The following is a 288358-nucleotide window of genomic DNA, read 5'->3' as shown; positions in this document are numbered from 1 at the left end:
AATGAAAATTAAATTCTTTTGAAGCCCAAAGGACAAGAAAGGCCTATTGGATTTTATTCGACCAGAAGAAGACAAATGATCTGCTTTTGCAGCCAGAGACGTCTCGTCTCAGCCTTCAATTCTGCCTCTTCCCCAAAGGAAATTAACCAACGGATTCCTCCTGACAGACAGCTGTTCCTCCCACAGTGGGTCTTCTTCATAACCTGCACCTCCCCACGACACACACACACACACACACACACACACACACACACACACACACACACACACACACACACACACACACTATTCCGAGTTACTGCCTCCCAGGAGAATAAATCTGCAATCAACTGGGCCTATAAATAGCTGTGGCACACTTCACTGCTGCTGAGGCCCCCTGCCCTTCCCAAAAAGCTGCTAACACACACACACACACACACACACACACACACACACACACACTCACACTCACACTCACACACACACACAGGCTCTCCACCCTCAATCTAAGGCAGGGCACCGAGCCTTTCTTTGCTACTCTGCGTTTCCTTCTGCTGATGTTATGTGCTAATATTTCTGCGAGCAAACACATTAACAGAGGCTAATTAAAGTAATTTGTCCCTCACATATCTGCACATTAGTTCTAATAGCTTTCAGGCAATTAAAAGCCTCAACCACCGGCCATATTAGCCATTCCATCTGAATCACTCTGCTTAAACCCTCTGAGAGAGCCACTAACGCTACGCTAGGCTAACGCTAGTTATTGGTAGCTGGGGCTAATCACCTCATTAGTCAGCAGACTTAATGAGATGTGTTATTTAAGTAGATACTGTATCAGGCGGTGGGGTGGGGGCTGCTCCTCTGGAGCTAGACAAAATACGGAGAGAGAGGGAGATTTTTATCAATATTAATCTCACATAAGAAAAAAAACAGGGATAGGATTTATAATGAACACTTCCATTACCTGTACATCACAGTGTGAAAGAAATGTTAAAGCAACAGATATCTCCACGACGAGACAACGCTGAAAATAACAACCTGGTTGTTTGTGAAATATGGAAAATTTAGATGCATTCGACAGGCAGGCGTGACTGGTCATCACAGAACATTTCATTTCCCATTTAAGTGGATTTGACTGAGTGGAAGTCATAAATCATGAACATCAAAAACCTGGCTGTGTTTTCCTCAACAGGACCATGCAGGAGAGCAAATTCCACCATTCGGGGAAATTCTCACTCTTTTATTAAGACGCTGAACGTCATGAATTCATTAATCGTGTGCCTCTCTCTTTGTCGACATCTCCTTTAAAAAGCTAATCCCAATTTGTGTCTCTCATGTATTAACATTACATTAAAGTCACACAGCTAAGCATCTGTTGTCTGAAGAAGAAATACCTGGCAATCAGAAAAAACGCGCTTTTGTTCTGAAGGTATTTTATTTTTATCCTTAAAGACTCCTCTAACCATGCGGATGAATAAAAAAAAATCAGTCTGCACAAAGAAGCCTTTTAATCTGTTTCCCAGCTTGCGGCTCTGTTCCAAACGAAGATGGAAGCCAGAAACAACATATACCTTTATCCAATTTGTAAGACATTATTCAGAGTTTTATCGTCAGTTATGTTTGTCTACACTGATGATAAAAATGCACAGCAAATGGATTCTTTCTCTTTTTCATCCAGACAGTCACAAGAGGCTTTGAGGTTTCTGGAAATACTTGAGTGACACTGTTAAATGAACTCCTGGGTTCTGCAGAGACTGTTTTGGTGTTGAGTAATGTTTGATACTCTTTGAGTAATGTTCATATGTCTATTGAAATAAAGTACATGTTTATTTTTCAAACATGGTCAAAAATATAATGGAAAAAATGAAAGTTGTGGTAATGGTCTAGCCATTGCTGAAAGAGGAGAAAAACAAACTGGAAACACCTTTAGAAGGTCAGACTGACTTATTGATGAACCCTGTCAATTACTGCTCTGTGCAAAGGTTCAAATGAGGCTTTTTAATTGATCACTGAAGACATAACACAGCACAGATGATTGTTTTTGTCTGCAGGTGCTTTGTGTGAGCAGGTAGATGAGAGTGGCATTCAGTGTGTGTGTGTGTGTGTGTGTGTGTGTGTGTGTGTGTGTGTGTGTGTGTGTGTGTGTGTGTGTGTGTGTGTGTGTGTGTGTGTGTGTGTGTGTGTGTGTGTCTGCGCGTTACCAGACCCCTGACCTTTTCTTGTCCTGATGGCGTCCCTGGGGAGAGAGCGATGGAGGGGTGGAGAGGGGCTGAGGAGGGGGATGTGAAAGGGGGATGCCTTTGTTTTTCTACTGGTGGCCTTAATGTCACCACAGCCAGAGCTTTGATGGAGCAAACAAGCTGTTCTTGTGACCCAGCTTGAAAATGAACATACGACAGCGTATAGAACTGAATTATGATACAGATTAATGAGATGCAATCCGTCCATGTTTCATAGTTATGCCGCAAAACGTTATTTTGAGTCTTAAATCTCATGTCTTTTGTTGTTTCATAAAATCTGACTGACAGTAGAGGCTGCAAACACAAACACTAAACAAAGCCAGAGACGGACACCACCTTCAGGAGAGGAAAGGCCCCATGTTCACCTACACCGTGAAAGCAGCCCAGTGTGTTGATGCCAGATTTAATTGTCTGGGGCAAAGGCGAGTGTAAACTGCACGCCTCACAGACAATAAGTGCTAGTGTTACCAGGCTGCACAGTGTGTTAATGGAGAAGCAGGGAGGGGTGGTTCGAGGTGGGGTCTGGTGCTTCCGACCCGTGAATCACATCACCTCCTCCTTTCCTCTGCCCCCTCATTCCCCCATCAGGCACCCACCATTTGCTCATCCATCACCATCGCCTCTCACTCTCCTCTCCTCTCCGTCTTCCATCACTCCACCCAGCCAATTTAGTCCTCCCTCATTTTTCTCTCCTCCGCAGACCGCCGTGCTTTTGTCCTCCATCCTAACCTCTCTTTCTCTCAGCTTCTCTCTGCTCACGCCGGTCTCTCATCGTAAAATGCGAGCAGCCTGTTGTCAGAGAATGACATTGAATGACAGCTCTCTCTGTGTGTGCTGTGTTTTTTTCTGTTTGCATGCAGTCTGTTGCTTGGGTGCTTTAAATACATGTAAAAAGTGTGTATGTTTTGATGCATGCGTGTGTGTGGATGTGGATGCTGTTTGTAATTAAAACCAATGCCGACCAAAAAAACAAAAACTACACGCAGCCCTCACCATCTGTCTCCCCATAAACCTGATACTCCTGAACCACCTCAGTCTCTTTCTCCCTCTCTACCTCTCTCCGCACAAACACACACACCTATCACACACACTCTCCCAAATACACCACTAATGCTGCCATTCGACCATTTTCCAGGAGTTTCTCTGGAGGCCGTTGCATCCAGAATTAAGGAGCATTAGTTCTAACTGCAGGGCACAGCACCCTGGCCTCAGCCTATCATGTTCGCACCATTCCTACTACAAACACACACTCAAATGTTACCCGCCAATCCACACACATACACTACAAACCAATCCATCCCCACACACACACACACACACACACACGCTACCCCGTACCCCGTCCCCCTTGGTCCCCAGGCTCTCTTTGCCACTCATTAACCCTGTCACGTTTACGGTATGAATTAAATGATTCCAGTGATGCATCCCCACGCACCGAGGGAGCCACAGCCAGACCTCGCCCCCCCCCCCCCCCCCCCCCCCCCAAGGCTGGAGGGACGGCCTGAGGCACCACTCTGCACCCTCATTAAACCAGCATGGTGGTCGCTTGCTGCCACACTGTTGTTTTAGCATGCACACACCCGAGTGTGTATGGTGTGTATCCAGTGTGTGCCTGTCATCTTCTGGATGTTTGATGTTTCAATGTCTGAATGGAGGCAGCAGCACCAGAGAAGCTCGTTTGTACTCGGATCTGAAAAAAGTGACAGTGCTATTCAAGTATGTTTCTTTCAAATCAAATCAAGTTTATTGTCATGTAGACACAGTCACAGACAGCAAAACGTATGGTGAAATCCATTCTCTGCGTTTAACCCATCCTGAGAAATGCGCCTTGTTTAGGCCTAAACTAACATACATGTAACATACATGTTCTCAAGGCTGGGGGAAAGGAAAGCACCCATGCAGCCATGAAGACATGCAAACTCAGCACAGAGCCAAACCCGGGACCCTCTTGCTGTGAGGTGACAGTCTCCATGCCTAGCCACCATGTTTTCATTCAAAGATGAAGCCTTTGAAAAGCTAAAAATGATAAAGCTAAACCAAAACCAGATCAATGAATGTACAGCGTGCAGCTCATGACGCCAATATATTTGCAGGTTTAAACACAAGTGAGGCCTCCAGGAAAAGCCTTGCACACAGGAAATTATGTATTTGCTGTAGTTTCCCAAAAAGACATTGCTTTCACAAAAAAGCCGCACATATTGGCGTTTTCCAAGCTTTTCTTCTTCTTACTTCACTTGAATGTTTGAGTGAGTTTGACACAAGAAGGATGTTTTTGTATGAATGTGCTAAAGGGAGAAAGTTATTTCATGCTCAACTTAAGTCTCATTTTAATGCCTTCACACATGAGCAGGATTTGGTGACATCATAACTCCACAGCACACATGAATCGAGTTTTCAGTGAACTTTTGTGTCCAAAAGTTTATTTTGAAATGAGAATTATTCTCATAGATCTTCATAGATCCTGGATTTTTTCACTGAAGGAGAAGGACTGGATTTTTAACAAGGCACCCTTTGTGATGTTGCATCTCAGCTGGTGTTGTAAAGGCTGTTATCTTTGCTTGTGACTGTTCATTAACAGTTTTTCTTTGGTTTCTGTTCGCTTTTTTTATTTGTTGGATTTCACTGTGCAGCATATGTCCTTTGATCTTGTTTGGTCTCGAAGCCCGTTTCCACATGGACAATTAAAAAAGGTCTTGAATGACAAAAATATAAAATATTCATTGTAAGTGGAAATGATCAGATACAAGGTGAAGACCAGGAGAAGTCTTTTTAAGACACAATTATGAGATTTACCAAATTATAAATGTATTTCTTGTATTTGAGTGAAACTGTCACTATCTCATAATTTCAGTGTTGCAGAGTATTGTTATGTTTATCATTTGTACCTTTTCATGCATGTTTTCTTTCTCTGAAGGAAATCATTTAGGTTGCAGATGTTTATCTGCTTTTTATCTTGCTTTGTTTCCTGTAATTTGTTTTTTTAACCAGCCAACACAGGCACTGCAGATGAAAATTAGCCTGTTGGCCTTTTCACATTATTTCCATCACACCGATGTTAACTTGTGTGCATTGCCCTTGGTAAGTGAAGAGCTGCTCATTTCTGTAGATACTGACAACATGCAGAGTGAAAACAGTGAAAACAGCTTCACAGCAAAGATGTTTCAGAATGTCAAACATTAACATTTAAGAAGCAGTGTTTAAATAAGTCCCTGGGCCTCCTTCTTCACTGATTGAGACAATCCAGTACATTCCTCTTTGGACCCTCAGTCCAACTGCGTGTGTGCTCTGTTAAAATTAGTCAAAGTGTGACTGCAAGTACACACAAATGGCTGTTTGAAAATATGAAAATAACCTTGTTGTTTGCCATTTTGTTTGCCTTTTTACACACCAGCCACAATCCATCTAAATAAAAACACCATTCACCGGCTTTCTCATTCGCTTTCCCCACTTGTACTTCAGGTGTGTGTGCATGTGTGTGTGTGTGTACATTTACATGCACATGTAAGTGCAGTCAAACATGACCCTCCGCCTTCTTAGTAAAGCAGCGCCTTGACACGTGTTCGGGTAATGGCGCTAATACGCTCATAAATCGAAATCAGCCCAGCGCTGTCAAATAGAAGGGAGGGAGAGAGCTTGTGTGCATGTGCGTGCGTGCGTGCGTGCGTGTGTGTGTAAGTGAGTGTGTAAAGTCTCAGGCTGCCAACAGTCCAATGAGGCTTATCAACTGAATCGCCCTGTCCTGCTGCCGTCTGTTGATGCCTGTAAGCTAACACACACACCTCCTTGATGTCTCTCCGATAACACACTGCTGTTTGTGTGTGTGACTGCGCGTGTGCTCATGAAGGACATGTCAACTACACCCATTGAGACAGCTCAGCGCTGTTAACCTGTGTGTCCTCCCATTACGGCCCATATCCGTGTTGCTATGGACGATATGAGAGGAGGCAGATAAAGCAGCGGGGGGATTTGCATGTTAAAGCCCCCTTCTCTCTCCCTCTCCTTTTTCCTCAGTGAAAGCAGAGTGGCTGACCATGCACACACCGTATCCCATTCTTCACAGGGCCCGAATGTATAATCGCGCTCTTTCGGACCTGAAGTCCAAGCACATGAAGCACCAGTTTGAAACAGGCGGCTGAAAGCCTGCAGGGCAAGATGGAAATAAGAGAGCGAGAGCAGAGGGGAGACACTCGAGAAGGGGAATTTCTGATGTAGGATGAGAACCGTCTCTCTTCAATGTTCTTTATTTAATTTCAGATTTATGGCAACTCATTCTCAAAATTGTATCATTGCTTTGACTGAGGCTCCTGCCAAGACCTTGAAGCTTGCTTTACTTAGTGAGCGCATGAGCCCTCAAGTAGAAATATGCAAATGACCCGACTTGCCGTGAGAGTTTTTTGTGTTGAGTTCAAAATTGTGATCGCACCACATAACTGCTTTCTGTACGATTTATTTTGAGGTTAAGATCCCTCGGCGTGCCTGTGATATATGGGTGTTTAGTGTGGTATATTTGATTAAAATGGTTTACGCGTTATGATTACTCCAACATTTTTGAGGTTTGTGGTCAAACCAGTCGCTTCTCAAGGGAGTTTTGGCTGATTGTCTGCTGTTCTTGGTTTAAGTGATTTAACTCTGGCAACGGGGCTGTTTTAGCTATCTCATGTTTTTCCAAGAGGTGCAATTTTTTTTCATGCCTTAATGGAAACATGATTCCAGATACTGCAGATAGTTTCAGGATAGAGTTTCCATGGTCGGAAAATGTTAAGGCTGGAGAGCGTTGAAAAGTTTGACTCGTACGGAATGAGATGGAGGGGAGAAAGAAGACGTAGATGTGGAAAAGTAGGTGTATTTTGTCCTACAAAGGCTAAAGAAGTGCGGTTGAGGCATCGGGGGCTATAAGATAGATAGATAGATAGATAGATAGATAGATAGATAGATAGATAGATAGATAGATAGATAGATAGATAGATACTTTATTCACCCCCAAGGAAAGCAACATTTTCATGGATACAAGGAAATCCAAGTATTTTACATTAATATGACTGAACCGTCCCACTGCAGTAAGTCATACTTGTACAGTGCTTAGAGTGGGTGGAAACATGCAGGAAGTTTGCAGTGTGTGTGTGTGTGTGTGTGTGTGTGTGTGTGTGTGTGTGTGTGTGTGTGTGTGTGTGTGTGTGTGAGTGTGTGTGTGTGCATGCGCTGTCTGCATGTGACTCTGCGTCTGCCTGTTTACTTTATGCAGCAGCCTTTGGCAGCTCAGTCTCTCCTCCTCCAAAGCTCTCCTCCCAACTTAATTAACACATACACACATGCACACACACACACACACACACACACACACACACACACACACACACACACACACACACACACACGCACACATGCACATAGACAAACATACACAGCACCCCAGAGAGTCCAGGAGAGCAAAGGGAACCAGAGAAGGAAAACAAAAATATTTCTTTGACTGAAAAGGGGAACCTGCTTCCAGTAAGAGGAAAGAAGGGTGTTAAAGGTTGTGTTTGTGTGTGTGTGTGTGTGTGTGTGTGTGTGTGTGTGTGTGTGTGTGTGTGTGTGTGTGTGTGTGTGTGTGTGTGTGAGACCTGGAGGGTGCGGTGACTCACCACCTCTCTGAGTCATCACTAACAATGACGGAGGAATAGAGGGAGAAGAGAAAGAGATAGCATTTGGAGAATGAAAGAATCGCAGAGTCAAACACGACTCCTTTCACAAAACAGCCAAGTATGTGAGAGTGCACGTGATTCTGCACTGACCACGAGATGGAGGGTGTGCTTATGTGTTTGAGTGTGATTTACCACCGAGAACGCACTGTGTGTTTGTTTGTGCAGGGCTGCAGTGAGTTGGAAGACTGACCTTCAACTAGATGTCTCACTGTCACTGAGCACAGTGTGTGTTTACATAAAGTCCAAAAGTCACTGCAGTCATGTGGAAGAAAGAAAGTTGAACATTCCGGCGCTGCACTAATCCATATTTCCTTGTTTATCCTGGATACATTGACTACAAGTATTGATATTGTATGATAAACAGTAAGTCATGGCATTGATGCAGCAACACCAGCTGAGTTCAAACTAAAATCATTAAGGGGAAATTAATGTAGATTATTGAATTAAAATGAGTTGCACCCAAGAGACATAATCCAGGAGTTTGATGGAGTCAGGCGCTGCCAAGATGGCTTTACAATGGCTCTTCAGAAACCTATGGGTGACGTGACGAGGACTACGTCCATACAGTGTTCGGTAACTGTAGCTGTTCCGTGTTAACTGAATTAGCTAATTAGCAGTAGCATGCTATTATACAACCTCTTCACACTGAGGAGTATAAATATTGTTGACAATGTCTGACCTGACACTTCAAAATGCTGTGTTATAGTAATGGAAACTGATCAGTTGCTCAATATAAACCTCAAATTACAAAATCACTGAAACAAAGTGGCTCCCATATTTACAAAAGACTGGCAGTTAAGTTTAAGATGTCATTGGCCTATAGCTTGTTTTTGAAGGTTATGTTCGAGCTTGTGCTCCCACAGTAGCTTCCTGTCTGCAGTTTGATGAAATAGTTCAAAGTTCATTGTTGAGTCACAATTCACGAAATCAGGCTGCAGAAACCTTTTCCAGTTTCTCTACATTATCACTGGACTTCACCTGCAGCATCAAATGTGAAGGTTCCAAGCAGAAGAGGGAGATTATTAACACGTCTGTTGTATATTTGAAATGTGGAATATAATGTACTTTTTAATTGTGTTAATGTTCATTTTATTCATCCATAAAACATGGAAATCAGTGCTTGCATCCTAATCTGTTAATGCTGATTCTGGAAAATAAGATATAAATGGATGTCAAGAAGCATAAAATGCTTTAAACAAAACATTCAAAATTAAATCATGAAGAATTAGACTAAACCTCTGCACTTGATAGTTTTTAGCCTTTTACAAAAAAGCTCATCTGACATTTATGTTTCAATGTGAAATATTTGATTTCACATGTGAAATGTTAATTTGTGTAAAACATGTGCATGCATTGTGGAAATGTATTCATATGTGAAATTTATTTCATATGTGAAAAGACATTCTGTACATCACACACCAACTCAGAAATATTTTTTTTTGTTTGGGGCAAATATATTTTGATCATGCAAAAAATGTTTAAATGTATTTTTTGTATTCCTTTTTTTTTTTCAAGAGTGAATGTAGGTTGACCCTGTGCAGGCTCTGGGGACACTGTAATACCCTCTGACGTCCCTGTGAAACCAAAAACGTCCCCACCACCAGTGTGTGACACTTAGTTTATTTGGGTGTGTTCCGTCAAAAACACGGTGCTGCGCCGCTGTGACCCTCGCCCTTCCTTCCTTTCTCTGGACCCCTATCATTCACCTTTACACCTCCAACCAGCAACGTGCCATCAGCAGATTAGTTCACAGCATCGGGATGAGGCGTGGTGCAACTTTGTGATAAAACTTTTATCGCAGTGGATTGATTGAGATAAGGACACGCTGCACATGAGGTTTATATAACAGTCAGTGCTGGACTCCAACCAGCTGTCATTTGGCTCCAGCTCTGTGGATGATGTGTTGGTCCGGAGAGAGAAGTAAACAAAGCAGTGAGGAAGGAGGGAGGACACATGAGAGTCACACACACAGCCATACACGCACACACACGATCACACACACCTGTCCAATGTTTTCCCCAGCTGCGAGAACAGTCTGTTTCTCCCAGGGACTCTAACAGAGAGACGTTGAACGACAGTGCTCTCCACCTCCCCCATCGCGTCCACACACACAGGCACACGTGTACACACTTTTCTCCGTGGTTTAGAGATGTCACGTCTGGCTGAGTTTGAAGTGTATCTAAGGGGCTATGATTATTATTCTCCGCTACACACACACACACACACACGCGCACAAACCACACTCTTCTCTGGAGAGCCTCAGTGGAGCTGGGGACTCATCCAGTACGAAGGCTGCAGTCGATGACTCTGCTCAGTGCGGTTTGAAGTTGCTTCAGGCCAGTTTGATCCAGACCTGTGCTTACTCTCTGCTCCACTGATCATTCTACCTGCCACACACACACACACACACACACACACACACACACACACACACACACACACACACACACACACACACAAGCTCTGTTCACTTCAAGGACTCATAAATACTGGCTGATGGTTGGGTGTGTGACCGAAAAAACAACACAGGTGGTGTACTATACACCGTCTACTGTATGTGAGTTTCCACAACTGTGTTCGTGTTGTTCTTGGTTATCCTCTCAAAGTTTCACTCAGATGTTTCTCTCCTGTCACATCTCATCTTTTAAATTACATTCCCAACACTGATTGCTCTAATCAGCTTTGCTGTTGCCCGTCTTTCATTCGACCACATGGCTCTGGTGTAAACTTGACATCTGGTTTTCCCTTCTCCCCTGATGATTCTTGTAAAATTATAGGTTATAATTTTCATGCTTTTTTCCTCTCATATATCTCTATTTCACCATTTCATTATTAGAATAATGTCACTGACATAGCCAAGGCTGTTTTTAACATTCATGTTTTTTAAGATAAAGTTGCTTTTTCTCTCTTTTTCTCAAAGTTTCACTGTGTTGAAAGAGAAATATGCATTCCCAAATGTCTTTTAGACTGGTTTCGTCTGCTCGACAGATGATTTGGTCCCCTATTTCTGCGTCAGAGTTTTCAAGAGACACTTCTGACTTTCTGTAGCTAACAGAAACATACTTCCTCAGTCCTGTGCATGTTCAGTGGGTTGTAAAGCTCACCAATGCTAAATCACAGAATATAAATGGACATGAAGAACAGTCTCTACAGGTTTGCGCTGTAATGCAGGGACAGCCACTCACTGAGAACAACCACAACATTTTAAAGCATTATAACCAGGAAAAAAGTTACTTTTTAAATAGTGTAATATAGTCGTTTTTTCCTCAAAGTAAAAGGTCAGAATTACACACACACAATGTGCAGATAAGTGATAATAATATCCCTCATTTGCAGCAGTGAGAATTAATGAAAAGTGTGTTACCTTCAGCTTCATAACAGGAAGCAGCTGAAAGTTCAGCTGTATTGGAGGTGTTTTTGTGGGTTTTTATGTTTTTTTTGCTTCATCACAGTTTATTTTACTCTTGCTCTCCTCTTCTCTTTGCTGGTGTACAACTCGGCACAGATGCAGGAATCAGAAATGCTGCAAAATGCTTTAATTGGTTTATTTTTCAATATTTTTGCAGAATGATTACAAAAACTGAAACTGAAGTAATTCTAGCAATGCAATACAAAACCCTCTTCATCCACATCACACCTTGATTCTGCCTCACCTGCCCCCTTTCCTCACTCGCCTCAAGCCTTTAATAGAGGTCACTAGAGTTATGTTTTCCAGTTAGGAGTTTGTGCATGTTATTTTCTTTACTTCTTTTTAGACATAGATGTTGCAGAATGTAACAAATTACATACAAATAAATAGTCATTTTGTGTTATGTTAAGCTTTGAAGACAAGTAGTGTGTAAACAAGCAGAATGGAGTTTTGGTGACGTTGAGTTTGAGCAAGAAAATGGTTCATGAAAAAAGTGAAAAGCGAGTGTCCACATTTTTGTCTGCAGTGACTTCTGATGTGCTGACTGTGTGAAAAGTGAACTCGATAAGGAGAAATAGAAAGTTAGCAACTTAAAAATCAAATTCAAAGTCAATTTTAGTTTGCTCTTTTGAAAGACAGAAGGTTTATTTCATTGTCCATTCACAGGAGGACCTAAAAGGCACTGAAAAGAACTAAATGTCCTCAGGACAAAGTGTCTTAAGGTCATGGACGGTTCAGTCACATTTTCCCACAAGTGGTCATTAAATGCACAAATAGCATAAGGTATAGAGTTCACTTTCACTGTGTGTGTGTGTGTGTGTGTGTGTGTGTGTGTGTGTGTGTGTGTGTGTGTGTGTGTGTGTGTGTGTATGACATGTATTACTCTAATTGTGGGCACATAAAACTTTTTAGACAGTGACATTGTGGGGACTCGCCTTACTTGTGAGGACAAAATGCAGGTCCCCATAATGTCAGTCATCACCTTTTAGGATAAAGACTCGGGTTAAGGTTAGGGTGAGGGTTATGTTGAGGGTAAGTAACCAGGAAATGAATCTAAGTCTATGTAATGTCCCCAAAAGTGACGAAAACCTGACATGGTGTGTGTGTGTGGGTGTGTGCGTGCGTGCCTGTGTGTGTGGGTGTGTGTGTGTGGCATTGGATCCATAGTGGGTGACATACTCTGTCAGTTCAGCTTTGTTAACAGAACTAACATTGTGTCTTTCTATCTGCCTCTGTGTGTGTGTGTGTGTGTGTGTGTGTGTGTGTGTGTGTGTGTGTGTGTGTGTGTGTGTGTGTGTGTGTGTGTGTGTGTGTGTGTGTGTTGGGGACCGCTGTCATTACTATTGGCAGGAATGACACAGCACCTGCTGATGGTGACGTATGCTGTGCCTTTCACTGGAGGATGTAGGAATGTATTTCCACGAGCTCTCTGTTACAGTTTCCTATCTGCTAACAGGTTTGTAGGCAGCGGGCACGCTGTGGAGAGAATCAGGCCACATTCCAACAATAATATCACTGCTGAAAAACAACATGTAAGCATTTCTCACAGATGCGTGCACCATTCCAGCTGCCGGATGTGAATATGTGTATGTTTCTACACTCATCAGGCTGATAGTCATGCATGGCAGAGCTGGATTATCAAGCAAGCCAAGCAGGCAACTCTCCAACAGTCCAAAACCTAAAGTTCAGTCAGAGACACTTGCATCAAGGAAATGACCATTTATAGTTAATGGTTATACAGTTAGATTAGGCAGGAACGGCTGTGCTGGTTGAGGGATCCTCTCCCTGCTGAGAGAGTAAATCCCTGTTTAATGAAAACACACATATGAAGAGAATGAAGCAATCGTAAAAGGCTGGTAGTCACACCGCTGATGAATGAGCCAGTCATTGTAAAGCATGAATGCAAACAGCTGATGCCACTTAGCTAATGCAAACACAGCTTCAGCGCTCCGCCTCAACTAATGCTGCGCTCCATATACTGTTATACTCACATACACACACTCTGTATGTGCAGTTATATAAACAGAGAAGAGAAGCAAATCCTCACGTTTGAGAAAGTTGGTGATTCATTGACTGATTGTTTTTAGAGTTACATGTTACAAAACACAGTAGTGCTTAATTTGTTTCATTGAAGAGGGTGAAGGGCCCAGAGTCCCAAAGCCCCAGGGCCCCCAGGCAGCTTAGTAGTTAGTCATTTTGGGAAATACACTGAAGTATTTGTTTCCTTTTTGAGAACGACATGACTAATCTGTACTCAAACAGAAAAATGACAAATGACAGTCTGAGGTTATAACAGTTACTATTTCTTTGGACAATCTTTATGTGAAATGCATCTGTGGAGTAAAGAAGAAGACCTCAGATAAACATGGATATAAACAAAGCAGGATTTAAGATACTTAAAACTGACGATTGGCAGTATATTCAACATGTTTGTTCAGCCTGCAGGTTACACAGTGCATTTTGGGGAGTAACACATCACTTTTGGATGCTTCCTAGAAAAGTCAACAGGGAACCTTTAAGCTATGCTAACCTAGTCCACGTCTGTACTGTCAGTAAGCATATTTCCCAAAATGTACCAAACCTGTAAGCAAAGTCTTGGCAGTGAACTGCATTCCTGTTCCTGCTCATGAGGATTTATGAGAAATGCTGTTAGCACAGGTGCTGATGAACAAAGACCATTTTGTTCACTTGACATTGTTTTGTTGCTGTAGATTAGATACTTTATGCAAATACGGGATGGATCCAAACTTGTTGATGGCAGAGTTGAAGTGAAAGTCTAATTCTATCTGTTCCATAGACGACATGAGCTGCGGCCTTCAGTTGGGACAGTCACTAAAATATGCAGAAACCCTGCAGACAGCTGTTAAGGACATAAAGAATCCTCACGGGCTGTGTGTGTGTGTGTGTGTGTGTGTGTGTGTGTGTGTGTGTGTGTGTGTGTGTGTGTGTGTGTGTGTTCTGAGGGATAACCTGCTGGGATTGAGCTGCAGTGACATCCTGATGTATTGCCAGGCCTTGAGCATAACGATGAGGAGATACCTGTGTGTGTGTGTGTGTGTGTGTGTGTGTGTGTGTGTGTGTGTGTGTGTGTGTGTGCGCTTGTGAATTTTGGGAGGTGCAGTTGCAGAAAAGTAGACGATAATAAAGTGAATGAGATGGGAACAACAGAGAAAATGGACTGTAATCAGGCACATGGCACTAAATCTTCTCTGCAACCGGTAACACCTCAGATGTGTGTGTGCTGGTGCACGTGAACGTGACTAGATATGTGTGTGTGTGGGGGGGGGGGGGGGGGTGCAGAAGGCGTGCATGAGGGTTATCAACTATCCAGAGTTTTACTGCCTGTGTTAAAGCACTTCCAACAGAAAAATGTTTTGATCCGCTGCCACACATGGTTAAGCATTCACCACCTGACTCTGCTTCGTTTCACACAGCAGCCAGAGGGAAAGAGAGAGAGAGAGAGAGAGAGAGAGAGAGAGAGAGAGAGAGAGACGGTGCAAGAGAAAGTCCAAGTTGTGGAAAAAGAGGTGTTGAACTGGTCAGGCATGCCTGCCCTCACCTCCCTGCTCTCTCTTACCTGCCCCCAGAGCTCCCTAAAGCAAATATACAGCATTGCTTTTTTTCCTCTTCCAGGTTTTTTTTTTTTTTTTTGCATGGACATTTGCTTTCTTTCCACTCATTTTTTCCCCTCATTATCAGGCTTAACCTCTCTCTCTCTCTCTCTCTCTCTCTCTCTCTCTCTCTCTCTCTCTCTCTCTCTCTCTCTCTCTCAGTATATCCTCACTCCTGCAGCAATGGGAAATCCTTCAAAATCCATAATTCACGCTTCACTGCACCTCTCCCTCTCTCGTCTCCCACCATTTCTCCCTCTGCAGGCCTCTGTGTTTGTGCGTGTGTGTGTGAGACAGAGAGAGAGAGATAGAGAGAGAGACCTGAATACAGATGCAAACCCCTTGTGGAAAAATACGAACAAACATATGCTTCTGCACACACACACGCACACACATAATCTCACGCACATTTCCAAGCACACATCTTATTTACATGCACTCACCACACATTACACTCTTATGCAAATAGCTGCTCATTTTAATGATTCTGTATGCAAAGCGGAAAAAAAATGTTTTAATGATACTGTATGCAAATTAGAGAAAGATTTCCACTGACACATGCTGCACATGAGAAATAGTGGTATATCAAAGAGAAACCCATGGCACACAAATTAAAATGCATGTAAAGTCTGTCCAAACCTGCTGGGTGTGCAGGTCATTTGGGAGAGATTCAGTACACTAAAAAATTCACAGCAAAGCTGGTTCAAAGCACAAGATTTGGCACAATGTGTTTTTCTGTAATGCAGAGGAGAGGGCTGATTTGCTCTTTAAATTTGTTTTATTGTATGTATGAAAACTGAATTCCCAGCTGATCGCAGAAACATGAGCGCTATTTTTAAAATAGGACACGATCTGACAGAATAGTTCACTTGTATGATAATAAATCTCACTGTTGAATTTAGGTTACAAGCTGCCTTGAACCCTTTGCTCCTAACATGTTTCTTTAATGATGGGCGTTTGTCACAGCAGATATTTTGGCTCGTCCTCGTGTGAAAAGCGCAGACCCATCAGATGTCAAAGCCTGTTTCACATTGCTCTTCTTTAAAGGATCATTCCAATTTATTACAGCCTGGGAAGTCAAACGGCCCCAGGTTAGTCAAATTTATTTGGATTGAAGGCAAATGCTAAAATATTACCCAAACTGTCTGTCGTGTGATTTACACACCGACTTCTTAGCGCAACTCTGACCAGCTGTACTTACATCGTAGTTTTTCTGTGCAGTGAGGGCTGATGACAGACATTTTGGGTGTGTGTGCTTTTGATTTTACCTCTAAATAAAGTTAAGGTTTATGGTTTTGATTATCCGACTGAGCTGCTGGCTTGTTTACAACCTGTGTGATCCTTCGACTGCTCATCCTGACCCACTGAACTGTAGCAATATCACTGTGTTACCAAATGTCAGCACTTACTATGTTGTGTATCCTAACTGATACAAGTGATGGCCAAAACTGCCAAAACAAAAACAGTCTCACTACAAGATCCGCTGAATAGCTGTCCCCGAGCTTTCGATTGCGTCACACGGCCATCATTAGCAGATGGGTTTGCCTGGCTGTGGCGGTAGATGTTCACATTTTTTTCTTTGTGCTTTCATGATGACTGATCCTCACTGCTGAGGAAGATCATGTGATACGATCAAAAGCTCCAGAACAGCTATTGAGTGGACCTTGTGTTAAGTCTTTGTCAAAGATCTGAGTCTTCATAGAGCCAAATGGTCCGGTCGGTCTGACAGTCAAATATTATATGTTTGTAATGAGCCTGTTTACCTGTGGAATTTTCCAAACAGGTGTTTGTCTTTAATTGCTCCTGTCCAAACTTGTTTGAAGCTTCAGAAAATTCAGAATAAGCAGATATTTACAAAAATCAACGAAGTCAGTGAGGTGAAATGTGAATTTGTTGTCTGTTCACTGTCTGTTCTTGATTTTCTCTGTGAAAAAGGATTAGCAAATCATCATGTTCTCTTTTATGTTTTACACAGCATTGCAACTTTTTTTGGAATCGGGATTGTATATTTCTCTCATACTCCTTAAACAACCTGACACACACACACACACACACACACACACACACACACACACACACACACACACACACACACACACACACACACACACACACTGATCTGTGTCATAAGTCAGCAGGCTCTCTGAGAGGGCCGGAAACCCAAGGACAGCTCAGACACGTGGAGCAGACACAGCCAAGACCTCCTGGTCCCACGCCACCCTATTCCTATGTGTGTGTGTGTGTGTGTGTGTGTGTGTGTGTGTGTGTGTGTGTGTGTGTGTGTGTGTGTGTGTGTGTGTGTGCGTGTGCGTGTGCGTGTGTGTGTGTGTGAGAGAGAGAGAGAGTCTTCCCTAATTTATGGCTGCCTCTAAATGCTCATTCCCGTGCATGCTCTCACAACCATGTGCACGTTTATCTGTGTCCATTGAGCGCTTGCATGCATGTGTGTGTGTGTGCAATGAATGTGTGCTGCTGTCTCTTGCTGCCAGATTGGCCTCTTTCTCTCTCTCTCTCTCTCTCGGCCGTGTGGACTTGCACAAGGCCTCTAAGTTATGAATCTGCAGACAGCCCTCCCTCTCTGGCCTCTCAGCAACTTTCAGCTCCACCACTTGGCTTTCGTACAGGCAGAGCATTCAGTCTTGTGTGCGTGCGTGCGTGCGTGCGCGCGCGCATTTGTTTGTGTGCATCCATCTTCGTCTTTTGTTGCACTTGTGTCTTTACTCTAATGTTTATTCCAGTCATTTTCTCCACGCTCATGGCATTTTTATGTGCCTCAACGACAAACGCACACTAAAATCGCACTTAATGAGCTTTTGACCCCCGTTAACGGCCACCTGTTCTGGGCCTATGGGGAACATGGTGTAGCCAAACGCTGTGTTGTTTAACATGATTAACACACAACAATGTAGGGGGCGGAGGATGGAGTGCGCGTCAAAAGGAAGCTATTGGTTTTTAATGATGTTGTTCAGCCTCTAACTGACTCCATACAGCAGCACAGGCTGGAGAGTATTGAAATGAGACAGCAGCAGGAGAGCGTCCTGTTATCTATTGTGTGTCTGGATGGGACTGTGAGTTATTTATGGGGTCTTCAACCCGCTGAGGGCACTGGGAGGAGGGCTGGAGAGGTGAGCAGAGCGTTGGATGGAGAGGACGCCTCATTCAACAGTCGGCGCCAAAGCGGAGCAGCTTTTCTCTGTCTCCCTTTGCAAAATTCCTTCTCATTCTCACATCCCCCCAGCCCACCCACCCCCCATCTTTTTTCTTTCATTCCCTCTTCCATCTCTCGCTCTTTCATACCCAATACTTTCCACAGATCTGATGGATAATTCCAATTTTTCCTTCCTCAGCCTCTGAACCAAATCTAATTTCTCTCAGGTTCACTCCTGCTAATTTGGCATTAATGCTTCAAACCTGCTTCCTTCTCCTCCACCTCTTATTTCTCCCTGCAGCTCTCTGACTCCAGGTGAAACTCAAGTGTTATTCTAAAATGTCCCGCTGAATCAAATCTAATTTTTCTCGCCATCTCTCACACTAATGTGTATTTAAAAAGATCTAATGCTTGATTTTCTCTCTGGTGGTCTCGCTCTGTTTCTGGTTATCCACACCTCTTCTTCAGTATCCGTTTCTCCAGCAAATGGGCAAAGCAGAACCAGCAACTGTGGACTTTTCTATGTTATGTGATGAAAGATTGGGACTCTTGGGGAAAGGAAATTTGTAGATCTTTGCGGAAACATAACAGATGAAAATGATTTTAATTTAATCAATTGTTTTATTTCTAGCATTTTTTTAGACTTAAACTAAAAACAAAAGTTTAACATCTCTGGCACCACTTTGTCTTTTTTTTTCACTCACACTGTCCATCTCTCTTCCTCCTCCTCCCTTGTTTCCCGTCTCACCCACCCCCACCCACCCCCACCACCCCTCTCTCCTTTCTCGCCCTATCCTCTCCTCCACTGTGTAACCAAGGGTGCAAGATGTCTGGTCAGAGAAAATGTTCCCACATATCAAAAGGCTCCTGGGTTCTGAGTGGAAGCGGCCAAGAGAAGGAAAAGGTCAAGTTGAATACAGTGGGCGAGGATAGAGGGATGAGGGCAGAGCTGTGAAGAACGGTGATTAATACCAGCAGCGGAGAGGCGGCAGCGCTGAAAGGGCACTGAGAGCGGGAATTAATACTGCACTGCTTTGTCCTTTATTTCCTCCTTGAAATATCCATTCATCGCACTTCTCTATTGTCTAACACTGTTTTCAAATCAGCTTCATTTTTAAATCAGCTAGGCTTTTGATGCTGTAGTCCTGATAGCCCTCACAGGAATTTAAACAGGCTGTGATCAATGCATCGGGTGTAAATGCTTTAAATGAGTATTTTTAATCAGTATATTTTATTGATTGGCATAAAGAATCAGAGATATGTTAAAGGATATAGCGGATATTATTTTTTGTTTTCCTTATTGTCGACAAATCCCCTGAAAAGACCTGAACCAACTGTTTTCAAAAAGTGATCAGTAGCAGGAGCATTGAGGACTATTTTGGTGGTGGATTGATACACACATTAATGAGTGTTTACAGCGGCAGAACACTGTGCATCAGATCGACTCAAAATAAACTCCAGCACTCTGGTCCTTTATAATGAGGGAACATGAGCAACGGTGTGCGTCACTGGCATGCTTTTAATCATTTTGTTGATTTATATATACATATATATGATATAATCAATTCCTTTGAAGTATTTTCTCCGTTTGCATTGAAAAAATAATTTTCCTGAAAACCAGTAAAACAAAGCCAGTATGACAATAGCCCGTCTCCTTAAACCGGCTCTCAAAATCCCTCTCAGCGTGGCAGCCATTTGCATTCTTTCATTCAGAGTCCTTGTTTCATTTCTCTCCCTTCAGTTTTGTTCCCCACACCATGCAGCACCCTCCAAAAAAATTAAAATTCAATCACAATAAGCAAATTTGCTACCCCACAGGACATCATTGAATGGTGTGCAGCAACAGTGCAAGGTACTCCAATCAATGGCCTTGTTCCCTCAACACCGGCCTGGAGCCCGTAATTTGCATGACATTGGGCAAGTTAGCAGACAGGTCTCTCTCTCTCTCTCTCTCTCTCTCTCTCTCTCTCTCTCTCTCTCTCTCTCTCTCTCTCTCTCTCTCTCTCTCTCTCTCTCTCTCCCTCTCTCACACACACACACACACACACACACACACACACACACACACAGCCACAAAGACAGTTGCATTCATATTATGATCGCACACTTATTTCACTCCATAACACACAAAAGACGAGGGTATTCACACAGGCACAATGCTGGCACACGTGTGCTCTTACACACTCACACACTCACAAAGTGGGAGAGAAAAGACACAAGCAGGCGGGTTGTCTTTATGACACATAGATGTGAAATTTCCACTGAACATTAATCCAACTTACTGCAGCCTTCGGGTACTCTGGTAGCTGTCTGCTGCTGCTGCTAGCTCTGGCCTGCTGTGTTTATGTGTGTGTCTGTGTGTGCGTGTGTTCTCCAAATAATCATTTTGTTTGTGAGCGCTGTGTAATTTACTGGCAGCTAAACCCCTCCCTCGAAAAACAATTGTCCAATGATAACTGTAAGCAGGCAGGGCGGGTCTGTCGGGCTTTGGAGTTTTCAGCACCATACAGTGGTGTGTATGCTGCTGCAGCAAGAGCGATATTAAGCAACAAGTTTGGAGAATGGTGTGTTTTCTTTGCTTTTGCAACAGCAACACTGTGTGTTAATCTGCTCTAACATTCTAGTGTGACCTCCAATAACAAGGGACAGAATATGATTATTTTGTGGAGTTAAGTGGAACACACACCTGCTGTGTAGTGGTGCGTCATGGAGCATCATTTCATGTGTGCGTCATACAGACATAAGAAGTCGCCACGGAAAGGAGTTTGTGATGCGTGCATGTTTGTGATAGGAAATAGGACGTGCTCTGATTCACTCGACCCATGATAACACGTCAAGATAAAGTGTGTGTGTGGGCTTACACTGATAACAATGGGTTTTGAAGTGCTGCCAGTGTGTGCTGCCGATGGCAGGTTGAATATAATCTGCTAAATTCAGGGCAGGTGCAGGACAGTCTTCTATATCAGAGTTTAGGGTGACATTACGTGAGTAGCTCTGTCTGCACTTCTGTTCATTTGGGGAATTTACCCAAAAGCCTTTCCTTGAATGAAGCGTTCAGCTTAATCTTTGCGTTGCTTCTCCAGGGTTTTTTTCAATAACTTCAACCAGGGTTGGGTATTTTTGAAGTACTGACCGAATTGCTTCGATATTAATGAGTATCAAACAATGTGTCAGTGAGCCAGTCAGTATCTGCACAGACAATTATGTGAAGTTTGTGCTTCTTGGTAGCTAGCCTGAGTCCGTTCGCCGCGGCATCCATCGGGATGGATGCCCTTGCGAGTCTTCTTGCCACCGTGGGGTTGAACAACCTGGAGCTGAGGCAGAGTGTCTGACAGCAAACACTGTGTTGCTTACAGTCCAACAAGTAAACGGAGAGAAATACAGCAGAAACTGACATGGTGGATGGTTTTCAGAGCGGGCTAGCCGCCCTTTAGCACAGAGAAAGAAAGAGGTCTTTCTCTGCTGCTTGTCCTGCACACATCACCAGCACAGCCATTCCCTTCTCCTTCTTAGGCAGACTACACGCTACAAAGGCATACTGCTGCCATACAGTAGTTCCGAATTAATGTTGCTTTTGACAGTTGTTTCTATTTTATATAGTCTCATGCTGTATAGATATCCTTCCATCAGTTTCTTCATTTTAGTCCAGTTATCAAGGTTGAGTAAAGTGTGCAAAGTAAAAACAGTTCCTCCAGCTGCTCTTTGAACAGTATCCTCCTTTGAAATTGAGTAGTTGTGCCAGCATTTGTAGTGTTATTTTCTTTTATTGAAATGGATTTTATAGAATTGATATCAAAGTTGAAGTATTGATACCAGTCTATGAAATTTTTGAATGATGCACCTACCTACCTTCAACAAAAACACAATTTGCAAACCCTAATTAGCTAGTTAGCGACAGCTGCTACATGACAAGTTTGCCTTTGTCTACCTCTGTCTGACATCAAGAACACATTAAAAGTTGCTGTGTATTTTGAGTGGTCAATCTGCCTTTGTAAGCTTCATCTGTGCCATGCTAGAAAGGAAAGCTTGACAGGGGTAGCAACAGGAAAGCAGACGGGGCCCAGTAAACCTTACAGATACACAACACACACAAACACAGGTGAAGGGCAGAGAAAGGGTTTGTGCATGCGGCAGCTAAGTGGCTCAGCGCTCCATCGACTGGCTCACCGTGGCAACCTGCAGAATTCCACCGCCTCCTCACGAGCCTGGCAGACTGTCTGTTCACCCTCCCTTCCCTCCTCCTTCCTTCCCTACCTCCCTTCCTCCCTCCTCCCTCTCTCCCATCCCCCACTCCGGCAGCTCCAGGGAAGCGGTGACGTGGGAGCTCCCTGCTCCGAGAACGAGGAGAGAGAAAGAGCCATGGAAAGAAAGCCTGGCAGAGAGCGAGGGCGAGGTGAGAGAGGAAAGACAGAGCTGCCGCACTACGGAGAGAGAAGGAGCAGGAAAGAAAAAAGATAAAGATCCTGCCTCTCCCAGCTCTCGTTGACAATGACACTGGGATAGTCATTTCGAAGCAATGAGCCAGAAAACGCAGAGCCACCGCTGCCATTCATCCTCCTAAGCACGACACTCAGTCATCACTACGCCACAATCACATTCATCTCTGGGAGAATGGCGCTGGCTTAATAAAATGTATGGCAGAACGCTGGTATTATAAAAGCAGCCCATTTCAATGCAATGACACAGATTGATAAAAATAATAGAAAAGTGGATTGGGACTGTGCGACTGGTCCCAGCAGCGCGGCTCCATGCTGCTCAATTCTGACTGAAATTGATTTAGAAGAATAATTTGAGCATTTTGTAAAAAAATTTTGTGCTCGTACCGTGATTTAACAAGAAGATAACAGATAGTGTGCTTTGCATATTTTATTGATTTATCACCAAATGCTGTCCAGCCTGTTTGGGCTTAGACAGCAAAAACGTACAAGATCACAAAGAACAGTACAAAAATGTAGACAGAAGACATTTCTAAATATTACAGCTTACCTGACAGAGATGTCATTATTATGGAGATCACCATGTGTATTTATTAAAAAGTCGACTGAACAAAGACAACCAAAAGGATTCTCTAATTGTGTATGTTTTTTTAATACTGGACTCCTGAGGCTGCTGTACAGAGTGAAATTTACAAAAAGACAAAATGCAACGCATTCAGGATATTTTACGTAAGAAGATCCAAACATGACTGCATTCCTGACAGTGTCACATCACTTATCTCTCTCCAAGTAGGACATCTTGTAATTGCCTGAATTGAATATTCATGTCCCAGCTACCAGCCCTACTCCACTTTCTCTTTCTCTCTACAAATAATCAAAAATACCATTTCATTTCTCCCAGTCAGCCCCAGGTCATGTGCTCACGATGAGATGGAAAACAGCGTGTTGTTAAGCTGCCAGCTAATCAGCGTTGGTTAGTAATCCCCCCCACCCCCCCACCCACTCCGTCATGTCTTCCAAACAGGCCCCTTCTCTCCCTCCATCACCACCACCACCACCACTGCTGCCGCTGCTGTAGCCAGCCTGAGATGGATGGCACAGCCCTAATCACCCCCCGCAGTGCACTGTCAGCATGGCTGCAGGCCGCTCTTAACATTTACAACACATGATCACACACACACACAAACACACACACACAATAAACACAAACCAATAAATTAGAAAATCTACTCTCACTCTTCTCCTCGTCTCTTTTCTCATCCTTCAGCCTCCACCTCCCTCCCTCCTCCCTGCCCAAGGCCCACCACACACCACCACTTCTCTCGCTGTCACCTTGAATGGATTCAGTGGGATGCGGCTATGTCCTGAGGGCTGAGAGAGGCATTCCTCCTCCTTCTCGTCCTCCGCCTCCTCACACAGCGCCTTCCTGCCATTATCTCCAGGCTAGAGTCTCATCAGCCTGCACGGTAGCTCTGGCTTCCAGCTGTTTCACCAGCAGCTCTGACGGAGGAAAGGGCCGCCAGAGGAGCCGGAAGGGAGGCTGCTCCTATATCAGCATCCTCTCATGTGGCCGGCTTCAAGGTTCCTCTCAGGCAAGCTCTCAGTCAAGTCTACATTGAGGCATGCACACAGAAACACACACAGCAGTTGGCATTCATTTTAAGAGTGTCAGAAGTGCAGATTTCAGCACAGTTTTCACCGTTCGGAAGAATTTTATTGTTTGACCGTTATGACTGTGGATAACTGATCAAAATCATTCCAGTTCAGACACACAGGAAACATTTGCAGCATCTTTAAACCTTTACAATAAATGCTTCAGTCCCTCAAAGATTGGCGCACTCTCCTCCACTTTTACAGTGACCTGTAATATTCATAGTGGGGGAAATCTATCAGAAATGAGGCAGAAAAACAGAGTCTCCACTAAGAGGAGACACTGTATTTATCACCTGCTAAAAGTGAAGCATTGTACTGGACCTAATGAGAACTTGGAGACAACAGAGTACATGTTGCACAGAGGGAGGGAGGTTTGGGAGGTTTGGGTGTAGAGATGCTAAATATTTGACCTGTCTTGCAAAGTGGAGGTGTGGAGTTTCAAAGACAAGGGCATTCACCTGAGAGGGGAGGTGGAAGGAAAGATGCTGTCAAGTTGCATTGTGGGAAGTGTAGGATCCTTCATTTTGAGAGCGTGACACAAACTAGGGGCTTAACGTGAGGATGTCTTGGCTTACTGTGCCTTTGAGCCACACAGCTTTACATCAGCGCAGCAGCCCGTTAATAAGTCATCCTCCATCTACGGCACATTATAACCCTGACAGTGGTTTAGGTGATGAGTACGACAGGGCCGACTGTCTCTCATTCAACCCACCTTTAACCGTCACATCGAACTCATTCGGCACTTCTGGTTGAAGGCAAAAAAACAATGCTGCTCGACAACACATTCCCAAATTCACATTTCCTATTTAAAATGTTTTTCCAGAAGAAGAAATTGTTGCTCTGAGCTTCCACTGAAAACATTTGGGCTCACGCGGGACATTTCTTTAGGTCTGCAGATGTGAAGGGCAGTACCTCTGTCTGGAGCTATTCCTATAGGCCGTCCTCTAACAGCAGAGGCTGGCTGTATGGCCTGTGGGCAAACCTTCAGATGCACAACACAAGTCTTATTTTAACAATACTCAGCAGCTGTTGGGTCCAGGCGGAAAGGCTGCAGGCACGTACATGTTTCTCATTTATTTCAATGAACTATTTACAGTAATTATAAGACAAGGAGGGGTGATGGTGGGCGGAGAGGGGATGGGAGTATGATGGGGTAGGATGGGTTGATGGAGTGTGACGTCAGGGAAAACAGAGCCGCGGTGGTTATTCTTGACCTCACGATACCTGAATCTCATCTTCTTCTGCTCCATTTGCTGTGATCTTGGCCAGTCCAGCCCTCTCTGAAGTTCTTCCCGGCTGCCTCTTTTTATAGTCCTCCTGTTTTTAAGTGAACCTGTTTTCAGAGCTTCTCTCCTCTTTTGAAGGAGGGCTCCTTTTCGAAGGCCTCCTCTGTGCCGGCCAGCTGCTCTGTAAAGCGCCTCGCACCTCTTCTCTGCAGACAGCTCTCTCTAAGCTCCTCTCCAGAGTGTCACGTTCACTTTTCCACGCATCAGAGCTTCCGTCTTCTGGCTCTCCCCTGTCTCCCTCTCTGTCTCTGTCTCTCTCCTGATGTGTGGGCTTCGAGCAGGTTGTCCACCCTCTTGAGATCCTTCACTTCTTCTTTCAGCTGCACCTCAGGGTGACTCAGCTTATTCTGCAGCCTGTCCTCCTTTTGCTGCTGCTTTGTCACCTCTCTCCAATCTTTCCTATCATGGAATTCAACCTGATGTAGTGTCTCACATTCTTCAGTCCAAACAGCCTGGTCCTCCTGAGAGTTAAGACTTAGCTGAAGGGTGGACTGTTGGTCCTTCTCTGTTACCCCCCTGTAGAGCGTCTCTTTTTTGATGGTCACGTCTTCAATGTCTGTTAAAATAATTAAGAATTCATATCATGGATAATGAAAGCATATCAGGCAAGAAGTGTTTGTCTCTCCAAACTTCAATTCCAGTTTGTGTGTATAAACATGTGTTTCAAGGTATCTGGTTGAATATAATTGTAACATTTGCTTAGTTCTTGTTTTACTTGGTACAAACTTGTCCATTTAAAAATATCACTGTCAGTTTCATCATCTACAATGAGAGACAGTCAAGGAACCCTCCCCTTTCCAAAACTTCCCCAAACCATTTAGACTGCCTGACCCCCCCAATCAAATCGTCCCATTGTCCGTTTCCGTGACGAACGTGAACTGAAATTTAAAGCACGTATGGATTTGAATGCTGATTTTAAAGCAGCTGTAAAGGCCATTTTATGGCGCTGTGTTTTCACGATGATTGGAGAAGGCTACAATGCAAAAAGGCGACCAGGACTTGTGGGAAATTACGTGTCAGTATAAGAGACTATTTTGAGGCTGCTCGGCGTTAAATCATTTGGCCGTCTGGTTATGACATGTTACAGCTCAGTTTTGCTTGGCACTCCTCCGAGAGACTTCCTCACATGCCCTTATTTTCCCAGGATTTCTGCCAGTCAAATGAATTCTCTGCCTGTTCTACCTGCACACGTCTGTCTCTCTGTCTGTCTCTCTGTCTGAATGGGACATGCACTACATGTCTGCTCCCCTCTTGACCAGTCGACCTGGGATTCTAATGAAACCATGGGTCCACTCCAAAGCTCCGCTGTGCTGATGCACTGAACTGCATCTCTGCAGGAGTCATTTGGTGGAGTAACAACAGGCCAGTGAGCGTCAGCTTGTGGTTCAACCTGTTGTTGTCCACTTGGCTTCTTGTTTTCATTTGCTGTGCCAGGAATTGAGCTGGTAATGGAAACTGCAGCTGATTGGTTTCATAAACCAAACGCTGAAGTCAGGATTCACATTCATGAACTCACATTATCCTGCACAGCTGATTGTGAGTGAGTCAGGCAGGAAGAGAGGCGCTGTTGACAGCTGATGGGCTGCAGATCGGTGGAAAATTCATGGACATGATAAATAGTTTCAGTTTGTGTGCGTGTGTGTGTGTGTGTTAGGGAGGCTTAACACACGTCACTATCAACGTAAGATCCATTATGTAGACTTTTCTGCTGTGAGTCACCGAGCACAGCGGTCACTGCTCAGACAGTCATGACTGCTACCTGCCTCTGACGTTCGCACACACACACATGCGCGCACACACATCCTCATCAGTTTATCCAGATAGCAGTCTGACTCACTCTAAATGCACAGGAGACGCTTGTGTGGCGAACTCGAGCGCTGTTGACGCAGGTACGAGGACTCACTCTGTAGCGAGCTCGAGCAAAAACCTCCCATGAGACTCGCTTCACCTATGAGTCATGTGCACCTATTAACTTCTACGTCATTTCACTCCAGATAAAAATAACTCCTGTATCAGGATTGTGCCTTGAATCTGTTAATTTCATGCCGCTGATTTATGTTCAGGTCTTGCTTTGTGCAACTCCAAGGAGGAGATAATGAGTGTGACTTCATGAATCCTGAAGAATTGACTCTGTCACCACGGCAGGTTAAAACATTTGTCACCAGCATGCGGTGGGAAATCTTTAGAGGCAGCTCTGGAGATTACAGTTGCCTTTTGTGGCAGCTACAAAGACGAATCTCTGAAGAAGTGAGACGAAAGAGGTGTGCAGCTTATAACCAGTCTGAAATACGTCATTTTCAACACACCTTTGTGTGTCAAGCTTGGCACACCACATGACTGTGTGCGCTAACATCACATATAAAGATCTAACCCATGAGGCAGGCGATAAATATAGAATACTGACAACAGATCAAAATCCTCATTGTCAGGCATTTCATGTTTTATTTAAAAAGCCACATGATTACATTTCAATCATTTTACAAAATAAGCTGTCAAATCAAATGATCAATCTCCGACAGGTGCTGTGTTAAAAAAATTAACACGTATGCGTGTCGTGCCAGAACAATTTGGAGCATCAGTTTACAAATATTATTAATCCAGTTCTCCTTTTCTCTCTGTCAGCCTGTTGCTGCAACCAAAAGCAGTAAAAGACGTCACGAGCACAGGCTGAGCCATTGTTAAAGGTGCATTAAAACCTGCCCGTGGTGCAGCTGTGACTCAGCAGTCTGATCTTTATAAAAAAAAAAAAAAGCCAAAGCAGTTGCATGAGTCCCAGCTGAAAATTAAAAGAGCAGTGAAACGGAGTGACGACAGTTCATCTGTGACAGTCGACAAACCACAACTGTAACCTCTGCTCTGCTCTAACACTGAAAATAGCACTGCCCCCCCTGCACTCAATGGAACATCAGCTAAACTGTAAAGCTTTCAGGGGCTGTTCGAGAAGCAGGCTCGTTCCCAGGTGAGGCCCCAGATCAGGCATTACGAGTTTAAGCAACAGGTTTTGCAGAGCTGTAGAGGAGTGTGTGTTCTCTCCGCTGATGTTAAAATATGACAATTGGGAAAATTTCAAAGTCTGTTTTCCTTTCTTTCGCAGCTGTTACGCAGTCAGGTTTGTCTGTGGTCAGCTGCTTCCCCGTCATGTTGTGGATGCTTTCAGGAAATATTTCTGTTAATTAAATGACATGAAAGCTTTTAGTAGCAAGAAAACGTTTGTTCTTTACCAATGCTTCAAGACATCAGCTGGTTGTTTGCTGTAAAAATGTCCTTTGTGGGATTATGATTGATCTTACAACAGGAAATCATTTTCATTTTAGATGATTAAATCCCACTTCAGTAAATTCAGTTCTTAATGAATCACAGTGATCAGAAGACTTTATAGAAACTCTTTAGTTCTGTGCTGATTTGGGATCAGGCATCTATATTCCTGCTTTCCTTTGAACAATTATGCTCAGTTATTAAGCACATCCTTTCCACTGGCCTTTGTTTCATGACGCCTCGTCTCCCCTCCGTCCTCCTGTTTTTCCCTCTGCTGTCATTTGATCTGTACTCTGGCGCTGTGACGCAGACAGAGCGTCATTTCTTCCTACGTGGAAATGTCATCTTAATCAGATGTTCTCACTTGCAGGGAGAGCCGTGGCATCACTGGATCCATGGATCCAAGTGTTTTTGTCCATCGGCTCTCATGTTCACCTGCTGCTCGTCCCTGTGTGTGCTGAGAACAAAACTCCTTTAATAGCCCTTCTCTTGAGGATTTCCACTTCCTCTTTGTGTCATGTCTGACTGAGGTATTTTTGTGTTTCCTGCAAATTTGCTGTAAATTATGCTCTGCATCAAACTGTCATTTGTCTCAAATACTTAGAACATTTTTAAGAGAAACATCCTCATTTTGCTTTGTGCTTCCCTCCTTACAGCAGTGTCGCCATTAACTTCTTTCCTCCGTTCACTGTCACCGCTGAAAACAGTCACTGTTTCCCTTTGCACTTCTCCCTTAATGACACAAACACCGGCAGAACAAGCATGTGCTTTAGATGAGTCAGTCAGTGCTGTATGTTATCTTCTTATCTAACTTGTAAAAGGTGCAGAGTAAAGTTTACGAATGTAAGAGTGAACAAATGACTGAACAAAGATAATTACCTAAGAGCTACATGTGAGATGGTAATATGTTAAATGATGAATGATATCATGATGTATTTTAAAAATTAGAACTCCTTTACCTTAATGATTTTAGTGTTCGTGAAAGCATAGATCTAATGTAAACGGGGCTCCAGTTGAATTTCATCCATTCAAAATAATCTTTCAGATAAGCTGCTTTCTCTGATTCCTCGTGCAGCTTTTACTGAAGGACAGTGATCATCTTCTGCACGTCTCCTCATGTGCACTAATTCAGGCAGTGTGGCCGGTGTGGTCGCGTGCACCTGCACACCGTGGAAAAGACTATTTAATGTCCACGAATTAAAGACTGAAGACAGTGAAGTCAGAAAGGAGTTTTCATATTTTTTAGGATCAATCGAGCCGCACTTACTGAACGACCTGAGATCAGATGTAGATAAATGCGGTTTTACATCGGAATTGTTTACCAGCATACTCACGAGACACCAGACCTGCTTGTTCGCGTCTGTGCGTCACGTGTTTGTTTAGTGTTTGTTTTTTAAAATAATTTCCCCACACAGTGTTCCTCCTTTGACATCGAATTATCATTAAACGAATGGCGCTTTGAGCGGCTGCAGGAGCCCCGGCTGCTCTGCTGCTGTGGGGTTTGTTGTTCTTGTAACGCAGACCGCACCGTGGACTGGGAGCGGGATTCAACGTGATGCTGCTCAGGTGAAGTTTCACCGTGCACCATTAATAACACGCGCGTCCTGCATCACATTCCTTCCGCCCCTGGAGCACGTGCCACGTTCCAAAGCTCGCACATTTCAACAAAACTGTCGCGTGAACGCTGTGTATATGCATCGACCTTTGACATCATTGAGCGCTGTTAGATAAAAATGATCAGCCTAAATACCATGTGTGATCAGTGTTATCTGTGTGTGGAGCCACGCTGTCGTTTGGCGGGCTGAGGAGCAGACAGGTGACATTTGGATGCCTGATAAAAGCTTCCCGGCCAGTGTTTCTTCAGAGTAACACCTTTCATCATCACTACTAGCTTCTAATTGACGCCCGTGTTTCTTTCTCTTGTCGTTAATTTTGGAATGACGCAGCTGAATTAGCAGACTCTTATGCATGGCGCTGCGCCCTTGTGCTCGCGCGCCGAAGCTGCTGAGCGCGAGCCCCGCCGCGCTGCAGAGAGCGAGCCAGTGAAGAATAATGGATGTTTGGACAGTCGGCGTGTCTATGAATCGGCACTTGAAGCAAATAGAAAAGTGTGCATGTGCTATGGTGGTTTACTTCATGCGATGTTTCAGCGCCGTTTTGCACTCATTGCCTTATAAGGAAAGACAGTCGTGCCTTTCTGCAATAGGCCGAGCGCTGCAGCCTGCGGGAACCCTGCACTTTAACCCTTTCACTGCTGAATTTTATTTGGCCCGAGCGTATGAAACAATGAAATGAGGGCTATATAGACAATTATTTTCAAAGCAACACATCGAAAATGTGTCCGTGTTGTAGATATGCACCTTTTGAATGACAATTAACATCTGGATATATGAGCTAATGGCTGTTAACAGCTGCACTGGGCTGTGACTTGTAACCCTCTCTTTGTCCTTCACTATTTTTGAATAATCATAACCTGAGCGCAACCTTGTGCACTGCCGTTTCAAGACGAAACCCGAGGTTTGGTGTGTTTGGTGTGTGTCAGGCCTAAGCCGGTTCATACCGTGAGTCATGTCTGCACGCTGCTCGTGCCAAGTGATAACGGAACCGGCTGGTGCCTGTCCTGTCGGGGCTTCGCAGTCAGAAATAACCCCGCTGGAGCTAAAGCCGGCGGGGTTAGAGGATGCTGACCTACATCGGCTGCCACACAACCAGGGGCTATTAACACCGCGAAAATCCAGCAGAAAATCCCTGCGACACGGTGCCATCTGAAATGTCATCTCTTTGTGTGACCTTGACTCACAGAGGATATGGAAATCTCATTGTAATGCGCATAACGGCAGCCGAGCTCTGACCGTAATATAACTTTACACAGGCAATGATTCATGCCCTATTATCAACCCACACAGGCGGCTCTGTCCGAGACGAAAGGAGCATGTGGGGATTTGTTTCTGTTTCACCAGGATTCCCCGCGCTACACGAGGCCTTGAAAGGGTGGCGGTGATAAATTTATATGGAACAGGCACTGGCCTTGACGTTGTTTGGGCCTATTGTGAGTTTCTAGGTGGAAGAATTCGTTTTGTGCGATTGGTTGACATATAATTTCAATTAAACCCCGCTGTATCATGTGCCCCATCTCATCTCCTAAATACTAATTCGAACAGCTATGTAGGTGGCATTCATGGCGCGCACGGACATCATAATATCCCAAACGAACTCAATGTAGCGATGATTTGTGACTGAAATCAGAAAACTAATCAAAAGGCCTAACTGGCAACATTGAATCTTGGTGAGCGGCACATTCAGGCCACCGTGGTTCAAATGAGAAACTCTCGTCTTTCATAGCACCCTCTTGCAGTTAGACTTCGCTTCACACGCAGCGACACTGGAGGGGAACATGTTGCGTTCAGGGTCTCGTTTCAGCTCGTACTTTAGAGTAGTTGCAAATCAAGTTTCTTTTGGTTGGACATTAGAAAGAATATTATATGTGATTAAGCCTATTATATATGTGCGGATTCCTGTGCCATTAGTGTATGTGTAGATTTGTTTCAAAAGCACAACAGCAGCTGACTTCGCACATTGGCACAGCTTCTCAGCCAGAGAGATGAAGTGAAATCAACTGGAACGCAAAACAAACGCTTTCTTCCGTGGTACAAGTCCCTGTATTAGAGGAACTATAGCCTGTAACAATTGTGCTTTCCTATGATTTTGTGCAAAGCTGACAAGTGTCCAAATTGTGTGTTAACTGATGCCTTAATAAGCTTCATATCAACATAAATGTCTTATTTATTCAGATACTGACTTATGATTAAATTACTTAATACACATTAAAAAAACAGAGCTGGAGCTGGAGCTGGAACTTGCCACTGTTTCCATACCCCTTACCAAATGCCGCAACAGTTTTCTTAGAAAAACCTAACTTTTCTTGCAGCATAATTATTTACCGCTTTGTTACACAGTGTCCATACGCCACCGGAGTCGTGATACCACTTGTTCCGACAGCACATGAAAGCAGCACAGGAACAACCCCCGCCCCTATCACCTCCCCCTCGTCTGACGTCACGCCAACGGCTATTTGCATGAAGTGTTTTCTAGCTGCGGCTTCAAGTCTCCTGCAGAACGAGTCTCTCCGAGGGGGAAAGCGAGGGAAGAAACGCAGTGAAAATACGAAGAGGAGGGGGGCTCTTGTGTTTCACATCAGAGGAGCAGCAGGAAAAAACGGCCCGAAAACGAGGATAAGGTGTCGGATACCTAAAGCAGAGGAAAAAAAACACACACACACACAGAACAGCCGCTTCTCTTGTATCGGAAAATGGAGCTACCCGCCGCGGGAGAGCACGTCTTTGCGGTGGAGAGCATCGAGAAGAAGCGCAGCAGAAAGGTTTGTCACAAGAGAGCAAAAGGACATTTTTATGCACACATGCGGAGAGGAGCATAAATCCTCTTTGCTTCTCCTTCAGCTTCTTACGGACTAAATGTTTAGTGTTATTTTTCCACCCCCATCAAATCATTTCTAAGATGACGGTGCAATGCAGAGTAACGTTTCTGTCCATTCACAGGGCAGGGTTGAGTATCTGGTCAAGTGGCGAGGATGGTCTCCAAAGTAAGTCCTCTTTCAAAACCCAACATTAATACTCATAATGAGCCTGAACACAAGTCCGTGTGCATGTGTGTGAATGTGTTCATCCGTGCGAGCGTGGGCGCGCAAATGGGCGGTTGCGCGTTCTTGCTTTGGGCGCTCGACGCGTTGGCCTCGATGATGGATGTGGTTTTACAATAGATGCAATCCCCAGTGTGCCAATTAAAGGAAGACGTGTCTATAATTGAACCCTGTGTTTAAGAAATGCCCACATATCTACAGTTGAGTGGAGGCTGGGCCATTGTACCCCCCTCTCTCCACACGCTCACACGCGCGCGCGCCCTCACACACACATCAGTGTGTAAAAGTTACTCATGATTTATTACACGTGCATCCACAAGGAATGAAAGTGTCTCAGCGTGTTGTTTACACATGCCAACAAGGAAGATAAGGGAGGATTTATAAGTGAAGGATTGGGCGATGGCCAGTTGAGGCCAGTTAATGTTTATGTTAAGGTGTCCTACTGTTTGACAGGCCAGCCTGTCCTCACTGCTCACTGTCTCCTCTCTGAACAGATACAACACGTGGGAACCAGAGGAGAACATCCTGGACCCGAGGCTGCTTGATGCTTTCCAAGACCGGTAAGTTTGGTAAATCACACAAACATGTTTGAATGCACTGTCTTATATTTTCAGTTCTCCACATGATGCATGGAGTGTCTCTCACTCGTCCACGTATAAAGTAGGAACTCTGTGCTGCCTTGTCCCTCTACCTGGACTATCTCATGTTGATAATAAATTATGTGCATAAAATATCATGTAACCGTGCAGAAATCGAGACCCTGGGTTTAGCAGGATTAGGATTAGCCGTGGTGTCATCAGAGGGTGAGGTTAGGGTTAAACTCAGGTCAGAGCTACCAGAGCAAATTGTGACACTTTGCTGCTTCTACTTTTTGTCACCTGAGAGTTATTTGAGCTTCAGCATCAGGTTATCGTGCTAAAGGGCTACCTGCTGTCCCACCACCCAGTCACCAGATACACCTGTGTCATCTTCCACATGATAAATAGACCCATTATTATTGATTATATAAAATCTTAAACTTACCAACGCAAAAGTTCTGTTGGCTAATTGCTAATTTGGTCAACCATTTTTTTTCTTCCCTGACTCTCCTCACGTGCACTGTTATCTAAGTTGATTCAAACTTATACATCACGACTTGGATTCAGATTTAAGGTGAGCTCAGGGAAACTTTCCCCCTCCAGCAGATGAATGTGAGAACAGCCTTCAAGTATCAGATTCTGCACAGCGAAGCGTCCAAGTGAATTAACAATAAGTAAAATGTATTTTTGAGTGGAGGGTGACTTTAAATTATGGTGCACATCTTTTCTAGACTGGGTCATGATGTAGTGGAAAGTTAAGGGCACATGAAGATTAAAGTGAGCAGGGAACTAAATAGTGGCTTACTAATTGTTCTAAATCTGTGGTGCTTGTACGTCTCAAAACTGAACCAGAGTCACTTCCTAACCTCAAGTTCTCTATTAGTAAAGGACCCTGCATCTGTGGTTTTCAGAGTTGGCCACCATGGTGAAATTAGCTGCTTGGCTAATTGCTAAATAGCCTGACGAGTGACTGACCAGACAGCTCCCCATGAAGGCGCGTAATTGAATTTCTTGAATGCATGGCATGTTAAACTGTCACTGGCTTTTCTCTTAGCCTCCCTCAGCTTTTGCTTACAGCAACCTTTCAGGTGTGGGTCACACGTTAAAGCCAAGCATCGACATCACTCTGCGTCTGTTTTTGCAATTACCTCTCTCTCTCTAAAGAGGAGAGATTTTATTGAAACTAATTGCGTGTCTCTCTGGGGAGCCAAATCGTCTGAATGCCAGGCTATGAAAATACACTGAGTCGTCATTGTAATTAGATGTGAGGGAGGAGGGTGGGGGAGGGGACTGACATCACTCCTGTCTGCAGTATTGAGTTACTGCCGTGGAGAGACTTGCATGGATACTGAAGAAAGCTAAGGAAAGTCAGAGAGGGGCTGGGCTTTATCGTCTGCTGTGGATACAGACGTGACGTGGAATATTGACTGTTATTTTGGGTGGAAGAAGCCTCATTTAAAAACACTGTTTGGCTTTTTCTAGCAGTTGGGGACACGAGTAAAAAGGTAGTAAACATTAATTCAGGCAAGGATACAGTGAAAAAGATAACATAACATGACATACATGATCATAAAATAGAAATATACACTCCACGTTGAATGGATTTCACTTTGCATCTGGAAGTGTAACTCCAACCTGTAACATGGGCTTCTGTGACGCTGTGTTGCCATGCAACGGCAACTCATCACTGTGAGATGCTTTCCCTGATTGGCTGTTGTTTTCCTCACCCACAGGGAACGTCAAGAGCAGCTGATGGGATATCGCAAGAGAGGACCCAAGCCTAAGCACCTTCTGGTTCAAGTGAGGAGAAAATAATACTTAATGCTTCTCTCGAGTATCAATAATGTAAACGTTTCATTTCAGCTGTGCTTCACTTTCATGTGTATTTCTCCCTCATACCCCAGGAGGCAATGCAGAAAAAAAAGTATATAATATGATATAAGGCAGATTTGAAGGGGCGCATTTGATATTGAACCTCCATACAGGTGGGAGACTCATATGAGACAATTTAAAAAAAAAAAAAAAGGTCAAAATTAATTCCTGAGACTGGGCCAATCGCTGAAAATGATGCATCCTGCATTTCCCACAATGCAACTCAAACAATGCATTTGGTAGACACTTCTGCATGACTGCAGACTTTTTTTTGCTATAAATCTCTAACTTTCAAGTCAGAGCTGAAATACTATTTTTTCTTCTTTAAGGAAGTCTCCAGAGCCACAGAAGACATTTTCAAACTGTTCTCATTCATGCCATCCTTGGTGGGATAACTGAATTTTATGTGTAAAACTGGTGAAGTGATCCCTTTAGCTTAAGAGTTGTTGAAAATTTAAGATTTATTATACATAATAAATATGGGTGGAGGTATTATCTCCATTCAGTTTTAATAGAGACCGGTTCCCTGACCTAACAGTTGTAGCTAAATGACTGTGAATCCTACATTTAGTGCATCAATCACTGGTCCAAAAGGCCAGGGGAACCCCTCAGAGGAGTGTTTTTTGTTCCTCTCAGGAGGGTGTTGGTGGTAACACATGGGATAAAGTCAATGACGGGACACAAAGCAGCCAGTGACATTCCTCCGAGGTGAGGTCACAGCCACAGGAGACACTCTGAAATGTCACTCTGATGGCCAGGCCGGTGGCTGAAAGAGCTGCACAGGAACTGTAGGAGGGCTGTGTGAACATGGACGAAGGCCCCTCAAATAATGTGTCGGGGCCTCCGAAGAGCCCCTTCACACATTCCAAGCACAGTTTCTTCGGTCCAACTCATGGGCCCCAGTGAACCATGGCTTTTTGTTGTAGCCATGGCGCAGACACATGTATAGAAGCTGTAGACAGTTTCAGCATGAATCAAATGCCCCATGGAGAGGGATGCCCCTTACTTTAAATACTGGTGTAAAAACACCAGAAAGTCCCCTGTTCTTTGTGTAATATCGATGGAGTTGCATATATTATGCTTTTTAGTAACATAGGTTACTCTCTGGTCTCTCAGGTTCCGTCTTTCGCCCGGAGATCCAGCATTCTGGCCGACCTTCATGAGGCGTCCCTGGACGAGGACAGCTGTCAGAAGACCAGCCCCATCCAGATGCTCCGTCCCCAGAGCCAACAGTACCAGCTGAACAGCAAGAAGCACCACCAGTACCAGCCGCTGTGCAGAGAGCGGGAGACCGAGCAGCAGGCCAACGGCAAGAAGTTCTACTATCAGCTCAACAGCAAGAAGCACCACCACTACCAGCCAGACTTCAAGGTGCACGAGCCCATATTTGCTAAACCCCGGGAGGTAAATGCTCCAGAGCTGGCGAACAAGGGGTACAACCTTCCCCCAGTGCTGCAGCAAAAGTGGGTGCGGGACAAGGACTCAGGCTGCCTGACCAAAGTCAAGGACATCACCATGGAGCTGAAGAAGCTTCCGGCAGACCTCAATGGCCACAAAGAGCCAGAGAAGGTCAAACCTAAAGAGGATGCTCTACCACAGTCTAATGGTGTCAGCAACAGCAAGCTGAAGATCGTGAAGAACAAAAACAAGAACGGGCGGATTGTTATTGTCATGAGCAAGTACATGGAAAACGGAATGCAGGCGGCTAAGATTAAAAATGGAAATTGTGAAACTGCGGAAAAATCTCAGCAAGGACCTGATCACAGCACGGAGAACCACCTTGAGAAGATGAGACTCGTCAAGAAGCTGGGCCTCATGAATGGATTTGCAAAAAACCCCAAAGACAAACCAACTGTTCCCAGTTGTGGATTTAACAGAGATTGCCCCAAAGAAAAGGAACAGTCCCCCAAAACGGAGCCCACTGTGACGGAACAGGATAAACATGTCGAGGTCAGGGGTCAGGGGCAGCTTCCAGTGGATCAGCCTTTACAATTGACAACCAAGCCTAATCTGCTCTCCCTGCCTTTGGATAGGGGAGTTCCCTCGTCACTGGACAAAAGAGGAAGCCAAGGTGGATTTCAAGGACTAAAGCGACACCTCTCTGACACAGACAGTGAGGACCACGGGAGCAGTAAGAGGTTTTTTACCTCCAGGAGTATCAGCGCTCCCAACACGTTATCGTCACCCACCCAAAGCACCAGCGCCCACCAAAACGGACACCAGAGTCACACTGCACTGCAGGACTGTGGCTATGCAGACCAAGAGGAACCCATTGACTTGAGCATTGTCAAGTCCAGGCCTAAAGCTACCCAGGCTGAAAGCCACAGAAAAGCTGAAACTGTAACACCAGCTGAGACACAGCCACAGGATGAAACAGACACACAGGCTGAAACACAAACGGACACGCAGACAGACAGTCAGACTGAAACACAAGACACCACAGAGGAGGAGAGAGGGGATTCTTTGTCTGTTTCTAAGCAGGAAAAGAGAAAAGAAGAGACATTTCCCTCCTTCCAGCCTTTCCTGGGGAATATCGTGATCACAGACATTACGACGAACTGCCTCACGGTCACGTTTAAGGAATACATAACAGCGTAACTGAACTGGTACCAACTGTGCAACTGTATATATGTATATTAGATATATTTGTATTTTCAGATGCTTGAATGTATGATCCTTGGTGTTCTTTTCATTTTGTATAGTTCAGTTTAAAAGAAAAAAAAAGATCCTTTATTGCGTAATTTGCATATTTCTTCTTATAAGCTCTACCTGTTGTTATTTCTGGAGATTTTATGACATGCAGTATCTTATTTCAGCTATTTCAAACTGAGTTAAATAAATGTCGGAACTTTAATTAAAGATGCCCTTAACTCTTGTAAATACTCTTCACTTTTCTAGACAGCTGTCTGCATCTCAGATAATGATCAGCGAATTGGCTACATGGAGGATTTTGTAACAAAGAAAAATTATATTGAAACATGGTAAATTACACTGTGTCTGTATGTGTGTGTGTGTGTGCGCATGCGTGTGTGTAAACAGATGGACAGATTTAAGAGTGCATGCTGCTTGGACAGATTATGCCATTAGGCATGCTTAAACAAGCAGATAAAGAAAAATGAAGCGCCTCCCTGTCAATAAGTGCGATTTGCATTGTTGAAAGGGAAAGCAGGATGTTTTTGAAATGAAAGATTTTCAGTGGTTAATGTTTGATATATGCTCCTTTTATTTGATCACTGTTCAAAGGTAGTGTCTGCTGCGGCATGCGTCTCGAGATCTGATACTGAGCACAAGCCATATCCAATAAGACGGTCGATATTCAACCCTGAGACTGTTTGTTTTCTGTTGTGCAGCAGTGTGGTGGCTAAAAGTGTCTCTATTCATTTGAATTATATCAGTCACGAATCTGTGTTAACACTGCCAGTTGAGCTGTGTAATCCTACAGATTAGTAGCTCCAGCTGGGTGCTCCGTGAATCAGTTTTTTATGTTATTGTTGTCTGGCACTCTGACATGTCCGCCGGTGTGTGTGGGATTGAATGGGCTTGTCTTGGTGTCACATTTTGAGCAACTTTTGCAACAAAGCAGTAATTGAAAGTACGTAAAAGCACACATTCTCATCACAATCAGATCTGTCCCCTCGTGTCATACATGCCCCCTGTCCTTTGTTTAGAAATCCAGCACTTTGTGATCTGAGGTGCATTGAACTGCTCTGTGAGAACATTGATCAGATGCACTTTTGATGTTTTGTGTGCAGACTAAAAAAAACACAAAAAAAGGGTGAAGGCTTTCAATGGCACCTTTTGCAATAATAAAAATGTTTGCAAATGAGACTTGGACTTGTGTGCAGTGTGTTTCTAATGTGTTTCTGTCTATACTTACATGAGTCTGCAGCAAAGCAGCTGCTGGCTGACATGACATGTGACCTTGGCTTTGCACAGAATAACAGATTTTAGGAGAGAGGGGCGGCAGCTATCAGGCCCGGAAATGACTACCCTTACCTCAGAGGTTTCCAAATGCGTCCATGCCTGTATTGGTGGCTCTCTCTCTCTCTCTCTCTCTCTCTCTCTCTCTCTCTCTCTCTCTCTCACTGTATGTGTGTGTGTGTGTGTGTGTGTGTGTAGACTGCGGGCCTGGAAGTTTGTGTGCACACTGTGGCGTCAGGTCAGGCATGGCTTCATTCATTTAAAACATTCACAACGAATGAAATAGGCGAGTGAAAAAGCTGTTGGCCGCTTAACTCTGACCTTGGTGAGCAGCTGATCACCACTCCAGGTTGGTGTTATGTTAAATCTAAGCGTTAACTGCCAAAAATCGATGCGCCATTGCTTCATGGTTTGGGCTCCTCCACGCGTCGCGTACAGCTCGTCATTTTGACCCGAGCAGCTGTTCGTGTCAGATGTTTCTTGGAGGAATCCTCCTGTCATGCTGGGAGAGTCGGCGGGGGGGCACTGATTTCTCCGCTTGACCTGCGGGTTCATGTTAAATAACATGACGGGGGTTTCCTGTGTCTCCCAGCCGGTCGTGGACTGAGGCAGACAGATGCTGCTCCTCGGAGGAACTGGAGGACGCTTGAAATGACAGATGTGCAGAGGAGCTCCGCCCTCATAAACCTCCTAAAGCTCGCTCCTATTTCAGTCGGACGTCACCTCAGCGGTGTGTTCCGGATCCAGCTGACTGATATCCTCCTTTCCCGACGCTGCAAACACAAACACATGCTGCGGTGCAGCTCGACGACCGATACGACAGACACGGCGGCTCTCGACCATTTCCTCGGCTGCAGCCCGCCAATAAAACTGCTTTCTGTGCGCGTTAATGTGAGCAACGACAGAGAAAATGGCTGTCCTCTCGTTCCTCCATCCACTTTCTTCCCTCCGTGTTTGTGTGAAACGCCTCGCAGCTGCTACAGCCGACAAATAACTGCCGAGAGGTTTCAGCTCCGGCGGGAAAACGAAGAACATGTTATTTCATGTAAAATCTCACGCGGCTTGTTTGCTTGTAGGTTCAAAACTGGAAAAGTCCAAACGGACTCGAAACTCCGATAAATGAAAGAAGAAGTGTATAAAATGGTTTAATAAATGGTTTTCTTGGTGATCATCCTCCTCTTCCTCTCATCCCTCAGCTCTGGATTTGTTCGGCCTGCAGATGGTCTCAGACAGACACGGTGAACTCTCAGGTGGAGCGCTGATCATTTCCAAAATCAGCGAAATATTCAGGGAATCTTTCCACGGGAGTCTGGTGCCTGTGACAGCAGCATTAGGACAGCAGTGAGATAAACGTGTCTTCACGGAGTCCTCTGGCCTGCACGTCCAGATGCGCAGTTTTCAGACTGCACCGCAGATTTCCACATCAAGTCACAGCAGCCGAATAAAGACAGAGCCTGAATTACAACATCTGCAACACGCACGGTCTGTTAGATATCCTTCATGAGTGTTTTAGTCGTTAAACTGTCAGGAACTGCACACGGAGCAGCCTCCACTTCTGCCCACGGGTGACTGTCCACAGGTGCAATAATATTTTTTTTTTTTTTTAAAAGTTAAATTCAGCTGATTGTGAGCTGCAACTCTTTGATTTGGGGAAAATTAATACATTTTGTAAAAAATGGATAAATTACATTTTTGAAAAATCTCTGTCACAAGCCCAGCCTCCTATTGGTCCACAATCAGGATGACTCGTTAATAACGAGGTGCTGGGGAGGAAACCTGAGCGCACAAACACTCATGATGGCACACTCTGAAGGCATCATTTATAACGCTGGCGACGCCCAGCTGCGCCCAAACAGGTGACGAAACACCAAATTATCCAGCAGAGACTGGCGCATCAGTGCTGTCCTCAGTGTGTGTGTGTGTGTGTGTGTGTGTGTGTGTGTGTGTGTGTGTGTGTGTGTGTGTGTGTGTGTGTGTGTGTGTGTGTGTGTGTGTGTTGTGGGGTTACGTATGACACAGGCCCGTGGCTTTCAGCTCAGCACTATCAGTCACCTGCAGTGTTTCCCGTGTGTACATAATTGGAGATTAGTGTGTGGCACGCGGAGCCTGGAGCTGCGCGCCTCCTCGAGCCCGCGCGCTCGTATTCATTACGTGTTCGTTAGTGTTTGTGTACCCCATAAAGCCCGCGCGTGGAGCTATGGCACAGGTTAACGCTGAGGAACTCTAGTCTAAATCTTTTTTCCCCTCAGTCATGGCGGGTTCAGGGAAAGAAATACTCGTTTTAAAACCAGTTGTAAACATCCCATATAAAGCTTGTATGGTTACTTGCGCGCGACACGGGAGCCTGTCTCACCTTTCCATTAGTTGCTTATTACCTTCAAGCCTAAGTGGAATTAAATGAAGCCTTACAGTGGGGTCCGGCGGGGATGGTTGCAAGAGACAGAGCCTACAGGAAAAAAGAGATGAACACTCTTTCATATCAGAAGATATTATTCATATCGAAATGGCCGCCTTAACAGTTTTATCATTGTCTCACAACCATAAACCGGATCAAAGGGGCTGAACGCTCTCCCCTCTCCACTCCTTCTCTTTCCATAATACTGCATTTTCCACATCGCTGCCTCTGTGCTGTGGCAGGGTTTTCCCGTTCGTGCGCTCACCAGGAGCCCGCGTCTTGCCCGGATACAAGCCAACCAATGGAGTTTAAACGGCGGCGGCTCTGCTGCACTGCAGGCGCGCCGAGACCAATCGCATCCAGAGCGCGAGGTGCGCCCGTCTTTCCTGTCTGTCTGCGTCGAGTGAGACGACCGAGAAATAACCAAAAATGAGCGCAATTACAGACTGCGTCCTGCAGTGCTGTCATGTCAGTCAAACGCGGAGAAATGAATGCTGCAGGCGTCCAGAAGCGTTGGCGGATGCTCTGCTTCCCAAAACATTCCGACATTTTCCACGGCGTTACACCCTCACTGTAAACCTTCCTGAAAGGCAGAGACTTTCCTAAATCACATGTTCGGTTTGATGGCTCAGGTGGATTCACTCTCTTCTTTATGACCTGTCTTCTGGCTTCAGCTCTGATTGAAAAAAATCGTCTGGTTTGTTTGGATAAGAGTCCCGATTATTGTGAAAGAAATTAGTAATTGTAAAAGCTGGAAAACCTGCAAAAAACAATTGCTTTTTAAATTTTGCATCAGTGTATTCGCGTCTAAATGTCAAGAAAACACAATTCAGCGCGGCGTTGTTTATTTTGCAGACGCAGCGATTCGTTCATCATCTGCACCTGAAGAACTTTGAACGACAAATATTCTGATGAGATGAGAAGGTGTGAGCGGCCTGCGTGATAAACCCTGAGCCGTAGCTAATTATCCCTCGATGTGAGCTGTCACGGCCTGTAAATGGAGGCTCTGGCCGCATCTCTGCGCTCAGGTCAATGAATTTGTGCCTCAGATGAGCGCGCAGTCTGGCCCCGGAGCCGATCAAACCAAGCCGTAAACGAACGTTTCATCCCGCTGAAGGCTCTCGTTCACTGAAAGGACACATTGCATTGGTTCTCTTGAAAAGCACGTTATCAAAATTAATCATCTTGACGGCCTAATTAAAATTATGAGGCTGTTTGAAAGCTTTGCAGTGGAAGCGTCTGATTGTCTCCAGTGATGTTGGAGCGTCTTAATTCAGAAAGTCACCCGAGAGAGGAAGGGGAAATAAATGCTGTTTAAATAGACGCGTTTCTTATATTGGATTTATTCAATTTTAATGAATTTGTTGAAATCACTGATACACCGATTAGGCGTCGTGATAGTCTCTATATAGCCTGCACTCCCATAGTCCGTCAGTGGACATGGCGCATGGATAGAAACGAGGCCTGTTTTAAAGCTCATCTGACTGTCGTTAGAAGAAATGTTGCCTTTGTGCAGCTCTGGCTTCATTAAATAACGGCAGTGGAGCCTCGCTTCATTACAGCAGTAGTCATCGTAAATATAATAGTCTGATTGTTGGTTCTTAGTCCCCGCGAGAAATGAGGCTGGAGAAAGTCTGAATGCAATTTAAGAACAACTCCATGTCCATAAATCAGGTCTCTCTCCAGGATGAAGATCCGATTCATTTTTTCATTCATTTTCGCCCTCGGTAGTTTTTCCAATTATTTGAATAAAAGTGAATAAATAACGGAATAATGAACAGCCTAATCTGAAGGTTTAACAGAGGTATCTATTTTTTGTTTTTTACCTGAGGGAATGACATTAATATCTGACATTGTGAATAATTTTCTTATTTTAAAGCCTGATTGTTTGATAAATACCTTATGAAGGAATATCTTTCCGGTCATCAAACTACATATTTAAATAATAATAATTATTATTATAATTATTATTATTGCTACTGTTATTATTATATTCGCTTGTCATTGGGCAAAATTTCTTATTAATTACAATTTCATTTATTAAAAATGGCCGCCTATTGTGTACATAAACCTTCGACTTCATTTTCAGTTTTTTTTGTTTTTGGTTTTGGTTTTTTTTGTCTTTATTTCTTTGCATAAAAATGGAGCCTACCTGTCGGCCTGTGGGTGGTAGACTGAGCCAAACAGTGATCTGAGCCATCACACACTCTTCTTCTTCTTCTTCTTCTTCTTCTTCTTCTTTTTTTTTTTTTTTTTTTTTTTTTTTAAAGTCAGCATTAGGATATGGGATTTTATTTTATTTTGTTGAATCAAAGTTTTAGAGTTTAAAAACTGAAATAGTATTTTCTTTTCTCCGCTGTTCACGTTAAAAACAACGGGTCTAATGGGAGTTTATTATTTTCTTCACATTTGCGGATCACTTTGGTCAAATACTCTTATTTAAAGAAAATGACACACCGGAAAAAAAGATGTGAACGCTTTAGAAAACTCACAGCAAACTGTCTTCATGTGTTTTATGAACGGATCAGCCGCACAGAGACAGGAGGGAGGCGACAGGTAACTTTGCTTTCATGCAGATGATTAAGACGCTTCCCTGAGCGCTGCCAGCTGTCCGCGCGCACCACCTCATCTTTTCTGCCAAAAGCTTCGTTTTCTCAACATTGCATAAATCAAAGTCACGACACGTTTTACACAATGATCCGCCGTAGAGATCCCACAGACTGTCATTTCACTCCATTGTTTTAAATCGACCGATCCGGGAATCCACATCTCTGTTTCACCCGGATGACAGCTCTTTGGTAAAATGTGTGCCCCAATGCCGAGCTATTTGAACCTACAAAGCTCCATAAATATAGAGGCAGTAAGCCTACATCTTCAAACTTTACCCTCAAACTCCAAGTCTACCGGGCGTTTAGAAGAAATTACTTGAATAAAGGAACGTGTAGTTTTGCTAGACAGCTTGTGATTGGCCTGAGACATGACAAAAACGAGTTAACGAAACGAATTAATGCGGGCAAGCGACACGACTTCAGACAAACAACCACAGTTTTGCCTCCTGACGAGCAGGCCTGTAATAATCTCTGCCAAGCCAGTTTACAGCATTAGCTGATAGATATATTGCTGGATAGACTAAACGAAAATGAGGGGTGTTTCACTCCGCTTTCTCGCGTTGTGCCATAGATCCGACACCATTGTTATTTCCTGGTTTCTTTATTGGCCATACGACACTATCGCGTGCATATAACTGCACTATTTAGGACACCACGTGCATTTTTGACTATCTCATATAACTTGCGCGAAATGATTCACCCGCCGCGCGGAGAAAAACCCACCATTTCCCCCCCGAAAGAATTCACACAGGCGCACGCTCCTCCCCTTCACTTAGCAACCCGAGCACGTAGCAACGGGTGGACCAATTGGCGTTCTTCTCGAGGTTCCACCGACTGCGGTTCCTTAGCAACGCTGTAAAAAATTGCGCTGACGTCCATTCTGTTCGGGAGTATTATGGTCTGTCGGGAATTCAGAGTGGCTGGGACTGGAGAAAAATATCTGCCCTGCTAACGTTAGCGTCCACCAAGCTAACGGTAGGTAGCACTGGAGTAAACATGGAGCTGTCTGCCGTCGGGGAGAGGGTGTTCGCTGCCGAGTCTATCATCAAACGGAGGATAAGGAAGGTAGGCATGAGATGGAACGCGCCCCGTTTCTCCCAGAGCGTTGGATAAAACGAACCAACACCATACTCTAATACTACTGTTGCCCTACAAGCTAATGAAGTAATTTCTGTTTGTTTCTGATGGCATGCAGGGTCGGATTGAATACCTTGTGAAATGGAAGGGCTGGTCTCCCAAGTAAGTCCTGCTACATTGTGTCTCTTGTATGTTTTCCACCCGCGGCTGTGGTGTCTACTGTCTCGGCTGTGGCTGTCGTTAGCTCGCCAAAGCTAGCGAGACAGCCGGATTAAAACTGAGGTGTATAGCACGATGGGGATTTTAGCTCGCAGGCTAACGCATATGGCCATCCACAGCCAGCGTTCGCCTCCTCAGCCTAACTTAATGTTTTATTTCACAGATACAGCACTTGGGAGCCGGAGGAGAATATTCTGGACTCGCGCCTGTTTGCCGCTTTTGAGCAGAGGTAAGATGTCTGGGCTGGCCTTCACGGGCACAGCCAGTGGATGTTAACATGACCAATAAATATACGGTGTCCTCGGTGCACTTTGCTCCCGTGACACTCAAAATGGGTGTCTGTCACTGTATTCCTCACAGGGAGCGTGAAAGGGAGCTGTATGGGCCCAAAAAGAGGGGACCGAAGCCCAAGACGTTCCTGCTCAAGGTAAACGCAGCAGCCTTGTTCGCTCTTTTTTAATGAATCGCATTATCACCGCTAATAACGCGACAAATGCTCAGACAGTTTGTCATATAAACAGCATTATACAGACGAGGTGTGTTCCTGTTCCTTTTTTGTTTGCTTAGAGCGTTTCGCAATTTATTTCGGCCTTGTCGTGATTAACCTAAATCCTTAATGATGCTAATTATGCATATTCAAAACAGCGCATTGATGAATGGGTGTGTATTCAGCGTGTGTATTCAGCGTGTGTATTAGCTCATGTTGGCGTGGCAAAGGTGCTTTGGAACACACGCGATTCGCTTCAAGTCATGAATCTTTTAGTAAAATCCCTTTTTGTTGCTTTGTCCGTCTGTAAATTCAGATGCGAAAATGTGTCTGTCCTACGTGAATGAAATCGATTGAGTAAAGCATGAAAGCCTGATGGAGTCAGCGAGAGGTTTGAGCTGTTCAGTACAACGAACCGTGAAAATTGCTTAATGACCGACAGTTTATCCTAAACTAAATACCAGAATCTCCCTCCACAGGGCTGTTGTTAAAAATGGGGTAATGGAATTTCACAAATAAATACGGCGGCCTGACAGGAATCGCTTGCTGTTGCAGTTGTCAGTGCTGTAGCCTGTGAGCATGATTCCATCTCCTCGCGCTCATTTTTCACATTTTAACATGTTACACACATGGAGTGTAATTGTGTCAGACATCGGCAGGCATTTCTCTGCTGTCAGAGAAGTCATTTGGACATGTCACAGTGGTGTGAATAACAAAGTTAATGACAGCCAAAATGCATGTAGCTGCTTCAGTTTCAGGGTTCTTGTATTGCGCATGCTGCCTCTCTGTGACAAGTCAAAATACCTGCTGTGAAAAGGCTTTTTACTGACTTTGAAAAACAATTGAATGGAATAGCATCTTTTTTTGTAAAATTCTGAGTAATAATTTCTCTCTCCTTTTCTCACTTTAATAGGCTCAGGCTAAAGTGAAAGCTAAGTCGTATGAGTTCAGGAGTGAGGCAGTCCGAGGGATGCACATCACCTACCCGACCCCGGAGCCGGTGATCACCCCCAGGGCCAGAGAGGGCCTGAGAGCTGTTGTTCCCACTATCTTCCCACCCAGCACTGTCAACCGTGGAGAAAGCGTACGTGTCCGACCGTCAGATTTGTGCACACGTGAGCACCAGCAGCCTTCCCTCCAGCAAACCGGTCCAGACGGACTCATCCACATACCCAAAAAAAGAGGCCCGAAGCCGAAGCCTCGCTTCAAGGACAGCAGCTGCAGCCCTGCCGTCTCTGAGCCCCACAAAAGGAGAGCCGAGGAGCAGGTGAGCCACATCCCTCACAAACTGGGTAAGCTCCAGGGGGGTGAGGACATGAGGCTGGTCAAAGTGTCCCACAGACATCCAGAAAACCACGCTTACAGTCATAAACACCACCATCACCATCACCACCACCATCATCATCACCACACACACAACCGGGGACTCGCCGGTGGAGGCGCCTACAAGCAGGTGTACTCAGACCGCAGCCTGCATCCACACAGAACAGACACTGACACGCAAAGGACTAAGGAGAGCTCCAGCTACCTGGCACCTCCACACTTCAAGCACCAGTCCAAAATGAGCCAGAGCCCGAGTCGCCCCGCCGAGCTTCCACAGATGGAAAAGCCTTACTTCTTGGACAGGCCGTCCCCGACCAGGCTCGACGTCGACTTGGATGAAGTGACATGGAGGCCCTCTCTGGGCAATGTGGAGAAAGTCCTTGTGACAGACGTGACCACCAACTTCCTGACCGTCACCATCAAGGAGAGCAGCACTTCTAAAGGCTTCTTCAAAGACAAAAGATGATTGCTTCACTGATTTCTTCAGGCCATGACTTGCTTTCTCTCACTTGCATCAGGATCATTCTGAAGTTTATAGGACATAGTGTGATTATTTGGCAAAGCAGTTTTTGTATGTACTGTATAAAGGCAAATTACATAATGTGCATATGTGTATATATTATTAAGTCGAACATCTGTTTAATGTATTGACCAAATCAATGAAGTCCATTTCACAACTTGCATTGGTTAAACATGAAAGAGTTGCATGTTTCCTTTGCAGCAGCTGGCAACTTTCTGTACAGAGCTTGTGAATTTTTTTCTATTTTGCAACTGTAACTAACTAAAATGTATTTTTTCACTCTCATATCTCTGCTCATGCCAGAAAACTTAAAAGTGAGGCGGGGCGCGAATACTAAATTCAGTCTGTGGTTTGAATATTTCTCTATAATTTGAGTTAATTAGACTGAATGTAGCTTGTAATAGGGTTAATATTTGAAAATTTTACTGAAGCACTTTGAATTCAAAAGTATTATGAAATAATCCGTTCGTGTTGTGTTCAAAGACCGAGTCCGTCTCGGAGTTTTTAATGTCTAACATTTCTATGTGAAAGCTAAATTAATAAATTCAACACGGACACACTCTTTGTGCATATAACTACATTTTTCCATTAACATCGTATATTTTGCATTTTCATAGAAAACCTTCATGAAGCTTTAATGTAATAAGATAATTACAGAGTTGGTGTCAAATTGCTTTTTAGACGCTTTTCAATAAATCCTTTGAATTTTCTCATTTCGTTCCTGTCGTGTTTTGTTGGCAATGTTCAGCACAGAGCCGTCGGCCTTTATCCGTTTTCAGTCTCTGAAGGAGACACATAAAGCCATAAAATCACCCATTTGATCCAAACCTGTTACGCTTTCAGCCGCCGACGTATCATCACACCGTTAGGCTTATTTTCTCGCTTCTTAAATAGATTTTAATGACTTCAATGACTGTTAGAGATCATAAGGAAATATACATATATTCAAATGCTTTGTGTGAAATTCCTACAAATAAAGGGTGACCGGTGCTGTGATTACAGGAGGAGGTAAAGGCCTCAGGCTCGACAGAAAAACCTAATTTAGTCGATAGAAGCTGTGCGTCGCAGGCCTCATTCATTTCTGCTCAGTTATCTTAGTAAAAATCTGGGTTTGGGTTTTGGGCTCCTCTTTGTCCACACAGCAGTCCGTTAGCTCACACACTCTCTGCAATATTTCATGTTAGCAGAGGCCGATGCGTCCTGCAGCTCAAATCTGCTTTTAATCCACCACTTTCAATTCACAGTCCTTTGAATAAATTACAAAACAACAACAAAACAATGCAGATATCCATCCTCTCACTGGCCCCAAATGTTTTATACCACATGAATCATTTTTTTTAAATTTAGTTTCTATCATATCAGAATGGGCGGCAATCGTATGTATTTATTTACTGTTTATTTCTAAATGGACAGCATAAAGGTTGGACCAGTGCCACATGCCACAGCATTTATAGCCTAAGCTGGTTTGTGGATGGGCTGGATGGGCTTTTAAACATTTTTCAGTACGTTGAAATAGCCTGCTTTTCTAACGGGGTCGTCTATGAATAGGCCTGAGCGCGCAGCCTGATGGACCTACTTCTTGCGCTCTGTGCAGGTGCGACGCTGCCGTTTTTATCCCGAACACACAGAACCACTGACAGGCTTCAAGGCCGAGCCATCTATTAAATTAACCTCTAATCAAGCTCCGTCTTTTTGTGTTCAAAATGATCGAAATACGATGCTTCCCGTGCTTGAACTCTTCTGCTTACACACCTGATCCCGGTATCTTCTGAAAGGTAACCTCACTGCATCAGGAAGTGGCACTGAAACCATGTTTAGAGGCGCAAACAGGGTGAAAATGATTTCTCTCGCTTAGCTTATTTCCGGCGGGTGAACTATGCAAATATGAGCTCTTCATCCAGGTTTGATGCGGTAAATCCCCTCTGACTCTGACTAAAATCAGAACAAGAGGGGAGCGAAAGTGTAGGTCTGCAGCCTTCAGCCGCACCACCCCTACCCGTCTTATAATTAGAATAATAACAACAGCAGCCATTATTGTGCAGTATAGGCACGCATGCATTTCGATTTATTTGCGATTGTATTCATTATTAATACATTTCACTTTTTGATGATATATGATGCACAATTAAGGAAATAAATGGAGCCTCTACTGACAGTCGTACACTAATGCAGCTGTATACGGTCCGATTATATGCATGACCATTTATTCAGCAGCCTTCACTTGGTCATAGTTCAGGAAAGAGAGAGAAAGAGCTTTTCCATCTTTTTATTTTTCAAAAAATTTTCATCGTTGCCATTGTTGAGTTCCTGCTGTCACTCCCGGTCCTTTGCTGTGAAGACAGACAGGAGAGACGAGTTCAGACAGTGGGACCGATCAGCTGATCACCTGTGCATTATCTGAGTGCTGCTTTTTACCAGGTATACATGTCACCTCAGACAGAGTGATGGCCTAATGGGACCAATCTGTGATTTTAAATGTTTATCAGGGAGATGTATTCATTTAACCAGACAATAAAACATGCACAGCTAATATTCTTATTCTTTGTTTTCTTTTTTCTTTTTGTAGTGTTGAAACAATCTGCAGAGCGTCGCATTGATTTTCTGGATCTTTTTCTTTGTAAACTGAAAGCTTGTTGAGTTAGCACCCTGAGGTCTTGAATGAACAGTTCCACTGCAGACATCTGTTAACGATGAATTATTGCTCATTTCAAACCAGTTGGAGTCTGAAAGGGTTTAAGCAAGATAACTGACAGTGTTAAAATATTACATGATGTGAGCCTGACTGAAACTGCTTACTCGTTTCTGAGGTTTCCTGCTCTGCCAAACAGATGTGATAAAATCACAGAAAACAGGAAGAGAAATAACATAACAGCAGTGAGAAAAGACCAACATCTAAAGTCAGACAGCAGGCACATCAGAAAAAGGCTGACATGGTCAGGGAAGAAAGAGATTCAGTCGCAGATGAAGGAGAGCTGTGAACTGAAGAGAAACCTGTCAGTCCTAACGTCCGTAAGTGTGGAAGAAGGATTCTAGGCCTTATGTCGCTGTCTTGCTAGTACTGATGGCGTTGCTGTGTATGTGCACAGCGTTGCCTTCATGCACAGTGTGCATCTGGAGTTTGAAGTTAAAGTGGAGACTTGTGGTGACCTCTGTCATCACCATCATCAGACGGGGTATCCGTAGTTCCTGTCACAGCGAGGGTAGCAGTGGGGGTTGAGCCAGTTCTCCAGGTTGGTCTCCTGGGCCCTCTGATCCAGAGCCTGCATGTGGAGCAAATGTTCCTGGGGACAGCAATAAGGCGAATAAGGTGGAGGTGCAGACAGATGAAGATAAATTGAAAGAAACCACAGGAGAGAGCTGATAAATGTTCATGTGGTTGTACGAGTGAATGCGGATGTTTGAGGGGGAATGATTGAGCCGCAGGTCTGAGTCAGAACAGAAGGTCTCTGCTTTAGATGTTTGCATAATAACACAACACCACAATGAACAGCACAAAGTGAAATTACAGAGTGGACCTACAGAGGGAAATATACTCAGATTGCACGCTGACGAATGAATGCATTCAAAGCAGCACAACGAACAAAGGCATGCAGAGAGACAATTTTCTAAACACTGCTGCTGCGGTTAGATTTTCCTCAGGTCAGAGTATTTAATGGGACATGTGCTGTGGCAAAAGGCTGAAGGTGTAGTGTGTATCCCCCGCTGCAAAATAATGTAATAAAAATAAATGAGGTGATTCAGATTGTGACAGATGTGTGATATAATTATTTAAAAAAAAAACAACATTTTCTTCTAATCATTTGAAGAACATGTCAAATTTTGACACATTTAATTGATTTCAAGATTGAACTGAAATGATAAATGAGGTTAAATTTGATCTCTTATACAATGTTCCTGCACAAGCTCTCATAAGACTCATTTTGTGTATTATTTCAACTTTTTTATTGATTGTTTGTAGCACTGGTTTTAATTGTCTTTCTGATTTTTCTTTAATATTCAATGTCAACTCAAAAGGCTACTGAGATTTTAAAAAAGCACATTAATGAATAATCAGATTTTGAAGTGAAATGCTTTGAAATGACACTGACTATTTAGCATTTATAAGCAATATAATATTGGTTCATAAGACATTATGACAGACTATATTGTAGTTGTAAGCAGAAACCCACCTGCATGTGTATTTCTAAAACACTATAAATTATTCTGTGTGTACTATTCAGCATTCACGTACGGTTAACGCAGCAGTCATGGATGCTTCAGATGAGGAATTCTTATTATTGACAAAACCATAAATAAACTTTAAATGCTTTATCATTGACTACAGCAAACTGACAGTGTGTTAGAACACAGTGTTTGTACAGTGCTTATGAGGGCTGAATAGGAAAGTTAAGCCAAAGTGTCACCCACACAGCTTGAGAACTCAGTCTGATCAATAATCAATAGCCAGTGTGTGCCTTGTTTCTGCGATACATCTGTGCCCTTTGCTCTGAGTGAACCTTACCCTCATTGGCTCATCAGGGTAGCCGGCCTTCATTGGCCGGTCCTGCCTCTTGCTGCGGAGCAGCTGCTTAGCGAAGCTCTCCTTGATGATCGGGTTGGCATCTGAAGCAGAGAGATAAGAGTTTGGCTGAGAGGAGATGTTGTTTACTTGTAAGTCTTGTGATACACACGTCCAATTCTTCTACTGATGCTGAGGAAAAGAATCAATTAAGTTGATAAACAGCACATAAAATAGATAATGGTCTTTGTGTGTGTGTGTGTGTGTGTGTGTGTGTGTGTGTGTGTGTGTGTGTGTGTGTGTGTGTGTGTGTGTTTGTGTGTGTGTGTGTGTGTGTGTGTGTGCGTGTGTGTGTGTGTTAGCAGTCTCCTCTGTTTGCATGACCTCTTTCCAAGAGACACATGAACCAAGCTTGTCTGCTCTGCCTAAAACCTCTGCTGACTTATTTATTTCTTTTTCTATGAACCCAACAGCTGTTTTCTTGCTGGCTGTTTATTGGCTATCCAGGATAACATTCCTCTCACTGAAAGCAGTGTTCAGGGCCATGAATAAACCTCTCACCACTATCTGCTGCTGGTGAGCTGTGGCTGACCTGATCTGTTTAGCTATTCCATGTGAGGCTGTTTATTCACCAACGCAAACCCCAAGGGAGCTGCTTACACACACACACACACACACACACACACACACACACACACACACACACACACACACACACACACACACACACACACACACACACACACACACACACACACACACACACACACACTGTCTCCCTCTCTCTAACCCAGGCCTGTATTGGGAAGCAGGGTACTTGGTGGAAGGTAACAAAGTGCCCATTCATCCTCCTCACTCCCCAGGGAGTCCGGCCCATGCAGCACGTGACCCCAGCAGGCAGCCAGGCTGGCTCTCTCTTCCTCTGCTGCCGGAGGGAGCTGCTGTGAATGAGCCCAGCTCTGTCAACACAAGGCCAGGGCTGCTGCTGCTGCTGCCGCTGCCGCTGCCTCACAGCGACGTGGCAAAACATTCACACATATTCTCCAGCTATCTCATTAAGAGACGCTGATTTTATATCATCAGAGGAATGAGAAATTGTGACAATTTGTGCAATTTAATTTTCTGTTCTGAGCAAGAAGGCATGCTGAGATGAAGTCAGTTGTACATGAAAATGCAATAGCTGTGAATTTGTAATACTGGTGCAAAGGAAGAGCTGCAAAGATGCAGCCAAAGTAATGAAACAACATTTCCCTTTCTTGTTTCAGCATCTGAATATAGTCATGCAACAAAAGAAAGATGCATTAGTTCATGCATAATGATCCTACATGAAATCATGTTTATTCTGTAGGGTCCTTATCTGACTTCACTGACCTCAATCCACAGACAAAAAGTATTCCTTTCATTCAAATGTCACCCTGGAATTCACGTGACAGTCTACTGCTCTCTGCGGCTAAATTCCTGAGAGTTTCCTACCTGTGTAGAAGGTCAGCAGGACCACGCAGAGCAAAAACACCACCAGCCTCTTCATCTTCCTCACCTTTTTCCTGCCTGAGCTCTCTGTGCTCTGAGGTCCCTTCCAGAGTCCAGAGGGGATGAAGGGGGAATTTCTCCTCCTCCTGCTGCACGTCACCCACACAACTGTCCCACACCTGCTCATGTTACCAAAGAGATATCCACAATAAATCACCATTAGTGATGATACATGTACTTACATAGAAATGTCATTTATGTCTCCTCATATTACACCTCTCACGTTGCATAATTACCGTGGAGGACCAATTAAAAAGCACATACTGCATGAGGTCTACTGAGGCACTAGCTGTCCACTAGATGGCGGTGCAAACACTCTGTGAAATGGTCTGGTCTCATAAGCATGATAGCCATTAATCACTTTGTTTTGTTTAGAGTATATTCTACATCATGGCTGTTAGTTGTTTGATTGTGTTGTTATTTTCTTCCGACAATCCTCTGCTGTTACAGTGACCACACTTCATTTATGTGCCGTGTGTGTATGCTACTGTTTTAATCACTTATCAACCCATATTGTTTTTAATGTTTTTTTTTTTTATTTATTTATTTATTTATTTATTTATTTATTTCAGCGCTGGATTGGAGAACCGCCAGTGACATCGCGGGAAGACGTCCTTGTGCGTCATTGTTTCCGCTTCCGCTTCCGCTTCACGCTGCGCCCTGTCCGCCGGCCGTGTGTCTCCAGTACCGTGCGCACTTTCTAGAAAAATGTTTTGTTCGATTCTTGAGGCACATAAAGCTCTTGTTTCTCAGTGTGGTTATCTAACACACTGAGCTCGCGCAGCAGCGCAGAGCGCATGCGTGCTACGGAGCCGCCGTCATCACGTCAGGCGCTCAGAATCAGAGATGATAGAAAAAGTGAAATTTTCATGTGTTATGTTCCTGGTTCGCTTACATAGCATCAGGCAAACAAGAAATCGCTCATTTTGTACTACAATTGCTGGAAGTCTGCTGTCTGAGAGCACTCATGAACACGTGAAAGCTAATCTGCAAAACATCTGGCACCAGCAGATGGAATGGCCATGATCAGTAAGTGCATTTGATGAGGTTCAAGTGCACTTAGTTGTTCCATTGGTGCAAAGTAACTAAGTAAATTTACTAAAGTACTGTGCTTCAGTACAATTTATAATAATGTATCTTGACTATTTTTTGGTTATTTTAAACTCACCCACCTACATTTAAGAGGGCCATGTTGTCCTTTTTACAGCACTACATTTATGAAACAGCTGTAAGAACTGTAGGATAAAATTGGATACAAGACAAATACAAGACAAACCCCCTTACAAAGAAGCAGCATCCACAAGGGGCCCCTCAGCACAGGTTTCAGATGTCAGTGACTTATCATCAGTTCCACTTGAGAGAGAAAACTTCTAGAGGTGTCCGAGGCCTGTTTAAGTCAAATATTTCACCAAAAGAAAAGATCAGAGAGAAGTCACAGAAATGAACACAGATGTGCACAGCAGATCTTTCACTTGTCCTCTTTCCTCTCCCATGAATCATCTCTCAACTCCTCAGATTTAGCTATCGATCGTTTTGAGGGGCGCGAGACTCAACTTAGGAACCACTGCTCAAAACACTTACGAACAGGACTTTTAATGCAGTAATTGTACTTGGAATAAAGTGTTTTTATAACGTGCTATGACGAATCATTTTTAAGAATTAATACTTTGAATACTTCTGTCTCTGTACGCACTTGTACGCATGTGCGTTTTCCCTGTTGGTGAACTGACTTCTCTTGACATGTAAACACTCTCTGATGAAGCTAGGGTAGCGAGGTGGCTCATTGGTTCAACGTTATATCGTTGTTCCCTTGTTTACAGCTAGTTAGACACGAAAATGGGTGTATTCAGGTTGAAATTAGTGCCAGCAGCCGGCTGCTGTCCGTCAACATGAGTGTCGCAGGGAGTCGGTGGCGTGCGTCCAGTCCACACTCAGAGCTGCTGATAGAGTTCTCCTCCGGACTGATTTCCGCTCATTAGCATCACCCATCGCTCCAGCTACTGTCCAGCAGCGATGTACAAGGAGGGGGACGAGGTGCAGGACGACTGCGGCTCCCGGGAGGAGTGGACGCTGCTGTTCTGGACCTCCCTGGCCGTCATCGTCCCGGTCATCATCACACTGTGGTGCAGCGCCCAGCGCTCCAAGCGGAAAACGCACATGAAGAATTTCTTTCGTAAGAGCAAGCACGGCTGGCACTACACGGACCTGTTCAACAAGCCCACCTACTGCTGCGTGTGCTCCCAGCACATCCTCCAAGGGGCTTTCTGCGACTGCTGCGGCGTGTGCGCCGACGAGCAGTGCCTGCGCCGGGCCGACCGGAGCCTGCCGTGCAAAGAAATCATGGCCCCCTGCAGCCCCGACGGAGCCATGGAGCACCGCTGGGTCCGCGGAAATGTTCCCCTCGCCAGCTACTGTGAAGTATGCAAACAGCAGTGTGGGACGCAGCCGAAGCTCTGCGACTTCAGGTAGCGTGGGTGGAGCCACAGGTGCAGCCGCATGTGTGTGAAAGCCACCTCAGTGTGTGTGCTGCAAGTGTGCGGGGAAAACGTGCTTTCTGCTCTTATTGCAGCCGTGAAGCGGTCCAAGGCATAGACTGGCTCATAGCTGGTTACCTGTACGCTGACATACCTGCAAATCATTAAAGGATAAGCGTCAGCTCTGTGCATGAAGGACCGCTGCTTCACGCTTCACCCACTCACACTCTCACAACCGCAGGCTGTCTTATCATAATGGGGTAAAATGTCCCTTCATTTTAATCTGTTTTTAATTTGCTGTAATGGACTGCTGCTGCTCTGTGGGAGGGCGGGCACTAGCTGGATTAATCTGTTATTGTCAGATGAATTGCTGGACTGATGTTAATCACAGGCCAGTGTCAGAGACAGACCAGCGCCCCTGCAGCGAGTACAGATTCAGGCTCTTGCTTGCCTCAGCAGGAATTGCTTTTATGTATTTTTCAAGTTTAACTTCTCTAACAGGATTGTGTCCCTCCTTCAGGTGTGTGTGGTGTCAGACCACAGTGCACGACGACTGCATGGACAGCCTGGCGGATGCAGACCAGTGTGAGCTGGGCGAGTTCCACAGCCTCATCATCCCCCCTCACTACCTCTACCGCGTCAACAAGCTCCGCCGCAGGCACCCCGACGAGTACAGCAAGGTGCTGAGGATGTGAGGGGGATGTGTGGGGCCGCGGCGCACAGCGGACTCACGCTGTGGGTGAGTGGTGTCCCACAGCTGTTCAAGCAGTGCTGCTTTGTGTGTGTTTCTGTAGCTGGCGTCTTCCTGTGGCAGTGGCTGGACTCCAGTTCTGGTCTTGGCTAACACACGGAGCGGTAACAACATGGGGGAGGCTCTGCTGGGAGAATTTCGCACCGTTCTGAATCCTGTGCAGGTCAGCCTGGAGCTTCTTGTACTTTGTCTCAGTGAGACTAAATCGTCCTGTAACACTCGCCGTAGTTGTCGTCTAAGCCTGCCGATGAGTCCACAGAGAGATTTCTGCACGAACCATGACTTAAATGTGTCTCATGTCTCGTCTTTCATCCAGGTGTTTGACCTGTCTGAGCTGACTCCCTCCAAAGCCCTCCAGCTGTGCACCCTGCTGCCCCCCGGTAGTGTGCGGGTGCTGGTGTGCGGGGGTGACGGCACGGTGGGCTGGGTGCTGGACGCCATCGATACAATGAAGCTAAAGGTGAAATGAGATGATCCATGACAGGGATTTTCATTACGTTTGTGTTGCAAGGTGGCATTGCCTCAGTAACGTACCTGCTCCTCTTACTGTGTATTTGTCAGGGTCAAGACCAGTTCATGCCAAGGGTGACCATCCTGCCCCTGGGGACAGGAAATGACCTCTCCAACACTTTAGGCTGGGGTGCCGGGTATGCTGGAGAGATCCCTGTGGAACAGGTTCTCCGCAACATCCTTGATGCAGAGGTGGTCAAAATGGACAGGTGGGGCTGTTGTGCTAGTTTCAGTCTTTGCTTTGGGAACAAGTCTTCCACATCATCTCATGTGCTTAGAAATGTTTTTTTAGTCTTACGAGTGTGTTTTTCATGCAGTCAAGAAGCTATGGAAGATCTGACAGGTTAGGAAGGTCAACAATTGAAACATTTGGGGTATTTTACAAACTGGTTTCAGTATTTTTTGACTTACTGTTTCAGATTTTCTATCTTTTAAGCCAACAATCAATCAATAAATTGATTCAATATTTTTCTACCAGAATTGTATTCAGGTCAGTGTGGAGGAGGCTTTGAATCAACATTTAGACCAAGGAAGGTAGAAATTCTAGCAATGTTGTATTCTATATTACAATATTGTAATAAAAAAAAATGTTCGCAGAGTTTCTTTTTGCTGTTTGGTCAAAATGTATTTAGACTGTCTGAAACTCATGACCTCTGTATTTCTAAAGTCCTGCTAATTACCGACACAATCATTTTCAGGTGGAAGGTGCAGGTGGCCTCAAAAGGCCTCTACTTTCGTAAACCTAAGGTGAGTTTGACCTCCAGTTTGAGATTCTTTGAGCCCACTGACACACAGCAGCCCATATAAAACACACACTGCATGTCCTCCTCAGGTTCTGTCCATGAACAACTACTTCTCTGTGGGGCCTGACGCTCTGATGGCGCTCAACTTCCACACACACCGCGAGAAAACACCCTCCTTCTTCTCCAGCCGCATCATTAACAAGGTCAGACAGGTTAAAGCACTTATACACCCTATATGAATTTGCATGTTGATATAAAGTGCCTTTTAATGTGGTCACTGTATGTGGCCTCGTTATGAGGAGAAACAAGCTGCTTCATGCTGATACCTACTTCACTTTTGTTTTTCCCCAGGCTGTTTATTTCCTGTATGGCACCAAAGATTGTTTAGTGCAGGAATGTAAGGATCTGGATAAGAGGATTGAGGTACTGTAGCCTTTGTTCATGTGATGACGCTTCCTGTTGTTTCTGCCTTCACATATGCCGTTCATAAAGAGAATCAAAGGGAATCAGCAAGTGTTTTCACTATTCGTGAGATTGTCGGCTGAAAATGACCCTCAGTTCGACATCAGGAGGCTCTCAGTCATGGCTTCAATAAACAACAGCATTAAAATGGCTCTTTTAATATATTTGTCTGGGCTTGCTTCTGACTTTTGTGCATCATCTTCTCTTGGGGGGATTTTGCTTTGAGTTTCTGGAATGAAGTGCATGTTTTTTAAATTGTTTTATCTGTAATATGTTGGGCATTTCTCAATAGCGTAAGGGGAAGAGTGAGCATGCAGACTGGAAGCAGGGCGGGAACAGTTAACCTAGCTGTTGTTGAAGTTAGAAAATACACCTACCACTCCCCATAAAACCAGGCTAACCCTCTGCTGTCTCCAGCTCCATATTTACTGTACACACATGAATATTTTTACTTTTAAAATTTACTGTTTAGTGAATTTATCTACTCTGCATTTCAATGTGAAACGTGTCAGTCGCTACCTAGTTCAGCCAGGCTTTTTTAAACAAAAATATTTGTTGTCTTATGCTTTAAAGAAAGAGCTGATTATTGGCCTCAGACTCCAGCATGGGTTGAACTCTTCTGTCCAGACAGTGTCTCATTTGAAAACATGGCCTCTATTTTCTTGTCGTGCTGCCTCTAAGCATGTTGGACAATGCAGAGGATAAATTAGCTTTGTCACGATAATGACGTGTCATTTCTGTGTGTGTGTGTGTGTGTGTGTGTGTGTGTGTGTGTGTGTGTGTGTTCCCACCACAGCTGGAGCTAGATGGGGAGAGGGTGGCGCTGCCCAGTCTGGAGGGCATCATCGTTTGTAACATTGGCTACTGGGGTGGAGGCTGCAGACTCTGGGAGGGTATGGGCGATGAACCCTGCCCCCCCACACGGTAAGAGAGCATCAGTGGATGTGTCTTTAGTTACACACTTGCCAGTTGCCCAAAAAGCAGAATTGAAATGAAGTTATTGTTAATGCTCTGGTATTCTTACTGAAGTGTTTATATCAAGTGCTCCAAGTTACCATGGCAACTAACAGCGAGCAGCCGTGCTGTTTCCTGTCTCCCCCCGCAGGCTGGATGATGGTCTGCTGGAGGTGGTGGGTGTGTATGGCTCCTTCCATTGTGCTCAGATCCAGGTCAAGCTGGCCAATCCTGTCCGGCTCGGACAGGCCCACACTGTCAGGGTGAGGCAATAATACACAAACACACACACACGAACACTGCCACAGTGCTTCCTGTTTGCCTCAGTAAGTGGGTATGGAAAGAGACAGTGAGGGAGTCAAATTAGTTTTCACTGCCATCTGCCTCTTCACAGCACATGAGAATCTAATTTTGACTAATGTGATTAAGCACATGCTACTTGGCTCCTGCACGTGCTCTCATCCTTTGCCTGTTGTCACACAAGCTCATTCTGCTCTTTACGTGATACCCCTCAGGAAAGAGTGCACCACTAACCACTCCCTGAAAACACTGTAAAAGACACACTGGTAAAACATACTGCGCACATCAAGGTCAAAATGAAAGAAGAAGAAAAAAGAGCTTTAGCTTTACAGAGACTTGAAAAAGCTTTCAGACAGTGAGAGGTTACAGCTGCCACCTCCATCATTTTCACTGTAAACATGATGGCAGTGGCAGGGAGAGAGAGGACAGCTGCCACTGATGGGCACCTGCTTGGGTATGTGCCACTGGTGCCTGAGGGTGACCAAGACAACCACAGGAAGCCCAGCAAGGAAAAAGATGGAGGAGCTCATTTTACTGGTATTTGAATGCTGTGACTAGTTAGCAACAAGGTCGTCAGAAACATTGCTGCTAAGTATAGTTGCTTTCGTCAACGAAAATTCTGACTAAATATTGTCGTCAACGAACCTTTATCACGTGACGAAAACGAGACGAGACGCAACGTAAATGCTGGTCATGTGTTTGTTTCACAAAGATGAGGATTAAAAAGAAAAGAAACCTTTTGATTTCTTGCATTTGTTGGCATTTATGATTAAATTGTTCTGTAAGCCTTCCATAATCATGGCTGTCAGGAGAATTCAGAGCACAGTCTGGTGTCGTCTTTCTCTCTCCAGCTGGTCCTCAAGAGCTCCAAGATGCCCATGCAGGTTGACGGGGAGCCGTGGGCCCAGGGTCCCTGCACCATCACCATCACCCACAAGACCCAGGCCCTCATGCTGTACCACAGCGCCGAGCAGACGGACGACGACGACGACGAATCCAGCGCCTCTGACACAGAGAGCCCCACCCCTCACGACTCACCCAGGCCCCCAGGGTTGGCCTCTGCTGGTGCAAGAGCCACCCCAAACGTCCTGTGATCTGAAGCTCCTCATGTCTTAGTTTCAGTCTTCTTTCTGCAGCCCAGTTTCTTATTAAGCCCTCGTTTGCAAAGGCACTTACCTCCTTTAAGATCTTTAAACACACTTTATCCTCCGATCCTGTTGATGAGAATAAGGTGTTATACGTTTCCTGCGCTGTCATTTCATTTGTTTTCCAGAGGGTCCGCAGGGATTAGAGAGTTCAGTTTGGACTTGGGCTGATGCGATTTGTTTTTGGGCCTTTTTACACTCCCCCTGTATTGTAACCCAGAACTCAGGCAGTTCCTGCTCCACAGGTGGGACAGTCAGGAGGAGCTGAATGTTTTGGAGAGAGATTGCTGTTTATTTGCACTGATCCCTTGTGCCATAGATATCTATAGTCGACTCTACTGTATTATGCTGTATTTACAATGCCCAGTGCAGCCCTGCAGGCATCAGTGAGCCATTTCAAACAAGTTGGCCAGGTTCAATTTATCGAAATCCCTCAAAGCCATGTTTCAGTCAGCAGCAGGTGATTAAGTAGTAACACATGAAAGAACAGCTGTCACAATGAATGTGAAGTTACGGGAGGTTTAGCTGAAGGTACATGCAAAGCATTTTTGGTCCTTGGAGTTTTTTTTTTTACTCCAGTAAGAGCACAAGCAAGCGCGAACTCCAGTCGATGGTGGGTGGATATTAAAACTGTACACATTTCTCAAATTCCCCGTTCAGGCTCCTCATCACAACATGGTTAGTTTTTAAATGTCTCCTGCATTCGTCACCTAAGGTGAGGCTTTGAAATATTCGATGGCCAAAAGGTCTGAGTCCCGATGGAGCAAGGGCTCTGTCACACCTGCAGTGTGTTTTCAGTCACTGGACGTGGATGCTGGCTCGCTTACTTCATGATGCACGTGAACTACGTCTCATGTAGTTCGCCAAACACAGATTGTACTAAAAACAGTCTTGAAACTATGTTTAACTTTCCTGTAAGAGCTACGGGGAACAGCCTGACTTTTTATTTTTATCTTTAAAGTAGTGACAAGTAAGTGTTCAGAGGATTCATTTCGCCTACATGTCAAACCTTTTGTTTTCCTCGTCTTCACATGTTCCTCCTGTTTACATGTTTCGTGCTGCACTGTTTTGGCACTCACACTGATACATACCTTACACTGCTGAGGACGTACATGACGCCGTAATGTTGACCTTTGATGTTGCTGCCGATAGTGATAACTGCTGATGAGATTAAGCTGTCCGTGTTGTTGTTTTCTGCTCTTCAAGTCATCCTCTTGCATTTCATCATTTGTGTTTTACCACATAGTCACCACAGGTTGGCAGACTGAACACAGTGTTTTCTGTAGATGGGCTCTTCTACTCAATCCTCTACAGCTCAATATTAATACCACCAGAGTTACCTGCATGTACTTTCCTGTGTTGTGTTCAGGTGACGTTGATCTAACTGTTCAGTTTCATTGGTTGTATCTCTCCTGTATTCTACATAATGTGTGCAAGAGGTCATTTGTGTTTGTAAAGTAGCCGACTTGTAGGAAACTGGTTTCTTCATTTGAGGTGGTCCTGTTCATGGCAGGATGAAGAAAACTGCCTGTCGCTCACAGCCATATCCGAAAGGTCTGTTGAATGTTAAGGAATCTGGAGCCAACTTGCTCATAAGGCTGAACAGGGATCAGTTTTTAGCCAAGTGATGCCTATGCTTTTGGAGTATGCACATTTTGGCAGGTAATCAAATGTTGTGGTTTCATCATCCTCTGTTTGTTTGTTTGTTTGTTTGGTTAATGTCTTCTTGCTCAAGGACACCTGCTTGATCTTTTACCTTGTCCATGTTTACCAGAGTTGTGTGTGTCTGTGTCTGTGTGTGTGTTGGCTTGCACTGAATTTTCTGAAATGTAACTGGGGTTTGTTGGCAGGTTTTTTAGCCATACTAGCAGCATGGCTCCATTTGGAAACACTGTTTTCGAGTGAAATAACTGTTTGATGAATTGTGGTGTAATTTGGTGCAGATATTGACAATCCCCAGAAAATGAATCGTGATGATGCTTTTGATCCTCACTATGTATGTAGCACCAACACCAGGTCAAAACTGCGTTTGTCAATCACTTGAGTTCATGACGCATTAATGCTAGATGGCATGCTAACATGCTACAGCACATGCTAGTTGGACCAAAATACAGATGTTTGCAAAACAGCTTGAAGCTGCACTTGTTAATATTTGTGAAGCTAGATACAGTAATCACCAACTTAGCTTGTGTGCTAGCTTAGTGGCCAAAGAGCCTGAAATTTTCCTCGCAAGATGTTTGAGACCAAAACGGAGCTTAAACAAGAGTGAATATTGTACTTGCAGTTGCTGGAAACATGACTTTTAATGAAGTCTGATATAGTTCCGTGTCTCATTTTTTCCCTAACATATTTAGCATAGCAACTAGGCAATATGTCAAATGTGTTAGATGTTAAGCTTGATTTGAAAATAAGCAAAAACCTGATCGTGCTGCTTTGATCTGGTCAAAAATCAGCTAATGCACTGAGGATGACTCTGACTTTAAGTCATTTTGACTGACAATAAAGACTGAGTATCTCAAAATAATGAAAGACTTCCTCCAAATATGATCTTAATATCTCAAGTTAATAATCTTTCTCAATATTTAGACATACTGTAAGTCTATCAAATAAAGAGGTAGGCAAGCACAGTCCTGTCCAGAGAAACTAGGACAGCACTGACAGGTCTGTGGCGCAGCTCAAAGGCCCTTAATGGACACAATACAATCATATATCAACAATAACAACAAGATAGCTAATTGAAGCAAAGAATAAACTCTTAAGAGTTCATTTTATGGAGTATTTGGACCGTGCTAATTGCTGGTAGACTGCATTGAAAACAGAAATACGATTACGAGGCTAACTCTTAAACTCCCATGACCATTTAGGGGTGCGCTACATAATTAACCTCTTCAAATGTATTTTATAAATTTGCATGTGTCATGCAACATTGCGTTCTCTTGACGATATCTCCATTTGAATTACATATATAGGCAAATGGACTATTTTATCATCACTAGAATGACTTGCAGGATTTGTTTCGGCTGGAATGGGCCTCCATAAACAACAACGATGTGGTCTCTCCATTTTTAAACCATCCAAAAATGTGTTTCCTGGCGTGCCATGACACAATGCTGGTAGTGTGGCTGAAGACTTTTACTTGTTTCACTGTTGGTATTGCAGGAACATGACTGTGCTGTTATTGTTTTGAATGCTCCCAACTCACAACTGTCAGTTTACTAATTGTTACATTTTGGCAGATATTTATATAGAATCACTTTGGCAAGACACATTTGAGAAGTGAAAAGTGTTGTGTTTGCCAAAATGCTTTCTTTATTAATTAACATATATTTCAAAAGGCTTCTCACTTCTTTGCTGCCAAACGTCTGTCGAAACAGAAACCGAACGGCTGATAAGAATGTGCAGAAAACACAATGATCTTCATTTTGACTGTGGTATTGTCCTAAAAGGCAGAGAAATGAAAATACAAAGAAACTGTCTGGGAAGAGTTAAGCTTTAGTAGTTAACAATCATGTTGAGCAAAACAATTTAGAAAGAAAATCATAGTAACGTGGGTTTGGTGAAATTGTTACTTCAGGTGACTGAAGTGGATTTTGACTTAATTGAATGTAATGAAGAGAAGTTTTGAATCTGACGACATTCCCATAAATATTTTCATATAGAAGTCATGTGTGTCTGTGTTTTACATAACGTGTTATATGCTGCACGCGCTGGTCACGGATCACAGCAGCCAAACTGACACAACTGAAGCTGAACTGTGGGCACTCAGAAAGCCATAGATTAGCATGTGATTGATGCTAAATGCAAAAGTCTCACAGTGCCTCGCATGGCATCAGCTGCATCTACTTATTTTTATGAGCCTTTGGATGGCCTCCAGCTGATTTCCCGGATGAAGGATGGCTTCTGGGATTGTCTTTCTTGGTGAAATCAGATCCCTTTGCACTTGGCTTTGTTCCTCCTGGAGCACTGTGGGGCTTTTTGTCTTGTTCTGAGGGAAATGTACAAAAAGGTCTCAAACAGTTTGTCTACAGTATGAGAGTTGTGCCACTTGCTAAGCAGATTCCAAAAATCATGTGCTCAAAACAAATTCAACTTTAATTGAATGGTCAAGCTGAATCGTCAACAGCATTGTGTACTTATGGCGGGAAATTAATGTTTCCTGAAGTTGCTCTTGAAGCCTAAATGCCACGAATGCAATTCACAGGTAACTCATTTTATGAGCAGGCCTATAAGCTGTTGTTTTTCATAGGAAAGTTCCCTGTGAACTTTAGTCCACTGACTCTACTGCTGTCCCGAAGGCCACAGACAGGCAGGTGCTCCACCTGTGATACTTTTAATCATGAGTGGAAGTGGAACATTTCCAGTAAAACAACCAAACTCAAATCACAGTTTCAGTTCAGTTCACAATTCAGTGGTTCATGACTGAAAATTGAAAAAAGTCTGAGGATTAATTTGCAATTGTTTTGAGATATCTCTGTGTATTTCAATGCTTACCCCACATTGCAAAACATCTGGAGAGCTTATTTCCCTGTTCATGTCACTGCTACAACTCTACAACCACATGTCAAACAAGCCCTGCTCTCACACCTGCAGTTCCCTCAATAAGCCTGACCTCAGCGTCCTATTTAAAACCTCAGAGACTGTTCAATGTGGTGCGACGGGGAAGTCATTTTTAAAAGACCTAAAGAGAGAGGCCAAACATTGAACACAGAGCTTTGATTCTTACCCACAGAGCCACTCTAGTCCATATTTCTCATCTCAACATTTCACTATTATAAAGAGGTTTTAACCATATCTGGTTAAGATGTTACATCAACAGAGTCTGAGAAATAGTATAGCCTAAAAACACATATATATGAAATAAAATGTGAGTGTGCAAAAGAATATAAAGGTAAAGGACATACTGTGGGAGGGCTGATGACTGCCGTCACTCTTCTTGTCTGTATAAGGAAAAAATGAAAACAGCAACACACATTGAAAGACATGAAACAATTGTTTTAAAGGAGACGAAACAAAGAAAACAATATCATGGCTTTCCCCCTTTTTTTTTGGAGGTGTAGTGTAGCTTTCTGAATAGCAGTGGTGGTCAGTCCATCACTTTCATCAATATATTACATCGATAATTTGATACAGATATGGCTTTTTCATGTGATTGTAGCATCTCTCTCAGTGTCTCCAGGTCACATTGCTGTCTGTTACACTGTATTTTTGATTTCCTTAATCAAACTGTCATGACAAACACAACAATTTGATTGAGTGTTTAAATCTTACTTACGTGTCTTTTGTCCTGCCATAAATGGAGGAGTTTTGTGAGAGCCTGGTGCCCGGCCCTGTGCATACTGGGGTGGATTCCAGCCTCCATGCGGCCCTATATAAACTGGTACAGGAACTGGCTGAAAGTATGGCTGGACAGGCGGACAACCTGGATTGTAGGGCCTGGACTGTCCTTTCTGCTCTGGAGGATCTGATAGTTCAGAAACAGGGAAAGTCATACGACAAGAAATTTTGTCCACCTGTCAGTGTTTCACCACAGAGTTGATTACTACATTCTAGTCAAACTGTTCTACAATTACCCCTATCAAAGCACATCTGTGCTTGACAGAGATGTACCAAAAATGAAGCAAAAATCCATAATTTTTTTTGGTATACACAGATATTTTTTTTGTATTTAGATTTTCTGCTACAATAATATCTTCACAGAGATGAACATACCAGATTCTGGCTGAGATCCACCACTTCCTGAGACAGGAGCTGCTTTTTCATCTGTGAATGGTAAATGGACTGTATTTATATACTGCTTTACAATCTGCCTCGCATTCAGCCATACACACACGCAAGCTGCAGTGCTACCATCTGAAACAGTTCTGGTTTCAGTGTCTCACTCAAGGACACTTTCACATGTGAACAGGAGATGGAGGTCGAACCAGCAGTGTTGCATTTAGCGCTACACCTGCTGAGCCACAGCCGTCCCTCAAGATCCCAGGTTCAGTGATTACACAAAGGGAAGAATTTTATCAGTCAGAATTTCAAACAGTTAGTCCACCACGACAAAACACAGCATAAAGTCAACATCTGATTTCATTTCCAGTGTTTTCCATGATGACAACTCTGCAGCTATGCCAGTGTTGAGTTCCTCAAAAAAATGGACATAATACATCTTTAAATGTGAATTTTCCCAATAAAAAAAGTACCTGCACGCTCACCAGCTTTAAGTATGAGCTTTCTGTCCTCAACAGGCTGTTTAAGGACCTCTGTCAGATGCTCCTTCAGGGCAGCAGCAAAGGCCTGTGTTGCTGTCACCTTCTTGGAGTCCAGGTTGATTCGAGGGGCGTAAGGGTCAAACTTTACAGCCCTGGGCATGTCAAATGAAGCCTGTGAGGAACAAGGAAAGAAAACTGAGTTGAGAACTGCAACTACTGCTTTAATCTCAATTACTCATCTGAGAGTAGAGGACAAATACCTGTTATGATATCCAAACAGCCCAAAACAGATTTGGAATCATACATCACAAACAAAAGCATCAAATCAGCTGAAGCCAGCAAATTCTTGCAATTTTTCCTTAAAATTACTAAAGTCAATATTTCAGTCACTTTTAAATTATCAAAACAGTTGCCATGTAATTTTCTGTTGATTGACTAAACATTTAAAAACATCCTTTAAAAACTAACTTTAATATTGAGGCCACTTTCCCTCATTGGTCTTTGAGCTAAACCTAAATCATCATCTATTTATCTCCCCCTGCTTCATCTGTCTGTGACAACAGTGACCCACCTGTAGAAAGGCCAGGCTCTGGGACTGACTCATCAGGCCGTTGATATCTTCTCTGGCTTTTTTCATGTTCTCCGTGTTCTCAGTTAACCTCTTCATCAGGTCCTGCAGTTTCATCTGACCAATCTCCAGCTCGTGGTCCACACCATGTTGGGCCTCACGTTCTTCTTGGGTCAACATATCTCGCATCTGCTGATACACAGCTGCAAATGCTGTCTTCCTTTTGGCTGCTGCATCCTAGGAGAGGATCATGAGAGGAACCATAGATACAGTAATTACAGGTGAATACATATAAATGGCATCAATTTTCCTTTGAAATCATTCATCTTTGGAAATGAATGTCTACTCATGTGTAACAGGTGTTACTCATGTGTACCTTCAGCTTGCTTTGCATGTCATTAATTTGAAACATAACAGCTTCAGTCTTCTCAATCTTCCCGTCCAGCAAACCCAACTTGTCTCTGAGGTCAGACTACAAGACAGATATGAAACACAACACAGAATTATGCACAGTCTGTCTGATAGTCTTGAATGACTATCACACTATATGGTTTCCAAAAAAGTTGGGACACTGTGTAAAATGTAAACAGAATGTGATGATTTGCAAAACACTGAAACCCCATATTTAATTGTAAATAGCACAAAGACAACATCAAACAGAAACTGAGAAATTTCCAGATTTTTTGCAAACTATATCCTCATTTAGAATTTAATGCCAGCAGCACATTTCATAAAAGTTGGGACAGTGGCAACAAAAGACCTTTGGAAAAGTTGTGTAATGCCAAAAGAAAACAGCTGGTGGAACTTCTCACAGTTAATCAGGTGATTTGGCAACAGGTTAGTCACATGATTGGGTATAAAAAGAGCCTCCCAGACAGGCTGAGCCTTTCTGAAGTAAAGATGGGGAGGGGTTCACACTCTGTGACAGACTGTGCTGCAAACAGTGCAACAAGTTAACTGTAATGTTTCTCAGTGTAAAATTGCAAAGAATGTGGAGTTTTCATTGTCTACAGAACATAATGTCATTAAAAGATTTAGAGAATCTGAGGAAATCTCTCTAGGCAAGGGACAAGGCTGAAAACCAGTACTGACTGGACGTGATCCCCCCCCCTAAACTTATCAGGCATACACTACCACCCACCCACACACACACACACACACACACACACACACACACACACACACCTCTTTGGCGTTCCTCTGCTCCTCTGGAGACATGAAGGGACAGCCTTTGTGGACCTGCTGCAGGCAGACGCTGCAGATTGCTCGGCCATGTTGGCTGCAGAAGAACTCCATCAGCTTGTGGTGGTCCGGGCAGATCCGCTCCGACAGGTCGCCCACAGGCTCACTCAGCTGGTGGAGACGGAAATTCGAATTTTCCCGGTGAGGCCGCAGGTGCTCCTCGCAGAAAGAGGCCATGCAGGTGAGGCAGGTCTGGGACGCCTCAGCCTCCATGCATGTATCACAACGAATGACATCATCTTTCTCAGCTTTGCTCTGCTCTGCGATCAGGCTGACTTCACTCTTGCTGGACCTCAAGTTGAAGGTCTCCACGACGGTGCTGAGGACCGTGTTCTTCTTCAGCTCCGGTTTGGTGGGGAAGAGGGTCCGACACTGAGGACAGCTGTACGAGTCCTTCCAGGTGGTGAGGAGGCAGTCCTGGCAGAAGTTGTGTCCGCAGGGGATGGTCACCGGACAGTCAAAGGGACTCAGACAGATGCTGCAGGTCAGCTCATCCTCCAGACTCATGAGAGAAAACGGACTCTGGTCTACATCAGCCATGATGACGCTTCAGCTGAGGCTGCGAGGGAGAAACGAAACCTAACTCTGTGGAGAAAACGAGCGAAAGGCGTTTTTTTATTCTCTTTCCTGTGCTGCTATAGTGTTATTTTTGAATGCTGGTTTTGAAATACTGTTAGCTGGGAAAAAGTAAGTAGAATCCCAACACTACTTCCTGTGTCGCAGTTAACTATCAGCACACGATCGACCCCCCCACGATAATTTTTCATAGAAATAAATAAGACGCATGTCATCTATTTATCCATCCAGGCCGTTCGTCTAATGTTGTACAATTAACAGCAACTTTAAAGCCCCCACTCACCTTTGGTGCGAGTGCTGCTAATTCCGTGCGACTGTCATGACGTCAGTCTGTGGCTCTGCTTCACCTCATTGGATGAACTTCTCTCTCTCTCTCTCTCTCTCTCTCTCTCTCTCTCTCTCTCAGCGCGTGCTAGCTGTGTATAAATTCAACAAAATAACAGAATATAGTAAGTGTGCATGTTATTATAGTTATTATCATAGTTGTTATTATATAATGTGATGGCTGCAATTGCTGCCACACAGCTGGAATGAGTGTCCCACACATTCACACTGCACATACAGACAGTGAACACATAAAGGTTGACACATAGCTTTTGTTTTCATACAACATATGCATATTTATTTTAAGTTGACAATACATTAGTTTCTATTTGTAGCGCACATTTAGTTAGCTTTTGTATAAGTCAAACTACCAGTTTTCTTATGTTCTAATAGTTTTGAGTTACCAGTGTGGAGGGTTCACCTGCTGAGGGACGTAGTGCCAGGCCTGCGCAAAAGATGCGGCCGAGGAAACGCTGCTGCTAAGTGGCCATTTGGGCCTATACCAAGTGCATGCAGCATTGAGGGGGTCAGGGAAGTTTAGGTTAGGATTTTCTTTATTTCTTTAATTGATAGAAGGGTTTGTAGTGGTTTGGTTTAGTCTTCATTTTGAAGTATTGCTTCTCACCAACTAGTGGTCTTGTCTTGTTGGGTTATTTGTTGCCCAGTTAGTAATGTTTGTTTTGTTATCCCCCTTTTTTTTGTCCAAATGGTCTGATCAGCCATTATATATATGTTCTCCTTTGTGCGCAGTTGGTTGGGTAGGCTTTGTCTTCATTAAGCTTGTTTTGTATGTCTTGGTTTGGTCAATTCAGATCAGTTTGTTTAAGTTGAAATAGTCTGAGTTAAGTTCTCTTTAGTTGACCTCTTTTATGGGCCTAGAACTTATATGTATTGATTACATTTTTTGTCTAATTAAATCTCTTTTGTTAAAATTTACCTAGACTCCTGCCTGTCTGCTTGGTCCCTCACATATAACAACACTCGTACACTGGTATCACTGGTATGGATTTTTTCAGCTCATTAACTCGCACCACTTGGTCAACACGGTGTGAGTTTTATGCCCATTTATGCTGCGGGGCCAGCAGCGTAAATAAAACAAGTATGCTAACGTTACACATGAAGTGCATTGGTGCTAATAGAAAATCTGTAAAGTTAGCCTGGATAAGTAACGTTACCTGATGCTACGTGATTTGGAAAACACACTTACCGAGGTGGCCTGTGGTGGCACTGGCTCTGTGGTGGTTGCCGAAAATGTGCGAATGGCCGTCAAAACGGCTTTCCCAATGTTTTCGGCTAACGCCGATTCGACCATGCTAGACAGACTCCACCCGAGCAGACTGCACCGGGTGGAGGCTGGCGGGGGTAGATCAGTCTAAGTGCACCCCTTTGTGACTGACTGTAGTGGCTACGGGTTATAAATCCCGCAAAAAAAGTGACACTAAAAACTCAAGGTACTCGTAAAATCTAGTTTCTCCAAACGGGTTTGTTATTTTGGGTAGTTAATATCACTGTAATCTATGTCCAAGAGTCAATTTCTCCAGAAAAGATCGTTGTTTATTCGTTATTTGACACTATAAACAGACTTTGACCTCCTCGAGCTTTTATTTTGGAACTTATATGAACTTATATATTAACTTATATGCATCTTGAATTTGCATATTAGTCAGCCACTTTTCCATCTTACCATCACTCCCAAATCGGCATCAGACTCATGGAACAATGAATATAGTTTTCAGGGGTCACTGAGAGAAACATGAATAGATCAAAATCCGTATCATCACTGCACTTCTGGACCCACAGATGAAGGTTGATGTTGTTGTTGTCGTCATCTGTAGGTAAGACAGCAAAAGAGGGAATTTCCCAAAATGTTGGGCTGCTCCTTAAATCACTTCTGGCTTCTTAGAAAGAATGGAGTGTCTGAGAGAGAAACACACCTTTTATTAATGACAACACTGATTAATTTGGAATACAAACTGATTTTGATTGAACTACATGTAATACAGCAATAGCCTTGAGTATTTTAAGACAATCACATTCATACAGTATGCTCATATTTGATCCATGCGTCGCCTGTTGGGTACACTGAATAAAACCACCACACGTGAAGCATTGCACAAAGGTTGGTTTGATGTTAACTTTTGACAGCACCCAGCTTGAGTACTATGACCCATGAAAATATTAGAAGCAAAGAACCACAAACTGAATTTCCATTGAAGATCAGCACAAACAACAAAATCAACAAAATGATCTGCAAGATCCAAGATACATTTCACAAGCTCAAAACAGAAGTCATAGGAAAACAGTCAAATGTTGCATGAAATAAACAGAATCTGTCCTGTGTTCCTGTCTGCTGTGTTGTGCTAAGCAAAGACACACTCATTATGCTATTTAAGGTTGGCAATGAGAATAAACCAGCACAATATCAGTACCTGGACACTCATTATGGTATGAAAAAGCTCTTTCAGTTTCACAAAGTTATGTGTTCCAAACCTTGTGTTCCATCCTTTGTGATGATACACAGTGGCAAATAGTGAAAACAGCAGATTTCACCATGCAGGTTCAGATGTTACATTTAGTGATGTACTGCACCTTTAAGTATGTCACCTAAAGAGAAAGGTGTACACCTAAAGTGTAAGGGATCCTTACACTGAACCACCAGCAGTCATCACGTCTGAACCTTACCAGCGTATCAGTGAAGTTACTGTGGACAACAGTGTCCTGTGAAACCCTTAAAAGAAGGGAGGTCAGAACTCGGCGACCTCTGTCAGAAAGAACAAAGAGAACCAGGTTCAAACCACACACAGACAGATTTCTACTGCTTGACACACATACAGCTTATCACATCTTTTAGTGCCTGCAAGATGAGCATGCTCGTGGTAAGTCTGAATGAAAGTGATCAGCAGGCAAACTGATCAATCACTGATGTACTCCAGAGGTGGCACATCAGGAACTGAGCCACTGTAACTAATGTCAGCAAACACATCTTACAGCCTAGAGTAAACTTTGTATCAAACCACAAGTAATTTACCCCTGTGAAACTATACGTCTAGCTACCATCCTACCACCTTACAAAAAGCCAAGAGCATTCTGAAGGCTTGTTGGTTCAAGGTGCCTGCCATAGATATTAAACAGTGTAGCACTGAATTTCTATGGGGCATACCATGCAAGCATGACATCCCAGGTTCAAATCTAGCCAAGGACCATTGCTGCATGTCATCGTTTTCTTCCCACATTATTTCCTGGTTCAAACACCAGTAATATAGGCAAAATTCTACAAAATAATTTTAAAAAAAAGGACTTGATAAGAACAGAGTCTATATGACCTGTTCTCATCAACTCAATAGGTCAAAGAGTTGAGGAAGTGACCACATAGGGCTGGGTGATACAATGATATATTGACTTATCTCGTAAAAAAAATAAAAATGACAACCTTCATTACTTCATCCTTAGGGTACACTGCTTGTATCACTTGAACAGCCAATCAAATCACAGAAACAAATCTTTTTCTAGCCATTTACGAGACAGTCTGCTCAGAAAAACCCATTTTGCTGGATTTGTTGAGTTAGCTCAATTTATTCTGACAAGACTTCCAATTTGCTCTTTCTGTTTACAGAACATACAGTTCTCAGTCATTTTCAATTCTACGTCTACTATTAGAGAACAGTAAGCTTAAGGAAATCTTTAAGATTTTCAGAAATGATTCATAACATGACAAACATTGATACTGACTGATAAGAAAAAATGAACCTCGATAAGACACTGACCATATCACCCAGCCCGATGACCTTAACAGCTACACCTCAACCCATAAAGCAATAGTACCAATCACATCCAAACACCGTTCTGACATATCCTGGAGAGTGAAGTGATTAATAACTTCTTCACAGTCCCAACCTTTCTGCAGTGTGTTATGAATAGTCTGTACATGAATAAAGGAGACACACACACGCTGTACAGTAAGTGTACAGTGTGTGTTCTGTTGTAATCATAGAAAATGAGGAAGCAGATCAAACCTCTGAAGACTGAAACCCACCTAAGGAAACCCAGCTGCAACTCCTCGTTTCACACCATCAAGGCAACTGGCTGAAAGCGACTCACTGACAGCAAACCTCTCTTTTTGATCCTTCTATATATAAGATATATAATTTACAGTTGCTTTAAAAACAGACTTATTTTTAAATACTGTTAATCATGCAGTGTCATGAAGTGACTAGGACACATAAGTGCATCACAATCACATGGGAGGCCATCTTTAGACTTGAAAACACAAGGTATCTTGTTTTTCCTGTGTTCTGAGAAGCATTTTTGTGGTCGCATAACCACCAAGTCAGCAGTAGACCACAGCTAGCAGAGCTAACAGCAGCAGCTAAGGACATGAACTATGCCATGCCATTAACTTTTGACCCCCATTTCAGTTCTAGTGCTTCCAGCTGTCTGTGTACTCATATTCTCAGGCGGGGCAGAATAATCACCACCACCTCTTTATTCATGTTCTTGGTATAACGCTGACCTAACAGAAGGGTACTGAGCAATAAGCATTAATGTTGAGGATAATCACTGTTTTACATGGCCCATCCCAGCAGCACAAAATGCCATTAAGTTGCAATTGTACAGACAATGCTGGTTTTCCACTTCCACAGCATTTAACAGGACTGTTAACTGGCAGTTATAACATCAGCATCTTCATGTGAAAATTCTTTTAACCTACGTTTGGTATATTAAAGTGGCAATCTTGAAGATTTTCATCTAAATAAATACCTGCTAAGTCACTATCGCCGAATAAGTGAACACAACAGAGACTGAGCCTACTGTAATATTTATATATCTGCAGTATTGCAAACTACGTGGCAACATTCCCAGAAAGAAATGCCGTATTAACTTCCTGCTAATGCAAACTGAACATTTCCTGCTGCTGCAGCTTCACAGTACAAGCATTTAAGTGACTTTCATTTTTATTCTATGTTATCATGAAGTAGTCACAGGGAATGCAAAGTGTTTGTTGGTGAGCTTTGTACTTGTCGCTGTCGTTCATCAAAAAATGCACCTACAAAACAAGACAATGATCCATTTCTGCATTTCTTTTGACAGCGGATCAGTTTCAATATTGATGGCAGTAATGGAACAAGGAGGGGACCTGTAGTCTTAAAGCACATGTGTCATTACCACCAGTTACTGTTGGCGTCACCAAATCAATCAGGACTGAAATCGATATTACCGCTTTAAATATTTTTTACATGTTTTCAAATGTTTGCTGTTAAAAACATTCAAGACTAGCTTTCTAAACGCATCTAGTTTTCTTTTCCATTATTAATAGCAGTAATTAGAACAATGGCCGGACTGTGTGTGTGTATGTGCACCTGTATATGCCATTTATGTGCATATGCTCCTCACGCCTGCATCTTGCACAAAGAAATGGACGAGCCACTTGAGAAAATCCAGAAAGCTGGATACACCACCCCAGCAAAGGGGAACACAAAGGAGTGGAGGGGATATGCCCTGTCTGCCACGTGGTAGAACGTAGCAATGCCCTCCTCACAATCCAACAGCACACCTATGCGCTTTGAATTGGGATTGACCAGCACGGTCTCACAGCTGTTATGCCAAGCTGACAGCTTGACGTTAAACCACTCAACACACCAGGACTGGGCGTTGCGGCCCAGTCGACTGGTGGGACCTTTGCGGTCAATGCTGCCATCAGCCAAGCCTATGCCAATGAAGTTGTTGCCGCTCAGTCGGACTTCCCAGTAGTGGCGCCCTCTGGAGAAACCCTTGCAAGCGAGCACCTGGGAGCAGACAGCGAAGCGCTCAGGGCAGTCGGGGTAATTTGTTGGCTCATCTGACACAGAGGCCTTAGTGAAGTCCTCACTCAGTGCGATGCGGTTGTGGGCCGTCTTTGGATCCAACGTGAGTACCGTGGCATCTGGTGGGTACAGAATAAGAAATGACCATTCACATAATGAACACAGCTGCTATTACCATATGAGTTGAAGATACCTGCTGCATTCACACACTTACGTTTCAGAAGTTCGCTTCTTTTCTCAGCAGATGTTATGTCAGGTGGAATGTCCGAAGTTTCTACAACACAATACAAAAAAGTTCAGGGTCAGCTGAGTCCATTGTCAGTTTGACAATGAAGAAAATCTGGGGATGTGGAGTTAGAAGGAAGTGAGCTTGCCAGACCGCTACTAGCATAACATGATGGAACTGTCAGCGATGGAGTTGTGTTGTAGTTAATGAAGGATCGAGGTTTTGACAAGGAGAATGTGTGGAATACAGAAGACAACATCTCTGGTAGTGCTGTATATATTTTAGCTCTCTATCATGAGTCTGACAATGTTGCAGTGCTAAATTTTAACAGGAGGTGAATGGTATCTACCTGGTTTCCCTTTGGATTCAGCTGCAGGAGTACGGCCTCTGGGTTTGTCTTTTGCACCACACTCCAGCAGGTTTTCTGTTGAACGTGCTAGATTCTTCTTTCTGATATTGTCTTCATTGGATTGGGGGGCTTTTTTGGTATTTTCTAAAGAAAAAAAAAATACCATGAGCTATTCAGTGTCAAGTGACAGGCAACTGCAGTCAACACGCAGAGTTCTTGCACCAATCAATGACAAGGTAGAGGCAGTAACACACTACACGACTCATATAAATAGGGAGAACAAAGTATTATATACACACATCTCAGGGTACCACAATACAATTCAGCAGCAGCAAAACTACAGCCTCCAAAATGACCATTAATTTGAATCAACACATCTCTCAAAAAATGAATATTACAACCTTCATGAAGGATTTATTACATTAGAACAAATTAGGTTCAGCTAGATGTACCTAACAAACTGCCAACTCAGCATTATGTTGTCTGTTAGTGTATTTCAAAATGGACATTTTCTTACTTTGAGGTTTCTTCTTTGGTTCTGCTTTGGGTTGAGGACCTGGAGTTTGCGGCCAGGGGAACGTGGGATTGCCCTGAGCCCACTGTGGCTCTGAAACAGGAACAGGCAAAAGAAAAGCCATTTTATTCTCCAACTCAGGTGAAGAACACAGGTGTAAATCCAAAGGCACAAGCTGCTCTTTCACCTGAGAGCATGCCAGATAGTCATTTAATCCACATGATTTTAGATGATGAATGTCTTAATCATACCGTAATCGTCAATATATTGATTTAATTGTACATTTAGATCTTATTTACATGTCTGTCATCCTGCCATAAGTGGAGGACCCCTATCAGAGCCTGGTGACCTACCCTGTGCACACTGGGATGGATTCCATGCATATGGATTCCATGGATGGAACTGTGGCGGGATGGGGGGACCACCTGGACTGTGTGACCTGGGCTTTCTTTTCTGCTTTTGAGGCTCTGCGGTGAAACGAGAGGACGTCTTGCTTTAATCACATTGTAAAGAGTGGACTTTTCTTTTCACCTCTATCAAAGCAAATATGCACTTGATGACAGAGATGTATGACGTTACTTCAGTGATTCACTATGCACACCACACAGGAGTGAGGAATTCACTTTTTAAATTGTGAACATCTAGCATCCACTCAGTCATAAATCCTTATTTTGTGACTGAAATCTACCAACCAATTTCATATTTTACCAGCATTTGGCTGGTACTCATTTCCCTCCCTGCACTACATGCACATATTGATAGGCAAAAATCCACAGATTGACTCCTCTGTGACTTCAAAACTGCAAGTGCAGATGTGAGTATGAATCTAGTATGTATGTCATGGGCAGATATTTTATCACAGGCACATGTTCTACTGTATTTAGATTTCCTGTTGTAATAATATCTTCACAGAGATGAACATACCAGATTCTGGCTGAGATCCACCACTTCCTGAAACAGGAGCTGCTTTTTCATCTGCGAATGGTAAATGAACTGTATTTATAAGTACTTTGAGCTACACCACTTGTATGAAAGCTGCTTTTTCCATGAAGTTTATGATTATGATTATTATAATTCTGATCATTTTATAGCGCTTTACAATTTGCCTCTTGTTCTGCTATTCACACACACACACACACACACACACACACACACACACACACACACACACACACACACACACACACACCGATGGCAGCAAGCTACAATGACGATCCCAGGAACACAATAAAAAGACTTTTATCTACTCAGTCAGTCCACCACCATAAAACACAGCACCAATGAAGTCAACACTTGACTGAATTTCAAGTATTTTCCACATTCACCTGCTTTAAGTATGAGCGGTCTGGCCTCAACGGGCTGTTTAAGGACCTCCATCAGATGCTCCCTCAGGGCAGCAGCAAATTCCTGTGTTGCTGTCACTTTCTTGGAGTCCAGGTTGATTCGAGGGGTAAAAGGGTCAAACTTTGTGGCTGGTGGCAGGTCAAATGAAGCCTGTGAGGAGAGGAGTACAACGTTGTTTTCTCTGATGGAACAAGGTTTCATAGTCAAGATAGAGCAACACTATTTCTATTATGGGTTAAATATGAAGTAAATCTGTAATTACAATATCCTTGGAATGATGTAAGGATGCAGTTGTGAGATTGCAGTGTCATGGTTCAAACACAGTGTATGCAGTATGCCACTGTGCAGGCTGATCACAGCTGTCTCACCTGCAGGAAGGCCAGAGTTTGGGACTGACTCAGCAGCCGGTGGATATCTTCTTTAGCTTTGCTCATATTATCAATGTTGTCAGAGAACTTCTGCATGAGAACCTTGAGTTTGGTCTGACCAGTCTCCAGCTCACGGCCCACTGCATTCTGAGCATCGCGCTCCTCCTGAGCCAACATATCCCGCATCTGCTGATACTCAGCTGTCAAAGCTTTCATCCTGTTGGTCGCTGAGTCCTATGGGAGGATCACGAGAGCATCCATAAATAGACCAAATACCTTACAAAAATTCAGTGTTATGGATTGCAAATGAACAAGAATCACTCATTAATTTCTTTTGTTATTCAAGCTTTCTCATCTTTCAAGGTTTCCCATTCATGTGAATGACACAGTAAATATCAAAGAAGGGAGTCACCTTTAGCTTGTTCTGCATGTCGCTCATTTGAGAGATGACAGTCTCATTCTTCTTAATCTTCTCATCCAGCAAGCGCAACTTGCCTCTCAGGTCGGACTACAAACAGGAAAGTATGATACATACACACACAGTTCAAAGTGAATCGTGGTCCATTTGCACAGAGCCCAGTAAAGATGGATTATTGGGTTAAGTGCTAACTTTGGGTTTAGTCCAGGTCCAAAAGGCGGATATGTCAAAACCTGGACACATCACACCTATCCTATAACTTTAACTATATATTAGAACTTTATTGAATTACCCCTTAAACTTATCAGGCAAATACTACCACACACACACACACACACACACACACACACACACACACACACACACACACACACACACACACCTCTTTGACGTTCCTCTGCTCCTCTGGAGACATGAAGGGACAGCCTTTGTGGACCTGCTGCAGGCAGACGCTGCAGATTGCTCGGCCATGTTGGCTGCAGAAGAACTCCATCAGCTTGTGGTGGTGCGGGCAGATCCGCTCCGACAGGTCGCCCACGAGCTGACTCAGCTGGTGGAGACGGAAAGTTGGATTTTCCCGGTGAGGCCGCAGGTGCTCCTCGCAGAAAGAGGCCATGCAGGTGAGGCAGGTCTGGGACGCCTCAGCCTCCATGCATGTATCACAACGAATGACATCATCTTTCTCGGCTTTGCTCTGCTCTGCGATCAGGCTGACTTCACTCTTGCTGGACCTCAAGTTGAAGGTCTCCACGACGGTGCTGAGGACCGTGTTCTTCTTCAGCTCCGGTTTGGTGGGGAAGAGGGTCCGACACTGAGGACAGCTGTACGAGTCCTTCCAGGTGGTGAGGAGGCAGTCCTGGCAGAAGTTGTGTCCGCAGGGGATGGTCACCGGACAGTCAAAGGGACTCAGACAGATGCTGCAGGTCAGCTCATCCTCCAGACTCATGAGAGAAAACTGACTCTGGTCCACGTCGGCCATGATGACGCTTCAGCTGAGGCTGCGAGGGAGAAACGAAACCTAACTCTGTCAGCGCACGAAAACGAAAGAGCGTTATTCGTTTCAATTCAGGTTAGCAAAACATTCGCGTTCAATAAAACGGAATAATAATATTAATAATAACAATAGAATAAAAACAAACATGTTAAGACGCGGCTCGAACATTAAGTGCGAGTCTGACATTCATGTTTACATTCAAGCATTTAAAATATGAACAGAAAATTCACAGTAAACAACTTTCATATGTTTACAAAAGATCTTCCACAATACCGTGAATCCTGGTGCACACAACAAATAACTCAGTAACTCAGTCCAACTCGACAGGGTTCAACTTCAGCTTCGTACAGGAGCGTCAGGCGAAAATGTCGCGTCGACTGGACTGCGCGCGTCCAACTATAACTGACGCACCTTGTTCTCTCTCTCTCTCTCTCTCTCTCTCTCTCTCTCTCTCTCTCTCTCTCTCTCTCTCTCTCTCTCTCTCTCTCTCTCTGAACGCGCATGCGTGAGTGTGGAAGAAGTAGTGAGTGTGTTTTCTATCGGAACTTGTTATTGATTGTCTTTGGATGGTATTGATGTAGTATTTTATAGTTGTGCTGTTTTGTGGTTTAGTTTATGGTCTTCGTAGTCAGAGGCGCGGGGGCTCACACGCGGACATGTAAGTTGTTTCGTGGAGGATTGCAGTTAAGCAATGGGTGTCGGTTATGACTAAGTGCACCACAGAATGAAACTGAGTTTCAAGCTGCTGAACCGGCTGCTGCTGATCAGGTATCTCCTGGTCTGAGTGCTGCTGGGCTGGTGTCTCCGGGTCCAGGGTCTGGAGGGTCTGGTGATGAAGGTGCTGCTGGTCAGGGTTCTAGTGGGAAGGTTGCTGCTGGTTTGGGCTCTGGTGAAAAGGATGGTGCTGGTCTGCGTTCCAGTGGTAGAGGTGCTGCTGTGGATCTGGTTGAAAAGGTCCATGCTGACAGTTCTCAGTGTGGCACATGGTCACATAGACTGAGATAAAGGAGGCAGAGTGTGTTGTGGAGGAGGAAAGTGGGATGTTGGTGGATGAGGACATTTCCAAAGATAATGGGAAAAAGAGGAAAACTGATGACCTGTGTCAGTCGTGGAGTAAAGTGAAGATAGTTTTTCTTCAGAGTGAGTGTCTGCAGTCAGATGACAGTGGAGGTGATGAAGACAGTGATGTGCAGATCACACGTTAGGCTGACACGATGTGACCTGACACTGTGGAGACGTTGAAAACTGCAGGCGAGACAACAGCGACGTTGGTTCAGTTTTCATTTTAGCTCTATATTTCACCCCACTGATAACGTCTTCAACTCTATTTCAACATGGAAATGTTTCCTGGGTCCTTCTCCAGTCACCACTGCCTCTGCTCCTTCTGCTGAAGCCGCAAACTGCTGTCTCAACAGCAGTGACGGTGGAGCCTGGGTTTGAATGCAATTTCAAATTCATGAAAATGCCATATTCAAGGTAAGAAAAGAAAAAGATTACTTTCGACCATTCCGACCACCACCATGGACATCTGCATATAAAATGCAAGTACAGTATTATTGCATATTCAGGGCCAGATTAACCCACTCTGGGACTCCAGGGAAAAAATAAATGTGGGTGAAATAAATGTTAGTGATTCATATTTTATAAGCTGGTCATATTTTTTCATGGAAAATCTTAATTTGCAAAGCAATTGCAGCTGCCACAAAGATGTAGTGGGGAATGAAGTACGAGATTTCCCTCTGAAATGTAGTGAAGTAGAAGCATAAAGAGGCTTAGCAATCTCAATGAAAGTAGGCTAAAATTACCTCAGAACTATACTTAAGTAGCTTAGTACGTATACAATGACCCACTGCAGAATGCACTGAGAGAAACACTTTAGGCTGTAGTTCTTTTATTTATCAGAGAGGTTTACAAGTAAAACATTTCTGTAGCAGAGATACTGTAAAAGCTGAAATACAGACAAATCCCCATGATTTCAAGTTTGCCTGAGACAGAGTTTTGGCCACTCACATCCATTTTGAATATGTTCATAAAATAAGCATAGAGCTGATCAGGAAATTGTAATCGTGACTGCAGGCAGTCATTTCCACATGAGCTCTATATATGTATTTACATAATACTGTGATGCTGCAGCTCGAAATCTTTTTGTGGTTAAGGTTCAATTGCTGTTGATGTGTGGCTTTTCAGGATGCTGTATGTTGTTTTGGCCACTATTGTAGGCCTCACTGAGCTGCTGAAGGTCCTTCAGCAGGCCTGCAAACTGCTCCTCCTGGTAACACATAGAAAACATGTTTGCATTGATCCTGTGTATGCAATTCATCCACTGTATGCTGTCAATGACATGGTTAGAAAGTGAATGCTGAGGTGAACTATTCTTTTAAGAAAGCTTAATAATTGTCTTTGTCTGTCTGTCTTACCAGTACGTTCATTCGCTCAGCTGCTGCAATGGCAACACTTAGCTTCCTCTCATCTTCCTCCCGCTCCTCCTCAATCACACCAAGCCTGTGACAGACACAGATAGAGGAGATGCTTACAGTAAATGGACAAGCACAGCACTCTCATTAGCAAACCAAACATCAAATAATTTACTGATGATTACCAGTAACAATCAGAACACAGCCTAGCATACTACTTTCTACATGCAATCCAAATGAAGCGTCAACAGTTTCATTAATCTTTATGAGATGAATTAAAGTTATAAGGTGAACAGACAGAGCATGCAGACTTAATATACATGTGTAAAAACATGCAAAATGCAGGCAAAAGCAAATAAATTTCATTTTAAAACTAAACACATTGGCTGACAAATGTAATATGCATGGTACTGTGTAACTCTACTGTCTTACCTGAAGGTGGCACTGGCGAGCTGCTCGTCTCGAACAGCTAGCAGATTCTGGAGCTTGTCCACCTCAGCCTGCAGCATGGCATTCTGGTCCTGGCTTTGGATAATGAAGTCCTCCAGGCGCTTTGCCATGTCCAGCTCGCGCTCCGTCACCTGCTCTATTCCCAGACGCAGCTCTGATAGCTCTTGAGCATGCTGGTATGTGAATTAAATTGACATTTAATGAAATGATAATGAAATAATATGCTATACAGTCAGAAATATGCCATTAGGTGAGTAGGAGGTTTGACATACCTTATCCAGCAAGCTGAACTCCTCATTCTCAGTCTCAGTCACCTCACTTGACTCCCTGTTGTGGCTGGGTTTGATCCAGGGAACTGGTGCAGGTGGACGTTTGATACTGACACTCTGAAACACAATGAAGGATTGTGTACATGAATCCTTCTAATTAACCACACAAAGTCGTACTCTGTTTTCACACTCATGTCAAAATATGCTCACAGTATTACTATTGATTAAAAAACAAGTTTATGTTTTGCAGTAAAACTGCAATATTTCAAAATAGTCTACCCCTAAAAGGGGAGGTATTTGTTGCAGTATTTTTGCAGTGACATGAGTGCATGATCTGTGCAGCTCGGTAGCCAAACCGAGTTCCTCTTTGTACTCACAGTTTCTGGTAATGAGATAAGTAGCTCGTTGGCTTTGGTCTCTTGTTCAGGGTCAGCTGTTGGCAAAGTTTCAGAACTTATCTGCCTCTTTAAGGCATGCTTTGCGTTACCAGGACGTCTGTGTGGAGCACTCTGAGTTCTGGTTACTGGCTTCCTCTCTCTTATACTCCTCCGAGTTCTGACATCCCTGTTAAATGAATGAATTAATGTATTAATCTTTTAAGAACCATGTATCAAACGATATACAGGTTAAACAATCCCACAGAATATCTGAATTGTACACTCTGTGTCTATGTATATATCCTGAACTGAGCAAAGCATACCTGCCTTCCACCTGCAAACCACAGACTTACTGCAGTAAAATACAATGAATCTTCCTTTGCATGATGCATGTGATATTTGAAATGTATAAAGATTCTTAAGGAGAATCCGTGACAATATGTACAGTAATTGTTTGGGCCTGAATTACCATTTGATCTACTTCAAACCTCTCCCAATGGTCATGAGCTCTGGGCGTTGACTGAAAGAGTGAAGCTGTGATTTGATATGGTGAACAGCTGTGACATCCAGAATGAGCTTGGAATAGAACACTTACTCCTTGGCATTAAGAGGACCAGTTGAAATTATTTGACATTTGATTAGGATCTCTCCCTGACACTGCCTATGGAGGTATTCTGGGCAGGTCCAACTGTAAGGAGACCCTTGGGCATTACATATGCCATCTAGCTTGGGAGTACCTCTGAATTTGCCAAAAGGATATAGGGGAGGGAAACTGGAGGTCTAGCATCTAAGGAATTCTGACATACCTGCATAGTAGCCACAACGAGCCATTCTGGATAAATGGCAGAAATTAAATGAATAGATGGATGGATCAGTGGAACGAATACTTAAGGGGCATTCAGAAATTGCCTTCATGATTATTGATGTCTATAAAGCAATACCAACTGAACCAGTAACAAACACACAACTATCATACCCATCACGTGGGCTTTTGGAGTCCCCAGGAAGCTGTTGAAGAGATGGCTGGTGAGGGCTGTACTTGCCCAAGTCTTTAGGAGGGACATACACTGGCTTGGCTTGTCCCATTTGGCTGCAAGAAAGCAGTTGCTTCAGTAAAATGTAACATCACCATGTTCAAGTTCATAACACATCACAAGTTCTACCTCTCCTTTTTATTCTGCTGTTGTAACAAGTGAATTTCCCTAGCATGGGATCAGTACAGTCTTATCTGAAGTCGCTGACAAGTCAAAAAAGATGTAGACCGTAAACATACCTGTTAACTATTATCCGACGTGCTTCAGGGCCCAGGGATTCTGTAATCTGGTTCAGAATCGAAGGCAGAGGGTGCAGCTTGTCAACTGTGTCCTGAGGAAGAAACAAGCTGCATGTGAGGTCCCATTTAGCACACTGTTCTGCATGCAGTCAGTATCTTCATACCTTGTATGAATAAGAAAATAGCATTTAGGCAAGCTGTCAGTGAGAATGTAGTCAGCTGTGCTTGACGACATCTGAAGCCAGTCTGGCGGACTGAAATGACACTGTCTATTTGCAAACATCCAAAACGATCTCTAAATACAAATAAGATCTGGATACAGTTCACATCTTTCTGCTTACAACTATTTCTGTTACTTTCCAAAACTGTCAATCTTTCATTTACACTCACTTCACGCAGTAATTGGTCAGTTAGGTGTACGGAGGTGAGACAGTAAGCAAGGGTTGAGTTTCTCTCTGTAGCTCTCTTTTAGTTCTATCGTCTCTCTCTATGTTGATACCTTTTCATCCTGCCTTTGAGTTCAGCCGGTCAGAACAGCTTTTGTCTTCCTATGTAGTCAGACAACATATTGTACCAACTAGTTATTTTCTAGTGTAACCTGGTCCTTAGGGTTAGAGGGTACCAGCAGGCACACCAAAAATGATCAAGGTTACAGTATTTTCTGTGTATGTGAGTCTCCAAATTGACCCATGGACACTGAAATAGATATACTATGATTAACAGTCTACTGGTCCAATTGTGCACAAGCTTAAAGGTCAAGTACACATGAAAAAATAAATACTGTGAGAGTTGCACAAACCTGTAGCTCTAACTACCAAACTGGGCTTATTGGTTTACTGTCCTACCTGGTCCCTCTGATAGATGATGTCTACCAGCAGGCCATGCAGCACAGCCAAGCGTAGAGGCAGGTCCACGTAACCGTCAAAGGAAGTCATTGGGATTTCAGTGTCTAAATTAGACACTGTTTGTAGGAAAGTCCTCATTCCATCCCAGTGCTGCTCCAGGAATTCATTCATGAAGAGCATATATTCCTCCTTCTCTCCAAACCTGAATCAGGACAAAAGATTTCATTTATTTAAGCCACTTCAGGTAAATCAAGAAAATGTCTTCATTCTTATTTCTAGTTTTTCAGTGTGTCAGAAGATGTTTTGCTCAGGTAAAAATGCACAAAGGTGGACAAGCAGATATGAGGCCACTCACAGGGTGAAGTTGGCCAGATTCTGGATGACTTTCGCGGTTAAGGTGAGGGTACGCAGGGTGTTTGGCTCTGGATAAGGCTGTGTCAGACCAAAAAGAGAAGGACTGAGGATTGCAGGACATAAGAAGCGAAGGAAGAGGGAAGCTGAGATGAGACGCTGGCCAATCTCTGGTCTGCCCTGGTCTTCACACAGCTCCACCCAGCTGGAGAAGATCTTGTTTAACTCTTCGGGAAAGGGTCTGAAGGCAAGAAATGTCAAACATTAGCTGTCAATGTGACTTTTTCATCAGCTCAAATATCACAGCCTAGTACTGACTTAAACATTTAATATGTTATTTTATATATTTTTCAATGATGGCCTCTCTTCTCTCACCCATGGATCTTAATAATCTTTTGCACCACCTCCTCACAGGCTTCCTTCAAGTGCTTTTGATTGTTTGACAGTTCAGTCGCAGGGCATTTACGAGGGTCAACTTCACAGTTCTCCATTGAAGCGTAAAGACGATTGATAAAGTCCCCTGCAGTGAAAACAAAAGGATAGTTCAGTGAAAACAAAACACTAACCAATATCATTTACAAGAAGCCGCTTTTACCACTGAACAACCCTACCTAGTGTGTCAATGAGGTACTTTTGGCCAACCAGCTTCATATAATCGTCTATGGCTTTAGTGGCCAGTGTGTTCTCTCTGAAGATCAGTGCCTCCCTTTCTCCAAGACGCTCCACCTCTGCACTGCCCAAATCAATGAGGAACTCCTGAGGCATACACATTCAACAAAGACAACATATGTCTGGTTAGTCTTTCTTGCTGTAAATTATGTCAAATTATGTTTGATTCATTTCCCCATTGTGGGATTTGAAAATTATGACGCAGTTAGATTTTATCTAAATATTTTATATTTTCTATGATACTCATCCTCCACCTTGGCTTTGCCAATACTCTGCAGTACATGGACCAGGGCTCCTGCCAGCTCTTCCTTCTCCTTCACGTTCAGAAGTGGCTCCAGGCTTCTGCACATTTCCACGTAATCCACCGTCACATACTCCGCAAACTCTTTGTATTTCTCCATGGGCAACACTTGCAAATTCTGGAAACGGGCCTTGATGCGGAGTGAAGCCTGTGTCCCCAGCAGTTCTTTGTTCCCTGCTGTGCCTGAGGCCTTATATGGAGCGATGGGATACCACTTCTCCTGATAGGTCCTCCCTCTGATCTCATTTAGAGGTATGGCCACGCTGCCAAGTGGGTGCAGGGTGGACTCATCTCGGGAGTGACGCTTTTTCTTGGGGTCTTCCTCACGGAACAGATGCAGGGTGATTTGGGAGACACAGGGCAAGTTGTCTAGCTCAAAAAATTCACCCCAGAATAACTGACATCCTCCAGCCACACCTCCACTGGCGCCTGCACCTCCAGCAGACCCAGTAGAGCTGTCCCCTGCCAAGCTGGAGCGGCTAGACGGCTTACCAACAGCTCGGCTGCTGGTGCGGGCGAACAGGGTACCATCCAGGTGTACCTCGCAGTAGTAACGCCGTTTGGGTGGCAGATCCTTAGCTTCATTTACCCACAGACTCAAGGAGTTCTCTGTGCGCTCAATGTTATCCTGTGAACAATGAGGCATTTAGCTATTTAGCTCATTGTAATGGCATTTTAATTTTGCATGTTGCATTTTTAGAACAAAGGACTAATGGCTTACTTTATTGGGCTGGGCAGCCCGCCTCAGGTCTTCAATCCAACGATCACGTTCGGCAGCTGAGGAGCAGCCAAAGCAGTGGGTGTTCTCAGAGTTTATCACCTGTAAGTACATTGAAACCAACAGTCGTGTTAGCCCTACTCGGGTAGGAAGTTTCTTTTTTGGACAGTGGCACTGCATGATGTTCCTTGAGGAGCATGAGTGAGCATCATAGACAGAAAGCAGAAGTCAAAATGTACCTCAAAGCAGTACTTCTCCCCTAAAATGGAGCTGTGGACTGGCCTGATGACAGTGCTGGTGTCTGCACTCAGGTCGAGACTCCCCACTGCACTGACTGGAATTGACACAGACTCCCGGGAACCATAGTGCCTTAAAGATAAACAAAGCAGAAAAAGTCAGCCAAACTGGAAATGGTAAAAATGTCAAGTGTCAAATACCATGATTTGTCAAGTGTAATAAAAATTTACTTTAACCTTTTACTTCTCATTCTTACAGTCGTGGGACACTAATGCTATGTAGAACTTTCACAGGCTGCTGGTACCATGAAAGGTTACTTGAATACAAGTACGTCATATATGTATTGATAGATTAGAACCAGATGATACTGATTGACATGAAATTTTGAATATATATTTATGGTCCCCAGAGGTTACAGACAATCCCTTGAGTTTTTCCCATGTGCCACGATGGAGTTAATATTTCTAGGGGTGGAGGATGGGGGTTATGACATGTTTACAACTATTGGATGTATTGCCATAAAAGTCGGTCCAGATATCCAGGGTGCCCAGATGATGAAGCTTGGACTTTTCTGATACCCTGACTTTTCTTTTTTGTTGCCATGGCTGCATGTAATTCTCATATTAAAGTTTCATTTCAAATCTCATGTTCTGGAGTACAGAGGCAGCACAACACAAATGTTTGAATGTCCAAATACTTATGGACTTCACGACATTTGCCTTGTCAAACATCACAGTTAGCTACCTGCTTCCTTTGTTCAGTCCCATTGGATTAAGTTGGGTGTTGCTATTCCTCTTGGCCCTGTTCTCGAGACGTCGCTTGATCAGTGCCTAAGGGTGAAGAAGGCAAGTGTGGTGTATGAGAGTATTTGTGTATTACATCAACAGGAAATGCAGGGCTAGCAGAAAGATTATCATCGCTGGTGTGTAAAACACTCACCCTCACACCGCCATCTTGGTTCTTTGGACGAGGGCCACCCGACAGGCCCATGTGGTCAGGGCTACATTCTAGTATCAGCAAAAAATTTGATACAATTTGATATTGATAAAGAACTGAAAATGCTATTTTTATGTCAATGTTTTGTTTTGTTCATGTCAACATGCTGTTAATATAGACAGTTATATACATAGAAATATTGAGTCTTTTTCAGTTTTACGGTCAATATTTGTATGTTTCTGTTATGTTTTTCTGAGTGAATTTTTTTCAGCCATCAAATATCCAAACCAAATGTTTGATTGGCACTCCCTGAGTTAAAACCATTTTGTCAAATCTCCCAGTCAAAATTCATTCCTGTCACTGTTCCGAAACCACCGCCAGCACTCATTTCTGCACTTCCACTGAAGAAAGACTTAACTCTCAAAAATATTAGTCAAGGCTTTGAAATTAGCAAATACTTTCAGATTAAGCCACACGGGATGTGGTTTTCAGCTGGAACTGCAGCTCTTTAAAAGTTGGTAGACACTCTTATTATTGGAACCAATTTAAAGATTTGCAGAGGATGAAATTAGAAAATCACATTCTGCCATGATTTCCTCTGATTGGTCTCTACAGCATCACCTTTTTTTTAATCCTTCAATTTTAAGGGAAGGATATCCATAAAGTCAAAGATGTGAATGTAAAGGTTTACAACGTAGAGTACTGTCAGACACATTTTCTCTCTTTTTTGCTTACCCAAAGCCCCACCACAAACAATCCAGCGTCTAAATCCCATCATTTAGTCCAGAGGTGTGTCACAGTCTATTTGGATATCTGTCCCTCTAAGATTTTCCCTCCTCTCTTCATTAAGATATGCTGATGGTGACCCGAGCCAGCTCGCTAAAGTTAATGAAGGATCTGTGACTTCCACAGTGTGTCTACAGACCTTCTTCTGAGCAAAAAGACAGAGTTGAATGGAAGTAAATACTGACTATGCCCTCACTCTCTCTCTCTCTCTGTTTCCACGAGCATTCATTGGACTGCTAGAACACCCAAGCGTGATGTTATCTTCCCCAAAAAACTCAGAGGAAGTGATTTGACAATCACTCGCACGCATAAACATTCAGCTATTTCCTCTGTGACTGTCTGCAGAATCATACTTTGCGTTGCTGTGACGTCGGTAACTGGTATGCTAGTCAGACTTTTCCAGATGGCTTTGCATGGTGTTTATTGCATTTTAAAACACACAATGTTGCTCTTTATTTTGCTTAATTTAGATTTATCTGTGTGTCTGTGTGATGTATTAACCTGTGTCAATATCTACGAGGTTCTGCATGCTGAGGTTGGACAGGCAACTGCTGACACGGTTTCGGGTCCACATTGTAGGCTGAGAAAAACACACACACACACACACACACACACACACACACACACACACACACACACACACACACACACACACACACACACACACACACACACACACATTTGCTCTGTGTCTGCAGGTGTATTAGACTTTTGGTTAAACGTGAGTTGGTGATTGGTGTGGAGGTTTGTGCTGGTACCTCTTCCTCTGGAGAAATGAGAATCTGTCCATCTTCAAGGATACAGTTGCTAATGTCCCATAAGGGGACCTCTTGAGGTGGGGCCCACTGTAGTCTTGGGAGGGTACAACTGGTGGGTACAGGTGATGCCACTTCATCAACATCTGCTACACAAGCAGACGTGCACACACAAGCATGCACACACATGGATATTTATCAGCGCATGGTTTACAGAGAATTTACACGATTGCAAGAGGTCTATCCACACCATACTGTCACAGTGTAGATGCATTTGGCAAAATAAATGACAATGTAATATCACTCAAACAACTCTATAATTAATTGGATATTGCAGGGGCATACTGTAATTGCAGGCACATGCTGACCCTTGTTTGTTATTTACTTTGGTAATTATGGCATGATGGCACTTATCTCCTCGAACGCTTGGCCACTCCTATTTGTGGAGCTGCCAGAGCTACTGATGGTATCGCTCTTTTTTCATGACACACCAGGATGAGCTGCGCACATCCTGTGGTTTCTCAGTAGTTTTTTCTTGATGTACATGTCCCTCAGCATGTATTTGCATGGTACTTTAGGTTTCAATATTCTCCTTTTTAAAAGCATTGCCATGATATTTTGCATGTTTCTGCCAAAGTACAAAATTCCTTTATTCTTTATTCTTCACTTGGATTCCCTTTAACTCTTTCACTACCAATGAATTTTTTTTTTTGTAGACTCATGAACTCTGTGTTTAGGGTTTTAATTGGATTTTGACTTCAGTACCATACAGCTCGGTTGGTTCCTGAACTTATTACATTTGTTATGTTCTCAGGATCTTAAAAGTAAGCCTGTATTGCTTCAGCTTTTAGTTACTTCACAGCAGAGCGGAAGTTTTCTGAGGGAGTGGTTTGTAGATCTAGATGAGCAGGGGCATTTGTTAGCTCTACAGTTACAGCTACATTTAATTTCTGGGTAAGTCCTCTGCAGTTTTTTGCAACCCTGTGGAAAGTGATGGGTCTGGTCTGAAAGCATTGATAAAGAAGGTCCAGATTATTTGCATATAACAGACACTTAATTTCTTGTTAAAAAAGTGACACCACAGTTGACACTGTGGGTCCAGTGATGGTCATTTACATACATTTGAAAAGGGGAGGGCTTAGATTACTACCTCCCTTAACACCTCTAGTCTTGCTTCACACATTTACACAGAACACTATGTTTACCATCGAGTTTGACATCCAGTTTGTCCATCTTTTGTACTGATTAAATAATAATAATACTCACACTAAATCAGTCATTTTATTGAACTCAATAAAACATGCTTTTATTTTTGATGATTTCCAATTTAGTATTTTGACAGTCCATATTAGTGTGTTAGGGTGAAAATGATATTTTGAACTCTATATATCTTTAGATAAGTAGCTTCTTGAGCTTACCACTGACGCGGATTTGTCATCATGCTCAGATTTGTTGTCAGGTGTGATCATACCTTCGCTCCAATTTACAGGCAAAGCTCAAACTAAATAAACTTTATGAAATTTAATTGAGCACAAGATGCCATCATATTTGTAAGAGTTGTTTTTCAAGCTCTAATTCAATGATATGTTGACCCACTGATGTCTGGTAATTTTTTTATATTTCTTTCAAGATCTTTCAGCAGCTGTGCTTTTACTTTTTTTGAAATGGCAATTCTGAAAATAAGTTTTCAATTTATCTCTAATTTCAGCGTAAATGATCCTTTTCACTTATTATTTTCCTCCTTAAGTTTAAAGTTTGCCAGCTTTTCTCTTAGGTTGTGTTTTTATTACTGAGTTGAAATACCCTTAACAGTAATACAGCTGTATTTATGATGTGTCTGTGAAAAAAGTCAGACACCTACTGTCATGTTGCTGAGTGCATCTTTTTTGTGGGGATTCACATTTTACCATAATTTGATGTGTTTGAAAGATCAACATTTATCACGTTGATGACTGTGCAAATCTTAAACATGAAATTGGCAGACTGAGTAGTGCAGTTAATGTACATTGAGTATAGGTATCCTTTTACATTGCATGGCTTTACCTGGCAGTAAGTTCGGCGTGCTGCTCCGACTCTGCAGCCTGGGCCTTTTGAGCTTCTGGGACACAGTTCTCAGGTACTTTTTCAAGAGTGCCCCTCCACCTCCTTTCTGTGAGGGGTCTGTTGAGGAGACCCCTGAGGCCTCTGCAGCAGCTGATGATGAAGCTGCATGAGCAGAGCTAACAGGGGTGGAGGACGGGGATAGAACTGCAAACAGTGACCCAGGAGGCTCGGACAGGGCCCGTCTGAATGGATTCTTTCTGGTTCCTCCGGTGCCTTTGTCAGACTTGGCTCCCTCTCCACCTTTCCCGCTGGATGAATTTTTGTCCCCAGGGTCCTCACTCAGAGCTTTGCGCCAGTTTTGCATCTTGCTCCATTTGTTGGTGGAGGCCTTCTGAATCTTCTCAATTGTAGATGTAGAAGAAACTGCTCCACCTTCTTCTTCTCTCAATTCATTGAGCGCTCCCTTGGAGCCAGTATGCCATTTGTACGTGTTGAGGGGGTCGGTGGTCTCAGATGTTTGTCCTTGAGGAGGCTCCACAGAAGATTCCTTTTCCTTGTTCGGTGATCCCTGTTCCTCCGGTGGTTGTTGAACTACAGGATCTAAATCTATCTCCTCAGTACCCATTTCAGATTTTTAACGTGTGAGACTCAAGTTTTGTCTCCTCTCAAGAAAACATCAAACTTAATTCAAATTGAAATACCTTCATAGGAGACCTTGCCTGCTCCACTTCTGATTTACTACTGCTAAGGATGAGAAAGTAGTCTGTGCCCTTTCTGGTTCTGTCTCACTGCTTCTCTCGTTTCCTGTCTTGCAAAACGTCATCCAGCAACAACATGCAACTAGGTGCTCTGAATGCAGTTGCTTTGCTGCAGCTCCCAATTTGTCTCACTCACAGGCTACATGCTTCCTCGTGAAATGGCAAAGAGAAGTTCATGTATATTTACAGATATCTCACTATTTTTCTGCTCTATATGTTTTCATGTAATACTTCCCTTCTTCCTCACTTCCTGTTCTGCTTTAACGTGAAAAGTTTTCTCACAAATTCATCTCTGATTCATCGCTGAAATCAGCCTTTAGCGGCAAAGCATCCAAACTCCAAGCAATACACACATATGTAAGTGTAATCTGATGTAGGCATGATGTAGGTAGCTCACCTCAAAGGAAACCTGCTTGTCTGTCAGTTCTTGAGTCGTTTAGTCTGCCACAATATGAGTGTGAGAAATGTGGTTTTACATTCTCAGTTGATTTCAGTGATGCCTTTTGAGGGAGAAGGATATAGCTTCAATTCTATTCACCTGTTTTCTATTATTAATGAAAAAGTGTCAAGAACTGAATGATTGTTGTCTCTAATGAATAAATGGTTCAAATACACTAACTGTTTTTAATGTTCCTATTTTCTGAAATATACTAATTTGAATGACATAAATAACCAAGGACAACATTTCTCCTGTTTAATAAAGGTGTGAAGATACAGGTCTGGCACACAAATAGTACCTGTGACTATTATTAATACCCTGCACAAGAAAGCACTTTTTTAGTAAGAGAGGGACAGTATCCACTTGTTACCAGCTACCTGTGGGTGTATGGACTGTTGACTGTTAAGATCGGCTTCCTGTCAAAGAGAGGCTGCACTTCCTTCTGCGATCGGTTTGTCGAACTCTGAAAACCACTTCCTGCCCTCATGCTGCTCTCTGCTCGTACACACCTGCAGGATATGTCTGTGTTCCACTGGGGTACGATGTCACCATTAATGTCAGCCGTAACCCAGTGGTAAAATATAAATGGGCAGCAAATATACATATTGTATCTAATGTGTACCTTATTCACAGTTGTAAACAGCAGGACTGTGTATGTATTTTAAAACTGCTTTTTGTGCCTGATGTTGTTCAATCTTTCAGTTACTTCAAAGTTAGCTTTAAATGATCATCGAAGAACTACTCTGAAAACATCCATACAGGCAGAAATGTTTTTTAAGAATCAGTTGCGTGAGGCTACTGCTTTTTTTCCTTCTTGTATTGAGTCCCTCTGGTGGTTGTGTTTTGGTATTGCTAGTGGTACTGAAATGATGCTGAAAAAGTGCCTCGAGCGGTTGATGAATCGATCAGTTAATTGACAGAAAATTAATCATCATCTATGTTGATAATGGAATTACCATTTTACCCATCTATGTAGTCATTTGGTCCCACCAAAAAGCTGGTTTGAGCTTCTTAAATGTGAGAATTTGATTGTTTTCTTCATCACACATGAAACTGAATAGCTTTGGATTTTTAGGACTGTTGGTCAGACAGACAAACACATGCCATTTAAAGATGTCACCTTGAGCTGAGGGAAGTTATACTGGGCCTTTTTTTGGTATTTTCTGACATTTTCATAGCTAAAATTATCAATGGACTGATCAAGAAAACAATTGGCAGATTCATCAATAATGATATTTGTTACTTGCAGCCTTATTGACTGCAGATATAGCTTTTATCATCAGAATCACCACCAACAGTAACATTTTGCTGTATAGTCCAAATAAAGAAATATTTCTGTTTATCTTACATAGAGTGGGGATAAGATGTTGTCGCAGAATTAGAATTTTGTCTGTCTTTCCTTTCTCTGTAAGTCATTAATAAGTAAGTAAGTCATTAATTTTGCAGGTATGATGTCACTGACTGAAGTATCAGATGAATTCAACTTTTGACCTGATGAGGGCATTAGATGAAAAATTATGGGATCACCAAGGTTATTACAGTTTATCCTGAGGAGGGTCAAGAATGTCTGCACCAGATTTCATACCAATCCATTCAGTAGTTGTCAAGACATTTCACTCGGGACCACAAATGTCAGCCTGCACATGGTGCTAGTCTGAGAATCTTGCAAGGATATATATTTCACTGGGAAAGTAGAAAATTTAACCTACTGCTGACACTAAATGAAAAGTCAGGGTAATCACCAAAGTCAGCAGGATTCATCCTCTGGGACTATCAATGTCTGTGCATGGCACCCCATCTGATAGTTGTTCAGATATATCGATCTGGACCAAGTGGTGGACCAACCAACACTCTCATCCATATAGCCACGTGGCTAGCATGGCTAAAACATAAACTGGTTGATAAGACTGAATGATGAAAAACCACCTGTACATTTTTCTACAACTCTAGGATAACGTAACAAAAGTTCCGTCAGGAAAGGCAGCGCACGTTTACACAATTGCAGAAGCTTTATTTGGTAAAATCCTTAGTATTCACCCTATTGATTAGATAGATCTGAAGGGATAGAGTCCTTTAAACAGAAGCCAATCAGAGATTCCCCAAGGAAATGGTAGACAAATATTTCCTAATTTCTTTTCTCATTGCAAGAAAATATGCAGGTGACGGAAATGTGGATGCAATTGAAAGACTGGTAAGGTATCCAGAGCGTTACCTTTTATGCCTCCTTAATTGCAATTTGTTCTAAGTGCAGTCATTGCCCACTAGAGGACACTGCTCATTCATTTAAAATATTCTCAAGGCTACACCATAGCATTTCTCTTTCCATACAATATTTTCTGCTGTACGCTCATAAGTGATTAATCAGCATGTCATATCACCATTTGCCACCATAGAAGCTACTATTGTCATATGTTTCAATAAGAGCACATGGTCTTGATCAAACTGTGCACAGCTAATTTGACAAAATCCACAAACACACAGTTCTTGTTCTCTCAATGATTCTTATTAAAGAATATACATATATTCATTTGTATTAGTTATAAGTACATGATATATAAAGATGATTTCCCTGGCTGTCCTTCTTTGTCAGACTGTTGCGAGGAAGGTAGTAAAGGGAAAAGGAATACAAGAGAAGGTGCATGATGACTTGAAGCAAGAATCTCATGCTGTATATGAACCTGGGATGTCACATTAACACAGTGTTCAGCCTTAAGCTCAATGTTCCCTCATTGCACACCTCACTTAATAATGTGCACTATATGTTCTGTTTTCGCTCTGTTAGTGTGATGTGCTCTCACTGAATCACTGAACAGCACACAACATGATGACCTTTTGACCTTGACTCAGTCTGAGCCAAAGCTGTAATATTTACTGACACATCCTGTGTTCATGGTAAAGGTCTGACTGGTGTATTACTTTGCGATAATGCAATCACAATAGAGCACTTTCTCCATAAACACATCGTTGAGCCAGACATTATCTGACTGTACAATAATATTTTCTTTTTTGCCTTTTCAATGTCACAGCTGTTGTCCTTTAATGTTTGGTGTGGTGGCAGACCGTGGCGTAAGTGGTACAACCTCAACTAGCCTGCCCTTTGAAACACAATCGTCTTAGTGCTATCATCCACCGCCATCGCTGCTAAACCCCTTACATAATTAGGATGTGACTGTATTTAACTCTGAGAACTAAACAGAAGCTTAAAGGCCACTGCAAAATCCAGACATTTTGTGCAACAACAGAGGAAGGAAACATTTGCGCATGAAACACGAGTTCAAGATAAAGATAATTTATCAACAAATGTTTCAATAAAGCAAATTTGTGCATTAAAATGTAAGTTCTTCTATATTTGATCGTTAATGGAGGAACCACTAATGTGTTTTTCACTTCATTTTCATTTCATTTTTTTCATTTTGACAGTCTTTACAATGAACTCCTGTTTAAAGATTTACAACAGCAGAGGTCTTGTGTTTCAGGTGTGTAAATTAGCTGGCTCGTATATAGGATCTGCACTTGTTTACAAAGTTCGTTTTACATGTCAGCAACAGCAGCATTGATTACCTATGGCCTAAAATGGTTCAGGCTGGATCCATTTACACAAGGTATTTGGGGGTTTGGCAGTGTGCCAAGGTGACACATCTTTCAGGGCAGATGAAACCAGAGACAGTCCTGCGGGAAAGACACACCACCTTCTATCATCTTGAACAGCTGAAGGAAAGAGAGTGCTGTGTCTTTGGTGTCATCCATTGCTTTCCATTATCTTATCAGGAATTAAAGCTCCAAACCAAGAGGTTGTAGCATTTGCATAAACAAATAGTATGGCTGTTTTTATTTATTTATTTATTATTATTATTATTTTTTTTTAAGAAAACTTACACCAATTTTACCCATAAAGATCAGTTTAGTTGTAGTAGACAGAAAGCCTGAGTGACACTGGAGGTGTGGAAAATGTGCAACTGGTTGAGTGAGCTTGCCCCATACTAGGAGCTCAAATTTCAGATATCATGGCCCTCTGATGTTCATATTTGGACGATTGTTTGTTTTTTTTGTTTTTTTAAATTGCGTTTCCCAAGTTTATCAAAGTGCAGTTCTGAATCATTGGAATGCCACTATGAGTAAGCTGTGGTGTATGTATATATTTGGGTGAAATGACAGTCTTACCCACCCGGTCACTGAAAAAATCTTTGGTCTTTTGGAATAGCAGACACACATCATTCATTACACTACATAGGAAACACGATATCAATCTGGTGACCGCTGCCGATATGGCTGCAAAATAAAAATGAAAACAAGCTGTCCCCATCAGTTGATGAGATGCATTAAGAAGACAGGGTCGCACTCAGCGTTAGCCTGTTTCATAAGTCACTCATTCATCTGTCCGGCTATTCATACAATACATCCTTTGAAATAAAACAATAATGCCGTGACTGGACATGTACATTATTTTGTCCTGATTATTTGCTTTGCTCAGAGACGGCTGTCCTCTTGTTTTGTCCTTCACTTGAATAGATGTGGTCAGAGAGGGTTTTTATGTGCATGACGCTGGCACTGCGCTGCCCTGAGAGGTGGAAAAAAACTGAGCTTAAAACGGGGAGGAGCGACAGTAGCACAGGCATGACTACGAGAGGAGGGAAGCGCCGAGAGAGGGACACTGTCCTCCTGTGCCGACACTGCGTCTGTTCAGGCGGAATTTAACAGTGGACTGTGAAGGATACAGGGTTATCTCTCTAACAACCCTGCCGGTCAGTGCGGGCTATCAGGAGGACTTGTCCCGCGTTCAGCTTGTTTGCTACTTACTCTGGCTACATGGCCAGCTAGCACATTTAAGCTAACCATCGTTAGCTTCTGGTTTCATCTCACCGTCCAGACCCGGCGAAGTGAGGAGCCGAGGAGGGGAATGGCAGGAGTTTACTCGGATAGCCCTTTCAGAAGAAACAACGACTAACCAGACTAAACCAACCCAGATTTATTTAGTTCTTTGAATCACCGGTAAGCACCAGTTATGTTTTTTCTTGTTATTTAGTTAACAGCAATTTCTAAAGTTAGCGCTAGCTTGCGGGCTAGTCTCTGTTAGCCAGCGCTGTTGTGTTGTTGCTGTTGTGTAACATTAAGCTAACATTAACAAGTCGGCGTGGCAGGTATTTTGAAACACTGTCAGGTGGTTGTTTGAAAAATAGCACTACCTGTCATCAATTTTTTGTTACTCTTTTTTTAAAAAAACAAACAAAAAAAAAAACCAGTGGCAGAGAGAGGTTGGAGATATAACAAGTACTTATTTTTTCCAGTCGTGGCTCGGTGAAAACTGTTAAACGTTACAGCCAATTCCCGTTCACTGCTAGCTAACCCATCAACGCATTTCACAGAAGACCAAAACAAGTGGTAGGAACCACAGCAGATAAACATGAGCAATTATCTAGCAAGTTAATTGACCCAAAAAGAAAGCGTGAGAAAATTGTTCACCAAAACACGTAGAACAGTCACGTACATAAACGTTGGAAATAATAATAATGTGATTGGATAATAACACATGCCAGTCACTCGACATGATCATGTCAGGTATTCAGAAAGAGAAATTGTGGTGGAATGGTGCAAACACAGGTGTCACTAACGTAATTGTCTTGTTTTGACATGTCTCTGAAGTTGCAGACAGATCCTGAAGCATGACGGTAATAATGTGTTGCCCTAGCAAACATTAGATACGTGTTGTTTAGAGAGGAACACTGTGGCGACCTGTTTGTATGCTGTCTGTCTTAGCACGGTTATTATTAGTCCGCCTGCCCTGATCCCTCTGTAAGTAGTGCTGGGACGTTAGCTCACACCCCTCCTTGCAGCCATGTTCCCATCACTGCATAGCAGGAGTTACAGACATGTATCAGCAGGCTGAACAAACATAGAACATGAAGTTCAAGCCACACTTTGCACCTCTTTTCAATTTCCTGGAGTTAGCAGAGCCCTTGTCTTTACACCTCATTCTGTTTGGGTGTCACAAAAGCATATATGCATTAGTCTTTTAGTCATTAAGGTCAAGCGAATAGAAGATTCCTTTTATTCATATGTTTTTACTCATCCTGTTCTCTAGGCTCTACCCAGATGCTCCGTCATGTGGAATGTGCTATACATTTTAACAATGATAGCACCTGCCTTTTCTTATCATTACATTCAGTGTTGACGTTTGTAGCTGTGACCTGAGCTTCTGCAGAGACAGTAGATGGACTTGGCATAGTTATACCCCCGGTAGTTTGCAGTGAAAAGCCATTGCAGTGGTACAACTTGATAAATGAACAGGAAATGCTGCATCCATTGATCAGTGAGCTCCTCGGTCACGGCTCAGGAGAGTTCCCCTCTGCAGCCCATCACTACTGCATGGTTTTCTAGTTCGTAGGGCTGCTTGCCAAAACACAAACGCGCACGCACGCACACACACACACACACACACACACACACACACACACACACACACACACACACACACACACACACACACACACACACACACACACACACACACACACACACACACACACACAGAGGCACCTGGCATCATTCAAGCAGTCAGCCAAAACACACCTTTGCTTAATTACATGCTGAGACTCCTGTTGTAGGGCCAGATGCAGCTGTAATGCTGTCAATTTGGCACTCAGCACATGGTTATTGTGAGTGAATGAAATGCAGCCCCAGCTTTTCTTTCTTTTGTAATTGTCTTTGATTATAGTATATTCTATCGTTTCTGATTCATTCTCATTTCTCGTCAGGTTGTTGGCATTACTGTAATCCCCATCATGGTGCAGAAGTATCAGTCACCTGTGCGGGTGTACAAGCATCCCTTTGAGCTGGTGATGGCGGTAAGTGTCTTTACCTGTACCTGCAGTCAAGCCTCTGTCCACATGAATATTGCATCGCATAGATGCAAAGTTATGTAATGCTGGTGGGTGGGCGCTTTCGAGGTCAACCTCAGAAAGTAGTCATTGAGTTACACACCTTGCATGTGATTGGCTCACAAATTGAAAATGCTGTTACTGAAGGCAAACTGCAGTACACACACTTTATGTCATGTTCGCACATTACCATTCTTATGTCCATGGCTATTTCCAGTTAGGTGTTTGTTAGCTGCACTGGCAGTGTTGTTTGTGGGCTGCAGGACCTGCAGCAATACTGCTATGAGAGTAGCTTCTGATTAGCACTGACAACATAAGCTTATAAAAATGCTCGTAGTTGAAACATGAAAAACAAAGAAACCATCACAGTGAATGTAAAAAACTTTTTACAGTATGAACACACTAGCAGCAGCCTAAAACAGGCCAATGAGTAACTATCTAGATTGATAATGATGTAAATTAGGCAGTTATACGCCTGTGACGCACACCAAACTGGGGCTGCAACAAATGATTATTTTCATTTTTGAATAATCTGCCGATTATTTTTACAATTAACTGATTTATTGTTTGGCTTGTGAAATGTGAAAAAAAAATGTTAATTGCTCGTCACAATTTCCTAGAGCCCAAATTGACATCTTCAAAAGGCTTCTTTTGTCCAACCAACATTCCAAAACCCAAAGACTCTTCATTTACTGTCATAAATGACAAGGAAATGCAGCAAATCCTTACATTTAAGAAGCTGAAACCAGCAAATGTTTTACATTTTTGCCTGAAAAATGACTGAAACAATTTATCAATTAACACAATAGAATTAATTTTCTTTCTCTTGATTAAGAATCAACTGATCACTGCAGCTCTACACCACACTTGCTCTCTTATTACATGTAGGTGACTGAAATTACAGACTTCTTCTAGCTTTGTCTTCTCCCAAGGTTTAAGATCTGCTCATTGTTCACTGAGGTGTGGAATCATTGTGTTTTACACCTGCATACTCAGCATCTGAATATATAACACATCTGTGCTATTATGTCCAACAGAGGTTTCCCCACAGACTTGGTGGTTGTAGACTATTTGCAGTGTAAAAAATTCAGTGCCTTGCAGTGCTTTTAGCGACTGCCTCTCTGCATGTTTTCACTCACTTTCAAGCATGAGTGCCTGTGTTGAGTGCAGAGAGAGACTGGGGGTTTGCATGTCCCTCTGCTTTATATTTTGGCTTTTTTTCGCATGGCCCTCTCAGCAGCGTTCCAAGTGCCATCCATGCTTTCTCCCCCTCAATTTTGGAACTTGCATTAATTTCTCTTTTCCTGTGTATAGTTTGCCATGCAAATCTGCTCCTCAGTCTTTAGCCCAGTGCTGTAGGACAGAGGATGGGTGGAAGGTTCACTGGCTAAATGCGGCAGCAACCAGCAAATAGAAAAGAATAAATGACTGAGTGCCTGTAGTGTAGTGTTTCTTTGTGCCATAGTTTCATATGTGGAAGACAATGAAAAAGATTTTCTATATATTTTCACACCTGTTTATCATTTGTGTGGGATCTGATCTTAAATCCATTGTAAAAGAAAAGAATAATAACCTACAGCATATGACACTACACTAATCAAACACTGGATGTATTGTGGATGCATGGTTTACTCAGTAATGTTTTGACCTCAGCTGTTGATTGTCACTAATGTGGTGTTAGTGCCTGTACAGTCCTGGCCTGGTTATACAACTGTCGATTTCAGCCAAATAGTCTCACTAGCCAAAGATGCTTATAGCTGTACTGATATTTTCAGCAACATATGGCTGTTCTGGCTTTATTCATTTAAATTACCTCTGATCACCAGGAAATTAGTTGGGAATTACTTCCTTTTAACAACCTGTCATGTGTTTTTAGCATGGTAAGCTCTAGATAAGTGCTGTTTTCTTTAAATAGAGATGAGCTTTCTACACAGACAAGAAAGAGGATGCAGGAAGACTAAATCTCCTTAACACAGGCTGGACTGAGCACTGGGCAAGTAGATGGCTAAAAATAGAGGACTGGTACCTACACCTGGGTCTGCGCATGCAGCCGAAGGGGGGCATAGCAATAATAGCAAAGCAGACTTACATGATTTGTAAGCTGGAGATGACCCACCTCATGGGCTTTTTCTAGATGGGATAGGCTTATATTTGAAAAACTAATGAAGCAGCCCGGGATGTTTTTTTAAAGTAGGGCAGCAACGGATAAGGTGTATTAGAAAAGTTGAATACAGAAAAAAAAAGAATTTCTTTGTGTTGCATGATCTAGTGGTTTAGACACAAGCAATGTGGTCAGACGCCATAGTAAATTTTTGACTTAAATGGTTAAAATGTACATTTCAGTCAGTTAGAAGCTGAGTTTGGTGCATTTGGATTATTTTCTTCTTGTGACTTTTCTCTGCAGTGAGTATTTTTGCAGACACTGCAGAGCAGACTTAATGGTGCGTCACAACTCTTGCTGGCTCTTTTTATTGAAAACCCAGTGAAATGTCACCCCTCTCACTTCCTCTGTAGCAGGTCTGTCGCCATTGCAGTATAGTAGTGTAACAACATCCTGTGTTTGTGGGAAACCATCAGGAAGAATTAATACAGTGTACTTTTTATTCACTGTGTTAACAACAATCAGCATCTCTATGTCAAGACCACTTTTACTTTCAATGTGTATAAAGTCTACATATCTTTCAGGCAGGTTTATATATTATGCAGAGTAGTTCCAAATGATATGCACATTATTATATTGGGCCGTAGCTTAGTTCAGCCTTGATATTCCTCCCTCCAGTTCCTCTGTCAGAGGCTGAAATATTGCCAGTAATGGCTTCTCCCGTTCGTCTGTTGGGGGATTATATTTGACATTGTGCTTTGAGGAATTTGGTGTTCTCTCTCCACTTGACTCTGTTGTTTGGATACTGTCAGTTCTGTGAAATACCCATTTACTCTTCTGAGGGTAAAAACCAAGTCTCTACATTTCTCTGTTGAAGCCTTTAAATGCATTCCTCTTAGTCTAGATGAAATACAGCCTCTCTTCACTTAGCCTCGAGGAGCCACTGGGCCCACTGACAGGTGCCATCAAAGTATTTCAACCTCTGGCCAACACTGCTGTGGCTGAATGTACTGTTGCATAAGCCAGGCTTGGATCTCCGATGCCCCTCAGCTGTTTTTGTTCTGCAGTGGTAACCGTACCCGCTTTGAACATGGTATTCTCAATATTCCTGGTTTTGACAGTTTTTGGCAGATTTGACACTCTTCTCACAACCTGGATGTTGAAAGTCTAATCTGATGGTTTTACAGTCTGTTTTTTTAACTGCAGTAGTTACAGTGTAGTTTCTCTAAATACATCAGACTGATCTGGCATTTACTTTAATGGCAAAAAAAAGTTTTTTTTTTAGAATGAAGTTATCTATTTATACCACATTATGGACATTATAAAGCAAGGAAAAAAATGACAACTGTCATTACCCTTGTGTCATTGGGTAGTGTTACTGTACTTGTTTTGTTTTTGGCTTGTGGGTATTATGAAGCACTTTGAGGTTACAACAGTAATTAAGGGCTAGGAACTAGACATGACACTTAATTAAAGATTCTGCTGTAATGTTCCACTAAATGATTTATTGCCGAAACGCCTGATGTTGAGGATTGCATGTCACTTAAGGGGCCGTCTCCTGAAAGTACTGACTAGATTAGAATGGCGCCAGAGTGAAATGCACACCACAGCACCTTCAGTATGTACCCTAATAGGAAACTCTGAACTTCCTCTGTAGATAAACTGAACTGGATCAACAACAGTTCTCATTGTCATGTTTGAGATGCCCAAAAATACAAACACGCATGTGTATTAGTATTGACCTTGATACCCTTTTTGTCACTTTGGCATTTTTCTTCTCTTCTCTCTCTCCCTGTGTTTTTTTGTTGTTGTTTTTTAGGTGTTTGGAGTATCACTGAAGTAAGGAAGTACAGCAGTGCTTACGTATTTTTTATTTTTTTTTTAAATCATTCTCAGCCACAGCGGTCCCTTGAGTCTGCAGCCGCATCTCAATAACAGGAAATGTAGTCGATGCTGTTGCTGCTTTTATCGCAGCAGTCCAGTCTCAGAGCCTCTAGTCTGTCCTCGGGGAGTGACATAGGAATGTCAAAAGCACAACACAACACCCCTCTCACTGTTGTTTCAGGCCTGAAGGGACAGTTGCCTCAGATGAAGAATGACTTCAGCTACCACAAGGGGAAAAAACTGGCGAACCCTGGAATAAGAAACAACAGCTAACTTGATGTCGTCAGTTACAGTTGAGCTTAAAAGACAAAATCCTATCCCTGAAGTCCCTCAACTCCCAGATTAGTATGCATGCTGCAGAAAGAGGGTATTAAGTGAGTCAAAGCCTGTCGTAACCTAACCTGCTCCATGGAAACGTATGGGTCTGTAGCTAATCCACAAGTACAAAGCGCTTTGGACCTGCCCCTGTCCCAGAAGAAACTCTACTGCCATGCTAGTGGAATGCCTGCTGTACTTGCTGGGCACCATCAGTGACAGAGCATGTTATCTTCCTAGTAATTAAATCCTCTATCAGTGGCAGCAACATTAACAATTAACAATATGCTTTACATACTAAATGTTTTCATGGCAACAGACTTGTAATATCAGAAATGAAGAAATTAGTTGAGATGAAGAAGCAGAAAAGGAATACATATAAGCTTATAGGGCTAAGCTGAAATACCGCAAGAAGAGTGACAAAAGGGAGGAGGAGAAGCAAAGTGACCCAGACTGTGTTAGCTGCTTATTAGGCTAAGCTCTGCCTACGAACACAGTAGAAGTGGGCAGCAACCTTCAGTGTCTGAATTTCAGTGTGTCCATTTTTGTTGGGCCTGCACACTGTTCCACTCAGGTGAAAGCAGAGGATGAAAGGGTGCACTGCACTGGAACCTGTTCTTTGCTCGATAACATGTTACCGGAGGATCATTAATGAGGCCCTCAGAGTATTGCTGAAAACGATTGTTTTCCTTTAATCCAGGGTTGCACGAACTGCTCCGTGTCACAGTTCAGTTATTGTATATGTATGAGGTGTTTTAGCAGGTGAAAGAACCAGGACCCGTAGTGAAACGTAGAGTTTTAACAAAAATCTCGGCTCTCAGCGCAATTCAGTGAGTTGATAGGGGATCTTATCTTCGAGGTGTTTTTATTGTGTCTTGTGCTGCTGCTCTGGCCTGCATTTTAGTTTCGTTTATGTTCCTCTCTAGTCTCTCCTAAAAACTGCTTAATGTAATGTCTTCAGTCAGCCAGGCATGTGACAGTAGTTTTCCCACTGGATTATGATTGCCTATGGGAAATGTTTAAAAGTCAGTCTGACCTTACATCATGCAAATAATGACATTTTATTCAAGGAAGTACATGCATCCATTAGATGTGCATCTGTGTCTATTTTTCCTGTTAGTTGGTTTGATGGCGGCTGCAAAACACAGCTGTTTTAGATGAAAGAGCTCATATTTTTCATACTGCATTGAGTAAACAGTAGGTTTTCTGCAAAATGATATATTTTGGTGCTGCTGCACTTGGGAATTCACACCCTGTACAGTCTACTTATTTCGTCTTCTTTTGCACCATGAACTAAGAGCTCTTTGTGTCTCTTATAACCATCTACACGTTGATCGTGGCTAGCATGTTTTTCTAAGTGTCAGATTGCCAACACATTGTTTTGTGCCCCTTTACTGCCAAGCCAGTGTTTCTAAACTTGGCTCATCCTGCCGTCCCCCCCCCCTCTTTATCTAGCTAAGCGCAGAGCAGCACTGCCACAGTGACATCCTGTCTCACCATGTCCTGACCCACTTACAGCCAGGTCTGGTTAAGGCTTTTGCAGCCCAATTCTGTGGCACAGAAGCATCCCGGGTGTTATCTATTGTTTTAATCCCTCTGTGAGCTACTTGCTTGTCCAGCACTCATATTCACCTACTGGTCTCACATCTAGAGGCGTATACCTATATACAAGCCAAGATTCTCCTTCATGCCAGCCTTGCCTGAATAGAGAAGTCAATCATTCCACACTGTCTTTTTTGGCATGTGGTCCACTGAAAAAGAGAGTACGGAGAAATAGAATGAAACCTGATTACACTTCATTCATGGTTGTTATTCAGACAGAACTCCTCGAGGGATATTTAATATCAAGAAGGACATTTAGTAATGCTGTTCCAGTGAAATATTTGCCGAATTAGCTGTTTATGTATGCTTTTCTCAGCATTGCACCTGTCTGTTCTGATTCAGAGAATTTTCAACCACTCTTCTGAATGGATCTGTCAGAGCTTTGCCTGCAGTGTGTAATTCACTTACTCGGCTAGCTGCCGTGTGCCAAAAACAGGGAAGAGTTATGACCTGCCTCGGGGAGAGAAGCTTATCGTCTGGCATGCTGCTTCAAACAGCATTAATAAAGGAGTGTACCACCCCCACCACGTGACTCTGTGAGCCTATGAGAAAATTCTGGAGCTGATTTCATTCACTGATCACCGGGGCACTCATTCACCCTCTTTTCTGCTGCAAGGTTGAGATGCTTCCCCAGCAGCTCCCCTCCCCCATGCTGCTTCACTCTGCTAGGCACAGATGAATGTCTATGCACATTCTTTTACACAATGACCCTTTATTATATTGTATACTGCAATTATGCTACAGTATGGCAATGGATAGTGACTCAGATCAGTGCAGCAGTGATGTGACGTTAACAGGAATGTGTACGATATACTGCGTCACTCTTATGCCTGCTGCCATGTTTTTCCAACAACATGTAGTTTTGTTAAAAGGCTGGTTAAAGCTTTTTCTTCTTGCTTTCAACTTATGGTTAAAACATTCATCCAAAAGAGTGTTGTCAAACAAATAGAGAGAGACAGGATTACTCTGCAGTCATATGACATGTATATGACAATGTAGGTGACATACAGCTTTATTAACCTCCCCTTTTATTTATGCTTCTTTTCCCTTCAGATTTGTAGGCATCCCCACATACACCCCATACTCACACATGGAGCAATCCATTAATCTATAAAGAGCAGTGATCAGAAATCACCACTTACCCTGGACACAGTTTATCATCTTGAAAGTTTAGAGATAATGTGTAGACATGAGAATCTATGTAATGATTTATTTCATCATTGTTTTTTTTAAGGCATCCACACTAAATATTTGTGACTGCAGGGGACATTCTGCACCATCTACAAAAACATGTAATGGATACTGTAGTGTTTCACTGCAAATGGGTGGAAATCAAGTTTAGGTAGACTGGCCAAGTGGTTGACACATTGCACAAAATGCCCAGCCACACTTTTCTCAGACCATTGTTTCACAACTGTTTTTGGGGGGCATATTTCATATCCCTTGTTTTAAATCTGTTTTATGTCATGACTTTGTGTTGATAATTTTCTTTCTGTAACTAGAATTCAGTAAGACCCTATCATGACAGATGGTATTTTTTGTAAGTTGTTCCTTCTATTTTTGTTTATTCTGTAAATGTGAAAATTGTTCAAAGCAAAACCTTAATAGATTTGAGAAAGGACTGGAAAAGGTTTCATATTCAATAAGTAGATTCCATACTGGATTCAGATATGATCAAATGTAATTGAATCCCACTGAAAGGCGTCCTTAGACATCACTCCATTTCATCATTTGGGAGCATCATTGTCTGCTTCTGTTCCTGTAGGTCTTTTAATGAGCTGACAGTGTTAAAGCTTACTTTGACGAGGTTGTATCTCAGTAAGCCTTACACTAGAAAAAAGGCATACGGTTCTGCAGTTGTTGTTCTTACTATGATGACTTTTTGATAGATGCCAGATCGCCTTCCTGCTGCTTTCTCTTCCCTAGTGTGTACATATATCCAGTCATGCATGCATAACCAAGTACTATAGTTTAGCATATTGCATGGCACACCAAATATTTAGGATCGTACATTTATATAAAGTTTGTGTACTTGGCAGATGGTCCCCCTCCTCTCTCCAAGTTGGTAGTTCCAGGCAGTTCTGCCGTTACAATACACATTGTAGCAGTGAGATCACTGGAAGGAGAGAAGTGGGTGGTATGGCATGTACAGACCAAAGGCTCTATTGTTGCATCTGTTCAATCAGGAGCCTGTTCTCTCTCCTACCCTACATCCAGTCTACACCTACGCTCAGCTGCTGTGGGACCTGATGGGTGGACAAACATTTCATCTTGGCTGCCTTTAGGTAGTGCTGTGATTACCCCTGATTTGCCGTGATGAACCTTTTACATCACGCTGAGCTGCATTTTCATTTCTTTCTCTTAAAATGTGACAGCAGATGAAAACATTAAAAGTCTAGTAAAGTATAGCAATTATTATGTTGAGCACTCTGCAAATAGATTAGTAATAGTACTATATCAACACTGGAGGCTGGGTCCACAGCATCCCTGTCGTGTTGCGGTGCGGTGTGTTTAACTGGTTGGTCCAGCTATGGAGAACAGGGACGTGGAGGCTGTTGATACATTATAGGATCTTACTCTAAGAGTGGTTTCGCCTACTTTAGTTCACATGCGCGGCTCCCCATTCATGTGCGCCTTCTGTACATTGATTCAAAAAGTGACGTGAGTCAAAGTGAAACCAGTTTTGTTGAAAAGGCTAATGGGCCAAACTAAGGTCGTACTGCCATTGATTTGGCTTCCAATACTGCACACAGCTGTGAATGTTTATGGTGAATTGATGGTCAGTTAATCACTGTATGACTGTTGACTGATCAAAAATGAACTAGGTGACAGTGAATGTGGCAGCTAATTTTTGTCTTCAGTAAAGCCTGTAAATTACATATAATTATGTTTTATTCTTTACATGAATTTTGGTTGGTCTGACTTGTTAAATAATGACAGGTTGAGTGGGAGCAGAAATTAAGTGAAAGCATTTTCTTTCATCTATGTTTCAAATATTTTTTCAAATTATCTGTGTTCACTATTTAAATACCAAATTTCCTTGGGCTGTGCAGTGGAAATGGCCTGAGCCAGTTTTTTAAATAAAGCTTTAAAAGCTTTTAAATTTGCATCCCTACACAGCATATGTTGACGAGTAACAAGGACTCCTGATTCTTAAAGGCACAAGCCCCATAAACCGGAATGGTCTCAAAGCTCTGCCAGCTCTGCCATTCAAAAACAAGATATAACTGAGCACATATATCTCTGAACACAAAAACACCTAAATCGCAGCCATTGCAAAGGTTTTGGTGTTAGTATTGGATCACCCCGGTGTTTCTGAAGATCCAGTCACAGAGCATGGTGGAAGGAATTCTCTCTCCTTGGTTTCACTGTTACAAGCATGAATCATTTTCCTTCTTTCTGATTAACACTTGTACCCTGATAAACCAGTATAGCCTGTCTGAATTGTAACCTGCTAGTTCTCATATATGAACATATCATAAGATAGGTTTTGTTTTGTTTATCTTAACACCAGTGTATTTTTGTTTTTGAGTCAGTCAGAAGAAAATCACAATTTTTCAAGCTGCCTGCTCAGTAACTTTCCTCCTGCTCTCCCCCCATCCTTGTCAATGACCTAGTTTGGGGTTTATAGCTTCACTCTCTGAAATGAAAACCAGAGGGAATTTTCCTCTCCATATGCTCTTCTCTATACCTCTTTCTCTATTCGCTATTCACCTCAAATTATGGAAACAATCCTAGCAAAGTCTTGTGTGTTAGGGCCATTATTTTCAGAAACGGGCTGTGTGTCTGCAACAAATTGTTTCAGGAATGAACGTGACATTATCTGTCATTTCGCAGCACTGGCATCCTGCCGGTGCTGCTGGTTGGGTGGATCACTTACCTGTAGGCCTAATGGCCCCTCAAATGTTTTTGTGACCCTCGTTGTCCACTAGGCAGCATCCTAACATCCTCTTTGCCAGCAACATTGGACATGACCCAATAAGTCCAATTAATAATTGGCAGGCACATGGTGGACAATGTCCAACAAAAATGTGTCTGATCTCAGTCCCTGTGATGATGTTCCCAACAGGTCAGAGCCCAGGATTGCCTGAGGTGGTGGGTGGGAACTCATAATGATTTTTGCCACCAAACATTGGATAAATGACGTCACACCCACTGCCTGCAGCGGTCACTCCAAGCCTGGTTTGTTTGTATCTGACGTCAAGACTGGCGTGTATTTGTTATGCAATATGCATTTGGTCTTTTCAGAGGAAAAATCAGAGGGCCTTCCTGTTAATGAACCCCGTTTTTGGTTGTCTGTTGGCTCAGGCCTGTCTTACATGCAGGACATGATCAAAACACCCCAGCCCATCCACTGTGCTCAGCTACTGCCAGTCGCCTTCACTATGAGGGGGGCTCAGCTACTGCTCAACAAAACCATGACTGTTTGTGGTCCTGGCTTGTCGCAGAGTGAAAACTCACCTGTTCAAACTGCACCTTGACCCCATAAAGAAATCTAAATGAAAAGGAAAGAAAGACAAACAAGCCAACTGCATTCTCTCTCAATGTCTTATTTTCATGTTGTTCTAAACGCAGCACTTAAAGCATTTCATCAATTTCAATTCAATTTTATTTATTTGTATAGCGCCAAATCACAACAGAAGTTGTCTCAGGACACTCTCCATATAGAGCTGGTACAGACCAAGCTCTTTTATCTACAAAGAAACCAACAATCGTGTTTGATGAAATTTTATGGACTTGCTTGATTTACAGTTGTTGGATTGTATCCTCATGGTTGAATGCACATGTTGTAATTCACTTTGGATAAAAGCATCAGCTAAATGAATGAATGTAATGGATGTTGTTTGAAAGTAAGCCTCATTTAGCAATGTGACTGCATGTGTGTGAGTTACTGAAAGATACTGAAATGTTACAAGGTTTTAGAGTGTCTTAGGAAGCACTTGCTGACACATGCTGGTATCCCTTCTGTGTACACTGCTGTTTTGTAACTCGGACCAAATGTGTAAGTCATGCTGACTCATTTGTTTGTCTTGACACCACCAAAAGGCATAGTTTGTTCTGTATTCAAACATTAGAATAAGTCAACCTATGAATAGAAAATGTCAAGCATTCCTTTTACACTTAGTCACTCCTTGTGAATTTCATCTGAATAGGAAATGCAGCCCGATCGACCGCTGCGTTTCAGCTTTCCTGTGCTTTGCTTGGCGGTATGTTTTGACATCATCTCGAAGCTGTCCTCATCAAGTATCTTAATCTTAAGTGCCCTCGACCAAAATGTTCCCATTTTCCCAGCCGCCAGAAAAGCCAGCTGATAAAAATAGCAGAGGCTTACCTCTGGGTGGCTGCTATCTCTATTACACAACCATTTTCATAAGCTCTGGAAATGTGACACCGCTCCTGAGGAAGTGTTCTACGGTAGGGTTGGTCCCAGGACACCTAGGGTACAAGGCATTTTAATCTTACCCATAGCAGACTGACCCTCATCTCACTTGCGGGATTCACTAGATAAATAAATGGCATTATCCAAAATGCAACACACCCGAGAAGTTTTTTTTTTCTCTCATAAACAATCTGCATTGTGGCAGCAACAGGAGAATGGTCTTGTCTAACAAAAACTGAGAAGCCATGTGTGTTTGTGGTATTTTGTATTTTGTAAAACTTTACATATCGTAACATTTACCATCAGATCAGTTTCTGTCCTCTGCAACTTGCTCTCTTTAGTTCTTGTGGACGACTGTAAATTGATAGAGACGTTGCATCAGAGCTGTTGCTGTGTTACAACAGCTTTGTCTTTGGATGAGGGTGTTTCTTACTTCATCCAATGTAGGAACTGTTTTGTGGTACCATATTGCAATACATTGGTGGACTAACTCCACCTCCCTTCTCGTACCACAGTCATGTCATCTGTCATGCACATACAGAAAATGCAGAGTAAATTAAATTCTACTCTTTCACTTCTTCTTTGCTGTAAACATCAGTTCCTTTATTGTGTATGCCTGTATTTATTCTTACTGTGTTGTATTGTGGCTGTCAGTATGTTAGTTACCAACAAGTGTTGCTGCACATTCGCTGCAGATGAGCCCTTAAAAGCAAAAGTAGATTGACTTCAGACATGCTGAGTGCAAACTCAGACCTGCTCATGTTTGTTGTTGTTTGGTGTGAATGTTATGAAAATAGTTCATTGGAATTGTTTTATCTCAAATCATCTCGACATTAGGGTTAAGGAAACCCACTGTGTGACGATACGTATTTGTTTACTGTCTATCCTGTGGTATCTTTCCCCTTTAATGCCTCTGGGTGTACAAGATCACTGTGGGCCTTGTTACAGAACAAGAAGCACGACTGTTTTATGGCAAGATTTGAGTTTGCAATGATTTTTGCATCGATGTGATGAAATACCAGGGCCGCAACTAATCATTGTCACATTTTCTCGATCTAATTGGTTGGTCTATTAAATATTACAGAATAGTAATGTGACAAACCCAAAGATATTCACAAGTACACAGATATAACAGAGAAAAGCACCAAATTCACACATTCAAGAAGGTAAAACTAGAGAATGAGGAATTTCTTCTAGGAAAACAGATAATCATCAAGACCGTTTCATACTTATTTTCTTTCTGTCAACTACTAATCAATTAACGAAATAATACCTTCATACTTGAATTACTGCATAGGTGTCACACTCAAACTTAAAAAAAGGTATATCCAAGCAGAGCTCATTTTCCTGTATTTGCTTGGCTTGTGCTTGCAGCTATATTTTTGTTTTTTTATGTCACAGGTTCTGGCCAGATAATGGCTGGGCTGCCTGCCAGCCCTCTTGTTTCCTTACCCGTCAGTACATTCTGCACAAATACATGCACCACGCAACCTTTTGTAGTCTTGATATGTATCATGTGTCCCCTTGGAACTCCTGGGTTTCCTGAATCTCCCTTCCTGAGCAAAAATGGTCTTGTTTTCTGTAGCCATGCCCTTGTCCACACTGTCTGTTGTCCAAAGGCAAAGTGTTTGCCGTGTATGCAGGAAGGGATTAAGTAACTATGTATTGTTTTTTTTATATTTTCTCTCATGCGCCACATGGAAAGCAAATAAAATCTCCAGCCAAATTCCAGGAACCATTACTCATGGCTCGGCCAGCTGAGGTGTGTCCGGGCATATCCTGTCACCATGGAGACTGTAGCACGACATTCTTGCAGTCTGTCTTAGACATGCACCGTTGTTTTAGCTGGCCCGGAAACTTGGATAGGTTTTGTGTTGTTTTATATATATTTTTTTTTACTGTTTCCCTGTGCTAAAGCATTCCAGGAAAGAGGACAAATGAATATTTACTGTGGTGGAGTTTGGTTACCGTGTCTGCAAGGGTTGATGTGTCATCAGTGCCTGCTCCTTATTCTTAAGACTGACCACAGGCCAGATGAATGTCATTAAACTGTTGCTTTGGCTGCTTACTTAGCAGTTGCATGGAAAGATGAAGTGAGTAGATCATTGCAGGTGTCAAGTATACCGATTGTTGTTGTTTAGCTATAGCTTTTTGTTAATCATGCACCTGGCAAGTTATGTAATGTTACATCCGTTGTCTGTTGTTGAATTCATTAGGTTCATCAGCAGGTTTTAGGGCTGCATCTCATTCCAAATGTTGTTAGCACCATTCCTCTTCATGATAATGGAGAAGAGGAAAAAATGCAATAACTGTGTTAGCCACTTCCACAATGTTTGCAGGATTAAGGTTGTGGGTCAGTATGTATGTCAGTCTGTCTGTTAAAATTGTTCAATTCTAGCATTTCACTGTCATTAGTAGTAGCATATATATATATATATATATATATATATATATATATATATATATATATATATATATATATATATATATATATATATATATATATATCACAAAAGTAAGATGATCAGATGTGACAAGATTTGGCCTTGGTGTATTTTGACGCAGTATAGCCTAGCAGCATGCCCTTATATTCCCTTTTTGAGGAATAAGTTGGTATCATGACCCTCCTGTTTCCTGTTTTTAACACTTTAACAGTAGTGACTTTTTTCAGTTCATAAGGGGCAGATAAAAGTTGTGCTGAAGTTAGTCACATAAAAGTTTACGTTGTTTTTTCATGAAGCAGAACAAAGCTCTGATAGTCTTTTTTTTCCCCCTCTCAGTGGTTTACTGTCTGATGCAAAGTAAATCCTATTTTGTACAGTATGTAAGCCCTGTTTGAGTGAGGTAGTGGTGTTTTTCACGGCACATGCCATTTGTGGGTGAGTTTGTTGTTGATGTACGGTTACCTTTAATGGTTGAAACTGATGTTTACAGTCAGTGCTGTTGTGCTGATGGCAGTACAAACCCTGCGCCCAGTGTTCCAGAGCATCAGGGCAGAAAAACAGAGCTCAGCATTCACTCAGGCAGTGGACAGTGGGCAGCTGAGTGGCTCAGTAGCCCGGACAGTGGTATGCTGCTGAACCCTACTGTCTGCCTACTCAGACACAAACCAACAACTGCTGATCAACATACTGAACAGTAAACCTTCTCTCATGTTTGCTTCTTTATCTACAAAGAAGACACATGTACTGTATATTGACAGTTATATTCAAATAACCGATCAGTGTTTGGCTCTGGTTCAAATATTAAGCTTCCTGTCCTGTTTTGATCATTTTTAAGCTCCATTTGATGTCATAATGATTTTTGTCATGAAGGCTTTCCCTGGAGCTCAAAGACTAATGGGTCACCCTGTGCTCCATTGAACACTGCTCCTTTATCAGTGAGACTCAGCTGACACCAACTCAGCCGACCCCAAAAGTCTTGTGAGCAGCACTTGCTCGTTCAGTTGATTTCACACAGTCTCTGTGCCCTCGTCTTTCCAGTCACTGTAATTTTCAGGACTTTCCAGTCCCCACTGATGAACTGGTAGATTTGCAAGTGATTGCGCTGCCACATTCTCCACATCTAGGTAGTTTCCCTTGTCTTTTTTAATGTCATTGCTTCTCAGGTCTTTTTTAATCTTCATAATTAACCCATTTGCTCATTCACTCATAGATTAATACATTCATTCACACAAGCTGTTCAAAATGAAGAAATATCCTGTTGGGTTATGCAGCAAGGTTACATGACACAAGCCTCAGACCAGCTCAGTGTTTTGACTAACTTTGGCTTGTGTCTCCAGAACACCTTATCATGAACATCACTCACTTTACTGTTTACTGTTGACAGTCTTGTCTGGTGTTTTAGACTTACCAGTTTCACATCCACGCTAATCAGATATAAGAGGGGAGCATGGCGGTGATACAGAGCAGGAAGAAATGTGTGCTGCTGCTGCACATTTTGTCAGCAAAGGCCTAGTTGCATAACAGCTGGCCTGGCTGATCTGATCTGCACAAGAGCTGAGTTTGCTCATGTTTTGCATTTATGCGAACACATAATTTGGAGCCGTGATGTTGCCCCTGGCCCAGCAGCTCTTATTGTGTATCAAGCCCTTTTTGTGAAGGAATTAAAAACTGCTTTAGTTGAGTCTTGGAAATTTTTGCTGTGGCTTAGCTGAGGAGTTTATGTGTGCAAAGTTGAAGGAGCTTTTGTTTGGCCTCTCACTTGTTTGCTGCATAGTTATTCTCTGCCCACCTATTCAGATTCTTCAGTCCCTTTTAGCTCAATACTTGCATTCTTAGAGAATACGTGAACTTTTTCCAATGAATTTTACATAAGCTGGCATTGCAACACCATTGTTGCAGTGTGGTATTTGTGAGCTGAATTTATCCTGAGTCTTTAAATCAGATTTATTGAAATAAACATCACCATAACCTTTCTAATAATAAAATATTTTCCCAGTTCAGAAAATATCAGAGACCTGCGCAATACCATATATAGGAAGCAGTTAAAAAAAACTGTAAACTGAAAATGTGAACTTGAACATGTGCCATTTAATACCAAACTGGGACATGATGATGTTTGTCACCAGCCAAATCATCCAGTTTTCAGAGAGATGACACCAGAGCTATTGACACCTCTCTTCTTTTCCTTCTACTTGATTCACCAGAATGAAACCTCAAACCTAAAAGATATCTTCCCAGATTGAAAACCACCATATTGGCTGACAATTTTGGTTCCCCTTCCTTTTTCAGGCCTATGAGCGCCGGTTCCCCACCTGTCACCTTATCCCCATGTTTGTGGCAAGTGATGTGGTGGATGAGGAGACCAGCGAGGACGGTTCCACCCAAAGGATTGAGCGCCGCTGTGCTCTGGATGTTGACGCCCCGCGCTTGCTCAAAAGGGTATGAAGCATTTGAGTGTGTTAAGTTTTACCTCTACCAGCAGTAGTTGATTAAGCTGCAACTGCAACCAAATTTCATTTTGGTGTAAATGGTTAGTTTCTTGTAACATGAGTTTTGTGTGTGGTTTGCAGATTGCCGGCGTGGACTATGTCTACTTCATCCAGAAAAACACGCTGAACAGAAAAGAGAGGACACTTCACATCGAGTCCCATAATGAGACCTTTTCCAACAGGGTCATTATCCATGAGACCTGCTGCTATTCGGTCAGTAGCATTCACACACCTGTGCCATTTAGTGCAGACTGTTGTTCAGAAGCAGTTTATATTATGAATTTGTAGTACAGATGGCCCCATAGGGAACATCAAACCCTGACCCTGGCAGTTTTCATGACATGCGCAACACATTCAGTTATTCATAACCAGACTTCTCACAGACAAATGGACAAACAGACACATGTTCTGTCAAGCTGTTTTTCAGTTGCTGAAAGCTGCCTCCAGCATCCCTGCATCCCTGCAGATAATACCATGTTTGGACTAGCACTGAGCATGTTGCTAGCTAACTCAACCTCTCTCTCTCTCTCTCTCTCTCTCTCTCTCTCTCTCTCTCTCTCTCTCTCTCTCTCTCTCTCTCTCTCTCTCTCTCTGAATTATTCAGTTCCATCACATTCTGGCCGAACACACTCAAGTACTGATCTGACACCAGCATGCCTTCCCTTTGCTCCTGACCCCATTGTGCGCTGCAAGCTTAACTCTGACTTCAGATCTGCGTATCATGAATGGAAGTGCTCTGAGTTAATGAGGTCAAGCACATTGTATTAGCCTCCAACCAACTGGATGCTAATTTTAGGTCCAAGGCCGCGCAGAGGTTCTTATTGTGTGTTTTAGCGTACTGTGCTAACAGTAACCAGGACGGACAGTTCAATTATACAGAGCCAGTGGACCTGGCTAAAGCTGAAATAGTTTGGTAGTATAGGGTAATGAAGCTACCTGCACAGTGCCTTCGGAAAGCATGAAGCTCTTGACTTCTTTCTGAATCTAACAATGTTGTAGTCTAAATCAAAATGGATTTGAATAATTGGTTAAAATATTAGGGATGTCCCATTCAAGTTTTTTTGGCCTGACCCCATGCAGAGTTATTTAATATTGGGTATCTGTGGATGCTGAGGCCCTTCAGATACTTATTTTCACCTAAATGTTGGTAAGATATGTTCGACATATTGAAATAAGGTGCAGCCTACTAAATCTGACACACCTTATGGCCAGTGCAAGCTAAAGTGACAAGCTGCTACCTGAATGTTTTATACACTGTTCTTTGATAGTAAGAGAGCAGGGATAACTGGTTTGTCCTAACTGGAGTTCAGACAATCTGTGCACTTTGCTAACTTTGTTGTCAGAAAAGAGTCCGTCCCTGGTGCAACCAAAACATTTTTCATATTCACACACTACATATAGTGAAATACTCTAATGTAGAACCTGGCTGTCATTAAGGAGAGCAGTGCGACAACATTAGCAGACTGAGGTGGACAACAACAGAGTAGAATAAAGGAAGGAATGGATTTTCTCTCGCCTCTCACAACCTGTTTGCCACACAGCAGAAACATGTATGTCCTTGTGTGTCTGTGTGCTGTCCTTTTTAGCTCCAAACTGTTCATGTGTAAAGGGCTAGCTAATTTTATATGGACAGACTGACACACACACACCCACACACAGTGCACAGTGGGAAGATTGTTCTCTGTGTGCGTCACCATCAAGTGAAGCTGGGTGTGTGGTAACCATAGAAACCTGGTCATTTTGTTTCTGCATGTGTATGCAGTATAATATACAGTGTGTGTTTGTGTATGTTGGTACAGGTTCACCCGGAGAATGAGGACTGGACATGTTTTGAGCAGACCGCCAGCCTGGACATCAAGTCCTTCTTCGGCTTTGAGAGCACTGTGGAAAAGATTGCTATGAAGCAGTATGCCAGCAGTATCAAAAAGGTGTGCATGCGTGCACAGATGCACAGAAACATAAGTTTACGACTGATGAATAGTTGCATAACGGGTTATATGGATTATGCAGAGCTGACAGTCTGTTCTATGAAGTTTGGTGTTACGAGATTTCTGGAGCATGAGTCAGTCAGTCTGTCTCATGCTGTAATTGCATAAATAATCTTGTATAATCTCTTTGAGTGGACATGGGTCTTCTCCTGTAGACCCAGTGAGTCATCTACTTTCATTTGAGATGGATGTGGGCAATATTGAATGCATCCCTTTTATTTTCTTCCTCTGCTTCCATTACCCAACATTTGAGTTGGAAATACTAAATGAATATGCCGAGCCTTAGCTTTTCTTGGTGTGAATGAAGTACCTACTGTATGAAGATACAGTATCATCAGTGTTGTTGGTCTGTATTCCATTTCCCTGTCTTAAATCTCATTTCCTTTAATTCTGCCATTTTGCCATAATGCTGACTCTTCATCACTTGTGTTCCTCACAGGGAAAAGAAATCATAGAGTTCTACCTGAAGGAGCTAGAAGATGAAGGGATCACTCGTGTGCCGCGCTGGACTCCTGCCTCTCTTCCCCTGCCTCTCCCCAGGCCAACCAGCCTCTCCACCAGCCCACCAGTCCTTCCCAAGCTCGCAGTCACACCCAACGTTTCCATGCCACAGCCCACTGATGCTAAGGACAGCACCTCTCAGGACACCAAGCAGGACAGCAGCGCACTTCAGGCAGACAGCCTAACAGAGATCCTGGCTGGTACACCTGAAGGTGTGTTCCCACAGATGATTAAAAAATGAAAGCCAGAACGTTTAGAATGTGTGAAAATCTGTGTGCCAGCACTTCAGTAACACTCTGATCATTTCAGCAGAATACAGGCTAGAAAACTGATGCAGTTTACAGCAGAAATGGCATGAATGCACATTTGAAAGCAGAATGAAAAAATAATTCAACAGAAGGTGGTTACACTGATTTTGAAGTAACAGCATACAGTGTTATGGGATATTGGTTTCATTAAAGGTGAAAAGCACATAGTCATTCAAAGTTAAAGTTCGTTGACCTTGTGTTCGACTGTATTACGTGAATTGCAGGAGTTCTGTTTTTGTGTTGTAGACAAGTTGGATGCCGACTACATCAAACGTTACCTAGGCGACCTGACCCCCCTGCAGGAGAGCTGTCTAATCAGACTTCGTAAATGGCTGCAAGAGACGCACAAGGGAAAGGTAATGATCTGTTTTGTACCTTTTTTGAATAATAGAGCAAAATAGAATAGCAATTTGTAGGTATGTTGAGTCCAGATATTTTTAGAAGACTTAAACTGCTTTCACACGGACAAAAAACTACCACCCACTGACATCTGGCTTTTGTCTTCAGTGAGAAAGGGTACAATTGGCATTCTTTTCTCGGTCAAATGACTCTGCAGTAGTCACCGGTATTTATCGGCTCCAGCTACAATTGGCAGTAATGGAAACATGGCACACTAATTTTGGCCCTTTTCTGGCGTGATGCTATGAATCGTCAGCGCAAAACTACCAAGAAACTCGAAGCCTTCAACATTGTTCTGTTAGCTTTGAAAGAGAGACAGTAACCACTATATAATTGTCACCGGCCTCACTGCTGCTTGCTACTGCTCTGCTTTCTGGTACATTTGTGACATGGAACGTGACACACCAGAAAAAAACAAAAAAACACAAAAAAACCCCCCAGAAAGACACACTTGTCTACTGCAATGGGAAATTAGTCATTTATTGATTTTACGATGGGTTTCCCTTGTTTAAAAATAACTACATATATGTGCTAATTTTGGTATAAAAATTGTGTCCACCTTCAAATTTAACCATTATCAACAACATGTGCAGAGGTCAGGTCATAGTAGATTTTAGTCTGACAGCTACCAGCTACTTTTCACTTCCTAAGAAGGCTAATTGACCTTCTGCTTGCTGCAATGCCAGTGGTCTATTAACTTAGCTAATTTACAGTGACATACTTTGACATACTGTTCATTTGTTATATTTTCATATATTTTTTCACAAATCCAGTACAGCTAAACAAACTCCCCTCACTCTCCAGATCCCTAAGGACGAGCACATACTGCGTTTCTTGCGCGCAAGGGACTTCAACATGGACAAGGCACGGGAGATCCTGTGCCAGTCGCTGACCTGGAGGAAGCAGCACCAGGTGGACTACCTGCTGGAGACCTGGAGCTCACCACAGGTCCTCCAGGACTACTACACAGGGGGCTGGCACCACCATGACAGAGGTAGGCCTTGACAGAAGGAACTGTTATGTGTATTCTATTTCAGGAAAACAACAAAAAATGCTCCCATCTACAGTCATACTCACAGACAGTTGAGCATTTAAACCATTTCACGCACATAGACTCATTATTTATGTAGGTCATGTCAGAGCTGACTATACTTACACTGTTAACTAGAGGAAGATCTCACTTGTCCAGTTTCTTACAGACTCAAGTTACACACACACACACACACACACACACACACACACACACACACGCACACACACGCACACACACCACATGAACTTGAGTCATTCTTAGCAGCCCCCAGCCCTGCAAGTGAATTAAACATGAGGCCAATTTGTTGACACTTCTTGGTCACTCAAATAGTTTACACACACTCGCACACAATCCCATTCTTCACTTTGGTTCATGCTGTGGATTTCTTGTTGAGAACAGAGGGTAACTGTTGACAGTATAAATCAAATTTAAACGACTTGTATGCTCCCACATCAGTAAACAGTGTATCTTCTCATTTCAATCTTTTCATTTGTATGGGATCAACTTGAAACATGAAAGCATTTCTTAGTGTAAACAGTCACTTATGGTCTTACACAACAGAAGAACAGACAGGCAAACTATGCAAACCACTCCATGTAATATGAAGCCTTGCAGAATGTAAATAGTGTGACAGATCATGTAAATATTTGTTTTGTGCCTCTAGATGGTCGTCCTTTGTACATCCTGAGGTTGGGCCAGATGGACACCAAAGGACTGGTCCGTGCTCTCGGGGAGGAGTCTCTGCTCAGACATGTATGCAACACAAGTCACAACACACTTTAAGCTTGCATGTATCAGTGTAGGTTGATAGGTTTATAGGTCAGGCAGTTGGTGGCTGGATTACAGGTGAGGGAATTAATGTACACTGGCACATCCTGAACAGTGTATTAACACCAGGATGTATACCGTGCAGTACATATATAAATAGCCTGCTTGTTTATAGTGTCGCTCTCAGTGTAATGTGCTCAGGTTACTAGTGTGAGAGCAAAATGCTTGAAATCATAAGAAGATCGCGATAGACCACTGAGTTCATGTTGTGTCATTTTAGGTGCTGTCTATCAATGAGGAGGGTCTGAGACGCTGTGAGGAGAACACCAAGGTGTTTGGTCGACCAATCAGGTAAACCTTCATAAAAGTTCTCTGTTAAATGTCTTTGCAAACTGAGTATCTTTGGTTTTTGGCCTGTTACCAGGACAAAACAAGCAGTTTTATTAACTTAACGAAATTCAGTATTCAAAGAGTTTTTACCACATGCTGAGACGAGGGGTGCAGTCAGATGTAGGGTGGCATACTTTTGAGGCTGTGCTACAAAGGGTAGAATGCAATGAGGAATACTGATTGGAATAAGAGTAAAAATAAGCAAATGTGCTCCACAGAGGGAGGGCAGTCTGCAAGACAAGCCTGAGAATATATCGAGGAAAGATGACATCCTGATGTCTTGACACTTAATCAGCAACACTTAAACAAAACAATAATCTATTGAATGATTGATAATGACAATAATCATTATTTGCAGCCCTGGGCCAAAACTAATTATCTCACTAAATGTACAATAATGTGGTTGCACATCAAAAAGAAACATAGGAAAAAATGAAAAATACTTGAAATAAGCTGCATTCCTCTGTTTTTTTGACGGCATGAGGCAGCATGCAAGCTCGTTGGATTGGATTCAGCAGTTGTAGCCTGAACACAGGTGCTCACACAGAGACACACAGTGTGAGTGAGAGCAGAGGAGACATGGAAAGAATGCACGAGGCTGTTCACTGAGTGCACTGCTTCAGATGGCCACGGAGAGAGTGAGAGTGAGAGTGAGAGGGAGGGAACAGAGATGGTATCTGTCATCTGTCAGCCCTCTCGAACAGGAAGACGTGGCTGGGATAACAGCCACACAGGAAGGCATGTGAACTATGAGTGGCATTCACGTCACAGCCCTCAGCCAGAACAGATAGAGGGAAATGGGGATGTGCGGGGGGGGGGCAAGAATTAGCAAGCACTGCCTTCATCACTTAAGCTTCACTTCAGTGTGACTAGTGCTAAGTGGTCGGAAAGAGGCTGTAGCCCATTTACGTGTGTGTTTGTCCCGTGCATTTATCCACACTAATCCTTGCTCACTTCCTCTTCTGTAGCTGTTGGACGTGTCTGGTAGATCTGGAGGGGCTGAACATGCGTCACCTGTGGCGACCAGGAGTCAAGGCGCTGCTGAGGATCATCGAGGTGGTGGAGGCCAACTACCCAGAGACTCTGGGGCGGCTGCTCATCTTGAGAGCTCCCAGAGTTTTCCCAGTCCTCTGGACACTGGTGAGAAGCAGCAGGGGATACTTCTCATTGACCCAGTTTATATAGATTTGAAGGGTGTTTCTAGTTTGTGGTCCTCCTTCATTTTTAAACCTGGAGACAGGTATCTTGGTGTATAACCACACCGAACACGGTCTTATTATTGCTGTAAATTCATATGCTTTTGCCATGGGATAACTAGGATACAACTAATTTGGTGTGTCCATAACCCATATCCACATCTGCCTCTGCCCTTAGGTGAGTCCATTCATTGATGAAAACACCCGCAAGAAGTTCCTCATCTATGCAGGCAATGATTACCAGGGTCCTGGAGGGCTGGTGGACTACATAGACAAGGAGATCATCCCTGACTTCCTGGGAGGAGAGTGTATGGTGAGTGTTTGATGAAGATTTAAACTCTTAGGTCATCATTTGAGATTATGATTTAATTGTGAATTTGAACTTTCTGGGACATGACACCATCCTCATTGAGGTCTCCTTTACTGACCCAGTTTTGTGTGTGTGTGTGTGTGTGTGTGTGTGTGTGTGTGTGTGTGTGTGTGTGTGTGTGTGTGTGTATATGCGCATGCTTGTACATGCATGCTTTTTTTCCTCTGCAGTGTGAGGTACCAGAAGGCGGCCTGGTCCCCAAGTCGATGTACCGCACAGCCGAGGAGATGGAGAATGAAGATGTCCGTCTGTGGACCGAGACGATCTACCAAAGCGCCAGCGTCTTCAAGGGAGCTCCGCACGAGGTGAGGCTTAACATAGAGCAGCCGAGTGAGAAGAAACGAAGGAAAGCCTGTAATGAATATGTAGGGCAGGACAGCAGAGAGCTGCAGGATGTCTCTGGTGGAGGTTTTGTTGAAACTTCTGCCATCTAGTGGTCGAACGTAGTTGATACTTCTTTGTGTGTTTTTAATTCAGACCTTGAACAAATGTGATGTGGCTTTGAAACATAATCTGTCTGCAGTGACATAGAGTTAGTCATGTTACATAAATGATTGCAAAGGCAGAGCCACAGCGTCATGCATAATCACCCTTGTGGAAATGGTTTTAGTGAGCTCATAGCCTCACAAACAGATGCTCATTTTTCTGTCACTGCTATTTGTCACTGATGGCGTCTTTTATTTTGCAACATTTAGCTGGTGCTTAAATATGGAAACTCATAAAATGAATACCATAGTATAAGTTGTGTTATGAATGACAGTAATGAAGAGTGTGAGGCTTACAGTCAGAGTGCGCCGGTATTATTCCTTTGAGCAAGAAAGGATGTGTGTAAAGTAAAATAAGAAATCAAGAGCTAAAGGGAGAGAAAAAATGTTCCTCCTTACTTTGGCTTAGTTTGTGATTCCCCCCGAAACATATTTTTATTCTGATTTCTGGCCAATCTTCCTTCCCTTCTCTCTCCACCAACCAGCTTCTAATTGAGATCATCGACGCCTCCTCAGTCATCACCTGGGACTTTGACATGTGCAAAGGGGATGTGGTTTTCAACATCTACCACTCCAAGCGGGCCCCCCAGCCTCCGCGTAAAGATCCCCTGGGAGCACATGGCATCACATCCCCAGGAGGCAACAATGTCCAACTTATCGACAAGTCCTGGACTCTGGGGCAAGATTACAGCATGGTGGAGTCCCCACTCACCTGCAGGGAGGGCGAGAGCGTCCAGGTTAGGCTGTGGATTGATGCACTATGGCCCCAGCATGTTTTTGCTCGTCAGTCTTTGACATTGTGCTATCAATCTGTCTTCTCCTCAGGGCTCCCACATTACGCGGTGGCCAGGTTTCTACATCCTCCAGTGGAAGTTCCACAACATGCCAGCCTGTTCGGCCACCAACCTGCCTCGAGTGGATGACGTGCTGGCCACCCTGCAGGTCTCCTCGCACAAGTGTAAAGTCATGTACTACACCGAGGTGTTGGGCTCTGAGGACTTCAGGTTAGTAACAGAGTGTGCATGTGTGTGAGTGGAATACAGAGACATACATTCGTGTCCATGCTGAATATACACATACGTGAAGTGTATGTATGTGCCCTTATTTTCGCTGTGTTAAGGTGTTATACCATGATGTTGCCGTAGTTTTAATTTCAAACATTATTCCGGTATGACTGCTCATGTTCACTCCTGCCTTCTTTCAGTTTTCTCCCTCTACAACCCACCACATAGTGCCACGTATGACATTTGATATTTGAATGAATGAAGTCTGTAACGTTGCTTAAATGACACGATGAAAAGCCTCAAGAGCATCATGAGTTTTCTAGGCTCAGTGTTTGAAATGAGGATGCTTCCCTCCCTCGAAGACTCCTTTAATCCAGCCTTTTCTGTCCAATCCACTCCTGTTCTATTGCTCACACCCTCCCCCTCCTCCTCCTCCTCCTCCTCTGTCTTCTTCCTATGAAGAACGGCTTGCTGTGATGTGCAGAGTTTGTAAGTGGCTCAGCGTTTGTCCCTTTTCTTTTAGCACCAGCTCACTGTCATCGCTACTAATTTGAACGGCCCCCTCATGGCAGTCACGCTTCTGATGCAGCAAAGAGATGCTTGTTTGCAGCTGTTCTTGCTCATGGCTTGTGTTAGCACTGGCTAACAGGATGTTGTTGCTTCGTTCACGCTAAATTAAGAATCCTTGCACTGGGACTACAGTCTAACTATCCACTTGCTGGCTTCAGTCACTCTGCCTGCATGACTAATATCAGGAATCCTAGGCTGGGTTAAGTTCTGTCCACTTGCGCTCAACTGCTGTATATCTAAGTGTGCACCCACGTCTTACACCAACATGTGCACTTGTATGCCTACTCAGAGAGACATTTCCTGGCATTTGTACTTGTTTTCCTGCACTTATCCATCTACCAACATGCTGAATCTCACTTTGCTCTCAGCACACCTGCTGTTTCACTTCAGCAGACTTGAAATCACCATCTAACTCCAGCAGCATTTAACAGGGTGTGTTGCTTAAGGTTGACGAGTCTGGTTGAGGTTGAGATTTCTAAATATTTGAAACACTAATCTGAACTAAGAATATGGATTAGGAAACCCTTGTAATGTACCTCCACAGCAACATATAAGCTCATGCCAAGCATTCATAAGGCAATAGGACAGTTGTTATATCATCATACATCATCATCACAGTTTTTAACTGCTGCTCTGACGAGAAAACAGATGTCAAATTGGAATATTTGATTCTGACCCCCGAAACTGATGTGATGTATTCAGCCGATGGTTTTCTTAGTTAAAACTCTTACAGAGTGATGCTTCTCTTGCCTCTTAAACAAACAATCTTTGGTCGAGTAGAGGCACTGTGTTTGTCATCGTGTAAGTCATGGAATTAATGTTAGTTTGTGACAGCTGATAGGACCTGCCCTTTTTCATTCTAACCAATGAAAGTGATCATCAGTGCCGACTAAAAAGGAGAAGCTGCTACCTGAATGTTCTGTACACTGAACTTCACGAATGGGAGTGTCAGAAGTCAGTCAGTCTCATCAATTGCGTCCAGTAAATTTTCCCATTGGCCCACTCTATTATGCAAAATGCTCACCCTCACTGTAGAGCCCTGCCATTTTACTTTGAAGATAAACTCTTATGAACATCACGGTGCTTTCTCTAAATGAAATGAATGAGTGTGGTGTCATACTGCCCTCATGTTACACTGAACAACTTGTAATGTAAAAGTAAAGTTGCTGTGAGGAATTGTCATACTTGACCTTCTAAAATATTCCAATTACATTAATGTTGTTTTAATGCTTGATACAAAACATCCTAAATCATGTGTTGTCATGCATTATGGAGCTATGTATGATGCACTGTAGACATGGGCTCACGAGAAAGTAAAATTTGCTACAAATGTGCACCAAGCAAACTACATAGTACACCGATAAAAACATGTCAAAGCAGTTTATTGCTGAGAAATTAATGCACAAAAAGGAAGGACATGCTTCATGCTTTGCCATAGGCAGCCGAGCCTTCAAACATGCAAGGAGGCCATAACAGAAAAAGCTTTTTTGGTTTTGCATATGAGGCAGAGTGGATCTGCTTCTGCCCTCACCAAAACACGCAGAACCCCTTTCCCACATAGTATGTGTGAAATGATTTACAGGAACAAGCAAAGAAATTGCCATTTTCATGTATTCTCACCCTTCAGCCCTTTTCTACCTATGGCAGAGCCTGAGCCTTGTGTGTCACACAGAGTGACCACCTCCCTCCTGTAGGTTTGATCTGGCTGCATGGTTGTGCATCATGAGCACGAGTCATGCTCACAGAATGTGTTCAGTTAGTGGCTGGCAGACTGTGGTTGCTTTGGTGTTGCATACATGTGAATTTAGCTGCAGAATGTGAAGTTTTTGTCCACTCACATGATCTCTGGATGTCTGTCTTTCACCTCAGGGGTTCGATGACCAGCCTGGAGTCGAGCCACAGCGGCTTCTCTCAGCTCAGTGCCGCCACCACCTCCTCCAGCCAGTCACAGTCCAGCTCGATGATCTCCAGGTAGAAACTGGAAGCTGAGGACTTCAATCCCCACAATCCCCCACACTGCCCTTACCATCAACACCGAAGCCAACTCTCCTCCCGCCCCTCCTCGTTGTCTTTGGAGTTTTGCACAGCCGGTCTCTGTGGAACTGATGCATGCTTGCACAAACAGCAGACAAATGATTACAAAAAAAATCTTGAGGCAAAAAGAAAAAAACGGAGACTGTGTGTACAATTTAAAGGGCTGATTTTTGCACAAAGGTCATATATTTTTCGTGCCTGGCATCTATGCCGGGCAGCAGTTTGAATCAGAACATTAGCAGAATGTGTGTTTGTGTCGTGTCTCATGCGGGGGGAAAGGTTAAAGGTCGGGAGATGAATTGCGGCACCTTTGTGGCTCTGGAAACTGAAAGAAGCAATATTCTCATCCTGGGAGCTAACGGGGCCAGATGAACACACTGGAGGCGCTGTTACATATATGCATTTACATTTACACCCACACACACACACACCGTACTGAGACGACGCATACCTCATTCATGTGTGTTCGCTGAAAAACTGGATGTGCTGTTACATACAAACACCACCACACACACAGAAACATGAAGTTTTCCATATTACCAGAGGGGTTTGTTCAATCTGGTGCATTGTTTATAGGTCAGGTGTGTGTGGGCGGGGTGAACTCTTAGATTGACCCGGGTCGAATATCACCTGCAAATAATTTGTTTTTCAAACTGCGTGGAGGTAAGGATTGGGTGGAGCTTACTGAATCATGATGGTGCAGATGGTGTCAGCAAAGCTGCCAGGTGGCGGGGAAGTAACGTTCAGTTGTCTCCCGCGGCTGTGCGAGCTTTCTGTCATTCATCTTGTTATCTTATGTGGCCAATGCCACCCGTCTGTCTCACGAGGGCTTTATCACACCTTGAAAAGCATTTGAATATTTGACCTGGGTCTGACTTATGGCGAAGTAATCCGCTAGAAGCAATAACACGAGTTTGACTTTCAACTGTGTGAAATCTTTCTATTTATCATGAAGGCGTACGTGGAGGATCATGGGTGCTGATTGCAGATGAATTTTTGTCATAAGTTGCGTACAGGCGGACAGACAAGCAAACTGAGCCAGTAACCAGCTACATTCTGTGGCACTGACGTCATCTCTTCCCGTCTCTGTGACCATTCTGTCAGGAGAGAAACACAAATAACTTTCCAGATTTTCTCCTGGACACGTTTCCTTTTCCTTCGAAGGGCCACGGTTGGTTTGCTTTCTATCCAGCGTCTGCACAATTTGAGGAACTAGAGTCAAAATCAAGACGTAAAGGAGATGCCTTGTCACTGATTTGTGAATGTGCTACTGATTGGCTAGTGCTCGCCAACCAATGAAATGCCTGAATTTGGAGGGTTGTGGTGTAATTGGGCAGAACTGCCATCATTCTCGACTTATTTTTCAGAGTGGTGTATATTTCAGTGTGCATTAGGGGTGAATGTTACTTTGTGATTATCATTTGAAGGTGCACCAGTAGACAACATATTGATACTGTACCTGTACTAGTGTTGGCTGTTTGTTCCTGTTTTCTGGAGATGAGTACTTGATGGGGTGAAGCAGTGTGGTGTGTTGCTGCATGCTCATGTGGTGGTTGGGTTTACAGATCTGTTATTTAAACAATTGAGATATAGCCATTTGAAGAGTCATGTGTCAATAAATACCATTTTAGCCTTTGTAAGCACCACTTAGAAACGTACCTGCATTTTTCAAGGTCATTACTGTAATAGATGAGCGATTGTGAATTGAGTGGACATTTCTAAGCGCAACACATCCATGCAACGGTTTTTTGATACAGTTTATTTGGTTATTAAGCGTTGATGACTCCCTGTAGAGGGCAGAAATGGTTGCCATTGCCAAGAGTCATCACATGTTGTTCCCATGGTTACTGAGTGCAGCTGACAGCAAAAAGAAAAAAACAAAAGAGATAAGGCAGAGGCTTTCTCCTTGTCTGGGAATCAGACTCCTGAAAATACTGGCCCTGCATCTCCTTTCTGATGCGTGAAACTGCTCGTTTTTAAATATTAATGAAAGGTCAGAGGTTAACTTGTGGTAACTGTATGTCATTAACTGCAATAACATGAACTGCTTTACTGAGAAGGACCTCCTCAGGTTGTGGGCTGTGAAGTGTGCATGATGGTGTAAAAGAATGAATGTTGGAAACAGTGGGGTTAAAGCTGATGCCTGTAAGATGTGTTTGAGCACTCCCTCAGCCCCTCAGGGCAGAGCAGACGTGTTTCTCTTCTCAGCCTCTTCTCACTTTCTGAAGCATGTCTAGAACTACACGACTAACTTTCCTTCACCTGGTTATTCCTGCGTTTCCTCAGTGGTTTGACCGATGATGAAACGGGTGACATCAGTTCCAGACCTAACTTCTCTTATACTTCCTTTGGTCTCTCTCTGTCGACTCTTTGTCACTTGTACACTCCAGGTTTGCTGTTTTGCTTTCAAGCACTTTTCATTGTGTATATTTTAGAAAGCAGAGTGGACCTTGATTGAAGCCATAGGCATAAAGAAGTGTACTCAGATCAGAGGTTTTCGTTTCATTTCTGCTTCAGTTCACTGTTACTCTTCCATGGTCTGCTGTCCCATGCGTCTGTGACTGTAGCTCTTCCAGCGTGTACACTTTTCATCAAGATCTCATTGACAAATGAGGGCTATAACTGTTTGTCTGTCCATCACATTTGTCTGTCTCTCTGCTTCCTTTTCTGACATCGTTGCATATCTTCTCTTTACTTGATTTGAGGAATTATGTAAAAAGTTCATGTTTGAATTAATGAGAATATGGCGCCTTTACATTTTTTTTTGAAACAATAAACTTGAATTATGAGAACTTGCATGCACTCGTGTCACATTCATTTGGGTTCTTCATGTGTCTTTTGCTTATGTGATGAAGTAAAGTACATGTTCATATCAAAACTGAAACATAATATATTTGACCGGGACCCTCACAGTTGACACAGTGAACTGAGATGAATTTGAAAATGCATCTGTTGCCAAACTTGCTGAAAATTGTGTCAGTGGGTCTCCCTACATTTTTCTGTGCCACTGGCTGCATTCACTTTTTAATGCCTTGTCAATTAATGAGAATCAAATGGGTTTCGTGTTTGCTGCATCACTGACTTCAATAATGACCACAAAGGATGATCTGTCCCGCTGACCTGAATGTCCTCGTTGGAAATAGCTGCTCTCAGTCTGAATTTTTCTCACAGACACTGTCTGTTCTGCCATGGGTGAGGTCATGTCAGTGTTCCCGTACGTGCAGAAAAGCAGAGCTGTTGACTTTCTAAGGTGTAGATAAAAGGCCAGGGAAGGATAAGACAAAGAACAGAAGAATTCTGGGTGTCACACAGTGGGAGATCACACAGCTGTGAAGAGATACTGTTATCTGATTGAATCTAAATCTGGAGCAGGGTCCCAGCACCTTAGTTTGTTCAGGATTTAGACATAGGAAGTTATACAACATCCATTTTTCCCCCACAGCTTTCCCACTAAGGTCTATATTCCTAATACTGGTGTGATTAATGTCTTTACAGGCACATATGGCCGAGTGTCATTCATTCAATTAATTCAACTGGCCAAGAGGTGAAGAACAAAGCCCGGAGTTATGCACTACTTATATTAATATATAGGAATATTTCAAGATTTTAAGCATGTTTGAAAGCTTTTATTTGAAAATACAGATAGGCAGAAAATGTGGGGAGCAACAACGGTCCTCAGCTGGACTCTAACTAAGTACATTGTGGTTGTGTGGGACACACCCTGGCCATTAGACAACCAGGGCCTCACCATCTGAAGCAATTTTCACTGGAGAAACTGTTTTACAAGAAGAAGACCTCACATGATTCCTCTCCTGATTCCCCTTTATCTATCACACTGACCTGTCTGTTCCTGACTGTGGCTCATCTTAGGAGACCTGATTGCATCAAGCATTTCCAGTATCTCGTCTGTCTGATGGATAAATCTCATCAGTGGACATGTCAGTCTCAGTCCATGCAGAATGCTCGTCTTCCAGTGGCCGCCCATTGTTTTTCCTCAGCATACCTGCTCTTTGACAAGCCTTGCCAGTCTAATCCCAGGTGAAAAAAAATCACAGGTAAATTATACTTTGTGAAGAATGTACTTAGTACATTTTGTGCTATTTTTGTCGCCTTCTGATATACTTAAGTGTACTCAAGTCGTCCTTGAGCACCACTTGAGTAATGCATGAGTAAATCTGAACTGTAAACAGTGTGCTAAATTGGTACAACTTTGAACATGAATCATGAGCATTCAAAACACACTTGCAGTGAAAATCACCAATGTGTTGAAAATGTGCTTAATTTAAAATGAAATCAACTGAAAGTATGCTGTTAAGCATGCTAATAGTGTGTGACAAAGGACTTGAAAATAATGTGTTTTTTTCTAAGTACACTTTATTACTATTAAAAGTTTTTGTAATTTACAGCACTTTAAAAAAAAAAGTACACTTAAGTACAATTTATAATACACTCACAATAAAGTACAATAAAGTTGCTGAAAGACAATTACTGTCTGTGTACTTTTGTGGTCACAGTGTCATTTCTCTATAACTGTCTGTTCTTTAGATGACACATCAGTCCACCTATCAGATCATCTTTGTGTTGCCATTATATTTTAAAAAAGCAGATTATTAATGAGATGTAAAGAGGTGCCGTGTCGTTTCCTAACAGTGTATTTTGCCATTTAAACCACTAGATGGCAGGATTGACCAGCACTGCACCACGCTGACGCCACACGTAGACTCCGCCCTCGCGGTGACGTCAGTACGCGGAAGGAAAACGAATTAAAAACATTGCGTCTGCATCCACGCTACTTCTGTCACTTGATTTTCCTGATGAAACATCCTCCAGCAGGCTGGTAGAGATGTCCGCTCCTCCTGCGGAAGGTCTGGTGAAGCATTGGGAGAGGTCAGAGAGCTTTTCGTGTTTTTACATACCTGAACTATGTACATGAAGTAATACTACATTAATACATAACGACACAACTGAAACCAGCGGAACGTCCAGTATCTCCATACTGGAGCTACTCGTTGCCTCGTCTCCTGAAGTTTGGTAAACAAACAAACAAACAAACAAACAAACAAAAAAGCGGACGTGGTGCTGTATAACGTGCCTCCAGTTGTATCTGTGTCTCTGTTTAGTCACTCTGCCAGTAGCTCTGGACCTGAGCCACCCGCGCTCAGCAGACATTGATTTGTGAGTTTGTAACGGCGAGGCCAGTGATGACGCCATGATTCCATATTATGTCCTTCTGCTGCCTGCCGTGTCCAGCCCGCATTTGTGTGTGTGTGTGTGTGTGTGTGTGTGTGTGTGTGTGTGTTTTGACATGCATGCAAAGCCCAGGTAGAGGCCACAGGGTTTCATGACCTGGACTCTTTTTTATTCTAGCCTTATGCAAACTGGGGAATGGAAAAACTGTTTTGAATTCAGTGAACCTGCTGAAACATCATGTAAAAACTTTCTCCAGCTTTGCGGCATTTTTGTTTCATACGATTATAGATTGAATATCTTTAGGCTTTAGGCTGTTGGTTGGTTGGTTGTCACCTTTCTGACATTGGATAGACAAAACCATTAATGTATTCATCAAGATATCATTTGAAGAATAGTTAATAATGAAAGTAATTGTTAGCTGCAGCCCTAGAAACTGCTCTTGTCAACTTGTATTTATAATTTCATGCACCTCCTGTTGAAACACTATATTGGTGCAGGACATAAGCAAGGATGTAGAATAAATGTGTAAAGCAATTGGATGCCGAAGAAACAGTTTTTTGTTTTTTTTTTTATTGGGAGGAAGACAATAACAGCAGTTGTGTATTAAGTTTGATCAAAGGGTACAACGGAGTAAACTCCAGCTGAAACCATGAGTGCATTCATCTTGTCCTTGATTGACAGAAAATTAATTTTAAAATTAAATTTAGATTTTTGTGGGGGTGATCGCTTTTGTGTACGTTAAGATTACAGGCTGTACATTTTGAACAGGAGTTTTGTTCTTTCATGAAGTATTTCTCACGTGAGTCTTTGTGTAATGCCCTGCTTGTGTAATTTGATTGCACTGTAGACTCAGTCGTCTCTTGTCCCTGCAGCGAGCAGACCCGTCTCAGACAGCAGGTGGTGGAGGAGGACACTGAGGACTGGCAGAGGAGTCCTGACTTCTCGGGCCTGGAGAGAGTCGGCGGAGTGGACCTCTCCTTCATCAAAGGGGACGATGTCAACGCCTGTGCCCAGCTCGTGGTGCTCAGCTACCCCGGCCTGGAGGTGAGCTGCCCCCTCACTACACCCGCTCACTGTGGATGAACTGAGCAATCTGTGAGCTTTGTCGACCTCTAGTGGTGACACGTGGGAACAGCAGCAGTATTGACGATGCGTAACCAGGCAGAGGCTGCATTTGTCAGAAAAGTCACATTTTCACGACAGAGTAGAGAAGTATATTGACAGAATATATTCAACACATATAATGACAGTATACCAATGTGTCATGATGTGGAGTGATATCAGTGTTTGATTTGCATTTAGAAGTAGTCTCACTAACTTTATTTGGGTTGTTGAATGTAAGGTCACAGGAAGTTATTTCCTGCTGCATCATCATCACTTTAACATTACTTGTTTCGTGCGTGTGACTCCTGAAAGCTGGCTGCATGAGGGCTGTGAACACACTTCAGCAAGTTACTCATCCTTTCACCAAGGCTCCCTGCTCGGTTCAGTCAGTCAGTCCCTGAGGTGATTTCGACTGTTGTACAATAGTTTTAGATAATTTCTCCATTGAGTTTCTGATCACCACCCTCTGATCATGAATTTCTTTACACCTAAACAGATATTTAGTTTGTGATTGTTGCCTGTGCAGTGATCCTCCTGATAGTTTTGGCAATTTCTTGCACATGTATCCCCTGAAACTATTGGGTTTTTTTTGTTTTTTTTGATATCCTGTATCTTTTTCCACTTGCTGCTGATATTTTCAATGTCCAGCAGAACTATCGAGAGCCAGGGAGCGGCTGTTGACTCTTTGTCCTTTAGACAAATATCTTAACTCAACATGATGAAAGTGAAGCTATCTCCATGGCAACTGAGTAAACTTCATCTGCTAGGAGTGATTGTGTATATATTTAGTCTATAGTTAAATCTGCATCAATTGAGTAGTTTTTGGCCAGTAACTTATTATCACCGTATAAAGTTGATCTGGTGAACGTGTCCTGCTGTCTTGGATCAAAATCATCATTCATTTGAAGTTGTGTTTCTTTCTGACTGATGAATAGAAATCCAATATTCATGTGCCTTTTAGCTCTTTAGCTGATTTACTGTGATTGCCAGCAAGCCACTAACTTTGTCTTGGAGCTCTTTTGTGCTGAGCTGGTCGTGTACAATGGGCTTATTTTTTTTACCTTTAAATAGCTGCCTGCTGCAGCTGCAAACAAGGTCATAGAGAACAGTGAGAGCCACTGATAGCCTCACATTTTGCGCTTCATGTGCACATTCAGCCCCGACAAAACATAGCTAAACGTTTATTTAAACAGATAGTGGTGCATTGAACATCCTGTTGTGTTAAAAGCGCCCTGCCTTTTTAGTATGGTCATGTTGCTGCTGATTGCTAACACCTCTGACACACCTGCCAAACAAGAGAAAATGTACCTCAAACCCCCTTGCACACTGTTTCACACTGTTTCAAGTAAACATGTCATTCAACCTGGAACTGGAGCAAAACGGAGCACCCTGTTGTCAGATTGAACATGGACCCCAGGTCAAAGAAAAACTGCTATTTTTTGGTACCAGTTGAGAAGCAACTTTGCAACCAAATCAGTTTATTTTTGGGTGAAATGCTCTGAATGGGCACAAACCAGAACCTGTTCCATGTTGCTAAAAAGCTTCATAGAGCTGATTCTCTGTAGGCTCATCATTACAAGTGACACCTTTCACATAACATCTGGTCATTTGATCTTTTGTTGATATAAAGATATTGATTATAGTAGCTTTAGGTTTAACCTGTAACCCATTTAACCCATATTTGTAGTATTTGAAGTCATTGTTCCATGGTTTTTGTGTGAAGTTGTATTTGGGTCATTGTACGAGGAGGACAGGAGGGTGAACAATACAGAATCAACACAAACGTTGGATAAAAACACTGGTTCGAATATGATGCTGTAGAAATGCCAAATACATAGTAAATGTATTCTACAGTATCATAAAGGAATTATGAATGACCTGTGATAAAGTGAAACAAGGATGAAGTGGATTACTATTCTAATCCAGATAAATTTATCAAGTCAACCTTAGCACTAAAAGTGGCCTTGCCGAGCATAAAAAGCAATACCTGTACACAGGAGAGCAGAGCTTTGATATGCAATCCAGCTCAAGGTCGAGTCTTGTTAAACCTGCTGTTGTTAAGACAAGACCTTGCCAGTCCCAATTTTCATTTCATTTGCTTTTTTTGTCGAGCCTTTCACAAGCATTCCTCACTCCTGCCATTTATCTATGCATCGACATGGGCTGCTGGCACCTTCTCATTATAGAACCCATTATAATTAATGACATTTGTCACTGTACGTTGTTGATACATGGACTCAACGAGCCTAATGAAATGTTCAGAAATGCTGTCCAATAATGGGATTATGTTCCCTGCTTGCTTTCAATTTACTCCGACACTGCCACCTAAGGCCATTTGTGACACAAAGTAATACTGCTAACATGCTCAGAGTGTCCACTGAGGTAGAGTTTTACAGAACAACAGACCATAATTTTGTAGTTTAATTGCAGTTGCATTTAAATAAGATGGCCTCAAACATCAGCTCAAAACACACTCAACATATGGACAACTGTAGTTGTTGAAGTTATTGGCTGTAATACTTTACAGCATAACACTGCAGTGTTTTATCACCACTGTTTAGCCGAGGGAGATGAAGGTCACTGTCGTCAAAAATACAACATTGACATATCGTGAATGGTAATTGACATTCCTGATTGCTCAGACGAGAGCGCGTCATTTTGTCGAGGTGTCATGGGCTTGTCTCTATTCACAAATGAGAGCTTTTCTAGTCTTTGAAATGTTCAAACTGAGAACTGTTTTTGAAAATGATATCCTCATTTACAATCTGATGCCAGCAGCACATTAAAAAAAAAAAGATAGGACAGCGTTGTGTTTAGCACATAACTGTTGCATCACCTCTTCTTTTAACAACAGTATGTAAGCATTTGTGAACTGCTGTCATTTTTTTCTTTTTTTCTTGCTTGATGTACGATTTCAGCTGCTCAACAGTTCAGTGTCTTCTCCAAACATTTTCAATGGGTGACAAGTCGGGACTGCAGGCAGAGCACCTGCAACCTAATTTCCTCTCAGCGATCAATAAAGTATTCTGATTCGACTGACCAGCGAATTCACTGACTAGCCTGCAAACTGATGTTAACAGTGCATTTCGTCCCCAGTAAATGCTAGTCTGGTAGCTCATTCAACATGCAAAGGTGCAACTCAAGAGATGTGTCCATCTTTGGATTCGCCTTTGGATTCAGAGGAGACATTAGCCAGAGAGCTAATGTCTCCTCTGTTTGTGCAGTGTGTTGGTCCGAGTTGGCTATTGTGACTGTCAACCAATGATAGAACAGACAGAGAACCAATGGTGACATCGCTCCTCTGTGCAGATTGTTTTAGAACGATAGCTACATAAAAAGAAGTTTGGTTCTCTGTTAAGGGAGGACAAACTGCATTGTAACCGGTACATGCACAGACAAGGAGGCACAATCATGAAATCAAAAGATATAAAATATAAACCTTTTTTTGGCTGATTTTTGTCAAAGGAGAGCCCAGGACATTAGATTGAGGGAGCAATAAATAAGTTGTTGATGCAAATAAATGTTGTAGCAGAAAAAAATACATGTAATTTGATTTTAAGCAGGTAACCTAAATAGAGTAATGTTCACACGTTCACAGCCTTAAATCAGCAAGCACTAACAGGTGTTTCATTTTGAGCCAGATGGGGCATGTTAGTGATTATCTTGCACAGCTTGTCTGTGTGTCTGTGGACTCACCCTTACATATACACTGGGGTAGAGGCATCTGTCCAAAGCATGCACCACCTGATCCCTGACACAGATGTATGTAGCTAAACCCAGTGCTGTTAGTACTGTGAATTGCCAGTGATTAAGTGGGAATCACAGTGAGTGAGCAGGTTGGGGATCAGTGTACTGCTTTTTGATCACCACAGAATCGACAACCACTCAGCCACCTTGATGCCCAGAAAAAGAAATGTATATTTGTGCCCCCTCCCCTTCCCCCAGCTGCTGTATGAAGACAGTCAGATGGTGACCCTGACCGCCCCGTACGTAGCTGGCTTCCTGGCTTTCAGAGAAACCCCCTTCCTCCTGGATGCTCTGCAGCGGCTGGAGAGGAACCAGCCTCAACTTCTGCCTCAGGTCAGCTTCTGCACACACGCACAGTAACAGGGCCGTGTTCATATTCCTAAAAATGATGTTTTCAACTTGTTTAAGGACTTCATAATTCATAATTCAGTAGAGGGTAGGGAGGGCTTCATCAAAGTACTTGATGAACGAGTGACAGGTGTGATATAGACGAGTAGCTCAAATGACTACAAGCACTTGGTGTAATTGTAAAAATGAAAATGTAGCTGTAATAACATTTTGAGGTGTTGAAAATGTTTTTGTCATTTGTTCCCCATGTGAATGTGTTAAAGAATCCAGGAAAGGACTGCTCACTTTGCTCAAGAAATGTCTTTTTTTTTTTTTTTTTTTTTTTTTTTTTTAATGTTAATATATTCTAAGCTGTTCCTGAGCTGAGTTTCCGTGTGTGCAAAGCCCTTTCTTGATTTTTGTAATTTGAATTCAAATGTGGTTAGTTCATATTGGTTGTAGTAGTTCTACATTTTCAACATTTTGGGAAGTATTAGCTGTCTTTCCAGAAGTGAGATGAGAGGATTGGTACCACTCTCGTGACTGTGAGCACAAAGCTGGAGTGAGGAAAAGCTAGCCTAGCATAAAGGCTAAAGGCTGGGGGCGCTAGCCTGGCTAGAAATGATTTGTGCTTACCATCTGGCAAACTGCATCATCGCTAGAGAAGCTGCACAGAAGAACTGGGCGAAGTTGTTAGTTACAGACCGTAACTCCCTCCAAAGTAACTGATTTAAACAAGATTCAAATTCTTTAGTTAGCGTTAGTCGTTTTATTTTTTCAGTTTAGCTGTTTGTCCTTCCCTCCAGACTCCAGTTTTTTCCCCAAAATGTTGGACTATGAAAAGTGACACCACCACGGAAAACCATGTTGTTAACTGCTGAGACGTCAGCGTCAGCTTGTCAGGCTCCATTGTCCGACTTTGTTCACCTTAAATCGCTCTAGTTGTACTTTGTTAGCCTCAGATGGACCGAGGCTCAGTTGTGCTTTGATCATAATTCTAAAGCCAGCATGCTAACATGCTGTAAAGCATATGGTATGCATGCTAACGTTACATGCTAACTGTAACATTTCAACTTTCATCTTAAAGATGAGGCTGGGGATTTGGTCATTATCATCATTTTAGACTTTTAAAACGACTTATAGATCATTTACACACCCAACAATATTGACACCTTACTGATATCACTGGGATTTTTCTAAATGGTGTAAACCTCGCCTTTGCTCATGCTCATTAAAGCCCCCTGAATGAATTGCAGCCCCTGTGACAAAGCTCTTCAGCTTCCCTCTCTCACTGTTTCTCAAAAAGTCGCCTCAAATTCATCCTCACCTACTCACTTCTGTTTGTCACTGCCCACATACCTCACTTCCTCCCACTCTGTCTCTCTGTCAGCATGTTCACACACACACACACACACACACACACACACACACACACACACACACACACACACACACACACACACACACAGCTTTACTTCCACTGACATTTAGCCCTGGACAGATGCAGTCACTGCTCCCTTTATCCGCAACCTTTGAAGTGAGTTATTCCCGGCGACTTAAGATTCAATGCTGAAATTCGTCTGTAGAGTCACCTTTGGCTTCAAGAACTCATCGGTGTGTTGGAACTGGACAAGTTGCGCCTCAGTTTGAGGATCTTGTCTCTTGCTAACTTTAGCTTTTGAAGCTCAGGATAAAGACTCTGGCATCTCACACTGTACATCTGACACCGTGTCCGACAGTGGTAGCAGCTGGGATCATCAGCTGTAGATAAGGAGAAAATGGTGTCACAGAAGCCGTTTTCACTTCAGGAAGCTTTAACGATGCCTCTGCTCCACTGAAGTGTCTGAGCAGCCATGATTAATATTATTCATTGTAGTGGTGCTTTTCCCGCTTTGACACGTCAAGAAGACAGAAGGGCTTTGAAAATACACATTTTACTCGCTATGTATGATGCTTTCATGGACGGTTAACAGCTAGAGCTTTTGTATGATGGGGAAATTCATTTCAGAAGTGTATGTGTGGTGTGTCCTCTCAATAGGTGGTGTTGGTCGATGGGAATGGTCTGTTCCACTATAGAGGTAAGTCAAGCTGGTCAGTACTTTCTGATTGATGGCAGGATGCGTTCAGTGACAGACCTAATATACAATCAACCTTTTTTTTATGGTTTTTTTTTGTTACAACAAACACTTTTACTTTTCTTGTCAAGAAAAGCTCGGGTGTGGTTAATAACATAAATAAAGGCCAAGTTCCATTTAGGTGTTATATGGTATGGTCACACTTTGCCATTACCTGCTGATCTGAAATTCATTTAAAAGTTCACCAAATTTGAACTCCAAGCAAAGAGAAGATGTGAATTTTTTCACATGCTTCTTTAAGTTTGCACTTTTGTGTGACTGTGCCCTGATTATGCTGCATTCATGCAATGTCGACAGAATGGGAAGAACAGGAAAACACCCCTACTTGCGATTTGGGAGTGTTCATGCATTATTCCGAGGTGGTTAGCTGTAGTGCTATGTTCTATTTGCAAGGAATCTTGGTCTTTTGAGTGCAGGTAGCATGGATATGGATGGCACAGCTCTGGCTCCATTTCCTATTTCTTCACGTTCTTGCCTTCCATGAATGAAGAAAGTGAGGCAGAATAGTGTAAAGTACTGGTGGTGGGTCAGCACCAGCACCAAAGCGCAAACAAAGTCAACTGCTACCGCAGTTGTTGTTTTTGGATACAGGAAGAAGAAGCTGAAATGGCGCGCATTGCGTCATGACGTTCCCCGTGTGTCAACACGTTGTCCGTGCGCCGCTGGAGATATCCCAATTGATTACCCCTGTTTGCTCACGCATGTTAACAGGTTATTCCGAATGTTTCAGAAACCCGAATATTGACTGCATGTAAACGTAGTGTCTGTCACGGTTTGGCCCCAACAGAGTTCGGCCTGGCGTGTCATCTCGGAGTGCTGTCAGGGCTGCCATGTGTGGGCGTGGCCAAGAACCTGCTGCACGTGCAGGGTGTGTACAAGAGTGAAGAACACCAGTCACAGGTGAGACTAAATTTAAGACTGCCTATTAACCCAACTTGAACTCGCTTTGTTACTCTGTGGGTCTGCCTACAGAACATAAGTGAGACTGTAATGGACTGTACTGGACTACAGATACAGACACACAGGTGTGATATTTGAGGTATTTTATTATGAGGGCAAATGGGATGGGAATAAGAGCCCAGCAGGTGCAGAGCAGAATCTGGAGAGTTGCTGGGCTGAGCTGAGGTCCGAGGCAGACGAGGTGAAGGGCTGGGAAATGGGTCACAGCAGACAGAATGGTGCAGAGGCTGAGGAGATTCAGGTCCTGAGAGGAATCCAGGGGAACTGGATGAGCAGAGCAGAGCATCAGACTTTTAACAGGAAAGGGGGTGAGGCAGGGCCAGATTCAGCAGCAGCAGGATGGTAGATGAGACTACGATCTGGCAAGGTGAATATGAGGCAGAGCTAAGTCTTTGTAGGCTTCATTACAGGATGGGATGCAGCTGCTGATGCTCTGCTACGGCTTCAGCACATCTGTGTCCAGTCAGACGAGCACACAGACACACAGACAGACTGACAGAGGCGCAGCAGACACAGGGAAGGGAAACACAATGAAACACAAAGGAAAAACTGGGACACGGCTGTGGCCTTGACATGTTGTGTCTGTGAAAGAGCTGCCACCCTTGACAAGAGTCAATAGATTAAATAATTCAAGTTAAGTCATCAAAGTGTAATCACTTTTCCCGTTGTTCATTGCTCACTGCGTTCTAAAAAAAAGCAAAGAAATGTCAGAGAGGGACGAAGCAAAGGACAGAATCCTCAATTACTTTTGAGTGTGCGTGTGTGTGCATACATTGAACCCACACTTCTATTTGTACGTGCATGTGAGTGTGTGTGTGTGCTATTTTGACAGCGTGGCTTTTATTACAAGCCAAGGCCTCCTTGTGTGCTAATGCTAATGTGACTTTTTGAATACAAATCAAGCTGGAACAAACACCTATTGGTCAGAGTATACCTGTGGGAGAGGAAAAACTGGATTTCATTAATATGCAAATGTTCCCTTTGTTTCAGTCTGGAACCTCAGTGACCTGTTGAGGAAAGAATAAAAACAAGTTAAAGTTAAATCTGCCTGATGAGAAGGCATCTTGCAAGAGTCTAATGTAAGAGAATAAACAGTAAATGATCCTTTTTTCTAAAGTAGGGATTTGGAGGCAAGGAGAAGTTCTGGTATCTGCAGCTTTGAGCTTTGATGTGAGGAGTTGAAGTTTAAACTGTCACACCGTCCATTTCTGCTAATGCTTCACATAGATTTACACTGTAGATGCGTTTACACGCACTTCTGGAAAATGGTTTAAAATTGCATCTGGAGTGTTTGGGATGTGTGGAAAGAACATAAAAACAGAAAGGGCTTGAACAGTTATAATAAATGAGCTCAAGCACCTTCCCTGAGGAAAAGATGATGTCGATCTATAGAAGAGTAGCGATGGGCATTTCCTGAAGTTTCAAAGGGAACCAGTGCAGATGACTCTAGCAATCATCCAATGCACTGCCAACTCGATTAGCAGCCAAAAGACTCTCTGCGTCTAACCCCAGTGGTTTTCATGTAGTAGCGTCACATGCTAATTAAATTCCCAATATGAGTGTATCCATCTCCCTCAATTAGTGCTAGTGGCTTTGGTGTCAGAAAGTGTTGGTTCATCTCTGTCGTGGAGGGGAACCTGATCTCTTTGTTTACACAGAACATCTTCTCCTCTGAGGATGCAGGCTCACATATATCCTGATTTTATCTCTGTGCCAAAATCCTAGTGGCTTGGACATGTTCATGTTGAGTATCAGGTACCATCTGTATTACAAGCCCATGCGGCATCTTTGGGCTCAAGCTATTAGCTTTGGATCAGTTGCTGTGCATGAAATTTTAGAACTCCCCTCCCGGCCATATTGATGTAATTGTCACTCTCTGGGGCTCCGTCTAATTTGTCTAGAGGCACGCACAGAATTGCGACACCTCAAGTCAACACTGGCTTTGGCGTTTGAGTGCTTGGTGGGAAATTAGCTGTGAAGTAATCTGTGAAACACAAGCCATATCAGGCTCCCTACCAAATTTCAGAAAATTAGCTGTTAAGAAATAAGATTAGCCGTTACCAGAGGTACAGGCACACCGGCACGTACCACTGACAAGCATTGCGCTGCCATGCTCAATTAGATGTCAGACAGAGTTTCCAAAAACACGCTGAGAGTTTTCAAAAACCAATATGCAGTCTGAGAAGTGTCCCTGAAGGTTGCAGAGAGGAACTTTCTCTCAGTTGTTGTAATTAAATGTGCGTGCCTCGAGAGTAAAGGTGTTAGTGTATGTCTCTATGAGGCCCAGGGGTGCGGATCCTTATTGGTATTAAAGTAACAAAATATAACACTTTCAAGAAGAAGTATTGTGTGCACGTATAGTACAAATACACATTTGTGGCACAGTGAACAAGTGGTTAGAGAAATTGGCCTGTATTAAAAATGCTACAGATAAAGTTAAAGAAGAGTCTGTCACACTCTTAAATGTGAAGATCTACTGTATATCACTGTCATGTCTGTGTGTTGAGGAGAGCTGGAGCAGGTCGAGTGTGTGTATAGACCAATTCTAAGGAGGAAGGAAAGGAAAGTAACTGGCCGGGCATTTGGCTTTTATTGGTGGGCCCTGAGAATTAGCCATTTTTTTTCAGACTTTTTACTGCAACAGTGGATTTATGTTGAATTGGTTAACATTACAAGGCTTTATATGTTACAAAACAACCATGATGCTTATTTACTGTAAATTTTAATGACACTTTTAATTTGGTTCAGTTGATGTGAATGAATTAACCTCATAATGGAGCCTTTTATTTGTAAGAATGGCAAAGTATGCTGAAGTTGTATAGTTTTAACCAACTATTAAAGCTTACATTTCAAACACAAACAGTCTGAGGCCTAAGAAAGTCCTTAAAATCATGACAGTGGCATCAGCACCATGGACAGTACTATGAGGCAGATTACAACAGCGTGCAGCTCAGGGGCCATTTTATTCCACTCTTTAACATATCTGTTACTCAATATTATAACATACAGTGACCAAGGCTATGTTTACACGTAGCAGGGTATTTTGGAAAACGGATATTTTAACCCCTCCATTTTCAAAAGTAACATTGTGCACAAAATCTTTTTAAAAAATGTTTTCGTTTACATGAACCCAGATAAATACACCGTCGAGCGCATCATAACTATGTCTATATGTCAAACCTATGGGCGCAAGTGTGAACATAGATCGCTCACATGACGTTAAGTATTTTCAGTCGCATGTTGTGACGTTTCGGAACCTAAAACGCCGTTTAACCCAGTTTACACGCCAACACAAAACCAGTGTTTTCAGAAATCTCCACTTTGGCCGGAGTTTTAAAAAATTATTGTTTTCCGTGATAAAAAATGCCAAAAATGCCAAACCGCATGAAAACATAATGCATTTTCCCTAAGTGTAAACGTAGCCCAAGACTCTTTTGGAGTCTGGAATCTACAAAACTGCCAGCTGTAGCTGATTCTTGTAATGTGGATACACCTGCTGAGTGACCATCCTCATTAGGTGAGCCTGTCAGTAAACCACTTTCTTACGTTCAGAATTTCGTCCTACAATAAACAACTGAGAATCCACGCACTAAGGTTGTAAGATAGATGAATACAAAAAAACATTTGGATAAACATATATCTATTCAGTGGCAACAATGATGATAATAATATGTTGCAAGTGAAAATATATATAGATATATATACAGTATACATACTGTATAACAATAATGCAGATTTATTCTAGGAGGGCCAGATTCCTTCACATCTTTCTTTGCCTTAATGACATTTTCCATTGAGGTAAAGGAAAAGCGTTTAGGAAAATACATGAGACCTATTTTTCTGACCATTTGACTGCAGCCTAAAAGTTGTGCTTTAAATGAAAGAAACTACATTTTTCAGTCCCATGTCTGTGTATGTAGCTAGCGTCTGGATATCCTCCATCTCCTCTTGCAAATTGTCATTTTTATGTTTATTTCTGTTTGTGTACGGACTGGATGATCAAAAGATGCCGCATGCTAATTGGTGAGCTTCATGTATTTTTGAGCTTTTGATAGAGCCAGATTAGCTGTTACTACCTGCTTCTTTATGCTAAGTTAGGCTAACCACATTTTAACGTAACTCTGCTCTTTGCCTCAAAGTTGGCAGAATGGGAAGAACACAAAATCTTCTATTATTTGGAATATTCAAGCATGGTTAAATAAAGAGCCTTAATTAGCTACTTTAGCAGGGTTACAGAGTTGGAGCAGTTCATGCACATGTGAAACCTTATGAACAAACTCTGTATAGGCTCCTTTAAATGAACTGAATCCACAGTGTTAATATTGGATTTTATTTACATGTGGCTGTCGGGGATGGAGGCTTTGCAGCTGTAGTTCTTTTCATCAAGTGGAGATATTGAAACTTTCAGAAATCTTTGACTTTGAAAACGCAAAGACACGAATGGTTCTTCTGATTTGCTTTTCATTGCGGTCTAAATAATGAAATGAATACAGCATTAACAACAGCCATAATAGTGGTATTAATTTTCTTATGTCTTTCTTGGAAAGAAAAAGTTATTCCTTTAAACTTCAAACAGATGAAGCTTGAGAGTTTGAGAAAACTTTTCTTTTCTTTTTTTTGCACTGCAGAAAAATGACAGATGAGTCTTGAAACAAATAAGATTAAAACACATTTGTTTTAGTGTTTACAGTTCCCTTGACAGCTAGCCTGTCCATTAAAGGATGTATGCATCATGTTTTGAAGTGTCCTTGAGCAGAAACAGTCCACCTCCTCAGACGCGCTACCTTTCCCTGTAGCTGAAAGCCCAGAAGATGGAAAAGTAATATGTCTGTGCTTGAACAGAGGCCAGGGAGTGCTGTGTGTTTTTATCTGAGATCTGAGTCAGAGGCAAAACAAAAGGATGAAAGAGGAGAAAAAATGTTTCTTTTCTTCCTCTTTGTCCTAGATTCACTTTGGGAAAATTATATCCTTGTTACTGAAGTGCCATGCAGCTCAGTGTCCTTCAGATTTCGTCCTCTGTCTCTCCCTCTTCTATCTCCCCCTCTGTTTCTCTCCTCACATCCAGTGTATCCCTCCTCTCCCACCCCATCTCCTTTCTCCCTCTCACTTTCTTCTCCTCCCATCTCATCTCGCCTTCTCTTTTTCTCGTTGTCTCTCTTTCCCTGCTCTCTGATAGCCAGGGCGTAACTCAAACCAGTGTGTTATTGATGACTTGCTCTGTCTGTCTGACTTCTGCTGTTCTGGCTTCAGCCCTGCTCTCTCTTCGTACGAGTCAAGCCTCTCTCTGTCACATACACAAACACACACACACACACACACACACACACACACACACACACACACACACACACACACACACACACACACACACACACACACACACACACTGTTGGCCTCATCCCAGCTGGGATCGGAGGCCCTGTGCAGCCCCTCCTGTCTCCCCGCTGGCTGCTTGCTGTAATCAGTCATAGTAGAGCAGACACTCCATCCATCATGGCGGCTAAGCTCCCTTCATCGCTCTGGCCCATAACCCACAGCACACCTGTCAACACAGCCTACATCACTACATCTGACTTTGCACCGTCTCTTCAGCTGTGAGACCGAAACTTTCAGTTCCTGTCGGACAAATTGAAAATGCAGTCACCTTGAGTCCTTCCAGTAATCACACATTTGACTTACTGTTGGGTACAAATATGAGACTAATAGGAAGCCACTATGATCGCACCTGATCACAGCCTTCAGACCAGGTGGCTTAATGCCTGCCTGCTGCATGTTGTTTTATGACAGTGGGGTCATATTTTCTGATGGTCTGTGTCAGAGACTGTGGCTTTCATGCCGATGTGCGTCAGTTGGGTTGAACCTGAAATTTCTGCATCTATTAGATACTTGGCGTTTCTCACACCTTCTTTAAAGACTGAATAACAACACAAAAATGAATAACTTTTTATCCTCACAGTCTGTAGATTCAGTGTGCAAAGTTTCACCACCAGATTGGACTCAAAGCCACAACATTCAGCTAAGTTCAGGCAATGTGTGTGCATGTAAGGTTTTTGAATGTGTGATGTACAATGTTGGAGTTACTGACCAAAGCACTTAGAGTGATTATAGTGGCACCTGCTGATAGACGTATGTCATTTTTGGTGTTTGTCGTGTGTGTGTACCATTCTTTACCATTTATAGAACTTATACAGTGTGTGCTGCAGTACCATTTTCACCAAAGGAGAAATAAAACAAAAAGGAGAAGCAAGCAGCAAGAATCGCAGCACAAGCAGATTGAGAAAAATTGCAAAATTTGACATTTTTAGAGCAGAAGACGAGATGCTGATTAAAATTAGGAAATAATTCTGACTCCAGACCAAGCTCTTTTCAAGATAATTGCAAAAATGTAAATGTGATTATTACCATGTCAGCTTTAGTCAGTGAGTATCATTGTATGTGCCTCAGTGGTGGGTGGAATTTGCAACCCACCTGCCACTTTTTGGTGTTTCTAGGTCTTAAAAACAGTTTTAGCAGAGAAACATAATCAGAAGAAGTTACATCAATTCTGTATATTTGTCATAGGAGAGACTGAGGCAGATGTACACACGTTGATACCTTTACTGTTACCAGGCATGTGTGTAGACCACTAGACCATCCTGACAACACAGCAGCTACTGACAGCAGTTGACACGAAGCATTAACGTAGTTAAGCATGCAATGAGTAAAGCACAGCATTGAAGCCAATGAGCATGAATAATTTTGGCTACGCTCAGACTGCAGGCAAATCAGATATGTTTCTCAAATCGGATCTGAAAGACTGTCCTCACTGTTTTTGTTTTTGCAAGTAATCAGATTGGATTTGTGTGTCCAGGCATCACCAGCCTATCAGCATGGGTTGCAGCAGTAGAGCTGTAGGCATCAGTAACTGCATGCACCAGCAACATGGCTTTCCAATGTGGAAATCCATCATCTGGCCCTGGTTTCTGTGATGTCCTCCATACTGCTCTGCTTGTAGCAGCGTGGATTATGCTCAGCTGCTGAAAACAATTTAGGCAGCAATTTTGTTTTCGCATTTTCACAATCACATTTCTGTCAGAGAGAGGGATGCCACAAAACTTCAAATATTCTCAACAATGTAGCCGTTGGGGAGACTAATCTGAAAAACAATCACACATCAACCTGCTTTTCTCGACTGCTTTGTCAAATATTTGGTTGAAATTTGATCAAAAATTTGGCAAAATAGAAAATATTGTGCATACAGTGCTAATTACAAGCCACCTGCTCATTTTGGTTAGTTTTCATCTTTCGTCTTTTTGCTGCACCAACACTCCTAGAGGAGAACAATGAGAAGGCTGTTCATAATAACAGGAACAAACAGCGAAAAGAGAGAAAATCTCTGCATTAGTCAGACAAAGGACTTTGGGAATATATTTAACAGTTACTGTTGGATTCCAAAACACTGTATCTTGAGCCCAAATCAAAAATCCTGAATTATTATTGATCAGTGTGATTCTGAGTTTCTTCTCACCTTGGAAAAAATGTGACAAAAATGCACATTTTTGGACTTTCATTTTCCTCACTATTTTTGACAATAAGGTGTAACAAAGAGGATTTTGAATGTTTTTTTCTGCATGTTTTTAAAAATAAAAAAAGTTGTCCATCCCTATCAGATTCTGCAGCAGGTAGCACTGATTGTGCTAATCAGTGAAATCACCTGCCGTCGTGTTTGGCAGGAGGGAAACACTGCTGATGATGCCTCTGACCTGTCCAGCAGGTTAACCTGGTCCAAAGTAGAGGATGTTGGTGCATGACATTCTCTTTCATTTTGTCAATTAAGAACTTAATGTACCATCCTTCAAAAAACTATACTTTGTTCAAAATTTGGAGGTTTGAAACATGTCGTAGCTCAGACGACGTGACAGTCAAGTCACAAATGAAAGAATTAGACGGGAATGTGAAGCCTCCACAGCAGGTTAATTTGTTTGAGTGTGCTGTCATTTGTATTGGCATGCCGTACATCTTTTTGACTTTGTTTCTTTGCCTCCGTAGATCGCTGCTCTGCAGAAAGGAGGAGACAGCTTCCCACTCACAGCCGCCTCAGGCAAAGTGCTCGGAAAGGTGCGGCAGAGGACAGACACAAAAAATAGAAACAAATACTTTTAACAGCGGTGTTGTTTTTGTTGCTGATCACCTCAAAGAATACCCGCCATACTTCAGTTCAAACTCAACAAAATGTGAGTGACGATAACAATCACAGGGAGACAGGAATGTGCAACAGTTAACAGAGACATTTTCTCTTTGTGTTCAGGCGTTGAGAAGCTCCGACAAGAGCTCTAAACCGGTGTACGTGTCCGTTGGCCACAAGATCAGTGTGGACACAGCTGTTCGGCTCACACACTCCTGCTGCCGCTACCGGGTCCCAGAGCCGATCAGACAGGTACACACACACACACACACACACACACACACACACACACACACACACAAACGTTGAACTCGTTTGTGTAACTGATCACGTTGGAGAGCAAGCAGTGCACTTGTGTATCAGCGTCCTGCTGTGAAGGAGGAGGTGTGCGCATCATGCTGCGTGCGGCTTTTCAGCGGCACGGCCTGGAACACTTTTGAAAATAGAGGGAAGAATGTGTGCAGCCATATCAAGGATGGTCTGATTTGTAAGGGGATTTTTTTTAAATGGCAGCAGAAACGCAGAAAACCATGTTTCAGAAAGTCACACAGTGCCGACTGTCAGGGACTGATCCGACAGAGCTCCAGTGTGACAGGGAAGATTAGCTCCAAGCAGACAATCAGTCCTTTTGTCTTCCTTGAAGCTCATTACTGAAGTTGTTGCTGCTGCTATTGTCCTAAAATGTGTTTGCAGTGACAACACTGGGTGGGTTGTGTTAACAGAGCTGATGACAAGTTATCATGAAAGACTCTGAAATACTTATTCTCATCATTCTCATGTCTTTATTTTATTTTTATGCCACTGTGCTGGTGACAGCTGTGGCTGGAGGCAGTATGTTTTCAGATTGTCTGTCTCTTACATACATCTGTCTGTCCCATTCACATAAACACGATGTCTCAGGACGCCTGGAGGGAGTTTCATTTCATTTCAAATGTCCACTCGATGAACTGATTAGATTTTGATTGTCAAAGGTTACTGTGACCAAACATAAGACAGTTTTGGCCTTTACTCAAGAATTCACAAACTCAGACAAATGTCTCATGGGATGAAATGATCAAGTGATGACGTTTCATATCCAAAAGGTCAAAGGTCAGCTTCACTGTGACATCGTAATGTTCTGCAAAAACACTTTCCTGGCCATTATTCAACACCATATCTCAGGAACAGAAGGGGAGATTGTGACCATATTTCACATGTGGTCAGACACTGAATTTGTGACGCACCACATCAAAGAGAATTTGCTGAATCCAACTTGGAACACTTGTTTGGGCAAACCTCACAGAAAGCAGTAAGAGAGGATTAGGATAAGACTACAAACTGTTCTGGCATCAGGTCCAATGTACTTCTGATTATTTTGTTGACTTTCTTCTTGCTGTTTCTGACTGCGAGCTGCAGGAGTTTAAGACCGCACAGTAAACTGAATTGAAGCGAAGATCACTACAAATGTTTGAGTGACTCTTTCACCCCCTTAACAGGATAAGAGGTTACAGAAAATACTTCGAGTAGTGTTAGATGAGTAATAGTGTTCACAGCAGCATTTTTGTATTTTACTTTAAAAAATGTTTCGCCTCAAAAACATCATCATCATCATCATCACAGTGCAGGAGAAAAAACCTGAACTTCACCTGAACGATCCCTCCTCCTGCCTCAGGCTCTCTGTCTTTCTGCCACTAGGCTGTGCTGTGCTTCTGCTGTTGTGTGTGTGCTTTGACATCCGCTGCACAGAAGACATACATTCACACACACACACACACACACACACACACACACACACACACACACACACACACACACACACACACACACACACACACACACACACACACACACACACACGTCTCAAAATCAGTTTTTCTCCAGGGGAGCTGCAGTAGCAGCGGCTCACTCATCCCCTCTGCATGTGTGTTTATTTCATCAAAGTGTGAGTGTGTTTAGCTGGTGGGAGGAGGAGGAGGACAGCAGCAGGGACTGAATGTGGACATTGGAGAGAACAGGGGACACTTCCTCTGTCCAATCACTGGCACCTCTGGCACCACCTCAGTCTTCATCTTTCTCCCCCTGCCTTCCATGTCTTTTTTCTCTCCATCTGCGCCTCTGGCCCTGTGTTCTCTGCGTCTCTCTCTCTCCCACAGATATTTTAGATTCTTTCTGTTGCTGACATCACAGAAAAAAATATCCAATTCTGGTGAGTGTCATGTTTGGAGTCGAACTCTGTGTTTACGTCACTCTTTTCGCGGGCGGAGCAAGATTCGTGTCCCCCAGGTCTGTGAAACCTCAGTCACAACTTGCGGAGAAAAAAAAAATATATCAAAAAGGTGTCAATCTGACAGGAACACTGTCTGCATTATGTAACAGTCATCTATTTGAAGTTTGAAGACAGATGAAGATGAACTGCAGTATGGCCCCTCTGTCCAGACACTCGTAATGGCAGACTGAGGGTAAACAAGTGCGCACGCACGCACACCTATCAACAAAAGATTGTGATGTGATGTGCTGTGCGTCTAGTTGCAGTTCACCGCTGGGACACACACTGAGGGGTGGGTTTTGGTGAGTCCTTCCAAACTTGTTAAGGCTCAGAAATGAACCCTTATGATGTCATGATCTCAGATGGTCACACTATCTTTGCCATTATCATATTTGAGACACTGAAGAAAAAGTGAAAAACATGCCAGCATTGTTTCATCCACCACTGTTCTGTTGATCAGCTGATCAATTCATCGCCCGTGTACTTCAGCACTTCAAGCATGGAGGAAACTTTCCGTTTCAAAATTCGATTTTGTTGAAGCTTCAAATGATGTTTTGCATTAGCAAAGGGCGTCAGCTGGTACTTCTTTCTTTTTCCCTTCTCCTCAAGCCTCCTCTACACTATCTAATAAGATCCTCTCCCTTTCCATCATGACTGAAATAAACTCCTCCTTCCACAGCTTGAGAGATTCAGAGAGAGACAGATGAAAGGCAAAGATGACATCATGGTTGGATCCTGCAGTGAAGACTCATGTGTGAAAGCACTGCAGCAGAATCTTATATACCACGAGCTCAAACTAATTCACGCTCCATCTCGGCCGTGCTCCCTCACACCATTAAATTCTGACACTCCTTGTGTGTCCCACGCTTCACTCGATGAAGCCGAAGGAAATATGTGATGGGAAGTAGAAGGCAAGTGGACACCTGCCTCGGCTCATTGCTTTTCTGCTCTGCGGTCAGCGTGGCAGTGAGTGAGTGACGAGCGGAGGTCAGAGAGTAGAAGCTGACACATTGAGATGTTGCATTAGTGGACCATTCAGTCGCTGTAGCAGCACATGGTGGGGTTTGGTTCATAGAAAATAATGCCTCAAAGCTTATCATGGATCTCTCTCTGACTTGGATTCTCTGGAAAGGCCACTGTAATTAAAACAGAGACAGCTCAACTGGTGCATTTTCGTCTGCAGACAAGCAGACAACTCATATACATCGAGAAAAGTTTGCAGTATTAAATGCCAGATGAGTAACTTTTGACTTGGGTTTAAATGGAGCAGGCCTTTTAAGGAAACTCCTCTGACTCAAAGGGAAAAAACTCGCTGCTGTACTGTATGCAGAGATGCTGGATAAATGATCCAATCTGAGGACGATGAAGCTTTAATTTTCTCGTTCTTTCTTTAGTGTGGAGGTTTGGTAATTGTTTTTTTATAATTGATGGATCTTTTAAACCATTTTTCAAGCAAAGATGCCAAAGATTCCCTAATTTCAGCCACTTTAATGTGAAGATTTGCTAGTTTTCTCTGTTGCATATTATTTTAAACTGGACATATTTGGGTTTTGGATCGTTCGTTGGGGAAGACATATGAAGACTCACCTTGAACTATGAGAAACTGATAGAAAGGTTTCTTTATTTCTGGTATTTTACAGACTAAAGGATTAATTCATACTCAAAACCTGACAAAGGAATTATTTATTGTTCCCTTTCCAACCCTTCAACAGTGTGATGTTTCATTGATTTTATGAAGAAAAAAGGCCTTCTTACTTTAATGCTTGTGTTTTCTACTTTTTGTGGTCTTCTGATTGGATAAGTTACCGAGCATCTGTGTATGTACAGTATAAGGAAGTGTGACGCTTGTTCATACACTGTGCCTTGTAAAGATTGTGAGACCAAAACTTTAACAAAGGTTAATGTATAAGTCTTTTCACTTTTAGTCAGGTTGTGCTTTCCTTGTGTTTCAGGTGTGCAGAAATATTGTTTTAGTTCTTTTAAAGAAATTTGTCTTGAAATGAACTGCAGCTTTCAAACTCAATACAGCTTATTAAACAACAGCAAGGGTCTCAGAGCTCTGTCTTTTGTTTCCCTTTTAATTAGTGCCAAATTCTGTATTTCTGGCAGTTTCCAGGAAACTGCCAGAAGTTATTAAGAATGAACAGACTTATAAAATACAGTTGTACAAAAAGAGTTATTCTTTGACTTTTCCCTCCATGTTTAACTGACACATACAGTCCTGCAGCCAGGAGCTGCCTCTCCTGACCTCTCTGCTCAGACCTATTGCACACAGACACACAAAACATGTGTACACACAATCCATCCACAGACACACATAAAAGCCTGTGCACATTCCCACAAGACTACACACACACACACACACACACACACACACACACACACACACACACACACACACACACACACACACACACACACAGGCACATCCCGCGCTCCTTCCTTCCCTTCCTTCAGCAGTCACTTAAAAGCTCTAATGGACAGCAGTGGAGCTGAAACAGAAGTCTCTCTAAGCTAATGTTCCCTGACAAACATGCTGCTCCTCTGTCAGCCCTGCTCACTTGGAATTAACAGGCCTGTCTGTTCGCTCTTTTTGGGAACTGGTACAAAAATAAAAAAAAAAAGTATCGATGTAATGGATTGCATTTTAAAGCCCTATGAATCTAGCAGCTTCAGGTAGCTCCTCTTTCCTGAGGGGTCAAACAAGCAGGAAAGAATTACCTGTTCATGTTTATCGCTGAGAACAGAGCTGCGGTCTGGTGTCATTGGGCTTCAGAACAGTTCCAAGTGCATGCATTTTTTTTTATGTTTGGATCCTGCAAAGAGACCCCTCACCAAGAGGCACTGGTGTTGTTTCCTGTTTGTGGTCTCATTCCATTCAGTTGTGTCACTTACTGATGATGGCAACTGATTAAAGAGGATCTTGGAAAGCGAAAAGGTCAGAGGCCACCAGAGAACATATACCCACAGCATAGCCACAACTTCCCCCTTTTTACCTCCACCCACAGTCTCTGTTTGCCTCTCAACGGTATAACAGCAAATAAAAACAAAAAGGTGCCTCAAAAAAGCTTAATATGCAAAAACACGTGTCATTATTTTGTAACTGCCACTCTGGGCAACTGTGGTTTCTGTTCAGCAAAAAATAAATAGTCTCATTGACTATTTTTGCTTGAAATTCAGAGACTGGACTTTTAGGAAGAACACGTACAACAAATTTAAACTTGTTCAACATTTGTTCAACTTGAACGCACGTGGCCACTTGTTCAAGAGGCTTCTTCATTCCAGTTACCAGACGGAGACTGATAAGCTTCAGAGACAGGTCTGACACTTGCTTCCGCCTAATGGGTCTTTGAACATAGTTGTGTCATGGCTTGAGCGACATGTGGTCCCTTGGTCACCATTTCCGGGCTGAAATCCATTACTCCCCAGTCCCCTTCTCTTCCTCCTCCTTCACACACACTGATGGGAAGATATCCACTAGTAATGGGACTCTGAGGAGCTGTCTGAGTCTACAGTAACAGCCTATTTCCAGACCTCTCCTCTCGCCTGAGTGCTTTGTACTGAGCGGAAGTTGCTAATTATTTTTCCCTCCCCTTCTGCAGCAGTCACCTGTACACTGCTGGCTCTCTGTGTTACCCAGTGAACCTTTGAGTTCTGTAAAATGATTTCATGTAAGGCTGTGAAAGGTCACTGTGTAGTTTGCTGTTTTTCCGGCTTTGTCCAGTAGCACACTGTCTCCTGGAAGTATCAGAGGGGTTTGACTTGTATTTCCGTGTAGCTGACATGCATGTATGTCAGCATTAAAAGAACCTCCCCGCCGAGCCACCCGTGCTTCACAGCACTGTAAAGTTCTTTGGATATTAGATGTGTACGATTTCCTGCTAAGAGGCGATAAATGTGGCTTCACGTTCCACTCTCTATTTTGGGTTTCCATATATCCCCAATCAACCCCCACAAACCACCCACCCACCCCCTGTACTGGGCAGGAAGACAAGAAATGTAAAAGCTCCACAGCTGCACTCCCAGATTGCAAAAACAGATGGAATTTCAATGTGAGTGATAGGCGATGGGGAGCCGGCATGCATGGCATAAAAGAGATTGAGGAATGCATTTGCGTGTGGGTATATGGGGAAAAGAGGAGGCACGCGGTGTTTGTGTGTGTGTTTCACAGAGAGATATTGCCGATGTGTGTTTTGTGTGCAGATATTGAAGAGCGTGATATATTTATGTGTAAGAAGCAAAGATTTTTGCTTTTATTGTTTTTTTGTGTGGGCTTGTTTGTTTTTAGCACTGCAGTGTGCAAAAGCAAGAATTCATTCAGCACCCCAGCAGGAAATAACAAAATATATGTTTTTCTGAATATATATGCGTGTGTTCTCTCTCATGTGTCTCAACCAGCCTGTGTGTGACCGGTACGTATGGCTTGCTTTTGATGAGTCTCCGCTTTTTCAACTTCTTCTCACCTCCTTGTTCTCCCCGACTTGTTTTGTCCTCCCTGAACTGTTTCTCTTCTTGCCACCCTCTCTCATCCATCCATCTATCTCCACCCCCTGCTCCGTCTCCACTCCCTGAATTATTCAGGCCTGCAGAGCTTAGTGTATTTTTGGTTGTTGTCACCTCCACAGTAACACAAACAAAGCCCATATTAGCGAGCCTGCACACATACACACTCACACATGCAGCCATGCCAGCATGCTTGTGCGCGCGCACGCACACACACACACACACACACACACACACACACACACACACACACACACACACACACACACACACACACACACACACACACACACACACACAACAAGGCTGCTGACAGTAACAGAAAAGTACCAGACTCTGTCAGGGACATTAACTATGAAAAGTCATCCTTACAGGGATTTCACACCATCACTGTGCTGCACCCTCTCTCTGCTCTCCCAGCACAGAATAATAACATGTCTCACTTGTGTGTCTTCCACATTTACACAATGTTTGATTGTAAAACAGAGTGTGCATGAGGAAAGACATAACTGGGAAAGTACGTGGATCCTCCATGTGCAGTTACTAGAATACATTTGGGATTCATTATAAGCTACGTTTTCATTAATTTAATCGTTGTTTATCTTCATTATTCCTCCTGAAATCAAGAATATGTCAAAGCCAAGATGAAGACAGCACATTTACACACTAGTTAAAGGCCAGTTCTAAATCTGTAGACAACATTAAGAACATTTCAGTTCATAAAACCACCAGGCTAATCTACATCCAAAACAAAACAAGACAGTGAGCTAAAAGTGCTCCGTAGAGCCAAAGGGAACTGCAGTCAGGTGATAAATCTCTGGGGGATGTCACTGTGTCTTTTGCATTTCATCACACACAGTCATTTAATCCATTATTTAGTAATCCGCATAGACTCAATAAAGAAGGTCTCTAAAAAACATTTTTAACATTTTCAACATTTCTTGAAGAAAATGTAAAGAGTTTCTGGTCAAAGTTTAGTGCTATATTGTAGTTTTACTACTATTTGTCAATCTACTGAAAATTATTCCACAATTTTGACTGTAAATTGATTGTTGTGTCAGCCAACGAGACTAAATGTCTACAGCTACAGCTAGCAGCACTATAGCCTGTCTGCTAAAAGCCAACTTTAGCTAACTTTACAAAGACAGCGTTAACTTGCTCATTTCTAGCTAGTTTAATGTGTACCATATTCACCACCTTATTTTACTGATAAAAAATGATCAACAGATAAATCAATATGGGAAACAGCCGATCGTTCCAGGCACACTGATAGCAACGGTACATTTCTTCTTTTAAAGCCAGGTTCTCTGTGGAGCAGTTAGGACGTCACGTTGACTTGACGCTGATGGCGACACGACACAAGGTGTTTAGTAGAATTTGAAGGGAACGCAAGTCTTAGAGGAAAAAGTGAGAGAAAGAGAAACCTACACAATCATAAGACAGTCACATCTGACAGCAGATGGGGAAAAACATCTGGGAAGATTGACACCAGTGCTCCGCAGGTGGCAGCTGTTCCAGTGGGCTTGTGGAACTTTTCTGAATGTGCTGAGAGGATGTGTCTGATTTCAACTAGAGCTCCTCCTTGGGCCTCGAGGCTGTCTAAATGTTAATATATGGCTGACTGACATTCTGGTGCTGCAGCCACTGGACTCTAGACCTCCACAGAGAGGTTGGAGGAAGGTTGGAGATACGAAAGAGCAGCCCTGGGGTTGATATGAGAGAGAGAGAGGTGTCAGTGAAAGGTAAGAGAAGGGTACATACAGATCCGTAGGAAAAAGTTGAATGATACAAGAGTGATACAAGGGATTTGGTGTGAAAAGAAAAAGTAAGTGATTCCAGGGAGAAGGAGAATTGTAAAAATGATTTGGAAAAGGAAGGAGAGATAGAGAAAGGAAAGGGGGAGAGCAGACTGGCAGAGCTGCAGGGCTTAAGGGGCTTTGGGGAGCTAGAGGATAAAGACCTGCCCCAGGCCACTGGACCAAAGCCAGGACTCTGACACCTCTGCATGTGTGTGTGGCCTGAATGTACCAAGAGCCCCTGCAGAGAGCCAGCAACGCACATCTGTTCACCGATGCATTCTCGCCTTGCCAGGGACTGTGGCCAGAGGAAACCAGTTGTGAACTGATCAGACTTCCGTTGAGTTTTTCCTCTGCTATGCAGAGACACAGTTGTCACAGTCTTTATAATTTATCACAGTCTTTATTTTTCCCTCCATTTTCTCTTTGTCAGGTACGCACAGAACGATAATTTATGGTGCTCCAAACCAGAGTGGGAAATTTTCTTTATTGCATTTTTCAGAAGGTTTTTTTAGGTTCACACTGCCTAGTTACAAGCCAACCAGGCGTGTCAATAAATTTTGCAGGAGCTAAGAAGTAGGTGGTTTATTGGGCAGATTTTTGTCAGTTTGCCAGGTTAGAGAATATGGTGAACAGACATCTAAGCATTTGGGTTTTAAGTTTTGGGCAGCTGCTTCAGTGATATTCCCTCTCATTTAAAAGGAGTAGTTGGACATTTGGGGAAATAAGCTTATATTGCTTTCTTGATGAGAGTTTGAAGAAAGGATGGATAACACTCTCATGTCTGTACCATAAATATGAAGCTGAAGCCAGCTGCCTGTTTGCTATGCATAACATAAAGACTCGAAATAGGGGAAGTGGCTAACAACAGGTGACAAAGTCACATCTAAAGCTCAGTAATTTACTCCCCAAGCTAACCAGCTGCTGGTTGTATTATTTAGTGGACAGCTATCATAGCTGTATCGATCTTCTCATCTTCTGTCTCGAGGCAAGAAAGAGAACAAATGTAACTGGTGGGCTTCTGCATGGTACTGGTTAGTAATGAAGATGCTGTGGAACCGGGATCCCTTTGAAGTCTATACAGACACAAAAATTATGAAAATAACAGATGATAAAGTTGAATCTAGATGGAAGCAAAACTGTCTGCTCCCGCTCCTCTCCCACAGGAGAACTGATGCACTCGCAGTAAAATATTCAGCATGGACAATAATCTCATGTACAAAAACCTCAATAGACCAGTGAATGTAAAGTAAAAATTAATAAAAGATGTATGTAAATAATACTTTATTTATATACAACACTTTTCAAAAGTTACAGAAGGATATTACACAGTTACACAAGCATATTTCCCAATATGTTGAACTATTCAACTAAAATGATTGAAAATCTTCAAATTATGAAACTTACTTTGGCTTACATTGTCTCACTTGATAGAATTTAAGTGGTCTACAAGCTAGCAGGGCCATCAAAATGGACATACATCCGCCTTCAGTTGTCGCAGTCTGTCATAGCCGTCACAAGAGAAAAGAGTTCTAATGTTATCATACCTTAATTTTGAACACAAAGTACAGCTGAAGTTTGATATTAAGTTTTAAGTATTTGATCATAAAACAAAATACTGGACTTTTTTTTTGTCAGGGCCAACAGAGGTTATTACAATTCATCCCAAAGAGAGGAAACAAACTTTCATTGCAAATGCATCCAATAGTTTTGAGACCAAAGTGGTGGACAAGCTGGCAGACTAAAATTGTTACTAGCATGGCTAGTAACTTGACTGATATTGAAATTGTCTGTCTCATCTCACAGGTCGGTGGCTACTTATATATTCTTTGAAAAAATCATCATAACTTATCTTTGTAATTGGAACTCCTGTTCTGTCTGATGATCGGCTGTATGAAACATTTCATCTTGTGTTATGTGAGAATTAACTGTGTCTAATTGCTGTTGACGTTGGCACTATATAAGCAATCAGTGCACCTGACTCAGGTCCTTACCTGTTTTTTACGCCCTGACAAAGACCCGCCGTGGTCGAAACCGGTCGGCACTTAGAATATTTTATATCAATATGTCCTAATTTAATAAAGGCTTTTTAACTATCCTTGGCTCGGTCGGAGTGCCTGAAGAAAGCTTTGTGCTTTTTCTTTGTCTTTGTAAGTGTAATTGTTTTGCTGACACAGATCAATGTGTGGCTGTCAAGCAGGGAATGACAGATGAAGCCCATTGTTGTTGTATCTGGTCAGTTCGTGTGTGTCTACATGCAAGCTCAGTTCAAGCATCTATGAGACCCCTAGCAGAATTCTTTTAGATGCAACTACATCAATAGCAGTCTCAAACCTGCTACTCTGTTCCATTCTGTTTTTATGTTTCCAAACATTTCTCCAGCTGTAGCTTCTGCCTGGATCTGCCTCTCAGCTGGTTTTACTCACCAGACAGGGAGCAGCAGTCTGGGCAGGGACAGAAAACTGTACAGCAGGTTAGCTTGTCAGATACTGCAGGTTTAACGCTGTTTGCCACGCTAATTCTGATCACCACCGGCACTTTACATGTCGAAGTCTGAACAAACATACTGTGATGATTGTGATTCAACATTACCAGACTGGAGCAGCTCTAGAATCATCCCTTCCTGATGCTCTCACAAAAATGAATAATCACCCTGGCTCTCTGGATAGCTTAACAAATTAACTGAATAGCAACTCACTGCCCTTGACTCTGTAGCCCCCGTTGAGGTTAGAAAATGTTCCTCTCCCAACTTAACGTCATAGGTCAATGATTCTGCTCTGGCTCAAACAGAATTGCTGAAATTTGGACAAAAAACAGTGCAACACAACATTAGAAGCCAGACCTGGAATGAATCATTACTTAAGTACAAATGTGCCCTCCCAAATCTAATTACAACTCTGATCTGATTTCTAACAACAGACCCCAGAGTTTTATTTAGTACCATGGATGAGCTCAGTGAAACATCACCCACATTGGTTACCAGCTTTATAGCTGAGGTTTTTCACAACTATTTCATTGAAAAGATTGAGCTAATCAACAATATTACTAGTAAGTCAGTGTCCCTCTACCTCTGATCTCTCTCACCGAAACCACCAGCCACCCTTTTCAGTTTGATCCATTAATTTCAAACACTCTCTCCCAAATTGTCACCAGCTCCAAACCAACCACGTGTTCTGAATCCCTTTCTGGCAACCTCATAAAAGACCTGTTCACAATGGTTGGAACCCCTCTTCTTGACATCATCAATAAATCCCTCACTTCTGGTATCATTCCAACTGTTTTTAAAACAGCTGTGCTTACACCCTCATTAAAAAGATCCAACCTTGACCCACAAACTCCTAACAATTATAGACTGATCTCAAATATCTTGCTCATATCCAAAGTGTTAGAAAAGGTGGTTGACACCCACTGACTGCCTGTCTATCCAGTCATAACCTTCCTGATGAATTTCAGTCCAGTCTCAGACCCAAACACTTTACCAAACCTGCACTAAGGTAAATATTGACCCATCAATCGCAATGGACTCTGATCCTTCGTGTCTGCTCAAATACGGTGTTCCACAGGGGTTAGTACTCGGGCCACCCCTTTTGTGTTCACTTGCTCACTCTGGGTCACATCTTCAAAAACATGATTTCTGCTGATGTCACACAAATCTATCTTTCTGTAACAGTCAATTACTTGTCCCAGCTCGTTCAGTTACAGACATGTTTGTCCATCACTGACTGTGCAAAAATTTCCTGCATTTGAATGCACACAAGACTGAAATGTTGCTTGTTTGGTCCAGCTAGATTCACATTGCTTTTTACAGATTTCTCCATAAACCTTAATGGACAAGGTGACAGATTGCAAAATTTCTCAGACCCATACAGTTCGGAATCTGGGAATAATATTTTTCCCCTGTCATAAATTGGAGCCACACATCAAATATATAACACAAACTGCCTTTTTCCACCTTCGTAAAATGGCCCAAATACACCTCACTGAAATCCTTGTACATGCCTTCATTACATCTAGAGTAGGCTGTAATGCTGTTTTCCCCTAGCCTATCTAAGACAGCAACAAAAGGTCAATTGGCCAATTGGTCCAGAATGCAGCTGCCAGAGTCCTCACAAGATTTAGAAATGATATCATATAACACTGTCAGTAATGTCTCTGCATTGGCTGCCGGTTTATGCAAGAGCTGACTTCAAAATCTTCCTTTTTACCGATAAGGGTTTAAATTGTCTCATTCCTCATGTATCTTGTGTGTCTTCTATTCCATTACCTCTTTGATGCTGGTTGCTCAACTATTCCTCAATTTAATGAGCACTCTTTTGGTGGTCACATTCAGTAGTTGAGCTCTGTTGATACTTTCAAATCCAGGCTGAAAACACACCTTCTATGATCTCACCTGATTTCACCAGCTGGGAACCTGAATCGTTGATCACTGTTTTTCCTCACCGACAAGTAGTAGGTTAGCTACCCCAGTCTTGTTATACTGAAGAAGAAGAAGAAGAGGAATCAGAGAGACAATCCCCTTTATTTGACACACAACATACACGTGAACACGCCATGCAAATTGGTGAAATTTGTCCTCCGCGTTTAACCCATCCTGGTCGACCTTCCTCCGCGGTGGACCAGGGGCGGTGGGCTGCCATCTGACCGGTGCCCAGGGACCCAGTTTCCTTTGTCACCATTGGTCAGGTGGTGATCTTCTTGCATGTGCGTGTGTCCTTTTTATGTGATAGCAAGTTTTTATCTGACATCGTGGCTTCACTTTCATTGACACAAAAGTGTTTTTCTCTCCCCTAACATACACACACACACACACACACACACACACACACACACACACACACACACACACACCTTCATCAGACTCACACTCAGGTGTGAACAAACATTCATACACATACTTTTACACACACACACATGCGCGCACACACACACACACACACACACACACACACACACACACATGCGCGCACACACACACACACACACACACACACACACACACACACACACACACACATGCGCGCGCACACACACACACACACACACACACACACACACACACACACACACACACACACACACGTTGTGTTTTTATCACTTACATTCTTACATTCATTTCCCGGAGCCTTACCCTAACCCTAACCATAACCACTATCTGCCTATTCCTAACCCTGTACCTAACCTAATCTTACCTAACCCATAACCCTATCCTCAGTTTTCACCCTAAAATTGAATGATTTACATTAAGGGGACCTGCATTTTGTCCCCATAAGGCAGGTGAGTCCCCACAATGTGACCGTGTAAACAGATTGACCACAACGTGATAAATACCTGGTCTCACACACACACACACACACACACACACACACACACACACACACACACACACACACACACACACACCCACCCAAGTACTTGTCAGTAATTCACATCTAAATGGCATAACCAGCATCAGATGACTGTGCAGAGTAACTTGATCAGACAAGACCAGGTTTATGAGCTCAAACAGCTTCGCTGAATCAAAGCAATCAATTGATCAAAGCTGGTGCCTGTAACTTCTGCTTGATGCTTTTGAGAAGTAGACAGCACTAATTGACCAAATAGCACAAGTGTGCCAGTATATAAAAAGAGCTTTTGCCTGTCAACACAAATATTCAGGAGCATGACCATTGATGATATCAGGTTCTTTTGTTCCACCCTGAGCTGTACTGGCAGCACTCACACACTTCCTTTTTGTGGAGTATGGGACTGGGCCAAAGTCAGCACCTAATGATATTAGTGAGGTACCCCAAGGCTCCCTTATTCCTTATTTACTGTGTATGACTGATATGTCAGCTGCAGTGACATGCAAGCCTGTTATATCGTACTGATTGGCTCATAGATAATAAGCTTTCAATGCATTTGGGTAAAACTGAGTCAGTCCTGTTTGGAACTAAGAGGATATTGTCAAAGACCAACAGGTTAAAAATTGTGCGTAATTCATCAGTAATTCAAGTTTAAGGAGTTCTATTCATTGAATACAGAGTGAAAACACAGTAACATCATCTTGCATTGCTTGTAATTTATTCCTAAATTTAAAATGTATACCAATCCAGAAACCAGTAATGTAGAATCATTGTCTTACAACAAAAGTTTGCATTTTACTGCAGCTCAGGGCCATTTATAGGCATAAGCAAGCCATGCGGTCATCAAGAGTGCACGAGCAATCCTTGTCACAAACCCCCAAACTATAACAGTGCATGCATTTCATTGTTAAAAAAAACCCCACTTCTCATATCGCACAACGCATCTGAGCCTGAGACTCTGTGGGAGCAGTCAACTAAAGATGCTGTGCTTGCTGTCATAACACTATGACTGAAATGATTATAGCTGAGATATAAAGCCAAATCCTGGAGTGACAGCTGTTTAAAGTGCCCACTTTCTCTCTGTTAAAACACTGACTGCACAGTGTTGTGAGAGAGATAGAAATGGGCAACAAAATAAAGCTGCAGTTTCAATTAATGATATGATAACAACAGAGAGAGAGGCGAGCAGAATATCAGTGGTTCAAAAGCAATCCTTTTTGCACTTTTTATGTAGTTTCTGGAAGTTAACCATATACTTGAACTGCTGCTGTCGTTTCAGAAGTATTTTGTCAGTACGAAATCTTTTGCATACCTTAGTGCAACTACAGATTCACACTGGCATTCTTCAAGGACAGGATACAAAGCTGTTATGCAGGTCATATATTTTCTTAATGCAGAGGTATTAAGCTGTCAAACATCCAAGTTGCTCCACTAATTTCAATGGAGACCTAATGCAGGCAAAATGTGAAAGCTGTGAGTACTGAAATTGAACTGAGCAAGATATGGCATTATGACATTTCTAAATTTAGCACGAGGCACAAAGACAAACTGCCACTGAGAGAGGGGAACACTCGTATTTGGGCCTCTCCTTCACATGCCAGTGGCTTTTCAGGTTATTTAAAAAATTTCCCCAGCATGGAATCAATAACGTTTTTCTTATCTTAAAAAGAGACTTTAAATGCGTCTAAAGTGTGGTTTCTGTATATTCCTTTGTACAAATAACAATAAATATTAGCTAGGAGTAATTAGCTCTTATTGTTTGTGTTTTTCAGTTCCTAAAGGAAAATGAGGAGCTCACAGAGGAGAAAATATTTATTTTTGAAAATACACTTGGGGAGGGAAGGTTAATAAGGGGCGGTGAAACTAATCAGGGCAGGGCAGACATTCAGACAGGCAAGGAAGACAAAGGCAGGAAGTGAAGTAACTGCAATGAGAGGTGAGGAGAGGTGAGCATTCAAAATATAACAGCAAAGAATGAATTAATGGCATAAAACAAAGGAAAACGTAACCTTGGGAGCAGGGAAAGATACAACAACTTCAGGATATGAATGAGTGAAAAAGACCCTGCATAAATGATCAGAAACCCTGATAATGTTAGAAATATACAGGGGTGTAATTCTAACATTACGCTATGTGTCGGGCCAAAGAACGCCCCTTAGCTGTGGTATAATGAGTGTATATCACGGACAGGAGTGGTGTATTGCTTTTATAAAACAGTTACCAATAATGGCAATATGAAAGAGGAATACACAATAATTTTCATGTAGTTTTTAATTAAGCAAAAATACATATTATCTAATAAAATAGCCCCGCTGTGAAAAAAATAGTCCCACCTCTCCGTATGTTAGCTCTGCATGTCGTCTATTCCACGCTTTTTTTCGGGAGAAAGTCACTGCTCAATCAACTATTAACCCTGTCTGGAGGTGAAAGTTAACCTTAAACATGTGAATTCAACTAATTGGCCTCGCTTCTCTCCTTCTCTATTCGGTCAACCTCTCCAGACGTCAGCTCCGCATGTCGTCTTTTGCTGGGCTTTTTTTTCAGAGTCATCCATCGTTAGCCTGCCCCGGAGATCAAAGTTGACCGTGAACATGTTTGAATGTTGTTAACGCCTTAAAAAAAATAAGCATCAAAACCGGCTACTTTTTGCTGCGTACTGTAACAGTTAGTTGTTGTCATGGAAACATTGTTGCTTCCCTGAAGCAGAGTGATATGCTGTGATAAGGCTTTTTAGAATAGTAGCTGTGGTATATGCTCATTATATCACAGTTAACAGCCAGTCAGATTGCCGGATTTCACCTTTCCGTTTTATAAAAATAATCATGTATGATTCGACCATTATCCACGTTTGTGATCCATACAATATCCCAAATATATTAAAATCGGGATAAGTCACAACAGCAACTAGTGTGTATGTAAAGGTACTAAGTGCCAGACTATGTACTGATGACGAGACACAGGCCAGGAGTTGTTGAATTTAACTAAGATATGATTATATATATAGAACCAGTGAAGGGTTTGGACTCACCTTCCCATTCAGTGGTTTTTATTTTTCTAATTTTCTATATTGTAGACTAACACTGAAGACATCAGAGCCATGAAATAACACATCTAGCACATTTTGTGGGTAGGCTCCGTTAATGGTTAGATTTTGACGTGGTTCACGTTCACAACTGTCATATCATGTTGCCTTTATTGAGCTTCACATCTTCAAAGACTGAGGTTTGGTTTGTTTAAAACCATTGGAGAGAGTAACCCGCAGCAAGACTTTCATGGTGTGTTTTTGTCATTTGTGGAGCCACAAAGGAGATCATAAGAAGAGTTTTCCAATGTTAGGACTGGAGTAGGGGCACTGTGATATCTTAATGATGTTTAGAAGGCAGTACAGCCTCAGAAACATTCGTACAAACAACCCAATGTGTCACACAATGATTTACGTTGTTTGTCAGATTTGGCAGCAAACAGAAGCGCTCTGTTTGTTCTGTGTAAAGTCAGGATCAAGGCACTTAATTTTAATTTCAAACTTCAGAAGAACATGTTCAGTGTGTGAGGGTGCTCCTGCTCACGCAGCTGAACAACTGAGAACAGTTTGTGACAAGATGTTAAATGGGGAATCTTTCCCCTCTTTTTTCCTCTGCTTTTTTCTCTTTCTCTCTCTTTCTCTCTCTGCCTCCCTCCATCCTCGTCCTCCCTCTCCTCCTCCACAGGCAGACTGTCGCTCCAGAGAATACATTCGCATACACTTCCCAGCTGCAGACACATAAATCAAAGAATGAAGTAAGTGACAAAATACATCATACACAAGTGGGTTCTCACTCAGACACACACACAAACACACACACACGAATAACTTGCATGTGTGGTACCTCAGCACACAGTGAGAGAAGAGAGATTTACACAGTCTTAAAATAGGCTTAAGTGCCACAGCGAGTGACTCACTAAGGATTTTCCCCAAATCCTAAAGTAAAGCCTGGTAGAAAGCCTAATCATTCTTACCTAATTTGCTGTTTAAATTAAGCAAATTTATTTTGAGAAGGGTAAACATTCTGGTATCTCTGGAAAACTCAGAATTGTATCAGAACTGCCAGCAAATTATTTTTCTCTAAATGTCTTCCTTCTGCTGTATTAGCTCGAGCACAGTAGGCGCAGAGGAAAAATAAAACAAGAAAATAGTTTGAATCAAACCTGTGAAATTAAACTCATCCGTTACAAACGCTGTGTAGTCCACTTAGCACGGGCCCTGATCACTGTGAGGAAAACATATCTTAGCTTTATCCCTTATTAGCAGGCCAGAGGTCAGCGGCAGAGCAGCAGTCCTGCTGCTGGCGGATTGATGTTTTTCCTCAAAGATGGGGGCTTGAACTCAGACGTCCTGTTTCAGTAATGGTATACACCTCCATCCTGCTGCAGCAGGGGGAGATGCTTAAGAGTTTTAGAGCCTCTGACAACTTCTCTGCATTTTCAAGGGGCGTGACAGGACAGAGGTGAGCGAAGGATGCCCGAGGTTAAGCAGAGATGCACAGGCAGAAAGAGAGAAGGAACGATGAGGACAGAAAAAGCCTTTGATCCTGTGATTCTCATCTGAAATAACAGGCAGCGCTGCTCAGTTCGACCCTACCTTCCTCATTACCGATCAAAGCCGCAGATCGTTGGCATACTCAGATGCTTCGAAAACTCAATCATCATTCGCTCTCACCCTCCGAACCCAAGTATTTTCAAACGTGCACAGAATCGAATGCTAAGGACCGAGGAGCAGCTGCTCACGCTCACAGGTTTGTTCACAGTTGCTCACGCAGGCACACAAGGGTGTGTGCATCACATTCCTCAGCGTGCCCCACTGGGAAACATAATGGGATGTCCGTGTTCATCCGCTCCGAAGCTCCGTGATGCGGTGAATCCTCTGAGCGCGCTCTGCTCTTTGATCTGCCTCTCTACAAAGAGACTGAGACAGGGAGAGAGGCTTTGTGCTGAGTAGGCAGGGCTGTAGAAGGCTCCTCTAGGCCTTAACCCAGCTTTACCCTCTCACTCTCAGCAGGCCGCAGGCACAGTCGATCAGACACACTGTACGTTAGCAGTGAGAGCTGATGAGCTGTACACGTCAGGCTTAATTTACATTGTAGCAGGACTATAATTTGTATCTGAGCATCATTATCACCAAGACAGTTTGCTGAACACTTGGCAAGCACATGACTAATTAGGTAGGTTTGATTGTCTGTCAGCAGGTTATCCCAAAAACTATGGAACATATTTCAGTGAAATTCAGTGGAAAGCAATGCCATGGACGGAAGAGGATCTCATCAGTTTTTGTTGATGTGGCACCAACATGCAGTCATTTACGAAGCACTTCATATTTTCACTTGTAACTCGTGGCTCTAATTCAGACAGCTGTTGGTCATATATGAAGTGGTTATTATAAGTTGCGCATTTAGGCAGAGTTTGCCAAATGTTTCATAAAAAGTCAGTTTTTATGTCCAGGTTTTGCCACTTTACAAGAAAATTAAATGATTATCCTAATCCTGCTGTTGGACAGATCTTTCAATGGAAGCTGCTCCTGTTCTGCTTAAAGAAGCCAGCTCCTTGCATATTTGCTGTAAATCATTTTACCTTTTTCTATACATCTATTTTGGATCCTGGATTCTCCTCATATGTGCAACCAGCCAATGTTGCACTTGCTTGTTTTCAGACAGGTTAGTGATTTAAGACGCTTCTCCTTGTTGAGACAGAAGACGGTTGAAAATCAGTCTTTACTGTAGCTCTGAGCTCTACAGTAACAGGCTTAGCTCTTTCCAGTGTTCACCTGCAGATAGTCTGAGAGAGCAAGTGGCTCGACAGCGGATTGAGGTTGGTGTCCCTGGGTGGCAGAGGAAGAGAAATAGAGTTTCTCTCTGTCAAGGAGAAAGGAGGGAGACATGAAAGACAGAGCAGCAGGAGAGGAGATGAAGAGATCCGAACAGAGGAGGGAAACAACAGGGGTGCAGAGGGAGGGAAGGAGGGAGGGAAGGAGGGAGGGAGCAAGAGTGTGGAAAAATCAATGCCCACGTAAGAGAGAAAAAGCAAGGAGTCAAGGCAAGAGGATAAAAACTTATTAGTGGTCAAAGTGATGGAGCGATATGCTGGATTTAACTTCTACTGCTATTGATTGCTTTTATTGCTGAATGGCAACATGATGCCTTAACTATAGAAAAACAATACTTCAGCTGCTCTGATTTCTTCTACAACCCTGATTCTGAAAAAGTTGGGACGCTGTGTAAAGCATAAAGAAAAACTGAATGCAGTCAGATGCCAATGAACTGTGTTTACCGACAGTGTTTTTATGAAGTGTTCCTGAGTCCATGCAGTAATGTCCTTTATAGAATCATGTGTTTACAAAGCGGTGAACCTCGATCCATCATTGCCTGTGACTGACTTAACCACATGACTACCCTAAAACAGTAACTTTAATTATTGCTATTATTCGAATTTAATTGCTGCTTTTATTATGTGTGAGTTGTATTCAGGGTTTGTTATCTCAGAGTTGAATACCATCGTCCCAAACTATCAATAAGTCAAGAGGAAACTCTTCAGTTTCAACTATTGAGATTGTTTCAATCAGCTTCATGCTGTTATACAAACTTGACTGCCCTTTTCAAAACATTTCTAAAATGTCATGGAAAATGTTGCAGAGGCAGTCGGCCCAAGGTTGGACTGATGCGCTCTGCTGGGAGCAGACGCTCTTATTAAAAAGTTAGAGTGGCACAAGGACGCAGATTGTTGCTGGAGGTACAATTCAGCTTTGAATTAAGTGGAGGACTGATATGCAGAGGCAGTGAATGTTTCATCACACTCCACTCTTCCCACTCAGAAACACCAGTGTGTTTCCCCACCATTTTTTAAACAGCATCAGTTCACTTTAAAGGAGTTCAGATTGACCTGTTTGGCTTCATTTGGCCACAAATGGGGCCACAATGGATGGAGGTGTGTGTCTTTTGTCATGGGGCACGTCACGTTGGACTGTGGGTGGCTTGTTCAGCCAGCAATAACATTGATTTCCCCAGTTAGATTTCTGCAGAGTCTGGCAGGTGCACAAAAATTAGTCATGTGTATTCTTCAATGCAGGTTTCATGCAGCTTTGCTTTGAGTTTGGACAAAGAAGAATGCAAGTGTTTTCAGGATTGCATATTAAGAAGTTTTTTTTCTGTAAAAAAATCCTGTCACACCTTAAAATGGCACAGATGTACACCTTTGCCTTCATTTAGTGCTCATGGATCTATGAATATCAGTTCCTTGGGACTGTGATGTATGAAACTCTGGCTGTCTGAATCTGTCTTTGTGAGAATGTCATTGGTCCACTGATGGCATTGACGGCAGAAGAGTCGGAGTCAGAGAACTCACTCTCACTTCCGATACTGTCTGAAGTTAGTTAACGTTAGTCACCATAAGCTACTGATTTAAAGTTAGCATTAATCTGTTATCGTTAATAGGAAATATAATGTGTGACGTAGTATCTGAAAGTTTGCTGAATCGTTATGTGTGTTTGTGTTTGCGTGTGTATGTGTGTGTGTGTGTGTGTGTGTGTGTGTGTGTGTGTGTGTGTGTGTGTGTGTGTGTGTGTGTGTGTGTGTGTGTGTGTGTGGGTGGGTGGGTGGTTGTGGGAGGGTGGCTCTAGTGTGTCCTGCAGGACTGTAGCCTCTGGCTGTGTGTATCAGGCGCTCAGCCCAGGCTGTGGAGCAAAAAGTTCTGACACCAACTCTGCTTCTGCTTCTGCTTCTAAGGGACAGTAAATAAAACATGTTCAGGTGGCTCAGGGGCACAAAGCTTTAATGATATTTTTTTCCCCTCCGTCTGTCTCGGGCTCTCTGTCTGTCCATTCTCCATTCTTGTTGGTCCTCTCACCAGTGTAGCCAGTCATGGTCATTGTTTACGGCCTGATTAGCAAGTTGACCTTAAAACTCGACAACAGCTCGACATTTCAGATAATCTCCACAGACAGATATCTGCATATGAATCCAGATACATTAAAGAACAGGCAATACAAAGCTAAATTGTTTTTAGATGATAGCCGGTGGGCTGCACAGTGGCGCAGCAGGTAGTGCGCGTGCCTCACAGCAAGAAGGTCGCCAGTTTGATTCCCGGGTCGGGAATGTGTGAAGTTTGCATGTTCTTCCCGTGCATGCGTGGGTTCTCCCCGGGTACTCCGGCTTCCTCCCACAGACCAGAAACATGCTCATTAGGTTGATTGGTGACTCTAAATTGCCCCTAGGTGTGAGTGTGAATGTGGATGGTTGTGTGCTTGTGCCCTGCGATGGGCTGGCGGGTCCAGGGTGTACCCCACCTCCCGTCCGTTGACAGCCGAGACACCCCCGCCACCCCGAAAGGGATAAGCAGCATAGAAAATGGATGGATGGATGATAGCCGGTGGGCTCAGAGATTACACTGCAGCCGGTGCGTTCCTCCTCTTTTGCTCTCCACGCTGCTACCTACTTACCTTTCATGATTAATTTATCCCTCAAGATTAATTTATTGTTGTCTGCATACAGTTTTTATGGGTGTGTTAACTCTAAGTTTTGCCACCAGAGAAAGCAGGTTAGATAACAGCTAAACCATACATACATACTGGTCGCACTAACTGTCTGGTTGTCTGGTCGCTTGTGTTACACATTCTCAGATCTCAGCAGGTACTTTGTGAGTACAAAGTGAGTGAAACGCGCAAGAATGATTTCCAAATAAGATCCAACTTGGATTCAATCAGAATTATCCTTTAAAGCTGCACTAATGTTTTTATATCAACACTGGATCAAATGACATGTAATGTGAACACATCACTCAGAGTGATGATACAGAGTTATCACCAAACTCCATGACTGCCCTCAGCTCTACAGAGCTGTTCAGCCAGTGTTGTTTAAGGCAAAGTGCATTTCTGCTTGTTCTGTGGAAGTTCATTTTAGTTGCACTTCCATGCTTTTGGCCGATACAAGTTGCAGGTTTTGGGCACAAGAGTGGAGAGCCCATTAACTCTGGCAATATGCAGTCAACCTGTTTTACATGCTGCATGAAGAGACTGCAGATCTGCAGTCAGGCAGCTCAGCTTCTGGTCAGAACAGCCCCTTATTTTTCTTCAAAGACCCCTGCACGCTTGCATCAAATAGATTTTTATCACAAAGTGCAAAGTCATTTAATTGTCACTGTATCATAGCTGTTTGTTGTGCTGTTTTGTCCACAATTTGTCATGTCGTTCTCCTTCTCTCTGTTTGTATGTGAGTGAACATGAAACGGAGAAGGCTCCCTGTTCAATTCGATGTTGAAGTCGAAGCTGGAGTTATGATGAAGCCATTTTTCTCTTTCTCTCCCCAGGCATTTGCTCTGTTGTTGTCTCGTTTCCTTTTCTTATTTGTCCTTGTTTTACCATCCCCACTTATTGTTCCCTCGTTTGTTCCAGTTTTGCTGGCTGGGCTTCATGAAAATTTGCTTGTGTTTTGTTTCAGGCCTCTAATCTGTTCTGTGTGTCTCCTCCCGTATCTGGCAGCGAGATAAAATCGCTGGCACGTTCTGCTTTTTGTTGAGATATTAACCAGATGGAGCCATTAGTAATTTTGAACTAGTGAAGGACAACTTTCAGCCAAGAGTTTTTTTTTTATTATTATTAATTTACTATCCAGTATTTCTGGTACTTGTGTTTTCAGTTTTTTTTTTTTTTCAGCTTTTTATCACTCGACCCTCCATTATCTTGATGCGTCTTTCGCTCCATGTGTTCCTCCCAATGTAGAGAGCTGCACAGTGTGCCTGAGGCGGCTGCAGGCATCGAGCAGGGCCAGTAGTACAGTACCATATGTGTGTGTACAGTGTCATTGTGTATTTGTGTGTTTATGCATTGATGTGGAGAATTGGGAGAAGAGGGAAAAGGGAAGGAGATCAATTGTGAAAAGGTCAGAGAATGTAATGGTGGTTAGGGTGTGTGTGTTTGTGTGCGCGTGTGTGTGTGTGCGTGCTGATTTAGGGGGTTGACAGCACAGATGATAGGGAGGGAGATTAATCAGGAGATTGTTTGAAAGTTAAAGGGTGGGTGGGGGCGAGAGTTGACATGGCATCATTGGGCTGTGAAAGAGTTTCTCTCCCTGTTCATTCCTCGTTTCTATTGGCATTCTGTCATCTGTTTCCACGCCAACAGAGATACAAATTGCATTGGAAAGAGAAAAAAAGGGAAAGAAAAAAAAAGTGCATGTTGCACAGTTGCAGAGTAAACCCCTGAAAACTGACTCATTGGATGAGAGGAGGAGGAGGGGGTGATGGGGATGATGTAGAGGGAGTTGTTGAGGGATGCTTGATGTGGAAGGGGAAGCCTGCATATAGAGAGAAGACCCTTCCCTCTCCCCTCTCTCCTTCTCTCCGCTTGCCACTGTCTGTTTGATGCAGCGGAGGAGAAACCGCATCCATTTCATCATGCCCGGCCTCACACAGAAAAACTCTCAGCGTTGCGCTTTGCGCCGCCTCGCCTCACTCTGCCAGAGTGTCACCGTACGCCCCTCAAGTGTTGATAAATTGCCACCACCTGCCTCATTTTTCACCACCGCCGCCTCGTCGTCAAACACATACGCACTGACACAAAGCCCCCATGAGCTCTTCAGCAATAACAAGAACAATTGCTGAGCCCCAGGAATAAGAGATGGGAAGACAGAGGGAGAGGGCAAATGGGTGGAGGAATAAGTGGGAGGGGTCTGAGGAGGGGGCAGATGAAGAAAACAAGAGGCAGCAAACATTGCTTCATTTAGTTTTTGACTGACAGTAGAGATTGCAAGACACTGTGCTCAAGTATAAGAGCTCCGTTTTATTTTAACTGAATCTAGCTGAAGCAAATATCAGTCTGCCTGAAATATACACATTTCCAGTTTCCTGGCTGTTCTGACTCCACGTCAGATACCCTTAGAGTCTCGGGAGGATTTCAATAAGTCAAGGGAGTCATGCTCAGACACAAGTATGAAACGGTGTTAAAAAAATTCTTTTAGCTGCTCAACAGCAGTGGATTTTAAACAGTGTCTCTTTCCCACAAACACCCCGTCGTTACAATGTTGTCATTTCCAGCAGCGGTGTGACTGTAAATCACACCTGAGGCAGTTGTGTTGAGTCACACCATAGATTCATGCTGCTGTATTCAGAGGTGCTCTGCAGCAGGAGAAAGGTCTGGATGTAAGTCAAAGCTGTAGAACGACACAAAGAGGAGTTAATCAATACAATGTTCGGTTGTCTGTTTCTCTGTGCTCCCATCATGCTTTGACCTTTTCCTGGGACTTCTTTCTTCTGGCAGCTGATTTCACTGAGGGGTCGTCACGCTCAGCTGGGAAATTTATACACTGAAAAACCACTCCTATTGTACAATTGCTTGTGTGGAAAGGTCTTGTTTGTATGTTTGGAAGTGAAAGGTGGAGGAACGTTGCACCGTCACAATGCTGTTACAACTTCCATCATATTCAGCATTTCCTCCTGGTTCTCCGATACAAGAATAGTTTCAGAGTCAACCCCATCTTCGACAGAGTGTGTTTAGACTTGAATATAAACCCCAGGAATTCTGGAGATGCAAAAAAGTTTTAATGCCTGTCTGAGAAAAAGAGAAGATGTGATTAAATGATGGCTTTAACAGACTTTTGCACTTTGTAATACACCTCTACCTCATTGTACTGGAGACAAAGCCTTCATGCCACGCTGCCGCTCACCGTTACATGCCTCCACTCTGCCACTCAGCACAATGAATAAAGAATCCAGCACAAATAAGGGCTCTTTATGCATGTCACCCCTGTCTGTAACCACAGCAGCTGTCAAAAACAACACATGGAGTGACAAAATCATTAAAAAAACATCAGAAATACCATCTTAGGTGTGAAGCAGCAATGAAATGACTTTATGTGTCAGATTTACTGATTATATATGCCGTCTTGTCACCCACACAGTGTTGCACTTTTTGTTGAGCTAAAAGGTCAGAAATTTGCTTAAAACCTGTAAAACATTTACACGTACAGTCAAGGTGAGCACACTTTTGATGATTTCATTTGATTGCACACAGTGGTGGCATGATTGTTATTCGGTCTGGTAGTATTTAAAGTATATTTAGCTGTGAGACAGACCCCCTCAGTTCATGTTAGGACAGGCGTATTTTGATCTGAAGATGTGTGCATTTGTTAAATGAACATCAGAAATTTAAGGCATACTGTTGTTGTGTTCAATGTCAAGTCACTCTGGCCACCATATTGCCACCATATGAAAGTGTAAACTACATTGGAGTAAAAATAGCAGAGTCCAGGAGGTGTACTTGGATGAAGCTTAACGTTTATTAATCCTCTTATGACATTCGAGGCACTTTCTGCAAGGTTAAATCCAAACAGAAGCGCTGTGTGTGTTTCCTTTGTTTTGCTTTTTCTGTCCACTCTAAATCTGACAGAACACGTCCCAGCAGTGTTGTACCAGATCTCTACCATTGTCAGCAGCGTGTTGTTCTGTTGTGGCATCCTGACGTGTGTGTGATTGATAGGTGGCCGTGCTGACACTGCCTGGCACTTGAGCTATGAAGACAGGTGAGCTGCTGCAGCACCAGACTAATGGCCTTGTGTATGTCCAGTAGAAGCCGTGGCACAAAGCGCATCCGCTCAGACCAACATCCCACACACCACCTGTGTGTCCTTACCCCTGCACCCTCTCGTGCTTACTTTAGGCATCCAGGTGTCTTGCTCTCCGCTTGCCACAAGCTCGAACTTCTTAGACGCCCTTACTATAAACCAGAAAATCAATGGGACCTTTTTGTTTCCCTGAGGCTTCTAAAGACAAATCAATTCAGGCTGATCTATTGTAATAAGGACGCTTCAGCCTTGGACAAGGCAGGAAAGATGCTGCGAACATCGGTTATTAGATTTTGCAGCGAGGGAAAGAGAGCCTCCCCAGACATGGCCAGGGCTTTTGTTTTCACTGAGTGGCTGTTATGTGAAGTCCACCCCTGCTTAGTAACTCTATCGTTGCTGCCAGTCGTCTGCTCTGCTCCCACTTATAAGGTGTTTCAGTCAGCAACGATGCTTGGCTTTGTCAGGAGTGGGATTAACGCTCTCACAGCCTTTCCCACTGACTGGACGCTTTCAACATTAATGAGATTCCCACCTTAGCTCTGTCATGTAATGTTAATCTGTGTGTTAATCTAGATCTTTGCCATATGCCCATTGTACACCACCCAGACCCCCACACCCTTACTTTATGTCTTGCCACATACAGCACACACTGCTTCATGCTTGGCCACAGATGATTGACACTGGATGTGAATTGCGAGGTGCAAAAGTAGACTAACATGGATGATCTGTAAGTCCAAGGATACCGCTTTGTGCATCGTGTACAGTATTCCTATGCTGACATAATACATGGCCCCAAACTCAATTTTGACACCACGATCCTCCTCAGGAGGGGACCTCAAGATCAGATAATAAAGTAGGACCCCATTTATGGACCTCATCATATCAGTTGATATTGTGTTACCACAATGAACCTGTGGCTTTTGCAGGTCCCTTAGGGTCCCTCAGGGCAGTTTCCTACTACTGATTTGTAATCCTTGAATATCCACACAGCTACTGGCCAGATCATGTTTAAATCTGGCATCAATATGGTTCCTACGTTCGTCATGATTTTGGTTACCTCTGGGCTTTACCTTTCCTCAAGTGCCACCCACAGGAAAACATCATTTCTAGCTACTTGTAAGGCTGAATGGACTAATTGAAGTATGATAGCTTCATCAAAATATATGTACTGTGGTGCGTAATAAACACTGAGATCCCATGGGACTGTTAGCAAGTGCAGAGTTTTTGATGACACAGTATGCTCTGGTATTTAGCTGCTTGGGAAAATCTCGTACTCTCCCTCCCTCAAACTACTTTCTTATTCCAGGGTACACCTTTCAAAACATTCAGACAACCTGGTTCATTAAGATGGCTCAGGACTCTTCAAAGCCCTGTTTACTCTGTGTTTGCTCCATGAAAAGTAATCAGCTTTTAAACTCACAGGCAGCGAATAGGCTCATTCACATCAGTCCTGCCCTGTGATCTCAGGGAATAAAACCTGGAAAGATGTTTGTTTGTTTCTTTTTTTTTTTTTTTTTGTAATTGATCACAGTTGGCTGATGCTGATGAATATTAATAGTCCTACAGAGGGGATTAGATAGACATATGTCCCAGAGCACTTCAGAGCGCCTCATCACAGTGAACTGAGCCAAACATCGTTCACTGAATAAAGATCTGTTTATCTACTTCTGTCTTTCGGTAGGTCTTGTGGAGGCTGCTCAACTAGTCCAGTAGTAAAATTGCTTGTTAGCTGTGTAAGCAGTGGTCCCCACTTACATATAATGTAACTGTAGCTGAGGTGTATATGCAGCATTGTGGCTTTGTGTTCACTAGCCTGCTACTAGTTTTCAAAACCTCACAACAGTAACAAATTGTAATCATGGACCCCCCACAGCTGTCTTGACTAGTTGTCTGTCTAGGTTTAGAGGAATAGTTGTCTTTCTGTCTGCCTGGCTGTCCAGGCATTCCTCTCGCTATCTGTCTCTGTCTGTCTGTTCTTTCTGTCTAACCAGCTCGCGGGCCTTATGGTTGAGGACGCTAAGGTCATATGCTAAGCATTTTCTTCTGGGAATTTTTCTTATATGTTATTTGTTGTTTAAAAACAGAGATGGTGGTGCATTGGGGGGTCTTGCACTAATGACCTCAGTATTTCTTGAGGCCTGGTCATATCCCCACTAGTGCTCGTGCTCTGTTGCTGTTTAGCTATCTAGTTACTTTCCTCTATTCTAGCTACGCAGCTAACCGTCTGTGTGTCACACGCTTCCACAGACAGGCTGACACATTTTACCGCGCACACATGCTGTACTTATGGCCACAAACACTCATCGTAACCCCAGAGGAAATAATGGATGGAGCTCGCAGGTTCAGGGTCTGAAATAATTAATCGCTGATCTATAGCATCGGTCCTCTCATCGGTCGCTCCAGTGTCGTTATCCCTCCCACACATTATTTGCTCTCATTACACACCACTCCTCCTTAAATCTCTGCATGTATGTGTTCAGGAGTATGAGGGGTTTTTTTGTTTTGCCTTTCTTTCTTGCAATATGCCATCACGCTCACTCATTACTGTGGGAAAACCATCAGCTCCTACGCACAAACACCTCCCCTCACCCGCACACATCATTACTCACTACAAAGAAGCCGTGGCCTCTGGGCTCTTTCACCGCAGCCCACCGTAATTCCTCGTCTCCCATGCCATTCATAAGCTGTAATGTGCATCTTGGTGCGGAGTAGATCAACACGAGTGGCGGAGACTTGAGCTGCCCGCGAGTTTCCCGAAGACACTGCATCCAGCTCCATGCATCACGCTCGCTGCAGCTCATTTGCATCAGAGTAATATGGTGTTTCACTACAGGTGAGGCAGGGGTATGATTTGTTGGCAAGATGAGTAGTGAATCAATGATAAATATTTGACTTCAATCTCAAATGTCACACGGATGTGCTTGTTTTCTCTGTGCATGCAAACATCTGTTATGTTCGTACATTTATTAATGATCCCCTGGCATAATGCGCCGTAGTTATAGAACATACAGTACATACTGTACACGGTGGTAAATCTTGGCTGTTGCATAGGCAGTAGTGCAGATTGTTAGATGCACAGATTGCATTATTCTTCACTGACAGGGTGTAACAGAGGGACCCTTCATCTCCTCTTCTCCTCCTCATCCTACCCCTCAGTGTCAAGGCTCAGCTGCCTTATAAAGCCTGCTTTAATGTCAGACAGGCAGCTTCAAACATCCTGCCTTTCTCTTTGTACATGTCTCATTTCTCTTTCTCACTTCCTCTCTGCACTCTGCCTTTCTCCCTCTCTGGACATCTCATTACTCTTTCCTCATTTTCCTCGGACGGACGGACGGACGGACGGACGGACGGACGGACGGACGGACGGACGGACGGACGGACGGACGGACGGACGGACGGACGGACGGACGGACGGACGGACGGACGGACGGACGGACGGACGGACGGACGGACGGACGGACAAGAGACTGTTCACTGTTCACTGATTCTCTCTGCTCGGAATTCCTGATTAGTCAAGATGCTGTAGGTGTTTTTAAAGGGACAGGTCAGTCAAATGAGACTGGCAAGGTCTGGGCAAGGTCTGAAGTCAGTGGATGTCATTACAGAAATGGCTCAAGGTTGGTTTAATGGGGAGCGGGAGATGATGAGAGCAGGGCAATACTCTGCAACGATTCACATCAAGATTTAAGCAAATGAAGGCACATTGAGTGTATGTACTACTGCGATCCTCCATGAACCTCTGAAATATGATAGACAAAGTACAAACAAAGTACAAACCTCCCAAACCACCACAATGGCAGACTGTTCTTTTTCACTTCCACTGGTTGAATACAGGGCAATATTAGATTTTTGCAAATAATTTCTCTGGGGGAAGGAGCCAGTGGGCTTCAGCAGGCAAGCTGTTGATGTAAACTCTGCCAACAGTGTTTGGTCTCTGCTGCTGACTGAGTTTGTGTGTTAGTATGTAATGTACAATCAATAAATGACAGATTTCACACTGTGTAATGTATGTAATGCTACTACTACTACTACTATTAATATCAACACTATTGCTTTTTTTTTTACCACTTCTACTGTCTGTCAGTTACTAATGCCATTACACTGCACCAATAGCTCACTATTACACTTATTAACACATTTTCAAGGTGCCGAGAAGTCCATATGTTTCAGAAACTATTATGTGGCATATGAAAAAAACATAGACCGGAACATGGGAATGAAGGATAAATGCTAAATAGAGACAGTCACAATGACAAAATCATTGCTTTGACACAAATTCCTAAGTATAACAAATGAACATGAAAAGCATTCATATAAAAAAATACTGCTGCTGCTTCCAATACTATTACTCAGTTGAGAAAGAAGTGTTTTAGATTCTTTATTTCAGTAAAAGTAGCAGTATCACTGTGTCAAATAGTCCATTACAGCTATAAGTTGTATATTTCATGGGAAACACCTGTACATCACTGCAGCCAGGGAAGAAGTTCAGCTGCTGGAAGTCAACAAAAACAAGATTTCCAGCTGGTGTTAGCTGGTTACTCTTTAAATAACAATGTTATCAGCTAAATGTACTAATTAAGCAGAATGTCCCCTTTCAGAGTGTTGCATTATTAGAAATTATATTATTGGATTTATTTCTCATGCACAACATTTCACTTTCTCAGATTTTGTTCACCCTATACATTAATAAGGGTTGACTAAATAGCAGCTCACAGCATACATTACAGCTCAGCAGCACTGCAGCCTGCAGAATGGCCGCACAGTTGAATGAACATTTCTCTAAAACGGTTTCAAATTGAACATTATATCATGGAGGTAGGATTTACTGCGGTGCAGGGCACTTGTATTTAGTCTGCATTTGTTTTAGCTAGGTGTGTGCTATAGAAACTGGCAGCTGGGTGTATGAGCAGCATAATATCTCTACTTTATATACAGCTGGATGATCAAAATACATATTTCAGTAGCAGATCACGTTTTGATGTGGATCCTTAATCTGCGAGGTAACTAGTGACTATAGCTGTCATGTAGTTGAAGTATGAAATAGCTTAAAATGTAAATACTCAGGTACAGCACAAGTACCCTTTGCCGTGGTGCACTTGTATTTCATTACTTGAGTAAATGTACTTGTAGCCACTGTTACTGGTGGTATTACTGCTGCTATAAGTGTCTGCCATAAATATGAGGCAAAAACGTCATCTCCTATAACATATGCTGTGGATGTCATTTTGAATCATGAAGGCACACGTTCTTAAAAACTCACCCTCTGATCTTGACTTGCAGCCTGTCACCACACCGCAGATGTTGCCCATAAATTTGGGTGTTTCTGCTTTTTTTTCCTCTGTAGAACTTGGTCAGCAGTTTGCGTAGGTAGCAAGCGTCTCCCAGGGACTGACTCGATGGCAGGTGTCGCTGTCACACTGCCATGTCCTCATCAGTCAGGCCACTGCTCACGTCACACAGCGTCGGTCTGAGACCTGAGTGCATGATCTGATACTCGGGAATTCCATTTTGTCATGGTTGATGTCTCAAGTGTCCCCTCGCTTTAATCTCCTATTTCAAAGGTGTGACCAATCATACTCTTCCTCTTTATACTTTCAAAATTGAACCCCCAATATAATGTTTAATGTGGTTTTGGGTACAGTTAGTAAGACTAATATAATAATGCTGTTATAAGAAATGATGAATAAACGATGAAAAGGGGAGAATATGAGACCAAACCATCCATCTGCATTTTCATGATATTCTGTTTTATCAGGCTGCTCTCAGATGAAGCCATGAAAGAATATTGAGTACTTAAGTAACTCAATATGAGCCAGGTTAACTCAACTCATTTGGTTAGTTGAAGTTTGAATAAAAAAGTGTGGACTTTGATGAAGTTGGAAAGGCTTTGGATATGCATGAAATGAAGAGACCTTGAGGCCAATTTTTAGCATGTGTGCACATTTTAAAAAGGTTTCTGTCAATCTGCCAATTCAGAAACACAAATGGCTCCGAGATGCATGAGCACAAAACATGTAGGCAGTATTTTGTATTTAAAGCCCAGCTGAAAGTGAGCCTGGTTGCACTTTGACTGTCAGTGTCAATCCAGGAGTGATGCCACTTAATATTCTGATGAGCAGCAGAGCCACAGTTTGGTTGTGCTTAATATTGGGAATGTCCCACGTAGTTGAATGTTGTCATTCTGTTTGTGCATGGCAGCAAGAGAAAGAAAGAAAGAAGAAAAGAAAACTATAATAATAATCATAATGCTGACTGATATTGAATGTTGAGCTCTCAGGGGAGCTTTAGGTTCATAATCCCCAGGAATACAAATTACAAAAAAAAAATTACAAATTACTTGTACAAAAAAAAAAAAAAAAAGTCATTGGAAACATCTGATGGGCCAAAGTAACCTTACGATGGGCCAACTTTGGCCCATGGGCCCCACTTTTGGTAGCCCTGTTTTAGGGCTTTTAAATTGACATTTTAGGAAATACACAAATTAACTTTTCTCCAAGAGTTAGATGAAGAGATTGATAACACACTCATGTCTTTCAGTTAGTAGCCTAGCATAGCACAGAGACTGGAAACATGGGAAAACAGCTGGCCTGGTTCTGTCCAGAGGTAACTGAATCTGCCTACCAGCACCTCTCAAGATCACTGCATAAATTGTACATTATATGTCATTTGTTTAATCCATAGGAATATGTTTTTGTATACAGGTGTAGCAGCTCCCTTTGACTGCTTTGTCTGGTTCAGTTACTCCCTACTTTATTGAAAACTGATCCAGTGACAAAAAAGGCTGATGTCTTGATGAACAATCACAGGTAGTGCATTAAAAGCCACCCCATGTTTCACCAGCTGAACACTTTAAATGTGAAGCAGCAGCAGTAGGAAGTGCTGGATCAGTATTAGTAGTCAGGGTGAACAGGACACAGTAAGAACAGTAAACAGTGAGGATGTTATCAGTGAGATTCAAATGAAAAGCAGTCACACTGCATTACATGGTCAATTGTATTCTGTGCATCTCGTGCCATTTAAATCCAATGTGGGAATGGCGGACTCCGCCACTGCCAATAAAAGCTACCATTTAAAGAGGTAATTACAGAAAATAAATACATAGAATGGCTATCGCAGAGGATTATAACGTTCAGACTAATTCTACTGCCAAGAGACAGTGGGTGGCAGTAAAATGCATTATCGCAACAAAACACATGGTTATGTTATCTTGTTAAATTGGAACAACAAAATATTTTGTTTATATACATTATCTGCTGTATTTATCTGAATTTCAATAAGAAGGAGCGATGTATTTATCCTATAACTTCAAACTTTCTTAAAAGTACTAGATGTTTTCAGACATCTGTTCTCTGTGACGGTCTCTCTGTGTATACAAAAAGATTCTCAGGATGTTTAGCCTGTCTTATCTCCTTTATAACGAAAGTACAATACGTGTGTCAGCCTGAAAAGATGATGAAAAGCAGTTATACAGTATGTTTCTGTGATTTTCCTTCACTTTGGTTTCATAACTAAAGCTCCCCTGGTCTGCTGACAACATCTGAACGAGATCATTGGCCTCTCTCTGCACCCAAGAATCCACACATACATCCACACACTGACGTACACCAAAGGACCATAAAGGCTAGCCTTCGCATGGCACGTCAGGGTCCCCTTCCCTCTCTCACACACCATCCACTGTGATTCATCTCCCCGGCACTGTGAAGTGTAAAGGAGATTATTACTAGTGAAGGGCTCAGCCCCTCTGAAGATCTACTGCTCTCCCATCTGCCCTGCAGAAGAAATGGGAAAATATTGCTAATGTTTACAGCCCCGTGTGAGTGTGTGTGTGTGTGTGTGTGTGTGTGTGTGTGTGTGTGTGTGTGTGTGTGTGTGTGTGTGTGTGTGTGTGTGTGCGTGCGTGTGCGTGGGTTCATGTTATATGCACCAGTAATGCCTGAAGCCTGACCAGCATGGCTAAGCAGCTCCCAGGGATGTTTACCATCTAGAAATGTGCTGACTTTAGGGGGTTTTGTGAGCGAATGTTTCTGTATGCATGCGTTTGCAGAAGTACCTGCGTGTGTGTTTATGTGTGTGTGTGTGTGTGTGTGTGTGTGTGTGTGTGTGTGTGTGTGTGTGTGTGTGTGTGTGTGTGTGTGTGTGGCCATGGGTGTGCCATGATGTGTAAATTTATTTTCACATCAATAAATCCAGAAACCAGCCATTGTTAAAGCCTGTGCAGTATATTGTATAGGTTTTCTTTGTGTTTCTCTCTTCTTGTTTGTTAGTCTCACAATTGCTGTTTTGACCAAAGCAGGACTGAAGCCCATTTGAAACGACCGCAGACAAAATCATTATGCCACTACTGATCCACTACTGCCTGGTAAGAGGGAAGCTCACTAATATGCTAATCAAACCAAAGCCTATTTGCAAATATCATGTAAATGATAGTCTAGGTCAGTCTCATTATCTCTCAGTGAGTTATACGGTAAGGTCATCCATATCAAGACTGCACTCAGTTCACCAAACTCTTTAAATTAGCATAAAGACTTTGCTCATTACAGAACAGTTGCAATGATTGCATGGAGGTAGAGTAAAACTTTAATGGCCCTGAGGGGCAATTTGGCTTGCAGGCAGCAATCAATAGTAAATACAAGAATTAATATAAAATGCCAATCAATACAATATACACATACCCAGCTGTAGTCTGACAGAGTGCTAGCAGACGTGGGGTCAGCAGACCACTTTGACGGAATGAACACGAATGCATAAAATGATAAGCTAATAGAAGTAGCACGATGAATGTATCCAACTATAATGGAGGAATAGGACTTTTTCTGTGCACTCAAGAAAGAATAAAGAGTATGCTGCATTGAAATTTCCCTGTTATACATTTTGTAAGTACATGTAACAGAGTAAATATAGCTTGTTACTTCCCACCTCTGATAGGCTGGATTTCAGTCTGGACCAAAGCAATGGAGCAACATTGAGACTGTGTCAGAAAAATGTGAAAATGTTTGCCACAGCTGTGAGCAAGTTTTGTAAAGCTGCTTCCTCTGAGCTCCTCTCACTCTGTTATATGTCCGTGCTGTGTCTCTGACAGACAGGCTGTGGCAAGCTAATGAAAGCAGAGCTGGCCTTGGCTATCCAGCACAGACGCATGGGTCAGACAGGCTCATGGTGCACCTGGCTGCTGAAGGTCAAAGGTCAAATCTTTCATCTCTTTCACTGCATCCACAAGCCTCAAGAACTCTTAATGAAAGGTGGCTCTAATGCTCCAGCTATCTGAAACTCTTTCAGGTGGTTTAACACCACCCTTAAATCTAAAATCACAACACATTCAAGTTTATTTGTCAAGCTCCATTTAATACAAATGCAGCTCAAAGTGTGTTAGAGGATCGTAAAACTTTAAAACAAACCAAATCAAAGAGGGGAATAGAACACAAGCACCAGAAACATCCCAAATAAATATACAAGAACAACAACGCTTGCAGTCCTTTATGAGAACAATAAAATCTAATTCTAAGGACTATCATGGACAATGTCTCACACCCACTTCATGATGTGCTGGCCAGGCACAGGAGTACGTTCAGTAAGAGACTAATACCACCAAAACTGAGGACTGAACGATACAGGAAATCATTCCTGCCTGTGGCCATTAACCTGTACAACTCCTCCCTCTGAATGGCCCTTGGACTTCACTGTCACTGTCTGGTCTGTTCTGTTGAATATTTTACAATTTCACTTTGCACATCTGATTCCATTTTGCACATTTTTTTTGCACATCCAATGTACTCAGTATATTACTTATTTTTATTACTGTACATTTCATTGTGTTGCATATTTTGTGTTGTATATTTCTTAATTTGTGTTGTATATTTCTTATTTACATATATCTTTAGTATTAATATTCTATTTCCTAATATTGCCTTTATATTTATTCCTTCTTGTTCTTTCTCTCTTTTTTATTCTAATCTGTAATTCTGTTTTGTGTGGAGCACTGTACAAAAAACAATTTCCCCTCGGGGATCAATAAAGGAATTCTGATTCTGATTCTGATTCTGATTAAATTGAATAAAAAGTTTGCTTTTACTGCAAATGAATTTCAACCTAAGACAAAATAAAAAACATGCTGTAGGTACAAACTAGCCAATCAGATTCCAAATCTCTATCTGCAGGGGAGAACTGGAACTCTTCATAAAAAAGGAAAATCTCTAAAACAAATCGAGCCTTTGAAACTGGCAGAACATTGGTCCACATTGCTCTATGCTCGGAGCTGAACTGGCGTTAGTTTTGGGGAAAGCTTTGAGAAGAAGAAGGAGATTGGTACCTCGACACCTGAGAGATCAGCCGGGCTTATGAACTAAGGGCATGTCTGATCTGTGGTGTGCAGCCAGGCCATTAAGAGCTTTGGGCATAAGAGGGAAGGATCTTGAATTAGAAAATAATAAGAGCTGGAGGACTTCTGAGATTTCAGTATTAGAGTAGGGCTACTAGGAAATAGTTTTTAGTTTTGGGTGCTGTTAATGTGATTATGAAAGTTCAGATCAGCTCCATTTTTAATTTGATCATGGATTTTAAAGTGGAAACAGGCACACTTTTAACCCCCTCCAGCATTTCCTGCAGCAGTCACAATGACAAGTGGTTTGCTCTCCGTTTTCCTCAGAGCCCAGCTACTACCAAAAACACAGAACACACCACATTTGTTTCCAAATTTCTGAAAAGAAACGACCACCACCAATCATATCACTGAAGAGATAAAGTGAGGTTGTCATTATTTTATATCAAGTACTGACATAGTTTTTAGAGTATTGCTTCATGCAAACAAGTAACTACAGCAGGGGTTGGTGTTGGGGTGGAGGGGGGACAGTGTGAGTTCATTCATTCGTTGTCTATGATGAAGACATGAAAGCAGATAGAGACACTGGATCAGCCTTCCTGGAGATCATACCCCGTGGCAGAAAATTGCACAGTGAAAGCAAAGCTTACAGGAAAGCAATCTAAACACTGATGGGGTCATTATTCTATAGCCATTACACTGTGCAATCAACATTTACTTCATAATGATATGTTCAAGCAAAAAAAGGCAGTTTAAGTGAGCTTTGAATGTCTATTTTTCTGTTCTAACTTGGCTTTCGTACTGGTGCTTCTTTCAATCAGGCACAGGACATTTTGTGGCTGCACAGCACTTATCTCCTTTTCATATGGTGCAAATGAATCATCACAAAGATACACACTGAGGATGATCACATTTAGATGGATTTTTGCATCAAGGGGAGCTCTGCCAGGACAATGTGGCCCAGCAGCTTGGCATTTTTCTATCACTTGTTTACTCTGAGTTTACTCTTTGTTTACTCTCTTTTATTTTAGAGCTCACCTGTAGCTACGACATCAATAATTTGGGACTCAGTAGATTTCCACTTCCTTCATCCTTTAAAGAACTAGAGGCTTTCCTTTTTTGAAGAATGGTACAATATGGCTTGACACACAACTCATGGTGTGTCTGACAGCAGAGCATGGAGGACTGCAGCAACAAAACCCAAGGCCGCTGACTGAAGCTGAGCATTGGCCTGCCAGACACCATAAAGCATTCATTTTCTATTGGTTGCTAGCCTTTATTAGGACCGAAAAGTCATCTGAGCAATTATTCATGAATGTGTATTATTAAGTACGTAATCCTTGAATATATTTCTATAAATTAAAATGTTCCCTGCTTATAATTAGTGCTGCATCCCTGTAATACCCCCTCATGTATCATCATGTCTTATATCTAATTAGAAAGGATGCATAATAGCCTATTAGAGTAAGACTTCACAGCGCTAATTGCCTGAGTCATAAGCCATCAAAGCCCTCCTGTACACTTTAAGGAAGTTGTTGGTTCCAAAACTCATTGTTTGTCTTTTACCAACAATAAGCTTTTAACAGCAACGCATGCAATATCAAAATGTCTTGTAGCAAGCATGTGTGTTAAGAATGAGGCCACACTTGACAGTGAGGACATTTTTCACTGTAAGAGGGGTGTATTTTAAGACCAGATGGGACAGTGGGAAAATTGAAAAAGAAATTGCTTTAATTTTTTGAAACTTTTCTGTGTCACTCTTACTCTACAGTATGCTGCACAAAAACACTGGTTTACAACATAGCGTGAGTAACGTTACATCTGTTAAGATACTGAGCTGAAAAGCAGAAAAAGTACTGTAGTTACTCTATGAAACGTGCCGATGTCTAAAAAAAAAAAAAAACCTTTTCTGTGATCTACATTCAATGTTGGATTTATGTCACAGAGAAAGAGCAGGAAATGACGCCCTCTGCTTTATTTTTCCTCTGTGTTCTCCCACCTCCTGCATTCTGTCAGATCAGATGCAGATCAGCCACAGTGGCTGCATTCTGTGACAACAGGAAGTATTTGGGGAAACCACTACAAAACAGCAATTCACCTCATTACTTATTCATCAGCATAAATCCTGTTTATGCCATCTGCTTGATTGTTTAGAAAACATTTGTGGTGACAGTGACTATGTTTATATGCACACTATTATTCCAGATATGACAATATGCTGAATTTGATGTGGATCATGTAAAGAGCATGTTCTGTTTGGATTAGATCTTATTCCGAATGTAGCATTTTCAGACAATAATTAATAATAATTAATACAGTGGAAGCAGAAGGTTTACATCCAATCATTAAAACTTATTTTTAACCACTCCACAGATTTCATGCTAATACTACCCGTGGATGTATTTTAAGGCCTACCTTCAAACTTGGTTCGTCCTTGGGAGCAATTTCCAAATGCCTGAAGGAACCTTGTTCATCTGTACAAACAATAGTAGGCAAGTGTGACCACCATGGGACCACACAGCCATCATACCACTCAGGAAGGAGATGCATTGTGTCTCATAGAGATTAACGTTTGGCATGAAAAGTGCAAGTCAATCCTAGAACAACAGCTAAGGACTTGGCGAAGGTGTTGGAGGTAGAAGCCACTGCTCCAAACCACCATGAGCAAGTCCATGGTTTCACCTGCACATGGGGACAGAGATGTTATGTTTTTGGACAAATGTCTGCTGGACTGATGAAACAGAAGTTGCTTGGCTCTAATCGACTACAAAAATAATGATGATGATAAACAATGATAAAGCAGAGTTATCCTTTATTGTAGTATTCCTGGGACCATGATCTACTTTCTGAGTTGAATGGCAATAGACAAAACAGGACAGACTAGACCACCGTAACTTAAGCTGCTGCTTTGTAAGGAAAGAGGAGAAACGAGCCACCAGACGTCATGTTGTGCTGTTCACACAGAGGCAGGGGCGCTGTGTGTGTTCTATTGATATTCACCTGAAGAGATGAGTTTGCAGAAAGATATGGCTGCTTGAGTCATCAAACATGCATGCAAGCACACACACACACACACACACACACACACACACACACACACACACACACACACACACACACACACACACACACACACACACACACACACAGTAATACCTCTCCATAATCACCAGCCACAACATCATGTGTCCATATCTAATAACTAATATGTCCTGCAGTATATTAACATCAGATCCACAGAGAGACACCCTGACACACACACACACACACACACACACACACACACACACACCATTATGTTTCCATTCTGGGGACATTAGACAGATTTACATTCATTTCCTGGAGACTTACTCACACACACCCCTGCTGTGTCCAGCAGCAGGCCTCATCTTCTTTCCCCTAACATAACACTGACCCTGAGTCAGCCTGATGTAATGTCCACTCTCTTGCCATTACAGCTGTGTTATGCTGTCCTTTCATTGCCCCTCCAGCACCTCGACCGGCACTGTGGCCCTGTGTAACATGATAACAGCTCTCCATCTCATTCTCCATCTGGCTCTCTCTTTTTTGCTCTTTCTTTATGCATCCTTCTCACACTATTCCTGATTCTGTTTTCTCTCTGCTGCTCTGTCGCTCAGTGTCGCTCTCCTCTAGTTTACGTGCTGATGCTGATTGCCTCTGTAATGTACTGAAAATGTCCTGGGTGGCTATTCAGAGCAAATTGCTTTGTGTTGTGTTGCTGTAGGACCCGCACTAACTGAACAAGGGAGGCCGGCTGAGGCCTTCGCAATTTGGGGGAAAATAATGATGGAGGCTGCTAATGGGCTGCGCTGTTAGGCTCTGGTTCTTGCTGGTACAGCACAGAAATAGATGTGGTATGATAGTATAATGTCTGCAGGTTTGTGTTGATGAAGCCCTTTGGTGTAACCTCACCAAGTTAAAATCAGGGATGGAAAAAATTATATTATACAGTACTCAAGTGGAGGTATTGTCACTTTCAAGCAATTTTACTCAAGTAAATTAACCTACACTGCACACCAGTGGAACAACATCAGCAACACGAGCCCTGATGTCCAAACCAAGAGTGACTTCCATTTCTGCAGACGACACTGTACATACAACTAATTAACAGAGCGTTGATTGATTGCAGATGTACTTCCACTTTCCTCACTTGAATAAACCAAAAAAATATGGCAAAACTCAAAGGAAAAGGACTGACAATAAATATAAAGTCTCTCACTCCCCATAAGCCACATTAATTAAACAGCCTGACACTTCTTAGAGTATCAACAGCAGAATAAAACATCACCAAAGCAGATCACAGACATGCATAAATAATATAAACTCCACCACATCTGCAGCAACTAACAGATAATAAGCGAAGGAGAGACTGCACAGTTTTTATACATCACGTAGCACACACATACGATGCTGCGTTGCTAGGCAACACAGTAGTTGCTCAAACTCTCATCTGTACACTGAGTTACAACAATAAATAAGGTTGTTTATTGTGCTCACCTGTCTGAACAGCATTCTGTGAGTCTCATGTACTGTGAAGTCCTCAACAATCTGCTTTCTCCAGATTCTCTGCTCGTTCATTCTCAGTGCATGACATAACCAGTCCATTCAGCCTCTGTCCCACTCTAACCAGTCCATTCAGCCTCTGTCCCACTCTAACCAGTCCATTCAGCCTCTGTCCCACTCTAACCAGTCCATTCAGCCTCTGTCCCACTCTAACCAGTCCATTCAGCCTCTGTCCCACTCTAACCAGTCCACTCAGCCTCTGTCCCACTCTAACCAGTCCACTCAGCCTCTCTGTCCTACTGCAGACCCATCAGTGATTATTGTTAACAACAGCAGAGAGGCCACACACACCTCACTGAGTGTAAAAGTTCCTGGTTGAATGAAGCATTTTAGCATTTTGTATTTTAGCCAGACCCAGCATGCAGCATCATGGGTATCTTGGTTTGGGTCACTTAGCGTGCTCACCAGGTGGTGCATTAAACCAGTGATTAATTAGGAAAACACTTTGTAACTATGCAGAGGTATAATAATGATGTCATATGTTGTTTTTTTTGGCCTGTTCACTAACTGCCCAGTGTTTCGCATGGCTCACACCCCCTTCACACTCAGCCAATGAATCTCCTCTCTGCAGCTCTGCTCTCCCGCAGCCGCAGACACACCAGCAGCTTCTTCTCTGCTGCAGCTGCTCATTGGGCTCCTGTCTTTTGTTCCTTTCTCACATGGTGTGTCAGGACTTTTGATGATGATAAACAGCACCTGAACAGCATCTGACTTTGTCAGTAATGAATCTGGACCCATATTTATCAGTTGTCTCAGAGCAGGAAATCACTCTTACATGGCCAAACATTCTCACGGTGACATGTCTGCGCGTATGTCTGGAGTTGTGAGGAGATGGTGTTCAGGCAGAGATTGTATGGAAGGAGAGATGTTTGAGGAATGCTTGATGACAACAAGCTTATTAAAAGATCGTTTTTACAAAAGTGAGTAATATTTGAGACTGACCTTGTGCACGTTGTTGCACTTTTTTGTAACAGGGAAAATGCTGTGCAACAGTGATGATTCTGTCAGAGTCAACAGCTTTGGCAGTCATACATCAAACTTTGACCGAGCATGTCATACAGGTAATGCCCACGATGAGGGTTGTTGGTGACAGCAGACTAAAACTTATGTGAACACAGTCATGTCCCCATGGCTGGATGTCAGCTGCATAATGAAAGATATCTCAATTTAACAACAACAGGTAAAATGTTTTATTGGGTCTTACGTTCTGTCATTTTCTAATTAGGTTATTTCAAAGTTTCAGAGCTCTCCAGGGCGGCTCTTTTTGCCTGAGAATACTGTAGACACAGTCAGTTAGCTTTGTATTATATTTATTGCATTAAGACGGATGTTTTTGTCTCTTCTTCTCTTTTTCAGGTCGCAAATGAATGGATCCCAACAACTCTGAACACCAGCAACTACAGAAGACCCCTAAAAAGTGATTTATCTGTGTGTGTGTGTGTGTGTGTGTGTGTGTGTGTGTGTGTGTGTGTGTGTGTGTGTGTGTGTGTGTGTGTGACCAGGTATTTATCACGTTGTGGGTACAAAAATCTGTTTACACAGTCACATTGTGGGGACTGACCTCCCTTATGGGGACAAAATGCAGGTCCCCTTAATGTAAATAATTAAATTTTAGGGTACAGACTCAGGATAGGGTTATGGGTTAGGTAAGGTTAGGTTAAGTACAGGGTTAGAAATAGGCAGATAGTGGTTATGGTTAGGGTTAGGGTAAGGCTCCAGGAAATGAATGTAAGTCTATGTAATGTCCCCACAAGTGATATAAACACACGTGTGTGTGTGTGTGCGTGCGTGTGTGTGTGTGAGAGAGAGAGAGAGAGAGAGAGAGAGAGAGAGAGAGAGAGAGAGACAGTGTGTTTTCAGATGAGAGAGAGAGTGTGTGTGTTTTCAAGTGAGTGTGTTCTGTAACTTTCATGTGCTTTTAAAAGTGCAGCTGTTTCAGTCTGGGCCAACACACTGTCAGAGTAACTGTCTTTTTATGCACTCGCCCCATATCTAAACTGGATATGGGTCAGACTGGATCTTTTTATATACTGTTCTCATTACATTTTTGGGTCACTCAGCTTTTTACACTGGGAGCCTTGTAAATAAATCATATATCGGTGATCTGTATCAGAGTGTTGTTCATCTGCTAATATCTGTGGGCTTTGTGAAAACTGTCATATATGTAATTATTCAGCTGTCCCCATGGGGCTGCATATGGGAAACAATGTAACACACATTATGAGCTTTAGGACATATTGCGTAAAATGTGTCGTCACTGAGCGCCTCTCTTCAAATGAGTCAGACTTGGCAGCGGACACCGCTGTGCCAGGCCGGTCCCAGCAAGGCGAGCGGAAAAGAAGGGCAGGGGGGAAGGGGGCTGACTCTGCAGGGATGGTGGCCAGGAATAGAAGCAGTTCAGATGGGGCAGAATTGATCAGCAGGAGGGGTCAAAGGATCAGCCGGTGGAGACCGCAGACTCGTGCCACGTCAGAGGGATGTACACAGTTGAGGACACTGGGGTAAGTACAGCGTACAGTACGGACAGATTGTGGCATTTGGAGAAGGAGGGCAGGATATTACACGCTGCACTTCATACAGCTACTGCTGAAAGCTCACAGAAGGAGCTCTGTAACTGATGCTCAGTGCAAACTTGGAATACTCTAATCAGGCCTTTTGCTCTAACTAACCAACAGTTTGATCAAGTGTCACGCTATATGTTTTATTACAGCAGCAGTGAAAACATTTCAGTACACTATGTTAAAATTCCCTCTGCTAAAAGTCTAAACACAAAGTTATAATCTGGTTTTACACTACATTTGATTATTAATAGATAAGCTTGCACTGAAACACAATTAAATCCAAGTGTGAAAAGTTTTCTTATGCTGTAAACAATCAGCACTAAAAGGAAATGTTGGCATATCAGGCCTGTGAATAAGCTTTTTAACAGAATTTCCAGTAAATGAGAAAAGAAAATGCTAATAAACGTGCATTTCCATCCACCACTGTTAGTGCTGGTTCATCCAGATAACAAAGCCATGACATCACATGATATGATGTGTTTCCTTAATGCGTTAACCTGAGACAGGTTACGGCCTCCTCATCAGTCCACACACGTGATGTTTTCGTCATGATTATTCCTTCATGTACATCATAATTTATTGGATAGTTCTGTTTCCATTGTTTTTTTAATCAATACAAGTTTTCCATCTGAGCCAAGCATAAGAACTTGTTTGCAGTATTTTTAATCTATTTTTATGCACAAATTAAAAGTGTGCATGGAAAACACAGCAAACCAGCGCCCTCTACCACACTGACTGGCAGAACTGTGACAGAACATGGGGCAGAACATTTCTTCTTCCACTGTTTTCCAAGATTTTTACATCACAATGCCATAGCAACAAATTCCCATAATGTGTCTGTGGAAGTTGGATTGTCAAAGCTCACTTTCTTGACTGCACTCATGCTCATGACATAAAACTTTCAACCCATTAAAGTTGAAGTAAATTCCTTTCTCCGTTTCCCACCTGCTCACATTTTCATCTCTGACTTCCACGAACAGTTAGAGAAGAAAGCTTGATGACTAAACCGTATTAATGCTACAGGATTTTACATCATGATGGATGACCTCTTCTGTTGACCTTTCAGTTGGATCTGTTCTAATTATCTGTCTCAGTGGTGTACTAGGAAGTGACAGCAGACAAACAATCGGACTGCTTCTTCCTCCTCTCTGTTCTCTGTCCGCTCCTCAGTTTGCCCATCTGCATCTCCCTTTTCTCTTTCTGAGTTTCAGAGGCCCTGAGCAGTTGAAACTTGGGTGGACATCTTTGCTTTTTCTTTATTTAGAGCCTGAGGAGTCTGACAGAGGGCAGTGATCCTGCTGTCCTCCTCTGACAGCTCTGTCACTGTTCTCTCAGCAGCTTTTCTGTCTCCTCCAGTCATTCATTTTTTGTTTTAGCTTGCCCTCAGTTCTGATCTCTTTTTATCTTCTTATTCAAATGTTATTTTCCTCTGATTTATCTCCTTTTTTCAGTGTTTTGTGGCTGATAATTTCCACTGTTGTGTTTTACAAGGCTGTGGCCCTGATCTCTCTAACTTGCTGTAAAATGGATTGGGAGTCATTTCATTCTTCATGCAACTTGAGTTTTAGTAGCAGGCTCGTGGAGTCAAAATCACAAACAGATTTTTGCAGACAAATATAACATTTCTGAATTCTAAAACAGCTTTCTGAATTAAATGAGCCAAGTAGCAATGGTCAGCAATGCAAAATCATTACGATCCTTCAGGTGCTAAATTATTGCTGCTTCGACAGATACAAGACAAGAGAGCAAAACATGAGGGAGAAACATGAAGTGTTCTTTTTCCAAAAAAATAAATAAATAAATCTTTGTTATTCGGGCAAACAATGAAGTCTGTCAATGCCATGCAAACAGAGCGCAGGCCAAGAAAGAAAATAGGGGGGAGCAGTTACAGAGATCAATGCAGCAGTATACCATTATTGTCTTGAACATGGAGACGTCTCCCCTCTGTGTCACTCCCATACATCAGGAGGAAATAAAGTATGAAAGGATAGAACAAGAATCAAAGAAATATTTAAGAAATCAGTTGAACTCTTGAAGCTCAGACGAGGACAAATGAAAAGACTCCAGACTCGTGGCTGCCCTTGAGAGGTTTCTCTCAGCAGCTCTGCTGCAAAGCCAAACAAAGGACAAGCGAGTGAAACAGAGGTGAGGGCCATGGCTGTCTGTAAAGAGAAAAATGTTCAGCTCTCTTTTGATTTGAGTCGACAAGTTCCACAGCTAGACGGAGAGAATTGCAGAGGTGTCTGCTGCAGCTTCAGAAATCTCTTCTGATCTTTGGAGAAACACAACAATGTGATGAAACAGAGGAGAGCTGAAAGGAAAAAGCTCCTGCAGAATGGTGAGTTACAGAAGGTATGTCGTAATCAATGTTGCTATTCACTTTTGTTTCTTAGTAACTTGTTTAATCTATTTCCGCATCAATCTGTGATTTCTTACATTTCCCAGAATGCCCTCTGATATCCCAGAGAGAGACTTGGTTATACAGCCAGTTTGCCAAAATTGGCTAGTTCACAAGGATGTTAGCATGGCCATGTCGACAGCTGCACAACACCAACACAACAGAGAGATATTCAAGGTAATATACATCACAAATGGTGTCTTTTAAAAGGGATTCAATGTATTAGGGTAGATATTACCTTTATAATAAGCTAAAGTCGAGTCTCAGGCAATTGTCAGAAGTTTAAGGCAAATCTAAGCACAAGTTCAAATCAACTGAAGTAATTTGACACAAACTAAAGTCAAATCAGAAGTCACTCAACACTGTTTCAAGTAATGTTAAGTCAAGTCTCAAATCAATCGCTGCAAGTTCTGGTCTGTACTCTGCCAGTGCAAGTCTCAAATCAAGGAACAAGTCTTAATAAGCAAATTGCACATCCACATGCAGATGCTGAATGATGGTTATCATCATCATTATCATGATGGTTATCATTCAGCATTTGAACATTTGAACATTTTCCTTTCAAAGCTGCTTCTTTTTTATAGAAGCCTGAGAGCAAGCCCTCTCAGTACATTAGGCCTAATGTTATATTCAAGCTGTGTGGCTATGCAGATTGGACTGACCTTGTTCTGAGATTTTAACAGATCAAAACATAAGAGTTGGCCCCGGGATGCCAGGTCTCAATACATTCAAGTCCAAATCAAGTTTTAAGGCATAATCTTTGAGACTGAAGTCTGACTCATATCTGTCTCTAGCTCTGCTCAGCACAATGCTAAACATTAAAAAACAAAAAAACAGACAAAGGTTTCCTCAATATGTTGTTGAGTATGTAAGCAGACAAACTGTCTCAGATGCTCGACTGCACAGACTCACAGGGACTCTGTACAGATTTAAACTTACCTTTTTCTGTGGTCCAAAACGATCTCCAATTCTCTCAGATGAATGACTTCCAAGAGAACGGAGAGACAAAGTGCTTTCAGTCCCTTTTATCCCAGGGGTTTCCTCCAGCTGATTTTTCAGTACTTGGTTTAACCATCAAACGGTGTTTCATGTGGTCACAAGCTCTTTGTGAGCTGAAAATCTCTACAGACATGAAATATTAACTGTATGTCTGTCTGTGTCTCCCTCCTGGAAAGGCTACAGTGTACCTGGGCTTCTTGGTGGTTTTCAGATGGATTGAGATTAAAGGGGCCAAGACACAAATCACTTCATACAGAGCTGAACAGAAGATGAACTGGGAGAACACACCTCCCCTCTTTTGTGCCGTCGTGACTGAAGGTAACACTCTTTGATGCATTAGGGACACTGTGTACTCATGTACAGGTGAATATGCATGTTGGTGTATTAGTGAGTGTGCTGCCAGCAGTTGAGAATCCCCCAAGGTAACATGAAGGAGTCCTTGATGGAAATTCTGTTTTGGTGAAGGGTTTCATCTACAGCGGCCTGACTCTGTCCTCCACTTGTGTGTCTCCTGGTGTTCTCCCTCACCTCCACTGAGCTGCCACCCTGCTGTTTACTTCTTAATAGATGAAGTGTAATGTGAGGCTGCGCGTCACCTGTGTTTCACAGAGTGATATCCACAAAGAATTTCCAGGCAATGATCTTTGCCTAACCTAAAAGTCTTTTTAAGTTGTCTGACCTTAACATACCATAGTGGCCATGTGCCAGAATGGAAGAATTAAAAAAATGACATTGAACCTATTCCCAGATTTTGTACAATTGTCAGATATCACCTGGCTGTTTGCAAGACTGGTTCTAACCTGGGTGCTTATATGCTGAGTGAGCAGGTGAGTCCTGATTGATGATTGAGGATGCTGCGCTCAGGAGGCCGGTCCCCACCTGCCGGCCACACCCTGCAGCAACACAAACATGGACTTGACAGGCAGAGGGAGACAGGACAGACAGGAGACAAAAAGAAGGGGAAGACTGCAGATCTCCACATCCAGGTTTTCTTAGGGTTTTAAATTTAAATTAGGTCGGAAGGTAAGGTAAGGTTAGACAACTATCGTCGTCATGGCTGAATGAAGACCTCCCTGGTGTAAAAGCTGCATGCTCAGCTGCCTCAACCATCCACCTGACCTCCTCAATAAGAGCTTTTATGAGAGCAACCACAATGTCAGGATCCTTTCATCTTTGTTTCGAATGGTCATAATTCACACAGCTGCGAGGTCCTTGTCAGGTAAATGCATACATTTGTCATTTTAGGCAACAATCACTGTTGTTTACAGTCTCAAAATATTTGTGGTTCAATGGACCTTTTTCTCAGCAGACATTTTGACATCGCAGCAAAAGCACAGCTGTAACTCACACACAATCATATTAACAATGGCTCAGTTCCATTCAGTGTGCAAGTAAGCCATTCAAAAAAGCGTGCAAATATCAGGGTCCTGGAACTGGCTCACCTAAATGGAATACAGCCACCCATCCATCATACCTGCTTACTCTTTGGAGGGTCACAGGGTGACTGGAGCCAATCCCAGCTGACACTGGGCGAAAGGCACATTACACCCTGGATAGGTCTGCAGTCAATCACACGGCTGACACAGAGGGATGGACAACCACAGAGGCGGAAAACCACATTCTCACTTTGGGCCAATTTAGAGTTGGACCAGAGGAAGGATTTTTTCATGAATCTGTGAGCTACCTGTGTGTGATTAGTGGGAGACATGAGATTCTCGTAGTGTACAGAGGGCTCAAGTTGTCTTTTCTTGGGACATCACTGGAGTAATTGGTAAGGGGATCTATGAGAAACCAACAGGGAATTGGTTGCCCTTTACCTCTGGTTCATGAGGTCATATTCTGCTGTAGAGCATCAAAACACTTTCTTTTCCTAAAGGACGATTGCAAACTGGAGTTAGTTGATGAGCTTTGTCTGTGGACTGCTCTGCAGTAGAGTAATACATATTTGGTGTGCTGCTGAGTATTTACAGCAGCAGCACGGTGTGTGTGGGATTGACTGAAAGTACAGTCATCATAATGAGGGAACATGTCACCCAGTCCAACACTGTGACTTATTGATAGTGTTTGGAAAACAATGGAGCTCTATAGCGCAGCAGAGTGAGCTTTATCAGTTTTTGACTACACAGGCAATACTTGCTGGTAAGATCAATTTATTGTTGTTTGTTAGGACAGTAGAATACATAGTGCTTGCTGTGAAATGCTTAGAAAAAAACCAAGATGCAGGAAAACTAGTAAATATATCATGGAGTGACTGAAGCTTTCTGAAAGCAGTCCAGCGTAGCTCCAGTGATGTAAAGCACCAGGGGAGTGCAGAGACCTCACTGTGACTGTTTCCCTCTGCATCACAAGACTGATGGATTGTCTCGTGGTGCCTCCCTCAGCCTCAATCAACTTGTCATCTATGCAATAATGTTTCCAGAAAACAATAGGTGAACACACGTTATTATTATACATCATTATGGATTGTCTTCTTCTTTTCCTTCCACTCCCTCATCTCTGCATGTCTCTTCATTTTCTCTCCTCTCAGGTCTCTCAGCATCGTCTCTCTCAGCTCACCTATCCAAGGAAAGCCTAGGTCCTCTCCTCCTGGATGCATTTGGAGCCTCTTTTCTCTTTGCCTTGTCATCGTGAGCTTCACAACCACATGGCTCCTGTTTGGCTTTCACTCAGTTGCTGAATCATCACTTTGATTCCCTTCTTTCTGTCTCTTTCCCTCCATCATCTGCCAGCTCTCAGTCCCCAGCCGCTGATCCAAGAAAAAGTTGCTGCTTCTCTGTGCTTGCTTATGTAATTCCAACTTATTTATATGTTGTATTATGTAATGTTTTTGCTGCAGTAGCAACACTCAAAACAATATCCTTGCCAGTAAGGTTTTATGCAGAGATGAATCATGTGAAGCCAACAGTTCTCACTACTAATGAGCGCCAATGTGTTCGTTATTACCATGAGTGCATTCGTTAACACTATAGCTGCATTGGTGGGCTAGCTAGCCCTTTTGGCCCAGCCTCACTATTTTGATGTAACTTACTAGAATGCAGCCCACATTTAAAAAAAAAAAAAAACTCAGTGGCAGGATTTAGCTTCCATTTCCCTAATTGTTGTCTCTGCATTACCATTTAAATAAAACACATGTCCAATTTAGTGTAACATCTGCAGCAGTGATGCTGCTGTAAAGTTTGATGCAGCATATTCTGTTCACTTGAGATGCCTCACCTGGATTTACATTAGAACTACAGTCTGAGAAAATAACCCTGACGATGGCATCAAGGTATCCCAGCTGTGGTCTGAAGACAACAAATTCATAACAGAGGAGCTGCCTTACAAAGAGGGGGCCTGGAGTTTGACAGACATGGCTGTTTGTTATGCAGAGAGGGTCTGACAAAGAGAAGCCATCAAGTCATTATGGGAAATGTAGGACCCAGGAGTTCGGGATAAGTCAGGATATCTTACTCTCTGCTGCATTTATTTTGACCACTCTTGCTCTAAATTAACAGTATAACAGCCTGTTTTGGTCTTCCAGCTGTGTGCATACAGGCCAGTTACACTTTTACAATGACAGATATGAGAGTGGGACAGACAGTGTCAGTGGTAGTGGTGGTGGTGGTGGTGGTGGTGGTTCATATTTGGATTTGATATACATCACACTGTGAGATACATCCACCAGTGCCTATTCTGGAAGTTTGCCAACCAGATACAATGAGGATCCTTACCTTATTTTGTAAACTAACTGAGATACTACAATAAATTATGCAGAGTACATTTGCAGACACTGAAACTTTAAGCACAACTTTAAAATAAAGTTGTTGTTTTTTTTTTTCAAGGGGAAAGAACCATAGCCAAACCTTTTTTTTAATTCTTTTTTTTTTTCTTCTTCTGTGTGCTTTAGCCATGCTAGCAGTAGTGTGGCTCAAGGGATGTGGTATCGATCAGTCAGTCATTTGGTTAACCATGTCAGTCCACACTGAAATGTCTCAGCTATTCCTGGATGGATTGCTTTGAAATGTTGTACAGCCATTCATGGTTCCCAGACAACGAACCCTGATGCCTTTGGTGATCCTCTGGCATTTCCTCTAGTGCCACCATGAGGTTGACAGTTTTTGGTTTCTAGTGTCATGTATCAACAACTGGTGGATGGATGCCTATAAAAAGTGGTTCAGACATCAGAGTAAACTGCTATGACGTTGCTGCTCCCTTAAACCTTTAAATATCTGTATAATTAATGACATTTATCAGCCTCACCTATACTTTGCATTTAGAGCTAATTAGCCAATGTTAGCATGTCAAGCCAAGATGGTGAACTTGGAAATCTACCTAATAGTTGTAGATATTCTAGTATTGTCATTGTGAGCATGTTGGCATTTGCCTTTAGCTCAAAGCACCACTGTACCTTAGTACAGCTTGACAGAGACGCTGGAGTTGATATTGTGATTCTATTTTTATTGTAGTGATATTGTTCACTTGACATTCATATCACAGTCTGATACAGATTGCGTGCAAGTTTCCCTTAGACCTGCCTCACACAGCATGACATGCAAAGAAACTGCAGGATTGCTGCTATTGCACAGTGTACAGGAGCCATTGCCTCTGCCCCTGCCTGTGTGTGCACTGTGTGCATGTTCTGTTTGTTTTCCACGTATGCAGGTATGGTTTAATCATGACAAAGGCCTTGTCTACCACAAAGTCTTATTTACAGATGTGTAGAATCAAAGACCATGAGTGTGAAGAAACCAAGGAATCCTGAGTGCCGTCGTTACACTTTAAATAAAGTTTTGATTATCACATCCTCATCAGGTCAATTTCCTGAGTAAAAAATGAGTAGGTTTCAGATGTATGCAGGTAAAATGCTGTGTCATGAAAGCGTGTGTGTCTGTATTTGTGTCCAGTATACAATATAAATGTGATTATGCATTAAACAATTTACAGTTGACCTAATTACTTTGCACATCCATTGGTGTTGTTCCCAGATGGAGGCAAGGCAAGTGAGCAGGTGTGTGTGTGTGTGTGTGTGTGTGTGTGTGTGTGTGTGTGTGTGTGTGTGTGTGTGTGTGTGTGTGTGAGAGAGAGAGAGAGAGAGAGAGAGAGAGAGAGAGAGAGATTAATATGTCGCTTATGCTCCTTCTCTCCCAGGAGGCCACATGGAGGGGCGAGGAAACAGCCTCACTGAATGGCAGATTTGGGCCAATTAAGCTGGAACTGGAGCATATATACACAAATTCACACACACATGCTGTAGCTGTGGCCTGACCTGAGAACACCCTGTGGACACACCCTCTTGCTCTTTCAAACACACACACACAGACACGTTTCTCCTCTGTTCCACATCTCACAGGCACTTAAGCAGGTACTCTGTTTTTGTAGTCTGTTTTCTGTCCACACAAACACACGCACGCACGCACGCACGCACGCACGCACGCACGCACGCACGCACGCACGCACGCACGCACGCACGCACACACACACACACACACACACACACACACACACACACACACACACAGACTGTATGCTTACACCTCCACTGCAGCTCTCTGTCCCTCCCTCACACACACATCCACTGCAGCACTCCTGTCTCCTCTCTCCTTTCCCATAGAATACACATATACATGCATATCTCCTGCAGTACATTTCTAACTTTTGTCCTTTTACACATGCTTTTTTTTTTCTTCTCCGCTGGGAAAACCGACTGATCTCATCCTGCATAGATTCCCCTTCAGTGGAAATCTGCTCGGGAATATTCATATCAAACATCGCCTGTTCTCTCTCCCTCTCAGACTCTGACTCTGAACATCAGCTCAATGTCACAGAAGGCTGAGAAAGGCTTCAGTACATCTGTAGCTGAATATTCTCCTTTTACTTAAATCCCCACAGTGAGACAGCAACACAGGCTACTTCCTCTGAGTGCGAGCTCCAGCCATGTGCGTGACACAGTGTGTGTGATTATGCATTGTCTTCAGGTGTCCTCTCACATTTATAATGAAGCAAACAGGAACAGGTTTGTGTTTGTGTGTTTTTTATTTTGTTTTTGTCATGAATGCCTGCCTGCCTGACGCACCAGCAGACACAACCGCAACAGAAATTCTCAATCCAGATTCAGGCTTGTTCAATTATTCATACTGCTATTGCGGTGCTCTGGCACAGAGAGAGAGAGGGATGGAGGAGGAAGGAGGCAGTGGAGGGAGGGAGGGTGAACTGGATGGGGGGGGCTGTTGGTGTTTCCTAAGAAAGGCAGCTTTAGATGGAATATATATATATATCTGCACCCAGTGGCAGCATCTACTCTGTATCACCGCCGTCTTGCCGCGGTGCCTCTCATAACCTCTCCCATCTCTAGTTGCTTTCTTTCCCTTTTGCCTACCTCACTTTGCTCCATTTGATCTGTCTTTCTCTTTCACAGCTTCTCATTCTTTTTCCCTTCTCCCCTTCCAGCCTCTTTCCTGTTCACCTCATCTGTCGCTCCCTATCTGCTTTATGTACAGATCCTTCCTCCACCCTCTTCCCCTTTCTCTCTCTCCATGTGACACTGTATCCCTTCCCTCGTCCTTAGGGCCCTGATCACAGGACAGGTCTTACCATTAGAGTCCTCAGAACTCATGGGAGAGCCCCAGTGTTAATCTCAGTGAGGCTGAAAACTCATCCAAGGACACTTAATGTTCATGCTGCTGACCTTGAATATGTGATCACTCCCTAAACCCCTGGGAGGATACATCATCCCATTTACAGTCCATCCTACACCTCGCTGGCCCCTTTGGGTTGGGTGACCGATATTTGGACCTTCTGACCTACTCATCTCCAGGTACCTCATTTTCTGACTCTTGTGTCCCACGCTTTTACTTTTTATCCCCTCTGTGATCTTCCTTTCCACACCCATTTTTCCTTATAGGTTTTGTCAATGCAGCATACCACTATGAGTCTTCCCCTCCTCCCTATTATGGAAATCTCTGGTCTCCTCTGGTGGATGGCCCCTTTCTGTGAGATATGGGCTATAACTGGCTCCCAAGAGACAGGGAGAAAGACGGACAGAGAGAGCAAGAGCGAGAGAAGAAGAAGAAGGCAGTGAGGGAGGGGACATGAGAGAGAGAGTGAAACGAGGGGAATGTGGGAGGGTGAACATGCGGGAGGGGAAAATAAAGAAAAAGCACATGCCTGCTTAGCTCGGTTCACAGTGAGAGAAATAAAGATGATGAAGGAGGAGGGCATATGAGACAGAAGACTGGAGGGGAAAAGCAACAGAGACGGGCATATAAAATGTTCCTCTGCGTATATATGGAGCAACCAAGAGCAGTGTGTCATTAGACTCCTTAAACTTTACAACTCTGTGCAATATTCAGTATAGATGTACCTCTGCTACCATGCTTTATGAATGGTGTACAGGTTCAAATCTTAAGTCTTATTATGGCTTAATAGATAATTTATTCATTCTTCATATATCAACTATATTACACTAAAGCCCCAGAAAACATGGTAACTCTTAAATATTTCTTTCCTAGAACACTGAGTATCAATGACAAAATAAGCATCAATCATTGTTAAAAGAAAATCAGTAGGTATTAGGTACAGTCCCAATCCTGGAAAGGCTCAGTCATTCACAAGCAAGGATGGAGTGAGAGTTACCACTTTGTGAACACCTGAATGTATAAAGGATATTACTACATGGACTCAGGAACGTATCGTTAAACTGTCAGTAAACACAATTGATTGAATTCTGTTTCTATTCATGTTTTTACACAGCGTCCCAGCTTTTTAGAAACTGAGTTCTGATAGTCATTGCACATTTAACACTCAAAACATTAATCTGCTAATCAGGGCTGGTTTGAAGAGAATAGATCAACAGTGAACTAAACACCATTTGTCATCAGATTCTGATTCAAATGTGGCTAAATCCTGATCGGTGTGTGTAATTGATGTCACTGCTTTCCAACTGAGCCCTGCCACTTCCAATTCATTTCTATTGATTAGTGTTAATCCTTTTTTTTGGCACTGTGTTGAAGGGGCCGATTGCTTGGTCTCTGGTATTGCTGCTTGCAGTTTTCTCACCGTCATCAACCTGCAGAACTGGAGATCCCCTGCAGACGCAGCAGTTCCAGGCCTACAGTTTTAGCCCTATGTAAGCATGAGTTCCAGACCCACTGCCATGTACACATCCACCACCAATTTTAGACTGTTAGCAAGAGACGCTGAAAGAAAAGCCCTTCCACTGAAATCTAAGAAGACCTTTTCATCCAGCTGTTATAGTGAATGAATTAATATCTTCCACTTTATGGTTACTATTGATAAAATTCATGAATTCATGCTGAAACTAGCCAGCTATCACAAGCTGTAGCTGGTCCATCATTGCTTAATAATGTTAAATTAACCACTGCATAGTGTTTTCAAAATGTTAACATAAAGCTCAAATTAGCTGATGTCCCTGCCTGTCGTTTAAACTTGTGCATGCAAACCGATGTTTCTCTTTTTAAAGACTGCTTATCCAAACTACTTTGCACTCAACCCTGCACTTCCTTGGGGTCCTGAGCAGAACACCCACCAAAGTGTGAAATCGATTGTGTGAACACTTGTTGAGAAGACAGACAGACGGACAGACAACCCTTCCTTTTTAACTAGATTATAACTGTAAAATTGGTGGATTGTTGTAAAAATCTCTCTATTAATTACTTGACTTGAAAGTGAAATACTACCAAGAGCAGCGTTGATGGATTGTTAGAAAGAGAAACCATGTGCATTTATTAAAGACTTAGTAATATTTAGAGCTGCAGCCTTGATGGCTTATGAGTGATTTTTCTCCACCTGCAGACCTTGACTGTTAGCTCTGACTTTCTGCTGCTGTGTCCAGTTTTAAGAATGAGCTGTCAAGCTCAACATGTGAACATGAATGAAAAGTGCCAGAGGCGCTAAGACTCATGGGAAGCTTATCAAGTGAACAAACTCAGTCTGCTAATGATGCGGTTGAAAAGAAAGATGCACCCTTTCACTAAACATGCATGCTATTTTCCAGCTGTGTGCCCTTTTACATCTTCATATTCATTCTGTTAAACACAAGGCTGATTGGGCTGTTTAATTTGTGAGTGAGCACAAGAAAATAAATATCTCAAAAACTAGATACATTCTGCAAAATTGGCCCTGGAATGTAACTTATTTACTGCTTAATGGGGTGATGTTTTAATGGTCTTACACCATTTTACACCAAGCACAAATATTAAATGTTGATTTGCTACAATTCCAAAACTGATTAAATTTGTAAGTGAATGGTTTTCAATGAACATGCTCCTTCACAAATGAAGCTGTGGTACAGGAAGGTTTCGATGCATTCGATGTTCATTTCACTCTTTGGTAGTAGATCTGCTGTGAATGCCTCCTGTCTTTACTTCAAGTTCATACAAGTAAAACGATTTCATTAAAGATGAAATTGTCACCCAGCAAAAAAGTAAGGCCTTGCTGGGGGTAAAGTACTTAAGAATTTCCATAATATTCTCCCCATATTAAGTCAGTCTTAAAAATGCATCGTCATCAGCCGCAAACGCAGAGCCAGAGTCAGTCAGACTCTCACTTTATGAGACGGTTTTGAGCCGACATACAGGACTTTCTTCTTCATCAAACTGGTTATTGTGTTACATTTGTAAAGACATTAAAACTTCATTTGAATGTAACATTATTTTTCTGTTTATATCATATTTTTATGATATAAACAGTGAATTCAAAGTCCAAAGTCAAAGTGGCATTTTGATGTAATTATTTAATACACAATTTACTTAAAACTATGAGCAACAAAAAGCACATGCAGTCCATTACTGTGAAAAGCTGTTTAAAATTACATTGATACATGTTTATTTCTTAGTATTCAAACCTTTATTGTTGAAATATTTATTTTCTATTATTCGCATAATATATTTTGTATTTCAAGCTGCAGATCTGATGATCTTCCCCTCTGATGGATCCGTCACATTTGTCTGCTTCACAGATTGTGATTTCCACGGGGGACTTCACCTGAGACGACCTTTCAAATGAGATCAGGACTCCCGGTGATGAAGACTCCTCCCCTTCACCTTCCCCCAGTGTTCCTCCAGCTTCCTCTTTGACATCCTGTTGTTGTGCGTCAGCCATACATATTTCATTGAGGATTCAGTGAGGGGTAAGTGGCAGTAGGTTAAGGGTGGGCACATTAATAAATCAAAGCAGATGGCGGGGTTTCATACAGACCTGATGCCATTATGGCTGTTTTTCTTTTATTTTTGCTTGAACTGAAACTTCTCTGAACCATTCACGTACGTATGGTTGCTGTATGAGCCTTGAGGACCGAAACCTAACCTTGGCAAAAGTCCTGACTTGAGAGGAAAACAAGCACTCAATCATGAAAAACACTCTAGTATGTGGGAGACACTCATCACAAACATCGGTCGGAAACACCTGAGAACCCCCAGACCCGCAGGCAAGAGCATCTGTCTGTGGAGAGTTGGGCGACAACTCGGCAGGTTTTCAGATCAAACACACACTTCAAAAGGCTTCCACGTCACAAAAAATGGCCTGAACTGTCAGGACTGTCCAGACTTGTTTGGGATGCAGACAAGCTCACACACCTGTAGTGACTGATAGTTTTAATTTATCCTTCGGAAAGTTTACTTGTGGGTCATTTGATGATAAGATAAGAATTCCTTTATTCGTCACATTACACACATAGTACATGCATAGTTGAGGAGGGACACTGTACACGCCATGCAATTGTGAAATTCTTTCCTGCTTTTTGACCCATCCATGGTCAGTCCTTCCTCCGCGGCAGACCAGGAGCAGTGGGCTGCCAGTCAACCAGCGCCCGGGGACCCAACTCTCATTTGTCTCCATTGGTCAGGTGGTGATCTTCTTGCATGAAGTGGGGGTATTTTTATGGAGGATACCCCAGGTGAACACGCAAACTCCACACAGAAAGGAGCAGCAGGCACCAAGGGCATGGTGGAGGACACGCCCCCTTCTAGCTGTGAGGCGACAGTCTTACCACCGTGCCACCATGGAGACAGCTCCAACCCGATGCAGCGGCATGAACATTGTTAATAAGCAGAAACACAATCAGCTTGATCGGCTCAATCAAACCAATACCTAAAAGCTGTGTTCAAACAGGGAAACATTCACAATAGTCGCAGGCAAACCAACCCCACTGAAGCCTCCTGATGATCTCTGAATGTGCTCGAGATTTAACCTCTTTTAAATTCAAACACTTTGTTTTTCCTCTGCCTTTTAATTTTTATATTTAATTCATTTTGGCTATTTATTACTGCTATTTATTACTGCAGTTCTGTTTTCTCTCTTTTCAGTGATTTCAATATTTCATTATTTTTTTTCATCAGTCTTGTTTGAATACATTTGAATCCATGTATGTTAATACATTTATGAGGGAGAATGGCTGGATTATCCTGTCGGGGGGGGCCTGGGGCAAAAGTTTCCATTTGGGCCCCTATGACCTCTTCGCACTTCCTCTGTGTATTGTTTATGAAAACAACAGGACAGGAGGTGAACTTTGGGGTCTGGGCCCTGGGGCAGGTGTCTAGAGGTGTAAATTAGGAATCATTTGTGGACTCTAATCATTTCATTCAGTTAACTTTTTTCATCAATCATTTTCTTCTAAGCGAGGCGATCACATCTCAAATGAACTTCACATACATGAAAGTATAGAAAGAAAGTATATTTACAGCAGCTCTGTGCAGGACTCTGGGATGATGAAGACACAGACTGGGGGTTCAGGTTCAGGAGACAGGGGAGGCGTGAATCAGGGGAGCAGCGAGAGGAAGCTCGGGCATCCCAGCGTGGAAAAGCAGCATCTAACCGGAAGAAAGAGAGAAACTTGATTTCAGAAAGTATACAGTTGCATTTTTCTGTTTAATATGGAAAATAGGTGTAATGACATTTCCTTTTTGACACTGTGTGAGTTTATTTTGTTTAATTATTAGACTAAAAAACTTCAGAGAGCTTGTGGAAAACAGCAAACTCACTGCTCACATGCATCTTCCAGCTGAAACTACTGGGAGAGGCCTGAGCTGCTCTCACACACCTGTTGAGGCACAAAGTGCAATTACGAGACAGGATGGCCCACAGCTAGCTGGTTAGCATGCTAACTTCAGTAGATATCTCTATAACACATTCTGCTGTTGGTAGTGTACATTTTTTCAACATTTCAAACTAAAATTCTGGTAATATCTTAAATCATTGAACCTTTAAGTTGTCTCTGCAGGAGAATTATTAGGAAGCTGAAGGCTTACTGCAGTGACTACTGCAACTGTTACAGTGAAAGACTAATTAAATTAAGTAACTCATTATCACATAATTTAGGATTACTATATAGTATAGTAGTAGCTAGTAACTAGCTAGCATACAGTATGAGTGTGTCATGTGCCCCCCCTGCTGGTTGTGATGTGCATAAGATCGTGATGTTGACTGATGTCCTCTGCTCTTCCCTCAGGTGTATCTGCTCTGGCCTGATTGATGTGAAACAATCTCTTTCACCTTCCACCCTTGATCGCAGCAGTTGTGTGACTGATTGTGTGATCTTTTGCTTTTTCTTTCTTTCTTTCTTTCTTTCTTTCTTTCTTTCTTTCTTTCTTTCTTTCTTTCTTTCTTTCTTTCTTTCTTTTCTGATGGTTCTGGTAGTCCTATTTTCTCAACTTTATTTCTGTTAGCCTTAGTTTTTAATGTTGCTTTAGGGCAGAGGGAAGAACGCAGTCCAATGGCCTGGGCTGGTCTTGGTGGCTTTCCTTCCCTTTATTAATTTCCTCTGGCCCATCAACCATCTGCATTTGTTGTTTTGCTTTTGTTGTCTGGGTTAGTTTACAACAATTACAACTAGTCATGTGGCAGATGCTTTTATCCAAAGCGACATATACACGCATTCACACACTGACGGCACAGCATGGAGGGCATTATTTTTTTTTTTTACTCTTTTTGGTTGTGTTTGACCTCCTTCAGGGGGTGTAACAACAGGCCTATGTCTCCTTCCTTCAGCCTCTCTCAACAGCTAAACTTTTTGGTCTTTTAAATCAGGAAATCTGGGTGTTCAGTGTCACAGCTGTTTTTATATAATCCCGCTGTAATCATGAATACTTGTATGTGAAAGGTGTTGCTCATGCTAACAAACCCACCATTCCCCTCATCCCCCCTTCCCATCTGCCAAGCACTGGATAGCAGACAAAGCTAGTGAGCTTAGGGCAGCATTTAGCAGCTAAAGAGGCGGATGTTTCTCCCAGGAGTTGATGGAGACCAAAACAGAGCTGAAAGGAGAGTGAATATTTGACTGATGAAGTTAATTAAGTGAAAATACATTAGCTGCAGTACATAATCCTACCATTGCATGTTGTACATCTGTTAATTGTTTAGTTTCTTTCTGCTTTTTGCACATGCCAGTTCCCACCTTCAGCTCTTCTTCTGTCCATGAAGGAGATTTCTCTCATTGGTTTGCCTCTGTCAGAGCTTCTCACATTGTCACACATGTGCTATGGTTATTTTATGAGTTTTTTCATTGATTTCTGTCATTTTCTCCTGCTGTTGTGGGCTCGTGGAGCCCACTGGGACAGGCATGTGATATTCAGGCTATACAGGGAGAGAAATGACACATGAGTTGTTCAAAGCAGCTTGCTAAAAATGGGGACCTCTCCGTATGGAGCGAGACAGGTCTCCATTTAGTGGAGCGTCTTGGTCCCACAGTGAGTCCTGACCAGTGGGGCAGCCTCCTGTCAAAACCTACATCCACTTTGATCTCTGCCTGCCCAGGAAGCCTCATTATCCTCCCTGCATCCTTCCTGGAGCTTCTGCTGATCAGTAAATGCCACAAGTTCCACTCCCTGCTGTCTCTGGGAGTTCTCACCATGGGAGCAGAATGGAGAGGAGGACAGCAGAGAAGAAGACCAGGCTTTCTTTCTTTCTTTCTTTCTTTCTTTCTTTCTTTCTTTCTTTCTTTCTTTCTTTCTTTCTTTCTTTCTTTCTTTCTTTCTTTCTTTCTTTCTCCCCCTCCTCTGAGGAGAAAGCTTGATGTTGGCACTCCACTTTCAGGCATCTGCTGTGAGTCAAATCCCTTTTCCCATTTCGAGTCTTGGAGCTAAACTTTAAACAGCTTCAGTGGCAGAAATAAGCATGCTGTCAATAGTCGAAAGGGTTCACCATTTTACTGATATCTGAATGAACACATACTCCTTCAGCAGACATTCTCCGTAGTTTTATTTGATGAGCATGGCACCCCCGAACTCTCATTACATGGTGCTGCTTTGTCCCCCCAATGTTAACAAGAGAAATTGCTGCAGTTTTGAACTGAAACATTATTCCTGTCTTGACTCTGCCACAGGGGACAGCTTATGAATTAATGAGATGTCAGCAGAGATGTCACGTCTTTATCCACTCCATCTCTCCAAAAGAAAAAACAACCTCCGTGGAGGAATTGATATAAAGCAGCACCATGAATCTTGTCTCTCTCTGGTCGCTTGACTCAGGGGGTCTCATCTTTAAAAATCCCTGCTCCTTGTGTTTTATCATGACAGATATACATCTGCAATAAAAATAACAGGCATAAATCAGTGCAACCCACTTATTTTGGTATCAGAATCAAATTCATTACTGATTCACATTGGATTTGCTTTAATGTGCGCATGAGTAACAGCCCTCTGCATAGCTGTTTAGGGACTCTGTTGTTATTTTATCTGTGTATAATATTACTGTTAGTATCTACTGGCTAGAAAAACCAGATTCACTCGGCTAATGTGGATGTGTTGCATGTCCTTGCTTCTATTTATGGTCTGGTTAGTCTTCATGAGTCTGTAATGGCTTCTGCTATTGATGCTTATTGTGTGTGTGTGTGTGTGTGTGTGTGTGTGTGTGTGTGTGTGTGTGTGTGTGTGTGTGTGTGTGTATGCCCTATTGATCCCAAGATTAGCACAGTAAACAGTATGTTTAAAAATCTCATTTTCTTAGCGAAAGCATATGAGCTGTTTTATTGCCGATATTTTACAGGAATATAGTGTTTAGAGTTGTCTGATATTTTTGGAAATTCATTTGCTTTCTTGCCAGGTTTTTAATAAAAAGACCGATCCATTCTAATGAAGCTATTGCCAGGAGACCTATCCTAACTTAGCATAAAGACTGGAAACAAGGGGAAACAGTTAGCCTGGGTCTGTCTTCAGATAAAAACAAATCTGCCTACCACCACATCTAAAGCTCATTATTAACGCATTATGTTTTGTTTGTTTAATGTAAATCCAAAAAAGTAAAATTACAGTTCACTGAAATATTTGTATGAACTAAACAAATAAGATAAAAACTTGTTAATTAGTGACCTTTAAATGTTATTGCCTTTGGTTAGAGCCAGGCTAGCTGTTTCCCTGCCTCCAGTCTATCCATTTCCTGCCTCCAGCTTCATATTTCTCATCTGGACATGAGGGTGTATTGATCTTCCAACTCTCTGCAAGAAGAAGAAGAAAGAAAGGACGTATATTTCCTAAAATGTGGGACTGTTCTTTCAAAGCACTTGTCTGACATCACTTGTTTGATATCTGAATATGCAGCATCTCTATTGTCCCTGAATATTAAGTTTTAAGCCATACTAGCAGCATGAGTCTACAGTCCGACTGTCAGTCGGTTGGTTGGTCCACAGTCATTTACGGTGCTTAGAGAGTGAATGTGACTTTGGTTATCAGCTGACTTTGCTCTAGTGTCCCCATGAAGTTGACATTTTTGGTTCATTAAAATATCTCACCAACTATTAAATGGATTGCCATGAAATGTGGTGTGGCCTCAGCTCTACAGTATTTTAGTGCTAATCAGCTATTTTTTAGCATGTTAACATGCCCACCTGTGGTTGTGAACAAACATTATACCTGCTAACGCAAGTTAGCATGCTGATGTTGACATTCAGCTCAAAGCACAGCTGCACATAAATACTGTCTCACAGAGCCTATCCGGCTCTGGGAGGTGTGACCCCAATCATTTTATCATGTGATGCTGTCCGTTGAAATTGTTCATGGAAGAGCTGGCTTGATCTTTGTGTGTTATGTAAACAAGGTGTAGGGTCATCCTTCAGGCCGCCTGGTTCTATTTTAGTCTACCTGCTTTAAATTCTGTGTGTCTGGAGCACAAATGCAATTGCCATGCAGCAATATATTCTGTCAGGGATTAGCAGCGTTACCCTAGCAGGGTATTAGCTGAGTGTAGTAAGCAGACCTAGTGATTGCGCCCATTGATGGGTGGTGGGTGTGGTGCTGTCAAAGTGACAGGCAGGCTTATCTGGCATTGGTTCATCTGCCCCTCTGCTAATGCCTGAGCCAGTATTCACTCAACAGTCATAGAATAACCTGCTGGTTATTTATATTATAACATATGGACTGCTTGATTCTATACACACAAGCCAATGTTCAGTCAGCCCTCTCTTATTTAACAGGATTTTAGTTTGCACCGTTGTATTCAAAACTTTCTGATAAATCATGAACATGGTTGGAAAGTCCTACAGTGACAGCCACTTTGGCTAATACTCAGTCATTTTTCAGCTGTCCTGCTATTTTCTATAAACATAATTGGCTGATAAATTCAAGTGTTTTGGGATCCATCTGCCAATGTGGCTATGGGACAGAATAAATAGTTTTCTTCCCCTGTGTGTGTGTGTGTGTGTGTGTGTGTGTGTGTGTGTGTGTGTGTGTGTGTGTGTGTGTGTGTGTGTGTGTGTGTGTGCGTGTGTGTATGTGAGTGAGTGCATGCATGTGTGCGTGTGTGTGTGAGAGAGAGAGAGAGAGAAAGAGACAGAGAGTAAGTGTGTGTGTGTGTGTGTGTGTGTGTGTGTGTGTGTGTGTGTGTGTGTGTGTGTGTGTGTGTGTGTGTTTAATGCTGCCACAGGAATTTGCTCTTTGTATTAATGCCTTGTCATTCTTTTGAAAGGCTCTTGACCCAGGCTGCTGTCTGCTGTGCATCATGAGAGATTAAGGTGATGCAGACTCTCTCTCTCTCTCTCTCTCTCTCTCTCTCTCTCTCTCTCTCTCTCTCTCTCTCAGCCAAAGGAAATGCACTGCAAGGTCAAGTCTAACGCCAACATTTATTGAACAGAAACATCTGCAAGGACCTACAGCTTTGTCTTTGCCTGATAATGTTTAGTCACAGTTTGATTAATTTTTTCATCATCACACTGGGACGCTCATTCCATGCAACACAATGTGATGACAAAAAAAGTCTGAAGGTTGCTGGTGCAGACACTGTAAACAGATTTGAATTCTTAAAACAATAAATATTTGCATGTAAGACGCTGTATGGGATTTGCAGTTGTAGTTAAAGCAGTTGATGTGCCAGTTGAACTGAAAGCACTGAAATGATCTGACGTTTCTGCTGATCTCTGACAGCTAAAAAAAGTCAGTGAAAGTTTAGCCGTGTTTGAAAACTGCAGCATGAAGGAACTAAGACGGAGGGAGAGAATCATATTTAAAAAGACATCAGCAATGTGATAGGCGCCCAGTGAAGGTGTGTCACTGTGCTATTGGATAGATGTGAACAGCTGATGAGAACAGCTGTGTGTGTGTGTAGAAATGATTCAGCATGACATGACTGTCCTCGAGTTTTTCTTAAGAAGAAATGAAATGAAATGTCTCATGGTGAAATACTTCAAGGTTATCTGAAAGCAGAGGAGGAAATCGTGCAATTATGATGTATTGCTTTCACCACTTGAGGCTCGAGGAAGAGATGAAGTGCTTCATTTAAATGCAGGAAGTGTCAACAGTCACATCTCGGTGCTGCTGCAACAGGTCTTCTGAGTGGACTGATAATGAGTCAGGTTTAAAGTGCTGTAGTTTTAGTTCGGGCTGCGCTTGAACTGGGCCACTGAAAGGCTGATATGACGAAGCACTTTTCTCCTCCGACAGCCTCGCTGTCTCTAGTGCAGGCGCTGCATCTCACAGCAACAACAACAAAGCAGCGACTGTTATCTTCTGCAGTCAGCTTAAAGAGTCACTACACGCAAACACACACGCACCCACGCCGTTGCTTTTCCTGTCTCAGGCGCTCTCTTTGTGACCTTCCCTGCCTTTGGGCATTTCACTTACCTGGCAATTAGTTCCACCTCGATCCTGTTTGACCATGTTACACCACCCTTCTTCTTCTTCTTCCCTCCCCTTCCCTCATGCCCTTTTCCCTCACACCTTTTGATGCACATAACCGAAGCCAGGCAGGAACAGTGACGTTAAGTATCACAATTTTATTACAAAAATTAAATTCTTCATCTCTCAGTTTCGCCATGCTTGGAGCATATAACAATACAGTAAAAAACCCAGACCCAGAGAAGATAGTAAAGCAGGTTTCAACAATGCTTTCACAGCACTCTGTCATTCATGCTGTTACTATACAAATACTGTAACATTCCTAATACAGAGTAGTACAAACACCTGCCAAAACACATCATGTCAGATAACAAACTGTAATTAAATTACATTTACCAGAGGAACAAGAAACTCAACCCGGCTCAGAAAAGAAAACAGAAACCAATAAACATTGAAATTGCAACTTATGACATACTGAATGTGCTGAATATTTGTACCAGCCCAAGGCACCCAGGCTTTGTAGCAATGTTGGCAAGTTAACGACATTCTTACAGAAACACTTGAAGCGAACAACGATTACAAATTGACTTGTACCACAGTCTGACTTTGCAGTGTCCTTCAACATACCCTCCTCTCCTGGCGATCTCTTCATCAGTCACAGTGCAAGTTCCGGAGAGGCGGGGCAGAGTGAGGGGGTGGGGTGGGGCGTTAGGAGTGGGTGGGGTGGGGGGGGTTCGTAGGGAGCTGTACCGCGTCAGACATCACTTCACAGCGCCAAACACTGACAAGAATTGGATGGACAGCGTAATCTCCCACTCTCCAGAGCGAAGGGGGTGCGAGTGGTTATGTAATTCCTCACTTGGATTGTGAATTGTCCAAACATAAGGCGCAGATTGCCAGCTGCCAGTCCAAGATGAAATAAGCCAAACGAAAAGCTTTAGGTGTGCTTTCAAATGAATGTCCAAGAAAAAAAAAGGAGAAACAGATACCAATACTTTCTCACTGAGGTTTCCAAGATGAATTCGTTTTTTCCCTCAAGATGAAAGGTGTTGTTTTGCACATAAATACCTAAGAATGATAGAAATCCCAGATTTAAGCTTACCAATAACTCAAATAGTCTCTAACAAACCTCAAATGAAGACAAGAACGACAAAAGCTCAAAAATACAGAGAGGCCTTTCTTGAACGGTGAAATGCAGTTCAGTTGAGTGAACGGCAAGGCTCGAAGGTCCATTTGGTGGCTCCGCCAAATATTTCGATGTTGTTCTCCGTCCAGGAGAAGACGTTGCCAGCCAGTGCTTTGCTGTTGCAGGTCGCCAAGTTGTAGATCTCGGCGGTAGAAAGTTTCCTATTCCAGATATTCAAGTTTGCTAGCTCGCCGACGTAAGCTTGTGTGGCATCAAAGCCTCCTCCCAACGTGTCCTGTGGAACAGTGCAGACAAGTGTTAACCAACAGTTATACGAGTGCGCATCAAAGCTTGAAGTGAAGTGTCAGAGGGTCTATTTTGTTAGGTTATCTGGTCAGAGAAGGTGAAACAACAGGCGACTTTTTCCTGTGAAGAATCTTTGAATTGTGTATTTGAGCACAAGACCATACAATAAGATTTCATTGGCATCACGTAAGAGGACTTCTGTTCTTAGATATGTCTTAATCCTGAACCTAGTTAGTAGTCTTTAGTTCAAAAATACTAATACTTTAACACAACACACTAAATACTGTTTAAATCTACTTTCTGTAAGCATGCATGGCACGACTGTATTTGACAATGGAAATATAGAGTATATACATGTCTGCATAGTGGAGGTGTCTTCCTCTGTACAACAAACTGACAATCTCAAATAATGTTTCACTGTGAAAATTCAGACCAAACTGATGGAGCACTGATATTTTTTCCAATAATATAATGATAAAATACACACTAATTTGACTGGAAAGCCTTAATTGAGACATCTCTTCAATGTCTCCACCATCTCATTTCATAAATTTCTCACGTATAATCTTCATCCAAAATCAAACACATAACTGTCTCAAGATTATTATTCCATTATTACACCTTGCAATGAGTAATTTGAAAATGAACATCCACCTGCTCTTGTCCCAGGACCAGCACTCCCTCTGGTTTGATGGGGTGATAAGGTGCCAGATTTTCCCCACTGCCCCGCATCACTCCATCCTGGAAGGCTTCCCACATCCCGTCACGGGTGGTCCACGTGATGCAGAGGTGATGCCATTTTCCGTCATTGATGAGGAACGGCAGCTTTGCAACCTGCAGTAGAGCCCCTGCATTAGTCACGTCTCTCCCCCTTGTTAACGATCTCCCTTTCACACTTTAGTAGCGGAGTCACTCCCCGCCTGGAAACTCATCGCTCCCACACCCTTTCTTCTTGCTGCTGAAACACTTCCCCTCTCACCTATCTTTTCCTCAAATAAAAAGGCCTTCTGTTGCTCACCTTAGCACCTATTTATATTCCACCTCCAGTGCTGGCACAGAGAAGTTGTCAGATCACTCTGATTCATCCAAGTGCAAGGTACCAGAACTTCTTGCACTGTGTAAGTTGTTTGATACATGTACATGCATACAGCCACAGTGATGCCCTGCAAAGCTGACAAATGTGTGAAATCAGTCTTTATGAGCAGATTTTTGTTACCTTGTCATTGATGAGAATCTCCATGGGGTTGTTCCCCCACTCGATCAGCACCAGCTCGTTGGACTGACCCGGGACGGCGTAGGAGAAGGGTGTCCCCACCCCAGGCGAGGCGTTGGACTTGATCCACAGACACACGCTGAAGGAGTACATCTCAGGAAGGCTCCTCTTGGCTTTGGCGTACATGTAGTTGGTTCTCAGAGGGAAGGTGAGCTGAAACTTATCTGCTGGCCTGGTGTCCTTGCCTGTAGATGAGACGTCAGTTACACAGTGTGACATTTAAGATGCAGCTGTTTGAATACATAGTGAGTATTTGTCAGCATTTTATCTACTTCGGGATTAAGGGATATGAGTAGAGTCTCTTTTCATGTAAGAAAAACAAAGCTTATCTGAAGAGTTAGCAGATTTGTTTCACATTATTAAAACTGCTGACACCTCTTATTAAATATAAGCACTGTTTTTCCAGTGATTTTCTGTCTGATGCTTGTGTGGGAGGACTCTCTTCTCTCTCTTCTCGCATGCGGGGACGCATTCGCACGTCTTGAAAAGCTGAACAAGCGTCCAAAACGCGGCAGTGCCAGACGCACCCTGCAAAGTTTCTGTGCCTCTGACCTCTGCAACATCACCCCCCTTTACATACAGGCTGATATGCAAGTCAGACAGTCAGGTTTTGGCCGTGAAAAACATAAACTCAGCCAGAAGAAGTGCTAACAGGTTATGCGATATGCAAAGCGATGCAGCTCTCCTCTCCTCCCTCGCGTTCGTTGTGCGCAACGTGATGGTTGCGGCATTGTAAACGGAGCCACAAGAGTGCTGAAGAGTTCGGATTTTATTCGAAAGACTGAGACGCCCTTGACCTTAAGAACAACTGAAAATGCACCTCATCTTGTTTAGAACTCCCGTGGAGCCCCAGTTAATGCGGTGTATGCGCGCACTCCGCTCGCCCTGAAAATCCAAACGCACCTTTCTCCAAATCTGTGATCCGATGGTGCAGAGAGGTGAGCGTGGACTCCACTCTGTTCCGCTGCTCGCTGTCATTCCTGGGCACTGGTTTGGTCTCCTCTAACGTGTTGACCCGGGACAGAACCTGCTTCTCCATGTCGTCGATCTTGTTTTGCAGCAGATCTTTCAGGCTGTTCGTTTGCACGCTGTTGTTTCCTCGGCTGTATTGCTGCATCGGACAGAGGGAGACAGACACTGTTAGAGGACTACAGGAAACACTCGCTGAAACCTGTCCCTGCTCCTGTCCCTCTGCTCCGTGTGAAGCTTATAGCTTTGTCCTAACCTGTTCATGTGGATGCTCTGCGTCACATAAACATGCAACTAGCCTGCATTTGGTTTACTTTACATGAAGCTTCTCAAGAAAAAGATGAACTAAAGCGCATGTGGCTCCAAGCAGAGACTGCACAGAGCTACAACAATACAGCAGCAGCGTACTGAAGGTGTGACCCTCATTCTAATTAATAACAAGAGGCTGATTGAATTAACTTTTCACCCAGTCAGCGCTGCTCTCTTCTGCTTGCCTACCTCTAGATTCTCCAGTCTCTGTTTCAGCGTCTGTAAAGTCTGTCCCAGCTGGGCCAGCGTGTCCGTGGTGCCCCGCGATACGTCCCCCATCGTGTTCTTCGACCCCGGCCGTCTCCCGCCGGGTCCCGCCGCCGGGAGGCTCTGGCTCTCGCAGCGGCTCAACTTGGACGTTAGTTCCCTGATTGTCTCCTTTTGGTTCATAATGGTCTCCTTTTGCTGCAGCACGGTCTCCCGCAGCTGCATGACCGTGGTCTTCAGGTCCTCCGCCGGCCCGCTGTTCTGCATCGTGGCGGTGCACAGGTCCATATCCTTGGGCACCGACGTGCAAATAAACTGCGTCTGTCCGAAGTCTTGCGCAGAGCTCTCCACAACAACCAGGCAAGAAAGTAGAAAAAGTTTCCACGAGAATCCGTCCATGGCTCCAGTCATGTGTCGCTGCTGGAGCGCGTGAGTGAGTGTGTGTGTGTTATCTGAAGGGTTTCAGCACCACGGAGCTGTTCCACTGAAGCTGTGAGCGCTGGACGCGGTGTGCACTTTATATAGCGGATCCAACGCAGCGCAGATCCACTGCATCAGCGATGGGAGGCAGCGGGCTCTGCTGTACCTACGGAGTCCAGCCCCTTATTTAAGGTCGTCCTCACTGTTTGCAAGGCACCCACACAGTCAGCTGCTACAGAACAGGGAGCGCCTACACTATGTCTGTGTAGTAAAAGTAAAGTGTGGAACAATTGACCTGCAGTGGAAGTGGAAATATACAAAATGACTATTCCCACTATCACGAGACTTCCATGTCCTTCATATGACAGATTAGTGGAGGACGAACTGAGCTCCTTTACTTTGGCTAAAACCAACAATATAAAAATGAGGCCAAGTAAAACTCCTCCATTCAATATGTCACTTAAGTAAAAGTACAGAAGTATTATCAGCAAAATGTAAAAGCCCTCATTGTTCTCTTTTCATCTTGTAGGATTGTTATCATTGATGCATCAATGTGTGAACAGCATTTTTACTGAAGTTGTTCAAAGTGGAGCAGAATTGAACTACTTTAGAAATGCTGGGCTGTTTAATCTGCAAAAACTTCAGTGTCATAGACATTTTGTCTTGTTCAGTGTAGGCAGCAGCACGAGAGTCATAAGAACTTGGCCACAATGCAATTCTTGAAACACGTGGATTCGAGTTGAAATCAGGTTTTAATTACACAGATTATTTTGCCATTTATAGTAAAATGAAACTCCAGACTGAAATGACTTGACAAGAGGGGAAATCCACCGAACAATGTAGCTGTCATGTTTTAGAAGCTGACTGAACTTTTGTGAAAACTTAATTCCAGAATATGGAAACGAGTGAGGAAATAACTGTCAAATAAATACAGTGGGATGAATATTTAGAACCGTTGCCTAAAATATTTGTCTCTGAAATGTTGAAGAGTGGTGCTGCATTGTTTGGGTCATTTTATAATTCATCCTTTTACTCTGTACAGCACTTCGGTCAACCCCGGGTGTTTTAAATGTGCTCTATAAATAAAGTTTGAGTTGACTGGCATAGAATGGAAATACTCAAAGCTCCTCACAGAGGAATGACATGTTTCCCTCTTACATGTGAAAAGCTGAATTCATGAGCAGTGAAGTGCAGTTTCCAGATGGATGGTGTGGTGTGACCAGTAAGCTGTGACGTTAGCAGAGTTTGCTCTCAGTATTGCTCTCAGTCAGCTCTTTGTATGCTAAGCTACATCTTAGCTTTCCATCCTGTAATTGCTGCTCGTTGCCACTTGTTGTCACTGTTCAGCAAAAGTTCCACAGGATCACTTTAAGATCTGTAGTGCATGTACTGAGTTATCCTCCACCACTGGACTTACCATGACAGGCTGAGTTTATTCAAACCCTTCATGAGGTGGCAGAACCATGATGATTGGTCCACCTTTAATGAAAGCCGCTCCCCATCTTCCAGAGGACCCTGTCCCATGGCTGGAGTTCCCACCGGTGCCACACCTCTCTCTCTCTCTCTCTCTCTCTCTCTCTCTCTCTCTCTCTCTCTCTCTCTCTCTCTCTCTCTCTCTCTCCTTTTCACATACACTGTCTCTGTCTCTCTCACACGCACACTCACATTCTCTCTCTCACACTCTCTCTTCTCTCTCTCTCCCTCCCTCCCTCTCTCTCTCTCTCTCTCTCTCTCTCTCTCTCTCTCTCTCTCTCTCTCTCTCTCTCTCTCACACACACACACACTCTCACACAATCTCCTCTCTCCCACTCTCTGTTTCTCCCCCTCACCCCTCCCTCTCGCTGTCTCTCTCTCTCACACACTCACTCTCGCTCTCACACACTCATTCTCTTTCTCGCTCTCACACACACACACTCTCACACACTCTCCCTCTCTGTCTCCCCCCTCTGTCTCTCCCCTCTGTCTGTCTGTCTGTCTGTCTGTCTGTCTGTCTGTCTGTCTGTCTGTCTGTCTGTCTGTCTTATGTCTCTCTCCCTCTAAGAGCGTATTTTACCTTTCGCACGGCCCATTCTTACATGAGAAACTGTTGTTTTTCGCTTTGCTTTGAAAGAGGCTTCCTCCATGTCTCTGAGTGAAGAGAAACGTGTGATAGAGATACTTTACTCCTCAGATGTGTTGAGAGCAGTTAGTGAACCTCTCCACAAGACGGAGGCGCTAAGAGCAAAGTGAAATGTTTCCAAATAATTAAACAGGCTGTTACGTAACTACCCCCGCGGCTCCCACATGAATAAAGAAGATAGGGAAGAGCTCCAACACTCTAACAGATCATGTTGAGATAACAAATCACCAGTGATGGCAGTGACGTAGGACGGACACGCTGCTGCGTAAAACAGTTTAAATACGAAGTGAAACTCGACTTTTTTTTCAATTCATCTACAGTCACAACGTCAGTGTGCATCCAGGACCAAAGCTGCCCAGAAAGCAGTGAGCAAAAATAATAAGATAAAGAGAAAGTCAACTTTTTTCTGTGTTTTAGGCTACTTGTTTTTCTTATTGTTCTCAAGCTTTGCTGTTTTTTCTTTTCTTTTTTTTTCAACTAAAAATGATGAAATGAAGCAACAAGAGTAGCGAACAACGCTCGCAGTAGAAATTTGAGGATCACACGCCAGAAAGACTGTGAGCCGCTTGTGTGAACCACACTGAATGTGCGTGTTTGTCGGGAAATGTGCGGCATCTTTCCTTCTCAACCAAGCCCAATTTCCTAACAAGGCTGCATGTAAATATCTAACTTTTTATAAACACAAAATAAATGGACAGTATGTACAGTGTGTCAGTATTAAAGTAGAACGTAATTCATTAAAGTAGCTTCGTGATTAGTTCCACTATGAATTCATTTTGATGCGCTTCTTGTTATCTGAACCCTCATCTAAGTAAAGAGTAGTGAAGAAAGAGGTTGAATAAGAAATGTACAGTCTCTTTTCTCATCCTGGAGCCTACATTATCACTTCCACCTGGGCTATCTTCAGTCATTAACAGCTGCAACCCAGGATGCATCCTTCACATAAAGTCACAGGTCTGCTGCCAGCTGAGGAGAAAAATGACTTCTCCCTGCGTGTCGCGTCAGCGTGGCGGCGCGCTGCGTAAAACTGTGCCATTTAGCAGAGCACAGGAAACAAATGTGCAGTGCAAACATTTTTAGCACGTCCTTTATTTTGTTCTGTTGCATTTCAACGGGGGTTTTAGACTTGTGCATGACGTCGCGGCAGCCGCTGGCTAGAATGGGATGGAAATTGATCAGCAGTCCGCCTTAATTTGTTTAATTATCGATCCAGCGCATTGTAATCAGCAAGGTGCCAAACGGAAGGCGAGAAACAACAGATATAACAAATGGTTAATGGCAGAGTCTAATTGCCGGGGCCTAAGACAGGCATGTAACAGATCCCTATCTCAGCACATGCACATCAAAAGGCCGAGCAATGTGAGCGCTCATAGTGTGCGCGGCTGCAGATCAACAAGCATTGCTTCCATCATTATCCTCTGCAGACCAGCAGCAATGCAATGCTCGTTTACTAAATGGGAGCAAAGGCGGTAGATTTCAATGCTTTTGATGCGCACTGTTTAATGTTGATGATCAAGCTAAGCAGTGCTTCCCACGGGGAGTCAGACCACCTCTAATACAGTCAGCGTGAGGTCAACGTTCCTCTCCGATCCCACGCAGAAAAGAAGCGCTGCAGCGCCCGAGTTCAGCCATATTTCCCTCATTCTCACCATGTGCTGCCACTTAGTCTGCTGTAACACCGACAATACTATTAGATGTCAATCGGCTCTCACTGAGCTTTCCAGAGTGTAACTAATTAAATTAGCTGCCAGGAAATTTGGAGACTGGCACTCTTGCAAGCATATTGTTAAGGTCGACTTTATTTTTACAAGCCCGTTCTGTCTTTCTGAGAGCAAAGCATGCTGCTGGCACTTGATAGTTTGCAGCCAGATTTTGGTATGTGCAAACATGTTTGGCAGGGAATACACACAGTCTGTAGCTGACCCGTTCCCACTTCTACCATGTTCAGAGCGTTCAGATTACAAGGTCACATCTACATACATCAGCTGGCAGGCCGAGCTGGACTCCAGGGGCTGGTGTGGGAAAGGCCTGAAATCCATAATGATCCGTCTCTCAGGCTCACTGAATAATGCAAAGCTTTATAATAGAACCCACTCTAATGGCAGAGATAAGAACAATTTCACACACTGGCAGCAAACCGCTTGCTTATTTATACAGTATCTGTAATAGAGAAACTGAGGGGATGTGGGGTGGGGGTAGCACAAACAATACAGGAAAACAAGAGGGGTTGTAGTTAGAGCAGAGGCTGCATGTTGGTGTCCCTTGGAGTTAGATGTGGTTTGTCTTAAGATATAACTTGTTTTTCTATATTCACTACTGTACTACATGAAAAAAACATCCCCCTGGTTTTCTTTCATCAGATTCCCTTTTATTCTCTTTTTACAGTCCAAAGGAACTGTAGTTTTAATTGTTAAACCTATTAAATTGCTCTGTTTGCTCATACCAGATTCCACAAAATAAGCTTCACTGTCCCTCTGCACACACTTCACTGCCTCGCTTCTGACTGCTGAGAATTAAGATGTGCTTCCAGGTAACTGGAGCCTCAGCATAGCAGCTCCACTGTCTCTGCTGCACTGATGTCTCCATTTCAATCATCCCACAGAGAGGGAGGTGAAGGGGGAGTCAGGAGGGAGTTGTCCAATGGGGCACCTGCACTGCAGAGCTGTGTGCTTCTATGCATGTATTCCCACTGGAGACAGCATGAAGAGAGAGGAGGAACGGAGAAGAGCAGTTTATCTATTCATACATGCACACAGGCAGTCTTCCAGTCTCAGGAGCAGTCATTTTCAGTGTTGTACAAACACGCACACAAACATTGTAAATCACTAAATCTACCGTTGTTATTTCCCTCCACATGTCAGTGCATGTCGGTGAGTCACAGGACTGAATGATGAGGCCTTGACCTTCAACTCTATAATCAATTGCTTCCAACTTCTCAGACTGGAACATTGTTTTATTGATGTCCAGACACACCAGAGAGTAATTCACTAACTTATTCCCCTCTCATTAAAACCCAAAGTGACATAAACAAATACCGGTGGCATTATGCGTTCCACTAGGCGCTAAGCTAACCTCATCATAATTCTCCAAAGCCTGCACATTAATGCTTTTGCTACGACAGCACTGTTCATCAAGCCGCTTGTGTTGGCCCTGTTGGACTCCCTCCAGAAACAACATTTTCCCCATTAGGCCTTCGCCTCAACACGTTTTGCGGCCAAAATCTGTCCAAAAGGGGAAGTAGGTTAAGTCTTTAACATCAGACTGACTGAAACACTGATTCTCTTTTTCAGAAGGCTTCTGTGAATGATGTGAAAATATGTTTCCTGTGCTGTATGACTGTCATGCTCATAGATTTTGTAGTTTTACACAGCGTCTCCTCCAGGTTTGACAACGTTAAAGGCCCTAGTATGCTTCAAGAAAGAAAGTAATATTGTAATTATATCACTAATTATGCAGATACTGCAGCGTGTTCAGTAATATGTTACAACACAGGTTTCCACAGTTGGCTTTTTGCAGTAACCTGATATTATAAGCAGCTTGTACACAGGAAACATGGAGTCAGTAATGGGGGGAGGGGGTTAAAGAAAACTGTTTTTTAATACGTTTTAAATGTCGGCACGTGCATGGCAGGACTTGTTAAGGAAGAGTATGGAGTGGTGGGTTGAAACATAGAGATTTAGTGTTATACTCAAGTCCAAGGAAAACTAAAAGTAAACTAAATGTTTCACATCTACAGGTACATAAACTCTGACCCTCACTTGTGATAATCATCCTCAGACAACCTGAGGAACTTGATTTCTTGTGTTCATGTTAAGGCAAAAGTGTTTAGCTGGTTCGACATGGCGGCATCCCTGAACTCTCTCTCAGAGTTCTGTCCTCTACGTGCCTTAGTCTGTCTGACAGAATGAACGGCACACCTGCCACTTATTGATTAAGTGGGTTTGATCGTTGGATTGTCTGTTTGGAAATGTACACAGTCTGAATGCTGACAGACTATTTTCTTTTATTAGTACAGATAAAGTCTCTATGGTTTTGATCTCATTAATTCTCTATTTACTTTGGAAGAGGGTTTACAGAACCATCCATCCATCCATTATCTATACCGCCTATCCCTTTTGGGGTTGCGGGGGGCTGGAGCCTATCCCAGCTACAATGGGCGAGAGGCGGGGTACACCCTGAACCGGTCGCCAGTCGATTGCAGGGCCACATGAAAGGACAAACAAACATTCACACTCACACTCACACCTACGGACAATTTAGAGTCACCAATTAACCTAATGAGCATGTTTTTGGTCTGTGGGAGGAAGCCGGAGTACCCGGAGAGAACCCACGCATGCACGGGAGGAACATGCAAACTTCACACAGAAAGGCCCCGTCTGACCCGGGGATCGAACCGGCAACCTCCTTGCTGTGAGGCACGCGCACTACCTGCTGCGGCACTGTGCAGCCGTTTACAGAACCTTGTTCAGTATTAAATTTCACTGCAAAGATGGACTTTTTTTATTAAAGAAACAATACAGAACATAAAGCAGCGCCATAAGGTCTTGCAGCCTTAACGTATGTGTGAGGCAGGTTTGTAACATTATCACAACACACTGTATTTTGCCTCATTAAGGTCACTTTGTCTGTGCTGGTGAAAATGTCACCATCTGGGGTGACTGCTGGTAGCTCAACACACACACACACACACACACACACACACACACACACACACACACACACACACACACACACACACACACACACTCCTAAATCGGACCCATTTTGAGGTGGACTGAAGCACCATCCAAGCAGAAATAAACATTAAGCCTTCTTAAATTTTATACAGCATTATAATGGAGCAACAGTTCCCACAGAGTTTGCAGTCTTAAAGACAAGCCGAAGCACTTAGCGTTTAGTGTTGGAGCGAGGTCGTGGCACTGTGGGAGCAGGTGTGTTTTAGGACTCAATAACGTTGTGAAGATGAAACCCCGTAAAGCAGAAGGGTCTGGAGTGGAGGAGAGTAAAAGGCAGAGTGAGCTCTCTGCATATCCCCTCTCAATTACTGCATCAAGTGACCAAAGCATCCTTGTAAAACACAACTTCCTCTGCCATGGCCCTCCTAAGTGCTGGGGTATGTCTCCCGAAAGGAGATTAAATTTTGACTGAGGTTGAAGTGAACCAAGCTGAGAGAGAGGGGACTGCAGTCGAGGACATTTCATCAACACCTGAGGTTTCTTAATTTGCAACGTGAACAGAACAAAGCAACAAATGTTACAGAGCCTGTTCATTATTCTTAATTCTTTTCAAACTAGAAGAAACTTAATGTACCACGGCACACACTCAGAGTGTGTTGTTCTTTGTCGTGTTGGTGATTAATGTTTTGTTGGAAATTTGGCTCTTTTTCAGGTGTATTTCAAGGTGGAAGTGGAATATTTCATTATCTGTACGTCATTGTTATGAGGGATGTCACATTATCTACACACTTAATTAAAGCACAGTATCATCATCATTCACATTTGCTTTGGATGCATTTTTCAAAGGTCGGCATTATTTATAATGGAGCAAAGCTGAGAGATTTCAGTGGTGTACCACGCAGTTTATTTATATAGAACAAACGAGGAGCCCTGATGAACTGCACATCAATAATCCAGATGCACAGGGTTTCTTGATGAGCACCAGTATCGTTTGTAGGCACGTTTGGGCTGACAAACCCACCGCTTAATAACAAAAATGTCATTTAATTTTGAATACTAATAAAGTCACATCTCCAGATGCTGTTGCTTTTCATCTGAATCCCACCTTCAGGAACTGCATATTCTAACAATCCCGTTTAAACCAATAGGTGCTTTCTCCCCCTGATTACGCCTGAATGCAGCATGTCCTGCTGCATCTCTGTGTTCAGTCATTTTCTGCATGTGTGAGCGTTTAAGACCCCGAGAGGCGACAAGTGAGCCAGTGTAATCTGAATTTCAGAAGCAACCTCTTTAAATCAGACTGCAATATTGCTTTTATCATGTACCTTTGATGTTGTGCACAAGGACACTTGACATTCTTTCAATTTCTTTACAAGACGTTGACTCTGAAGCCCAGCTCAGCTCAGAGACAGCTGACTCCGGATGCTTTGTTATACTCATTTCTCATTCATCTTTGCTGTTGTCAAGCAGATGTGACTCCTCCACAATTTACTTTCACTCAGCTACGTTGGTCTTGTTCTTCTGGCGCCTATTTAGCTGTAGCTGTATAACCATGTGCTGAATGTGGCTGGCTATCCAGGTTTAAATTAATGTGTCAGCGTAAATTGGGATTCCTCAGTCATTCCTGGTGTTTCTGCTGTTTTCCCCTCCATAGTGTATCCTGCTTTTTCTCTCTCTATTTGTGTGTACGGGTGTGTCTGTTTCAGTCAGGGCATGGCGACCTAGTTTCCTCCTCCCGTCTACTCACCTGCAGCCAGCCCACTCATCAGCTACACCTGCGTTGTGCAGAATGTGTGTCATAGAGGTCCATTGTCTCCTCCCTTCTGGATTTGCCTGCTAGGCTCTGATCCTCGTTGGTCTCCAGTGGTCTTCTGGTGTCATTACGCCGCAGTGGAGTGGCCAAATTTGAATGTTGTACAAACTGCAACCAAAGAAACATACTCAGTCTGCCTTTAAACTTGTCGAGTATGAGATGCAGCAGCCTCAGTCGATCATGTGCACAGCTCCTGGGGGATGGTGCACAGAGAAACCATGTCTGCTACAAATTACATTTATATACCAGTAATTTGAAACTCACAGCACTTGGCCAAGGTTCGGAAATGATGGTTTTGGTTTAATACAGAAAAAGTCCACAGTGACTTTAGCATAACGTGATTATTCACATTAAAATGAAACTGCAGGTTTTCCATAAGCAGAGTGCTTGTGCTGCTGAACCACAGACAGGGATCAGGATGAGATCTCCAGTCTCTAGAGTCAGTGTGCTATGCTTTAGGCACCCACCATCCACCCTGACCGCATCCCTGTGATAGTGATGTGTCGGTCGCAAACTAAACAGCTCTTTGGCTCTTTGAAGTGAACGATCGGACAGGAGACGGACCGGGAGCCGCTTTGTTTTTTGTTTTTTTTTCTCTACTTTTTTCTGTTCAAGCCACATGTGATTGGTCAACTGCATGATGTTGTGAGGTGGCTTCAGTGTGTACGCACTGAGCGGGGGGGGGTTACAGACACACGTGCACACATGCCCACACACACACACACGCACACACACACGCACACACACGCGCACACACACACACACACACACACACACACACACACACACAATTCAATTCAATTCAATTTTATTTGTATAGCGCCAAATCACAACAGAAGTTGTCTCAGGACACTTTCCATATAGAGCTGGTACAGACCAAGCTCTTTTATCTACAAAGAAACCAACAATTCCCCCATGAGCAAGCACTTGGCGACAGTGGAGAGGAAAAACTTCCTTTTAACAGGCAGAAACCTCGAGCAGAACCAGACTCTGGGTGGGCGGCCATCTGCCTCGACCGGTTGGGTGAGAGAGGAAGAGCAAGAGAGGGAGAGTGAGACAGACAGACAGACAGACAGACAGACAGACAGACAGACAGACAGACAGACAGACAGACAGACAGACAGACAGACAGAAAAGCAGTCAGAGAGAGAGAGAGAGAGAGACAGAGAGAGAGACAGAGACAGAGAGACAGACAGAGAGACAGACAGACAGACAGACAGACAGACAGACAGACAGACAGACAGACAGACAGACAGACAGACAGACAGACATGCAGTCACAGTAACAGTGACAGTGGATGTAATAACAGCAGTAGCAGTTGCAGTGGATGTCAGGCAGGGCCAAGGCAGGAGACGCAGCTGAAATCCACAATCCAGATTCAGCCACTGTCCATGGGAACCTGCAAGACGACAAAGCACAGAGACTCCGGGGAAGGAGCTAAGTTAGTAACACGCCGTGGTAGGACATGAGAGCGTGCGGATGGAGAGGGACAGAAGGACGGAGGAGCTCGGTGTATCTTTGGATGTCCCCCGACAGTCTAATCCTATAGCAGCATAACTAGGGGCTGGTCCAGGACAAGCCTGAGCCAGCCCTAACTATAAGCTTTATCAAAGAGGAGAGTTTGAAGCCTACTCTTAAATGTAGAGACAGTGTCTGCCTCCCGGACAAAGACTGGAAGATGGTTCCACAGGAGAGGAGCTTGATAGCTAAATGCTCTGACTCCTGTTCTGCTTTTTGAGACTTTAGGAACCATAAGTAGACCTGCATTCTGGGAACGCAGTGTTCGAGTAGGGCAATAAGGTACTATGAGCTCTTTAAGATAAGAAGGTGCCTGGCCATTTATGGCTTTGTAAGTAAGGAGGAGAATTTTAAATTCTGTTCTAAACTTTCCAGGGAGCCAGTGCAGAGCGGCTAGTATTGGAGAAATATGATCTTGCTTCCTGGTTTTTGTCAGAACACGTGCTGCAGCGTTCTGGAGCAACTGGAGAATATTCAGCAGCGAATTTGGGCAGCCTGATAGTAAAGAATTGCAATAATCCAGCCTGGAAGTTACGAATGCATGGACTAGTTTTTCTGCATCATTTTGAGACAAAATATGCCTGATTTTTGCGATATTACGTAGGTGAGAAAAGGCAGTCCTCGAAATTTGTTTTACATGGGAGTGAAAGGACATGTCTTGGTCAAAGATAATTCCCAGATTCTTTACAGTGGTGCTGGAGGCCAGCGCAATGCCATCCATAACTGCTATGTCATCAGAAAGTGACCTTCTAAGATGTTTAGGGCCTACTACTATAACTTCAGTTTTGTCCGAGTTTAGCATCAGAAAATTGCAGGTCATCCAGGTCTTTATGTCATGAAGACATGCTTGTAGTCTAGTTAACTGACTGGTTTCTTCCGGTTTCATTGATAAATATAGCTGGGTATCATCTGCATAGCAATGAAAATTTATTGAGTGCTTCCTGATAATCTTACCTAAAGGAAGCATATATAAGGTGAATAGAATTGGTCCAAGCACAGAACCCTGCGGAACTTCATAGCTGACTTTAGTGAGCACAGAGGAGTCGTCATTAACGCGTACAAACTGAGAGCGATCTGACAAGTAGGATTTAAACCAGCTTAGCGCAGTTCCCTTAATGCCAATGAAATGTTCCAGTGTCTGCAATAGGATGCCATGGTCAATGGTGTCAAATGCAGCACTAAGATCCAGTAAGACTAGTACAGAGACAAATCCTTTATCAGATGCAATTAGAAGGTCATTTGTAACTTTAACCAGTGCTGTCTCTGTGCTATGATGCACTCTAAATCCTGACTGGAAATCCTCGAATAAACTATTATTGTTTAGAAAGTCGCACAGCTGATTGGCAACTGCTTTCTCAAGAGTTTTTGAGAGAAAGGGAAGGTTGGATATCGGTCTATAGTTGGCTAAAACCCCTGGATCAAGAGTAGGCTTTTTCAGTAGCGGTTTTATCACAGCTACTTTAAAGGGCTGTGGTACGTAGCCTGTTGATAAAGAGAGATTGATCATGTCTAAAACTGAAGAGTCAATTAGAGGTAATACTTCTTTAAACAGCTTAGTCGGGATAGGATCTAAAATACAGGTAGATGATTTTGATGATGAAATTATTGAAATTAGTTGGTGAAGGTCAACAGGAGTAAAACAGTCTAAAACTGCGACAGACTGAGTAACAGTTTCTACGATTTCTGCGTGAAGACAAAACAGTACCTGTTAACGGCAGGAGTCGATGAATTCTGTCTCTAATAGTTAGAATTTTATCATTAAAGAAGCTCATGAAGTCATTACTGTCCAGAGCTAAAGGAATACATGGTTCACAAGAATTATGGCTCTCTGTCAGCCTGGCTACAGTGCTGAAGAGAAACCTGGGATTGTTCTTATTTTCCTCTATTAGTGCAGAGTAATAGGCTGCCCTGGCACTGCGGAGGGCTTTCCTGTATATTTTAAGACTGTCTTGCCAGGCGGACACACACACACACACACACACAGCCGCAACAGACAAAACGCTGGAAAGGTGAGAAAATGAATGACCGCAGGAAATGCAGTAAAATTTGATATAAAGTGTTTTTTGTACATAAGTAATTAATTTTACATATAATTTTACATTTTTTTGGTAATAGATTATTTCAAGAGAGCCCAGCCGTGGAGTTCCCATCACTACCCTGTGATGCTGGAGCAGCAAACAAAAGGACTGCTTCATTCATTTGAAAGAATATTGCTTGAGAGCAAAATCCAGGCACCAATTATACTTATGATCCTATTATGATATATGTTAAAACAAAATGTGAAAAATGAGCAAACAAAATGAGAGTCAGTAAGTCAGTGAACTGATTCAGAAATATCAGTTACACAGTGCTATCTATCTAAAGTTCGCTAACATAAGCTAACATTAGTCAAAATGCGCAACTGGTCATATCCGACCATCTCAGGCCGTAGCAGCAAAACCCCTTTGTGCCTTGAACAAACTACGATGGAGTTTTCAAGTTTTTAAGTGCAAACTTGGAATGAGCCATGTGTTAGGCCTGGATGGGCTTTGTGCTTAGGTTTTTTGTTTGTTTTTTTTTCTGCTCTAATAGCTGCACAAAAATAAAGATGGAACAATAGCCGCACAGCACTCATGTTTTTTCCCCTCGATTTTTTAAAATAACTCAACTACACATCATATCCAGGTTAGAGCTTCCATAAATACACACATGTATATAATTATCACAGCACACAACGAATGATGCTCAGCATATTGTTGACTATAGCTGCACAGCTGAAATGTCAATGTGCTGGCCTTTATAATATTCATTCTGTTTAGATGATGATTCCACTCTGCCTGCCCTTTCATAAAAAAAAACCCATCTTAGTCACCTGAAGTGGTTGGCTCTCAGACCCAGCCACTCCACACCACCCACACCTCTCATTGTGTTTGGAAAGGTGAGCAGCAGCTACTGTTCAGGGAAATGTTCCTCACATTTTTAGTGTGGTCTTGTTTGCTTAATGGGTGTGAACATGTGGCTCTGGGTTTCTCTAAGGTACAAATTCTGAGCGCTGGCTTCATAATCAGCCCATGTGTGTGAGTGTGTGTGTGTGTGTGTGTGTGTGTGTGTGTGTGTGTGTGTGTGTGTGTGCCATAAATGCTTTTTATACATCTGTGATGAGCCTGAGGTGTCACACATCCCTCCTGCCTCTGCTTTGTCAAATACAAAGTGACATCACCATTATTGAACACGTAACTTCAAAACTCAATGTCAAGATCAATCAGCCCTTATGTCCCTCTTCTCTTCCCTCTCTCTTTCTCTCTTTTCATGAGTATTTATGTTATCCAGTCACCCACTCAATGAAAATGCTATTTTTATTCAGTGGAAACAAAGTTGTGTGTGTTTGTTCGTTGTTTGTCACAAAAACAGACATAAAGCTCTACCTTACAGTAAGCGCAGGAGGAAGTGAAGTGAGATTACACATTAAAACCCAAAGTAAAATCCCACTGTTCTAATCTGCTGAGGCTGTGGCAGGTAATCTCTCAGTGAGCGTCTTGCACATTCGGTCTGCTGGGTGGAAGACACCGACATTCATTCAACTGACTGGGTGTCGTCTAGTCTAATATGAACTCATTGATCAAGGGTAAATGGAGACATGTCTGGAGGATGTGTGCTCCATGATGCCTGTCCGGTCATGAATGAATAGGCACCTGGGTAAGTGGCTATTGATTATCTTGTCAGGAAAAGCTGCTAGCTATTACAGAGGAATTGCATGAACATAGATATAATTTACATCTCTCAAAGCTAATCATTGACAAAGTTGTTTGGTAGGTTTTAGTACGAGCACAGTTGTCTGATACATTTATGCCATAAAACCTGCTTTTGAAGCATTTCTGTGGCCTCTGCGTGTGGCTAAAATACTTTACACTACAACAACAAAGTCATCCACCAACAATCCATGATCTTGTTATGGTGTTATATTAAAAAAAATACTAGTTTACATGAAGGAGTTAAACAATTTTACTGCAATTTTGTCATGCATGTCATTAGCAAGGCTGAATCAAGCAGGAAACTGCTGCAGAGCCCTTCACCCTTGACCCCTGGGGGAGCAGAACGCTAAAGCACAATATAAGATGACATGATGAGGACCTTAAACTTGCAATAACAGATTGGGGCAGCTGAATCAAGAAGTGCTGACTATTGATCACCTTTTAAGGGTTACAAATAGTTGCTTAAATGATGAATGGAAGTCCAACATTCACTCTCGCTTTGCAAAAATGTAAACTCCCATAAAGTCAAGCTGTGTTTTTAGCAGTTCCATCCACGACTGAAAGCTTCAAATAAGTTGGACCTTGTGTTGTGTTTGTTTTCTGTATATGTGAGCCAGTCTTCTCCTCTGTATGAGCATTTCTCCAGCTGAGTGGAATGATTTCACTGGCCTCGAGCTGGGACATATGGAGAAACAATATGGTTCCCGTTCAGGTAGGCTTTTCATGACAACACAAGTATAAAAAACATTGCAGTTAATAAATGCCATAAAATATATTATATTCTGTAAAGTATACTGTAACTCTATAACATATTGCAAAAAAAGTACTGTAAAATAAATAGCATTTGCTAAAATATTGGCAAAATATGTGAAAATGATCATTTCAATGCAAAATGGACGCAGGATTCATCAGTTTATCAGTTTAATTGACATTGTATGTCCATTTTCCTGTGAGATACTGCCAGGTGAGCTGTCCCTGATGGAATGCTGGTGTTGGTCAGACCAGGGCCATATTAACCCACCAGAGGGCCCCTGGGACTAAAATCACCATGGGCCCCTCCTAACCCCTGTCTGTACATTGTGAATGTATTAGTGATGTTTGAGGTAACTTAACTGAGCACAAAGTTATTAAGTGTAATGCACAATCTAAGCCCTCAACATAAACTGAAATATCAAAACCCATAAAAATAGATTTTAGCTCAGGGACCCTCTACAAAATGGTGCCTTAAGATCATGTGGAGGTCTTGTCTTGAGGCCATTTCATTTTAAGCAGTTCTGCAGTGGTGCAAACACTCATTTGAAATTAATTAAGCGATCACAAACTAAATACCCCTGAAGGTCTGGGGCTCCAGGGCATTGCCCTCTTTGCCTGCTGGTTAATCCAGCCTTTAGCCACTCTGCCTTTGACTGTATAAACCTCCCTCAATTCATAAAAATGTGTATGAAGAGAAATAAAATCACTGCCATGCTGGCAATTATGTCTTCTTTTGTATTTTCAAATAATTACCACAAGAATATTTGGTTTTCCATCCCCATGTGTGCTCTGCCATGAAGTGATTTTGTGAGATTAATTTCAGTCCTTGCACTTAGTTTTAGAAGATGCATATTATATATGACATTTTTATGCAGTTCAGAATAAAATACTGCATGTTTTGCAGGAAATAGTAGATTAAATTCATCTGTTACCTTAGTGGTACTGATGTGTACCCAGAGGAAAAATATATTAAACTTAAATTATGCTTTTTTTACAAGGAGATGAGAGTGTATTTTACTGTAGTATGTTTTTAAAAGTATGCTTTAAAGTAAATACACATTATATAAATGTACTGGAAATACACTTTGCAATATTTAAATGTGTTTTAAGTCTGCTTAAGTATATTTTTTATTCACTTGGAAAGCTAAGAACGATTTCCAATAGATTCCTTTTAGTCACATCTATCTTGTGTCTTGTAAGGTCACAAGAGTCTTTCACTTTACATGGTTACAAAAGTGGACAGCCTTGGCCGTACAGTCTCCAGCTTGGATGCGTCCTGTGGGAGAAACTGAGCCGTCCATGAGTCACCACAGGAGAGTAATGATGGACCCCTGAATGTCAATGAGTCAAATGGAGCAGGAGTCTTTCCATCACTTATAGACATCTCAGGTGAACCGGACCCTTTGGCAGCCTACAAGCAAAAAAGCCAAATTTAACTAAATGTAGGAAATCTGTAATAGTAATAACAATCAAATATCTTCACTTACAAGGAACTATTCAAATAGTTCAGTCAGAGTGCTCCCAAAGCTAATTCACTTCCAAAAATTCTCTAAAGAAGCCAGTAGAACTTGAAGTCAGCCCCAGCCTCCACCTTCATCTCTCAACAAAACACCTACTGCCCAGAATCCAACTGCAGTTTCTTCCAGCTTGCACCTCAACCTCCACCTGCATCCACTAACAGCTGCACTCAGCTCAGCCTTCGGAAAGCCATCTGCAGCACCGTCCTCCATCTGCAGCCTTTGCTGCCTGCACACACTGCCTGCCATGAAAACCACAATGTCCATCCATCCTCCACATTTTGCCATGTGCGTCCTCAGCTTTAAATGATCCAGTTATGGCCCCAGCTTTACCAGCATCTTCCAGGGGCCACACAGAACCTCTTTTGCTGCCATTACCAGCTGGCTCCATCTCCAGCCACTAGCCTCTGCCTGTAGCCTCAAACAGCAGGCTGCAACTTACAACTACTACCTTTTAGACATTTATCAACAGTTTAATAACAAATGTATCTTTAACTTACTTCAACATGACACATGGTATGTGATATTTTTGCTGATACACATAATAAAAATGTACATTTCACTAGGTAACTTGTATAAAAGTAATTTTTTGACATATTTGCTAAAACTCTCCCTCTGTCCAGACAGCAGTACATGAAACATGTAATCTGTGAAAAAAAAAACGGCTCCATTGGTCCCACCTACTGCTCCTACTGCAATTTGCAGGAATCCACCATGCCCGACACAAAACAACCAATCAGAGCTGGAGGATTATCTGAGGGAGTGTCTGAAATCTGTCAATCACTACTCACACACAGGGCCAACTGCTCATGCTGCCAGCTGCCGAACAGCCATGTGAGCGGTGTCAGGAGGCTAGTGAAAGCTATGGCGGAGCAACAGCCACCTGCAAAGGAGAAACTGCCCATACCTCCGCTGCCAACAACAGCACATACGGCTAAGACAACAAATAACCATAAAGCTAATATGGTGATTGTTACAGTAACACTGCGCAGTGCAAACGGTATGTTAGCGACCGTGATGTAGCGGCTGGGCAGAGTTAGCTTGTTTCCGATGCTAAGGCTAACGTTACTGGTTGTCATGGTAGCCGCACAGACACCACAGGGAGGAGGGGCTTGGAGGCAGGGCATTTCAGGCTATGTCTGCTCTCTGCTCCATCTACTACCTACTGCAGCTTTGAAATGCTGAAAACTGTTCACACTGAGGTGTGGACCTTCCAGGTACTTTGGCTTTGGAAAAGCACATTGTTGCTGAATTTTACATTTTTTGGAATTTTTGAGCAGCATAAATCAAATTATACTGTATTTGGGTTACTGACGCAGAGTTTCACAATCCTTGTCCAGGATCTGTTTGACAGCCATTTCCATTATCCTTTACCTACAGCCTTTGCTATTTAGCCTCAGTTTCAGCTCACAGCCAGCACAAATCAGCTGCAGTTTATTACAGCTTCTGACATCCAGCCGCAGCCTCGCCCTCAACTCAAACCATGCATTTAAAAAAAAAAATTTTTTATTTGTCAGTCAGCTGCAATCACAGCATCTCCCTGCAGCTTCCGACAGATGTCTATCTCAACATCAACCTCCAGTGAATATCATTTAAAGCCCACGCTGCAGCAATCACCATCACACAAACTTCAGTTGGGGATTTGATAGATTTACAGTTCTTATTCTCAGTCAACCTTGAGTGTGAGTTATGAAGGATGAAGCTTTCACTGGAGCTGCTCTGAAAGTAAATACTGCTAATCATTATGCCATGGACAACAAAGCATTAATCACTACAGCAGTGTTTTTATCGATGTACTGCAAACTTGGCTTGAAAACAGCAATAGGATGCAGGATTGGGGCAGCCAGAGATTCTGGCCTTTTTCGTTGAATATATTAAAAAAGGCTCAGAATAAGTTTTTATCTCCCTTGAAACTCTCAGACAAGTTTGACTGAGATCGTACTTTTAGGGCTTTTAGGTTGTATCATCTAACTCAAGGGTTAGGGTTAGGTCCTGTAAAATGTGTCTTTTTATGAGACATGAGAACACAAGAGAAGAGGATTCGTGCTCCCTGACAGCTCACGTGTCCCCAGTTTCCTCCTTGAGAGGAGTCACTGGTCTATGCGTGCATCCCATTGGAGAATGGGATAGCAAAGCTTCCTCTCATGAAACTTTCACTTCCTTGAATCCATCCATCCATCAGTCTCTGTTGTCTCTCGCTCTTTCCTTTGCCTTGTTGCAATCAATCCTTGGAAACAGGATTTTCTTCCCTTTCCTGCATCTGTCCGATTTCACTGCGGGAGCACCTCCAGCTTCCAGGATCCAGCCCAGTTGATCATGTCACCCTATTCCCTACATGATGGAAGGGCTGATAAGGAGAAAAAAGTCGACTAATCCTCTCATTCTTGTCCTCCCTCTGTTGGCTATCAGCTATCCTAGGGTCCCAACCTCGATCACACCGAGGAGATTGGATTGGTTTCCGCCCTGCAGTTGGCACTGGGACTGGGAGGCGAGAAGAACAAATTCGGTCAGATGTACCTATGAATTTCTTACACCAGATTGCGCCTGCACTGTTAGTGCGGCGAGCCAAAAGGCCACAGCGATGATTGCTGCGCTGGCAAATTCACTGAGAGGGATATTTTCATGCTCCATCCATCTGGTGTAGCATTTTCATGTTTTCTGATGAGCTGACAGGCCAAAGAAAGCTGTTAGTCATCTCCGTGCAGCATTGTCCTTTGTGCCCGAGACAGACTGTGTTGTGCCTGATTTCATTTCAAGTCACTGCAGCCTGAGAGAAAATCTCTTTGTTGACTGAGAACAAACTGGTAAACATGTTGATTGTTCTCTCCCAATTAAACGGCTCTCAGTGATGTCACGACCGGCTCAGTGAGTAGGCTACATGCAGACTGGTGTTAGATTTTGACCCGGGGACAGATGGGACAGCTTTTTCTGTCTGTGACTTCTCTTTCAAAAACAAACGTTTAGCTCCTGCTGTTTGAGAAATGAGTGTGAAGCCTGACAGCAAAGGATGTTGAGGACAAAGCCTGTGTAAATAGTCTGCACTTGACTCATGCAGGTACTGGCAAATGTAAGGCTGTACAGAGCAAGCGTCATCATATTAGTGAAGAAGAACAAATTAAACAAGGGAAATTGAATTATTCAAAGTATTTCAGTCTGGACCAAATTGTTGGACGCACTGATAGACCAATATTGACTCATATTCACCAAACACAGCTCCAAGTAAATGTTCCGTATTTGCTGGATATGTAAACAGACAACAGTCTGCTAACACTTCTGCCAGATCAACTTAAAAGGCAATAACGTCACATGTGCTCACAGCTTGTTTCCACTGCTCCTGTGTGAAGCTAAAGTGCAGAACAATGGCCAACTGTTAGCCAGCATTTAGCCCCGTTAAAGCTCCTAATCTATGATGCAGGTGAGTCACCGTTCTGATCTGTGACTTTAACAGGTTACGGCGCAGGCTACTTTTAAAACACTACCACATGCAGAGAGCGATTTTAGAGCAGATGCTCCCCCTGCCATTATTTGATGGATGCAGCTCTCAGATGAACTGGCTCAAGATTCAACACATCATACAGAGGGAGGAAGTTGTGCACATGTCCACCATTACATCAGCCAAACTGCATTCACTTGGTACCAAGGATACTGCTTTTCCATGATGAGGGGCAACGATGAAATGACAAGCGTGGAAGACATTTTATTCTGCGTGAGGTTAGAACAATATTTAATTTAACAAATACTTGCATTTTTGATTGGAATATTCTGTGTGTGTTCTTAGTCTGTACAGCACTTTGACATCATTGGCATGTGTTCGTTGCTTGTTGTTTATTGGCATTGACTCCACTCTTGAATGTGAACTGGTAAAGAAACTGACATCTCTCTCTCAGGTTAATATTATGTACTACATTATATTAATGCTACTGTCTGTGAAAAGCTCAGTTGTTTACGCTCATTTATGAGTTATTTGAAAAGTGATTGGGTTACATTTTTATGTCTGAAGCTGAGGACAAGATAACTATGATGAAACTTCATATTTGAAGTTTGACTTTTTCTCAAGTTCTAATGCTATTTGATTGACTGACTAATGCATCCTGAAAGTTTTCCCTCAAGTAAAACTATGACGGTCATTAAAGTGCTGATTCAACAGTATGTGAACTTTTAGCCTGTGGTTTGGCTGCAGGATGGACAAAATAACAGAAATACCTTCATTCAACAAAAATGCTCTGTCCTGTTGCAAAGGACGACCATAACTGGTTATTCATGTTTTGTGTCCAACCCTTTTGAATGGCATGCTGATCATACTAGAGAAGACAAAAACACTCAATAAAATCATGTTGAAAGTCGCACAGACAGTACACTGTAACAACAGATGGTAATATTAGCGCTGTGCTTGTCACAGGGCTTATTGTGAAAACACGTGAGATTAACTAACTGAACCAGGTTTAAACAAAGAGATTAAATAAGTGAAAAAATGTGTGTAAACATTTATGCCAAGTAAGTAGATATATATATATGTATATTTAATTGTATGGATACTACTGTTTTTATCGAAGTTTTGCAGGAAATTGTAAATGTGCTCTTTTACATTGACATTTGTGAATACAACACTGTTGATCAAAAATTTGCAATTAAATAATAAAATGACTAAATTACAGAGATGAGTTCCGATTCATTTTCAGGAAAAAAGAACATTTGACATCCATATTAGCCAAGAGTGACATAAAAGTAGGCGTGTGTTGATCTTTCGGTGTGTGTGTGTGTGTGTGTGTGTGTGTGTGTGTGTGTGTGTGTGTGTGTGTGTGTGTGTGTGTGTGTGTGTGTGTGTGTGTGTGTGTGTGTGTTGATATTGTAGTGTGTGTCAGGAACAGCAGCGGTGACGTTTCATGACAGCCTCGCCGCCCCAACAGTGCATTCTGGGTCCAACCCAAGATGGCTGCGCCCTTGCAGAAGTGCTGAAGAAGTGCCTCTCCGGAGAAATTTTCGGGATTGCTGTGATTTCCGCGAAAACCATCGCCCCAGATCAGCCACCGGCTTCGCTGGTTTGTAGAAGAACACCGTCCGACCCCAGTCATCTGTAAGCGTGGCCGGTGCTTTGTGTGGCTGTGGCAGACTGTCCGTGTGAAGATGGGCCTCGTCTCCAGCCCCTTCCCATAGCGAAGAGCCGTGGGGAGAGGAGCCGCAGATTCCCCTGCAAACACGCACCGGTCCAGCTTGGATTTGACGGGTTTGACATATTATACAGGCTGTGGACGCTGCCCTACAATTTTCTGACCAGGATTATTTGCGCGACCGTTTCTGTCATCGTCCGGAGACGGAGAAGTTCTTCAGCCCGGGTTGACAATCCCACCGCACCAAGGTCTGCACGCATCTGCACGCCTCGCTGCCAGCACTAGCGCCATTTCTGCACATCTGCTCTGTCTCTCTTATCTCTCTGCTCATTTTGTTTCGCAAGCCACCAGGAAAAAGCTTGAGATAGCACTTGCCTCTCATGCAGTCTGACTGCGATAGCCAGCTTCAGGGAGAGCTGTCAAATTAGCCACGCTAGGTTAGCTAGCACTGAGCTAGCTGTCACTGCTAACTGTCCTGCAGAGAGCTGCAGCTGTGAAGTCAAGCTAAACACAGACATGCCGTGTTAACATGACTTCAGGCGCACATAACACAACCCAGCTAGCTCGTCAGCTGTGGCTCCAGCAGTGTTCACGTGGCCAGCTGGAGCCCAATCATGACATCATCCAGGTGTGCAGATACACCGAGGAGTCAGCTGATCTGCTGAGAGGAAGAATTCTGTGTTGACCTGAGAGGATCCAGATGTGTGTGTGCTTTCAGTTGTGGTTTCCATTCAAGCGGGGGATCGACAGCAGTGCGTTAAACATGAGTCATACACGTCATGAACTCGGGGAACTCCTTTGGCTTCATGTCACAAACACTCAGCAGCCTCTGAGTAAAGGCATCGCCAGCCTTGTGTCAGCAGAGAAACACACATGTGCACGCTCATTTTTAGCATGTCCCATTGAAGGAATTCAAATTCTCGTCTCTGCAAATCTTTTTCTAAAGTTCCAGAATGTGAAACAAATAAGCACAGACATATTGGCAAAATTCTGTCCTAAATTAGGAACGACCAGAGCAGAGCAGAGGATGAGTAGATAAGTTTACTACACTGATGGCCTGTTTGGCTTCACAGGTGGCATCATAGCAGAGAAAAGCGCTCCCTTTGAACTCACTCCTCACTGAAACTCAAGTGTGTGTTGCTAACAGAGCTCCTCTTCCCCCGCAGGGCCCTGATGAAAATGGACTCAGACTTGCTTCATTCGCCGGCCGTGGGCCTCGCGGAGGAAGAGGAGGCTGACATGAATGACTGGAAGCTTCCTCTGGCCTTCATGAAGAAGCGGCACTCGGAGAAGATTGAGGGCTGCAAGGCCTTGGCGCAGAGCTGGAGGATGAAGGACAGGGTAAGGCTGTTTGTGGGTTGTTAGGAGTCTTTGTGCTGTAGCTCCGTCAGTCTACTGCATGCAGAGGTGTTGAGGGGAGGAGCTCGGATTTGTGCTGTAGCTGCGTTTTTTCCTTTATTTTCAGAAGTCTGGTGGTTTTCTGTACTTCTGTTATTGTCAACAAATCCCAGAACCAACAGTCTGTGTAGCCAGAGCCTTCAAAAACTATGAAGAACACGTCAGTGAGCCACGACGAGCAAAATGTTTCGTCATAATGATGAACGTGGCCTCCGTGGTTCAGCTGGAGTTTATTGTATTGCTCCCCAGCACAACAAATGTGTATTGATCTGCCACTGAAAGTCATCCTCGACTATTTCTTGCTGTTTGAGTAATGTTTGCTGAGAACTACAGCCCGGCTGTTATGGGAAATTACTGAGCCTTTTTTTATGAAACTCCATATTTGATGTATTCAAAACCTAAGACTGTAAAACTGAAAGCAAAATAGTTTCGTCTCATTGGAAGTCCATTGTCTGTCTGATGAGAAGATCAATGCCGCTCTCATTTCTGTCCGCTAAATGTGAAGCTACAGCCATATTTAAAGTAGATGTTTAGCTAAACGGGCTGCACAGTGGCGCAGCAGGTAGTGCGCGTGCCTCACAGCAAGAAGGTCGCAGGTTCGATTCCTGGGCCTTTCTGTGTGAAGTTTGCATGTTCTTCCCGTGCATGCGTGGGCTTCCTCCCACAGACCAAAAACATGCTCATTAGGTTGATTGGTGACTCTAAATTACCCCTAGGTGTGAGTGTGAATGGTTGTGTGTTTGTGCCCTGCGATCGGCTGGCGACCGGTCCAGGGTGTACCCCGCCTCCCGCCCGTTGACAGCCGAGATAGGCCCCGGCCCCCCCGCGACCCCGAAAGGGATAAGTAAAATGGATGGATGTTTAGCTAAACACGAGGAACGGCTAGCCTGACTCTGACCCTCCAGCACCTCAAAAGATATCTAATTAAGTAATATCTCCTGCATGTTAGGACAGACTCAAGCTCCGTCTAAGCCAAACCAACCAGCTGCTGGCTGTAGCGTCATATTCACCGTACATGTATCAGAAAGATAACAGTCTTCCCCTTCATACTCAGAAGTGTCCTCGTGGTTTGTAATGTTGGTGTAGCTGAGACAACAGAGTGGACAGATGACTGAGGTCGTTGAAGATTGTGCTTAGCTGTGATTGATGCGTTAAGGGAATGGGCGGTGTTTGTGATTGGACAGTTGGCAGTCCACGGTGCCAGCTCTCAAAATTCGAATCCGTCAAATGCATCTATGCTACACATTGTGAGCTGATAGGACAGCACTCTTTAAACAGCCAGGACACAGCAGCAAATCATTGGCTACCCTCGTCTTTATTCCAGTGCCAATTCATTTCATTCTGCTGGAGGCTACCTGTGCTACGCTTTGACAGGGGAGCCTCAAAGCTTTCCCTCATGAATGGCCACAGTGTATTTCAGCTCTCATAAAGCTGTCGTTTGATCCACCGCAGTGCTGCCGACCTGATTCATTCAGTGCCTGGTGGCTGCAGAACACGGTCGTTCCGATGATGGCGAATGCTGCGTAGTCATACATAACCTGTAGAAATTCACCCAAATGAAAATGCAGCTGTGAGGACATCAGTGGAATTACCCGCTCAAGTGTCAGGCTTCAGGGAAATGTTGAATCAGAGGGCTTCATTAAATGTCACTGTGGTACTGATTTAAAAGAGGTGATAGAAGCTGGCTGAAATGGGCGTTCCCATCGGAAATTGCTGCTAAATGAACTGTGTAACAGTTTTCCTCGCTTGGAGCGTTTTCAGGCCATACACCCTCATTTGTACACTTGTAAGAAGATTGTGACCTTTATACATTTGTGGCCTGAGTGACAAAATACTGCTTTATGTGTTTTACGTGGGAATAAGTTGGCCTTGAATGTAACGCTGGCTCTGAGGTTAAAGATGGCGCTAATTCCAAATGATGTCATATTTTTTACTCAGTGAAGCACAGGAGGCTAATGGAGTCTTGACGCGTGGAGCGTCTTCAATGAGTCACAGAATCTGATGGCACACGGAGGGAGCGAGGCCGTGTGAGCGTCTCTAAGTGCACCTGCTATTTTGGTTCATGTATGTCCAGCAACGTTAAGTGCAAGAAGGTTGGCTGAGGTGGAATGTGGATCGGACGCTTTGGTGATTAATAAATACGCTCTCATCCGGTCTCATCATTGGTATCGCTGCTCTGAAACAGCTGCTGTTTATTGATGCTGATTTAAATGCATCTAATCGTTGGAGAGTGTTTAAGATATTTATGTTTTCGCTCGTTGCAGCGATACAAAAAGAGTGTTGCTGTGCAGCTGTTGTTCGTGGGTGATCACAGACACAGACACACGGCGCTTTGCCTGTAATTGCTTTGGCTCATTTAAGCTGATGGACTGTACCTTTCGCTGTGAGGTTATTGAGCGAGTTGAGATGCGAACAGTTAAGCCTGGTGAGAGACGTGTGCGAGGCTTACGAGCGGGCTCTAAATGATGTTCTGCACTGTGGGAAATCAGAGGTCTTGCTGTTGGAGACGTACACACACAAACACACACATACTCAGAGAGTTTAAAAATGGTGTGTTTATTCCCTGTTGGGCCTTTGACAGCTATTCAGGTGTGTGTGTGTATGTTTTCAATTGGGGCACAGCTGTGTGTGTCCCGCTGATGGTTGTGGGTACATTTACTGCAAGTGGAATCATGATAACAGTTTTCTGATAGACTGCATGAATAGCTGTCAGTGTTGTCAGCAGTCCAAAGGCAGGGTTAAGTCTGGATAAGAAATGGCTCCTTTAAGAAATAAAAGCCTGCCTAATTGTTCATTAGACAGCTGTCGAGAGGCTGTGGAGAATTCTTTTTGACAGCAGTATTACTTGCAGTGCAAGGCAGTAATGTCAGAGGTGTGTCATCACGGTTGCTTTGTTGAGCTATCAGACCTGCAGCATGAAAATAAAGCAGTCTGCTTGACCGGGAGTGGATCAGGTTTAGAGTGATTTTACGTAAGTTTCATTGGTTTCCATCAACAAAGAACAACAGTGAGACTAACTCAGTCGCCCCGTACTGTCACTGGTTGTTTTCATTCTCACACTGAACATGAAACATGACATCTGCATGTTGAGAGCAAAGAAACATGAACCTTGACCTGGTAAGTGATTGCAGCACAGGCTTAGACCACCATTGATCCACATGTGCTACACTTATCTGGGAGCTGCCCAGCAAACACCATCAGCTGACATTGTAGGTCAAAACTGAATGTAGAAAAACTAGTGCTGTCAGGCGATTAAAAAAAAAAATCTAATTAATTACAGGATTTGTAATTAATTTATCTAATTAATCGCATTTTAATCTCATATCTGCTAAAGGTCCCCAAATAAAGAATTTGAATTCTAGGACATTACAATTCACTGACATTCACATTACAGCTGGTGAATTCTTTTCAAATTAGAGTCAGATGACGCTATCTGAAACGCCTCTTTTAGGCCCTCGTCTTCCACGATTGAAATCGGCCTGCAATCAGCAGAAACCCACTTTGCGATTGAGTTTGTCAGTTTTTCTGTCGTGGCTTTGCTCATTCGTTTTCCTAACTCAGCAAGTGTGGGTTGGCGGAGTGAGCTCACGGTAGCACTAGCGGCACTAGCAGCAACTACATGTTTAGCGTTTAAATGATAATTCAGGCTGGAGCTGCTACGGTGATAGGAAAATTCTTTTTTACACAAGGTACAAATCACTGCGTTCTTGTTAATAGTCCTGTCTTTGTTCTTTTTATAAATAAACTTGCCGTTCAAAGGTCCAAGTAGTCTTGCCTCGCTCTCCGCTGTCGCATCCATGTCTGTTGTCACCCTGCTTTTGACTAGTGGCGCAGGTAGGATGCGACCTGCCACCGCAGCCTACGGGTCACTCGAAGGGCCAAATTTAAAATGCTTGCAGCATTGACTTGCCACTCATGATTAATTGTGTTAATTTTTATAGCGCGTTAATTTGCAGCGTAATTAATTAATTAATCTAATTAACGCGTTAAACTGACAGCCCTAAGAAAAACATTAAGATTTTCTATGAATCCCGTATCATGAGAGCATTATAGACTCCTGCATATGCATTATAACCATAAACTGTATTGAGAGAGAAGTTGGGACTTTAGCCATTGTAAGCATTGAGCTTGTCTTGATCATAGTTAATTGTTGCAGTGCATTTCTGTCTGCATCACGACGGCTGATAGCAACTCCAAAGATGCTCTATGTGTGATGGTAAAACACAGGAGCAGCCAAAATCAGAATACGTTGATGAGACTTTCTCAGTCAGATGCTGTAAAACAAACTGTCCGTGTTTCTTTCTGTTCACTTCAGCGGCACAAAGCACTGAGCGAAAACGAGAAGCCTGCGAGTGGGCAAAAGTAGGTCTCCTTCACAGCACGCTGCCACTGTCACAGGAGGAGCAGCGCAGGTGTCGCTAATATACCGATGGCCCTGTTTTATTCAGATGTCTCACTGAAGCATTACAGCGTGACAGTGAGCCCGCGTGCACAATACCAGGAGCCCGGAACTGAAATATCGAAATGGAATTCAGCCGTCGTTCATTTTATTGTTTCCCTCTGAGCCTGTTCTGCTCTGGCGTGTCACATCAGAGTCTTCTGTGACAGAGGCCTGTGGACGCTGGGATTGTGCTCCTGCGCCCACCTCTGCAGTGATTGACATTTCTAAAACAGGTGCCGCTTCGTGAGTCTGATGAGAAGAACGCGTCTGTGTGTTTCTGTCTTTGTGAATTCAGGCAGTTTTAGTCGTGAATCTCCACACGGGCTTTAAACATTACTTTGAATAATAGATAAACCGCCTCAAAGCTGGATGGAAGTTGGCCGACAGAGACGTTTCTCTCCCGAGAGATCCCTCTCTGTCCCCTGCGGAGCTGTAAGCTCTGTGACGTCAGAGTGGCTTTTGACGTAGACTTGATGCAAACTTTATCTCCACCCCTTCTTAATCTAACATTGCAGCCTCTTTATAAACCCTGCCAGCGTCCTGTCTCCCTCTGATGCCCGTCCGTCCTGGCCTGATGTCCTATCAGACACAGAAATGACGTTGTGGAGGCTTATTTTTAGGACTGTGTGAGTATGGCAGCTGTTCGGCTTGTTGAGCGTGAAGGTGCATCAGAATTGATTTTACTCACCAAATAACGAATGTACTGTAATTTGTCTTGGTGGCAGTTTTGTGGAGACAGGAGGACATGCAAGGACAGTGGGGGGAGTACAGTCAAATACACACTGAACATGTGAACCTGAGCGCCAGGCAGCAGGACGCAGAGTTTGTCCAACTAGCCCGATGCTGCACACAGTGGACATTTCTACACACCCTGTTTTTAGGATTTTTGATCAAATACTAAATGAGAAAATAGTGAACATTTGCTTCATTTATTAGATTGGAAACATCTTTGATCTACTTATTTTTCAACAATAACTGTCCCAGAAAATATCACTGTATATGGTATCTATACTATCATGACCCTTAAAATAATGAATTCAGGAGTTTTTTTTTTTTTTTTCTCAGTTGGACTTTTGGCTTTATTACAAAATCACAAAATATAATGTTATTATTATTATTAATAATATTAATACAATTGAATTCAACACTGCTGGTAATGCACATGGTATGATAATCATCAGTTTTCATGCCATGGTATTCTGTCAAAGTGCTGCACCGCTGCAGCGGTTGCTGACATATCCTGCCTTTAATTAAAAGACCTGTTAAGACCTGAAAGCAGGCTAATTAATAGTTCCTATAAGAAAAAAATCTGTTTTAATTAGCACTCTTAAGACAGTCAGCAGTTATCACGAGAGACATATCTTAGATCAAAGAACATGCAGAAAACCAGCAACCACCTATTATTCCAACGAGAGTCAGTCTCAGAGTAATTGGCAGTCAGAATAAATGCCTCAGATCGAGTCTGAATGTGCTCAAACACATCAATATAATACATAAATAAACACTCAGAGACTCTCATCTTTCTCAAGTCACTTTTTTCATATTATGTGGTTTTATGTCGATAGCATTGAGCTCATTGCTAGATTGAACCAAACATGCTGGAATATAAGATGTGATCTGACTGATGTGTTTCCATTGATGTGCTGCTTCTTGATACTCATGCCGAGCGAAGCCCCGAACAGCTGCGACCACTCAGGCCGTGCTGGCACAGTGACACAGCAGTGCATCGCGTTAGAGGTGTGCGGTTTGCAAAGGAAACTTAGGAAATAGCTTGCGTAGCTCTTCATCCGACAGCTCACTGTGACTGTTTCTGTGTGTACGATTCCTCTTGGTAACATTAATTCACTGTCTAAATAGCGCACAGAAGCCTGATGCACAGCTCGGACTGCCCTGATAGTCGATGACTGCGTGTCTGTGGGCAGGTGCTTCCTCAGCTCCACTCATGTTACATTTTACTATTAATCATCTGTGGTCTAATTGCTGCCGTTATCTCCCCTGATGCCCACAGCCCTGTCCTAACTCCCACAGTGACAAACACTTTGGTACGGCAGAGACGTTGAAGCGTCAAAGCGGCGTGCGGCCGTGTGGCTGTTTGGACGCCACTCTTCTTTCCTGAGGTTCTGAAAGTGAACACGTCAGGTCATTTGTCATTTATGTGACTTCCCCTTTGGACGTACAAATGGCTCAAGGTCGTCTACTTTAGCTCTTCAATTTTTAGGAGGCTTGGGATTTTAACTATATTTAAAGACAGTGTAAGCTATAACTTAATATCAGGTGCACATCGTGCTTGGTTTTAGCTGGCAGTGAGCTGCTGATGGTTGCCAGATGACTCATAAGTTGCATCATTGTGGACAGCTTTTGGTCACGCACGCACATGCACGCACACATGCTCACACACAAGGTTCATCTCAATTTCTGTCATGACCCTCTCCCAGCTGGTTTTCACACACGTGCTGCCAGCTGAGTTTTTCGATTCAGGTATAATGAAATCAATAAGAGATCAATATCCAAGCCCATTGTGATAATGTGGAAATGAGACAGGTGGTGTGTGTGCCTTTATCTTTCACATCATTAGTTGAATTCAATCAGTGAACATAGTCCATTAGGCAGCATATAGACTTTCAGCCTCAGAGGCGTGAAAGCCCAAAAACGTGTGTTATTTACATGGCACAGTGGAGCCGTCCCGCCCTGTTCAAGAGCAAGATGCTGAAGAAAGATGCACTTCTGACACTGAGGAGGCTCAGTTTGTTTGTTCATATTACGTCAGACATATTTTTGTGCACCTGCGGGATCCTTGAAAGAAAAGGTGTAGTTTCATCGAGGCCTCCAGTCTGCCTCCGTTTAGATCAGCTCTCAAATCCTCTTTGCATCATCGTAATTACTGGAGGGATGATGCTGATGGCTTTTATTGGGAGTGAAGATGAATGTTCAGTGACAGCCTGTGTCTCTCCTCGAGATGGATGTGGACACATACCTCCCAGTCTGTCTATGTCTCAGTATAGACTGTGTACAGTATCCCAGCTGAGGCCTCCTTCAGCTTTTTTAATACAGTTCTGTTTTTGGTTATGGGGCCCAGAACTGGCACATGTGTTTGTCACTATTAATGCATTTCTTCCCACCCGCCTTCCTTTTTAGAGTTGATGATAAAGTTGGAGGAGGTTGCCCCCAGCATAGGGACCATGTATCTCTCACAGAGCAGTCACAGTGAAACATCGCTCTGTGTATTTGAATGCCTGTAGCTGTGTGAGGAAGGAGTAGGATGTTGCTGGAGAAGTAGTCCGTGTTTAAATGAAGGTTGAAATGCTTGTGCAGACAGACGCAAATAGTGTAAATACACAGTATGTCTGTAGCATATCCTCAGTACAAATTGGTACACTTATATTTTCAGTGAAGTACAATAGGGCCCGATACAATTGCATTAACACTTTGGATGCTGATTCTGTTTTTACAGCAGTAAAAGCAGAAAGCAGGGTTTCCTTCTTTCTTTCCTTCTACATCCGCAAATGCAAATACAGCTGAAGGCCTCAGCACGCTTGAAACAGAGTCCTTGTCAGATGGTCAAATGGACAGTCCATTCATCTCGCCCACTTCCTGTGGCGACCGGTCCGTTGTGTGGAAGTGTGACAGTCAGCAGGGTTTGACGTCTCTCTCAAGCTCTCTTTTCCGCATTCTTCACACAGCTACATCTGCCGCTTTTGGGACAACTCTATGACAGGAGGGACTTTCTCAAAGTGTCCCCATTCGTACGATTCAGTGTGCTGATTAAAAAGACACACAGGAGACAGAATTCTTGGAGAAGGAGGCAGCGTGATGCAGCCAGGAGGAGACTGTGATGGCAGACCTTTAGCCCTTCATCAAACTCCTGCTGCACAACACAAATATGGACTGTCTGAATTTTTTCAACATTCAAAAAAGACGTTATGTTTCAAGAGAAGTCCAAAGGCACAGCTCTGTCCGGTCTTTCAGCTGAAGTGTCCATCGTCCGACCTGTTGCTGGCAGCTAGCGATGGCACGCCCGGAGCAGATCGATGCTCTCCACCATTTTAATAACCTTCATTCATTGCGGGCCTAACAAATGGAATAATCAGGGGCCATTGATCGACGCAGGAGCGTTGCTGGGGGCTCTATGCCGGCCTTAAAGGAGCGCAGAGGGAAAAGGCAGGCGTCCCCCGGCGTCCTGTGCAGTTATTAATGAGACGAGCATGGCAACCAATTATACACACAGGCCCAAAGAAAGGAAAAGCACAGGCACTCACATGGACATGAAGTCCATCAATGTCTTCCTGTCTCCCTCTCTGTCCTCTGTCTCCCTCCAGGTCCATCACAGCAAAGGATCAAACTTTCTGGGTGAAGAAGCAAAGTGTTGTCTCTTTTTTTCCTCTCCTCTCCTCTCCTCTCCTCTCCTCTCCTCTCCTCTCCTCTCCTCTCCTCTCCTCTCCTCTCCTCTCCTCTCCTCTCCTCTCCTCTCCTCACAGAGATTAGTTGATTATTGGAAATCCATGAGGGCCAGCACGCCTGCTTTAAAATGTAATTTTGGTGAGGCCTTCCCCTCAGATGAATGCTAACAGTCAAATGAACAGGCTGAGGCCGCCCAGTTGATAAAGAGCCACTTGTTTTGGGTCAGAAGGTGCTTTGTTCAGAGTGGGAACCTTCGCTGTGCTCAGCTTTCACTCTTTCATCTGATCACTGTCTTTAACAGCCCTCTTTCTTTTGATTACAGTCTTACTGTCTCTGCGTGCTTTTTCTAAAGCTGCCGCGGATTTTTTCAGTGTTCACATTCTGTAATGTTTAATGTCGTTCAGATTCTGAAATGAGTGACTTTGTGAAATGCTGGGCTAATTAGTCGGTGGGAAGGAGCAAGACACGACAAGTCAAAAAGTTCAGAGGGTTCAAGAAGCTGACAGAAGAATATAGAATATAAATGTGTTGCGCATTAATGCACATTAAAAGAACAGTTGACCCCAAGTGCAACCGAATCCAAGTCTAAAGATGAGACAGAAAGCCCCCCCCCAACGTCACTGAAGGTCTACCGCTGGAGTTGTTTAACGACTCATTTGTTGCGGAAGTCAGTGATGAACCACCCGCTGATGACGACCACGAGACGTGGCTGTAGGTCGACCCTGAGTTAAGCTGAGTTCATTTACTTATTGATTTTTTCCGTGTGGTTCGTTGGCTTGCTTTTCTCGCCATTAAAAACAGTTAATATAGACCAGTCCACTTCTGTCTGCTTTCATTAGTGTTTAGTTTACCTTAATGGGAACGACACACAGCCACATGGACAACGTCTACGGTCTGACAGGCAGCATTTTCCCTCATAGCCAGCCACTAATTTCCAAACCGGGTTGATAAATGAACTTCTTGTTTTTGTTTTCAGTCAGAGTGAAGGAATATGTGGAATAAACAGGCAGATAAATCATTGAGAAGGATGTGAACCGCATCCGTGCGGCGTCACGCTCGCACGCCACCTTGCACAGTGATGATGAGCTGGAACAGAAAAACACTGTTCCTCATTCATCTGTGTTATTCTCATGCAAATGCATATCAAATGCATTGTGCGCTGCCTGCGTTGGATGCTGAATGGAAAACAAATAATTTTGTCAGGGTTGTTTATTTGAGGACATTCATTATCTCGCTGTGTTGAGCCACTTAATTATAGCCATGATCAACAGCGAAAGTGACGCCGCCGTCTCCTGTCCGCACAGGTAATAGGTTTGACTACTGTTAAGATAAATACTCATTTCTGTGGCTTTTGAGTAAAAAATGTTGGTGTTGACTGAAGAATATGAATTGATAGCGTACCAATTCCTCAAGAGAGTGGACAGTTTTCTCTGACATTTTACCTGCCGTGAGGAGCATCCTTTCTCCCTCTCTGGACTTTGCGTGAATGCATCTCCAAAGTGTGCTGTCATTTCAGCTGTTGTATTTTAAAGGGCAAACCTGTCCTGCTCCCTGCCGGAGTCATTCTTGTCTGTCTTTTTGCTAGAATTGTCTTTTCCCGGGACATCGGTGTTGATATTTTGCAGGGCTTATGGAGAACAGGCACACTTACATGAATATTAGCAGTACTAGCAGTGACTTGTTCTTTCTGTTAACAGTGAATGTAACACTGTTTTAAGACAGATGAATGTCTGCTTTCATATGTTTAATAAGCAGTAGATCCACTCTTTACCTTCCAAACAGCTTGAGTCTCCACTGGATTTTCTCTCACTAAGGTCCTGAGTGGTGTGCCAGGGGACATTAGATCATTCTTGAAGGAGAGCCTCCAGCTCTTTGAAGGATGAAGAAAGTGAAAATCTTTGCCTTTTGTCTGATGAAGTTTTAGATCTGCTGACCGGAGAGGCTTTTAGCCTCTTGAGGATTCATGAAACAACTCTTGAGCTGTCATTGGATTTAAAGATACCTGTACAATCCACAAATTTGGAACAGACGAATGTGTATTTGAGGCAACCTCTGTCTTTCCCTGGACATATGTCTCTCCTAATGTGGGAGTTAAACTACTTAAAGGTCCATCAGGACAGGTCAACATCGGCCAAAAATGATATTTGATTACTCCGTCTAAAAAACACACACATGGGTTTGAACCATTCAAATATTTCATTAAATTTTAATATGTGTCTAAATTGAGAATATTGGCCCTAATGTCCATATGACGTCTTTATATTGGTCATTGCTCCTGGCTGGTTGCTTGCCTTGCTGGTGTGCGTCTTGTAGCCTTGATTGGTTTCTTTACAATAAATACCTGTACAATAAATGCCATCTTTGAGAAGCTCTGTGGTAACTTTTGATACGAGAGTGTTTGGTGTTTAACAGCCGTCCTATAAAGTGATGGGCTGTTCTTGTTAGTGAGCATCAACCTGTCATTCCTGCTTGATCTTAACGGTGCAGTTTGACCATGTTTTTAACCATTGTCCGTTGGTTGGACTGTTGGCCTTTTGGTCCGTCGCTAGAAGACAAATCCAGCTGACTTTGGAGATCCCCTGACTTTTTCTCTAGACCCAACAGCAAACTGCACGTTTGTGGATTTGAGTGAACAATCTCATCAACTAGTGTATGCATCTTTTATTAATTTACTTATCAAGGCACAGTATGAACTGGGAAACCCTCACCTGTTCCTCAAACCAGCCTAGAAGGCAGATATTAAAGTATGAATGACGACAAGATATGAAATGCAATTTAATTTAACACAATAAAGAGGGCAGTGTCAATCTTTACAGTGAGCCACATGAACACCAAAGGGAAAGAAACAAGGTACGAGACAGACTCTCACTCTTTTTAACTTTGAAAAGCTTCACAAAGTCAGTGCTCTAAGTGTGACTGCACACAATCAGTCAGTGCTCTGTGGCTGGCCTCATACTTAGAGACACCTCGTCTCACACAATCAGTAAGGTGCTTGTCAGTCAGGCAGGTGCTGTGCTGTTTTGATTATTTTCATCTGTGAAAAGGCCATCTCACAGAGATAAGAGCAGCCAAAGTAGGCTTTGACATTCAGTGCACAGAAGGAGAGGAGAGGAAATAAGACGTCCCAAAAGTTGCTGTCCTTTGCCCTGCAGGCTTGCATTTCAACAATCACTGTGCAGTTCAAATAATTCTGTGTTTGGTAAGCAAAGCGCATCCTGTCCTGTCCTGACACCCGACGAATTCAGCTGCCACTTCATCCAAATGGGTACAGAATTCTTCAACGTTAGCATCAAATCATACAACGTATAGTGAAAGTCCTATACTGTAGGTGTCTCACTGCTCCTTATGTGGCACCAAAAAGGAACAGATCTGAGGCAGCAGTCCGTAAAATACTTTGCTGCGACTCAACAAACGTCTGCATACAGGAGGAAGTGACCGTGAGCAGTTACACTTCCGTCCAGTAAAGGTTTGATCGAGCAATGCTGCAGCGCTTTTCCCCATATGGAGTTAATGATCCTCACAACTAGAGTCACTACATGGGCAAAATCCATAACTTTGCTATCAATGGATTGATGATGGATTACACAGTGATAACTGTAGAACTCGGGGAACTCAGTTTATATTGCTTTGTGCAGCAAAGGCCCAAAACGTGTCCTGTCATGCACGTAGTGTTGAACTTAAATATCCTCACCTCTTGTCCTTTCATTGGCAACAGTGTGAGCAAATCTTCCTTTGTGGATGAAAAGCCATCGAACAAACGCCATTAGCCGTGCAGCGTGTCACAGAGTTGTCAAACAGCAGAGTGAAGCGTTCACACAGTGAGTACCTGTTGAGGCATGTCAGGCCAAGCGGTACACTCGTGACATTTTTTAATATCATTTTTCTTTTCGTAGCCTTTGAATAAAATGTCATTTGTGGCGCTGACAGCTGACTCCTTGACCAGCTGCCCGTCATTTTCTGTTTAGCCAAAAGGTGACTTTACATGAAAGGAGACCTCTGCTGCAGCTTTCTCTCGTCTGTGGATTTGTTGAAGAGCAACTGTCGGGCCTCTAACGTTGACTTCCCCTCAGTCACTTTTGGGTGGGAAGTCATCCTCAGGACAAAGGTCATTTTCCCTTTCGGAGTGAAAGTTTTTGCCTTTTTTCCTGAGTTTTTCTACATTTTTTTTGCTAGCTAACCATGTGTATGCTTGTTCTCTGTGTGGTTCTCACACTGGATCAGATGAATGTCGTTATCCAGCCAATCAGACAGGAGAGCGTTACATTATGACATTTAGTACAGACGTTCATGTTCCCCTCAGGATGAACTGAAGGAACTTTGGTGGTCCTCAGACTTTTCATCTGGCACCACCATCAGGTCAGCTGTTCTTTGTTTAGGGCTAATCAGCAAAGTTAGCACTTTCTAACACACTTAACCAAGAAGGTGAACATGGTAACCTTACAACTGCTCAATGTCAGCATGTTGTTAACATTATCATCGTTAGCATGCCGACGTTTCGCTCGAAGCACCACAGAGCCAGATTCAGGAATATCACGCCACTGTCGGCAGGGTAAGTTCAGCTCGAGCTGTCAGCTGACTCACATCTCATCACAGCAACCAGAGAGTTGTTTGCGGGTAGTTGTGTACCCAGGAAGAAAACTTTTGCATGAGTGTCCATTCATCAGGACGTGCACCATACAGGTGGGAAAAGGGCGAGGGGTGAGGAGGTCAGTTGAAAATGAATGAAGTGATGTGATGTGTGTGTGTGTGTGTGTGTGTGTGTGTGTGTGTGTGTGTGTGTGTGTGCGTGTGTGTGCGTGTGTGTGCGTGTGTGTGCGTGTGTGTGTGTGTGTGGATGCATGTACTTGTCGAGTCTTGTCCTGCTGAGTCCCACTAGCACACTGACCTTTTCCTCTGTCGGTGGGAAAGCAGAGGCCACCTTAATTACCTTCAGAGCACCAGGCCTCAGAGCCCTGCTCAGCCTTGGGATGTCACGTAAGCCACTGTATACGCACAATATGTGCTCTCTGGGTTACATTACATTACACACAGACACAGTATCAACACTGCTTGTTAAAGGTCACTTGACACTATTGCATTGACCTACAATGTTGTACGTGTACAGACTATCAGAGCTCCCAATTATACTGTGTGTGTGTGTGTGTGTGTGTGTGTGTGTGTGTGTGTGTGTGTGTGTGTGTGTGTGTGTGTGTGTGTGTGTGTGTATGTACAGTTGTTTTTGTTTCTGTGCCTCAGCGTTGAGATTCTCGCCTTGACTCATGGACAGTGAATGCATCAGTCTGAATTTTTAGCCGTTTTGGCAGTGTGGCTCTAGGGATGGCAATTTTGGTTGTTCTCTTTGTTTTCCCTGACAGAAACAGCTCAAAATAATATTTTATTACTTTTATAGCAATTAAAACTGTTGACTAGAGGCTTTTTTTTTTCTAAAAAAAAATCCATATTCCTTTGACCTGATTTCAGCTGTAACCAAGCAGCTGTAAGAAAGAAATGAGCCCTGTTGGGAGCCCTGCGTGTAGCTGACCCACGGCTAATTGGAGCCAGGAGGACATGCAGGGCCATGTGAAGTTCAAGTGCCATCTGTCCCAGAATAAACGCTCTCGGGCTTTGATTCACAAAGTGACACGTCGATGAAACAGCGACTGGTGAGCGCAGGTCGAGCAGTGCCTCCAAATCGTTGTCCTGCTGTGCCGGAGGCCACTGCAAAATCAAGGACCAGCAACAGCCATGAACTAAACCAAAAAAACTAAACACACTGACGCAGCACTCAGTTCTCTACAAAAAACCTTTCTTCCTTTTTTAACACAGCATTAGAGTCTACAAAGAACACTGACATGTTGTCACTAATGTACATTTTGTGCTGTTATAAGACTGTGATGGTGACATGATGGCTGATGGGAAAACACTGATTTGACAATAGAAAATGAGTGTAAGCAGCGTTATATACATCTACTGTATGTGTTTTAATTATGCTCATTTTTGGAATTTTATTGATGATCGCCAAAGAGGACAGGACTGGATAGTCTTTCATCACCATGTATTTAAAACTACAGTGTTTGTCGTCAGTCAGTAATTGCCTGCTGCACTTGGCATCAGCTCCATTGGTTAAATTAAATATATATGAGGTGAAGAAAGACCAGTTCCTACTTGGATTTTTTGTTCTGTTGTATCTGTGTGTTTGTTTTAATCGGGACAAGCATTGTGTTGTTTATTTCTTATGCCGATGTGCCAAGAATGTGCCCTCATCAAGCCCTGTTGTTAAGGGTTAGCAGGCATTCAGAGCGACATAAAGGCACAAAGACAGTCCAGATTGAGAACAGATCCATGAGTCTGAAGGGTTATCACATGCCAAATCACCGCACAGCAGTTTCTGATGCTCTGGGACGGGATTCTCCAGCTTTGGAAAGTTATCTCTTAGAGGTATCATTTTATCTGTTGCAGCGATCGCAAGGTCAACAGTCAACAAGTAATCACGATGTGCACTTGCATGTGTTTGATCGGCCGCTGCAGATCCTTGTCAGATAGCATCGCGCTGCGGCAAACTTGAGCCAGGATCAGCTTTTTTCCAAACCACCCTGTGCATTCCAGGGGAGCTGTCAGCGTGGGCCCCCCTGCTGTGCAGCCTGACTGGCCCCGTTCAGATGAATGAGAGGGCTGTGTTTTTACACGCCGAGCTGGAGACATGGTCTGATGGTGAGATCAGCGAAGACAATAGATAGTTTCATCAATTAATTGCAGTTTCTCATTATTTTCCAACTCTATATATTATATATTAAACTAGTTATGTGGTGCAGCTGCAGAACGTAGGTGCTATTTGGTGATCAGATCGCTGGAAGCAATGCTTCAATAACTTCAGGAGTCACAAGCCATGACAACGAGGAGCGCGTCCAAGCCGTGCTCAGCGCGTTTGGTGTCCTCTGGAAACACTTCCATTGTCGTTTTGTGTATGTGGTCGTGTTGTGTGTATTTGCAGCATGTTCGCGTATTTGCAGTGCGTTTTCTAGATGCTACGCATTCTTCAGTTGCTTGTGTTGTGTCTATTTGCACGTGTGGTGCGGTGCACTGAGCTCTCTCGGCCACCGTTCATTAGAGGTACAGATTGGCCAACAAGGTGTCACAAAGACTTATGTGTGCTGTGGTGCACAGAGGAAAGTGCTTTTGAGGTGCTCAGAGAGAAGTGATGGCTCCCTGCTACTGCAAGGTGTAATTTGCACTATAGGACACCTGTGCTGCCTTATCAAGCCTGTGTGTGTGTGTGTGCGCGCGCGTGTGCGTGTGCGTGCGTGTGTGCATGTGTGTGTTAGGACTTGCCATATAACCCATGGATCAATGCTTGTTGTATTTGAGATGGCTCGTCTTTCTTTCCGCTCACTTCCTGCTCCCGTGCTCTTCTGTATCATGGTTCATTACCTTTTGTGATTCCGGTCTGTTTTTATCATTCTTCTTTCCCATTTTGACATTTCTTTATCTAAAGACGGGCCTTTTCTTAATCTGATAGTGACAAGCTTTTGAGACTGCCTCTTACTGTAAATTCCTTGGTGTTGTGACATTAATGCCAGTGTTCGACATAATGGGATCCCCGGACCAAGTGAACATGTGGTGGGAAGGAGAATATCTCCTTTCTCTGTAACTCCTGTTGAGTTTCCTCTGAGCGAGACACTTAACCGTCACTGCTCCACTGGAGCTTCAGTGGCCAGCAGCAGCACAATGCGGTTTGCTGGAAAACTCCCTGAATTCAAACATGCTCGGCTTGAAAGATCCAAAATGCTCTGGTCTGGTTTGATTTAAGCACTGATGAGTGATGCAAGGATGATGTTTTGTTCTGTGTCTTCTCCCCCAGATGAAGACCGTGAGTGTAGCGCTGGTGTTGTGTCTCAACGTGGGAGTGGACCCTCCTGATGTGGTTAAGACCTCCCCCTGCGCCAGACTGGAGTGCTGGATCGGTGAGTGAGTCCACATAGACACACACCCACATGAATGCTAAACTGACGGACACTCAAATGCAACAAGAAGAGTTGGATGTTGGATCTCTCAGGCGTGAGTGTGAAAATTGCGACAAATGCACAAACCGACTGCACATAACTGAGGTAAAAAGTAGAACCATGCAGTTTTTAGCAACTTTAGCGACCTGGCTGTAGAGACGGTCATTTGATTGGTTCACCACTTTCGTTGCTCCTTAATGAATTATCTCAATAAATATTGAACAGACTGTCAGAGGACACCGACTGACTTTGGTAATCCCCTGATTTCACTTCCTTGTTTGCTTAGCTGTAACCTGACATCACTAAGACTCGTTATTACCGTAGAACACAGACACACTCCTCTATCCATTTCTATAAAGCTGTGTGGTGTGTTGAAATCACATGCAGAGCACTCGCATTCATTTTGATGGCGTGGTACTCTACCTTATCTTGAAAATAAGTATGTTAAGTCAAATCAAGACATATAGTGACTGCCAAAAGCCTGTAAATGAGGTGTAAGAATCAGCCCGAACGCCTCAGGATCAAAGGGTTTTTTAGGAATGGTAAGCCATTCAAGACTAGTCAACTTTAACTTGACAGTGAAAGTTTACTTTTACTTTGCAGCATTTAGGGACACTCTCTGTCACTCCCACAGGAGCCAAATTCATAAAGCCTCTGTCAGCTGAGGATGAAGCAGTCTGCCCCCACCAGAACCACACGACATGACACAGAACAAAAAACAAAAGAACCTCAAAACCATCGCTTAGCTCCTCTGAGACTGGCTGACTCTCAGGAGTCAGGAAAGCACATTAAAGAGGGAACACGCTTCTTAAAGTTTCTGTCACTTTCTCGGCGCCTTCTGGGGACGCTGACATTGTGCAGACCTGCCACTTTTTCAGATGGTGTTTGGAAATATACGAGGTGATGTCCCGAGATGCACCACAGTGTTTCATTTATGACACATGTTGCAGCTACATGCTCATAGAAAAGCTTCCATGTGCTTTGAGTGGCCGTGGTGTGTGAAGCTTCCTTTACGTACCGACACTTTTTAAGTTTTCATCATAGCAGGATATTGTGAAATGGTGTTTTAAGCTGATCACAGCTCACATAGGCACAGACTTTAGCATCGCAGGATGCATTTTTACCGTTCTAGATAATAAAAAGCCATTAGTTTGTGTTTTGAAGGTGCTAACATAGCAAGTAAGTTACATGTTCTTCGATAATTAAAGTAAAGTGAACCTGAAGTTACGACTTGTCCTCTTGTGATGTTTCATTGTAAGTCGGCCTCAAAAATCAGAAAGGCAGTGGTTTGATTTCCAGCATGAAGCAGATCAGTATATGCTGCAAACTTGCCAATTCATTCTTCTCTGTCTGCTGAGCACAATTTGATCTGTCCTCAGTCTATATTGTGCTATTCTTCATGCCGTATTGATTTACTCTCATCAATATTTCAACCTGAAGGGCTGCTGCTATTTTTCTGAACCCTGCTTTTGAGAACCTTCTTTGATCCTGAAACAACAAATGCTCAGCTGCCTGTGTAATCACAGCGTGGTTGTATCTTTTGCCTGAATATTAAATAGTGTTGGCCTTCTTTTTTGAATTATCACTATGATCGTTTTGCCTGATTCGATTGCTTGCAGGCAATAATTGAATGGCGGTTGGTTTGTCAGCTGCAGACGGAGTGTGTGTGGCATTGCTCTGCTATGAGCGTGATTGCGTTGTGCTTACACTCTGTGTTTCCTGGGCAGATCCTCTGTCGATGAGTCCACAGAAAGCCCTGGAGACCATTGGGGCCAACCTGCAGAAGCAATATGAAAACTGGCAACCCAGGGTGAGTGTGTTCACATGAACCAGCTTCCCGCCTTTTTATTGCATGTTCTGATAGTGATGCAGCGACCACACACTCTACTCCACACCACGGTGTGTTGAATCAAATAATGCTACCCATAAAACACTTAGGAATGAAATAAAATGAATCGTAGGCACTCCAGGACTTGACCTTGGTCATATCATATTATTACTGATCGATTTTGGAATCCATTAAGCTATCCTCATGTTTTTTCAAAGACGTTTTATAAGGCATTTTATAGATTTTGGCAGACTATTCTGAGTATCCAGACTGTCTTTCAGGTTTTTGCCGATTCTGTGAACTTAACTGATGCTGATCACCCCCCCTTTGTACCCTGTCAGAGAAGGCTTTTTACCACATTAACATCTGTTGACTCTAGTCACATAAGAGGTCTTCATGGCTCCAAAAATTCATGCCTGAGCCCCAAACCAAACTGGACCCATGTATTAATTGAAAGCTTTGAAAACGTTGCAGACGAAACATTTTACTCGACGTGGCTACACGAGGTTATCCGTACACATGATGCATATGAGCATGCAAAGACTGAGGCGATAGCTGTCAGTGTAAGTCTGTGCCTCCAGATCCACTGTGTTTACATTTAGTCATCATTTGAATGTGTAAGATGGGGATGGGGTTAATTTTAGATACTCCACTGTGTCAGCTCTACACACACTTCCTGTATGCACTGTGCAAACAAACACCCACATGCTCTTGACAGTGATTCATAGTTTTTTTTTAAACAATGCATCATGTTGTCTTGTCAGTTCAGCAGTTGTAAGTGTGTGTGTGTGTGTGTGTGTGCATGTGTGCATACGTGCGTGCGCGCAGCCCCTTGGTCTCCCAGACTCTCTGTCCCACTGTAACCAGTCCACTCAGCCTCTCTGTCCCACTGTAACCAGTCCACTCAGCCTCTCTGTCCCACTGTAACCAGTCCACCTCGCTGAAGTTGGAAGTTCTAAGCAGATGTAGAGGTCATAGGCTGGAGGATCCACCATGAACGTTTTAGTGTTTTGTATGTTAGCCAGACCCAGCATGCACCTGCTGCTCATGCAGCACATGAGGAGCTACACTTCTGCTCATCTTAGCTGTAACAATGACACCATTCTGAAGCCTGAGCCCAGATGTGAGCGTGTCCCTCACACTTCCTGACGCTCGTCCAGTGAACATACAGATCTAAAACGTGATGACAAACGTGAGAGTCAGCTGGAAACCACCTGTGTCTCCTCTCTGGACGTGGAGCTCTCTGCAGCTCTTCTCTGCTGCAGCTGCTCACTGGGCTCCTGTCTTTTGTTCCACTCTCACACAGTTTATCAGGACTTTATCACTTGACTTTTGTATTTACTCAGTTACAGATGTGACTTGAAATGCAGCAACATACAATACTTAAGATAAAAGATACTACAGTGCCCAAAGTAAATGCCTGAAAATATGATTACAGAAAAATACGACTTTGTCACAGTCGTAAATGTAATTGGTTGCCACCCAGTATCGAGGTTCTCTTATTTCATTTTATGGAGGCATTTTAAGGTTGGAGTATAGAGCTGATATACCATGTTAGCTGCTCCTGCACATTTTGCCTCTCCTCCATATCTGTGTAAATGTTCTTCTTGCCTGTCCTGCGCGGAGTGAAAAATGTGCGCTTGAAATCTGACCTGAGCGGTTTGGCTGAGTTGCATTTGCAGGATTTGAATTCCATTTTAAACCACCTGCAAATACGTTTTAAATCCGGTCTGAAAGGTTTGGATTTGATCATGCCTCTTTTTTCCTGTTGAGACTTTGTAACAAAATGTCTGTTCAGTTTTAGATAGCTATGTGGGAAAAAATTGAATCTCTGCTGTCTGAACATGGCCTCTGAGGAGGGACAGGCCGAGGAGGATGGAGGTTCATTTTAGGCGAGGAGGAGAGGCAGCGCTGAAAGACAGAGGGTGAAAAGAGATAAGTTCGTGATACACAGGGCAGCTTTATAGTAGTAGCTGACCACCCACACGGTCACCAAAAAGCATCTTAAAGACCTCAGGAGGTGTTAGTGAAAACAATAATGTGTGGCTGTTTGGGAAGATAAGCACAGAAGTAAAACACGAGATAAGAGGCGATGGAGGAAGAGACGTCCCGGGAGAGAGCAGCTAAAGGAATGTAGGCTCGGGCTCGGTTGACACGGGAGGTCAGCAGCAAATGGTGGTAGGAGTGCAGGAGGAGTGGGAGGGTGAGAAAGCTGTTCCTTTTTTTCAGCCTGAGGATTCACAGCTCTGCAGCACCAACACCACGGAGCAGCGTTCGCCAACACACCTTACATAAACTGTTGACAAAGCAATCAATTACACAGCAGCTATTTACCCGCCTTGTCACAATGACGAGAGATCTCCTAACGAGTTCACGTAGAACGGATTCAGTTGGTAAACATTAGACCCAAGAGGAAATCTAAAGGCTGTTTTGTCGCCTTTCCCGTGTGCTGCCGTAACTGTCCAGCTGCCCGGAGAGTTTAGCTGTGCCCGCCTGCTGCCATGAATCCATTTCCCTGTTTGCCTCTGTACTCTTATATTAACCTGCATGTCCAGCAAACAGAGAGAAAGGCAAACACCGTCTTGGCTGCTGCCCACTCACTCTCTCCACCAACACTCCACATCTCTCTCAGTGTTCATCATTGTTTTCCGCTCCACAAAGTGATATTTCTGCCAGTCAAGGCTCTCGTGTCCATCCTTACTCTACCTCTTCCTGCTGGTTCCATTCTTTGCCGGTGGATTTGTGTTTTGGCCCGTGTGTGTATGTGTGTATTTGGTAGCATGTGACGAAATGAAGCATTTCTGCCTCTTGTTGGCTTGGAGCTGAGAACTTTTGTGGTATGTGCTCATTATCCAACATGCTGTCTGGCAGCCAGTAGCTCAGTCAACCTCAAACTCCAGCGGGCACGGCTGCATCCCGCCTGTCATTCCACCAGAAGCACCGCAGCGTCGTCCCAGAAGCAGCTCTCCGCTCTGCTCCACAGAGAATACCTGCCGAGTCTACCGAGCCAAGCTAAATGCTGCAACTTATGCTACATATTTTGATTTTTTTTTTTCATTTCTCTCTCTCCAAAAATAAACCCAGCTCTAATCGTTTTTCAGGTTTAGTTTCTTGTTCGCTCATGGTTCTTTTCCCCTCATGGACAGTTTTAGCTGCAGCCAGCCTGGTTTTTCCAGCATGGGTCGGTGTCTCCTTGATGATCAGGCAATGAGCACCATATTCCATCTTAGAAGTCGCCATGTTGTGCATTTGTGCACATGTTGTGGTTGCATTTGTGTTTGCAAGATGTGGCTACAAATGAGTGATCATGTGACCCCATGCTGGTCACCAGATGGGAACCGGAAATATGTGATGGCTAAGATGGCGACATGTGGTGCCACCATAAAGAACATGACAGACTGTTATGCTCCGTAACAGCCAACACGTGTTCACTCATTTGTTGTTTGTTGTTCTTGAATTTGTGATTAAGATTTGCTCTGCGTTTCATTCATATGGGATATTTTTCCATTCATCTCTCTCACCGTGTCAGATATAATAATGACAGTGGTGTGAACTCTTGCCATGCCGCGTGACCCCGACCAATCATGGCACGTCTTATCTCATGATCAAGCTTGTGTTTGGGTGTCATCGGGGAGGCGGGTGAAGCAACTGTCAGTCAAACTGACAGAAGCGTTGTGTGTGATGTTGTGGCCTTGGGTACCGAAAAAAAGAAAAGAGAGGGAAAATGGCTGTGGATGCGCTTTAACATTAAAAGCAAATGTAAGAGGCGGCGTAAACTTTGGCCCAGCCGACTACTCGCCTGGCTGATGAAGTACTTCCACTGTTTGCCAACATTTGTCTTTTTTGACCTGGTCCTCCTCCCTCAAGGAAACGTCAGATAGTCAGGGGAACTGTTGCCACAGCTCAACGAACTTCTCCTCTCTTCCATTGGCCCACCTGATAGCAGCAACCTCAGCATCCCTCCTCCTCCTCCTGCTCTTTGCCATGGTTACCTGACTGTCGTCTGGAGAGGGCACGTGATTGGTAAACGCTCAGGAACGCTGTTGTGGGAGATGCCACACTAGACGAGTCAAGACAAAAAAAATTCTGACATGCTAGTCTTTTGGTTGGGGTGTCGAGAGGCGCCCCAGACGCTGTGCAACAGGTCGTTTAACATGACGAAACGACATGGGTATAGATGGACGATTGTTCACGATCGACCATTACGCTGGTGCAAAATCACAAAACAAAATCACCTCAAATTCGGGCTAGATTTATGTGGTCTTATCCAGACATGAGCCTCTCTGATACTTTTTCAGTTCCTTCGGCATGTATATTCCTCATCATCAATAGCCATCTTTGTTGTTGAGTCTTTTCTGTGTACTACATTGAGTGTGGCTGTATTGTCTTATATCAGAGCTCAGACTGGATTGAGCTGAGGGCTGCTGTTGTTTCACACAGACGCATCAAGAAACTAGACATTATTGAGATACCTTGCTTCGCTCTCAGTTTCTCTTTCAGTTTTCCGTCTCGACATGCCTCCTCTGCTCTCCTATTCTCTTTCAAACTTCACTTGCTCTCTTTCGTTTTCTCTTTGCGTGTCACCCCTTGAGTTTTCTTTCTCTTTCTGTCCTCTGGTATCTGATTGGGAGTGTCATTTGGAACTCTCCCCTCTTGAATTGCCAGATGTTTATTAGTTATTGAGATGTAAAGCAGCATGCTTGTCTTGTCAGAAGTACGTACCTCTTGAACATGGTTCAGCTGTCAGACAGGTTTACCCCACATCTCAGGCCACCAAAAGTGTCATTTTTCCTTTGGTCTGTCTTTTTTTCAATTTTTGTAGCGTCCTCCATCTCTCTTTGTATCTCGCTCTCCTGCCTGGCTGCAGCTCGTGAACCCCTGCTGTCCACTCCACCAACTGTCTCTGCATTTTGTATCAGCGAGCTTCGGCTCAAACACTTTTGCTGTTGATTAGCTTTGAGGTTTTCTCTTATCACCCTGGAAACACTAAACTGCACAGCAGAGTATGAGTGAAGGATTTCTGTGTAGTCTGCAATGATGCAACACACTTTTTAAGCTTGGGTAATATAACATTTTTGTCAGGTGTGAGGACACTGAGAGGGCATGGCAACACTTTTCACCTTCCACAATGACTGTGAGTCAGCAGGGCAGCTGATGTGCCACACCTGTTAAGGGTTATACCACTCACAAAGTAACATCATCTGCATATTATTTCTGTGATAGGAACAAGATTACAAATTTTACTCAGATTTTTCAGTTAGGGAGTGAAACTGGGGGTGGTGGAGTTTAAAAAGCATTGGTGCTTTTAGACCACTGTCTAAAAAAAACGACACTATACTCACTATAGGAAATATGGCATCCAGCTTTTTTGGACTTTGAGCTTTACAGACAACTGAAAATACAGACATCTCAGCCTCTGCGTTGAATATGACTGTTCTTTTCTTAATATGACTCTCATGTCTTCCTTTATGGAAATGACATGAAATCTCTGGAAAACCCCTTTAGACGTACGCTGTTCGCAGCTATGGAGTTGTTGATAACGAGTGTTGCCTTCTTTTGATGTTGATTCTTCATGTCACTCTGGCCATCGGAGCCACTTGCTCACTTCCATTTGTCTTGGGACCATTGGCCCACTCTTCAGAGCATCTTACGCTGTCCACGAAATGGAAACAGAATGTGGTTGCACATTTCTAATCAATACATCATCATAAAGGGATGGCTCGATACAGTGTAGGGAAAAAGGTACTTTGACAGGAGGCAAACTGAGAATGCCTGATGTTGAATGAATAAATGAGGTTCAAATACTGATAACAGTGCAGCCAAACCCTGAACTTGTCTGACCATGCTTATTTAAAGGTTAACTACAGCTCTTCCAAGGTCCACCCATATCAACAGCTTCTGTGTACATATCAGGCTATGTACCAGTGCTATTGCCAAGGCCTTCATTGAGCACTGGGAGTGCCGATCCCAACGAAGGAGCCCTGATTTCCATAAATGGAATCATCTCCACAGAAATAGACAGAAAAATTCTAAAGTTACTTTCATTGATAGTGTATATTGACTCTGATGTTGCTGATGTATTTATGTGATGATACCCAGGATCTCTCAGTGCAGGGACCTCAGTAAAATGAGGTCTTCTCCAGCAGTTTCTCCAACATTTGACATGTTATAACAGGACCAGGATGAATCCTGAATCCTCACTGGGACACTTCATGATACTGAGCCATCTTTTTTGTTGTTCGTTACACCTGTGTTTTTCCTGCTTTGACCAGCCCAAATGTCCACAGTACAGAAGGTGTACACAGAATGCTTGAACCTTTATATTATACGAGGGATGTGTAGGCTGAGTGGTGTTACCAGACAGCTTTCACAGGCCTTGAGTGTCTATCAGAGTGCATCAGTATTGTGATTTTTCTCCTTGCAAGGAAGTTACATTTTCACATTCTGCACAGAACAGAAACCGAGATGCAAACATGTCTAACCATCAAGGGAATTTCCAGTAGTGACGCAGCAGTGTGACTAGAGGCAGCTACTTTATGAAACTGCCCTCTCCACTCACTGACAACAGGGAGAGTGCAGTGCTGGGTAATGAGGCGTATACACAGTACTGTATCAGTGTATTGTTTATTGACCCCTGTGGATCCTGTAGTTAACTGGGTGCAGATGAAATTGTGGCGTAAAGAGAGGAACTCACACTTGGTGCCTAATAGAGACGTACTGTGTAATGGCCACTTGTAATAATTGTAAGATTGTAAAAATTATAATAATATTTTAAAAATATTTTTCCATAGATGCTGTAGCAGTGATGAAATTATTATCATTCTTAAAGGGATATTCTATTTCAACTCACGTGTTTTGGTGTAAAGGGCTGTTATCTTTACATGAGATGTAACCAGGCAGAGATGAGAAGGAAGTGAGATGGCTCAATTGTTACATACTAACATAATCAGCTCCAGACAACAATGGGCTTAATACTAGTAACGTTGGTAAGACTAAAACAAGTTTTAACATCTTCTGGATGAAGTCTGAGTATATTGTATATGGAGACTTATATTACAACCAGTGATCGTTCTCAGTCATCATCAGATACAAGCATGTGGAAATTCTTCTGTTATTGTGAAACTGAGACATCCAGGACAGGAATTTCGTGGAGGGCTGCACGGTGGCGCAGCAGGTAGTGCGCGTGCCTCACAGCAAGAAGGTTGCCGGTTCAATTCCCACAGACCAAAAACATGCTAATTAGGTTAATTGGTGACTGTAAAATTGATAGATTTGCTTTATGACAAAATCTGTAAACTACATACAGTGTATTAGCTCTGTCACACATACGTGCATCATTATGTGAGGTAAATATAAGTCTCCATATACAATATACTCAGACTTCATCCAGAGCAAATCTATGAGGAAGATTGTTCCCTATGTCAATAACATGAATTAATACTGTTAAATTAAGCTGTGTCATTCACCTGTTACCTCCACTCGCACACTCGCTTGGTAAAGCATGTCAAAGCAGTTGCTGATAAAAGGCACAGTACTTTTGCCATTTAAAGAAAGGCCACAATGGCTTATGATTTTTAGAAGTGCATCAGGACCAAACACAGGGCCTATGTGGCCATCCATGAAATTTCATCCATCCATCTTCTATACCGCGTATCCCTTTCGGGGTTGCGGGGGGGCTGGAGCCTATCCCAGCCGTCAATGGGCGAGAGGCGGGGTACACCCTGGACCGGTTGCCAGTCGATTGCAGGGCACAAACAAACAACCATTCACACACACACACACACACACACACACACACACACACACACACACACACACACACACACACACACGCACACACACACTCACACCTAGGGGCAATTTTACAGTCACCAATTAACCTAATTAGCATGTTTTTGGTCTGTGGGAATTGAACCGGCAACCTTCTTGCTGTGAGGCACGCGCACTACCTGCTGCGCCACCGTGCAGCCCTCCATGAAATTCCTGTCCTGGATGTCTCAGTTTCACAATAACAGAAGAACTTCCCATGCTTGTATCTGATGATGACTGAGAACGATCACTGGTTGTAGTAAAAATTGTGTGAGGATAGTGACATCAGTCCAAACCATGTGAGGATAACAATGTGTGGTCTTGTGCAGCTCACGTGTGGCCACCAGGTTTGGTCACATCTCGTGTGTGAATGTGTGCTGACAAAGCATGCAGACTCTGAGTAGGAGTGAATGGCACACAAGCAGAAAAGGTTGGCGAGTGGACGTGGGTCATTTTCACACATTCTGATTTCCATTTTGAATTTTGGAAAAGAGAAAATGACCCTGGCCAATTCAGCTAAAAATATGTTGATCCCTCCCTGACTTTGGTGGATATAGAGCATCAGTAATTCGTCTTCACACTTCCAACTCATTAACCAACACCACTCCACCCACTAGATTATTCCCATTGGAGGACTCCTCATAGCTGCCAAATCAGTTGAATCCCATTTGAGTTCATCTGATAACCAGCGTGTGCGGGAAGCTGCAGAGTGAATAATGCGATCGGAAACTGTCTTAATGATCTCCCCTCGCCTCTCCTCATGCACTCAGTCCAATAAGAGCCACAGAGAAAACCATTAGTCCACTGGCAGACTTATTGACAACCCACCAATACATCAATAAACAATGTGCTTATGAGGAATGCTACAGGTCATTGCTGCCATATCCCTGTGGCTCTCAGAGAGGGAGCTTATTGATAGTTCCACTGAATGACAGTCGGAGACCTCAAACCATCTTGTGTTAATGATTAGATAGAGATGAACTCCGGATTATGCTGATGTTAAGGTGATGTAAAATAGTTATAGTGGACCTCATGCATGAGTGTTTTCTTATTTTTCTCTGTGGTTTGTTCTTATATGAAGCAACAAGGGCATGAAACGTGCACCGACAGCCAAAATGTTCTTACCAACTTGAGTATGTTGATTAATTGTTTTGATCTTAAATTGGATGCATGTACAAGGAAATTTGCAGTTTGCAAATGCGCCAGTAAGCCCATGTAAGAGCAGCAGATTTAAGTGCTGTGTACAAACCACAAACTAACAAGACACTGACATTGGACAGGCAACGCTGAACTCAGACAAAAGAATACAAGAGAGTAAAAGCATTGGCAGTGCTACTTAAGGACATCCAAAAGAAAAAAAGTTTCATCTGCAGACATAGAAACTTTACTCAGTGAAGTTTTGTATAGAAAAAACATCTTGATCACTGGTCCAGAAAGGTGCAAAGCGTGGCAAGAGATCACCAGTGCAATTAATACTGTGTGTGCAGACGTAAGAACAAGCTTTTTTCTGAAAATGAGCGCAAAAAAATGAGTCAGGCGTGCTATTACAGCCATGGGAGGGGGTCAGGAAACTGTCAAAACAACAGGCATGGATGAGTGCATTGGAGCCATCATTGGAAAGGTCTCTGTCGGGGGTACAGTCTGATATTCCACTGGACGGTGACCTACCACAGCCAGGAAACATCCTGTCAGCACTAACAGTGTATCCCAGGACCAACCAGCACCATCTAAAGACAACGGTGAGCATCAATCCAAATGTGGAATCTTTGAAGTGAATTTAATTAAGCTGATTGCTTCATTTGATTCGACATTAAAAGTATTTAAAAAGCACTTGAATCTATAGTCCACTGTCTACCCATTTTTGTTTTAAGCTACATACCCATTTTAAGTGGCTGGAGGATGAATAAATGAAACAAGTTTAACAGTCTTAATTTTATTTTTGAGATGCATCTGGCTCCAGTGCACCATCCACCTGTCAGAGCTGAGATCATCTACAAAACCAGCAGCAGATATTAGAAACTCTGTGGCATGTGTCATCCCCTTTTCACAAATGCTTGACACTCTCAAAGAAATAAATGAAACTTTACAAAAACAAGAATGAAAAAAAAAAAAAAACCCTTTATCAGATAAATGCCTTTACTTTTTTCCTTGACCATAGGCCAGGGTCATTTCACAAAGTAACAAAAGAGATCTGCTGCAGTGATTGAAATGAGTCACTGTCAGGTTTCAACACCACGTCTGTGGTCAGGTCCCACGAAACCAACGACCTCTGTATCTTTCAGGTGGTGGCACAGCATGTTGCATTGTAATATTGTGCAGAACATAGTAGGCCATGGTTTTTTGCACATTTTTTTCAGGTGTGCATAACAGCTTGTAAGGCGCGTCGAGGCGTAGCCACCGGCCTTCCAGCATACCATAGCTCCACCGCTGAGCGAATGCGTATCAGTCTGTGTTCATAGGCCACCTCCTGCTGGGCCTAAAGGTTGGTAAATGGTCTCATAAGTTACGGTAGTAATGGATAGGCCAACATCCTGAAATGAATACCAATTAGCCCCCTGTCTCCAAGGGAAGGGAAGCGAAGGGCTGTGCAGTGTGAGTGATTCTGTGCATCGCACATTATTTGGATGTTGATTGAATGGAATTCTTTTCTGTTGAGGAACAGGAAAAGATTTGATGTGGACAATAGTGGACAATAGTATTGGGTAGTCCAGCAATCATATAAAGATCCCTCTTTATATGGTGGTATATGGAAACTGAATGGACTGTAGTGTTAACTGGAGAACTTTGGTGAGCACATGATGGTAGATGGTGCAGATGGTGTACTGGAATAGGCCAGACCCTATCACCACTGTGTCTCTGGAAGGTTCCTTTAGCCAGGGAACTGGTAGTAGTGGGGCTTAACTTTAGGCAAGTAGTGGTTATGGCTATGGTTAGGTCTGTGCGAAGGCCTGATTCGTGCATGAGGCCCATTGTTCCGCTGTTCTTCAGAACAGTAATAGAGGTACGTGCCGTACTAATCAAGGAGTTTGGACTTAAAATGGGCTGCAGGTTTGTGGCAAGTGGCTCGTAGTGCAATTGGATCAGAAATGTGTTTCATTGATCGTTGCTGTCAGGAGAAGAGACCTAATCTCTCATTGTTTTTTATGTTTCAGTTTCTCCTTCCTCTTCTGATGAGATGGCTTAAAGCAACGTTTTTCCCCCCTGATATTTTCCTTCATTTATTCCTGTTTTGAAATGCACCTCATCATGAAATGCTCAAACCTCCAAAGATTGCTCAATCTGGGTATTGTACATGGCGCTGTTGTCTTAGGTAGGTTTGGTTTTGACAGTAGACAGTACGGCATCATCGGCATTCTGATGATGTCAGTCATTTATTTTTTGTGTCCTAAATCGTGTCACCAGGACCACCTGCTGCCACCGTCTGCATGAGCCAATGCAGTGTGATGAGTCATGACAGATGAGACAGCACGCCGGACATGATTTTATTTTTGCGAGTGTCTGTCACAAAGAAACAGGAAAGAAGAATAAATGAAAATTTATGTTCAGAGTTAAGAGAATGCCATGAGACAGAAAGACACGAGAGAGAGGTATCGCTTCATCCCTGCTCTGTCGCCTGTTAGTGATATCAGGTGCATGCAGCATGACAGACGTGCATGGAGACGATGATGACGCCTGCATTATGTCAAATCACCTGGAGTATGCAGTTGATTATTATCCCTTTTTTGCTGGGTTGAAGAAGCGTATGAAGCATCCACGTTTTACAATTTTGTTGCTTCTTACAGCAGCTTCCATATTTTAAACACTGTAGTTACCACGAGCTCATTGTTTGTGCTGATGTTGAGCTTTAGGTGATTCTCGTCCTGTTCACTCCCCTGGAAAAACAGTCTGTAAGCGAAGACAGCATGTTTCATACATGTCAATACAGTGATAACATCCATTTTACCAAAAAAAATAGACCGAATATCTTTCATTAAATTCCTTCACTGTACTGTCCACTACTCATAAGAGTCTGGACAAACATGGCTGTGAACTGCAAGAGGGCATACAGCTGTGAGAGGGTGCTTCTTGTTACTAGGCCTGCCTCAGGAATTGCTCCATGGGGATAAATAAAGTTTTTTGAATTGAATTGTATTGAATTGCCTGATATTCACTCTCCTTTCAGCTCTGAATGCCAAATTAGTCACCATATATTCACCAGGTAGCGGCTAACCTTGCCTGCTTGACATTTGGCACTGGGCCTGTAGCGTATCCTTGGTTTGTTGAGCTTTTTCACTGAAAACAGCTGCGGCTGGAAACAAGACTCTGGTGAGAGTGAATCAGACCTGCACATCTGTAGACTGGAAAGCCAAAAACATTTGTTGAAAGAACTGAAGGGAACTGCAGTGAGAATTCTCTTAGAGGCCATGACTACCTGTAATGCCTTTCTCTCATTTAATTAACCATTCAGAAGAGCAGCTTTAAGCAAATATTACAGAGGGTTTTATGGTCTTCTGCACTGGACCAGCCATGTGTCTGCAGTCTAAAACTTCTATTCAGTGCAAAAATCCTCTTGAAAAAATGTTTCTGCTTTAACCACTGAGCATTGATTCATTTGCCGTCTTAAGGAAAATTCTGGTGTTTATGAAGAGACTAGTTCAATGGTTAAATAGCATGTGCAGCAGGCCAGTGAGGTTGGCTGGTATCTGTACATGTGTGTCCCATGTGCCGTGTGACGACTGGTTCTTTGCTTCTGTGTCCACTGTGACTCACCTCTCTCTGTCTGTGCTCATCGAGCTTCGGCGTCTGCTGTGCTCAGCGACTAACGTTGAGCGTGACACTACTATAATTACATGACGCAGTGGGTGTGTGTGTTGAAGACCTCATTTTCTGTGTGCGGATTTGCTGGAACGAACCTTCCGGAGAGGATGCAGAGCAGGAGGGGACAGCGCAGGAGGCCAGGATGTGACTCAGCGTGGAAAGATTAAAGATAAACCGCCCGCCTTTCGTTTAGCTATATTTTATCCTAGTGAAGTGTAAAAATGTGGAGCAGTGACTGCAAGGGTTCGCCAATCCCACAAGCTTCCAGTTGAGCAGAAAGTGGGCACCGGTGCATTGGTGTGTTGAAGGACAATGGTGCAAATTGCGGGCGGATCCAATCAGAATCTGACTTTCTGAATGTGAACTGTGGAGGAGCAGACTGTTCCGTGTGACAAAAACCGCCCATCCCTGAAGACATTTTTGTGTCTTTGCAAGTCATCTGAGTCACTTCACTGCCTGCTGTCCTGCCTGTTCCTCTATACACTGATCAAGCAGAGTCGGTGGTTCTTTATTATTAACACGGCTCTATCCAGCCAGCCTTAGCTGCAATATGAAATTCAAAAGCTCTTTCTTGTGTGCTGTGAGTTCAAGTGCCTCACAAAATTGTCCAGTCCCCAGAAGAATGGCCAATGAAAATAATTTTTCATTCACACAGATTTGGCACAGCTTTCCTTTCAGAAGGATTATGAAAAGCCTAAAAGTCAAATAGTTCTACATCAAACTTTCAACATCAAAACTTGTCAGTATGTTGAAATACAAAAAAAAAGCAGTAAAGAAAGGTTATTCCTCTGATCATCACCCCTAACAACCACATTATGATCGTGTTAATCATTTCTAAAACATCTCTATGATGAATACTCACACGTCACCCCTCCTCAGTCTCTGCATGTTAACCACTGAGTCATCGGTCACACATTTGGATGAATGCACAGGTCTGCAGCTTGAGATCCTCTCATTCATACATGTTTCTGTAAACAGTAAGTATGATGAAGTGCCTGTTGTACATCGTGTCAGTTTAGTTTAGTGCTTCAGATATCAGAACCAAATCTATTTGCAGTATGAACTGCACCTGCACAGCACAGCAGTTGAAGGTATAAATACGTCTCCGTCGTGTTTGGCGACTGATGTTTGCTCGTCTGTTCCCGATTGGATAGCCTGCTATGGTCAGCTCATCAGTCATCTACCCCTGAGAGGAGCCACTGTGTCACCAAGAGTGACACCAGCTTGGGACACCACCTATATCCCAGTGGCAGCGCTTTTTGGTGCGACCGTGGCTTTGAGGTTGCTTGCTTGGAGTTTTTTGGTGAAGTTTTTCTTCACTGATTCCTTTTCTGTGGCTCACTTCCTTTTATGCCCTGCCTGAGCTGTGCAACACTACATGAATGAGTGTTTATCTGAGCTTTGAATGCCAACCCTAAAGACATTTTTTTTTTTTTTGCCAACAAGCATCTGCTAATAGGAATTGGTGTTGCACTGACATACAAGATTCAGTGACATAGTGGAACCTCTCATACTGTAATTTATTAAGCGTGCTGTGTGTATTCAGCAGGACGCTTAAGTGAAATTTCAGTCACAGTTTTTCCCGTTTGATTGTGTTTTCAGTTCTTGAGTAAGATATGAGAAATAATTAAGCCCTGAAAAGCATGACTCATGAATTTGTAATGAGCTCTTTGATGTAGATGTGTTGCTTTTATTGCTGTCGATACAGCAAATGTGCAGAGGGCTCCTTGTTCTTTTAATGGCAGTTAAAATGATCGGGGCGCGGGTCTAATAATTATTACGTGTCTTTTTGTTTTTTTCCAAAAGTGGCTTCAAACAAATGGCCAGTTCTTCCAATTATGCATTCAGCAGATTGTGATATCAGTCTTCGTGTCCTTGCTCTCATTAGTGCAGAATACAACATCACAACACCGAGACATCGCTGCTCGATCAGCTGCTACCCAGCATCCCTCACTCCAGATTCTCTCCCACCGTCAGTCAGCGCCACTGTCCTTCTCTTCTAGTGAATGTGGGGACCTGCACCTCTCAGTCTGCACTAATTAATAGGACAGCTGTCTGCATAGATCATTAGTGTTCCCCTCTACCCCCTCAGTCTTCACCTAATGTCCCCCCCACCTCTAATGGCCCGCTCGCCTCTGATGGTTTCTCTCTGTCTCAGGGCAGTGTGGGATATCTGTATGAGGGACCTGACCATCGATGGCCTTTTAATGGGCTCAGTTTATAGCACCATGTCTGCCTCACTGTCCATTTTTGAATGTAACCTCACTTAACCCTGATATTTAAAAAGGGTCTTTTTTCAATGGCAGATGGCCGCAGCTTGTTAGGAAGATCCAAAGATGATGTGAGGCAGATTTCATTGCCTGGTCCATGAGGGTAGTCAGACACCCATCAGGGAAATGTTGAATTAAATGACAAAACTGCCAGTGCAGTGATGTTCGAAGTCTATGTGTGTTTTCCAGGTTTATGTCACCAGCACCACACTGGAATAAAGAACAGTTTTGACTCTGGTCCTGCTTTATTTTAACTGGTGCAGTGCTAATATTTATTTAATTGCAGATTAATTGTGGAGGTTTCCGAGTAGTAAATTGAGTGAAACATTTAAAGTCAGAAGTGAGTCTCATCGAAATGATCCAGCCCAGTGATCTGGCTCATAGTCTTGTAGTACAGCGAGGCTTCGTCTGACCTTATATAATCCCTCTCCAAAGGATTTTAGAAAGACTTTTCTGCTCTTCACTATTTCATTTGAGTGAGGAAAGTTTCAAACTTTTGGGAACACAGTGCAACCTCGATGAATAAAAACCAACATATTTTAGAAACCCTCAGAAAGGTTTAAGTGGGCGCAGAAACATTCTGCAAAAGAGAAGATGACCACATAACAGAGTGACTGTGCAGCTTCAGGTATTCGCCATTAAAAAGGCAACGCGAGAACACCAGACGTCATCAGTTTCATGCACTGTGTTGTATAGGTGAATGCACAGCGGCGATGGAATAAGTAATGTTAAATAAACTGACAAAGACAAAATAAATATAGTACCCTCACCGCCCCACTGGAAAGTCTTGACTAGAAAAGTTGCATGTTAACAACGCTACCCAAACTGTCATTAAAGTAGTCGCATACCCCCCACTTCTGTGCAACCAATCTACAGTTCACACTTGCAGAGGCATACAGAGGCGGCGAAAGACTCATCTCCAATCAGAACATCTCCTGTATATTGAAACACACTTCCCGAGGGGGGGTCTGTTGCATGTGATCCCTCTGAGAATACCCGTAACACTGATCACCTCCTGAGCAGTGCTGACATATAGGTTCAGGAACTTGCTCCCAAAGTGTTGAAGTATGGTGGAAGCGGAAGCAGAACCTGTGACAGGGGCTGTCACAGACGCCACTTCATTAGTTCCCACTCGCGGCATTATTTAGAAGATGCAGCTGCGGTAGGTTAACGTTAACGACAGACAACTGCCGCAGAGAACGGGATCGATGGCCGTTCAGCCGGCTTTGGTTGGTAAAATAAATATGTTGTAAACTCAAATCAGAGCGTCTTTGTGTCTGGAATGGATGTATTCTTGAGTCTATAAGGTAACAATATAATAATAAGACAGCCTTGTTTGAATTGTGAAATGGGTTTGACTAAAAGAAAATTTTGGTTTCGTCTATAGATACTATATTGACTGGGTTAAATAGAATTGCATTACTAAAAAGAGACTACAGTTTTCATTGACTTAAACTAGACGAAAATAGTCACGGATAATTCTGACTAAAATGAGACTAAAATGATCAGACTTTTAGTCGACTGAAGCTTGACTAGACTAAAAAGAGAATGAACGTGACTAAAACTAATAAAAACTAAAATGACAGCTTGACACAAAGACTAGACTAAGACTGAAATTAAAACAACACTACTTGGCAATCCACTGTTACGTTGATCGTTACGGTGCAGATTCAATATGTATTGTCATTCTGTAACATTACAACTGGATATCTAAGGTTTCCCGACTGTTATTTCTCTCCCTTTGAAATAGGAAAGCGTATTTTCATTAAGCGGGATATAAAAGAAAATCCACTGCGGATGAAGTGTTGAAATGTTGAACCGTTTCCGACTGATTGAAATACAGTACAGCAGTGAGAAGCTTTACTCTTTGTTCCTCTTCTAACACTGTCATGCATGGCCTTGATTCTTTAGCGGATTTACTGTAGCTGATCCAAGCCTCTGTCTCTGCAGTCTCTCCATGATGGCATGCAAGTTCTGCTGCTCCTGGACATTATGCTGATTATGTATAAGAAAACAACTTGTGGGTGAACTGTGACGGCTGAGTTAAAGGAGACGGACTAAACATGGGGCGAGGCACAGCATGCAGCACACGATAGGTCTTAAATGGAGGCAGATCGTCAAAGCCTCATTTCCCATCAGGGACGAAAAGGATATACAGAATTTAACATGTTCACACTGTATGACCTAGTGACAAAAGCTGCTGCAATGTAAAGAAACAGAAACAGTCTGTGAGCCGTATTAGAACTTGTCCAACATAAGACAGAGAGGAAAATCCTCCAAAAACCATAAAGCCCAGCCATGTGGACTTTCCCTGTCCCTCAGCATCATTAAAAGGAAGGGAGTGTCTTTTCAGGATTAGAGGGGTTTGTAGACTGCTTCAGGCTGTGGACAGTTGATCATTATACATCTCCTCTGCACTCCTCTTTCCCTCCCCTGTCTTTACTCACCATGTCCACACTAAAAACTCATCTCCCTGCATCTCCTATTGTTCCTCCCCTCCTCTGCCCGAGTCTCCTCACCCCATTTTATCTCTCATCTTTCTCCATTTTCTCTTATTGTACTGTATTTTCCACCCTCTGCTGAACAGCGCTTTAATAAGAACTATTTTTCAAACAAAGCGTGAAGCTCATGTATCTCAGAGACCAAACGTATTTGTGCAAAGCGAGAAAAACAAAGAGCGCTCCCTGAGCATTTTTTAGGACAAGATGATGCACAGAGGAGTGTGAGACTGGTCTGATTCCAAATTCCACAGACATGATTGGTTCATCACATCAAGATAACATAGAGATAGCGATGAGTGGGACTGTGTATGAACACGTTTCAAATCAAGTGAAGCACCAACGCAGCACATCAGCAGAGATTCCACTCTTTTCTTTGGTCTGCGTAAAACTTTGTCCAACCAGATTTCTCACTTTCTCTTTTTGCTCATGGTTACCACGTCCCTGGTGGCAGGTGTCATCACATTTGAGTTCTGTGCTAATTGAGAACCAGTTGGTGAAAACTCACTAATCAACACCTGTGACTTGTGCCTAAAATCTGTAAGAGCACATTCTGAACGACAAGAAGCTCTAACCTGGTGTATATTCTGCACATAGTCTTTAACAGGGCTCAAATCACGCTAAATACCGAATAGATCTGTCGAAAGCAAACACTCAATTTGCTCACCCTGTTGATCATTACTTAGATTCAGTCTGGAGCTACCCGACCTTACAACCACTCTGGAAAGTAATCACTGCGTTGAGGTGTACCAGGTCAAACTTCTGTCTTTCTTTCAAAGACTGAAACAACAGCTCACTTTGTCTTCCCCATACTGTATTCTCAGCTCAGGTTTGTCCTCTAAAGACATCTTCAGTGTAACTCAACATGCAAACGTTGGACTGCACGTTTCTGGATTGGATGCTTCTTGCCAAAGTGCACCATGGGAGTCTTCGTTAACTTCTGCCTTGAAGTTTTTCTGTACACAGGCTTGTACAGGCTCTGCACACAGCAGAGTTTCATGCTGATACAAGCTGTACAGTAGAAGTGTGAGTCACCTAACGCTGTATGGGAAACATGAATGGGACTTTTACTTCAGGGACCAGAGGCACCCAAAATATCATCAAACTCAACTCTGTGGCCAACATGACTGAAAATATGACTGGCAACTGCTTATTTCTCCCTTTTCCCAAAGTCACTTGGATTGCTTTAACTGTTGTGAAGAAGTGCATCTTCCTAAACTGGAACAGAGGAAAGGACTTAACATTATGTAATCGATTGGTCTTATTACAGAGGACCTCTCACTGGAAGAACATGACCAACTATATAAATCATGAGAGACTGTTCCAGACAGTATGAGAGGAAGTGGACCAGTCATTACTGCTCCTCTCTCCTTCCCGCCTCCACCCTCCCATCCAACTCTAGAAGTCTTTCTTAAACAAGTCTGTTTGTTGTACAACTTTCCCCCTCACCTTCCTCCTTTTTCCTCTCCTTTCTCACCTGACTCGGATCCTCTAATCCAACCAGGGCAGACATGAGTCTCTTGACTGTGTGACCAGCACATTAGTGTGGTATCAGGATGGTGTATGTGTTTGTACACCACCTCTGATATCTCATGTTGTCTCAGGGCCCTTACAGGACCAAGGCATAGGTGGTCAGTGGGAACAGCATCACTAAACAGAGACGCAGATGGATGAAGGGGTGACCCACTGGCAGGACAAGACAATTTGACCAAATAAAACTGTTTGTCTCCACATTTCCTTTTGAAAGTCTTCTGATTTTACAAGGGCTTGGCTTTTCCAGCATACTTGACACTTTAATTTATATCATGCTTTTACGTTACTGCAATAATTATCAGAGGCATTTTCATTAAATTGATTAATAATGCTATTTTTTCAGTTTCTGTTCTAAATGATCTAATTATGTTAAATTGTTGAAAAGTTATACAGGCTGAATTACAAGTTCTGAGTTACTGCTTTCTACAATACTAATGACCAAAGCGCTCTGAAAAGAGCAGCTGACCAGCTTCGCCATGCTTTAGAGGCAGATATTCATCTACAGACTGCGCTAACTCATGTCAGATTTGAGATGGGCTCAAGTCAAACTGTCAAAATACACATTTTGCAGCATCTCATTGCTTCACTTCTGTGAGAAGCAAAGCCCCAGCTCTTCCCAAGCAGTGCGAGAGTGACTTGAGAGATCTCGTTTGTCAAACATGCTTGACAGTTGCAAGATGCCTTGTCAACTGCATCACTCCAGCCTCTGAAATTTTGCAGTCTGTGCCATAAATAAAAACCCCGCACAAGTAAGAACCAGATATATTTGGTTTCAGTTTCTCATCACATTTGAACCAAAAGATATATGATTTTTAAATAAGAATGTGTTCCTAACAACAAACTCCATCCTGTAATGTGCCACACCTCTGCCCCAACTCTTTGTCCAATGTGCCTACTGCGTTTTAATATTTTATTCTTCACTGTTTTTTATTATTATTTTAACCTGGGGTGTATGAATTTATGAACACCCGTGCATTTGTGGAAATTCAAGCATGTCAGTCAGCGTGACTCCGCAGACATCATATGAATTTGTAATCGAAACCTCGTCCAAACACGTTAAGCTGATTCGCATTGACTGCATCTGCAAGGTGATCGAAAGACCCCTGGTAATCGTGTCAAGTTGTCAAAACATGGGCGGCTCGGTTTGATGGTCTTAGAGGGAGGGGGGTTGTGTTCGCAAAAATGAAAGAGAAGAGAAAAAAGGAGGAGGTAAGTTCAGAAGAAAGAGAAAGCCATTTATCACAGCCAATCCACAAGCGCAGCCAGCATAATGAAGACAGATCGCGGTTCCAGCTGTCAACACATGAAGCTTATCCCTGTATTAAGCCGTCCCACCATTAAGAATACACTGGCCACTTGTTAGGAGATTGATCTGGAGCATTTAGCGACTGGATGAACACCCTAATTAGGCTGAAGTGTGACACCAGGTCTCGATTTCATGTATTCTCTCCCAGTGGTGGGATGACCTTGTCGCTCGAGGCAGAGGAGCAGAAATAGTCTTTTATCTCCTGCACGGCTTAAAGACAAACTTGATATCTGCTCCTCTCACCTCTCTTCGACATGTCTGCTTTCCTCTTTTTCGCTGCCTTTCAGAGCATCTTGCAGAATAATGCATGAGTCAAATGATTATTGTCAGAGCACCAAAGCCGTCACCTTTAAAGTCCTTGCTGCCGGTTAGCTTATTCATTCAACGCATTCACTGTGAATTGCTCTGAATAAAAGCGGCTGTATATCTGAAACATTTCAGCCTCCTGTTACTTGAGTTAGTGCTCAGATCAGCATAAAATAAGAGCCGGCAGCCTTGTCTCAGTGGATTTTAGAAAGGGTCACAGTGCATAGCTTACCGGACGGTCTCTAATTTGTCAGTGTCCTTGATGTCATGTGATACTGTATTGACAGACATGAGGAAATGGTATTTTGGCTCATCCCCCTTTCACAGAGAGGTCAGAGGTCAGGGTCAGGTACACTATAGAGTCTCCAGAGGTAACAGGAATTCATGGTCTCACTGCTGATAATGGAGCTTGCAAGACACTTAATTTCTCATCGGCTGAAGGAGATGCTCTGTGGTGACCCTCTGCTCAGACCTCTCTGCAGAGGGGAAGCAACGTTGGGAAAAGAGAAATAGTCATGGTAAAGCTCCAGACTATTTGCGATGTGTTGGATCAGAGCATGTTTAGATGGACATTAGTGTCCCGATTTGGAGTCTTCTGGCATGGCTGCATTCATGCAGTGCAGTTTAGGAGCAAACTCATTTCAGTAGAATCAGGGGCTCCAGGTTTGCATGCATTTACTTCGCTGTTGGAGCAAAGTAAATCCATGCAAACCTTTCACGTTGAGTTCAGCTTTGGTAAACTTTGACACGCCAATTAGCATCTTTGACCAATAGGAAGTCGTTGTTTTAAAGAAAATGATAGCCGGAAAGTCCACAACAGAAGAAGCTGTCACAGCCTATTAGTGGTGTTGAACCATCCCTTTTTGTATAACCCTGCTCTGCCAGATCATAAACTGCTCCACAATAGAGGAATTGTTTCAGTTATAAGTCTGTTAACTGATTCCAAGCCTCACATCCCCAGGCTCAGGGCCAAGTGTTGGCTGAGTGGTGTACAACATGCTGCAGCTGGACTGAAGCGGTGGAAATGTGTTTCTTGGAGTAATGACTCACAGTTCACTGTGTGATAGTATGATGGACGAATCTGGGTTTGGTGGATGCCAGGAGACCGCTGCCTACAGGAATGCATAGTGCTTACTGTAATGTTTGGTGGAGGAGCGGCACTGGGCAGGGGGTGTTTTTCAGGGTTTGGCAAGACCCCTTAGTTCCAATGAAGGGTCTTCTTAATCCTACGAAATCCCCAGCTTCCAACGTTGTGGTAACAGTTTGGGGAAGGCGCTTTGCTGCTCCGTCATGGCCGTGCCCTTGTGCACTAAGCACCGTCCATAAAGACATAGTTAGACGAGTTTGGTATGAAGCTGTGCAGAGCCCTGACCTCCACCACCATGAACACCTGCTGATTGAGAGCCAGGCCTTCTCGTCCAGCCTGTGCCTGACCTCACGAATGATCTTTTAGCTGAATGGGCACAAATTCCCACAGACACACTCCAACACCTTGTGGATCACCTTCCCAGAAGAGCATACTAGTTATGTACAGAATATACCACATAGCTGCCATAGTATACTCGGTTATTGTACAAATAACAGCATTATACTCTCAGGAGATGACACAGCAGTACGTGCGACATCAGACATCCACCAAAGTGCGAATTTGGAACGTTGTTGCAAATTGAACTTCACAAAGAGAAAGCAAAATGTCTTTCTTAAGATTTAACACTCAATTATGTTTGTCAAGATATTTCTGGAGTTTTTTTTTTCTAGCTCCATGTCCTCTGTCCATTGCAGTGTGGGAGAATTGTATCCATCAACAGCATGCTCATGCTCAATTCAGTTCATTTATACAGCACCAAACCACAGCAGGTGTCTCAGGACACTTTCCATATAGAGCGGGTACAGACCAAACTCTTCATCTACAGAGACACAACAATGCCCTCATTAACAAGCACTTGGCAGGTATTTAGTTTTGTGTCATAGTTGTGTGTATGTAGTGTATTTTTCAGTGTGAACACACTTGATACCAAAAAGCTGTTTACAGTCACTGTGTTGCATGTTGCATGTATGTTGTTAGTCACCCTGAGTGTGACTAACAAGTGTCAGCGTGTTCCTGTATGCTACAGTGCTAGTGGTCTACATAAGATGCCAGCTACTTCTCTAAGCCTTGCTTCACAGTCATTGGCTTCCAACACCACCTCTTTTGGCAAGAGTGCACAGACGAATTTAAAGCCACTTCTGATGTGACGAGAACATTTTCCTTGTTTTGATCACATTTTTGATTTTGTGTCATTCATCTCTTTATATGTGATTCGAGGTGTCAGTCTGTGTGCAGGTGTGTCCTGAGCGTAGCTTCATTTCAGTTCAACTTCCCTGAGTAATTGTGCAAATGTAGCTCAATATTTTGCTGTTTTCAGAATGTCATGACATAGTGTACTTTCACAGTAGTAACGCAGTAACTGGACACTGCTGTCTAATAAGGTTTTTGTTATCTAATACGTTTCTACCTCTTCTCCATCCCTCCTACTCTCCTCTCCCACCGGTTAAATGCATCATCTCATCCTTGCAGACTATCAGATTTCTCCTTCAGGATGTTGGAAGCAGAGGGCGATGATTATTCTCTTCCAGTCCCTCCCTCCACCCCTTCATTTCCCTCTTCACCTTGTAGTTTGCTGTTATCTTTCTCAGCTTTCTCTTCCTTCCTTTTCACCCATTTTTTCAGTCCTAACATCTAACATTCTTTTCTCTGTGCTAAGTGCTGTATTGCCACAGTCTCTCTCTCTCTCTCTCTCTCTCTCTCTCTCTCTCTCTCTCTCTCTCTCTCTCTCTCTCTCTCTCTCACACACACACACACAGATGTCTTTGTTGAACAGAAACAGAACAGAGAGAAGTAAGTCAACCCCACTTTGTAGTTAAATAGTGCTGTTGATCCAAGCAAAGCCTCCCATCACTTGTACCCATTAAGATCAGATACAGAATTGATTTGCACAACGCATTTTAATATTTAATCGCCTCAGAAGATTATTTGGCGGGCAGCTTGCCAGGGTTTGTTTTGTTCTTTGGGTATGTGAATTTTTAGCCTTGATTTTTTTTTAGTAGGCTTTTTTGATTTTCCAAAGTCTAGATGGATGATCTGAGAGATGTGCTTTACAGGATAGAAGAGTGAGAAACTGTGGAATGGTCCATCACACGTTACTATTATATTATGTTATACTGCTTGTATAGCTGATGAAATGATTGCTAGCACAATAGCCAGCCACAGTAGAAGGAGTCAGTCACAATACAAACAAGCTTTCTTTTCCCACAACTTGTCTCCTTTAAGGAGCAGTGGAGGGCTACATAAAGGTGGATGGAGCACAGCGAACAGGCTATGATAACGTCCTCTCATTTTTACTCTCTAATGCCTCAGAGATCAGCGCTGTCAAGATGCTTCGCTGTTCGTCAGTAGTGAAATGTTGGCTGTCAGAGTTCAGTGAAATAGGAAGTGGCACAAAGGTTTTGCATGAATGTAAGTGCCCCCACATGTAGATCCAATGATTACAGCTATTTCTTTCAAATGAATAGATTTTTACCCTGAAAAGTAGCTGTTTTGAATGGTGGTGAGACTGGACTGTCAGAGTAGCAGAATTAGAGCCGTGGCTTCATTTGCATACACTTTCACTTCCGCATTGGGTCTGCCTGGTTGCTTTATGAGCTGCAGTTCCGTTGGTTACAGTATTTTTTTCACATTGGTTGGAGGAGGAGGTTTTCCTGTTTGTTGTTGTGAGTCATGTAATATAAAGTGAATCAAATATTCAGACATGCAGTGATGTTGTCCGTCTCCCGAGTAATAAACAAATCAAGTCATACGTATGTATTTTTTTCTTCTGGTGCATTGCTTTTGCTCTTACTGATCTTCCTCCGTTAGTAATTCACCTTCCCTGTAGCTGGACAATGAAACAAAATACTATACTAGTTTTCCAACCAGATTTCTTATAAGTGAGCAACATAACAACCCTGAGAATATGGGAAACCGAGGAAGTCATCCTGAGTGATGTGAGAAATTTCCTGCGAATGCTTTTAGAGTACTCTGTCTTTTTCTTTTCCTGACATAACACAGTGCCAATCCAATAATACCGTCTTGAGCTTCTTGCTCAATGTCATTACGTTTAATGCGATATGAATGGAGTCTCTTGTGCAACCATTACTCCTTTCAATGGAGAGAGATGCTCTCTTACTCATTGCTAAAATGCCAGAGCTACATCCAAAAAGGCTATTACATCTGATGATGTTGGAGCTATTTTTAGTGACAAATGCCTCCCTGAGTTTTCCAGGAATGAGGCAGAAAATGCACTCCAATGTCCATTTCCCAGTGCTTTAAGGCCCGGGGGGGACGAGGAGTGGGCGGTGGGTGCAGGTGTGTTTTTTTTCTTGAGGAACATGTATACTCACACATAAACACAAACACACAATGGAGGGTCATTTCCATGCATGCTCAATGGGCTCTAAAGGCCCGAGGACTGGAGTCACAGCTACACATGCCGCTAGTTCATTAATCACATGAACAAGGACTCACCCAATCCACATGCTTACATCTCCCTTTCGCACATACACACACAGACACACACATACATTACTCACTAAGCAGGCGCAAGGGCAGCACAATTAGAGGTGTTATTTAAACCCCCCACTGAAGAAATTGTTATTGTGGCCTTGCTGAGGGCTTTGCTGCACACTTCTAATATCGCACTCACCAAGCACGAGCAGAAAAGCCACTTTTTTTTCCTGGTGAGGTGTTAAAGGAAATCTGTTTTGTTCAAGGCTTTTCCTGTTGCTGAAGGAAGGAGTATTGCTGGTCTAAAGGCGAGAGGAAGAGGTTTGACAATGTAATCATTTCTAAAAAAATAGAGGAGAAATAGCAATTGAAGGATTTAAAAAGTTGTCAGATTCACAAGCACTCTGAGAGAGTGTGTGTTCATTGGTGGGTGGTGTTAGGCTGGATGGTAGGTAGGTTTACAAAGTAGAGAGTTGTTGGATCAAAAATCTGGCTGGTAACCTCACTGTCTCCCTTTGAAGCAAAGATCAGAGTGCTCTTGAGCAAGGCACTGAGCACCAGATTGCTTCAGTAGAGCTACATGAAGTAACATATGGAGGAGCATGCGTGTATTTGATACTCTGAGCTACCAGTTTGAACGATGTAACGTAGTCCCATATTAAAGCTCTGCAATAAATCCTGCAGAAATGTTCTAACAGTTAGAGACATAGAGGAGGGAACAAGATGTCAAAAACATCTTGAATATCTTGAATATGATGCAACCCAGTATAAACCACTAACTGCAGCCTCAAAATGATGGAACGTGTTCAATTCAGTAAAAAGACGGGATAACGCATGAACAATCGTAAATGAATATAGACAAAATCTAGAATAAATCATGAAATGACGTAAAGCTCAGCTCTTTACAGTGAAATGATATAACATCCCCCTCCTTTTCACAGCAGCAGAGGTTATTGCCAGCAATTTTTATTTTCATTCCAGCAGTATTTATTTCAAAATGTCCCCTTTCCAAAGTCTGTTTTTATTGCACAACACCATTTTTTCCAATGACTCTTATGTAATAATGCCACCTTTTAACACATCTTTGTCACTCAAGACGAACAGGCCACCGCCAGTTATGTGATTGGCTCTCTGCTCATGCAGACCGACGTAACAGTCACATAACTGTCCCCACCCTGTTTGTTTTGGGGTTATTTGAAAATGCGTATATTCCATATTTTGCTTGTAGTGGTCCATGTGACTTTTTTATTTCATCATTTCTGATCTATTCGAATGCTCTGAGGGCTTTGGCTCTCCACAGAGCAGAACAGTTTCAGTAAAAACTGAACGTGATAACCTTCATAGAGCAGGACTTCTTGCAGGGCTGCTGTATGGGCTTGCCATACATTTAGCAGGTGTAACTAATACACTGGTGGTGATAATGGAGCCAAAGTGGACTGGCATGCAGATGTCTGTTTCTGTGTGCAGGTAAGACATTGCTGCATTTATTAGCATGGTTTCAGCCTTGAGAAACTGTCATTGATTTTCTATTTCAGTCCATTCGGCAGGACTGTATAATTCACTGATACACAACATTTTTTGAGTCGAGCCATTACATGTTTTCTTATATATAATTAGGATTTAGTATCAGATTGAATTTGAATGTAAGCAAATATATACACAAGAAAAACAACTTACTGGCTAGCGCCCAGGTCCTTTTCCTCAGGTCATGATGCATGCTGAGTTATTGACACTCTGAGTGGGAGCGCTAATGAGGAGACTGGGGAACCACTCATGCACACACATGCAAGCACAGGCACATCAACATATTATGTAAAAAAGACAAAAAATAACAAATACAAACCAGCGCAGATGTCCACATGTTTAGGCGTGCACTTACACAGAGGTAATACGTGACATCCAGCTATGTAGATGTAGATTCATTGATCCAGTTATAAATATGCCTTGTGAAACCCCCTCGGCGCTGCCACTGAGTTATTATAAGAAGCTAATGTAGTCGATGCAGACTGGGAAATGAGGTGAGAGAGAAACGCTCTGT

General features: G+C 43.0%; 11 protein-coding genes across 27 annotated transcripts in view; 6 read left to right on the top strand and 5 right to left on the bottom strand.

The window, feature by feature from the left end:
* Positions 1-32749: 32749 nt before the first annotated feature.
* On the top strand, positions 32750-39635 carry LOC139347921 (E3 SUMO-protein ligase CBX4-like). Its single transcript, XM_070987795.1, has 5 exons — positions 32750-33079; positions 33258-33301; positions 33853-33918; positions 35670-35736; positions 36925-39635. The coding sequence occupies exons 1-5, from the start codon at positions 33011-33013 to the stop codon at positions 38404-38406; spliced, it is 1728 nt and encodes a 575-aa protein (XP_070843896.1). The 5' UTR covers positions 32750-33010; the 3' UTR covers positions 38407-39635.
* A 5989-nt stretch (positions 39636-45624) lies between these two features.
* On the top strand, positions 45625-49072 carry cbx8b (chromobox homolog 8b). Its single transcript, XM_070990325.1, has 5 exons — positions 45625-45798; positions 45929-45972; positions 46193-46258; positions 46390-46456; positions 47430-49072. Exons 1-5 carry the CDS (start codon positions 45730-45732, stop codon positions 48303-48305), a joined length of 1122 nt encoding a protein of 373 aa, XP_070846426.1. The 5' UTR covers positions 45625-45729; the 3' UTR covers positions 48306-49072.
* Positions 49073-50622: 1550 nt separating this feature from the next.
* On the bottom strand, positions 50623-54431 carry c2h17orf67 (chromosome 2 C17orf67 homolog). Of its 2 annotated transcripts, none has more exons than XM_070973935.1 (4): positions 54331-54431; positions 52861-52961; positions 51507-51640; positions 50623-50689 (listed from the first exon to the last, which is right to left on the bottom strand). In XM_070973935.1, exons 1-3 carry the CDS (start codon positions 54383-54385, stop codon positions 51524-51526), a joined length of 273 nt encoding a protein of 90 aa, XP_070830036.1. In that variant the 5' UTR covers positions 54386-54431; the 3' UTR covers positions 50623-50689; positions 51507-51523. The 2 variants fall into 2 exon arrangements, with proteins under 2 accessions (XP_070830036.1, XP_070830042.1); XM_070973941.1 differs by having other exon boundaries at positions 51519-51640.
* A 1704-nt stretch (positions 54432-56135) lies between these two features.
* dgke (diacylglycerol kinase, epsilon) lies at positions 56136-62331 on the top strand. Its single transcript, XM_070973848.1, has 11 exons — positions 56136-56852; positions 57382-57541; positions 57656-57775; positions 57929-58072; positions 58174-58331; positions 58821-58869; positions 58955-59068; positions 59217-59288; positions 60124-60251; positions 60433-60544; positions 61433-62331. Exons 1-11 carry the CDS (start codon positions 56401-56403, stop codon positions 61673-61675), a joined length of 1752 nt encoding a protein of 583 aa, XP_070829949.1. The 5' UTR covers positions 56136-56400; the 3' UTR covers positions 61676-62331.
* LOC139338654 (E3 ubiquitin/ISG15 ligase TRIM25-like) lies at positions 62331-70672 on the bottom strand. 4 transcript variants are annotated; one of them, XM_070973873.1, is made up of 9 exons: positions 70593-70672; positions 69677-70318; positions 68868-68963; positions 68495-68728; positions 67915-68095; positions 67436-67486; positions 66999-67187; positions 66628-66663; positions 62331-65711 (listed from the first exon to the last, which is right to left on the bottom strand). In XM_070973873.1, the coding sequence occupies exons 2-9, from the start codon at positions 70271-70273 to the stop codon at positions 65566-65568; spliced, it is 1530 nt and encodes a 509-aa protein (XP_070829974.1). In that variant the 5' UTR covers positions 70274-70318; positions 70593-70672; the 3' UTR covers positions 62331-65565. The 4 variants fall into 4 exon arrangements, with proteins under 4 accessions (XP_070829974.1, XP_070830000.1, XP_070829983.1 ...); XM_070973899.1 differs by having other exon boundaries at positions 67927-68095; XM_070973882.1 differs by having other exon boundaries at positions 69677-70312; positions 70593-70666.
* Positions 70673-72551: 1879 nt separating this feature from the next.
* On the bottom strand, positions 72552-81051 carry LOC139346963 (E3 ubiquitin/ISG15 ligase TRIM25-like). 2 transcript variants are annotated; one of them, XM_070986364.1, is made up of 11 exons: positions 80921-81051; positions 80036-80651; positions 79648-79743; positions 79236-79469; positions 78849-79017; positions 78448-78498; positions 77877-77990; positions 77527-77616; positions 77010-77153; positions 76649-76708; positions 72552-76553 (listed from the first exon to the last, which is right to left on the bottom strand). In XM_070986364.1, exons 2-11 carry the CDS (start codon positions 80630-80632, stop codon positions 76021-76023), a joined length of 2088 nt encoding a protein of 695 aa, XP_070842465.1. In that variant the 5' UTR covers positions 80633-80651; positions 80921-81051; the 3' UTR covers positions 72552-76020. The 2 variants fall into 2 exon arrangements, with proteins under 2 accessions (XP_070842465.1, XP_070842455.1); XM_070986354.1 differs by lacking the exon at positions 80921-81051 and having other exon boundaries at positions 80036-80670.
* A 1474-nt stretch (positions 81052-82525) lies between these two features.
* On the bottom strand, positions 82526-93863 carry rasal3 (RAS protein activator like 3). 3 transcript variants are annotated; one of them, XM_070973788.1, is made up of 19 exons: positions 93072-93863; positions 91032-91177; positions 90775-90853; positions 89491-89558; positions 89296-89381; positions 88554-88683; positions 88318-88416; positions 87550-88224; positions 87238-87382; positions 87002-87146; positions 86631-86867; positions 86276-86477; positions 85431-85522; positions 85134-85247; positions 84158-84344; positions 83784-83897; positions 83494-83684; positions 83065-83149; positions 82526-82916 (listed from the first exon to the last, which is right to left on the bottom strand). In XM_070973788.1, the coding sequence occupies exons 1-19, from the start codon at positions 93694-93696 to the stop codon at positions 82806-82808; spliced, it is 3531 nt and encodes a 1176-aa protein (XP_070829889.1). In that variant the 5' UTR covers positions 93697-93863; the 3' UTR covers positions 82526-82805. The 3 variants fall into 3 exon arrangements, with proteins under 3 accessions (XP_070829889.1, XP_070829897.1, XP_070829905.1); XM_070973796.1 differs by having other exon boundaries at positions 91032-91174; XM_070973804.1 differs by lacking the exons at positions 90775-90853; positions 91032-91177; positions 93072-93863 and adding an exon at positions 90223-90390.
* Positions 93864-98767: 4904 nt separating this feature from the next.
* Positions 98768-131197, top strand: LOC139338438 (SEC14-like protein 1). Of its 4 annotated transcripts, XM_070973432.1 has the most exons (18): positions 99146-99257; positions 99909-99934; positions 101021-101110; positions 117159-117308; positions 117440-117571; positions 119158-119286; positions 119786-120059; positions 120402-120511; positions 121359-121548; positions 122252-122340; positions 122636-122706; positions 123714-123885; positions 124120-124254; positions 124482-124616; positions 125282-125533; positions 125622-125800; positions 126263-126289; positions 128240-131197. In XM_070973432.1, exons 2-18 carry the CDS (start codon positions 99929-99931, stop codon positions 128343-128345), a joined length of 2247 nt encoding a protein of 748 aa, XP_070829533.1. In that variant the 5' UTR covers positions 99146-99257; positions 99909-99928; the 3' UTR covers positions 128346-131197. The 4 variants fall into 4 exon arrangements, with proteins under 4 accessions (XP_070829550.1, XP_070829560.1, XP_070829533.1 ...); XM_070973449.1 differs by lacking the exon at positions 99909-99934 and having other exon boundaries at positions 98768-99257; XM_070973440.1 differs by lacking the exon at positions 126263-126289.
* A 1955-nt stretch (positions 131198-133152) lies between these two features.
* On the top strand, positions 133153-195741 carry LOC139338677 (endonuclease V-like). 2 transcript variants are annotated; one of them, XM_070973921.1, is made up of 9 exons: positions 133153-133291; positions 134467-134638; positions 138644-138778; positions 140811-140850; positions 141695-141807; positions 149896-149964; positions 150155-150283; positions 167625-167694; positions 192754-195741. In XM_070973921.1, exons 1-8 carry the CDS (start codon positions 133248-133250, stop codon positions 167679-167681), a joined length of 759 nt encoding a protein of 252 aa, XP_070830022.1. In that variant the 5' UTR covers positions 133153-133247; the 3' UTR covers positions 167682-167694; positions 192754-195741. The 2 variants fall into 2 exon arrangements, with proteins under 2 accessions (XP_070830022.1, XP_070830013.1); XM_070973912.1 differs by lacking the exon at positions 192754-195741 and having other exon boundaries at positions 133166-133291; positions 167625-167733.
* Positions 195742-215528: 19787 nt separating this feature from the next.
* Positions 215529-220363, bottom strand: LOC139346715 (neuronal pentraxin-1-like). Its single transcript, XM_070985957.1, has 5 exons — positions 219563-220363; positions 218999-219206; positions 218039-218280; positions 217477-217656; positions 215529-216811 (listed from the first exon to the last, which is right to left on the bottom strand). Exons 1-5 carry the CDS (start codon positions 219989-219991, stop codon positions 216590-216592), a joined length of 1281 nt encoding a protein of 426 aa, XP_070842058.1. The 5' UTR covers positions 219992-220363; the 3' UTR covers positions 215529-216589.
* A 20606-nt stretch (positions 220364-240969) lies between these two features.
* The window catches only part of rptor (regulatory associated protein of MTOR, complex 1), a 170026-nt gene continuing 122637 nt past the window's right edge, over positions 240970-288358 (top strand). For all 6 annotated transcript variants that reach the window (XM_070973757.1, XM_070973765.1, XM_070973739.1 and 3 more), the window contains exons 1-4: positions 240970-241483; positions 242402-242576; positions 259310-259412; positions 261179-261261. In XM_070973757.1, coding sequence (XP_070829858.1) covers positions 242409-242576; positions 259310-259412; positions 261179-261261 — 354 coding nt within the window. In that variant the 5' untranslated portion in view covers positions 240970-241483; positions 242402-242408. The remainder of the gene's footprint in view (positions 241484-242401; positions 242577-259309; positions 259413-261178; positions 261262-288358) is intronic.

The sequence above is a fragment of the Chaetodon trifascialis genome, chromosome 2, assembly GCF_039877785.1.
Source record: "Chaetodon trifascialis isolate fChaTrf1 chromosome 2, fChaTrf1.hap1, whole genome shotgun sequence".
Taxonomy (NCBI): domain Eukaryota; kingdom Metazoa; phylum Chordata; class Actinopteri; order Chaetodontiformes; family Chaetodontidae; genus Chaetodon; species Chaetodon trifascialis.
This window is presented reverse-complemented; position numbering and strand designations above follow the sequence as displayed.

Bases quoted from the DNA above. Each gene is read 5' to 3' on its own strand.
- LOC139347921 (XM_070987795.1), top strand. From the start codon at position 33,011: ATGGAGCTACCCGCCGCGGGAGAGCACGTCTTTGCGGTGGAGAGCATC. The intron at 33,919-35,669 runs GTAAGTTTGGTA...CCTCACCCACAG, and splicing joins CTTGATGCTTTCCAAGACCG to GGAACGTCAAGAGCAGCTGA. The intron at 35,737-36,924 runs GTGAGGAGAAAA...CTGGTCTCTCAG, and splicing joins CTAAGCACCTTCTGGTTCAA to GTTCCGTCTTTCGCCCGGAG.
- cbx8b (XM_070990325.1), top strand. From the start codon at position 45,730: ATGGAGCTGTCTGCCGTCGGGGAGAGGGTGTTCGCTGCCGAGTCTATC. The intron at 45,799-45,928 runs GTAGGCATGAGA...GATGGCATGCAG, and splicing joins TCAAACGGAGGATAAGGAAG to GGTCGGATTGAATACCTTGT. The intron at 46,259-46,389 runs GTAAGATGTCTG...TATTCCTCACAG, and splicing joins TTTGCCGCTTTTGAGCAGAG to GGAGCGTGAAAGGGAGCTGT.
- c2h17orf67 (XM_070973935.1), bottom strand. From the start codon at position 54,385: ATGAAGAGGCTGGTGGTGTTTTTGCTCTGCGTGGTCCTGCTGACCTTC. The intron at 52,962-54,330 runs GTAGGAAACTCT...TCTCTGCTTCAG, and splicing joins CCTGCTGACCTTCTACACAG to ATGCCAACCCGATCATCAAG. The intron at 51,641-52,860 runs GTAAGGTTCACT...TGCTGTCCCCAG, and splicing joins ACCCTGATGAGCCAATGAGG to GAACATTTGCTCCACATGCA.
- dgke (XM_070973848.1), top strand. From the start codon at position 56,401: ATGTACAAGGAGGGGGACGAGGTGCAGGACGACTGCGGCTCCCGGGAG. The intron at 59,069-59,216 runs GTCAGACAGGTT...GTTTTTCCCCAG, and splicing joins CCAGCCGCATCATTAACAAG to GCTGTTTATTTCCTGTATGG. The intron at 59,289-60,123 runs GTACTGTAGCCT...TTCCCACCACAG, and splicing joins ATCTGGATAAGAGGATTGAG to CTGGAGCTAGATGGGGAGAG.
- LOC139338654 (XM_070973873.1), bottom strand. From the start codon at position 70,273: ATGGCTGATGTAGACCAGAGTCCGTTTTCTCTCATGAGTCTGGAGGAT. The intron at 68,096-68,494 runs GTGGGTCACTGT...TGTTCCTCACAG, and splicing joins AGAGCCTGGCCTTTCTACAG to GCTTCATTTGACATGCCCAG. The intron at 67,188-67,435 runs GTATGTTCATCT...CTGAACTATCAG, and splicing joins TGGATCTCAGCCAGAATCTG to ATCCTCCAGAGCAGAAAGGA.
- LOC139346963 (XM_070986364.1), bottom strand. From the start codon at position 80,632: ATGGCCGACGTGGACCAGAGTCAGTTTTCTCTCATGAGTCTGGAGGAT. The intron at 78,499-78,848 runs GTGAATGTGGAA...TACCATTCGCAG, and splicing joins ACCGCTCATACTTAAAGCAG to ATGAAAAAGCAGCTCCTGTT. The intron at 77,617-77,876 runs GTAGGTCACCAG...TTCCTGTTTCAG, and splicing joins TCCATCCCAGTGTGCACAGG to AGCCACAGTGGGCTCAGGGC.
- rasal3 (XM_070973788.1), bottom strand. From the start codon at position 93,696: ATGGGTACTGAGGAGATAGATTTAGATCCTGTAGTTCAACAACCACCG. The intron at 87,383-87,549 runs GTGGAGGATGAG...TGTATGCCTCAG, and splicing joins AGAGTATTGGCAAAGCCAAG to GAGTTCCTCATTGATTTGGG. The intron at 85,523-86,275 runs GTAGGACAGTAA...TTTCTTCCTCAG, and splicing joins TCATCTATCAGAGGGACCAG to GACACAGTTGACAAGCTGCA.
- LOC139338438 (XM_070973432.1), top strand. The intron at 121,549-122,251 runs GTAGGCCTTGAC...TTGTGCCTCTAG, and splicing joins CTGGCACCACCATGACAGAG to ATGGTCGTCCTTTGTACATC. The intron at 125,534-125,621 runs GTTAGGCTGTGG...TCTTCTCCTCAG, and splicing joins GGGAGGGCGAGAGCGTCCAG to GGCTCCCACATTACGCGGTG.
- LOC139338677 (XM_070973921.1), top strand. From the start codon at position 133,248: ATGTCCGCTCCTCCTGCGGAAGGTCTGGTGAAGCATTGGGAGAG. The intron at 134,639-138,643 runs GTGAGCTGCCCC...CCCTTCCCCCAG, and splicing joins TCAGCTACCCCGGCCTGGAG to CTGCTGTATGAAGACAGTCA. The intron at 150,284-167,624 runs GTACACACACAC...CCTCCTCCACAG, and splicing joins TCCCAGAGCCGATCAGACAG to GCAGACTGTCGCTCCAGAGA.
- LOC139346715 (XM_070985957.1), bottom strand. From the start codon at position 219,991: ATGACTGGAGCCATGGACGGATTCTCGTGGAAACTTTTTCTACTTTCT. The intron at 218,281-218,998 runs GTGCGTTTGGAT...TCTCATCTACAG, and splicing joins GATCACAGATTTGGAGAAAG to GCAAGGACACCAGGCCAGCA. The intron at 217,657-218,038 runs GTAACAAAAATC...GCTCTACTGCAG, and splicing joins AGATTCTCATCAATGACAAG to GTTGCAAAGCTGCCGTTCCT.